Source organism: Ranitomeya imitator, chromosome 2 (genome assembly GCF_032444005.1).
Source record: "Ranitomeya imitator isolate aRanImi1 chromosome 2, aRanImi1.pri, whole genome shotgun sequence".
Classification (NCBI taxonomy): Eukaryota; Metazoa; Chordata; class Amphibia; order Anura; family Dendrobatidae; genus Ranitomeya; species Ranitomeya imitator.
In genome coordinates this window covers 45,153,991-45,442,348 of record NC_091283.1, presented here as the reverse complement: position 1 = coordinate 45,442,348, position 288,358 = coordinate 45,153,991, and the positions used below count along the sequence as shown (strand labels likewise).

At 46.0% G+C, this 288,358-nt stretch overlaps 5 protein-coding genes across 7 annotated transcripts; 2 read left to right on the top strand and 3 right to left on the bottom strand.

Moving 5' to 3' along the window:
* Window positions 1-7,785: 7,785 nt before the first annotated feature.
* On the top strand, window positions 7,786-54,591 carry LOC138661728 (gap junction delta-2 protein-like). Its single transcript, XM_069746613.1, has 2 exons — window positions 7,786-8,596; window positions 49,666-54,591. Exons 1-2 carry the CDS (start codon window positions 8,526-8,528, stop codon window positions 50,495-50,497), a joined length of 903 nt encoding a protein of 300 aa, XP_069602714.1. The 5' UTR covers window positions 7,786-8,525; the 3' UTR covers window positions 50,498-54,591.
* An 8,945-nt stretch (window positions 54,592-63,536) lies between these two features.
* NOP53 (NOP53 ribosome biogenesis factor) lies at window positions 63,537-76,542 on the bottom strand. Its single transcript, XM_069746612.1, has 13 exons — window positions 76,306-76,542; window positions 74,042-74,106; window positions 73,267-73,363; window positions 72,418-72,614; window positions 72,270-72,340; window positions 71,280-71,375; window positions 70,887-70,991; window positions 70,275-70,439; window positions 67,584-67,759; window positions 66,484-66,550; window positions 66,261-66,337; window positions 65,318-65,374; window positions 63,537-64,029 (listed from the first exon to the last, which is right to left on the bottom strand). The coding sequence occupies exons 1-13, from the start codon at window positions 76,512-76,514 to the stop codon at window positions 64,023-64,025; spliced, it is 1,389 nt and encodes a 462-aa protein (XP_069602713.1). The 5' UTR covers window positions 76,515-76,542; the 3' UTR covers window positions 63,537-64,022.
* Window positions 76,543-104,314: 27,772 nt separating this feature from the next.
* On the bottom strand, window positions 104,315-137,890 carry EHD2 (EH domain containing 2). Its single transcript, XM_069746610.1, has 5 exons — window positions 137,117-137,890; window positions 135,790-135,887; window positions 123,867-124,279; window positions 106,558-106,722; window positions 104,315-105,665 (listed from the first exon to the last, which is right to left on the bottom strand). The coding sequence occupies exons 1-5, from the start codon at window positions 137,518-137,520 to the stop codon at window positions 105,129-105,131; spliced, it is 1,617 nt and encodes a 538-aa protein (XP_069602711.1). The 5' UTR covers window positions 137,521-137,890; the 3' UTR covers window positions 104,315-105,128.
* Window positions 137,891-154,117: 16,227 nt separating this feature from the next.
* On the top strand, window positions 154,118-199,024 carry LOC138661724 (calpain-1 catalytic subunit-like). 2 transcript variants are annotated; one of them, XM_069746608.1, is made up of 20 exons: window positions 154,118-154,381; window positions 159,721-159,790; window positions 168,656-168,774; window positions 169,438-169,571; window positions 171,225-171,393; window positions 173,934-174,017; window positions 184,590-184,675; window positions 185,476-185,550; window positions 185,632-185,792; window positions 189,920-190,074; window positions 190,904-190,915; window positions 191,271-191,479; window positions 191,564-191,606; window positions 194,238-194,358; window positions 194,647-194,711; window positions 194,872-194,940; window positions 195,032-195,110; window positions 195,966-196,082; window positions 198,141-198,199; window positions 198,840-199,024. In XM_069746608.1, the coding sequence occupies exons 1-20, from the start codon at window positions 154,148-154,150 to the stop codon at window positions 198,864-198,866; spliced, it is 2,088 nt and encodes a 695-aa protein (XP_069602709.1). In that variant the 5' UTR covers window positions 154,118-154,147; the 3' UTR covers window positions 198,867-199,024. The 2 variants fall into 2 exon arrangements, with proteins under 2 accessions (XP_069602709.1, XP_069602710.1); XM_069746609.1 differs by lacking the exon at window positions 190,904-190,915.
* Window positions 199,025-199,153: 129 nt separating this feature from the next.
* Window positions 199,154-264,691, bottom strand: BICRA (BRD4 interacting chromatin remodeling complex associated protein). 2 transcript variants are annotated; one of them, XM_069746606.1, is made up of 15 exons: window positions 264,408-264,691; window positions 224,865-224,910; window positions 224,268-224,310; window positions 223,815-223,880; window positions 219,047-220,948; window positions 218,125-218,433; window positions 214,420-215,112; window positions 213,852-214,143; window positions 212,158-212,267; window positions 206,317-206,430; window positions 205,822-205,883; window positions 205,146-205,294; window positions 204,939-205,033; window positions 203,185-203,287; window positions 199,154-201,911 (listed from the first exon to the last, which is right to left on the bottom strand). In XM_069746606.1, exons 2-15 carry the CDS (start codon window positions 224,903-224,905, stop codon window positions 200,701-200,703), a joined length of 5,190 nt encoding a protein of 1,729 aa, XP_069602707.1. In that variant the 5' UTR covers window positions 224,906-224,910; window positions 264,408-264,691; the 3' UTR covers window positions 199,154-200,700. The 2 variants fall into 2 exon arrangements, with proteins under 2 accessions (XP_069602707.1, XP_069602708.1); XM_069746607.1 differs by lacking the exon at window positions 218,125-218,433.
* Between the last annotated feature and the right edge of the window lie 23,667 nt (window positions 264,692-288,358).

The window sequence follows — 288,358 nt, the reverse complement described above, 5'->3', positions numbered from 1 at the left end:
CATGTTGCCGCCGGACTGTGGCCGTCGCTGATTGGTCGTGGCAATGGTGGTCGGCGTTTTGCCATGACCAATCAGCGACTTGAATTCCATGACAGACAGAGGCCGCGACCAATGAATATCCGGGACAGACAGAAAGACGGAAGTGACCTTAGACAATTATATAGTAGATAGTACCCCGACAATATTGTCAGACACTGTATCCCAATTGCACAGCCATCCACACTGTCCCTTCAAAAGGGACAACTACAGTGCTTCTATAGCACGGTCAGCCTCAGTACCCTCATAACACTGACCCGACCCCCGTAGAGTCCCCATAATAGCGGCAGGTCCTCCAAAACAGCCAGCCTCAGTACCCTCATAACACTGACCTGACCCCACATAGTGTCCCCATAATAGCGGCAGGTCCTCCAAAACAGCCAGCCTCAGTACCCTCATAACACTGACCTGACCCCACATAGTGTCCCCATAATAGCGGCAGGTCCTCCAAAACAGCCAGCCTCAGTACCCTCATAACACTGACCTGACCCCACATAGTGTCCCCATAATAGCGGCAGGTCCTCCAAAACAGCCAACCTCAGTACCCTCATAACACTGACCTGACCCCACATAGTGTCCCCATAATAGTGGCAGGTCCTCCAAAACAGCCAACCTCAGTACCCTCATAACACTGACCTGACCCCACATAGTGTCCCCATAATAGCGGCAGGTCCTCCAAATCAGCCAACCTCAGTACCCTCATAACACTGACCTGACCCCACATAGTGTCCCCATAATAGTGGCAGGTCCTCCAAAACAGCCAGCCTCAGTACCCTCATAACACTGACCTGACCCCACATAGTGTCCCCATAATAGCGGCAGGTCCGCCAAAACAGCCAACCTCAGTACCCTCATAACACTGACCTGACCCCACATAGTGTCCCCATAATAGTGGCAGGTCCTCCAAAACAGCCAGCCTCAGTACCCTCATAACACTGACCTGACCCCACATAGTGTCCCCATAATAGCGGCAGGTCCGCCAAAACAGCCAACCTCAGTACCCTCATAACACTGACCTGACCCCACATAGTGTCCCCATAATAGTGGCAGGTCCTCCAAAACAGCCAGCCTCAGTACCCTCATAACACTGACCTGACCCCACATAGTGTCCCCATAATAGTGGCAGGTCCTCCAAAACAGCCAGCCTCAGTACCCTCATAACACTGACCTGACCCCACATAGTGTCCCCATAATAGCGGCAGGTCCGCCAAAACAGCCAACCTCAGTACCCTCATAACATTGCCAACTGCAGTGTTTCCATAACACATACACCAAATGGAATTCTATAATGCAGCTAGACCCAGTACCCCCATATCACTGCCCACTATGTAGTTCCATATTCCACCCACAGTATCCCTATAGCAGTGCCAGCCACAGTATTCCCAAGACACCGGGCCAAGTTCTCCATTTGCCGATTTTAGTTATTATTTTTTTGGCTTGTGGTATTTGCTGACTTTTCATTCTTCAAAACTGCCAATGTGGTTCATGAATTTTGCTTAAAATGAAAAAGGTCCTTTATGTTCATCTTTAACATTTTTTGCTACTTTTTAGAGCAAAAAATACTTACATCCGCTTAAACGTGACAATATTTGCACTGAAACTTTCAGGTGTTCATAAAATCACTCCAGGTGAAGATTGGAGCACTTTTGCTCAAAAATAAATCATCTGCTAACATCTGGGGGAAAAAAACACAATAGCGAACAACAAACAAAAAAAGGGCGGAAAAATAAACAGAGAAAAAAGTGCAAATTAAAAAAGTGAAAATTGGTATTTGGCACAATTCAAAAACAGGTAAAAAATCACTAAGAACTAGACAAAAAAAAGGCTTAAATGCAATAATTAATCGAACCCTCAGTAATCAGATCCACCACCTCCGCATTAAAGTTGCTCACGTATTAATATGAAAAAGTGTGCATGATAATCTGGGAATATGGTGTTTGTGAATGGTGACAATCAGTGAAAATTCTGATAAGATGGATTTCAAACAAAAACAGACTTCACTGCTAAAATCCTCCTCTATTAATCTCTCTGGATGATGCAGCCAAATCAGCGTTGGCTTCGTGACAAGGGAGGAAGAATTGCTAGTTTGGTATTAAAATTAGAAAACGTCTTTTAAACCCTCTCCTCTCCTCGACCAATCATCGCCATAATTTATACCCCAGGAAAGTTTAGTAGGAGAAATAGTTACTTTTAGCACCAAGGAAAAGACTATGTTAACCTTGGGAGGGCAGCGGTGTAAATCATTCCCTAAAAAATAGAGAGAAATATCACAGGATTTAATCTTTGTAGGACACGATAGATTCTAGTTATAAATTGTGAAATATCTATTTTTGCTTTGTGACTTAACGAAAGCGAAGACGCCAAATACCACGGATGCCACCAATGCCCGATGGACCCCCATTAATGTCCATTGGCTCCGGTCATGACATTTATGTTTTTGATGATAAGAATAGTGCCTGACCTAAATCTATTTTTGTTGGGATGCAATTGTTAATTTGCTAAAATGAAAATTTTCGAAAATGAAAATTTTTCAAAAATGAAAATGAAAATTTCCCAATTTCTACAAGTACTATCTATTTAAATGATTAGGAGAATAGCAAAAGCAACTGAAAGAATACATAGTATATAGCAGTAGACTGTGGCGTACATAAAAGTGATGGGTTTCACGTTATGATGCCCCATTTGGCATACGCAACAAAGCAAAAGGCCTCCATTACACATCCTGACACTTGTGCCGATTTTCCACCTTCTTGGTTTCTATGAATGCAGCTCTTCTGGGAAGATGTAAACCAAATCCAAAAACGGATTAACCCATGTAGACTGGGGTCCATCTCTCCACGAGCCCCATGGTCTGCCTCTATGGTTCCTATGCCCTTGTTGCATTGAAAGGCATCCTTCTTGTTAGGGGGCAATGTGCACGTGAATGATTGACAGTCTGGACCATCTGCTTTGTCACAACGCTGGCCCGGTGGAGCCAGGATTGTGGAGACGGAGTCGGGGCCATGGAAATTGAGGAGACAAAGTCGGAGCCCATTTTGATGGAGTCAGAGTCGGTATCATGGAAATTGAGGAGTTGGAGTCGGAAGTTTGGCTTACCGACTCCACAGCCCTGCCAGGGCTATGGAGTCTGAGTCGTCGAGACGGAGTCGGAGCTCATTTTGGTGGAGTCAGAGTCAGAGCCGGTGTCATGGAAATTGAGGAGTCGGAGTCGAAAGTTTAGCTTACCGACCCCACAGCCCTGGGTGGAGCACAGCGGCACTCAAACTAGCCGGTTGCAATGATCCGGCCAGAACCTCCTCTACAAAACTTATGGTTGCCAGAACTCTACTCACTTTCCATATTTCATTCTGGTCATGTTCCCTACAAATATTATTTTGTGTATTGTACAGCGTGTATCCTCTTGAGTCAAACAACCTGATAGATCTGGAGACATTCATAAAAGATTCATAAACTGTAGCGTGGGCGGTATTCTCAAGGCACACATTTGCTAATTAATATAAATTTGTCAATTAATATGTAAACCTTGAATAACCACAGAAAAAAAAACAGAACATCAGTTCGTGTAACACAGTTGGGAAACCATATCTAATATATAATTGCCTAGAATACTACTTCCTGCTAATGTCCGGAGCTAATGTCCGGAGCTAATGTCCGGAGCTAATGTCCGGAGCTAATGTCCGGAGATAAGTGACGTCAACAGTGTCCAGTGTCTGATTGGTTGCCGCCTGCTGCGAGCGACCAATCAGAAACGTGCCGTACTGTGACACACTCTGCCCGCCATTTTGGTGTGATTTTTGAATTTTTACCTCACAGCAAGTTTCTATTGCGTGGAGGCGGGCCCAGTGACGTTGCTCTTCAAGCTCCTGCCGAATTTCAAGTATATATGGATTCTAGACTCCCGATTCTTTAGAATCGGGCTGCCATCTAGTATTTTATAAATATTTAGCAATTTTTTGGGGGCCGGAATTGAAAAAGAACAAGCTAAGTAGAAAAGAGATGTAGTTTAGATCATCTTTAATAGAGGATTATTCCCAAGATAGTAGGATTTTCGGGATGACTTACTGATCTCTAGGGGTCTGAGCACTGGGATCCTCCGTGATGCCAAGGATGGGGCTCTGGAACCAGGCTCTTCAGAGTTGAGTTGCGCATTCTCCACCTTCGCTGTACTCGGCTTTCTCCATCAGCCCCATAGGCAATGAGCGGCGTTGAGGTCAACTATGCCCCGCCAATACTCCTTCCCGAAGTGGACCTGTTCTCAGGATTGGTGGAGCTCCCAACATTACAACCCTGATAACATGAAAAATATTAACGTAGGGAGCAAATGTACTGACCCATAGTTCTGGCTTCCAGTAAACTCTATGAAAGAGAGTGTCTACTGGCAGATAAAGGGTCACAGAATATTTAGCCCCCAAATTAACATTATTCTCTAGTTATACTTGGCATTTTGAGGTTTTTTTTTTCTCTTATATATTTTCTTAAAATTATTGTATTCTTTATTTACTTAGTAGAAGATTTGCCAACTCTACTTGAGCATATAAAGGAAAAGGGGCCACATGGTAAAAAAAAAGAAAAATAAAATAAATAAAATGGGGCCTATGTCTGGGGGTTAAAACTCCTTTCCATGCTTTATAGGCTCACCCCCTACACCATTGTATGCTAATATTTTAGGGACCTTGGGAAGGGGCATCCGTGCACCAGATCTAACCACCTCTTAACGCAGGGGCCCCATATCAGCCGCATGCTCTAAGGTTTAGATATTTATACCGCTAACGATGTTATATTCCAACCTTATTCTTCATAGATGAATCACATTTCAGCCATCGAAACAGCCGGTACGGGCCGCACAACACCGGCCAGCTTAGCGCCTAAACTCTACATCCCGTCCACACTGTATCTGACCAAGCACGGTGGGCTACAATCATATTCTTATCAATAATTGACATGCAAATGTGAACTACACACCCATGTCAGCGGTGTAGTGAGGGTTGGGGGCCATCATTGTACCGACCACTTTGCGATGCACTGTGTTATAGTGAATTCGTTTATTTTATATAGTATAACTCATCGTAGATCGACCAGTCCTCTGTTATTCCTCCTGAAACGGTATGAATACATTGGATGTTAACAGTTAGCGGGCTGTCTAATCAGTGGCTGTCTAATCAGTGCTGGTAGTATCAGACTGTGCTGGACACGCCTCTTTGACAATAGGAATAGTAACACCCTGTTGTCAATGTATCCATATCTTTACAAGAGGAATATCAGAGAAACAGCACAATGCAAAGTTGAGGGAAGTATCAGTAAAACTTGCATTTTTTACATTGAAATCCCTAATGTTTGCATGAAAGAGTCCAGTGGGCGGTCCTACTAGTGACTGACGGGCTTCCCTGTATCACTGTGCATGCAGACACCCACTGTCAATCACTAGTAGGACCGCCCACTGGACTCTAAAATCCCACAGTGGTGCAGAAAAGCCTGTCAATCACTAGTAGAACTGGACTCTGAAATCCCTGGTGTTTGTATGTATGAGTCCAGTAGGCAGTCCTACTGGTGATTGACATTGATGGTCTGCATGCACAGTGATACAGGGAAGCCTGTCAATCACAAGTAGAACCACCCACCCGACTCATACATACGGACACCAGGGATTTCTGAGTCCACTGGGCGGTCCCACTAGTGATTGACAGGCTTCCCTGTATCACTATGCATGCAGACACTCACTGTCAATAAAAAGTAGGACCACCCACCAGACTCATACATACAGACACCTGGGATTTCTGAGTCCAGTCGGCGGTCCTATTAGTGATTGACAGGCTTCCCTGTATCACTATGCATGCAGACACTCACTGTCAATAAAAAGTAGGACCACCCACCAGACTCATACATACAGACACCTGGGATTTCTGAGTCCAGTGGGCGGTCCCACTATTGATTGACAGGCTTTTCTGTATCAATGTGCATGCAGACACTCACTGTCAATAAAAAGTAGGACCACCCACCAGACTCATACATACAGACACCAGTGATTTCAGAGTCCAGTGGGCGGTCCTACTAGTGATTGACAGACTTTTCTGTATCAATGTGCATGCAGACACTCACAGTCAATCACTAGGAGGACCACTCAGTCACTGGGCTCTGAAATCCTTAGTGTTTGTATGTATGAGTCCGGTGGGTGGTTCTACTAGAGATTGACAGGCTTCCCTGTATCTCTGTGCATGCAGACCATCAATGTCAATCACAAGTAGAACTGCCCACTGGACTCATACATACAAACACCAGGGAGTTCAGAGCCCAGTGAGCGATCCTACTAGTAAATTAACAGGCTTTTCTGTATCACTGTGCATGCAGACACTCACAGTCAATCACTAGAAGGAGCATTCACTGAACTCTGAAATCCCTGGTGTTTGTATGTATGAGTCCGGTGGGTGGTCCTATTAGTGATTGACAGGCTTCCCTGTATCACTGTGCATGCAGACACTCAATGTCAAACACAAGTAGGACTGCCCACCAGACTCATACATAGAAACACCAGGGATTTCAGAGTCCAGGAGGTGGTCCTACTAGTGATTGACATGCTTTTATGTATCACTGTTCATGCACTCACTGTTAATCCCTAGTAGGACCGCCCACTGGACTCTGAAATCCCTGGTGTTTGTATGTATGAGTATGTTGGGCGGCCCTACTTGTGATTGACATTGAGTGTCTGCATGCACAGCGATACAGGAAACCTGTCAATCATTAATAGGACCACCCACCGGACTCATACATACAAGCACCAGGAATTTCAGAGTCCAGTGGGCGGTCCTAAAAGTGATTGACAGGATTGACCGCCCACTGGACTCATATTTTATTAATTGGAATCCATGATTTGCATGCAGCTATGTTATATTAGATCTTTTCCAACAAACCTATATATCATTCTTCTCAGCTTCTCCTTCTCTATAGTGTGCTGTACACAGATCAGACGACACGTGCTACATGACAGGTTCCCTTGAATGCGAGTACTTAGTAAAAAAAAACAGACATGTCAGGAGAGGTGAATAGGACTAGGGGAACAAAGTGATTTTTTTTTTTTTGCCCTAAGTGAAGCAAGCCCTGCACCCCATTTTCCTTCCGGTGACCTCTGGATTACCCTCCATTATTTGCTGCTCACTAATAGAATCAGAACAATAGATGTAAACTCATCGGGACAATTTAGCGATGACGAAAGGGATAGGAAAGGGTGCGGAGGGCATGGGGTGACAGTGATAAAATGGAGACATGGCTGTGAGAGGGTGATGGAGATGCAGAAGAAAGGGTGAGGGGCAGCTACTAAACCAAGCCATGAGGGAACAAAAGGCTGGTCTAATGAAAACTGTAAGACAAAGGAAGGTGCAAAGGAGACCATCAACCGGAGGGGAGGCCGAGACATCCGGCCAACCTCAGATCTGAGACAGCCACAAATCAATCACTCGCCTACATTCCTACACACAAGCCATACCAAAGACTGGGGAAAGATGCAGGATGAAATCAGCTTATAATATGGCAGAAAATCTCCTCCCATCCAATAGAGAAAGAGTCATTTATCCGGATTAACCGAGACAGCGGCATGTGGGAGAGAGACAGTGAGAGAGAGACACACGAGACGGGGGCTATAGAGACAGAGAGAGAGAGTGTGTGCATGCAGGGGAAAGTGACAGTGAGAGATCACAGGGTGGAAGATTCGGCAGGGGAGGGATCTACGACAAGGAGTGAGGGGGAGACAAAGAGAGAAGAGACGAAGGGAGGGCAGAGAAAGGTAGAAGACAGAGGGATGCGATGACACAAGGAGAGGAGGGGAAACAGCAGGTAGGATGGTGGGCAGGAGGCGAGAAGGTGAGAGAAGAAGACGAGATGGCAGAGAGGGAGAGATAACCTGGAACTGATGCTGATCAGTGGCCCCCCAAAAAAGAAGAAGAAGCATCTCTTCTGGACCAGCAGCAATTTCAGCACTGGACAGCGACCTGGCTCAGGAAGGTGGAAAGGGGGGGGATATGTAAGGAGGAGACCATGCGAATGTAGAGGGGTCTCACACAAGAAGAGGCGCTACTTCTTTAAATCATTAAACAGGTGCCTGTTAAGCGTTGGCTGCTTACCCAACAGACCATCATTTATTACCATTGGAGAGTTATCGATCCTAGCCGGCGGGGGCATCGATGTAGGAAGAGGCGTGCAATTTCCATGCAGGCGGAATCACCAGCCATCTCCTACACTAGGTGACCAGTATCAAGGATAAGCTATACTACCTGCCCCATGTAAAAGATTTGGGGTGACCTGAGGACAGGACTTTAGGTAGTAAAGGAGGAGAGGGAGCTGTGCCTCTCCTCATCTCGCCAACTGAGGATGCTTCCCAACAGTGATCAGTAAAATTAGGAGGTCAGAAATCCGTAGTGGGAAAAGGTGGTCGGAAAGGGGGGCCAGCTCGTTCCTCCCCGGTGTCCGAGCTGAGCACGGCAGGGCAAGAGGCGGACGTGATGGGCGAGTGGACCATACTGGAGCGCCTGCTGGAGGCTGCAGTACAGCAGCACTCCACCATGATAGGGAGGTAAGCTGATGGACTGCAATGGAGGGGTGGGATGGGGTCCAAAGGCTTGAAAACATGGGAGTATAACAGTCAATGATTCTGCATGTAGTACATTCTATCTTCATCTTCACACCATTGATATTCCATCATTCAGGGCCTATGCTAATTACACCAGGTTAACGAGTGGGTGTGGCGAGTGGTTTGCATGAGTAGAACTTGATATCCTATGCATATTTTGGACATGAAACGATTATAATAATCTATAGGATCGAGAGGTCTGTGCTGATATTAAGAGCTTTGCACCATGTACCACCTAACATACAATTACACAATACCAGGGAGCATAAAATGGGCTTAAAAAAATGTGATCGTTTTCCATTTAACCCCTAGAAGCCTGGAGCCGAAATCTGAATGTACTAGGTGTGTCTGCCATGATTCTCACTATTTACTATATGTATTGCATGTTGCTAGGTCGCGGTGGTATTACTAGTGTAACCATGCAAACCTGTCACGGTGTGATGGATGTATGGATGCTTCACCGTATTTCTGTGTACACACGTTAATTACTAACTCATAAAGATCACTCGTTCCCCGCAGTCTATTCTTTTTCCCCGCCTGAAATGTCATACTTGATTTTTTTCATTTTCTGTTACCATTTCATAACCTTTCATGGTTTAATTTTCTAAATGTGGAATTTTTTTTCCCCATAAATCAGAGACAGATACATTACTCAATGGTGTGGTTTTTGATGCGGAGGTTCATGTCTGATACATATGCGGAACCCATTATTTTGGACCTTTGTTGCCCCCATACTGTATGTATATCTGGTATAATGCTGCTTAGTTGTGTGATCCATCTTGCTGGATACATAGCGTCTTGTGTTGGGTTAGACCAGCAGTGAATGTACCGTACATTCCTTTATCTCAATTCTAGGCCTAAGGATTCTGAAAACTGATGTAGGCCCTTATGTACAGTCTAAAGATGCCCAACCATACAGGCATGAAGCATTCTGCTGCCGATCAGATGTACAAACACCCACTAAGGCTTTATAGAGAGTAATTTTGATCTATATGTTCGTTTTGAATATTATACTCACACGTTCAGCTCAGTCTTGTGTGGTTTCCGGTCTGATGTTTCCTAGATCCATGTATGGTGTCCTCAATACCTGTCAACTGAGCGGACAAGGATTTCTCCCAACCTCCTTGTACACATGCAAGGGCAGATTGGCCACACATTAATGGGAAGAGGCCAGTGTCTGGTCAGACATCTCTGGTGGTGGTCTATCTACCCAGGGAATAAAAGGATTAGGTGTTGAAATTCAACATGCCCGATCCTTCAAAACCAGGTATTCGACATGGTAAGGATCATGAGTAAATCTATAAGAGTGAAATAGGGTGCACAATAGGGTGATATCCTATGGAGGTAGAGTGCTGGTTTTGTTCACCTGGTAGAGGTGCGAGAGCCACAACTCCTATGTAGGCATGAAGGAAAATAGCTGCTGCCCTATGGCTGGTGGATAACGCCTCGAGGAGATATTGGATTTAGTTGGATAAACACGTAGACATTTCAATGTCGTACCGGCGTCTTTATCAAGTGAAAAAAAATGGAACATTAGGTTTTTTTTTCACTTGATAAAGACGCCAGTAATACGTTGAATTGATTTACTCCAGCAGCAGAGCCCACCTACGTGTTCATTCAACTGGATCCAACGGTAAGCATCATGTCACGTTTTTGGTGTTTAGCGTGACAGAAGCTTAGAAGTATAGGGAGTCGATTTGCTGTGAACTTTTTCTTTTCTTTTTTTAAGTTTGATCCCCAGTTCTTCTTGTGCCCATTAATTGATGGGAGACCTTCATATTCATTAGATGGTTTCTGGCCTCATTGAAATCTGTGGGTTGGCCAATTTTAATCTGAAGACCCCCATACATATTAAGGCTCATTCAGACATTTGTGCACATCAGTCTGAGATCGGACCGCTAATGCATGGACTGGCCATGGATCTCCCGATCCGAGCGTGACAGCTTCATGTATGTGTATGAGGCTGTCTCGCTTGGGTCGGGTTGGGAGAACCGTGGCCAGTCCATGCATTGTGGTCCAATCTCTGACCGATTTGCATGGACTCCTGAATGAGCACTAAGACTAATGTCAGCCTAGCCCTCCAATATTGATTGGTTCGGCAGACAGTATAATGTCTACAGGAGCCTCCTGACTGTCCCCCGACAGATGATGTCAGGTTCAACTAACAGAAGATGTCAAGGGACAGAAGGATCTGACATGTCTTATTTTGGACTGCCAATCCTTTTGTTCTTGGTGAGATAGTCTCTGGTAGGGTCTCTCCTGCATATAGAGTAGTCGGGGAGATATCTACTGACCAAACCATCCATCGTTGGCCAACAGCCATCTATTGTATATGAGTAACAAGGGATCCCCATATGGGCCTTAGTAATGATGGGTACTTTTAAAACCCCTGGGTACTGACACCACTTTTCCTAGATATAATGAAATTATATTAGATTATAATCTAGAGATTATAAATCAAATGAAAGTCCAGGACCACTAATCCTTAACCTATTAATGACCAATGATGAAAATACATCATCATCATCATGGAAGCTAGTTCCGTCACTTTTATCATGTTGAAGTCATGGGTGCGGTTAGTGCACTCGTAGGATTACTGCAGTATTATACATTTCCATCTCCCAGTGTCTTTCTCAGTGGTGCACTTGGCTATTTCGGCTACATGCTAAAGTACGACTTCATTCGGAATCCTCCTCACTGTCGCTATGTAGTATTACATTTCCCCTCGAGTGACTGCAGCTTCCCTTGGCAAAATAAGCCGTGTGCCGGAAGCGGGACCTGAGGCAATCATCTAATTGCCCCAGCATTTGCATTGTAAAATCTGATATCCCGTGAAGTTTTGCTGATTTTTGTCATTTATCACGGGAAGTAGAAAACAAACGTTCCAGTCCTACACAGGCAGCTTTTTTGCAGATCTTTTAAAATGCTAACGAGAATTGAAGCTGATTACACTCAGTCCTACAATGTCACAAAGGGTAGCGGACTACCTTCAGCCACCACTAGGGGAGCTTAGTGCAAGCAGACAAGCTCAATAGCAGCTGTGTACCTCTATTAGTGGTTAGCTCCCCCTTGTGGTGGCTGCGCATAGCCAAAATGTTACCATTTATGTCAGAAAAACAGAACTCTGCTAGATATTCAATTTACAAAACTAAACTCATTATTTTGGAGCTAAATTTAGATTTTGTCCTTGAATTAGGTTGAGTTTTTGCTCAATAAATTCAGGTTTTAATCTGCTGTATTCTGTTCCCTAAATACAGGCCAACCTGGTTTCATCCTTGATCACACTGTCTTTCGTTCAATGATCTAGATGCAAAAGTTATCCCGGGCCTAAGTATTGAAAAGGTTGGCAGAAAACTATGAAGAATAGTGGATAGAAATTAGTAAATATCTTGAATTCCCACAAAATGAAGTAAAAATTTGAATTATTTAATAGGTACGACCATTTAGGACCTTGTGGTGGTACGATATTCAATGGATGGAAATGCAGAATACAGAACGCACATTGTATCTTCACTTTTAATTCAATTTAAAGAAAGATGACCTTGAAGATAAGATTATGGTATTCCCAAAATGCCATTTATGCCTTCCGTCAACGAGAACCATAAGTAACCTTTAGTGTCTACCTTCAACCAGCTCAATCAAAGCCACGAGCTTTGCATAAATAATCAACGTCGTGTCTGTTCTGCGGACTAACTTTAAACTTGCATATCGTGCTGCTCGCTTGCCCGCTTCGCCTTTATGGTTCAGCTTGATCAACCGAAAGCTTCTGCCTACAATTATAGCTTCATATTGCACCGCCATATTATTTTACTCTTGATTTCTTCTGTATAGTTTAGTGACTCCCCAGCTACGCCATCCCATAGGGGATCAGATAATGCTCCCCCCCATACATACAGAAGACACAGGCTGGGAAAAACAGAATGTTTTACTCCTTAGAGGCGATGGGCTTGGTGGTTACAATAAGTCTCCGTCTTTGGCAGTAGTGATGAGTAAACGTGCTCGGTTAAGGTGACTAGCGTCGTTTGGCCTCCGTCGCAATGCGTCGTTTTGGAGAAAAAAACGCATCCTGCAAAGTTGCCCGCAGGATGCGTTTTTTCTCCATAGACTTTCATTAGCGACGCATTGCGACGGATTGCCACACGTCGCATCCGTCGTGCGACGGATGCGTCGTGTTTTGGCGGACCGTCGGCACAAAAAAAGTTACATGTAACTTTTTTTGTGTGGCGTGTTCGCCATTTCCGACCGCGCATGCGCAGCCGGAACTCCGCCCCCTCCTCCCCGGACCTTACAATGGGGCAGCGGATGCATTGAAAAACTGCATCCGCTGCCCCCGTCGTGCTTTTACTTCACAGCATGCGTCGGTACGTCGGCCCGACGCACTGTGACGGGCCCGTACCGACGCTAGTGTGAAAGTAGCCTTATCTGCGCAAGCTTGAGTGCTGACGAAGTCTCTTCGACGTGCTCGAAAAATATGTTAAAGTCCCCACGGCTGCAAGTTTCGTGGCTGTTTGACAAATGCCACACATGCAGGGATAGCCTGTTTGTTAGGCAATCCCTGCATGAGATGCGATTGTCTAACAGCCTCGGGGACTCGAACATATTTTTCTAGCGCACCGAAGACACTCGGTTAGCACCCGAGCATGTTCACATAACAGCCTAACCGAACACGTTCCCGCATCACTTCTTGGCAGCTCCGGAATATTTGTATTTAGCAGCTTGTAATTGCAAACCGTGATTATACTTGTCAGTAAAGCTCTTGCCTGCGGCACGCGAGAATGATCATTCTGGGGCACATGGATAAAATTTTTGTTAAAATCTCATCGTCATGGTTAGTACTGTAATAGACCTTCCCTGTACAAATCCGCAGAATGTTTGCCTGGTGTGGAGCTATTATTAATCTTTAATGTCAGCCATGCACTTTAGAAGATGGATCGCCCCCAGGCGCAGGGCAATGGGGTACTCGGTACCAGGTCCTTCAGTCGCTTCTGCGGGGATGTCACAGTGGCCCGACCCAGTCCGTGGCCCTGCTAAGGGGCGCCCAATTAAAGGTGATGTAAGTTTGTCAAGTGTTCATGACGCCACCTGTGGTATTCGGTCGGGGTGACCGACGCTGCTTAGGGGTCCACTGGGGTGATGTTATGGCAGCTAGATGGAATACCTTCCCACAGGTGAAGTGTTTCCCCAGGGCTTCCCAGTAGTGTAGATGTTGATGGTGGGTGATGCGAGACGCGGTGAATAACGAGGACACAGTGGGTGCAGTCTCTTTACCTTTACTGAAGGCTTCAGCATCCACAGTCCGGAGTACCAGGCTACAGGGTCGGCAGAGTCCGGCCGGTCTGATGGCAATTCCAGAGTCCCCTGAGCCAGGTGGAAATCAGTAGCCTTCCCTTTGCGCACAGTAACGTAGTAGGTCCCTACTTGCATTAGCTCCTAATAGGGTCCTCACTCTTGTTACTCTTCTCCTGTCCCCCAGATGGATAGGACAAAACTCGTATGACGGTGTTGGCCTGAGACTATTTTATAGGGACCCTAGTGTCGCCCCTCCTCCGCGTTGCCACCTTGTCTGCTTAGGCTCTTAGGTCGGACAGCCAAGTTGGAGATGACTGCCCTGCCGGTCTCTGAAGTAAAACATAGAGTCTATTACTCCCTCGGTGCTCTGGCCACCGGTACTGCGCTTCAGGGGGAGGCAGCCTGTTCTAGCTGGTCTCCCACTGATCTGTTACTCCTGTTGCACACTACGACACGTTTCCCTTCTTGTCCTTTCTTAGGATGCTGCCACAATCAGGTGCAGGCACAGCTCCTTGTGCCTTCTGTCCTCCTCCTCAGACCGTAGTCTGGTTCTGACTGGGCCTTGGTCCAGCCAGCTCGGCCTGGAGACCTTTCTCGCTAGTCTCCAGCCAGGAACTCCTCTCTCCTCCAACTCCCAACTCCTTCTCCCCTCAATTCCTATCCAACCCACCAGTTTTACCCTAATGTGAGGAGTGGCCTAGTAGATAGAACCCTTAGCTCCCCCTGGTGGACTGGAGTGTGACATGTGTATGTGGCTGTGATACCTGGCAGGGTTTAACTCCTTTGGTGCCATCAGACGTAACATCACTCCCCCTGGTGGGAGAGCAACATCACTGCAACGACCAGGACTCTGGGGCGCTGCAGAGGTATCTCACCCGCCTATCCCATAGACAGGCGCGATCTTGTGTTCTCTATGAGAGAGCCGCTGCCGAACATCTCTGGTGGTGACTTATCTCAGGCTCAACAGTCCGAATTTGGGCATGCCAGATCCTGGTCTGTCCCATCATATCAGTTGGAGGCCCCCATAATCCGCATACATTGCCGGGCGAACCTATCGATATAAGCAAGTTCAGATGACATCAGTCTGATATGTATGGGGGCTTAAGACTAAAGCAATTCACCTCTTTCTTTCATAGGATACTTCCATTAACTGCAGGGTTTTATCTGATACGCTAAAGTATTATAAACTAAGAAAGGGAAACCAGGCATTCATTGTGTAGAATGAGTCATTGTGTATGATTCAGAGGTTATCACCAGTAAAATGCTTGTATCTATAGAATCATCTGGAAAATATCTAATAAAACCTTGTACTAAAGCCTTATTGATGCGTCATTTTGCAAGCTGCGGGGTAGTAAGACAAATCTCGACTCCTAAACTTGAACTGATGTTACTGTGCTGACATCACCAAGTATGAGTTACCGAAGCCAGCAATGGACCTGCTGGATCACTGCGGAGGCCCGGTGCTAGGTGTCATCATCTAAATATGTTTGTATGGTACACACCAAACCTTCTGTTGAAGAGGCCTTTTCTTTTTAAACTGAGCACCTTCTCCAAGAACCGTCTGGAACAGTTTTTATTTTTATTTGGTGCTTTTCTGTTCCAAAGTCATGGCCCGCAGTAATAAAGATGCAAATTTTCCCTGCTATCAACTGAGCGTATACAACAGAACTTCTCTGTGGGCGTTGATTTTTCTCCGCTGATGCCGGACAATCAAAACCCAGGTTTGCCCACCTAGAAGTTCTGTGGTATACGCTCAGCTGATTGAAGGGAAAAGTTGCATTTTTTTTAATTGGAAGGCACAAATTAGGAATGGAGGGGCCCGGAAGAAAAAAAAATTGTTCCAGAATCAGTTGTAATCAGAAGAGGAAAAGGTCCTCTCTAAAAACACTTATCACTAAATATACAAAACAAACCAACTTGGACACTAGTTTAAAATGGAGGAAATGGTTGTGGCCAGCTTGTTGTGCAAGGGCCTCGGTCCGTTTGATTTCCTGGTGCTCCATGTCGTTCTTTGCAAGTAGCCCGGTGTGATCCTTGTGTTCCTGTTTGTCTTTCCAGTATCTCACCTACTTCCCTGCGATTTCCAATATCAACCTGCCTGTGGTTTCTAGTACATCTTACTGGCTGTCTGCAGCATCCAAGGTTTTCAGACTTTGTAGGTTCTCCCTAGACCTGTCTGCTCCCTGTCCCTGGTCTTCTAGGACCTCTTTACATGTCCTCCTGCAGTTTTCAGGACATCTTACTGGTTGTGTGTGGCTTCTATGGTAATAGAATTTCTTGTTACTGTGGAGTTCTGTCTGCTACCTGTCTGAGTCTCCATGACACCTCTCATTTGTGTCTCCATGATGCCCCCTGCTATCTGCCCAAGGTCTTCAGTAACTCTGTTAGGCTAGTTTCACATTTGCGTTTAAAATGCAAACGCAGGTGGTGAAAAAAACGCATGTAAACGCATGCAAACGCTGCGTTTTTTAGACGCATGCGTTTTCGCATGTGGGTAAAAAAAGCGGCGTTTTTACGCGTTTACATGCGTTTTTCCTGCGTTTGTGTTTTTGGTACGCATGATGAGAAATTTCACAAGAGAAAAATCAAGATCCAGACACCGCCAATGGGACTACAGAGGGCATGTGACATGACTCTGTGGACCAAAATATGGAAAAATTGTAGCTCTCAAAATGTGGTAAGGCAAAAAATATTTTTTGGAATAAAAAGCGTCTTTAGTGTGTGACAGCTGCCAATCATAAAAATCAACTAGAAAACCCTCTATAAATAGAAATGGCTAGGGTTAGGGTTAAGGTTAGGGTTAGGGTTTGGATCCCTAGGGTTAGGGGTAGGGTTAGGATCCCTAGGGTTAGGGTTAGTTTTTGGTTCCCTAGGGTTAGGGTTAGGGTTTGGATCCCTAGGGTTAGGGTTAGGGGTAGGGTTAGGGTTTGGTTCCCTAGGGTTAGGGTTAGGGGTAGCGTTTGGATCCCTAGGGTTAGGGTTAGGGTTTGGATCCCTAGGGTTAGGGTTAGGGTTAGGATCCCTAGGGTTAGGGTTAGGGGTAGGGTTAGGGTTTGGATCCCTAGGGCTGGGGTTAGGGTTTGGATCCCTAGGGTTAGGGTTAGTGTTAGGGTTTGGATCCCTAGGGTTAGGGTTTGGATACCTAGGGTTATGGTTAGGGTTAGGGTTTGGATCCCTAGGGTTAGGGTCCCTTTATCACCTTGATGGTGGGGGGTGGCTTATCAGTGTGTAGACTTGTTTTTCTCTATGGAAACGCATGCGTTAAAAACGCAACCAAACGCATGTGCTTAAAAATGCATGCGTTTACATAGACAGCAATACGTTTTTTGCGGCAAAAAAAGCCTCTAGAAATTACTACATGTTGCATTTCCGCAACAAAACGCAAGCATAGAAATGACGCCTGCGTCGTCAAATGCGGCAAAACGCATACAAAAAACAGCATGCATTTTTAATGTTAAATATAGAAAAAAAACGCATGCTTTTTTTGCGTTAAAACGCAGCGGCAAAAAACGCAAATGTGAAACCAGCCTTACCTGTAGTTTCCAGGACTTTATTAAACTTCTGGTTTGCATTATACATTAGGCCCATTGACCTAATATTCAGTACATCTATATCTTCTGATTAGCACAATAATTAAAGAGGGTGGATGAATTATTAATCTATATCAATGAGTCGAACAGTCTGTCATGAGAGGTGGTGAGTTCTCCTTCAATGGAAGTCTTCAAACATAGGCTGGACAGACATCGGTCTGAGATGGTTCAGTGACTCCTACATTGAGCAGTGGTTGGACACAATGACCCTGGAGGTCCCTTCCAACTCTAACCTTCTATGATTCTATGGTTCTAAATTTCTGAAATTTTATGGTTCAATATATGACTTTTGAAATTTTCAAGGAGGCAGGTTCCTTTCCTTAGAGTAGAGAGAGGCTACAAAGAGAACCCAACTTCTCGGAGTATTACACGACTGTCCTATGATTTCAATAGGAACCATGTAATGCTTTGTCTCTCCTGTGGAGGCGCTACAAGGAAACTGAACACGTAATTCTGAATTCTCTTGCCAGTTACGACTTATCACTGGGGCTCCCAGCACTTTTTTTTTTTTTTTTTTTTAAACAAATTTATAAGAGTTACCAAAAGCAGAATTGCTGCCTTTGGTCAGACCTGCTCCCCGGTACTATCACAGCCTGATTTGTGTATTTTAATATAACTAATATATAGGTATAATTCAAAGCATGATCCATTAGAGTAGGGTACAACGCAGATCCGAACTTTGTGATAACAACCTGAGCCCTCAAATATTACTTTATCCAACCTGAGATAGACGGCTTCATTATACCGACAGCTGTATGCTCCACAAAACCTAAGCAGTTTCTCCTCATTGTCTGCCCATCAGTCACCGATGCATCACATGCAATTAGCACGATCACTGACTATTGAATTAGGTTGATGGAAGAAGTCTACGGAAAATAATGGTATCGATGGCTAGTCAATTGCACCTCTGCCTCGTATCCTTGTCATGGGCGAGATTAGTGCACGAACATATCTCTGAAAGTACTAGATTATGGCATGTGCACACATTAAGCATTTACTGCAGACATTTCTGCCTCAAAAATCGTGTCTCTTGGCAGGAAAAACACTGCAGTTATAATGTTCTCTTTTTATTATAATAGGTTTAAAATGCTGGAAAAACGCTGAAAGAATTAACAGGCTGCAGATCTGACACTGCTTCAAATTTGTAAGGAAAAATTAGCAGCATGTGTATGAGATTTCCAAAATTAACTTCATTTTGCAGCGGCAGGTAAAAGCTGCTCCAGCAAAAAAAAACAAGCAAAAAACAAAGCAAAAATGCAACGTGTGAATATACCCTTATGCTCCAGGGATCTCACTATATATCTTTTTCTTTATCTATAATCCAAAAATAGACATTACTCCAGAAAATATTTTTCGGACCTTTAACTGGCCATACATGGCGACGATCGGCTCCAAAAATAATGACCGTCTCATAAGTCATCTATCTCATATCTTTCCATCTAGAAATCCGAAAAAAAAAAATGGAGCCAAAAAATGTGCAGGTAAAGCTGAAAGCCCACATATTGTAACCCACCAAACTAGTGACAACACTCAATAGTAAATTCCTTGTAAAAAAAAAAAACCTGGTGTACTTATTGGCCCATGTGAACAGGTGGCAACATTTCTGCTGAAGAGCAAGTGATCCTTGGCATGGAATACGCCATTGAGTGCTGTCTGCTTTTTCATTTTGTGCTATCTGTTCCACATCTGTCGATTCCATATCTAGCTACCTATCTATCCCATTATTAGCCTCATTACTCGAGTTTTCCGAGCATGCTTTTCCGAGTATCTTGGGCGTGCTCGTAGATTATGTTTGTGTCTCCGCAGCTGCATGATCTGCGGCTGCTAGACAGCCTGACTACATGTGGGGATTACCTAACAAACAGGCAATCCCTGCATGTGTTCAGGTTGTTTAACAGCCGCAGATCATGCAGCTGCGGGGACACAAACATAATCTACGAGCACGCCCAAGATACTCGGAGAACACATGCGCATGCTCGGAAAACTCGAGTAACGAGCACACTCGCTCATCACTAGCTCCAACAAAAAATTACAGTGCAGAAAAAGTAACTCAGAAGTCATCTACTACGGCACAGATACGGCGCAGAGATGTGTCCCATCTCATCCTCTCCTAAGAAGGTGGCCGGTATGTGATCAATGAATTTGAACTGCATTTGCTTCCCTGTGTTTTTAACCTACTATGGAGGGTTTGGGGAACATTTTCCACAAGATTTTGGAGGTGTTTTAGGGAATTTTTGTCCATTCATCCATAAGGGCATTCGTGAGGTCAGACGCTGATATTGGAGGAGAGGACCAGGCTCGCAATCTCCATTCCAGGTCAGATGGGATTGAGGTCAGGTTTCTGTGCAGCCGGTCATGTTTTTCCACCAAACTCCCCCAAACATATCTTTATGGAGCTTAGCACCCCATAGTATTTTCACTCCTCCACCAAGTTTTACAGTTGGCAAAATGCAATTATACCACTCCATCCGACACATGGCATTCTGCTTGGTGACGTAAGGCTTGAATGCAGCTGCACGGCCATGGACTGACGTCATACCATGAAACTTGTGAGTCGCCCGCCTGGGCAGTGGGGTACTCGGTACTGGGTCTGGTCTTAGGCCGGGGTCACACTAGCTTTTTGCATCTGATGCGAGAGCATCGGATGGGATATGCTAATGACCCTCGGCTCCTGCTCTGTTGCGAGCGGGAGCCAAGTGTCATGCGTCTGTGCGCCGATCCTCTGGCAGAAAGCGGATCGGAGCATAGCTGCGGAGGAGGGGGAGAAGCTAATTTCTCCATCTCCTCCATGGCCGGGGTCAGTGTTTAACGCAGTGATGTGCGTTGTCTCACTCGCACCCAAAGGCTTATATGGGTGCGAGTGAGCCGAGAGTCAAACGAGTGTCCGTGACAATCGCAGCATGCTGCGATTGTCTCGGACCAAGGAAAACGGCCGACAAAAAATCGGCTGCTGGGAGCTGCTCCATAGTCTAACATTGGTCCGAGCGCAATGCAATTTTTTATCGCATTGCACTCGTCCGTTTTAGTCGCCAGTGTGACCCCGGCCTTAAAGGGGATGTCAGGGTGGCTGCAACCCGGTCCGTGGCCCCAGGCGCCCAATAAAAGGGGAAAGGTCTTTTAAAGGGTATTGTGAATAAAGTCTATTGTTCGTGACGCCACCTGTGGTGTTCTGTCAGTGGGGACCGACCCTGCTTAAAGGGGTCCTCTGGGGTGATGGTATGCAGCAAGATGGTGACGCTTCCCACACATGAAGCGGGGTCCCCAAAGCTTCCCAAGTGTACGGCACTGATGGTGTAGTGGATGGTATGGCAAAGAACGAGTACACAGATTTGCAGTCTTTACCTGGTTTACTGATGATAGCAGTCCTCAGTCCAGGGTACCAAGTGCAGGGTAGCTGTGGTCCGGGCAGCTTGGAGGCAATAAGGGATCCCTCTCCCAGGTGAGGTCCGTAAGCCTTTCCTACTTGCGCTATTTTAGTTGGTGAAGTCCCTGCCACTTGAAGCTTAGTTGCAAGTCCATTCAACAGATCCCAGAAATTGCCCTTGCCTTCTCCATTTAACTTTTGTACAGGGATTTGGACTTACACAGTGACCCCTGGGTTGGGGCCACGGAGTCAGCTTCTGACCAGTGGAGCAAGCAGGTGGCAAGAACTGTCATCATGTTAGGTCAACACCAAGCAGTCAAATCATGTACAAATTCAGAAAGTGGTTGGTCAAAATACAAGCCAAGATCAGAATATGGAATAAACAAAGTAGCACAACCATAGGAATGGATCAGAGTGACCAGGTCTAGCTAATCTAAATAACTGGCAGCCAGAGACTGTCTGCTGGGGTGTATAGACAAAGGAGTTGCGGCCATGGCTCTCAGCAGAAAGCTAATTACATCGCCAGCACACTGCAGAAAAGCATAGGTGGACAGGAAGGGGACAACTAGTCCCAACAATTTTACAGCTAAATAGCCACACGTTGCCCTCATCCAGCAGTTGTCACAGTATTACTCTGGATTCACCTTGCGGCCAGGGCAGAGGTAGCAGCAGAATGTTCAGAGACGGATGTGACACAATGGCGCAGAAAGAAAAACACCTGTCCCAATACTTTATTTATATAATGCATAACGTACTTTGAGTCACAGATTAAGCAGTAATTAATGCAAAAATTCGCCAATCACTGGATGTTTGAATGAGCATAAGAAAGCAATTTTTCCACTTCCGGTTCCAGTCGCTGGTGAGAGCAGCTCTTCACTTCCACCACACTCATCAAAGAGAAAGCAGGGTGAAAACTGGACTTGATCTCTCCAGGTGTCCACCACGTTTTATGGAGAGATACCTGACCAGAAAATTCCCGCTCTGCACAGAGAGACAGCAGCAGCAAAATGGCGCCGGACACGGCGTGATGAAAAAAGAACACTAAGTACCTTCACAATCTGCCCCATTGTCACAGGACTCTGAGGAGGGAGGAGATGAACATTACAGGGCTTAATGTCCTCTACAAAAGCCTAGAAGCCGAAAAAGCTAGAGTGCTGGCCCAGGCCATCAAACAATCCTTAGCACACACAGTCTCGGCCATGGTACAGCAGATGCAAGCAGCCATTTCACAACATACTGACAGAACTGAGGCAGCAGAAAACAGAATCAGTTCAACTGAAGATGAGCTGTTAACAACACAAAACTAAGCCAACAGTTAATGGACAAAGTGGATGACCTAGAAAACAGGTCCCGGAGAAAGAATTTAAGAATTATTGGCTTACCAGAGTTATTCATCACCAATGAATTTATTGGAAAACGCATGGAGGAATTACTTACATCTCTGGCATTACCAACAAGCTAAGGGTGGAAGGCGCACACAGAGTAGGTCCTTCGTGCCCGCCATCACAAGGATCATCTCCAAGCAGTCCAAGGCTGGTAATCGTAAAAAATCTGGATTATGAAGAAAAATTAAATATTCTCCAAAACTAACCTCAGTGGAGGTTACAAAAACAAAAAAGAGGAACCCTCAGAGAACTTTCCACAGAAATTGTGAAAAAAAAGGTTTGAACTTCAATTTCCAGCTGTTCTCAAAATATTCTCTCCGAGAGGTGGGATGGAATCCTTTACAGATCCAGACCAAACACTGGAATTTATGGGCAGGTTCTCTTTAAGGGGAAAGGAGACATCAGCAACAAAATCCCAACTGCTAGTGACTGATTAATACTAATTCCAGCAGACAGTGAAGAGGAATGGCTACTGACTGGTTTGACACCACTTATAATGGAAAGTGAAGAGGTCCTGGACATTCCATACTTTTTTATTGAGCGAGGTCACCCCCGTCTAGAGACATGGCCGTCCAATAATGATCGCGACCGTACAGTGGGCGCTCAATACAAATGTATGGAGCGAGGCCACGCCCAGTAGATGGGCCGCATATGTGCCCACCGGTCCCAGTTCAGAAACCGGTGAATCCTCACAGCGCACAGTGCGTACACTGGGGGATATAGAAGTCTGCAGTCGCAGAGTCACCCAGAGGTTTATGGGTCTCCAGCGAAAAATAGGAAAGCGGGTGTAATGCTCTTGTTACATAAACCTGCAAACTGTAAGGTTTTATCAAATAAAACAAATGATTCAGGAAGAATGTTAAAGGTTCCATTAGACAGTCCAACTGATTGGATAAACGTTTATAATATATGTGCCCAAAATGAGAATAACAAGGCTTTTTTCTATGAGGTAGAGCAGCAAAAACTGGAAGACGAAGATGTAAACACAGTACCTAATGTGTCGGGGTCAAAAACACTCGAAAGGTTGTATGATAGAGTTTTCTATGGACAATATAAACTTTATAGATGCATGGCATAATCCGTTCCCAGTGGGATGTGAGTACAGTATACATATTTCTTGGTCGAGGATATGTTAGGTGCCCAGGGCGGTAGTCATGGGCGAGGGTTCCACACCATGGCACCCTACAATTCTACAATGTCCCGGCTCTCATGTGCTGTGTGTGTACTGTATAACACATTTTGGCCGGAGGCCTTCGCTGTCTCCACGTTTCCGGATCTAGGAACAGCCGCACATAAATCAGGGAACATTTGATTCATAATCAACAGATCAACTTTACTTAGCAGTCCATGTTTAACAGATGTTACAGCACAGTACGTTTCCATGTTCTCTGTTCGTTCGGTCAGAGCCATCCTTTGGCTTATTGGCTCCTGAGATACTTCACTCGGCCCCGCAGCTCCCATGAGTTCCATCTCCCTGACGCGTCTCCCCGCCACTTGTGGGAAAGGAATAAGGCATCGCCTGTGTGTAGCAGAGGCGATCAGAAAACTGCAGCTTCTAGTCTCCCATGGAGACTCTTGAAGCATGCAAAAAGTAAAAATAAAATGTTTTTAAAAATATTTAAAAAAATTTAAAAAAATATAAAAGTTCAAATAACCCCTTTTCGCCCCATTCAAAATAAAACGATTTAAAAAAAAACAAACAAATATAAACATATTGGTTATTGCCTTGTTCAGAATTGCCCAATTTATCAATAGAAAATAAAAATTAACAAGATCACTAAATGGTGTAATGAGAAAAAAAATCAAAACGCCAGATTTACGTTTTTTTGGTCGCCGCTATATTGCAATAAAATGCAATAACTGGAGATCAAAAGATCCTATCTACACCAAATAGGTATCAAAAATGTCAGCTCGGCATGCAAAAAATAAGCTCTCACCCAGACCACAAAAAATGGAGACTCTGAAAATGGCACCATTTTTCTTTTTTCTTTTTTTTTTACCAAAGTTTGGATTTTTTTTTTCACCACTTAAATAAAAAGAACCTGGACATGTTTGGTATCTATGAACTCATAATGACCTGGAAACACATAATGGCAGGTTAGTTTTGGCATTTAGTGAACATGGTAAAAAAAAAACAACAACTGTGAAATTGCACTTTTTTTTGCAATTTCACCGCACTTGGAATTTTTTTTCCCATTTTCCAGAACATGATATGTTAAAACCAATGGTGCTGTTCAAAAGTACAACTTGTCCCACAAAAAAACAAGCCCTCACATGGCCATTCTAACAGAAAAATAAAAAAAGGTATGGCTCTGGGAAGAAGGGGACCAAAAAAACGAAAACAAAAAACAAAAATACCTCCGTCATGAAGGGGTTAATTGGACACTTTTCTTTTTAAAGAAATATCAAGATTGGCCCACGGCTTTGTCCAAGTTTTTAATTTTGGCCCTCTGTGTATTTCAGTTTTACATCCCTGCTTTAGAGAAAGAAGAAAATACAAGGGTTACTTTTTGCACTGAAGAATAATTCAAAAAGTACTTTTCGTGGTTAAAAAATGCATCCTCAGACATTATCTAAAAAAACAGACTCCGCAACTGTCAGAAATAATAAATTCCCTAAAGACGCTGATGTTATATGATAATATTGAAACAGAAAAACATAAGAAAAAAATGACTTTTATTGAACTTAATTATGCACAAATTCAAATCTCACAGTTAATAAAGGTATTCAAATACACATCATGGTACAGCATCAAAGAACTTAGTGAGACTTTGGGAATACTTAGAAGTTAATAAGCATTGATTTAGACAAATTCTTTATGATTTGCATATATATATACTGTATATATAATAGACATATACTCATGTTTGTAAACATTGCTGTAACAAGTAAAAAAGGATGAGATGACGGAATATTACACAAAATCATTATCAATGTGATGTAGACTGTATAAACTTGGAAAATTAACACGTATTGATTAATGCTATGAGATGTAACTGTTTTGTTTCGTCAAATAAATTTTGTTTTTTAAAAAAAAATAAAGGTTTGACACAAGTTTTTTCTATATGTGGGTTTGACAAAAGCATGGTTGTTAACTTATGCTTGTCAACATTAAACTAATATATCAAGAAATGATATATTTCTAGTAGAACTCCACAGTGTAACTTGACATCAAGGTTCAACTAGTTCAGAAAAGCTTGAAAATCATGCAATTCTGCCAGAAAAACGCTCCAAAGGGAAAGCATCAACTATGTACCTCCACCACATCAAGACCCTGGTGAAGCGGTGGGATGCATAGGCAAAGTCCTCCTCCATGGCAGCCATCATTATTAGCATATGTGGGCACCATATCGGTGCCCATGGCGGTCCCACACAGTGGAACTTAAAATTATTTATTTTTCAAAGCCAACTCCAAAAAATCAAAAATTAATGTTACACTCTCAGTGGAATAATCAGTATTCATTAACCTTTTTTTTTTTATTATTGATGATATACACCTCTCATAGTCAATGGAGGTATACAAAGCTATCTGGATTCGTAATAAATCTCATATCTATCTCATATCTGTCTACGCTTGCTGTGGGTTACCTTCTAATAAGAGTGTGCTTTCATCAGATTATTTTTCCGCTAATGCCACCATAAAGTGAATAATGATGGCATTATCATACCCCTGACATTATGCATGACCTACATAATCCATCAAAGCCTAGCAGCTAGTTATGGTAAAATATGCAATGCTATCTGTGAAGTCTGTTTAGCGTACACAGTCAGGAACCAGGTAATATTTGACATTAGCTGATTCATATGGATAATACACATCATTTCATTCAGAATGTTAAAATAACCTTTATAGAAACCATGCAAAGGCTAATGGATGAATTTTCTAACCACGTTTGCCATAAAGGGGTGAGGTTATGGGGCGGCAGAAGTAATCTACTGCAGCCTAATGGGCCCTTTACATAAACTGATGAATGATGATGAGTATGATAACATTTGCAATGCCTTTATTTAGATGTTATAATACCAATGTGGGTTTTTTTGTGGGTAAGCGATAGTCTATCTGTGTGGATTTACAACCATTTTTATGTCATCAGTAATGATGCAATTAACGAAAACCAAGTTAATTATCGCATGTCGTTCGATTGCTGGACATGTTTACACTTGACAGTAAATGGGAACCATCGTCCAGGGAGTTATCAATTTGTGCCGAAGTATCTTCTTTAGGGGCCCAAAGTCTTCTATATGAGAAGACACCAAACACGTGGGAGGTGGGCAGTCACTCTTGTATTGGGGTCCAGGAGCTTCAAGTTACATCACTAGTAACATGCATTCAACTTGTCTGGATGTCCTCCAGTATGTAGTGGTTTTCCCACCCCTTTCCATACACATGTTGATCACCTTTCATTTAGCCTGAGCCTATATCAAGTAGTTACCTATTTCAGGAGTTCCTTTTTCTCCCTATAGTCTCTTCCCATTTGTGATCACTTTAGACTCCCACCTCTCAGATATTAGTGTCCCCACAATGTTATGGTTCGTAATGCAGGCCATCAATGACCAGTGGACAACAGGACATGTGTCCTTGCTGCTTAAGAGGGGTTTACTTGTTTCTGAATACTCCTCTTCAACAGTAGCAGTTTTTCTAAGGAACTAGGTATTTATTGTTTATACATAGAAATCAATAGTAAGTCAGTATACAGTGTGCTCCCCCTAGTGGTGGCTCCCGGCAGATCTTTACTATCTACCGTTCTCTATGTATCAGAGAAACGGAGCTCAAACTACTATAACGATATATTTAAGAAATGAATGAATGTGACATTGTGTTAAAAATTGACATTCATTGTGCTGCAAAATAATATATAAAAGAAGGTCACCCTGTCAATGTGCATTTTCTATTGACTCGCTCCGGCGCACCCCATCCATGTGTAAACCTACTATAGCATCTTGTAGAGAAAATGCAAAGCATCATGTGTGGCTTCTGTATACATCCTCAGTTTTCATTTCTGCATTTTGTGAGCTCAAATCTAGCAAATCACTGGAGATTAATCATATGCACATGCCAATACCAGGCCGTCCAATTAGTGCAATCCATTAAGGGAACTTAATTAAGAAAAAAAGGATTACACGGTGGAGGTAAATGCTGCATAACGATGTCGGGGACATGGGAAAAGTCACATTGATGATTCTGCTCTGAAGGCTTCACCTGTCTCACAAATCTATAGACAATCCCGGCATGTTTCAATTGACACATCAGATAGATTATTGTCTCCAGATGACTAATCATAGTGCACTAAGGGGGACATGGTGGGATGTATCAGAGGCGAAGGTGAATAATCCCACTGCTACATCCTACATACTAGGTGACGCTGCACAGCATGTCGGATGATGGACTACTGCACAGACCACAGAAGTGGAACTTAAAGCCTCCTGGGTTTCATCTTAAAGTCTATAACCAGGAGCGTAACTACAATAGGTGCAGGGGTTGCAATCACACCCAGGCCCAGCAGCCTAAGGGGCCCAAAAAGTCCCTTTGGCCCATATGAAAAGACCAATACTATTAAAGACTTGCAAAAATTGTGGGCTCTGTTGGAGATTTTGCATTGGGGTCCATGAGCTTCAAGTTCCACCACTTTCTGTAACTGCACCCTCTTCTGACTATGGGCCATATATATATAATATGGTGCCTTCATATGTGTCAGAGGGGTCCAGATGCAACTGATGCTAAGCCATGCCTGGAAGGCCCCCAAAATGTCTACTTTTGTTGTTCTGGTTCAAAGTTGTGACTGAGGGCTAGAATGAGTTCTACACCAAAGAGATCTCCCTTAAGGTGGCGATACACAAGGGTCAAAGCTATAAGGGTGTAGAGGGTGTAGAGGTAGCAGTCACACCTGTTGCTAGCTGCCGGAATGGATAAAAAAAAACCCAGAATTATGGATAGTAGGTGATAGATTAGGGTCCCTGCTATTGGAGCCCACGTGCCTCTGGAAGGTCCAGTATTCCTGTCCCTAATATTACTATTGCCAAAAAAAGACATTAAAGCAACATTACATTTGCCTCTTGGCAAACCATTTTGACAGGGTTTACATAATAAAATTTTGGCCCGGGACATCCTTGAATTTTAGAATTGTTTCTAAAACAGCTGGAACAGTCCTGGCAAATTTGGAACTATTGGCCTCTGAGATCCATTAGTGTAATCCAGCAGTGTAGTATTACAGACACAGACATAATGCCATTATTGGATTACTGGAAGAGATATCCAACCTACAGTTTTTGGCACAAAATCAGGTAATTTGGTACTCCACTACCACCATCGGGACAGTCTTCTACTACATAACTTTCTAGTTTTTAAGGTTTGAGATAGACTCACGTTCATCAAGTTGAACATACAGCCTAATATGTTGATCATAGCAAGGCAAAACCCCATGGGGCATAGCTTCATAGTTTTCAAGGTGGAAGGTAGAATAAAGTTTACATCCATTTTCATCATGGGTGTTGAATTTTTAGCAGACCTCATGATTAAGAACTTTTTTTATTTGGTTCATCAGGTTTCTGATCTGGGTACTCCTCTGTTGAGCATGTCTCAGCATAATTGTATAGGGGTTTTTTTTCTGTGCATTTTTACATATAGAAGCCATCAGACAGGACCTACCCAAAATTATATTTTTCTCAAAATACTCTATTTCTTTCAGAGGGACATATCCGTTTATTTTTACATCTGAATGTAGCAGCATGGATGTATAGGCGCTTGTCTAATAAAACAAAAAATACACATTTTTTGTAGAGCTCCGATGGGCCAGTCATGAGAAATCTAGAGTAGAAGATATATGCAAATTAGGCTGCTAGTGCACTGGAGGCAGAGAAACTTCTTCCAATGCATTGACCCGCCCCCGATGCGCTTCCAATCTGATTAGCATATGGATTCTATGCTACAGTTCTCAAGACTGGCCCATCGGATCTCTACAAAAAAGGTTTAATTTTTATTGGAGGACAGTCATGCCGCTACATTTAGATTTAATGATAGACTGATAGGTACTTTTTAAAGAAATAGAGTATTTTGAGATAAATGTAATTTTGGGTAGCTCTTGTCTGGGGGCTACACAACATAGAGTTTGAGAAACTTTTCTTTAGTGAAAGCAATTTTGGCAGACTTTTCTTCTTCCCTAGTACCCGGGGTCCTTGGTATAAAGGAGGTGGTAGCACTTGCTAACAATCGCTTTCAGCTCATTAACACCTTGAAGGTGCCACATCTAGCTACTGCTAGAAGTCTCACCACGTGCTGGCAGCTTTCTCAAGATGCTGAGGATGACCCAGTGACAGCTTATGCCATTCCTGTGATTAACCGTTTATTAGGTTGTATATAGAATCTCTGTCTATTGAATATGAAGAATGAAAACTATTTGATCTGGAATATACAATCCAATTGTCCAGTCCTAATAGTCCCGGAATATTTCTTACAATCTCAAATAATGGTTGGGCGCCAAAAATTCCTGGTTACCAGTAGAATTGTATTGTTAATCCCAGGGTGATTTACAAGCACTAAATCATGGGAGTCCTAAAGAATTCTCACATAGAACTGAGTGTACTTAGTGGAACAATTTTTGAGTGGGAATATTGTCAGGTGCTAATGCTTGAGATCTACAGATCTCCTCAACAATATCTAGGGAAGCGGAGCACACAATACCCTCGGCTAAAACGGGGACCTGTTCAGAGTCCTCAGATTGAGATTGACAGAAGATTTGGGAGGGAACATCAGCTTTAACATTCTTAGTACCAGGTCTAAATGATACTACAATATCAAACCAAGGTCAAAATAAAGACTATCTGGCTTATGTAGTATTCAGTCTTAACAGATTCTAGATAAGTAAGATGTTTGTGGTCGGCGATAACTGATAAACGAGACATTATGTTGGACACCTTCGAGTTGTGGCACCATTCCTCAAATGCCCACGTGATTGCTAATAGTGAATTGTAGTCAATGTCATAATTCCTCTCTGTAGATGAAATTTTTTATGAAAAGAAGGTGCACAGACGAAGATGAGTGGAGACAGGGTACCTTGAGATAACATCTCTCCAACTCTAACCTCAGAGGCTTTGACCTCCACCAAAAAGGGATGTTCTGAATCATCCTGCACCAATATGGGGTCTGATGATAAGTGTTCCTTTCATTCCGTGACGTAACGGATTGTCTCAAGCTTCCAGTTGATCACATCAGGCCCTTTCTTGGATAAATCAGTTTATGATTTGTCAATCTTGGGGAAAAAAAAATATCACACATTTTTACGATATTAATTAGTGAACCGAAGAGAGCGCTGCTAAGTTTTCAGAGACTTGGGTGACACCCAATCTTTTATGGCTTGGACCTTAGAGGGGTCCATAAAGAAACCTTTGGCAGACAAAATATCCTCCAGGAAATGTACTTCTTGAACTAGAAACACATTTTTCCCAGTTTAGCAAAGATATCTCTGACTATGTCATTGACAAAATTTTGAAAAACAGCCGGAATGTTTCTTAGCGCAATAGGCATCCTAAGATTCTCATAGTGCTCCTCCAAGGTGTAAATGTTGTCTTCCAAACATTTTCATCTTATTCTTACCAGGTTATGGGCTCCCCTGAGATCAAGATTTACAGTGATTATGGTCAGTATATGGTCTAAGACCACCATCTTTTTTACCAACACAAAATACCTGTGTCCACAGGTGACTTGGGCGGTCTGATTAACCCTTTTTTCATTCTTGACTGGAAAGATTACGGTATATATTTTACCCTTAGGGAGATGGGAGTTTGGTACCAGATCAATGGCGGCAATTGTAACCCCCTGTGTGGAGGTAATATTTCAGATACATACACAGAAAATACATCAGCAACATTTCAGAATATTTTATATAAACCAAGATAAACCAATAAAAGTCAGTGTGGTCTTGGACTAGCTATTTTCCCAAGGCAGATTTAAGAAAACCCGGCATGGGCTTTAATTTTTGGGAGCGAACTACAGGATGGTAGTGGGGTTTGCTCCCTCCAGGCTGACCCATGGCCACAGATTCCAATTAAAAACCCTGCAGCAAAGGGTTTGCAAACTGCAGGGTAGGTGGCTCTGCAAGGCTTAGCCTCTGTGAAGTAACACGGGGCCAAGCGAAGCCAAAAGGCCTGGCACCCCTCAGCATGACACGGTGGTGCAGTCACTCATGGACATGGACTGTCTTGATTCCCAGCTGCTATATGGAGGATACCATTTGTTTTCCATTTGTGAGTACGTTGGACATTAAAGACACTTTGTTTTGAACTTTCCTGTGGTCACTGCCTGTCTGTCACACTGCACCAACCCCACTACGCCACGTTAAGTTTACATAACCAAAACCACAGACAGGTTATCAAGAACAAAAAAAGTGACAGATTGAAGAAGTCCACCTCCTCCTCCTCCTCCCATCAAGGTATTTATCCTCTTAATACATTGCAATCATCACATTATATAGCACTGTGTAATAACAATTGCTCATTTTGTCTTTCTGACAAGTTAATTCTTCTCTTTTCCATTAGGTCTATGACATCACGAGATTAAAAACTGACTAGCTGAATCCTTCTAAGCTCTATGTAGAAACTGGAAGTCTATTTTCCCTGCATGAGTCATGAGTCACTGCAAAAGTCTCTGGAGTTGAAGAGGGGAATGATTCATGCATGGAAAAGAGACTTCCTATTTCTACATAGAGCAGAGAAAAGAGAAGAATTATCTGGGTAGAAAGGAAAAATGAGCAATAGTAAGTACACAGTGTTATATGCTATGATGATTGAAATATATTAACCCCTTCCCGACATGCGTGGTATATGTACATCACTGCAAAGCCTGCGTTCCCGCAAACCGCACTACATATACCTCCCGATGATTGTGCGGGCTCACTTTGAGCACCATCGCGATCAAGTGCGGGTGTCAGCTATATATGAGACGAGACCCTGCAGCAATGCCCACGATCGGTGCTAGCATCAATCGCGGGCGTTTAACCCCTCTGATGCTGCTGTCAATAATGACAGCGATATTGATGGGTTTCGCAGACTGAGGGAGCTCCCTCTTTACACCCATCGGCACAACACTACTGCGATCACATTGTGCCGATCATCTCCATGGTGACCCCGAACCTGAAAGATGGCAGCGGGGTCACCCAGGGACGATGTCCTGTCAGCTCGTGCTCAGAGTATGAGCTGACATGCCTCCTCCCTGACTGCGATGCTCAGATCTAATGCCTTGCAATGCAAAAGCATTGCAGAGTATTATATCAGCAGCCCTATGACACACAGTGGGAAAAGCACGATCAACGTGTTTCGACTTTCGTCTTATTCATGCTGCTGTTTGATTTATGGTCTTCACCATTGTGGAGTTTGGAGTGTGACTGTTTCAGGTTGTGGACAGTTGTCTTTTTATACTGATAACAAGTTCAAACAGGAGCCATTATTACAGGTAATGAGTGGAGGACAGAGGAGCCTCTTAAAGAAGAAGTTACAGGTCTGTGAGAGCCAGAAATCTTGCATGTTCATAGGTGACCAAATACTTATTTTCCACCATAATTTGCAAAATAAATCTTTCCAAATCAGACAAGGTGATTTTCTGGATTTGTTTTCTCATTTTGACTCTCATAGTTGTGGTCTACCTATGATGTCAATTACAGACCTCTCTCATCTTTTTAAATGGGAGGACTTGCACAATTGGTGGCTGACTAAATACTTTTTTTCCCCACTATAAGTTCAATCCATTATAATCTATATGTTCAGCTTTAATCTGTTTATACCAATAATGTAATCTATGAGATAAGCCCTGCCTTGTTTATTAGGTCAACTTGTATTATGACTGCAAATGACCCAATTGCTGAAGGCCAGGGGGGGACAATTATCAAAATTTGATCCTTGTGTGGGAAGGAAAAGTGAACAAATTAGCTTGTAATATGCTTTGTGTCTTGACCTAAAGGAAGAAGAAAGATCTCGTAACGAGTCCGACTCCTCCAGCTAGAATTTCTCCATTGGATCAGTTTCAGCTGAATGTATATTTATTGTGTGCGGATTCAGTGACACTTGGGTGTATAGGAATCGCTGGCGCTTCGTCTTGCTTGTTTTTGCTGTGCTTGGCAAACTGTTGTTGGAAATCTGATGCCTCTTCCTTCCCTTACTCTGCTGCATGGCAATGCAGCAACTTGAATTTTCCTGGTCCTAGAAAAAAAAAACAAGATGAAGGTCTCCCATCTATCATGAGTATTCTCTGCTACATTAAGATCTGCTGGGAATGGAGAGGTGACCACGAATGGTCATCTCTCTCTATCCAAGTGCATAGAATTCCTGAAAATGCACACTTGCGTAATGACTTTCAGAACAAGGGACACAAAAGATCTGTGCATGCATGCCCAACTGCGTATTCCTCATGCCACACCATGGACGTCATGCCTGCTAGTGTTTAGTAGAGCATCCCTCACTCTGAGTGACTTACACCGGATGGTTCCCCTTCTCCATTTATGAACCTCTATGTCCTGAAAGAAAACACGTTGGGAAATGTGACCTTTACCTTGGATCAAGTTTGGGTCAATGGGACGCTTTGTCCTAACATTTTAACGTAATTGTATTATTATTATTATTTAACAGCCTTCGACTTGGTCTCAAGCCATGGTGACTTGAAGGATGAACGCTCTGTAGGAAGATCGATTGTGTGTACTGTGTAAGCCTAGATAGATCCACCAGGGTCTTCTCCGCTGCTTTCTTGATAGTATCAAACCATTTGGTTACTGGTCTTCCTTTTCGCCTTGTTCCTTCTATTCTTCCAACCATGATGTCCTTCTCCAGTGATTGCTCTCCGAATGATGTGTCCAAAATAGGCAAGTCGTAGCTTGGTGATCCTTGCTTCCAGTGCCATGTCTGTCTTGATTTGTTCCAATATTGATGGTTTGTTCTTCTTGCCATCCATGGAACTGATAACATCCTTCTCCACCCAAAGACTTTGTATACTTGACCAACATTGAGGCATGGATTGTGCTGACTACATGCCTTGTTTCTTTTAGTTTATTTTAGCTTATGTGATTGGTTTTGTTTTAGTGAGATTTTTTCTGTATGTGCAGAATATTTTTTAGGCCTTCTTTATGGAACCTTTCTATTCTCGCCTTTAGGGTGATAACAGGTCCAGACCACGTTGAATGAGGACACCACATTGTTTAGTTTTAAGCCCACCCCGCACCATAGACTTAGATGGTTGTTGGCCAATCGTTCATCTGGCAGCTATCTCACCAGGTTCTGCCACAGAGCAAACGCTCCATGTTTTCCATGAGAGAGACATCTCTAGGGGCAGGTTATCTCAGGGAGAACAAACGGATCGGCCGTCCAAAATTAGATATGCCGAAACCTTAACTCCCCCGACATCATCTGGCCGGCGCCCCATTATGCATTGGACCGTTGGCTGAACCCATCGATGTTGGCAGTTTCAGCTGTCATTAGTCTAATTTGTATGGTGGGCTTTAGGGTGCAAACCTATGTGGCAAGGTAGAACTTACAAAGTGTTTATTTTTGGGCTTTGATATAGATGTGGATCCCAGTGGTGGGACCAACATCTATCATCATTAATGGTACATTCTAAGATACATGCTAAGATGGGACAACTGCTTTACAAGATTTGTGCAAAGTACAATTCCTGGCTACATTCAGACAAAGCTTTCCAGAGCCCTGTTGTTTGGATCATGGGCGTCTCAGTGGTGAGACTCCCAGTGATTGGAAAGTTGGCTACAGACAGTCCCAAAATGTGTCTCTTTTAGCACAAAATACTGATCTAAAGTAATGCATGCAAAGGGTGACGTAAGGTGTCCAGCCTGGAGCATGCAACAAAGCATTATCTTATTAGACATTTTATAAAATTGATTTCCTGGCCTCCCTGAGTCAGCTCCAAAACTTAGTAACTTTATTATTTTCAACGAATCTTGCAGAGAAGAGACTCTATTAGACATCAGCTGTTCACTGCATCTTCGTGCAAGTTACCGCAAGCCTGTAGAAGAAGACAAGAACATTTCACTAGGGCATTGTGCACTCAGTGCCATTGTGTGCGTGAGTGCGTGTCTAGAGCCCCGTGGTGCAGTCTGACACATGTGCGACCTGCCTTTCCATCTGTTCCTAGCTGCACGCAGGCCATTGCTCTCTGCATGACAGAACTGCAGATCATGGTCTCATATTCATGCTATGTTATTATATATGAGACACATCAAAGCCCCATCTGTTGTCTACTGTCTGAACCAGAGGCGTAGCTAGGGGTTCCGCTCAGATGGGGCGAAATATCGGAGTGGGCCCCTAACCGGTAACCGATTACAACTATAGTGGCTCCCCCAAATAGTGGTTATACGGGAACTTGAGCAGATGACTATGCTGTTAATGAAAATAAATCTCTACACAAAGACCCACAGCGCTACACAGTATGATGGGTCCAAAGCTCCCCTTTACATAGAATAGTGGACACGCAACTCCCCTATACACAGTATGATACCCCCACAGCTCTCCTTTATACAATATGGTAGGCCCACAGCTCCCTTATACACAGTATGATGTCCCCACAGCTCTCCTATTCGCAGTATGATGGGCCCACAGTTCCCCTATGCACAGTATGAGGACCCCACTGCTCTCCGATGCACAGTATGATGTCTCCACACCTCTCCTATACGCAGTATTGTGGACCCACAGCTCCACTTTAGACAGTATAGTGGGCCCACAGCTCCTCTATGCACAGTGTGATGGGCCCACAGCTCCCCTATACACAGTATGGTGGGCCCACAGCTCCCCTATACACCGTATGGTGTGCCCACAGCTCCTCTATACACAGTATGGTGAGCCCACAGCTCCCCTATACACAGTATGGTGAAACCACAGCTCCCCTATACATAGTATGGTGAGCCCACAGCTCCACTATACACAGTATGGTGAGCCCACAGCTCCCCTATACACAGTATGGTGGGCCCACAGCTCCCCTATACACAGTATGGTGGTCCCACAGCTCCCCTATACACATACAGTATGGTGAGCCCACGGCTCCCCTATACACAGTATGGTGAGCCCACAGCTCTCCTATAAACAGTATGGTGAGCCCACAGCTCCACTATACACAGTATGGTGAGCCCACAGCTCCCCTATACACTGTATGATGTCCCTCAGTTTTCCCCTATACATATAATGATGGCCCCCTGCTCCTCCAATACACAATATAATAGTTCATAGTAGTATTGTATTATGTGTGTACAGTGTATAGCAATGTTAAACATGTGTAAGGCATACAGTGATGTTTGTATAGTATATAGCAGTATTATATGTGAGTATACTACATAGTGGTATTATGTGTGTACAGTGTATATCAATATTATATACTAGCTATTGAACCCGTTCTACGCCCGGGTGGCTAGCATCTATATTGGTATATGGTCTCCATCCTGGTATGTGTTGCTCCATCCTGCGTCCCCATCCTGTCATGAGCTGCTCCATCCTGCGTCCCCATCCTGACATGTGCTGCACCCATCCTGCACCCCCATTCTGACATGTGCTGCTCCCATCCTGCACCCCCATTCTGACATGTGCTGCTCCATCCTGCATCCCCATCTTGTCATGTGCTGCACCCATCCTGCGCCCCCATCCTGCCATGTGTTGCACCCATCTTGCGCCCCCATTCTGTCATGTGCTGCACCCATCCTGCGCCCCCATTCTGTCATGTGCTGCTTCCATCCTGCACCCCCATTGTGACATGTGCTGCTCCCATCCTGCGCCCCCATTCTGACATGTTCTGCACCCATCCTGCGCCTCCATTCTGACATGTTCTGCACCCATCTTGCGCCCCCATTCTGTCATGTCTTGCACCCATCCTGCGCCCCCATTCTGTCATGTGCTGCTCCCATCCTGCGCCCCCATTGTGACATGTGCTGCACCCATCCTGCACCTCCATTCTGACATGTTCTGCACCCATCCTGCGCCTCCATTCTGTCATTTGCTGCTCCCATCCTGTCATGTGCTGCTCCAATCCTGTGCCCCCGTTCTTTCATGTGCTGCTCCCATCCTGCGCCCCTGTTCTGTCATGTGCTGCTCCCATCCTGCGCCCGTTCTATCATGTGCTGCTGCCATCCTGCGCCCCCGTTTTGTCATGTGCTGCTCCCATCCTGCGCCCGTTTTGTCATGTGCTGCTGCCATCGTGCGCCCGTTCTGTCATGTGCTGTTCACATCCTGCGCCCCCGTTCTGTCATGTGCTGCTCCCATCCTGCGCCCGTTCTGTCATGTGCTGCTGCCATCCTGCGCCCGTTCTGTCATGTGCTGCTGCCATCCTGTGCCCCTTTCTGTCTTGTGATGCTCCCATCTTGCGCCCCCATTCTGTCATGTGCTGCTCCCATCCTGCGCCCCTGTTCTGTCATGTGCTGCTCCCATCCTGCGCCCCTGTTCTGTCATGTGCTGCTCCCATCCTGCGCCCCCGTTCTGTCATGTGCTGCTCCCATCCTGCGCCCCTGTTCTGTCATGTGCTGCTCCCATCCTGCGCCCGTTCTGTCATGTGCTGCTGCCATCCTGTGCCCCCGTTCTGTCATGTGCTGCTCCCATCTTGTGCCCCCATTCTGTCATGTGCTGCTCCCATCCTATTATATGCCCCCCATAAGATGCTCCATTATATATGCCCCGTATGCTGCTGCCATATATATAAAAAAAAAAATACCATACTCACCTATCGTCGCTGGGCGCCGAGTGCTGGGGGCCTGAGCAGGCGGGGACACCGGCGCGCTGTGGGGGTCAGGTGCCGGAGTCACCGCTAGCTCAGGCCCCCAGCACTTGCTATACTCACCTGTCTGTCCCGTTCCAGCGCTGCGCACCGCCATCTTCTGGCTCCTCTGGCTGTGACTGTTCAGTCAGAGGGCGGCGCCGGCGCGCATTAAGCGCGTCATCGCGCCCTCTGAACTGGGAACGTCACAGCAGAGGACCCGGGAGACGGAGACGCACGCAGCGCTGGAACGGGGGACAGGTGAATATACTTACCCTCCTGGCGGTCCCTGACTCTCCGGTGGAGATCACGGTGTGCGTTCAGTGTTTACGCATACCGCGATCTCCTGGGAGCGTCACTCTGTGAGGCCCAGACTGCGCCGGCGCTTGCGCTTGCGTAGTCTATAAAGGCTTCGGACAGAGTGACGCTCCCAGCGTTATATTATAGATGTGTACGGCATACAGTAATATTTGTGTATAGCATATAGCAGTATTATATGTGGGCAACATACATAGTGGCATTATGTGTGTACTGTGTATATCAATAATATACATGTGTACGGCATACAATAATATTTGTGTATAGTGTATAGCAGTATTATATGTGAGCAAAGTACATAGTGGCATTATGTGTGTACAGTGTATACATATGTAAGACATATGGTGATATCTGTATAGTTTATAGCAGTATTATAAGCGAGTATAGTACATAGTGGTATTGTACAAGGTGGGCCATTTGTATGGATACACCTAAATAAAATGGGAATTGTTGGTGATATCAACTTCCTGTTTGTGGCACATTAGTATATGGGAGGGGAAAACTTTTCAAGATGGGTGGTGACATGGCAGCCATTTTGAAGTCGGACATTTTGGACCCAAATTTATTTTTTTCAATGGGAAGAGGGTCATATGACACATTAAAAATGAGAATTTCACAAGAAAAACAATGGTGTGCTTGGTTTTAATGAAACCTTATTCTTTCATGAGTTATTTACAAGTTTATGACCTTTTATAAAATGTGTTCAAAGTGCTGCCCATTGTGTTGGATTGTCAATGCAACTCTCTTCTCCTACTCTTGACACACTGATAGCATCACCGCAGAAGAAATTCTAGCACAGGCTTCCAGTGTCCGTTGTTACAGATGCTGCACATCTCATATCTACACAACATAGACAATTGCCTTCAGATGACCCCAAAGATAAAAGTCTAAAGGTACCGTCACATTAAGCGACGCTGCAGCGATCGAGACAACGATCCCGATCGCTGCAGCGTCGCTGTTTGGTCGCTGGAGAGCTCTCCAGCAACCAACGATGCCGAAGTCCCCGGGTAACCAGGGTAAACATCGGGTTACTAAGCGCAGGGCCGCGCTTAGTAACCCGATGTTTACCCTGGTTACCATTGTAAATGTAAAAAAAAAAAACACTACATACTTACATTCCAGTGTCTGGTCACGTCCTTCACTTTCAGCTTCCCGCACTGACTGAGCGCCGGCCGTAAAGCAGAGCACAGCGGTGACGTCACCGCTGTGCTTTGCTTTACGGCTGGCCGGCGCTCACAGTCAGTGCGGGAAGCTGAAGGCGAGGGACGTGACAGACACCTGAATGTAAGTATGTAGTGGTTTTTTTTTTACATTTACAATGGTAACCAGGGTAAACATCGGGTTACTAAGCGCGGCCCTGCGCTTAGTAACCCGATGTTTACCCTGGTTACCAGTGAAGACATCGCTGAATCGGCATCACACACGCCGATTCAGCGATGTCAGCGGGAGGTCCAGCGACAAAATAAAGTGCTGGACTTTCCCCAGCGACCAACGATCTCCCAACAGGGGCCTGATCGTTGGTCGCTGTCACGCATAACGATTTCGTTAACGATATCGTTGCTACGTCACAAAAAGCAACGATATCGTTAACGATATCGTTATGTGTGAAGGTACCTTAAGGGGGTTAGATTGGGAGACCTTGGTGGCCATTCAACTTGGTTATCACCAACCATTCCCATTTTATTTAGGTGTATCCATATAAATGGTCCACCCTTTATTACGTGTATACAGTGTAAAGTGATATTATACATATGTAAGGCATATTGTGATATGTGTGTATAGTATATAGCAGTATTATATGTGAGTACAGGACTGGCATTATGTGTGTACAGTGTATAGCGATATTATACATGTGTACGACATATAGTGATTTGTATATAGTAATATTATATGTGAGTACAGAACATAGTGGTATTATGTGTGTAAAGTATATAGCAGTATTATATGTGAGTACAGCCCATAGTGGTATTATGTGTGTACAGTGTATGGCGATATTATACATGTGTACGGCTTATAGTGAAATCTGTGTTTAGCATATAGCAGTATTACATATGAGTACAGCACATAGTGGTATTATATGTGCACAGTATATAGCGATATTATACATGTGTACGGCTTATAGTGATATCTGTGTTTAGCATATAGCAGTATTACATATGAGTACAGCACATAGTGGTATTATATTTGTACAGAATGTAGTACATAGTGGTATTATGTGTCTACAGTGTATAGCGATATTATACATATGTAAGACACATGATATATGTATAGCATATAGCAGTATTATCCGTGAGTACAGGACATAGTGGTATTATGTGTGTACAGTGTATATAGATATTATACATGTGTACGGCTTCTAGTGAAATCTGTGTTTAGCATATAGCAGTATTACATATGAGTACAGCACATAGTGGTATTATGTTTGTACAGAATGTAGTACATAGTGGTATTACATGTGCACAGTGAATAGCGATATTATACGTGTAATATTATGCATGTGAACAACAGTCCCTATAAATATATGGCTATGGAGTCGTCGAGCAATTCTTATGCTAGGTTGCTAGTCCCCACAGCTAGTGTGATATAGTCGGCACGTTTTAGTTCTGTCTCCAGAAAAGGGTGAGGTTTCCACTCTCAGTATAAAAGGTCATTCCCACCATTATAATGTTACTACATATTGAAAGGTTAGGTGCTAACCGACTGATCGCTGAGGGAACAAGCACTGGGACTCCCACCGATCCCGAAAATGGGGCCCTGAAATGCCCCATCAGAAAGTAGCGCTGTGGACTGCCAGAGACTGCCGATTCTGTGCTCCACCGCCACCAGAAAATCCTCAGGAAAATGAAAGAAAAGGTGGCGGGCAGCAACGGGGCATTTCCGACCCCGCTCTCCGGGACAGCGGTCATGACCCCTCCAATGTGAGAATACCCCTTTTAAATGTGGAAAGAGTTTTCCAATAAAGGGAAATGAATTCCTCTGCATGTAAGATGCGGCTTTACATAGGGATTTCTATTGTCTGACCACAGTTGTTGTGTAAGTCATCACGCCGCCATTTTTTTTTTGCATCAGTCATATTAACATGACGTAATGTGACAACCGAGTTATCACGGGTGAGATAGCCGAAAACATTGTCATCTTGCCCTATGGCTCTGGGAGCCTCACAAGCTGCCGACAAGTGTTGCCATGCTGCAGGGAACGCCATCGTCTGGCAGCGCGCACTCTCTGCACTGGATTACTCTAACGGCCGACCAAGGGTTAATAAAGCAATCCCCTGCTGTTACCGCTACAGAAAGGGAAAGGAAGAGGTAATGATATAAGCTCATTGGTTTTAAGACATAGACGTCTGGATAAATCGCGTTCTTTTTCAATATGCCAGTGCGGTTTTATTTTAGGGATTATTTTACAGATTTAATCAAATTAACAAATTAACAATTATAATGAGGAAGCGGCTGTGCGGTACATAGCGCTCCGCTCATGGGGGTATGGGGCGCATGGTGATGATAGTGCGACGCATGAGACAGGCATCTTACCTTGTACTTAGAGGGAACGTGTCATCAGAAAATCACCTATTTTTAAAATCCTGTTTTTTAAGTGAATTTTTTTATTTTTACTTTTTTTAAATTTTATACATCACTATTTAAAAAAAAAAAAAAAAAGTACAATTTTCACACTACTAGGGCTCACTCACACGACCGTATACTCTCTCTTGCAGAGAATCAGGTGGATTATGCAAATTACACTCAGCTCAAACTCTGTCAGTGTCATCTGAGTGTCATCTGAATGTCCGAGTGTGAGCTGAATGTCCAAGTGTCATCTGAGTGTCCGAGAGTCATCTGAGTGTGATCTGAGTGCTAGAGAGTGTCATCTTAGTGTAATCTGAGTGTCATCCGAGTATCATGAGTGTCCGAGTGTCAGCTGCGTGTGATCTGACTGTCGGAGTGTCATTTGAGTGTTCGAGTGTCATCTGAGTGTTCAAGTGTCATCTGAGTGTTCAAGTGTCATCTGAGTGTCATCTGAGTGTCATCTGAATATCATGAGTGTCTGAGTGTCATCTGATTGTGATCTGAGTGTCCGAGTGTCATCTGAGTGTGATCTGAGTGCTAGAGAGTGTCATCTTAGTGTAATCTGAGTGTCATCCGAGTATCATGAGTGTCCGAGTGTCAGCTGCGTGTGATCTGACTGTCGGAGTGTCATTTGAGTGTTCGAGTGTCATCTGAGTGTTCAAGTGTCATCTGAGTGTTCAAGTGTCATCTGAGTGTCATCTGAGTGTCATCTGAGTGTCATCTGAATATCATGAGTGTCTGAGTGTCATCTGATTGTGATCTGAGTGTCCGAGTGTCATCTGAGTGTGATCTGAGTGCTAGAGAGTGTCATCTTAGTGTAATCTGAGTGTCATCCGAGTATCATGAGTGTCCGAGTGTCAGCTGCGTGTGATCTGACTGTCGGAGTGTCATTTGAGTGTTCGAGTGTCATCTGACTGTTCAAGTGTCATCTGAGTGTCATCTGAGTGTCACCTGAATATCATGAGTGTCCGAGTGTCATCTGATTGTGATCTGAGTGTCCGAGTGTCATCTGAGTGTGATCTGAGTGCTAGAGAGTGTCATCTTAGTGTAATCTGAGTGTCATCTGAGTATCATGAGTGTCCGAGTGTCATACGAGTGTGATCTGAGTGTCCGAGTGTTATCTGAATGTGATCTGAGTGTCCGAGTGTCATCTGAATTTCCAAGTGTGATCTGAGTGTGATCTGTGTGTCAGAGAGTGTCATCTGAGTGTGATCTGAGTGCCATCTGAATGTACTCTGAGTGTCATCCGAGTATCATCTGAGTGTCCGAGTGTCATCTGAGTGTGACCTGCGTGTACGAGTGTGATCTGTGTGTCATCCGAGTGTGATCTGAGTGTCTGAATAGTTCATCCGAGTGTGATCTGAGTGTCCAAGTGTCATCCGAGTGTCAAACAAGTGCAATCTGAGTGTCCGCGTGTCATCTGATTGTGATCTCATTCTCTCGCATGAGGGAATCGTAGCACAGGTGTGGAGAAGACGGAGAAAGTCATTTCTCCATCTTTTCCATTATCCCTGTGAGAGTACATCGTACTGCAGTCAGATGACATCTGAGTGCAGTCTGATGTTTCACACCCATAGACTTGTATGGGTGCACGTGACATGATTATCAGATGCACTCACTGCATGATGCGATTGTTTTCTCAATAAAATAATAGCAGATAATCACAGATCTGCACTGCCTCATAGTGTAACATTGGGATGAGTAAAACACACAGATAACACTCGGCCGTGTTATACTCCAGTGTGAGCAAGGCTTTAAGCTTAATTCATAATTCCTTTTCTGTTAAGATTACTTTTTAGCAGCCTCATTATCATGACAGACAGGACTGCAATGAAAAGTGAGAGGTAACAGCTGTATATAGATTTACCAATCACAATGTGCGATGTCACAGCTCACCTCCTCCCCCTCCGGTTCAATTACTTATGACACCTCTATATACAGTAGATAACACAGGATCCACCATTCACAATAGGTGATGTCACAGCTCACCTCCTCCTCCTCCTGTACAATGACTGATAACACCTCTATATACAGTAGATAACACAGGATCCACCATTCACAATAGGTGATGTCACAGCTCACCTCCTCCTCCTCCTGTACAATGACTGATAACACCTCTATATACAGTAGATAACACAGGATCCATCATTCACAATAGGTGATGTCACAGCTCACCTCCTCCTCCTGTACAATGACTGATAACACCTCTATATACAGTAGATAACACAGGATCCACCATTCACAATAGGTGATGTCACAGCTCACCTCCTCCTCCTGTACAATGACTGATAACACCTCTATATACAGTAGATAACACAGGATCCACCATTCACAATAGGTGATGTCACAGCTCACCTCCCCCTCCTGTACAATGACTGATAACACCTCTATATACAGTAGGTAACACAGGATCCACCATTCACAATAGGTGATATCACAGCTTACCTCCTCCTGTACAATGATTGATAACACCTCTATATACAGTAGATAACACGGGATCCACCATTCACAATAGGTGATGTCACAGCTCTCCTCCTCCTCCTGTACAATGACTGATAACACCTCTATATACAGTAGATAACACAGGATCCACCATTCACAATAGGTGATATCACAACTCACCTCCCCCTCCTGTACAATGACTGATAACACCTCTATATACAGTAGATAACACAGGATCCACCATTCACAATAGGTGATGTCACAGCTCACCTCCTCCTTCTGTACAATGATTGATAAAACCTCTATATACAGTAGATAACACAGGATCCACCATTCACAATAGGTGATGTCACAGCTCATCTCCTCCCGCTCCTATACAATTACTGATAACACCTCTATATACAGTAGATAACACAGGATCCACCATTCACAATAGGTGATATCACAGCTCACCTCCCCCTCCTGTACAATGACTGACAACACCTCTATATACAGTAGATAACACAGGATCCACCATTCACAATAGGTGATGTCACAGCTCACCTCCTCTCCCTCCTACACAATTACTGATAACACCTCTATATGCAATAGATAACACCGGATCCACCACTCACAATAGGTGATATCACAGCTCACCTCTTCCCCCTCCTATACAATTACTGATAACACCTCTATATGCAATAGATAACACAGGATCCACCATTCACAATAGGTGATGTCACAGCTCACCTCCTCCCCCTCCTATACAATTACTGATAACACCTCTGTATACAGTAGATAACACAGGATCCACCATTCACAATAGGTGATATCACAGCTCACCTCCCCCTCATGTACAATGACTGACAACACCTCTATATACAGTAGATAACACAGGATCCACCATTCACAATAGGTGATGTCACAGCTCACCTCCTCCTCCTGTACAATGACTGATAACTCCTCTATATACAGTAGATAACACAGGATCCATCATTCACAATAGGTGATGTCACAGCTCACCTCCTCCTCCTGTGCAATGACTGATAACACCTCTATATACAGTAGATAACACCGGATCCACCACTCACAATAGGTGATATCACAGCTCACCTCTTCCCCCTTCTATACAATTACTGATAACACCTCTATATGCAATAGATAACACAGGATCCACCATTCACAATAGGTGATGTCACAGCTCACCTCCTCCCCCTCCTATACAATTACTGATAACACCTCTGTATACAGTAGATAACACAGGATCCACCATTCACAATAGGTGATATCACAGCTCACCTCCCCCTCATGTACAATGACTGACAACACCTCTATATACAGTAGATAACACAGGATCCACCATTCACAATAGGTGATGTCACAGCTCACCTCCTCCTCCTGTACAATAACTAATAACACCTGTATATACAGTAGATAACACAGGATCCATCATTCACAATAGGTGATGTCACAGCTCACCTCCTCCTCCTGTACAATAACTGATAACACCTCTATATATGGTAGATAACACAGGATCCACCATTCACAATAGGTGATGTCACAGCTCACCTCCTCCTCCTGTACAATGACTGTTAATAAGTCTATATACAGTAGATAACACAGGATCCACCATTCACAATAGGTGATGTCACAGCTCACCTCCTCCTCCTCCTGTACAATGACTGATAACACCTCTATATACAGTAGATAACACAGGATCCACCATTCACAATAGGTGATGTCACAGCTCACCTCCTCCTCCTGTACAATGACTGTTAATAAGTTTATATACAGTAGATAACACAGGATCCACCATTCACAATAGGTGATGTCACAGCTCACCTCCTCCTCCTCCTGTACAATGACTGATAACACCTCTATATACAGTAGATAACACAGGATCCACCATTCACAATAGGTGATGTCACAGCTCACCTCCTCCTCCTGTACAATGACTGTTAATACCTCTATATACAGTAGATAACACAGGATCCACCATTCAGAATAGGTGATGTCACAGCTCACCTCCTCCTCCTCCTGTACAATGACTGATAACAGCTCTATATACAGTAGATAACACAGGATCCACCATACACAATAGGTGATGTCACAGCTCACCTCCTCCTCCTGTACAATGGCCGATAACACCTCTATATACAGTAGATAACACAGGATCCACCATTCACAATAGGTGATGTCACAGCTCACCTCCTCCTCCTGTACAATGACTGATAACACCTCTATATACAGTAGATAACACCGGATCCACCACTCACAATAGGTGATGTCACAGCTCACCTCTTCCTGTACAATGATTGATAACACATCTATATACAGTAGATAGAACTGGATCCACCATTCACAATAGGTGATGTCACAGCTCACCTCCTCCTCCTGTACAATGATTGATAACACCTCTATATACAGTAGATAGCACTGGATCCACCATTCACAATAGGTGATATCCCTTACTTTTTTTAGAAAGGCGCTTATTCCTGGCATCACTTTCAAACAAGCCATACTTGTTCTGTCTTTTCCTAATTGTACTGTCATGAACGTGAACATTGAACGTGCTGAGGCCTTTAGAGTCTGAGCTGTAGCTCTTGGGTTTTATGCAATTTCGTTGAGCCTTGCTCCGTCTGACCTTGGTGTGAATTTCCTGGCATGTCCACCCATGGGAAGACTGTCAATTTTCTTACTTGCTTTCCACGTGTGTATAATCTCTCTCGCTGTAGAATGATAGACTCCAGATTGCTTGGAAATGGCTTAATAACCCTACTCATATTCATGAGCATAAACAACTGCTTCTCTGAGATCTCAGTGCACATCTTTCCTCATTAGTATTGCATTAACCCGCTCCTGAATGCTCTAAACCAGCAAACTGCCCAAACTTCTGCTTTTATAGAGGTGGTCACGCTTTGGTGATGAACAATTAATCAAGGGCTTTTGATTAGCAGCACCTGGCTGATGCTTACCTTCTTACTTTAAGAAACAATCAGGGTGTACTAAATTTTGTTTTGCTCCTACAGCTGAGCTATCAGGATCTGAAAAATTTTGGTTGGCTGGAGGAAAAGATCAGTGAGATATAGTAGCTAAATATTACCACCATACAGTGCCTAATAACAAGATCCAAATGCTGCTATATAGCGCTTAGTGATATTTTGTACCGTTGAATAATCCCGCCTTTTGTTCTTATTACTATTATTGTTCTCCATAAAATTAGATTTTTTGCGTTTGACATGACTCGCATGTGTGGTGATGTCTGACATTTAATGAGATTTGGTTATCTGAAAAATTCATTTGTGTAATTATCACATATGGATTTTTAGGCATTTTCCTTTATTACACCACATTTGTCTCATGGGTGTCTATAGATTTTTACTTTTTTTTTACAAGGTGAAGAATCATGTATTTCTAGCTGTTGTACCAGGAGAGAGACGAAAAACTCAACTCCCGTTCCCTTGTGCGGTGTTTATAGGATAACGGAAGAATGGCACACTTAAAGGGAATGTGTCATCAGAAAATGACCCATGGTTTAAATCGAGTTTTCCTTTTGCGTATATATATATATATATATATATATATGTATATATATATATATATATATATATATATATATATTGGGCAATATTTTCAATTTTTCTCATATCACAATCTTTAAAAAAAAAGAAAAGTAAGAATATTAATTCTACAATTTTCAAACTAGCCATCGGGGCTATTTTAGAGTTGAACTTCCTGTCATTTTATGAAGATTTTTCAGCAGTGGCAGAATTACAATAACAGGTAAGACCTCTGTACACTGCTGATAACACAGAATCCACCAATCTCAATAATTGGTCACAAATGACCCTGCTCCCTCTCTTCACAATGACCTTTGCACACGCTCATTAGATGCTTCAATACAAAACAGTATAGTCATTGTGGCTAATGTACATGTGCATTTCCTGAAACAACAGGAAGTTAGTGTGAAAATTGCAAGATTTCTATTTATTTTTTAATTCAGATTGTAATATGGAAAAATATGCCTAAAATGTAAAAAAAAATTCACACAAATGATAATTTAAAAAAATAGATCATTTTCTGATAATAACTTAATTTAACTGTTACAGGAGATACTGTAAGTCTAAATGATTATCTACGATCATATCCAGTAGATCACCCTACACTTCTGTTTTCCTTTAACTCTTACACTGCTCACACTCGATCACTCTATGTAAAGTGATTGCATGGCGACATGTCGTTGTGTAGACATGCGCCTTCTGGATTCATTTTGTGTCAACTTCCTCAGGCTTCTTATAATCCTCTCCTGGCTATTGTTGCAATAGTGGATATCTGAACAGATGATTGTCCATTTTTTTTGCATTGGCCAGGGATCCTTAGTTATGACACCATCCACCACGTATAGTGTGTTTTACTGGAACAGGAAAGTCTGGAAATTGCCCAGAAGAACAGTCGTGCGTTCCTGTGAATGAGACTGTGTGCAACTTGGTGTCCACTATCCAAATACACCATGTTGGACATACCTACCTCTGAGAACCACCCAATTGGCAGGATGGAGGAATTCATTTCTTAAGCCGCCATACACATTAGATAACTGTTGACCAAACGATAGGTTGGCTGAAATGTACAGCTGGCAGCCATCTTGGTCTTCTCTCCTATGCACAGGAGCAATTGTTCAGCCAAGGGCTCCTGTGTTCCCTATAAAAGAGCCACCGCCAGACATGTTTGGCAGAGGCTTACCTCTGAGAGAACAAGAGGATCGGCAGTCTGAAATCGGTCATGCCAGATCCTTAACTGCCTCGACAAACATACACATCATACAGTCTGTCGAACCCTTCGGTATCAGTGGGTGTCGACATACACTGCTCTGATAGAATGAATGCTGAATTCTGTTTTGATTGATATTGGCAACCAAGATGGTTCCGATGAATGTGGCCTTACAAGAGTCATCCTGTACAAACCACACGACGGAGATGGGGGTCTGCTTCTCCACCCCTTATAACAACTATTGATTACTTTTGCTTTTTTATATATATGTAATGTTTATACATTTTATAGCTCGTTGGGTATCTTCTTGTGTGTTGAAAAAGTCATAAGGCTAAGTCTACGGCAGAGTGGTTATCTAGGCTTTGTTTCACCTGGGGCAAAGATTCAGTTTACTGCCCCAAGCCACGTATCTAAATATCCTAGCCAAGGCAAATCACTAGTTGGCACCCTACTGGCCCTCAGCAACCATGACACATGCCTCTTCCTTGGTTACACTCCTGACCACTACATGACTAGACAGGTTCACTGTAGACTTTGGTTATGCCATCTCATATAAGTAGACTATTCATTATCTTCTTTTCTTCCCGATAGGATCCTGCTGACTGTAGTGGTCATTTTCCGCATATTAATTGTGGCAATCGTTGGGGAGACGGTCTATGAAGACGAACAGACGATGTTCATGTGCAACACCCTTCAGCCCGGCTGTAACCAAGCCTGCTATGATCGAGCTTTCCCAATTTCCCACATCCGGTATTGGGTCTTCCAGATAATTCTTGTCTGCACACCAAGCCTCTGCTTCATTACATACTCTGTCCATCAGTCCGCGAAGCAGAGAGACCGCAGATATTCCTTTCTCTACCCTCTGCTAGAGAAGGAACTGCCGCGAGAAAACAGAAGAATGAAAAATATCAATGGGATCTTAATGCAAAACCCAGACATGTCCTCCAAGGATGAACCAGACTGCTTGGAAGTAAAAGAGATCCCGAACACACCCAAGAAAGCAGGGAAAAGTCCCAAGGTGAAACGTCAAGAGGGCATATCCCGCTTCTACATCATTCAGGTCTTTTTTAGGAATGCTTTAGAGATTGGATTCCTTGCAGGACAATACTTTCTTTATGGCTTCAGTGTGCCACCCATCTTTGAGTGCGACCGCTACCCTTGCGTAAAGGAGGTAGAGTGCTACGTTTCTCGGCCAACCGAGAAGACAGTCTTCCTGGTCTTCATGTTTGCTGTCAGTGGCATCTGTGTCCTTCTTAACTTAGCCGAGCTAAACCATCTCGGGTGGCGAAAGATCAAGACAGCCATGAGGGGAGTACAGGCTCGCAGGAAGTCAGTGTGTGAGGTGCGTAAAAAGGAGCCATCCACCTTGGCTCAAGTGCCAACATTGGGGAGGACACAGTCCAGTGAGTCAGCTTACGTTTGACCCCACGTGTGGTCATGCCAACGGTTTCTAGATCTCCTCCATGCTTTAGAGAATGTATGGGAACGCAAATATGGTAGAGAATGGCGTCAGTCTTCCAACCAACAGTGGAGACCCTCAAAACTATATTAGCGGCCTGTCGACGATTATGGCTGCTGGCTTTTATGGGAAGCAAAGCTTGGACTTAGCATGGGAGGATGGGGTGGGAGATGAAAATATGGACTATTGCTTTTTTTTACTACAACTTTGGGCCTGTAAATTGAAGAGTTTTGCTCAGTATTATATTCTGCAATTTATCTTGTTTTTATAATGCCAGCCACTGATGGACCGATGATGATGGAGAGTGGTATACATGTATCCTCCAGGGAGTGTTATAAATATAGAACATCTGCACTAACTTATAAGAAGCCATAACGACAAGCAGGGAGGACAAATAAATGATATACATAAGGGGTTCTTCAAGAGAGGACTTTATGTAAAAAAAACCTCTCACGACTGTTATATACCTCTCACCTCCCACTCACTGCAAACTCCCTCCGATAAAATCCTCATTCACACCTCACCTGCTCCCGAAACAGAATTGCAAATTACAAAACCTGCTAAGGAGCCAGGAATCTCTAGTTTGTTTATTTTTTTCTCTATATCTAACACGAATCATTAATTAAGACATGGAAGGGCACAAGAACAGCCAGCAGGCACGGTAAGAGGTCATGGCAGGCAAACGGGGTCAGGAAAACATTGCAACACGAATACAGCAAAGAATAAATTTTAACAGGTATCCTGGTAGAAGAGTCAAACAAGAGGTAGAACCAGCAAGGATCCAGTAAAGGGTAGCCCAGAGGATACTAGGAGGAAACACCAAAGCCAAGGACACATCTTGAAGGAACTTTGTAGAAAGTAGAAGTTGAGGGTAAATGACACTACTCCAAACAGATAAGTAAGGAATCACTACAACACCTACCATGGCAGTTTAATTTATTAAGGGGCATATGGTTGTCATAAACTCAGGGGTTGACCAAGGGACCAGATGTGATGGAGGTGAAGGAAGATACTAGCGACACATGTAAGTAAGGGCCCATTTATGTTGGCCATTTCCCATCGTTGCCTGTATATAAATGCCCAGCGATCGCCCAACAAATGCTGGTTGCTGGCCGATCCCATTTACTACGCAACTCTAAAAGTTAGCCATGTCTGCAGCACATACTCTCGTGTAAAAATAGGGACAGCAATTATGCAAAAATTATCATTTTTCCAATAATAAATTCACGATTGCCCCATGAATATCAGCCTATCGATCGGACCAAGTTTGGGCAGTTTACGATAACTGCAAATGGACCCTCAGTGCTTCTGGATCAACGATCATAGACCATTTAGGGTATGTGCACACATTGCGGATTCTCTGCGGATCCGCAGCGTTTTTTGCGGTGCAGAAATGCTGCACATCCGCAATTGATTTACAAAACAATGTAAATCAATGAGAAAAAAAAAAAATGCCGTGCACACTTTGCGGAAAATCCGCTGCGGAAACGCTGCGGTTTAAAAGAAGTAGCATGTCACTTCTTTTTTGGGAATCTGCAGCGTTTTTGTACCCATTCCATTATAGAAAACCGCAGGGGTAAAAAACGCAGCAAATCCGCAAAAAAACCGCAGCAAAAACGCACAAAAAAACGCTGCGGAACCACACAAAAAAACGCAGGTGCATTTTCTGCCAGGAGAGGCAGAATCCGCACCAGAAATTCCTAAGCCTAATCCGCAACGTATTCACATAGCCTTATGGTACGGTTGTACTTTGGGTAGCTGATAGCACCAGACCTGGATATGACTACAACCTCTGCACCCGCTATAATTACGCCCCGATATCAAGTGGCATCCCTTGATAGGTTGATGCTGATGTCGGCATTTGCTGATATTACTAGGTCTGTAGGTCTCCATGCTGCTCGGAGATACCCGCAGTTACATACCCTGTATGGTGAGAATAGCATATCCTGCAATTTTTTCCAAAAGAGCAAAGCTTGCTCATGCGCAGTTTCATGCAGATTATGACCATATGCAGCCCGTTGCACAACCGAACCCAAAACTTGGCCATGTAAACCAAGCCTAAGGGTCTTTTTGCATGGATCAATGTCACAGCATGTCAGTGCTCATTTAGCTCCAGCTACGTTGAGCAAGTCATCGGCACGGCATGCTGCCGAGCGATCGTTAGTGCGATTGTTCATTCGCATTCAGATTCATCCTTGTCGGCGGCAAATTCCCTGATTACGCTCGGCCTCGCGCTTCCAATGGAGGATGATTATGGTCTCCACGTAAAAGAGGCAATCAATCGTAAAGAAGCAGGAAATGTTTTCAGACCCAACACGTAGATAAAGGGCGCTCTACACAAATGCTCAAGATCTTACAAAACACAACCCATTATTTAGACTGAGAATACATCACTCAACCAATAAAGTCTACCGGTCCCGACAACAGAATGAGGATATATACGCAGGCACAATGAGGGAGCACCGAAACACCAAGCTGTTGAGATGCAAGGCTTCGGGGCAGATTTCATATAAGTACGAGTAGCATGACGACTGATGATTAAAAACTACTCAACCTGATTTTTATTTTTTACATTTTGCATGTTAAATAATATTAAGATTTGCTATGTGCAAGATGAGATGATGCCTCCAAAGACATGAATGTCTTGCTTGGGTAAATGAGGATTGCATTTAGTGGTTGTAAATTTGGCATGTTGTGGTGCTATCTTCATGCTCATTCGATATCTATATTAATTGCCATCTAAATAGAAATGATCTGCATTTTTCAATCAATAACAAATTTTTCACAGTAACTGGAATGGGTTGTGGGCACCAGGACTTTCATCCATAGGGATTCCCAGCCAATGCTATACCTGGGAAGACTATAGTAGTTTGGTTTTAGAAAATTCACTTTTATATTCCCTATTGAGTGATTTTGACTTAATAGTTAATAGCCCACCTCTCACAACTTGCAAAGAGTGGCTATCTTTCTGGAGGATTCGGCATTACATTGTCAGCCATTGATTTTAATAGGCATGATGTAATACTTTATTTGTCCTGCGGTTGTGCTGTAGGGAAAATGATCACTTTCTGCCAGTCCTCCTGAAGATTGCGCCTGATCCCTACCGATCGCAGCTGTAACCCTTCTAACAAAATTGACCCCTATAAAGTTGCCACCTTCTTTATATTTACTAACTTTGAGGAAGGCATTAAAAAACTTTAGGGAACTTTAAAATCAGTCGATCCATGTAGAAAAATGCCACTACTTGTAAGAAGGTATCCAGTCCAAGTAAGAACTTGGCCAGGGAAGGGAGAAATAAAAGTAGGTCCTAATTGTATAGATTCACCAGTTATATGAATTTTCCCAGTTATGACTAAGATATGCCATATTATCAGTGGGAGTCCGACCTCTGGGAATTCCTTATTGCAAAAAATTATATGGATGCAGCACTGGGGTAGCATTCCTGATTTTTTCCCCCCTGCTGCAGTGACGCTATGCAAGAAATAAGGAATGCTAATCCACTGGGGTAGCATTGCTCCTGTTTCATTTGTTGGATTGGTGGGAATCCAAAATGTTGGACCTCCGCCGATCATAAGGTGATGACATATCTTAGATATAGATGGAAAAACCGTTTGGATTTCCAATAGCTTTTTACTATTGGAAAGAGCCTAAATATACATAGATGAAGGGTTCATGTTTGGGGTGTAAACCAATACCCCTTATTCAAATAAATAGCAATACCCCCAAAGCTAGAATTACACAATGTGCTAGTTTTTCAAGTACAGTACCACCTTAGCAAAGAACATCTACCTCCGGTGGCATACAACCCAAGTGTGAACCAAGGGCTTAGACAATATTCTGAAAAACTTTAGAGAAAAAATACCATCTCACTTAGAAGTCCCCCATTTTTTGTTGGGTACCTAACATTATAGTGTTAGAATAATTGAAAAACTTTTCTGTGACTCAATTTGCTCCTTCTAAAATCACCAAAAGACCAAACAACATGATCTAGAGACTGATGTAGCATAAAACTAACTAAAAAGTGCTTAATCCCATGGAATCAATGCAAAAAGTTGACCAAAAAAAAATGCCGGGACGTAAGGTGACCCATTGGCCACCATCTAGTAGCAATTGTGATAATATGCCTTCGACATGGCTCTGCCGATTTGATATGTCGGACCCTTTCTACTTTCTTTCAATGCACTTTTTGTACAGTCTCCAAATAATATGTAGCCCACGTAACGTGGTAACCTCTTGATCTAGAACATGTATAGTAACTCTGGTGCTAATACCCACTGTAGGGACAAGAGAGAGGTAACCCTAAAACAGCGGTATAAAAGCAGGCGGTCCAGAAGTAACGACTATGGAGGACTTCAAATTTTAATTTTGGGTAGTGTAGAAGAGGGGGTAGAGTACCATACATCATAAGAGCACTCATCAATGTAATATGGTAACGTTCTAATAGGGATCAATCCAGAAATGGGGAAATTTAATTTAAGGAGCTTTCTGCGCAAAAAAATCTATCACCTATCTGTTTGATAAGTGCTAAGGACCATCAGAATTGATGCTCCACTGCAACAAGGAGTAGAGTGGTCAAATGTGTGTCATCACTCCATTCAAGAGTGGAACCCCCAGATATGTATATTGATGGAATGCCCCTTTAAGGAGCACTTTAACTGCCTAAGGAGCTTTTGGACCCCACTGAACATGAGTCCATGGGCAATGCCTCTAAATGTGGGTTTGCCCTTGGACCAGTTTCCAACGCTCAACTCAAAGATATATAGTTTTTCATGATTTGAATTCAAATTTGTATGTAAAAAGCTATTCAATTCCTTACCCGACTCATACACAGTGACTGATGGGTTCTCCTGTATGTGTTTGTAGGATTTACAGACTCTCTCTATGAGTGGGTGGGGTAAGTGGGACTCACAGGCTTTCTCTATAAGGGAGGAGGAAGCAGGGCTCATAATCTTACTTTATGAGTTGTTGGAGGAAGCAGGGCTCATATTCTTACTCTATGAGTGAGCAGAGGATTCAGGACTCATAGGCTTTCTCTATGGGTGAGCAGGGTAAGCGCGATTCACAGGCTTTCTCTATGGATGGGCGGGGTAAGTGGGACTCACATGCTTTATCTATGAATAAGCAGGGACGGCAGGACTCACAGTCTTTCACCATGAGTGGATGGAGGAAGCAAGACACACAGAGTTTTTCTATGAGTTGGCAAGGAAAGCAGGACTCACAGGCTTCTCTATGAGTCGGCGAGGGAAGCAGGACTCATAGGCTTTCTCTATGGGTGGGCAGGGTAAGTGCGATTCACAGGCTTGCTCTATGGATGGGTGGGGTAAGTGGCACTCACATGCTTTATCTATGAATGAGCAGGGACGGCAGGACTCACAGTCTTTCTCGTAGGACTCGTAGGCTTTCTCTATGAGTGGATGGGAGAAGCAGGACTCGGCTTTCTCTATGGGTGGATGGGAGAAGCAGGACTCGGCTTTCTCTATGGGTGGATGGGAGAAGCAGGACTCGTAGACTTCTCTATGAGTCGGTGGGGGAAGCAGGACTCACAGGCTTCTCAATGAGTCGGCAGGGGAAGCAGGGCTCATAGGCTTCTCTATGAGTTGGTGGGGGAAGCAGGGCTCGTAGGTTTCTCTATGAGTTGGTGGGGAAGCAGGGCTCATAGGCATCTCTATGAGTTGGTGGGGAAGCAGGGCTCATAGGCATCTCTATGAGTTGGTGGGGAAGCAGGGCTCATAGGCATCTCTATGAGTTGGTGGGGGAAGCAGGACTCGTAGGCTTCTCTATGAGTGGGGGAAGCAGGGCTCATAGGCTTCTCTGAGTTGGTGGGGGAAGCAGGACTCGTAGCCTTCTCTGAGTTGGTGGGGAAGCAGGACTCGTAGGCTTCTCTATGAGTTTGTGGGGGAAGCAGGACTCCTAGGCTTCTCTATGAGTGGGTGGGGAAGCAGGACTGATAGGCTTCTCTATGAGTGGGTGGGGGAAGCAGGACTGATAGGCTTCTCTATGAGTGGGTGGGGGAAGCAGGACTCGTAGGCTTCTCTATGAGTGGGTGGGGAAGCAGAACTCATAGGCTTCTCTATGAGTGGGTGGGGAAAGCAGGACTCGTAGGCTTCTCTATGAGTTTGTGGGGGAAGCAGGACTCCTAGGCTTCTCTATGAGTGGGTGGGGGAAGCAGGACTCATAGGCTTCTCTATGAGTTTGTGGGGGAAGCAGGACTCCTAGGCTTCTCTATGAGTGGGTGGGGGAAGCAGGACTCCTAGACTTCTCTATGAGTGGGTGGGGAAGCAGGAGTCATAGATTTCTCTATTGAGTGGGTGGCAGAAGCATGACTCACAGGATTCTCTATGAGAGGGTGGGATCAGATATTGCACCAATCTTATGAGGTGCGATTGGGAGATAGACATACTTTGCATGGTGGGTTAGAATATTGGTTGTTTTAATGTACTTTAGTAAAAGTTATATTTTATACTGTTAGTCCACTTAATTCAGTGAATTATTTCTCTAGATCCTCAATCAATGAATCTGAATGTGTTTTACATTGAAATACTGAACCAAATCATAGAAAACTATATATTTCCACCTCAGCATCTCCTCCTCTATTGTTTGGTGACTTAATTAGGAAACCTGAGGCTGTGTCCACACGTTGCGTTTACTATGCAGCCCAAGAACCACAAATGACTGTGACTCAGACCACTTTAATTCTTAATAGCCATGCAGAGAATTGCATAACTACATGCCGATAGAGATGACCGAATGGATTCACAGGACCCTGGTCCTGGACAGGAGCCCCTCGAACCTCCTTCTACCTACTGGTATTCCCGGCTCCTCTTCTTATTAGTCATGTGGGCATCACGCCGCAACAATAATGTGACGACACAGTCCCTACAAATCAGAGGAGGCATCAGGGATGCTGATAGGTAGGAGGTGGTTCACAAGTCTACCAGAAATTCTAAAGTCAACAATAGACCAGGGTCCTACAAATCAGAGGAGGCAGCAGGGATGCCAGTAGGTAGGAGGTGGCTCACAAGGCTACTGGAAAACTAAAGTTACCACTAGATCAGGGTCCTACAAATCAGAGGAGGCAGCAGGGTTGCCGGTAGGTAGGAGGTGGTTCTCAAGGCTACCAGAAAACTAAAGTCACCATTAGACCAGGGTCCTACAAATCAGAGGAGGCATCAGGCATGCCGGTAGGTAGGAGGTAGTCCGCAGGGCTACCGGAAAAACTGAAATCACCATTAGACCAGGGTCTTACAAATCAGAGGAGGCAGCAGGCATGCCGGTAGGTAGGAGGTGGTTCTCAAGGCTACCAGAAAACTAAAGTCACCATTAGACCAGGGTCCTACAAATCAGAGGAGGCAGCAGGCATGCCGGTAGGTAGGAGGTAGTCCGCAGGGCTACCAGAAAAACTGAAATCACCATTAGACCAGGGTTTTACAAATCAGACAAGGCAGCAGGGATACCGGTAGGTAGGAGGTGGTTCACAAGGCTACCAGAAGACTAAAGTCACCATTAGACCAGGGTCCTACAAGTCTAAGAGGCAGCAGTGATGTTGATACTGTAGGTAGGAGGTGGTTCACAGGGCTACTGGAAAACTAAAGTCACCATTAGACTAGGGTCCTACAAATCAGAGGAGGCACCGGGGATGCCAGTAGGTAGGAGGTAGTTCGCAGGGCAACCAGAAAACTGAAATCACCATTAGACCAGGGTCCTACAAGTCTAAGAGGCAGCAGTGATGTTGATACTGTAGGTAGGAGGTGGTTCACAGGGCTACTGGAAAACTAAAGTCACCATTAGACCAGGGTCCTACAAATCAGAGGAGGCACCGGGGATGCCAGTAGGTATTAGGTAGTTCGCAGGGCAATCGGAAAACTGAAGTCATCGTTAGACCAGGGTCCTTCAAATCAATCTGCTCGTCTCTACATGGCCATTAACAGTTAAGGTGATTTTTGCAGAAGTCATTTACATTTCATACTGAACTGAATTTTTTGCACGCAAGGTATGAACGCAGCCTTAATCAAGGTCACGTATAAAATAACTAGTAGCAACTTCACTTAGGCTGGGGCTGCAGCTGCTTAGAATTCAGCCTAGATCTGAACAATTCAGTATGTGCCCCCCCAACACGTCATAAACCGCGCAATTTTTCTAAAGTCATATGTTGGTATGTAAGCATGTGTTTAATACCTGTATACGGCCTGTAATTTTTCTATATATAAAAAAAAAAGTGGAGTATTGTACTAGAATGATATATTAATGGTTTGATGATTAAGTTTGGCAGATCAGCAATTGGGTAAAAAAAAAAAAATCCAAAGGGTTTTTATTCTTTAAATTGATGTTTATTTCCCTTTAAGGAATCACTGCCTCCATTTAGCAAATTCTTCCTCAAGAGAGACAAGTCAGTGGACGTCTTTTAGGTAACTCTCAGCGAAGAGTCAACTCAGTGTTCCACGCTACGCCCACCTTCACCTGCAGGCAGCGCGCGTCCGTGCTGTCACCCGGCATCAGACTCAGGATACAGTCAAAATGGAAGAAACTCAAAAGGTGCTTGTATCAACCAAATGTACAGAAATATCCAACCGTTCCGGACATTGACTTTCCATAATGACATTTCTGGCGCAGGGTCATGGGGTGGGGTGAACCGATGATGCAATGCAGATTTCAGCTGTAATACAGGTGCAATATTCCGAGAAGAACAAGTCTCAGGAATTCTATGGAGAATCTATGAATTACTATAATAAATGCTGATATGTGTCTTCTTAATGTTACTGTTATATGGGGGCACTGTAGGGTGGTCTCATTTCCTGTCGGTTCATGTTCGTGTTTTTCGAGGACAAGTTTATCATTTCTTCCTTCGATCTTGGCCATTGACAAATGTCTCCTCCTGAACAGGTTTACTGATTTCACATAAAAGGGGTCTTCCTAGCATATCGCTCTCATATGCCATCACCTTATCAAGACCACTCGCTGATCCTGAAAACGAAGGGGGCTGCACCCGTTTTGTTTTTTTTTCCTCCTCTTCAATATAGGGAAATTCTTGTAAAAAAAAAAAAAATAATTCAGAGATGCCGTTGGGTCACGTATTAGTGACGATGGATCCAAGATCCATGTGCGTAAATCGCAGAGGACATGGAAGGATACAACACATCAAGGACCCGACGCGCGTTTAGCCGACAAGCTGCCGGGTGTTTGATCCAGTGATGGAAAAAGGTAATTCGAAGTGATAGTACAGATCCCATATCTGCGATTCTCTATCCATTGCAAAACTACAACTCCCAGCATGTCCTAAACGCTTCATTTAAAGGATAAAAAAAATCATTTTTAGGGATTTTTTTTTTTTTACTTAAAGCAAAGATCCTATCCCAATATGTAGTAGGTGTAGTAATAATAAATAATATCTGCAAATACCTCCAATAGGAAATGTGTTATAGTTCTTCTGATTAACTATGTCACTTACCCCATGTGCAGGGCATCGCTGTAGCTTAGGTGCTTAGGTAACCGTTGTTGTTAGTGGTCGTAACCATGGATACTGAAGCTACTGCAATGCCCAGCGCTGATGTAAGTGACATAGGTTATCAGAAGAACTATACTAAGGTATCTGTTAATATTATTACAGATTGGGATAGGGTCTCAGAGATGACAAAACTCTGTTAAGTGCGTGTATTTTGGCCTAAAACTAATTTTGCACCTGGGCTTCATTAAAAACTTTGCACCGCTTGCCTTTTACCTGCACTGCTGCTCGCCAGGTTCAAACAGGCGAAATTTATGGTCCTGACCTGAACTTACAGCCTCATTGAGGCATATCAGGCAGCAAGTTCTGGTCAGGAGACGCAAGTTGAGTATATATGGCCCGTCTGAACCCAGACTTATCCTTTCTCAGCCGATTTATGACCACATCAAAGTTTAGCTCAACTTTGATGTGGTCTGTGGTCATACATCCACATATAAAAAAAAAAAAAAAATTCATACTCGCCCATCAGAATGCGCTCACTGACTGATCCTCAGTTAACTCATTCAGCACCAATAGGAAGTGTAACAACGAAGCTAAAGAAGGCAAATGTGCAACTTTTAATTTTTTTAAGTGACACCCAATTACAAAAATGTTTAGATCCAAATCCTCTAAAAACGAGGCTGCGCTCACCTCCCTGCAGCAGTCCTATGGCCGCGTTAATATTAATGGCAAACCTCCAGTCGTTCCCATTGCATAGATTATTCCTGCGCTTGATGTAACGTGACACATCGTGCGGGTGCAAACAAAGACTATTTGCAGGCAGGGACGCAGGGAACCGAAAGGCTCCAAATTTTAAAAATCCAATCAAGTAAATGAACGATAATGATTGACGTATAATACAGGAGCGGGGGGTTGGGGGTCTTGCTTTTGGATTTATGGTGGGCTACGGGGAGCGGAGGCTTCTCTACTATCCCAGCTTCTTAGTAGTTAACATTTCATCAGCAGTGCAGAACAAGGTAGCCTCGGAGACCAGCACGCTCGCTCCCCTACACGCGAGCCCCCATCTTTCCCTCCGCCGCTAGATCCGCAGGGCGGCCTCACAGCTAAATTTAGAATGGATAAAAAGGACAGGCGCGCAGGCGGGGGGGGGGATGCAAAAACGAAAAATACAAAATCAGTGTTTCTATTTTGGTGGCATCAGCAGGAAAGAAGGAAGCGAAAACAAAATGTAAGACATCGAAAATGCATTAATCCCTTGAATAATACATGGAGCAAAGCCAAGAAGCCTCACATCAGCCGGCAGACGCGCAGTGAGTGAGCAGCCGGGGATTAGAGGGAAAAAAAGGACATTTCTGCATTAAGCACAGACCGGGAACTTCTGCAGACTCCATTGGGATCTCCCGATACCTGACACACTGCGTAATTTAATCAAAAGCGTTTCCTCTCCCAATAAGCCCAGTAACGTGCCATATGGCGCAGTCACCGGCTCGTAGAACAGCCGCATAGTGCGCCAGTCAACGACTCACACTGGTGCCAATCCACTATGGGAAGAAAAAATATATAAAATATTGGCCATGCAATATCCCATCAAGGGCAGTAAGCACATGGGGCTCACATCTTCAGAAAATCATTGCTTTATTGATCCAGTAATATAAAAAGGCACAAAAAAAAAAAAAAAAGGTTGAAAACAGCACAAAAGTGAAAAATGCAAAAAAAGATATATTCTCTGCGCTCCCAGGCAACATGTTTCAGACCTACATGGTTGTTCGTGAAGGCTCGATAAAGGACAACGTAGGTCGGAAACATGTTGCCTGTGAGCGCAGAGAATATATATTTTTTGTGCTATTGTCTTCAACCATTTTTTCTGCCTTTTATATTACCTGATCAATAAAGGTATTCTTTTAATATGCGGGCGCCGGCTATGGTCTGGACAGTGGCTATTGCTGGAGTATTTTGCCATGCACCCGGACAGGTGAGACGATTGCCCTTTTTCACATTAAGTGCATGCAGCTTATGTAGTTTCCCCACGAACAGGTGACTAATCTCCGGGTGCAGCCGGCAATACCCCCCCAAAAAAAAAAAATAAATAACACACGGATAGGAAATTTGGATTGTGAGTGATGACAACGCTGCAAAATATGTACAAGTAAAAAAAAAAAAAAAAAAAAACGACAAGGACACGATGGAAGTTTTCTGCAGCCATCATTCCATTTTTCCAGTGCTTGTAGAGAGGAGAGAATTGACAGCCACATTGGGAGGAAGCCCAGCAAACCACCTCCTAGCCACCAGGATGCCTGGCTTTTTTTTTTTTTTTGTGCTTTTTTTTTTGGGTGGCGGATCACCGGGCCCCAAGGATCAGGAGAGCCATCATCTAGTTTCTAAGCCAGGAAATAAATCCTAAAAAAAAAAAACTTAAAGCGCAAGGTCTCAGCCACATCTAGGTGGTGTGTGTACACAGATCCCTGTATGATAGGAACTGCGAACGGCAGGGACACTACAGAAAAACTGGGTGAAAACATGCAAAATAGAGCCCACGGCTATTAACCCGTTAAATCCAACGCTCCCATCGGTACACTTGTGATCACAGGGTGCCGATGGGTTGTCCTGGTAACCAGGGATCCGCTTAAGACCCCCCCCCCCCCCCCCCCGTGCCTGTCGTTATGATCCTCCTGTCAATAACGTTCATAGATCATGATTTTCTCTATACTTAGCAGGGCTGACGCACTCCTGTGTATAGCATAGGCGATCTGACAATGACAGCTTCACGTCCCCTAAAGGGAGTATTAACTACAGTAAATTAAAAAAAAAAAAAAAAAAAATCTTTGGTATCACTGCGCTCGTAAAAGTCTGATCAAAATCTAAAATAAATTAATACAATCTGTAAACTGCGTAATGGGAAAAAAAAAAATATAGGAAAAAAACAAACAAAAACCCCGATTCTTGGTTTGTTGGCCAATGCAATATTGCAGCGATCAAGAGATTTATCTACCATAAAATGGCATCAGAAAAAAAAAAAAAAAGTCAGCTCAGGTAGCAAAGATTTTTTTTTCCCTTACAGATTTTCAAACATTTTTACTCCGTCGCCTCATTGGGGGACACGGGACAGGTTTTCAAACATTTTTTTTTTTTTTAACCACTTAAAGCAAAAGCCTGCACACTTGTAATGTCCTGGAGAATTATATTGTCAGGTCAGTTTTACCATATACCAAACATGACAAAAAAAAAGTAAAAAAATAATATATATATATATATATATATATATATATATATATATATATATATATATATATATATATATATATATATATATATATATCTCAAAACAAACAAATTGTGAGATTTAGCTTCTTCTTTGCAATATCAACATACTTTGATTTGTTTTCCCCCGCTTTCCAGTGTAGCAAATGATAAAATGGCTATATTGATGTAAAAAAAAAAAAAAAAGTTAAAATAAAACAAATAAAAAACAGGAAATGCCCAAAGGGTGAAGGAGTTAAAACTTTGACAATGTGCATTGCTAGCGAGTTTCGTCTCACACTATGCGTCGAGACAGAACATTACAAATTCCAAAATAGATATTTATTTGCACAGGAAATACATATTAAAGTCCCTACAAAAGGCAACGATATTTGATGTACAAGGAGAGGCAGCGTGACGTCAGCCGTCTTGGGAGCCACGCGTTTCGTGATCTTGTAGTTTTGGGTGCCAGCACCGGTTCCCGAGCCGTACAGCAACACCCACGCCTTTCTTGCTGCATGGCGCAATAGTCGATGTGTGGGAAACCTGCAGTTCGGTTGTATTCTAGCATCTGGTAATGGGACGTGTCGTACAGATCTGACACCAGTTATCCCGCAGACAGCGGCCGAGGTGAAATAATTCAATCTGGATAAACACGGAAGTGATGGCGGTGACCTGATGAATCCTGCTAATCCAATAGGCATAATGAGCCGGCTGAAGCGACTGGAGACAGAAGACACAGTCACTGTGGGGGTCCGTTCAGATGTTAGCCCCCCTGAGGATGCAGTCCGGGTCGAGATGCTCCTGTCCACATTAGGCCCTGATTGACGAGATCAAATTGACAAGAATTGCATGAAACCACAAGATGTAACAAGAGGAGACGACGCAGCTCTAAATCCACATTCCCCGCCACGGCCTGGGTGTAAAAGGGCTTCTCCTTCATATATTTAAAAGGTATCTTTAAGATCCCATAAGGGGTTAACCTAGTCGGCGATGTTGGTTTCTATAAGCTGCTAAAAGTCTGCTCAGATGGGACGAAGATGGCTGCAAATCCGCAGTAAAATCTCCGCTGTACAAGCCGATTTCACACTTTATTTTTTTGCAATGAGTGAAATCCTTGACTTTGTTTTATCCCGTCTTATGAAAAGATATAAATTTGGAACAGAACGTCAGATCTGGATGGATTCCAACCAGGGCATCAAATGGGCATGTAAAAAGGACAGACGCATTAGAAGGCCGGCTACGCATCCCAAGGTGGCACAACCGGGCAGGCTTGTAAATTTAATCTAAGATATAATAATAAAAAAAGGTTTTCTAAAAATCTAGTTATAATTAAGGGGTTTTTGGTTGCACCATGACAGCAACACATCCGCCCCTTGTGTTTGCACTCAGAGCTTCACCATTAAAAAGGTTCTTAGACCCATAGTAAAAAATAAACAGGCAGGTAGATGTCAACTACCTACCTGTTCTGCCCAGAGCAGATCCCCGCTGCCACAGATCAGTCACCGATTTGATATTGGCAGAAGCCGCAGGAGTAATCAACAGAGCAGCTTTCTCTCTTCCACTCTGCGCCATCGAGGAGTGACTGCCAACGTCATGGTGATTGACAGCCGACTCCCCATTGCCAAACTGCAAGGAGCTGGCAGTCAATCAGCATGACATAAGGCAGTAACGCCCCATCGACAGATCAGAACCACAGGAGCAATTCGTGGCTGCTCTGAGCCGGCATTGAGTAGAACAGGCAGGTAATTACTAAGTAGTTAGTAGTGATGAGCGAATATACTCGATACTCGAGATTTCCTGAGCACGCTCGGGGGTCCTCCGAGTATTTTTTTAGTGCTCGGAGTTTTAGTTTTTCTTGCCGCAGATGAGTGATTTACAGCTATTAGCCAGCTTTAGTACACGTGGGGGTTGCCTGGTTGCTAGGGAATCCCCACATGTACTTATGTCCTCGAGTAATGAGTATATTCGCTCATCACTAGTAGTTAGCAAATACCTGCCTGTGAGCAAATAAATCCTATGAGCCAAATAAGGGTTTGTAAATGGATGAATAAACTAAAAAACGGATGCATGAATGTGACTTTTACGCAAAGTCCTGGGTAACTCACGAGATTTCTCTGAATGCGCGTTTCTCCACGTATTTCACCTTCAGCTTTCTCTTGAATCTACACAACAACAAAAAAAAAAAATTCAGACCTCAAAGTAACAAAAAAAATTGACATTATTCAATTTGTAGAGGTGAAAGCAAACAAAACAAAAAAGGCGAAATTATATTTTCAAAAGGGAAGTGACAAATTTAATCCTGGCACATCTGATGCGACATCGCTAATGAGGAAATTACAGAAGACGCTTAGTACAGTATCAGAAAGACTCATCTTCATTGAACTCGTCCATCCACAAAGTGTCCAGCTTTACTTCTAAGAGCCACAACTTTTATACGTGAACTTGTGATCGTTTGATGACTGGTATTAAATACAGCGACATGGCAGTAGTATTGAAGCAGACAGTCAAAAGGATATTTTACTATAAAGCATAGAAAAGCCTAAAGGCATAAGCAATGCTATTCCCCCCCCAGCTACCATGGCAGTCCATCACCACCCCACGGTTGCGGCAGGCACCAGCGATGGACTAATAGGTGCAGTCAATGACTGACAGCGGTATTTAATATGCTATAACTGCAGCAATCAGAGCAGAACGGAGGTCGCTGCAGTTACAGAGCTTGTAACACAGACAGCGTCTCCCTGGTACTGCCCGAGCCCACTCCATACACCGGACCCTCATGTGAATTTGCAGTACCCATCCGACAGGGTTAAAGGGATTTTCTCATCCACCTTCACATCTTGCAGATCTGGATGTCTGCATCATGACTAGAAGAAATTTTCTAGTACGTGTATGAAGATATAGAAAATCTCATCCCCTTGCACCGTACGTTTGCAATGCTGAATCCGCCATGTCTGGACTTACCCTGCAGGGAATCAATTAGCAGCCTTATGATGATATTACCGGCTTAACAATTAGGTAATGATTGCACGTCCCCCCACCACCACTTACTTTGCACGCTCCCTTGGTTCGATGAGGTTTCTCTTCTGGAAACTCTTAAACCTGTCTTTGGTAACGCTCCCCTCCGGCTGTAAGACAACAATCTCCTGTTATTATAGCGGTTTTGCTAAGCAAGTGCTGACAAAAGATAATCTGCCCACTCCTGAAATCACCAAGGGTTAAGCTTAGAGAAATGTGATTTTAATGGCAGACGAGTGTCAGAACCCCGGCTTACCTTCAGTCTCCTGAGGGAATCGGTCAGCTCTTCGCTCAGCAGGACATCTATGTCGGGTTCCTGATACCTGTAAATTATAGGACTTGTATCACAGCGCTTCCTACATATAAGGGTCTGCCCCTCGGACCACACACTCCGTCCTCTGCCCTCAGACCCCGGAGTAGGTTACTGCACCCGGCTCCGGGGCACCCAGTGTTGGCATCACATTTCCAGCAAAGCCGAAAATTCTCGCAGCGCAAGGATGCGTCTCATCACAGGGCAGAGTCCTGACCCTACGGTGGTAAAGGGGCTGCTTAGGGTTGGAAGGGCAGTGTAGCTTTCGTCTAGAAACAGAACCGCACCTGTGCATGGGTCATGTCTGTCGCTGACGTTTTAGGGAGAATATAAATATATATATAAATATATATATAAACACACATATATATTTTATTTTACACACACACACACACACACACACACACACACACTAGATGAAAGCCAACTGTCTATGTGGCGAAGAATGGTTTTGGGGTTATTAAATCGGCATGGGGGACGGACGGATGGACTTCCAACAACGCAGTACCTGAAGAAACTGCAGCGTTCAAGTCCATTTTTTTACCAGATCCATCCACTTGGTGGCGGACCCCCAATGCACTGAGCATAACAGCACGGCCACTACAAGTAAGGAGACACTTGGTAAAGAAATAAGGGGACAATATGGTCACAGACCCTTAGATTTGGAGTAGGGGTATCCACCATCCCTGCCAAATAACTATCAATATTGGAGTCTAGGAAAGTCCCTGCAAGTCCTGACCAGGAGACTGCACTTTTTTGTAATGAAACTACCAATGAAAACAGCTTTCCTGCAGAAAGTTCCACTTATTAGCGGCCACGTGCATCCGATTATAGAAATGATTGCGAGTGTTCAGCCCATCCAAGCAGGCCTCACAGCAGTCCGTGCGCTTGGTGCAGAAATGGTCATCTGAACGGGGCCTTAAGCGGCAAGCCTACGTGCATGTAGCTTTAGGGATCAACCCCTGGGTGTGGAAGCGGGCGATCTGCCAAGCACGAACTACAATGTTGCCTAGTCCGTCACTTTACCCATCCCCACCACCGCTTACTTCAGACGGCCGAGCCTCTTGGGCTGCAAGGCTTTGGCTTTCTGCTTCTCCCCGCGCAGCTTCTTGCGATTCGCCAGTTCTTCTTGTCTGGTCTTCAGAGACGTCTGGATGGACTTCAGCTGGAACAAACTCTGCCGCCGCAGACGCTCGGCTTTCTCGGCATCTTGTCGGGCTTTCTGTAAAATCAGACGTTTTCATTTTTCTTTATTACCATTAAAAAAATGGGAAGGAGACTAAAGGATGGCAGGCAAGGGTGCAGCAAGATGGGGGCTTCTTCCATACATATGATTTAAAGCAGGCTCATCGCTAGCACTGTGGATTTTTTCTTTTGTTTTAAAGGGGTATTCCAAAAATTCTGGTCATAAATAGTCCACCGGGACCACCACAGTCTTGCTGAGCAGCAGTACTTTGATGTCAGCATGGCAGAAGAAGCACCCGGACAGGGCTGCTATTTAGTAACCGCTAATTATGGATTTATAATATTTACCCTCTCTGTAAAACAAGGCAGGAATGACCGATGGCACCGCATGAGACGACAATGGTTTCCTACCCTCAGACCCTGGGGATGGAAACAGACCAGAACCCCAGGGCACCCAAATTTTGCATCACATTCCCAGCATGTAAGGCAGAGAATGATCACAGCGCAAGGATGGATCTCATCACGGGGTAGGAAGACCATGTAACAGCAGACAAGGGGCTCCTGGGGGCCTATACACACCTCCTGGGGGCCTGTACACCGCAGTCTGTGCCATGCAAGCCAGACTAGTTTTACAAAGAATTAACATGGCTCCACAATGGCGTTTGTGGTCACGCAGCCTGTGCCGGACTGATGCATGTATACAAGCCGCATGGAGCTGACCCCAGTCCAAAGCAGGGTGCTGATGGCAGCTGGGGGACTAATACTTTTGGGAAAAAGGGGGGAGAGCGCGTGCATGTACACAAATTTAGCAACAGAAAAATGAAGCTTATGAGACTCAAAATCTAAAGATAAGCCATTAACAATAAAATAGCCACTACAAGACAGAGGGAAAAAAAACATTAAAAGTGGCAAAATGAAACTTGGCTGCACCCAGGTCTGTTTGTTTTCTATTGCATTGGTATTAACTAAAAATATCAAAACCGGCATCAATGACGGCAGCTGCTCAGAGGTTTTAGTCGCTCTATGGTAAAACTGACCTGGCCATATGATTTCCCAGGTCCGTACAAGTACACAGATACCAAACATCTACAGTTTGTTTTAATTTAGGTGGTGAAAAAAAAAAAAAGAAAATCTGTCTACGTGAAGCTGAAAGTCTCAGATCCATAACTGACGAGTTCCTTACCTGCCCGTCATCTTCCTATGAGACTAAAGCAGATTAAATATTCATTTAAGAAAATCCATAGGGAAAAAAACAAACAAAATAAGCGGCAACTGGAGGGGAACACCTTGACCGGGGGAGGCAGAATTGAGCCGGTATTGGCCGTATGCCCAGGTGGAAATGAATTATCAGGCAGGGATTTACAGTCTCTGAGAAGGGCATCGCTGCTTAACTGTGGGGGGGTGGAGGTCACAGGACCCCAGGAGAGGACATCAAATTTACAAGCAAAGCAATATTAAAAAATAAAAATAAAAAAAAAGGGGATGTAATGGCAGAAGTGTCTAGTATGTACGGAGCTTTTATCATCAGCGGGGATTCTGAAGACTCACAGTTATGGCTCATCCTTAGAGTATGTGCAGATGACATCCTTTAGGTGTGTAGGCGCTCGTGTACTTACAGATTTCCCCCCTCCCCAAAACAGAAGAAGATGCTTCAGGAAACCGGCTTTTTTTTTTGTAAAACACACTGTATAAACTAAACTGCAGCCACCTGAAGAACAGTCATGTCACTTCTTAGGGTGTGTGCACACATCGCGGATTCTTCCACACGGATTCTGCAGAATCCGCAGGTAAAATGACCTGCGTTTTACGGGCAGATTTTGCCTGCGTTTTTACACCTGCAGATTCCTATAATGGGACAGGTGTAAAAACGCTGCGGATTCTGCACAAAGAATTGACATGCCGCGGAAAATAATCAACAGCGTTTCTACGCTTTTTTTTCTGCAGCATGTGCGTAGCAGATTTGGTTTTCATGGTACTGTACATCGCATGGAAAACTGCTGCGGATTCGCAGCCAAATCCACAACGTGTGCACATACCCTTATCCACCTTCTGTCTTTAGAATACGAAGCCGCTCCAAAGACCTCAACAAGTCGCTTTGTTTTTTTTTTTTCTTTAAACATTGAACTGCCTGAAGACTACGTTGTGTTGTGTGCACCGAGCCCCAAGACAAAAGGCTTAGAAACCTCCTTCAAACCACATTCCAAATCGAAAACGCACTAATGAGAATACCCCATCTCCAAGAGCCTATCCCAATATGTAGTAAGTGTAATAATATTATCAAATATCTCCACAATTAGAAAGTACAGTAATACAGTTCTGATGAGCCATGTGCAGGGCATAGCAGTAGCTTAGGTATCCATGGTTATGACCACTAAGAGCTGTCTCTATATGAGTGGTCGTAATCATGGATACCCAAGCTACTGGAATGCCGTGCACATGGCTCATCAGAAGAACTGTACTACATTTCTAATTGGAGGTATTTGCTAATATTATTATTGCACCTACTACATATTGGAAGAAGATCACCTCTTTAACCGCCGTGAGAGTCTCACCAGGATTTTGGCTTCCTTTTCCTTCTTTCTCTGCCGTTCTGTCTTGCGTTCTCTCTGATGTAGGGATGTTGCCTTCTGCTCCTCGAGTTCCCCTTCATCCCCTGGAGGATTGTCGTCTTCAGACTCCTCGACAAGCCCCTCGCACAGCTCCCGTAACCGGCTTTCCTGACAGCAAAGAGAAAACAAAGGACTGTAAGCAATGGACGGACGCCATCTGGGGTTCTCCTGCACAGGGCAGATCATCGAAAACTCTACATGGCTGTTTGGATACACACGTTATGAGATCTCAGTAACCCCCGGATTGCCGCCTTTCTGCACCCCATATGTACGGCACTGATGGCGGAGAGGTCTCGCCCCAACGCTGTAAGTTATGGCACAAGACGAGCGTCCATCATCTTCACTGTGACACTGCTGCGACAGTCAGGTCTGCGCTAGCTCTGATCACAGATGTTTAACCCCAGGGATGCAGCAGTTATTACCTTAAAGATATCTTGCAAGTATTATTGCAGGGTGCTGGTGGGTCACAAACCCCCCCCCCCAAATCTGAAGTTGCTGCACCCTTAATGGGTTAGGTAGTATTGTCTGGTAGGTATACTGAGGGGGGATACAGACCTCGGTGGGAGCTTTATCCTTGGTGGGAAACTTCAGCTTCCTCGACAGCTTTCTCGCCTCCTTCAGCTTCTTCACTTCGACCTCGTGAGCCTTCAGCATCAGATCCTGGGGGTAAAACATGATAAGAACTTTATGCCACTGTTTGGTAGCAGGGTGGACGCCGACATGTGCAGGTCTACATCTCTGCGTTCTGCTCACTCAGGTCAAATACACCAGTCGTGTAATCTCCGTGGGTTTAGCCTCATTGTCAATCAATAGGACTAATCCTCTGCGTTTTGGATGTCGCAGAACCCCTCTTATATGTGTGGGACAAGGAGTGGTCAGATTTCACAATACACGGTAACAAGTGACAAATTTGACCTGTGTGAACGAGGCCTTAGTGACTGCACTGACCTGGTGCGATTCGTAGGTCGGGTTATAGGAGGCCCCGGCAGCTGCAATTTCAATGGCTGGAAGCTCAGACGGCTTTTTGTGGAGCCTGTCCGGACGCTGAGGAGGAGAGACGTAGTTAGGTGTAGTAGCGTACAAAAAAAATATAAGTAAAAAAAAATAATATAAGATCAAACCCTAAAAGGTGCGTCCACACGGGATGTACGGAAATCCATAAGCTACAACTGGGTCTGCAGCGAATGGCACCTCCTGCATTAATCTGCAGCACAAGTTGACATGCTGTGGATTATTCCTCTTTAAGCATTAGGATGTGACTAAACATCTCAGGAAAGGGGTCCGCAAGTGTGAAAGGGGTTCAGGAGCCGAGCTCCCTCCACACATGGTAGACACCGGATTTATTTCACAGCCGGGATCTGTGTTTAGCTCCGCTGCTGGTAGCCATTTAGATGTTAGGTGAGTTCACCATCTCCTGACGGCCCACCGATAGAACACCATATCAGCTGGTGGTCTGATGAAGAAGACACCTATGGCTACCACAAGTTGAGCTCCATGGAGGACCATGTTTTTTTATTTTTTTTTTTTAATTAAAAAAAAAAAAACCATGGCAAAATTGAAAATAACCCCCGTCCCCCCAAACAGTTTCCATCTTTCATTGCATGGTTAAAATGAATGCAATCCAAAACCTCAGCGTGTCGCAAAAAATAAACTTGTTATAAGCCCTTGTATGGCTATGTATATGGGAAAAATAAGAAGTTATTTCACTTTGAACAAGGCAATAAAATTGCAAAACGACAAGAATTTCCTGGTTATAAGAGGATTAAAATCCACAGCAAACAATGGTTTTCATGCAGATTGGATAACAAACAGGGGGCTCAGCCTTGTTCTGTAGATACGTAGCTGAATGAGGGGTGTGCGGGCGCATTCACACAACCGTAGTTTAGGGTCCGGTCGGGAGGACAAACAGAGGAACGACAATGTTCAGCCCAAGCTCACCTTCACTCGACTCTTCTTGGTCTGTTCTAAATACCAGGGGTCTTTTCCTTGAGATGCAGAATCCAAGGGATCTATGGTGAAAAGGAAAGTGAATATGATGTGCGGCAAACGGCCCGGCCGGGTTGTATCATCCAGGGAATCCGCTTACTCCTCTCTCCCCATAGGTCATAGAAGCCTCTGCCCGGGTTATTGTTGGCCTCGTCTACGTGTGCTAGGGTAGGTCTGTCCAGTTGTGCCAGCAGAAGCCTGTCCGTACGCGGCAGAATGCCCTTCTTCTCTAGCGTCCCCTCTCGCTCCCGTTTCCTTTTCAGCTTCCGTCCATTGGGCACCTGGTGAGATAGAATGCTACGGAGAGACCGATGATGTCAGTAACACGGCAGAGAAACAGTATAAAGCCGCAGGACTGGGGATAAAACGAGTGATTACCGGGGGACACGGTCAATCATAAGCACGGAGCATCACATATTGTGTATGGGACCACCGAGCTGTCACCTCTGTATCCAGTTAGGGAGAACAGGACAGCCATTCTCATGATTAATGGGGGTCCTATATTTATTACCTATCCTGCAGTGATGGGAGCTTTAAAGTGGGGGCCCCTGGAGGTTGTCCCACCATCCCAACGTATTACCTATTCACCAGATGGATAAGTTCCAGATTTGCTTTTCTTTAACTTCCATTTCAAGCAGTATAACAGATTTTTTTTTTGCCTTGCTATGTTCACCTCTGACCTTACTCATAAGAAATTGCAGAGGTTCCATAGAGAGAAACTCGGCAAACCCCAATGACCGGCAGTGTAACCTGGCTGGTTCATGTTTCTATCCGGTCATCTGACACTGCCGCCTGGTGGACAAAGAGGGACAGTGCACATATCTGTATAATATAGTGACACGTGAGACACTGGAATAATATATTACTAGAATCGTTGCTTCCCGTCAGTGATTGGGAACATAGTGTACAATTGGCAAGTAGCAAGGGCAGATAGAACACCGACACTCACTCCTTAGGTGCAGGTACTTTGGAGTCTGGCTGTAGATTGAGGTCGATTCTTAAAGGTTTGGTGCGTCTCTTCAGCCTTTTGGGATCAGTTCTAGGACCTGCAAAGAAATAAAGAAAAAAAAAAGAAGAGTGGTGAGGAGCATGGTCTCTGGGTCCGGAGGTGGAAGCACTGCCAGTGCAGTGACTACAGCAATCAAGAAGGCGGATGGCGGTCTTTATTTTTCTGTCCATGGAGGTGTTTTTAAATGTGGCGAGTTTTTATTGATAGCCAATTTTTTCTTAAAGGGGGCGAGGACAGGAGGCAACTGAAGAACGATGATCATGTTGCCATTTCTTGTTCCCTTGAATCTATCTTGAGAACAGTACAGAGGTGGTCGGGTGCGTTATTCGCTTTTATGGGAATTTTCGATCACCTGTACGGATAAGCAGGGGAGGGAGACAGCCCAGCTGGAGGCAGGCGCAGGTCCTACTAGAGGAACCCGAAGCACATACGTCTGTCACTGAATGGAGAGGCTTTCTTCAGATTCTTGGTTTTCACAGTGTAAGAGAAAAATGGAAGTCTGCACGAGTGTGAACCTTCCCTTATCCAGAAACCGAGAAATAAGAAATGGCTCCACCAGTAGATTTACTTTATAGCTGGTCACGTCTGGTCGCTGGTGGGCAGGTAGACTACATCTACAGGGACACCGTCAGGTACCGGATATCACCGAGGACTCAAATATACACAGGGATAACATCAGGGATGTGGAGTCTGTGTCCATTTTGGACATTCTCACCTTTCTTCTTTTTGCCGGTGTCCACAAAAAAAAGATTTTCGTTGGCTTTTTCTGACAGTAAACCCCTGGAAGAAAGCAGAGACGGGTCAGAAGGCGCCACATCAGAAAAACCACCTCCTCACCTCGCCCCCTATCTGTCGGAGTCCCGCAAGGTTCAGTCCTTGGGCCCCTGCTCTTCTCCATTTACACCTTTGGCCTGGGACAGCTCATAGAATCTCACGGCTTTCAGTATCATCTCTATGCTGATGACACACAGATCTACATCCCTGGACCAGATATCACCTCCCTTCTAACCAGAATCCCTCAATGTCTGTCCACTATTTCATCCTTCTTCTCCTCTAGATTTCTCAAACCTAACATGGACAAAACAGAATTCATCATCTTCCCCCCCTATCTCACGCGACCCCCCCAACGAACCTATCCATTACAGTAAATGGCTGCCCACTCTCCCCAGTCCCACAAGCTCGCTGCCTCGGGGTAATCCTTGACACTGATCTCTCCTTCAAACCACATATCCAAGCCCTCTCCACTTCCTGCCGACTTCAACTCAAAAATATTTCACAAATCCGTTCATTCCTCAACCAAGAATCTGCAAAAACCCTAGTCCATGCCCTCATCATCTCCCACCTCGACTATTGCAACCTCCTGCTCTGTGGCCTCCCCTCGCACCCCTCCAATCTATTCTAAACTCTGCTGCCCGACTAATCCACCTGTCCCCCCGCTATTCCCCAGCTTCTCCCCTCTGTCAATCCCTTCACTGGCTCCCCATTGCCCAGAGACTCCAGTACAAAACCCTAACCACGACGTACAAAGCCATCCACAACCTGTCTCCTCCATACATCTGTGACCTCGTCTCCCAGTACTTACCTACCCGCAACCTCCGATCCTCACAAGATCTCCTACTCTACTCCCCTCTTATCTCCTCTTCCCACAATCGCATACAAGATTTCTTATCTCGTATACAAGATTCTCACCCCTGCTCTGGAACTCTCTACCACAACACATCAGACTCTCACCTACCATCGAAACATTCAAAAAGAACCTGAAGACCCACCTCTTCCGACAAGCCTACAACCTGCAGTAATCACCGATCGACCAAACCGCTGCATGACCAGCTCTACCCTCACCTACTGTATTCTCACCCATCCCTTGTAGATTGTGAGCCCTCGCGGGCAGGGTCCTCACTCCTCCTGTACCAGTTATGACTTGTATTGTTTAGGATTATTGTACTTGTTTTTATTATGTATACCCCTCCTCACATGTAAAGCACCATGGAATAAATGGCGCTATAACAATAAATAATAATAAACCATGGCAGAGAATGCATTAGAAGTAGGCAGAAATTACAAGATTTTAAAGGAACACTCCTGTAATAAGAAGTCATCACCCATCCATGGGAGAGATCAGCACCATTCATGACAGAGCTCACCGTCCTATAGAGAATTAATAGAATGGCAGTGAAGAGGCCCCGGACAAGCCCCCATGGCGGTACCCCAAAAATTACATAATGATATCCACAGGATCGGTGATAACTTCTTCCCCTTTATTCTAGCTGGGTGACATTAGTAAGATCTAGTAATGTGTGCATCTCTAAACCAGAGGACATATAGTATAGTAGTGGGTGCTACTTGTGAAGAGTCCAGTGGGTGGTGCCTCCCAGCCTGTGCTCTACAGTCAGCACTATCTGCCATCAGAGCCAACTCCGATCACTGCTCATCGCCCATTTTGTTTGCTATTAATCCCATGCAGCGGCAGTTAATGGCTCCTAACAGCCTGTATGCTCACTATGTGATCGCGACCACGTCATAGCCGGGGGCCTGCTGCCGCTACTATATACTGCGATACTGAGGTCTACAGGATAGTATATAGTGCAAGCGATCAAACAATCAGAGAAAAAAGGGGGGAAAAAAAAAAAAAAAAAAAAGAGTTACAGACTCCCAGCCTAACAAAAGGAGCTCACTGATCGATTCTCAGTTAGCTCGCTGTGCGGCCAGAGATTATAGTAGGCAAATCAGGGAAACATTTTTTAATAAGACCCATTACAAAAGGGATTTTTAGAGAAGAATAAGACAAAAAATAACATTTTGCCCAAAAGTGGACAACCCCTTTAAGTAAAAAAAAAAAAAAAAATTATATATATATATATATATATATATATATATATATATGATAAATAGTAACTTCTGAGATTAGGACCGCCCACCGGACTATAGACATTAAAGGGGCTCTTTGCTCCCCACTACCCTGCTCTCAGCCCTCCTCACCCGACCGTCCTCTCCTGCAGCCGCACGTCGTCCAAGAACTCCTCCACGTCGCGGACATCGCTGTGCTTCTTCCAGTTCTTCTTCTTGTTCCTGTTCACACGCTTCCTCTTCGGTCCGTCCTTCTTCTCCCCGCTCTTGGAAAAGGGAGTGAACCCCAAAAAATCTGAGGCTTGCCCCACGCCGCCGTCTTGCCTTGTGGCGGCCGCCATCTTGGAGTTAAAAGACTGTGCTGCTCCCCGTACGGACCGGAAGTGCGTCACCGCGCAGACGCTTGAAGCCGAGTGGCGGCCATTTTTGTACAGGGGACGAGTATATTGTTAGCAGAAGGGAAGCATCCTACCCCTCCTTTTTCCCACACACAGTGGACTGGTCCATGAGGCGGTGCCGCGCTGTGTGTGGGCTCTCACGTCAGTCTCTATATGGTGACGTATGCAGTAACACGTGGTATTAACCCCTTAGAGGTTCAGCTATTTTTCTCTCACTGCAGCCCGAACAACCCGATATTAATATTTGTAATTTTTCAGTAATTGTAGCCAAATTTATTAATGAGGCAAGTTGTATTTTTTTTTAATGGCGCCATTTTGGGCTACATACCAAGCCACGCTTCGTCATTTGTGGGTTTTTAGTTTTTGGTTTTTTTTTGGTCTTGTGACGTTCGTTGATGTTTTTTGTGCTGAATTCTTCAAAATGGTTCATGAATTTTGCAGAAAATCTAAAACTGCTCTTTATTTTGGTCTTTTTTAGCCTTTTATAAAGCAAAATGTTGCAAAAATTGTGCAAAAAACAAAACAAAACATGGACTGAGGACAAACCTCGTCCACAATGGGAAACGTGAGAAATCCCAGACGGACGTATGTCAGAATATCAGTGATGTGATCCTGCGCCACAATTCTGCTCGGTACCAAACTCTCCGCGCCCTCATCCACCCCACTTGTTGATTGGCCGCTCGCTGTGAGCGGAAAACTCATCATCATCGTTAGCATCGGGGCACGGGCTGAGCTGAGCGCGCGCACAGGGGCTGAGCGCGCGCACAGGGGCTGAGCGCGCGCACAGGGGCTGAGCGCGCGCACAGGGGCTGAGCGCGCGCACAGGGGCTGAGCGCGCGCACAGGGGCTGAGCGCGCGCACAGGGGCTGAGCGCGCGCACAGGGGCTGAGCGCGCGCACAGGGGCTGAGCGCGCGCACAGGGGCTGAGCGCGCGCACAGGGGCTGAGCGCGCGCACAGGGGCTGAGCGCGCGCACAGGGGCTGAGCGCGCGCACAGGGGCTGAGCGCGCGCACAGGGGCTGAGCGCGCGCACAGGGGCTGAGCGCGCGCACAGGGGCTGAGCGCGCGCACAGGGGCTGAGCGCGCGCACAGGGGCTGAGCGCGCGCACAGGGGCTGAGCGTATAGAGCGTCAGCACATGAGCTGAGCGTGCACAGTGTCGGTGCACTGACTGATCGCGCGCAAGGGCTGAGCAGATAGAGCGTCGGCACAGAAGCTGAGTGCGCACAGTGTCGGCGAAGGAGCTGAGCATGCAGAGTGTTCGTGCAGGCTCTGAGTGCGCACAGCATCGTGCAGGGGCTGAGTGCATACGGCATCGGTGCAGGGGCTGAGTGTGCGCAGCGTCGGTGCGGGGGGCTGAGTGCACATGGCTTCAGTGCATAGGCTGAGTGTGCGCAGTGTCGGTGCAGGGGCTGAGTGCGCACAGCGCCGGTGCAGGGGCTGAGTGCACATGGCTTCAGTGCATAGGCTGAGTGTGCGCAGTGTCGGTGCAGGGGCTGAGTGCGCACAACGTCGGTGCAGGGGCTGAGTGCGCACGGCCTCAGTGCATAGGCTGAGTGTGTGCAGCGTCGGTGCAGGAGCTGAGTGCGCACAACGTCAGTCCAGGGGCTGAGTGTGTAAGGCCTCGGTGCATAGGCTGAGTGTGCGGGGGACTGAGTGCGCACAACGTCGTTGCAGGGGCTGAGTGCGCACGGCGTCGGTGCAGGGGCTGAGTGCGCACGGCTTCGGTGCAGGGGCTGAGTGCGCACGGCTTCGGTGCAGGGGCTGAGTGCGCACAGCGTCGATGCAGGGGCTGAGTGCGCACAGCGTCGATGCAGGGGCTGAGTGCGCACAACGTCGGTGCAGGAGCTGAGTGCGCACAACGTCGGTGCAGGGGCTGAGTGCGCACGGCTTCGGTGCAGGGGCTGAGTGCGCACAGCGTTGGTGCGGGGGGCTGAGTGCGCACAGCGTCGGTGCAGGGGCTGAATGCGCACAGCGTTGGTGCGGGGGGCTGAGTGCGCACAGCGTTGGTGCGGGGGGCTGAGTGCGCACAACGTCGGTGCATAGGCTGAGTGTGTGCAGCGTCGGTGCGGGGGGCTGAGTGCGCACAGCGTCGATGCAGGGGCTGAGTGCGCAGCGCACAACGTCGGTGCAGGGGCTGAGTGCGCACAACGTCGGTGCAGGAGCTGAGTGCGCACGGCCTCAGTGCATAGGCTGAGTGCGCACAACGTCGTTGCAGGGGCTGAGTGCGCACAACGTCGGTGCAGGAGCTGAGTGCGCACGGCCTCAGTGCATAGGCTGAGTGTGTGCAGCGTCGGTGCGGGGGCTGAGTGGGCACCACATCAGTCCAGGGTCTGAGTGCGTACGGCCTCGGTGCTTAGGCTGAGTGTGCGCAGCGTCGGTGCGGGGGGCTGAGTGCGCACAACGTCGGTGCAGGGGCTGAGTGCGCACAACGTCGGTGCAGGAGCTGAGTGCGCACAACGTCGGTGCAGGAGCTGAGTGCGCACGGCCTCAGTGCATAGGCTGAGTGTGTGCAGCGTCGGTGCGGGGGGCTGAGTGCGCACAGCGTCGATGCAGGGGCTGAGTGCGCACAACGTCGGTGCAGGGGCTGAGTGCGCACAACGTCGGTGCAGGAGCTGAGTGCGCACAACGTCGGTGCAGGGGCTGAGTGCGCACAGCGTTGGTGCGGGGGGCTGAGTGCGCACAGCGTCGGTGCGGGGGCTGAGTGCGCACGGCGTCGGTGCAGGGGCTGAGTGCGCACGGCTTCGGTGCAGGGGCTGAGTGCGCACGGCTTCGGTGCAGGGGCTGAGTGCGCACGGCTTCGGTGCAGGGGCTGAGTGCGCACGGCTTCGGTGCGGGGGGCTGAATGCGCACAGCGTTGGTGCGGGGGGCTGAGTGCGCACGGCGTCGGTGCGGGGGCTGAGTGCGCACGGCGTCGGTGCAGGGGCTGAGTGCGCACGGCGTCGGTGCAGGGGCTGAGTGCGCACGGCGTCGGTGCAGGGGCTGAGTGCGCACGGCTTCGGTGCAGGGGCTGAGTGCGCACGGCTTCGGTGCAGGGGCTGAGTGCGCACAGCGTTGGTGCGGGGGGCTGAGTGCGCACAGCGTCGGTGCGGGGGGCTGATTGCGCACAGCGTCGGTGCGGGGGCTGTGGATAGCACTCATCCGATTCAGTTGTCTGCATGAACCCTTACACTGATATATGGTGGTGGATACACCTAGCAGGCAGTCAGAACAGACAGGAGAGAGGGATGTGTGCGCTCCTACTCTGCGCCGACAGTCTCACTGGTGCATGCACACCTGAGTTTTCACTTCAGGCAGCACTCGGGGTAAGGTGCCCTATCTGCTTAGTTGAAGCTGAGTTTGGGGAGCGGCTGATTCCATTTAGGACCCTAGACCTTACTTATAAGTGTTAATTCACATTCACACACTGCAGATTTCTGAAAATCGGTTCAATTCATTTGAATTTGTTTGTTTTTGTGACAAACGTAGATTTCTGAAAATCCTACTCAGGCAGATGGGAGGTTAATGGAAATTTCGACAGCAAACCTGTCGCCTGTGAATGTACCCCAATATCAGACCCCTCTAATCACTCATAAATCTAAATCGTATCAATATTTGGTGACCGCTCTTTGCTTTCATCACTTCTTCTAGATACTCGTCAATTGCACAGAGTTTTTGAAGGAACTCGGCAGGAGGTTGTTCCAAACATCTTGGAGAACCAACCCCAGATCTTTTTGTGCGGATCCTTCTGTCTCTCTATGTGATCCCAGACAGACTGGACGATGTGAGATCCGGGCTCTGCGGGGGCCGGATCATCACTCCCAGGACTCTTTATTCTTAATCCCATTGGCTGGATGTTTAGGGGCAGTTGTCTGGCTGCAAAATAAATTTGGAGCCAATCAGACTCCTCCCTGATGGTATTTCATGATGGATCAGTATCTTCCTTTATTTCTCAGCATTAGGGCTCATGTAAATGTCCGTATTTTCGGTCCAAGTGTGATCCGACAAAGCATCGCACTCGGACCAGTGTTAGTCTACAGGGCCATACCTGACTATTTGCGTCCGATATTGCACTCGGCCATGGAAGCCAATGAGTCCGTGGAAGAAATCGGACTGTGCTATTTATTAACATGCATAACCAAAATTCACTAGTGGGCTTGCCACCTCCAAAGATAATATTTGTACACCACCACCATACAAACTGCAGGTGAAAAAGAGGCATGAGCAAATATAAAAAAAACCATGTAAACTTTATTTAGACAAAAATGAATAAAAAACAAGACAAGGATATTCATAAAACACTGATGGCAAGCAGGGCCTCCCATTCCAATAGTACAAAAGATTGCAAAAGCTGCATAATGACCTATATGTTTAGTCTACATACGCAGGATAAATAAATGAATAAATACTTTGCTTTAATAACACAATAAATTCAGGGAAGAATCTATATATCCCTTTCTAAGGAGACCCATACATATCCTATAGGGACTTAGACTATCACAGTCTTACACTCCCCTAACCAGTATAACTATATCTGAACAAGTGTCCTGTGCAAAAGAAATGGAATGAAGGTGCCAACTAGTGCAACCTGCATAAATCGCAAGCACACTAGCCAAAATCGGCTACATCAGCTATATCATCAGTAACTCTGGTCCTATGTAACTTACATGGATACGCTTCCTGTCCTGCATGCACATCAGTCACCCCAACAGCGCCGTTTCGCCTCTGTGGCTTCCTCAAAATAGGGGCATGTGCATGTAGATTCTTCCCTGAATTTATTGTGTTATTAAAGCAAAGTATTTATTCATTTATTTATCCTGCGTATGTAGACTAAACATATAGGTCATTATGCAGCTTTTGCAATCTTTTGTACTATTGGAATGGGAGGCGTTCCGTTGGCTATAAATGGTTCATGAGCTTACTTTTCTGCCCTGCTTGCCATCAGTGTTTTATGAATATCCTTGTCTTGTTTTTTATTCATTTTTGTCTAAATAAAGTTTACATGGTTTTTTATATTTGCTCATGCCTCTTTTTCACCTGCTATTTATTAACATATCTACTCTTGAAAGCATTCTTATGTTGCAGCTTTTTGCTATACCCTCCTAAAACTTTAGCACCGTTCTGTAGATTTGGATAAGTGATAACGTGCCAAGATGGAAATAACACCTTTTCGGCTGGTATCTTTTCTTCTGCAGATGTCACTTCCTATACATATATCGTGACTTATTAGTCCTAATTTTATTAGTCCTCATTTTATTAGTCCTCATTTTATTAGTCCTCGTTCTTGCTGCCATCTCTTATTGGTGTCAGATCAGAGTCCAGCAGAGGGCGCTGTAAGAAATGCTAAAACTTCTGACATTCATTTTCTTGCCAAATGAAAACAAAAGTTTCTTGTGACCCCATATGATATTGAGTAAGATATTTCACCTCCTCAGGTCTTGTCTGCTATGACTATTTCCAGTTTTTTTTCTTCTTCTTGTTCCTGATGGGGCATGCCCAAAGATCTGTGGTCCAAAAAAACAAATTCCTTTACAGCCCTTGTTACACCCACATCTGCATTTGGTGCCAGCGGTTCAGTTCTCTCTCTCGGCAGTAGAGGGCGCTTGTACCTTATTCAAGGGGGGAAAAAAATGTGCAATTTCCATTTCCGGCTTGTTTTTTCTTCTAAGGGGCGCACCTGCTCCGCGCTTCTCTCCGGAAAAAAAACGACTTTCCGCCTAGTAAATGATATGTTCTATAATGTACAATAATATGTAATATTGTTTGAGGGGTGCGTCATCATATTGTAATATTCTTAGAGGTTTATGTTTAAGTGAAATGTTATATCTGCAAATTAGGGCCCATTTTCTGAGAGATGGGTGGGGGTCCCCAGACCCCTGTTTTCCCAGGCGTCTTGCTATTTGGCTCAGATTACAGCACAAGACTGGCATTTTGTACTCTGGTCTTGATGAAGGGTGCACCTCTTAATAAATTTAGGGTATTATTTGCCTGCCGTGTACGACCACCACAAGAGATTACTTTGTCAGTCATGCCCAGCATGGCCGCCTCCTGCCTTAATTCTTCAGAGTTGCAGAGCTGGCCAGGAGCATCATAGAATCACCAGAAGAAGCAAACGTTTCGCATAGCTGTAAGTTCAAAATGTTTCACTATTTCGGCTGCCGTCAAGGACTGGAGCAGATTTCTGGATTTCTAATTTATGACACTTTTTGTGGCATAAATTATGATGACTTTGTTAGTCATGCCCTAAGTCCTTCCCTTTTTTTGCCAAAATTGCAGAGCTGGCAAGGAACACTATAGAAACACCAGAAGAGGCAAAGTTTCGCACAGCTATCAGTAAAAAACCTTGTGCCATTTCAAGCAGAGGTTTGTTTTGCCAGAAAACTGACAGAAGCTGCCTGATCAATCAGGGCCATTATCAGTCCACTAAGCTAGTGGCTATATCCTTCTCTAAATATATCACTGTTAATATATCCAAAATGAGAACACCCCTTCAACATATATGTTATTGCTATGGAGGAGCAGAGATAAGTGGCTGCCGAACCTCTTACATTACATCTCTTTTCAATTTCTTGTATGTTGTTGGTGGATTCTGTACCAAAAAATGTCATGCATAAGACCAGAGGGATCATAAACCTAGGAGGTTAGTGGCACAGAAATGGAGATGGTAACCAGGCCCTTAAAGGAGTTATCCTTAGGGTAGGTCTTCAGTATCAGATCAGTGGGGGTCCAACTTTGGGCACCGAAGACTAGAGAGCCAGGACAGCCCAGCTCTGCACTCTGTGTAGAGGCCATTTTGGGAATTGCAGATGAGTGCCCATTTACTTAAATAGGAGCCGTCACTACACAGGGTTCTGGAGCTCTGGTGTTCTGGGCCGCATACTGTTTACATCCATCCTCTGCCGTAGCTTATAACTGCTGATCGGTGGAGGCTCCGGGCATCGATTTCCCACTAATCTGATATTAATGACCTATCCCAGGGATGTCACTGTCAAGGCCAACAGCAGGGGAAGTCACGCAGAGCCCACCGCTGCCACTAGTTTGTCAAGGATAGCAACCAGAGGGGGTGGGGGGTAGCATATCCCACTGTTGTTACCAGTTTGTTAGGGGACGCAACTCCACTGCCTCCAATCACCATTACTATTACTATACAATTATCTGATGAGTGATAGACGAGGCCGCGGTTGTTTCTTCTACTAGGCCGGTTATTGAGGAACTCACAGTGAGCGTATGGTATATACACCTCCAATTCCAGCTGATGACCGCTACGTCATCATCTCGCCAGATCGCAATGCATGGAGCGGTTACCGGAGCGTCGCGAGGAGCGGGAAAGGCATGTTCTGGATCCGAGGGGCCGACAGACGGTGGGTATATAACTATTTTTTATTTTTTTAATTATTTTTAGCATTAGATCTTTTTACTATTGATAGTAAATAGTGAATAGTAAAATGAATAGTAAAAAGTTGGTCACACAGGGTTAATAGCTGCGTTAACGGAGTGCGTTACACCGCGGTCCATTAACGCTGGCATTAACCCTGTGTGAGGGCTGACTGGAGGGGAGTATGGAGCGGGCACTGACTGCGGGGAGGAAGGAGCGGCCATTTTGCCGGCGGACTGTGCCCGTCGCTGATTGGTCGTGGCAATGGTCATGGGCGTTTTGCCACGACCAATCAGCGACTTGGATTTCCATGACAGACAGAGGCCGCGACCAATGAATATCCGGACAGACAGAAGGACAGACAGAAAGACGGAAGTGACCCTTAGACAATTATATAGTAGATATAGTTGTATATATACCTCGGCACGGTCACTGCCAGGACCACAATAACAAAAAAAACTAGTAGCTGCCCCTACCAATCATTTAGAAAAATATATCATGATAATACAAAATGGGAACAAAATATGGTGATATATAGAATTACATAAAATAAAAAGGAATAACGAAAGAGAACTATTAAACCTGATGTTGCAGGAATGGCTCTTATCTTTATGGAGGGAAGCTCCCCGATTAGGAAAATGGGACGCTCTAACAGTGAACTTTGTCTTCCAGAATGAGCAATGACAGACACCCAAACTCTAATTTTTATTAGATAAATATTATGCTCACATTCCTTCCCTTGGTGAGCTCATAAGGGGGCTGGTTGCAGGATATGCTAGATTTTATAGAAGTTTGAGATCTCCAACTTACAGGATATCTTCGCCCCTGTAGGTCCCAGGCGGTAGATATTGTAGTCATGTTTCCTATTGTGATTTTATATTTCTATAGAGATGAAACATGGCATGGATAGCACCATCCGTCGGTCCGACATTAAGTTGGAGGAGTTAGAACGGTATTACGGTGATGTGAGTGAATGCGTTATGTTTGTTCCTTGGCTACGATGATGAAAATATATCTCCTATAAATATCAGATCGATTTAAACCTCAATATTCATCACTATCCACTGACTCCAAAAAGTCTGTGTTCAGTGGATTGATTATAAGTAGGTCTAGGCTTGGAAAAACTCTTCTGAATAAATGAATCCCAAGCTTAGTGTCTGAGTCTAAGAGTAGACATCCTGTTGTAATTACCTGGTCACTGCAGGAGGTTCCTACTTCAATGTAGTCGGTTTTCTCTCAGTTTCCCAGTTATAATTAGTTTCTCTCTTCTCCAGTTATAATTAATCCTATATGTTCAATGGGAGGGTGATATATCCCTTCTCCGAGGTTGTCTTCATCAATGCATTAGTCCGGAAACACCCCTTTTAAACTCAGATGCCACCGATGGAGATCAAGATCAATGGGCCAAGCAATGAATTCTGGGATAATCACAAACAGATTGTCAGACTCAACAGAGCATATAAAAAAATTCAAATGCAAAACTTTTTATTTCTGAGTTTTTCTTTAATCGTTACAGTATATACTGCCCGATATCATAGAACATTAAAGGGACGGCTGGTTGCGGTCAAACGTGGCATGTAAAGAGTTACAGCACTGAATGTAGAGGCCAAGTGTTGTATGACTACAGGAGGAGTGTGTGTGAAGTTCCCCAGATTTGGGCCATATATGAACATTCCTTTCTGCGCAAATAACACCCCCCACCCTGCAATCTGTACATTTACACAAGGTTTCCTTACCCCCCACCCCATCTCCCTTACTTATGGTGCACACCCAGGCACGCAGGGGTCACCACTAGGTTATGCCCAGCGAAAAACTCAGGAATTAAATACACGCAACTCACCAATCTCATTCATTACACACTCAGAAAAAAATGCCGTGGAGGACAATGGAGGGAAGCGATGGATCGCGGGATGAAAGATCCCCTAGGAATGTATATGAAGGATTCTGTGGGCGGGGGGGCATTATAAGATGTTATGGACATGTAGATCTGGAGAAGTCATACCTGGTTGTAAAAATCAGGAGGATAGATGTTTAGGGTCTTTCAGGAGACCTATGCATGGCACAAGAATGACTGCATACATTTTACATAGGTCTTTTAGCCCCAATGAGGTTGGTGTACTTACTTTGAAAATCCCCATCAGAATGGCCTTATATTCCTGATATTAAAACAAATATTTTATGGACCCAGCTAGACTTATTTTAATGTTAGGTGGGAAAACTATAAAAAAAGAAAAGGCATATACAGCCATTCTGATATGAATTTTCATGGTATGTACACCAGCTTCATCAGGGTTAAGAGATTGATAATGTATGTAAAATCTTGTGTAGCATCAGCTTTAAAGAGGTTGTTTGGTGTCGGAGTTTTATCAAACTGTCAAGGTGTCCAAGAAAGGGATTTAGGAATCACACTTTGTCCATGAAGCTTAAAGGTTTTTCCCATTTGGTATCCAAAAGATTATGGCCTAAATGTCTTAAAGGGTTATTCCCATATTCATAGAAGGGCATTGTCAGAACAGAGCACATTTGTACTTTACTGCGCATTGAAATTTGCAGCCGTTCATGAGATGTTAACGCTTTTCCTTTCTTTTGTTTACAATGTGTTGCCTAGGAGACCGACCACAGTTGCTGTCTGGCTTGTAATCACTATGTTGAACCTGGCCAGGGTTAGTAGGTAACAGCCCTCCTGGCTAATTTCAGACTATTGCTTAAAAGCTCAGTATAAAAGAGCTTGTAAACACTATGCATGATCGATGGTCGGTTTCCAAGGCAACAAGCTGTAAATAAAAGTCTTAATATCTCAAGAACGGCTGAAAATTTTAATAAGCAGTAAACTGCAAAAGTGCCTTTATTTACAAGCTCTATCTGACAATACCCATAAATGAAGACGAGAAGAACATGGGGGTCCCACAACTGCAACCTGTACCTATCTCCAGAATGGAAGGGACAGGTAGTCAACCAAGATTCTGCTCAGAAATTTTCAGGACCCCCACACCAATGAAGGGAGAGAGGTACATCTCTTTTAAGGTGCAGGATGGGGGTCCTATTGTAAGTGGAATGCACAGGATACTTGTCCTGGTTCTTCCCGGAACCTGTAATTTTGGGACGGGCACCCCTGCTTGGTTTTCTGACATGCTATTCATAATCCTATGACACTGTCTTCTTGTTTTGGAGAAATGGCAGGCCGCTGCATCATTCCTGCTCACTAATCTGCTGATCCTATGACCTGGCGTTCTTGCACTTCTCTGTGGAATCTGGGGCAGCCCTGGCAGGAGCAGGTGGGGTTTTGGGTTTTCTTCACCAGGGACTGTATGAAATCCATTCTGACAACTGCAAAAAAAAAAATGTTCTCATGGCACATAATGCAACCATTGTGTAAAATTCCATTATCTGCTACTCCGTCTCTATTTTTCTATCCACATTTTCAAAACTGTCAAGTTAGGAATTGCATACCAAGTACACCCAAAGCCCCCGCAGATCCAGACGGGCGGCAGTGCTGCAGAGAGTGCCATCTCCCCAGATGCAGTGCCACATGCTTTGTAATGGTTGTGGATCGCCCCCACGTTAGGGCAATGGGGTACTCGGTACCGGGTCCTTCAGTTCCCTCAGCTGGGATGTCACGGTGGTCCGACCCGGACCGTGGCCCTATGAGGGGCGCCCAATAAAAAGGGGAAAAGTTTGTTGATAACGGTGGTATTCGGTCAGGGTCACCGACGCTGCTCGGGGTCCGCTGGGATGATGGAATGGCAGCTAGATGGTATACCTTCCCACAGGTGAAGTATATCCCCAGAGCTTCCCAGAAGTGTAGGTGGTGATGGTGGATGGTGCGAGACGCGGCAAATAACGAGGACACAATGGGTGCAGTCTCTTTACCTTTACTGAAGGCTTCAGCATCCACAGTCCAGGGCAGGCAGAGTCCGGCCAGTCTGATGGCAATTCCAGAGTCTCCCTATCCAGGTGGAAATCAGTAGCCTTCCCCTTGCGCACAGTAACGTAGTAGGTCCCTACGTGCGTTAGCTACCATAGGGTCCTCACTCTTGTTACTCTTCTCTCTGTCCCCCATATGGATAGGACAAACCCGTATGACGGTGGTGGCCTGAGGCTATTTTATAGGGACCCTAGCGTCGCCCCTCCTCCGCGTTGCCACCTTGTCTGCTTAGGTTCTTAGGTCGGGCAGCCAACTTGGAATCGACCGTCCTGCCGGTCTCTGAAGTAAAGCGTAGCGTCGATTACTCCCTCGGTGTTCCGGCTACCGGATCTGCGCTCAGTGGGAGGCAGCCTGCTTCTAGCTGGTCTCCCACTGGTGTTTTACTCCTGTTGCTACGACTTCTGTGCTGACTCACTACGGCACACTTCCTTTCTTGTCCTTTCTTAGGAGGCTGCCGCATGGGTTGCAGGCGCAACTCCGTGTCCTTCTTTCCTTCCTGGGCCGAGCCCAGTCTGCTCCTCTCCTTCTCCTGGCTCCTTCTCCTACTGCCCTCCGTCTGCAACTGTCTGACTTCCTAACCAAACCCCCAGTTTTACCTAAGTGTGAGGAGTGGCCTAATAGATAGAACCTTTTGCTCCCCCTGGTGGCCGGCGTGTGAAGTGTGTGTGTGGCTGTGATACCTGGCAGGGTGAACTCCTTTGGTGCCATCAGACGTAACATCGCTCCCCCTGGTGGAAGAACGACATTACTGCAACAACCAGGACTCTGGGGCGCTGCACTTGTGTCTGGTACTGCAGCTCAGTAACATCCAGATTAAACTAATTTTCCAATTTTTCCAATTTTCCAAACGACTCACAAAAAATCCATTTAGTCCCAAAGCCTTGCTTATTATGGTCGAGTTACCCTTGAGGTTGCAAGGTGTCCCTATTTACATGCATTACGCTGTGATTTAGAGCTGGATAGTCGCAAAATGTTTCCAAAAGTGATGGATTTTTGTGACTAACTTGCGACTTTGCTACGATTTGGCAGTTGGTTTTTTTTTTAATAGTAAAATTGACGCTTTAAAATAGTCACACCAAGTCACAGAGAAGCTGCGCAAATATTTTTGGTCGAACTAATTGCTTTCAGATGACACTGCGTAGTCCTGGTCTTCTAAAGAGGAGACTCGACCAGACCGGGTCTCTCTGTCTTATCTCTTCCGTGCGGCACTCGGCAGATCTAATGCTACAGTGATAGTATCCAGTTCACCGCAGAATCGAAAGGTGGCTGTCCCATCATGATCACTAGCGTTGGTGCCAGTCAGTTTGCAGGATCCGGTACCACAGCCGCACTGGTAATCTATGGCCGCTGGACAGGAGCCCCGAGAACCTCCTCGTGCCTGACAGCATCCACGGCGATCCAGTCCGGCGGCGCGACTTCACATGTGCATCACTCCGCAACCGTGATGTCTCGACAGGATGGCTAATCAAAGTTGGGCCAGAGATGCTGGAAGCTAGAGTCGTTGGGGCACACGTCTGTCCGGGGGGCAATAGATCACTAACGTGGCCACAAAATTGGTTTTTGCACCAGCTCTAATGAAGCCAAACCGGCATTACTAGGAAGTTGCACCCTACATGCCCGGCAATATTATATGGCGGCCACTAAAGAAAATGTAATATAGGGATGGGTCAGGTCCTCCAGATATAGTATCGATGACTCTCTCCTCTCTAGGGGTCTCCCAGTAATGTAGGAGGGACACCCTATGTGTCCGTAGACCATTAAAGGAAATATAGATAAAGGTTCTCATGAGGCAACACTCAACATAAAGACATTTTTTTTTATGTTCATGGTAGAAATAGCCTCCGCATGTAAGAAGCGTACATTACAAGCTGTGCCAGTTACTGCACACTAATCCACTCCCTTGCCCCGGCACGCCTCTGTGCGAAAGCGCTCCTCAAAAATAATAACTGTTACTTCAACATGTTGAGACAGAATAAAGTCTGGATACTGTACAGCGCTGCTCCATATACTTCATTTACCCAGTGCAGAGTGCAATTCTATGGTTTCCGCATATCTCGATTCTTTATGCTCTGGACACACAATTGAAAAACATCCAATTTTTCTGGATAAAATGCAACCAATTATTCGTCAGTCTTAAAAGGGTATTACCATTTCCAATATCCTATCCCAATATTAGGTGTAATAATAATAATAATAATATTAAAAAATGCCTCCAATTGGAAATGTTGTATAGTTATTCTGATTAGCCATGTGCAGGGCATTGCAGTAACTTATGTATCCATGGTTACCACCACTAAGAACGGTCTCTATTTGAGTGGTGGTATCCATGGATACCTAAGCTAGCGCAATTCCCTACACTATGGGGAAAGCGACATAGCTACTCAGAAGAACTATACTACATTTCTAATTGGAGGTATTTGATAATATTTTTTATTATACCTACTACATATTGGGATAGGATCTTGGAGGTGGGAATTCCCTTTCAAGGCTACTTCACACGCTAGTGATTTTTCTCATATGCAAAAAAAAAAGGTCTGAAATTCATCATTGTTTTTGATCAGAGTCATCAGAGTTTGGTTGGTGTCAGTTTTTACCATCCGATGTTTTTTTTAGAGCTCCTATCAAACAGATGATGAAAAGCAGAGAGCACTCAGATGGTGTCCAAGTGCTGTCTGCTTTTTTTTCCCGGATCCATAGACTTGCATTGGCGAGTTTCTTCCAACACTCAGCTAAAAATCAAACGAGAACAGAGAGGTTTTTTTTAAGCAGAAACCACTTTATAAAACACCAGCACTTTACTATCCCACTATGTTTTATAAGAGTTTTTGTTGTCTTTTTTGGACGTTTTTTTGATGCTATTTATTTATTTTACAGTTTTTGGGGCTTTTTTCCGACTTTTCTTTGACATCCATTAATCAATGAAGAACGTGCTGGTGCGTTTTGCATTGGAAACGCTTACAAACGTGCAAAACGGCACGGGCTTCTTCTTTCTAGCCGTCTCATTTACTTTTATTGTAAGGTATGGAGAGTGTCTTCATATGGCCGAGTTCACACGGTGCATTTTTGCAGCAGCTTTTTTGCTACCAAGAGATGCAGAAATTTGTGCACACAAATACTGAACACGTGCACATGCCCTTAGTGGGAAAAATGCCTTTAGAATGCACACTACCTTTTTTTTTTTTTTTTAACCATTTGGTGTTTTTGGAGACATAAAGAAATTAAAAGATGCTCAGAATCATCAATGTGTTTTCTCCATAGAAATTAATAGGACAATTTTTTCAAGTGATTTCTGGGGAAGGGGAGGCACAGTGTGAACATACTTTTAGGAAAATCTAGGTGACTCCTCTATTGTCACTTTCCTAGAAATGGAAAAATAAATACACAACAAGAAAAAAGGGCTTCACTATTTACATTGATAGAAGGTACGGTATATGCATTTGGGGCAATGTCACTTCTGGGCAGTATTGCTTGTGCCCACCCTGCCGGGGAGCCCCCTTGTGCTACCTGCTGCAGAGTCTTTTCCTTATGGAGAGTGTGAGTCATACTCTGATTCACCAGCAGATCGTTGCCAAAGTTATAGAACATGTTATTCCTTAAAAAAACAGAGCGATATTCCGGGGCTGGAACGGAAAAATCAGCAAGAGAGAGATCCCAGTAACAGTATGTGCTGCTGGTATCCGGGAGTGGCTCCATGTCAGTGCACTGAGACCAGTGCACGTGGAGCTCCCCGTCAGGAGCTCAAAGGGGGATGTCACGGCGGCGACCCGGTCCGTGGCCCTGGGACGTCCGTATAAAAGGGAAAGGTCTTTAGAGGGATAGAGTTTATGTTCGTGACGCTACCTGTGGTATTCGGTCAGGGTGACCGACACTGCTTTAAGGGGTCCACTGGGGTGATGTTATGGCAGCTAGATGGTATAACTTCCCACAGGTGAAGTATGTCCCCAGGGCTTCCCAGTGTATAGATGGTGAATGGGGAGTGGCGCAGAGAAGAACGAGGACACAAGGTTGCAGTCTCTTTACCTTTACTGAAGACTTCAGCATCCACAGTCCAGAGCACCAGACCACAGGGCAGGCAGGGTCCTGCCGGTTTGGAGGCAAGTCCAGAGTCCTCTTGTCCAGGTGGAGAATAAAAGCCTTGGTGGTGTAGTCCCTTACTGCCTATGGCTTCACATAAGGTCCTCACAGATGTTATCTCTCTCTGTCCCCCCGGATTGGATAGGACATAACCCGTATGACTGCTGAAATGAGGCGGTTTATAGGGACTCTAGCATGCCCCAGCCTCTAAGGTTGTCACCGTGCCTCCTGGGTGTTAGGTCGGACAGGTAACGTAGAGTTCAGCTGTCCTGCCGGTCTCTGATGTAAGTCATAGAGGTCGTTACAACCTCGGTGTTCTGGCTACCGGTCTCTGTGCCTCAGATGGAGGCACCCTGCTCAGGGCTGGTCCCCTTCTGATATCCTCTCCTGTGCTTCTTCTCCTGCACGCTCGCTACAAACAAGCCGGCCTTCAAAATGTCTCTTTCTGGGAGCTGCAGCTCTGAGGGCATGCACAGCTCCGTGAACCCTCTCCTCTGTCCTCTGACAGGAATTTGCTCCCGCCAGGAACAGCTTCCCTGAAGGACTGACTGACTTTCCCTACAGACTACCAGTTATATATATATGGGGAGTCACCTAGTAAATAGGATCAGAAGCTCCCCCTGGTGGCCTGGAGTGTGAAGTGTTGTATCTTTGTGGTACCTGGATGCAGTTATCCTTCCTTGCCTCCAAACGTAGCATCATTCTCCCCGGGAAGAAAGGAATATCACTGTGACGACCAGGACCCTGGGGCGCCACACACGGACCCTAAAGTGTAGCTGGACTATTGGGGTACAATGTGCAATCAACATCAGAGGGGTTCTGCTTAATTACACATTGTGAAAACTTTGCTCGTTTTCGTCAATTATAGAAAAAGCGTGTCCTTTCGGAATACTTTCGGGAAACGTGCGTCAGAGTAATGTTTTTTTTTCTCTCCACCTTATTTAAAAGTGCTTCCTCATTTAGGGGCCAGGTTAAAAGATCATTTTTCATCCAATCGATGATCTATTTTTCATCCCTTTGCATCGATGTCTAAAAAAACAAAACACTCACTGTAACCCCTTATATGCCACTGTCCACTGTGATAGCAGGTATCTAAGAAGTTGGAAATGGTGTGCCGACGGCGTTGTCTCGGAAGCCTGAACTTCAAAGGAAAGTGGAAAATGTTAAAAACTATGAGAAACATAAAAATTATTATTATTATTATTAATCATAATAATAATAATAATAAAGAAATGATGAAAGTTCATTTCACCCCTTTTCTTGAAAATTTAAAAATTAGAAAGAAAAATTATTTGGTTTTGCCGCATGCAAAAAACTGTCCAAACTAAGAAAATATTATAGTATTGATGCCATACAATGAACATCAAAATAAATAACATCAAAATGGCAGAATTGCTGTTTTTTTTGTAAAAATAAATGGAATAAAATGAGATCAGAAGGTTGTATGGACGCCAAAATGATACCAATAAAAACTACAGCTCATATCGACCAAAAACAACAAAAAAGTATGAGTGCTCGGAAGGCAAGGAGGAGAAATCAAGAGCGAAGAGCGACCCACTGGGACTCTGTCACCCAAGGGCCCACGTAGACCTCGACCCGGCTGTTGAGATGACGTTCATGCGCTCGTCGTCTCTTCCATATTTTAGGTGAGAATCGTTCAGTCATATTGGTGCTAAAAAAAAATTAACAATATCCCATAATTATCATCCATATTGCAACTACTAAAATTGTTGTCTACCCGTGGAGACAGTTTTCTATTAACTGCATGTATTTGGGGCTAAAAATCCTTTTTACAATTGGGTTTCATTCTAGATTTTGCACGTTTGCCCTCTGTAGCCTCCTGTTGCATTCGTTATTGCTGGCTGAAAAATGATTTATCTGTGATTTTGAAAGTGAGCCCGCTATGACTGTAAGAAAAGGAATGTGTGACTTTTTCTGTCTTCTTCTAATCTCCTTTCATCTGATCAGGGCCGGCGTTAGGGGAAAATGGGACATTGGCCAGGACCCGCACTCCCCCCCAGGAGCCCCTAGCCAGTGGCTTTCCACTAATAGCAGCAGACCACATGCCTCCTATGGGGCCCGTTATTTGGGGGGGGGGCCCGGTGCCAGCGATAGCTCTGGGCACCCCCTGCCTGGCACCGTACATTCAACTGCCGATACAGTTGAAAGTAGTGATGGAGGAGGGAAGCCGTCCAATCCCTCCAACATCATGCTCCCTCGGTGTCTGATGTCTCAGCCAGCGAGCGCGATGACATCACTTCACCACTCCACGCTATGCCAGGCAGTGGAGCTGCTGAGGAGACGTGCTGCGGAGACCGGTCCGGGAGAAGAGAGAGAGGTGAGTATGTATTTATTTTTTTAATCACTATAATATTTGGTGGGCCATTATAATATTTGGTGGATTATGTGGAGGCCATTATAATATTTGAAGGGTTATTTGGGGGCCATTATACTATATGGTGGGCTATGTGGTAACCTTTACACTTTATGGAGAGCTATGTGTGGTCATTATACTATATGCAAGCAATTACCGTATACAGTGTGAAGGTTTGTGTGGGGTCCATTATACTGTGTGGGGGTCATTATACAGTTTGTAGGGCTGTGTGGGACCATTATACTTTGTCTCTGTATGTACAGTCTGTGCTCCGTCCATACATGTGTTGGTATCTATGTGCTTTGTCCATGCATGTATCTGTATCTATGTGCTCTGTCCATGCATGTGTCAGTATGTATGTGCTCTGTCCTTGTATGTGTCAGTATGTATGTGCTCCATCCATGCATGTGTCAGTATGTATGTGCTCTGTCCATGCATGTGTCGGTATGTATGTGCTCTGTCCATGCATGTGTCGGTATGTATGTGCTCCATCCATGCATGTGTCAGTATGTATGTGCTCTGTCCATGCATGTGTCAGTATGTATGTGCTCTGTCCATGCATGTGTCGGTATGTATGTGCTCCGTCCATGCATGTGTCGGTATGTATGTGCTCTGTCCATACATGTGTCGGTATGTATGTGCTTTGTCCATGCATGTGTCAGTATGTATGTGCTCCGTCCATGCATGTGTCAGTATGTATGTGCTCTGTCCATGCATGTGTCGGTATGTATGTGCTCTGTCCATGAATGTGTCGGTATGTATGTGCTCTGTCCATACATGTGTCGGTATGTATGTGCTCTGTCCTTGTATGTGTCGGTATGTATGTGCTCCGTCCATGCATGTGTCGGTATGTATGTACTCTGTCCATGCATGTGTCGGTATGTATGTGCTCTGTCCATGCATGTGTCGGTATGTATGTGCTCCGTCCATGTATGTGTCGGTATGTATGTGCCCTGTCCATGTATGTGTCGGTATGTATGTGCTCTGTTCATGCATGTGTCGGTATGTATGTGCTCTGTCAATGCATGTGTCGGTATGTATGTTCTCCGTCTTTGTATGTGTCGGTATGTATGTACTCCATCCGTGCATGTGTCGGTATGTATGTGCTCTGTCCTTGTATGTGTCGGTATGTATGTGCTCTGTCCATGCATGTGTCGGTATGTATGTGCTCTGTCCATGCATGTGTCGGTATGTATGTGCTCTGTCCATGCATGTGTCGGTATGTATGTGCTCCGTCCATGCATGTGTCGGTATGTATGTGCTCTGTCCATGCATGTGTCGGTATGTATGTGCTCTGTCCATGCATGTGGCGGTATGTATGTGCTCTGTCCATGCATGTGTCGGTATGTATGTGCTCCGTCCTTGTATGTGTCTGTATGTATGTGCTCCGTCCATGCATGTGTCGGTATGTATGTGCTCCGTCCTTGTATGTGTCGATATGTATGTGCTCCGTCCATGCATGTGTCAGTATGTATGTGCTCTGTCTATGCATGTGTCGGTATGTATGTGCTCTGTCCATGCATGTGTCTGTATGTATGTGCTCTGTCCATGCATGTGTCAGTATGTATGTGCTCTGTCCATGCATGTGTCAGTATGTATGTGCTCTGTCCATGCATGTGTCGGTATGTATGTGCTCCATCCATGCATGTGTCAGTATGTATGTGCTCTGTCCATGCATGTGTCAGTATGTATGTGCTCTGTCCATGCATGTGTCGGTATGTATGTGCTCCGTCCATGCATGTGTCGGTATGTATGTGCTCTGTCCATACATGTGTCGGTATGTATGTGCTTTGTCCATGCATGTGTCAGTATGTATGTGCTCCGTCCATGCATGTGTCAGTATGTATGTGCTCTGTCCATGCATGTGTCGGTATGTATGTGCTCTGTCCATGAATGTGTCGGTATGTATGTGCTCTGTCCATACATGTGTCGGTATGTATGTGCTCTGTCCTTGTATGTGTCGGTATGTATGTGCTCCGTCCATGCATGTGTCGGTATGTATGTACTCTGTCCATGCATGTGTCGGTATGTATGTGCTCTGTCCATGCATGTGTCGGTATGTATGTGCTCCGTCCATGTATGTGTCGGTATGTATGTGCCCTGTCCATGTATGTGTCGGTATGTATGTGCTCTGTTCATGCATGTGTCGGTATGTATGTGCTCTGTCAATGCATGTGTCGGTATGTATGTTCTCCGTCTTTGTATGTGTCGGTATGTATGTACTCCATCCGTGCATGTGTCGGTATGTATGTGCTCTGTCCTTGTATGTGTCGGTATGTATGTGCTCTGTCCATGCATGTGTCGGTATGTATGTGCTCTGTCCATGCATGTGTCGGTATGTATGTGCTCTGTCCATGCATGTGTCGGTATGTATGTGCTCCGTCCATGCATGTGTCGGTATGTATGTGCTCTGTCCATGCATGTGTCGGTATGTATGTGCTCTGTCCATGCATGTGGCGGTATGTATGTGCTCTGTCCATGCATGTGTCGGTATGTATGTGCTCCGTCCTTGTATGTGTCTGTATGTATGTGCTCCGTCCATGCATGTGTCGGTATGTATGTGCTCCGTCCTTGTATGTGTCGATATGTATGTGCTCCGTCCATGCATGTGTCAGTATGTATGTGCTCTGTCTATGCATGTGTCGATATGTATGTGCTCCGTCCATGCATGTGTCTGTATGTATGTGCTCTGTCTATGCATGTGTCTGTATGTATGTACTCCATCCGTGCATGTGTCGGAATGTATGTGCTCCACGTACCCATGCGTCAGTATGTAGGTGATGTATATACATATATCTGTATGTATGTATGTGCCTGTACGTATGTGCTGTATGTATACATGTATCTGTATGTATGTGCTCTATGTATGTGTGTTCTATGTGTATATTCACCTGTGTGTAACGTGCAGTTTGTGTATACATGTGTGTCACATACTGTGTGTGTTTAGCATCCACATTTATAAATACCAGTAGCACAGACGCGAGTCCATAGGTATAATCATCAGCAATCGCCCAACGAGCGAGCAAAATGCTGTCTATTCTATATGCCAGAACAAAAATCCTTGTTCTCAGCAGCACATTGTCCGATGTAAACTGCAGATGTGCTGCTGATAACATGATACTATATGGGGACAGATCTATTATAATAGATCAATTAGTGATCCTTCTGTCCCCATTATTCTTCCTCCGCCGGTGTAAAGAGGCCGGGATACAGGCTCCAAAGGACGTTAATATTGTGGATCGTGATTGTTTAGTGGTCAGAACTCAGTGCATGTAAATGCAACATTAATTTTTCTGTGTGATGGTGCAATATGTTAGCATTTGGGGCCCCACTTTAAGCTTTTACACAGGGCCCCACTTTGCCTAAAACCGGCCCTACATCTGATTTATGACCACAGACCACATCAAAGATGTAAGTTCAGAGAAACAAAGAGCCAGTAAAAGCAAATGGTGCAAAAGTTTTTAATGAAACTCACAAAATGATCCATTACGTAAATCAATGATAGTACTGCACCATCGGCACACCAAAGAAAACCGTCGACACCTGTTTTACTGTAACTGCAGCTTCATCAGGACATCAAATTGATTTTTAGTACCAAATACTTGTGAGTAAAAAAAAAAAATGTCCCCTAAGGTGGAAAACCTGTTTAACATAGGAAACTGTATTGTATATGAATGAAAATACTGAAGAAAATCCTTTATTTTTTTTTTCTAGATGAAAAAGAGATGATTTTCATACACTTCTCTGACCCCGGCCTAAATGGAAATTACAGATATTCATGTGTCAAACTGGTCCATTACCTGATGCCATGATTATAGCACCGCACCATCGCACACCAAAAAAAACTGTTGACACGTGTTTCACTGTAACCACAGCTTCACCAGGAGATCAAATTGATTAGTGCTAAATACATACAAGTAAAGGTACCTTCACACATAACGATATTGTTAACGATATCGTTGCTATTTGTGACGTAGCAACGATATCGTTAATGAAATCGTTATGTGTGACAGCGACCAACGATCAGGCCCCTGCTGGGAGATCGTTGGTCGCTGAATAAAGTCCAGAACTTTATTTCGTCGCTGGACTCCCTGGAGACATCGCTGGATCGGCGTGTGTGACACCGATCCAGCGATGTCTTCACTGGTAACCAGGGTAAACATCGGGTAACTAAGCGCAGGGCCGCGCTTAGTAACCCGATGTTTACCCTGGTTACCATGCTAAAAGTGAAAAAAAACAAACACTAGATACTTACCTACCGCTGTCTGTCCTCCAGCGCTGTGCTCTGCACTCCTCCTGTACTGGCTGTGAGCCGGAAAGCAGAGTGGTGACGTCACCGCTCTGCTTTCCGGCTCCCAGACAGTACAGGAGGAGAGCAGAGAAGCAGAGCGCAGCGCTGGAGGACAGACGGCTGTAGGTAAGTATGTAGTTTGTTTTTTTTTACTTTTAGCATGGTAACCAGGGTAAACATCGGGTTACTAAGCGCGGCCCTGCGCTTAGTTACCCGATATTTACCCTGGTTACCGGCATCGTTGGTCGCTGGAGAGCGGTCTGTGTGACAGCTCTCCAGCGACCAAACAGCGACGCTGCAGCGATCCGGATCGTTGTCGGTATCGCTGCAGCGTCGCTAAATGTGAAGGGGCCTTAAGAAAATGTCCCTAAAAGTAGAAAATCCCATTAACATAGAAAACTGTATTGTTTATGGATGACAAAAAGATGAAAATCATCACTTTTTTTCTGGATGAAAAATGGATGATTTTTCATATGCTTCCCTGAACGTGGCCTAAATGGGAATCATAGATGTTCATGTTCCAAAATGATGCATTACCTGATGCTATGTTATATAGATAGTACTGCACCATCGGCATACCAAAGAAAACCGTTGACATGTGTTTCGCTGTAACCACCGCTTCATCAGGAGATCAAATTGATTAATACCAAATACATGCCAGTAAAAAAAAGCCCCTAAAGGTGGAAAAGCCCTTTAACATAGGAAACTGTATTGTACATGGATGACAATATACTGTAGGTGAATTTTTTCTGGATGAAAAACGGATGATTTTTTCATACGATACTCTGAACCCTGCCTAAATGGGAATCACAGATGTTCATGAACCAAACGGATCCTTTACCTGATGCCATGATTATATAGAGAGTACCGCACCCTCGGCACACCAAAGAAAATTGTCTACACCTGTAACCACCGCTCTGTCACTCTCAGATGCCAGATTTCTACTGCCGCTGTTACTTGCACTACTTTTACAATATACATAACCCCCGCTGTGCTCGTGCAGGATGCGGCATCTCTTGGCTGATGTGCTCGCTTTCCCATTGTATTCATGTCACACACATAATTCATATCCCCTCTGCGACACAATTTCCTCACACTTGTAAACATTGTTTTCAAGTAATAGGTGTATATAGAGTACAGCCATTAGCCGACCGGTCTGCGGCATCTCCGTGCAGATTGACTGTTCAGTGGGGTTTTATTAGAAGACAATGGTGGAAATGCGAAGATGCCTGGGCGTTGGCTCTTATGGATATAAGCCAAGAACATCATATGTGGTAAAAAATAAAAAGACCAGGATCACTGAAAAAAAGCGTCTGGATGTAATATTTAGCTTACATTAAGAATGGACCTTCTCCTCCCCACTCTGCATTTCTGTTTGCATACCCCCAAATTGGTATTCAGGGGTTCCGAAGAGTTTAAGAACCATTGGAATCTTTAAACTTTCCGTCAGCGTAGAGGTGTGAATATAAAGAGGCGTCTTCACATCTTCCAGACGGACTAACAGTTGGGTCTTGACTCGTGGCAAAGCCTTGTAGATGTGATGGCCCAGCACTTACTGTCATAGAGTGTGGCAGATGATCTACAAAATTAAAAGGTATGGTTGGCTTTAGTTCACCATATGGCCAAGGATCAAATCCCTCACAACAATCCAGGAAAGTAACTGGCTGAATTCTTTACGGATACCTGCTTTCGGCTAGACTCTTCAGGTTGGACTGTTGGGATTTCTTGCCATCTGGCAAACTTTGCTGCACTTTTCTGAAATCATGTAGCCAATTGGGCCCCCGGAACGAGTAATATCATAGTGAATTTGGGCACTGCCATTTAACTGGATACCACGTCTCATCAGGTATTTGATTGCTGTGTCTTAGTGCTCAGCTGCAAAGGTGACATTTCGGGTGGGCTCATAACTCAGATTTATTATAATGTGTGTACTGTCTGTCTTCAAGTAACGTCCATACACATAAGAGGAAAGTCAAAGCCAAATCAGTCAATTTTGGTGGAACCACCTTACAAATTTATGTCTATGGGGAATAAGGATGAGGCATGTTGCAGTTTTCTATGCCCAATCCTTGTATTTTCAGGAGAAAGGCAAGACACAGAGAGGTGGAAAACCCATGGATGCTCCGAGACAAGAGAGGAGTGTACAGGAATAAAAGATGTTCACTCTAGAAATAATGAAGGTATATAGACTCCTATAGGCACCTCCACCAAGATTTCTAACCCCACAAATATCCCGCTTTTTCTCATATTGAACCCATTTCTTATCCAGTCAAGCTAGGAGCAGACAGAAGAGGGTGCCTGTGCATGTAAAATATATGGGCCTTTTGACAATATCTCATCATAAAGCCAAATTATTCCTAATTTGGAGGTGGTTGTGGACCCCTTTCTTCTTGGGCAATTGTGTACCTGCACTGGTTGCATCAATGGTATGTCCACGTGTAAAGAGGTGGACATGCTGCCCATACTCCCCATTAAAGACACATGGGTTGTTGTAATATGTACTGTGCATTGTGCCATGCGTTATTAGTGATGGTGTTGTACTATGCCCGACAGTAGGGAGAGTTAGATTGGGACTAGCTAGAGTAGGAGGGGCTAAAGAGAAGAGACAGAGACAGTTTCCTGTCATTGGGGTCAGATGGGGCCCAGCCTGCAGCAGAAGCAGACCTATGGTCTGATAAGTAAGCAGAGTCACATTACGTGGGTGTCCCTGAAGGGAGAGGAGACCGAGGGAACAGATAGCGAGATCCAGGAAAGAGGCAAGAAAAGTGACAGAAGGTGTGAGTGATTTTTCAGAGCCCGGATTTGGAGCAAGAAATCTAACAACACAAGTTATTGTTCAGTAAAAGACTGTTCCTTTTTAAATGGTGGTCTTCCTCATTGAACTCTGTAAGACCTGGTACTTTCCAGCCGAAGTCAATGGCATCATGCGGCCTTCAAGGGTGTACCAAAGGTCCATACCCCCAACAAGGAGACCCATCTTCATCTAGCGTGCCGGAATGTGAAAGACTAGTACCTCGTTCATGGCTACCACCCCACACCACATTACACACCCTTGGATCAAGCCATCCAAAGTAGTACATAGAACTAGATAAGGGGTCCCATAACATAAATTAGAAACAAGCCCCTTGTAACTAAGAACTAATTGATAGAAGCACATATCTATCCTCCTTTGAAGGAAAGCCCTAGTGGCTCGTGACTGCACTCCATGTTTCCGGTGGAGAGGACATCCATGTGCAAGTTCTCACTACGCCTAAAAATGGGAATGAAGCATGCCTCTCTACATGGATTAAAAAGGAAGCTATGTGCCATAAAATGATTTTTTCACATTTTTAATCTATTTTCATTATTTTAGTTATATACTAATAAAATTGGAATCATTTTATGGCACATAGCTTCCGTTTTGCTTTGTTCGATGTATGATTTTTTTTTGGAAGCGCCATTTAGGCAGCCTAATACTCTTTTGATGATTATGGATTAAAAAGGGTTGCAAGATGGAGGGAACTGTCTGTCTAAACATGTTTGTTAACCACGACGTTGAACAAATGGCATAGTATACCTCGTAAAGTATATACAATATTTATTTAATGCATAGTGTTCAGCTCAGCAATGCATAGACTGATATATTAATATCCAATAATTGTTTTATTTGCTTTCTGAGCACCAGTATTACATAGTAGTCAAGTGTGCATGTTATTCCAATTTACAGACAAGATCCGGGTTATTAGAAGCAGGCGGTAAACACTTCCCGAAATCATCAGCACATAACATAAGCGGTCACAGGACAGCTGGCGGTCACAGTGCACAGGCCCCAAATGCTAATTTGATGAGTGTAAGATGTTGGTTTTGAGTAATCTCCTTAGTATTCTTAAAAATCCTTCACAAATATAAGAGGAGCCGAGGCAGCTGTCACATCGGTCCCTGGTGATTCACGGACCTAAAGCCTCTTCTAGCACATAAGAAGACACCAAGATGAAAAATAACACTTGGTATCTGGAAGCCCTGATATAGACCTTCCACTAGGCCCACACCTCTGCTACACCGGTCAAGGGGGGCACTCATCACCATAGTCTTTTATGTGCAATCTGATGGACAGTAAAGGGCAGTGGCGTAACTTGAGACTCATGGGCCCCGATGCGAAAGTGCCAGTGGGGCCCCCAAATATTTTAAATCTTTAATAGCAATAGTCTTTTTCTATAGGCCAAAGGGACTTTTAGGGCCTCATAGGCTCCAGGGCCCGGGTGCGATTGCAACCCCTGCACCTGTTGTAGTTATGCCCCTGGTAAAGGCCCAATACACATCAGATAGCGGTTAGTTGAACAATCTTTCCTCCAACAGCCATCTCTCCCCAACGATCAGGAACTCTCATTCTCTTCTCATCTAAAGGTACCGTTACACTTAGCGATTTACCAACGATCACAACCAGCGATACGACCTGGCCGTGATCGTTGGTAAGTCGTTGTGTGGTCGCTGGAGAGCTGTCACACAGACAGCTCTCCAGCGACCAACAATGCCGAAGTCCCCGGGTAACCAGGGTAAACATCGGGTTACTAAGCGCAGGGCCGCGCTTAGTAACCCGATATTTACCCTGGTTACCATTGTAAATGTAAAAAAAACAAACCACTACATACTCACATTCCGGTGTCTGTCACGTCCCTCGCCGTCAGCTTCCCGCCCTAACTGTGAGAGCTGGCCGTAAAGCAGAGCACAGCGGTGACGTCACCTCTGTGCTTTACGGCCGGCGCTCACAGTCAGTGCGGAAGCTGAAGGCGAGGGACGTGATAGACACCGGAATGTGAGTATGTACTGTTTTTTTTTTTTACACTTACAACTGTAACCAGGGTAAATATCGGGTTACTAAGCGCGGCCCTGCGCTTAGTAACCCGATATTTACCCTGGTTACCAGTGAACACATCGCTGGATCGGCGTCACACACGCCGATTCAGCGATGACAGCGTGTGATCAGCGACCAAAAAAAAGGTCCTGATCATTCCCAGCGACCAACGATCTCCCAGCAGGGGCCTGATCGTTGGTCGCTGTCACACATAACGATTTCGTTAATGATATCGTTGCTACGTCACAAAAAGCAACGATATCGTTAAAGAAATCGTTATGTGTGACGGTACCTTTACTGGAGTGCACCTATCTAAGCGGAAGGTAAGTATGAAGCGTTTGTTTTTTTACTTTTAGGATGGTAACCAGGGTAAACATCGGGTTACTAAGCGCGGCCCTGCGCTTAGTAACCCGATGTTTACCCTGGTTACCGGCATCGTTGGTCGCTGGAGAGCGGTCTGTGTGACAGCTCTCCAGCGACCAAACAGCGACGCTGCAGCGATCCGTTTCGTTGTCGGTATCGCTGCAGCGTCGCTTAGTGTGACGGTACCTTTAGAGAGACGCTCTGATTATCATCTGGTGGTGGCTTATCTCCAGGGAGAACAAAAGGGTCAGCCAATTTGAAATTGAGTAGGCTGGTACCTTCTCTCTCCCAACATCGGGAGGCCCAGTTACTTTGCCATCAATGGTAACTAATTTGAACAAGATCTCATCATATTTGGGTTTGGCAGACTTTGGTCTAATGTGTATGAGCTCTTTAAGTGCCATCAATTTTCACTTCCCCCATGTCTGAAGGGCCCATTTGTAGCTGCCTGGAATCGTGTATCCGGCCTGATTCAGCTTATTCCATCTTCAGGACAGCAATAATATGAATCTTAGTTCTGCTGACCACGGATCGATTTTTGTCAATTTTGCTACGCATTATTTATTCAATTCATACATTCTTACAGAATTCATTCAGAACACCTGTGATATTATTAAAGCAAACACGTATACAAAGATATATATATATATTAAAGCAATAAGGCATAAAAGTGACCTGCTGCTTATGTTCCTTTCAGTGAAGAAAGCAGAATATACCAACATTACATGTCTAGTGCGGAGATTATGCAACATTATACATTATGGATAGCTCAAAAGTTGACCAACTCCTTCCAGCTCTTTCACATAACCAACCCAACTGAGCTGTATTGAAAATGGCCGTTCTCAATAACAGGAGGGTAATATACAGTACAAGCATTGTCAGGGTTCCCTGGGTGCTCAGAGCCAAGTGAATGCCAACAAGCTATTGTGCCTTAGCTAAGGCTTCAAATACAAGATGGGAACAGAAAACTCATCCTTGGCCTTGGTGTAGGAAGCATCGCTATGCCTTTGTTTAATCTAACAGTTTTACCCTACTGAGATGTGTGTGGCTCCAGGCTCTTGTATATTGTGGTAAACATGGGTTCTTCTGTGTGTTTTTTCCCAGACTTTGGTATAATAGGTCTTTCTTATCTTATCTTCAACCATGTACATTTACTGTCACTCTCATGAAGAGCTCTGAGCTTCTAAAACATAAGTCACTTGGATATATTGAAGCAGACACTGTGCCTTTGGAATAAGTTGTTCAGGTTAGTATCTTATGATGACGAATGTTCCCGTGAAGGACATCGAGTTTGTGAGTGTGCAACAGGTTGGGTTTAAGGACAAGAATTTTGAAGCTGAAGAGCATTTATTCGGCGGACCCCTTCTGTCGCCTTTTGGATGGTGGGACTAGATGATTGGGCAACTCTGGAGGAAGCCCATGCCCATCCAGTTTAACTTCAATCAAATGACTTGCTAAAGCAAACTCTTCATCATCCAGCATGCCATCACGATCAACATCGGAAAGTTTCCATATCTTCCCTAGGACAGAGTTGGGTAACTTGGTTGTTATCATCCAGTTCTTTGCCTTTGTGCCAGTTAATTTGCCATCAGTGGGGGCTAGGTTGAAGAAGATCTCATCATATTTGGGTTTGTCTTTTGTAACCACCCAATCCTCATCATCCATGCCTTCTAAGATGCCATCAAAGGAGCCTTCAACAAAAGGACCGTTGTGAGTTCCGTCAAAGGCTCCTCCTTGTACAACATTGTCGGTGGTCTCTAGGTCTTCCTGACGCAGAAGGGGCATCAATTTGGCAATGTCGACTGTTAGCATCTCATCAAGAATATCAATCATATTCAACTTCAGTGAGTGAAATTTGGTGAAGTCGTGAATCATGAGCTGTTCCTGCAAAACGGTAAAAAATATATAAACATTAGAAAATTAATTAAAGCTTCAAACATTTGTCCTGTTTAGAAGTCTTTATCATATACCATATTAGGGATTTCTGAGATAATGAAGAATCTTCATCTTTTGGTTACAGTGCCGAATAGTTGCACAAACTGATAACCTATTGGTTGAGCAATACTTTAATTATCCAGTGGGGAAACCTTTACCTCCAAGGCTTTCCCATTGTTTAGAGTTGATCACTGGTGATCCCAGCAGGGAGAAACTGTGTGAGCAGGTTATTGTCAAGGGAGAGACTCTTGTAAAAAGTTGGGAATAATGCAGAAAACTCTTTTAAGTATACTTGTCAACTGCTGGAATAAGGCGAGACATCCCAGACCCCTGGAAGAGTCAGAAAATCTCCCAGGCAATATCCATACCTGCGTGAAACCTCCCAAAATAGCTGATTTCTATGAGATTTCTTCATTCAAGTAGGCAGGTAATGGGGTATGGAAAAACCACGAAAGAGAAATGAAGCGGTCGGGAATGAGTATGGAGGAATATCTTTAGATAAAGAACATGAATGCTACAGAAATTTGCCAGTGGCGTGATTGGGTGCCACAAATAGTTTTCCATCCCGAATACTGCCTGTAAAAAGTTAGCTCAGTTTCTATGAATCTTATCTATACGATCTTTGTATACGTCAAATGTATATCATGCTAGTTTCCGATAGACCACACAGAACAGTAAAGATACCATCTACAGTCATCTGCCTGAAATGGATGTGTAATTCTCATACTGGTACCGAAGCCATTACCATCCATCAAATCTTAAATGTCAAACTTAGAAAAAATAGAAACAATAATCTGCAAATCACGTGGCCACTTAAAAGCTTTTTTAGAGCAATAGCTACCTGCATTTTGGCACAATCGGGGAAATCTCCAGGAGAAATGTGATGTTCTAGTTGAATCTTGGCATAAATAACAGGTAACTCATTAATCAGCTGCTTCTTCTTGTTTCCTTTCCGGAAGACGGAAGGCATCTCCTTCTTTAAGTAGCTGATGATGTAAGCATGGACCTGCAAAGGTAAACATGTGATGAGAAGTTGTAGCAATTTGGTATTATTACATGACCAAAATTCTATAAAAGAAGATGACCAATTGCAAAAATGAAAATGAGTCTACCTCCTTGAGATAATTCATTCAACCATCCCTCGAATATGGGTCCAAAACACCCAATTCGGCCTTTACAAATGTCCCCCTACCTTCCATACACCTTTAGAGGGCTGAGAGCCAAACAATGGTGCAGCTGTCTCGGTCTTCTCTCCCATACACAGGCTTGCCTGGCCGAATGTTCCTGTGCTCTTTCTGAGAGCGTTGCTGGTGAAGATTTTCGGGAAGACAAAATTGGACATGCCGTATCCTAAACCTCCCTGGCATCATCTATCCAGGGTCCCCATACACATAAAACTGTCAGTCGAACCCGTCGATAGTGGCAGGTTTGGCAGACTTTAGTCTAATATGTATGGGGGGACTTTGGGTGAAGTGTGGCATTGTCCTCAGAGTATTCTTCTTGTCTTTGATTTGCTAATTTGGGGACAGTGCCAAGAAAGATTCCTCTGGTTCACACCACCCATAATTAAGATGGATGGAGAATATTTAAACTATGGCCTCCTATATTGATGGGCTCCATAACGACTGTGCGAGCTGCACAAGCTCATGTTAGAATCAACTGTAATAACTCTGTAACTCATATGTAAAGGTCATTTCAGTGATTTGGACCCTCCTCCCTCGCACACAGCCTCATTTATTGTCTTCACTTTTTGATAACCTTGCTTTTGGGCTGAAAAGAAAATACATGTGTCTGACACGTGTGGTGTCTCTGCTCCATCCACGTCATGGTCTTTCTAAGAGCATCCTGCTCTCTTCCTGCTAAGGAAGCCAACAGAATTCTCCGGGGTTGGCAGGGAATAACACGTACCACAACATCAATAGAGAGAATGGTAGGAAGACGGGGCAGGCGGGAGCATGAGACATCTAACACTTCAAGGAGAACAGGATGACAGAAAAGCTTTCAGTTTCCTTTGGGACTGATACCATTAATGACACCAACCTGCTTATCTATTTCAGATGAGACCGGAACCATTAAACTGATGAGATAAGATACCATCCACCCCTATCATTGCCTTCTCTTTGTTTCCATATGTACAACTATATACTGCAGATATCTAGTTTCTGAGCTGCCTTCACTAATTTTTGGGTTCCTCATGGAAAATGTAAGCCCATACACCTTCAATAACATTCTTTCAGACCCTGCACAAACATACACATGCGCTCTCAGGTCATGATTTTAAGGGGAGAGTCTTGTAAGCCCGTTGTCACACTTCTAATGTCCTATCTCCTCTGTGAACTAAGAGATAAGATGTTGATCAGATGTTGATCAAGAGCCCTCAAAGACATAAATTAGTCACGTGGGAACTAGGTGGGTTTGGCACCATGGGTTCCGTTTTCCTTCTTCATTTTGAGCCTGAAGCCATGGATCTTTGGGATCTATGCCATGGATCTTTGGGATCCACAAAGTCGATAAAGTAGTAATTGGAACGTTGTACAGATCCAATGGCCATGCCAATGTTGGAAAATATTTATTATGCCTTATGACATTTCAAGAAATTTCTTGACAACTTTAGACCTCATTCAAACATCCAATGTTCTCTTATGTATGCTATCCGTGAAAAAATGTGGAGACATGTTCGATTTTGATCCGAGCGTTGCAAACAAAATCGGCAATGCAAGTCTATAGGTCCATTAAAAAATCAGATGACATCTGAGTGTGGTCCAATTTTCACTGACCGTCAGAAAGGAGAAGGTGGAGAGACTTTTTTGTTTTTTTTTTGTTGCCACCTACGAGAAAAACTGATCAAAGGCTGATCAAAATAATCATTCCGTTTTTATTATACGTGACAAATACTGACATGTGAATAAGGCCATCAGCTGGGAGGTCCATCCTCAGGACCCCTTGACTATGTGAACTGTAGATGGGCCTTGTTAATTGTTGAGCCTTTATCAATGGCCAATTGGCAACATTACTCTATCCTTGATATAGCTTTTATTTGTTACCGCTGTCCAAGCAAGGATGACTACTAAGTGGTCAGCGAGAGCTAAAAAGGTTACAGTGGGTCTATTTTTGGACAGCTTTGGGCAAGGGCAATATTGGTGGGCACCATCAGACTACTCTAGAGGAAAGGTATTGAAGAAAAGTTGGTTTTGGCTAAGTTAGTTCTCTACGCTTGGTTCTTTAGCTATAAACGTGGATATTTAGATGCTATAAATGTGAGAAAGGAAAGATACTTCACTCAGCTCCAGGTCTTGCATTCAGATCTGATTTATTGCCAGACCTTGTCCTGAAGAACAACCTCAAGAAGACCATAAATTCTGCCTTCTTTCCTGTACTTCCATTCCCTTGACCTGCACTGTACTCATAAACAAAACCCTTGGAGATGTTGAGATCCCTAAACAAACTAAATCTGCGCAGCTCCTCAAATAGAATCCATATCCTGACGTGACAACCTTATAGTGGGAGCCATCCAAAAACTCTTCATTCACTCATTGAAAGGTAAGACGTGAAGAAGACCAATCAAAAAAGGGAAATGCAATAATGTTAAGACTTTTTGAGTATCGTGGATGTTGTGTTTCCTGTCGAAAAAGCTGTTTGCAGTTCATTCGCTGTTCAAAGAAAGCCCCCCAAAAATCTTGTTCCTGTCAACATTTATCAAGGTGTAGATTGGGGCTCATTGAGTATTTGGGTCCGAATTGGGTCCTGACAATTATGCCTAATTGCCAAGTTCACCATATCCTTGTTATAGGCAAAGTAATGCAATGCCTTTTTGCTTACCCCTTGCCCCAGCCTGGACTAGTCCTCAGTGTAGGAGTATATATAGGGTTATGTCATAAAATGTTCTACGTGGGGATATCTACTATATACTGTAATTGTCTATGGGTCACTTCCGTCTGTCCTTCTGTCTTTCTGACTGTCCCGGATATTCATTGGTCGCGGCCTCTGTCTGTCATGGAAATCCAAGTCGCTGATTGGTTGTGGCAAAACGCCCACGACCATTGCCGCACCTTCCTTCCTGCAGTCAGTGCCCGCTTCATACCCCCCTCCAGTGAGCCCTCATACAGGGTTAATGGCAGCGTTAATGGACCGTGTTATGACGCACTCCATTAACGCAGCTATTAACCCTGTGTGACCAACTTTTTACTATTGATGCGTATGCAGCGTCAATAGTAGAAAGATCTAATGTTACAAATAATAATAATAAAAAAAAAAAACTGTTATTCTCACCCTCCGACGTGCGCCCTGTCCGCGGTAGTGCAAGCAGCAGGTTCTGGTGCCAAGGATGCTATGCGAGAAGGACCAGGCATGACGTCACGGTCATGTGACCGCGACGTCATCACAGGTCCTGCGCTCATAGCAACCCTGGGACCGGAAGCTGCCGCGTGCACCGCACACAAGCGCCAGGACTACAAGGGGCCCCTCAGAAGGTGAGTATATGTTTTTTTTTATTTTAAGTCTTTTTTAACCTGTTACATACGTGGCTGGGCAATATACTACATGGATGGCCGATATACTACGTGTCTGTGCTGTATACTACGTGGCTCTGTGCTGTATACTAAGTCGCTGTGCAATATACTACATGGCTGGGCAATATACTTCATGACTGGGCAATATACTACGTGACTAGGCAATATACTACGTGACTGGGCAATATACTACGTGGCTGGGCAATATACTACGTGGCTGGGCAATATACTATGTGGCTGGGCAATATGCTACGTGGCTGGGCAATATACGACGTGACTGGGCAATATACGACGTGACTGGGCAATATACTACGTGACTGGGCAATATACTACGCGACTGGGCAATATACTACGTGGCTGGGCATTATACTATGTGGCTGGGCAATATACTATGTAGCTGGGCAATATACTCTGTCACTGGGCAATATACTACGTAGCTGGGCAATATAGTACGTGACTGGGCAATATACTATGTGGCCGGGCAATATACTACGTGTCTGTGCTGTATACTGCTCTGTGCTGTATACTACGGCGCTGTGCAATATACTACGTGGCTGGGCAATATACTTCGTGACTGGGCAATATACTACGTAACTGGGCAATATACTACGTGACTGGGCAATATACTACGTGACTGGGCAATATACTACGTGACTGGGCAATATACTACGTAGCTGGGCAATATACTACGTGGCTGGGCAATATACTATGTGGCTGGGCAATATACTATGTCACTGGGCAATATACTACGTAGCTGGGCAATATACTACGTGGTTGGGCAATATACTACGTGGCTGGACAATATACTACGTGTATGTGCTGAATACTACGTGGCTCTGTGCTGTATACTACGTCGCTGTGCAATATACTACGTGGCTGGGCAATATACTTCGTGATTGGGCAATATAGTACTATGTGGCCGGGCAATATACTCCGTGGCTGGGCAATATACTCCGTGGCTGGGCAATATACTACGTGGTTGGGCAATATACTACGTGGCTGGACAATATACTACGTGTCTGTGCTGTATACTACGTGGCTCTGTGCTGTAAACTACGTCGCTGTGCAATATACTACGTTGCTGGGCAATATACTTCGTGACTGGGCAATATACTACGCGGCTGGGCAATATACTACGCGGCTGGACAATATACTACGTGTCTGTGCTGTATACTACGTGGCTCTGTGCTGTATACTACGTCGCTGTGCAATATACTACGTGGCTGGGCAATATACTTCGTGACTGGGCAATAGACTACGTGGCTGGGCAATATACTATGTGGCTGGGCAATACACTATGTGGCTGGGCAATATACTCCGTCACTGGGCAATATACTACGTAGCTGGGCAATATACTACGTGGCTGGGCAATATACTATGTGGCCGAGAAATATACTACGTGACTGGGAAATATACTACGTGGCTGGGCAATATACTACGTGGCTGGGCAATATACTACGTGGCTGGGCAATATACTACGTCGCTGTGCAATATACTACGTCGCTGTGCAATATACTACGTGACTGGGCAATATACTACGTGGCTGGGCAATATACTACGTGGTTGGGCAATATACTACGTCGCTGTGCAATATACTACGTCGCTGTGCAATATACTACGTGACTGGGCAATATACTCCGTCACTGGGCAATATACTACGTAGCTGGGCAATATACTACGTGGCTGGGCAATATACTACGTGGCCGAGAAATATACTACGTGACTGGGAAATATACTACGTGGCTGGGCAATATACTACGTGGCTGGGCAATATACTACGTGGCTGGGCAATATACTACGTCGCTGTGCAATATACTACGTCGCTGTGCAATATACTACGTGACTGGGCAATATACTACGTGGCTGGGCAATATACTACGTGGTTGGGCAATATACTACGTCGCTGTGCAATATACTACGTCGCTGTGCAATATACTACGTGACTGGGCAATATACTCCGTCACTGGGCAATATACTACGTAGCTGGGCAATATACTACGTGGCTGGGCAATATACTACGTGGCCGAGAAATATACTACGTGACTGGGCAATATACTACGTGGCTGGGCAATATACTACGTGGCTGGGCAATATACTACGTCGCTGTGCAATATACTACGTCGCTGTGCAATATACTACGTGACTGGGCAATATACTACGTGGCTGGGCAATATACTACGCGGCTGGACAATATACTACGTGTCTGTGCTGTATACTACGTGGCTCTGTGCTGTATACTACGTCGCTGTGCAATATACTACGTGGCTGGGCAATATACTTCGTGACTGGGCAATATACTACGTGGCTGGGCAATATACTACGTGGCTGGGCAATACACTATGTGGCTGGGCAATATACTCCGTCACTGGGCAATATACTACGTAGCTGGGCAATATACTACGTAGCTGGGCAATATAGTACGTGACTGGGCAATATACTACGTGGCCGAGCAATATACTACGTGACTGGGAAATATACTACGTGGCTGGGCAATATACTACGTGGCTGGGCAATATACTACGTGGGCTGTGCAATATACTACGTGGACATGCATATTCTAGAATACCCGATGCGTTAGAATTGGGCCACCATCTAGTTTTTCATATGTGGCTTGTGCTGTCTAGAATTTGCTCTGCGTCTTTACTCTGGACTGATTAGGGCTCTATTACTTCATAATAGTGCAGACAGAACTTGCGTGGCCCCACCGGGCCAGCCCTACCCCATATAAAATGGTTTAACAGATGTCCCTGCACCAAGATTACATACACCTCCCTCCCTCGGTGAGGAAATCTCATACACTGCTCTCATTAACAGGACAAAGCGGTGGTACACGGCGAGAAGGTGACAGGAAGAGATAAGGAGGTTCTAATGTTTCTAGGCAGTCTCTAGAGCCAACGGCTAGCTTCCCAATGTAATCATACAGGCACATACCAAACACATGCCCCCACCCCTCCTGCAACAAATAGACCCCCAAATTATTGTTTTTGGGTGGAATTCCAAATTCCGAAAGATCCTGTGCAACAATAAATTATTGAAGATGAAAATGGCAAATCCAGATGCAGCTGTGAGGAAGAAGATGGAGACTGAGAAGAAGGCAACCAGAGCCCCGTACACATTAGATAGCCGACGGTTGAAGATTGTTTGGCTGATAACTATCTCTCTCTTCGGCATACACTGGAATTGCCAGCTCGGCAGACTCCTCCGGCATTGGCTAAACTCCCAAAGAACAAAAGTATCGTCTGCGGGAAATCCAACAGGCTGGATCCTTCTCTTCGGAAGCCCCCATACGCTGATATCAGTGCGTTCTTCCGACTCAAGTCCAGTACTGTATGTATGGGGGCCGTTAGACTGCACTCATCCAATTCACCATCATACAAACTCTACTTGCAGATGTTGTCCTTGATCGGATTTGAACCCAAGACCCCAACAACTTCAGTCCTATTAATAAGAGAGTTGTCCTTAACAACCCCTTTTTAGTTTTAGAACCTGTCAATCATAAAGGGTAAAAAAGTCAGTGAGGGTCTAATTTAAGGGACCCTCAATAGGCTGGGAAGCATAGAGTTTCGCTTGGAGAGTGGGCTGAGCATATGTAGTCCCACTTATACTTTTTTTGTGGGGGCATTTGAAATGGCCAACATGTTCAATCCATTATTTCCTACACTTAAAGTGTAATCGTCTTTTTAATTTTTATTTCATAACTCGACACTACACATGAAAATAAGCAAGTTTGTAATATACCATATTAGAGAAATCTTCTTTTTCCTCCTGGATTGATCTTTCACTTATAATTCATAAGTAAAATCTATAGTTAGTGATTACAGATTTTCACAATACTGAGATAGGAAATGACAGTTGGTGCTTTTAAAGTTCTATGGAAGGGGAGGAGCCAGAGGCCAACACAGACATTCCGCTGCTAGTTCTCCTGAAATGTCAGTTACACTTTAAATCTACATGAGATAACATTTGGTGCTTTTAAAGTTCTACACAGATGGGAGGAGCTAAAGGCAAATTCTATAGAAGCAAAGGTTACACGTCCGCACTGGTGAACGCAGCAGTGCTGAGAAATTACCTATAGGGGCATTAGTGGGGCTTGTGCCCTATGTGCTTTATACCGGTGAGGATAGACACAATCACCTTCATGACATGCGCCGTACTTGTATGGCGCATGTTGTGTCTTCCCCTTTCATTTGAGCTCCGGTGCTGAGCCCACATCTATCCTGGCACATGTCAGCTGTTTTGAACAGCTGACATGTGCCTCTAACACCCGCTACTGTTAACCTGCTAAATGCCGCTGTCAATCTCTGACAGCGGCATTTAACGCGGGCTTCCGGCAAGCGCGCCAGAAATCCCGCCCATCGGTGACCATGTCACGTGATCGCAGGTCACCGATGGGTTGGCATAACAACCAGAGGTCTCCAGCAGACCTCTATGGTAGTCACTGCCGGATTGCTATGAGCGCCACCCGATGGTTGGCACTCATGGCAAGTCAGCAATTCTGCTACATACAGGCGATCTGATTATCGCCTGTGTGTAGCAAAGGAGATCACAGCTTCTAGTCTCCCATGGAGACTACTGAAGCATGCCAAAAGTAAAAATAAATGTTTTTAAAAATATAAAAAAAATCTAAAAGTTCAAATCACCCCCCTTTTGCCCAATTCAAAATAAAACAATAAAAAAACAAACATACACATCTTTGGTGTTGCCGGGTTCAGAATCGCCCGATTTATCAAGCTATAAAAATAATTAATTAAAAAAGGCCAGAATTATGTTTTTTTGGTCGCCACAACATTGCATTAAAATGCAATAACGGGTGATCAAAAGATCGTATCTACACTAAAATAGGATCAATAAAAATGTCCGCTCAGTACACAACAAATAAGCCCTCACCCAACCAGAGATCATGAAAAATGGAGACGCTACAGGTCTCGGAAAATGATGCAATTTTTTTGTTTAACAAATTTGGGATTTTTTTGACCACTTAAATAAAAAAGAACCTAGACATGTTTGGTGTCTATGAACTGGTAATGACCTGGAGAATCATAGTGGCAGGTGAATTTTAGCATTTGGTGAACATGGTAAATAAAGTCCAAAAAACAGTTGTGGAATTGCACTTTTTTTTGTAATTTCAGCGCACTTGGAATTTGTCTCCCATTTTTGAATACATGAATTTGGTAAAACCAATGGTGTTGTTCAAAAGTACAACTTGTCCCGCAAAAAGCATGCCCTCATATGGCCATATTGATGGAAAAATAAAAAAGTTACGCCTCCGGGAAGAAGGGGAGCTAAAAAACAGAAACGCAAAAAACAAAAAAGGGCTCCATCATGAAGGGGTTAAATTCAGGTCTGGTTCAGCAAGCTAAGGCTACGTTCACATTAGCGTTGCGCGCCGGTGCGTCGGCGACGCAACGGCGACGCAACGCGCGACGCACCAAAAACGCGCGCAAAAACGCTGCGTTTTGCGACGCGTGCGTCGTTTTTTTACGAAAATCGGACGCACGAAAAATGCAACTTGTTGCATTTTCTTGCGTCCGACGCTAGCGTCGAAAACGACGCACATGTCGGAAAACGCTACCAAAAAAACGCACGCGTCCCCCATGTTAAACATAGGGGCGCGTCGCCGCTGCGTCGCCGATGCAACAGCGATGCACATTAGTGAAACGCTAATGTGAACGTAGCCTAACATCCTTCCCTGTATTACCTCTCGATATCTCCCCTCTACCGCTCTCCGTCTCCATCCTTCCCTGTGTTACCTCTCCATTTCTCCCTCTCTCCTTCTCCTCCTTCCCTGTGTTACCTCTCCATTTCCCTCTCTCTCTCTCTCTCTCTACATCCTTCCCTTTATTACCTCACCATTTCTCCCTCTCTCTCTCCGTCTTTCCGTTTTACCTCTCCATTTCTTCCTCTCTCCCTCTCCGTCCTTCCCTGTGTTTCCTCTCCATTTCTCCCTCTCTCCCTCTCCGTTCACACTTAGTCTATGTTTGGATGTGCCAGTCAGGTTTTTGAAATGTATTCTCTAGCCTTCTGATCGTGCACTCCGCCTCCTAGCCTCAGGTGTTTTAATTACAACAGGTCCATAACCCCTCCACAGAGAGAGAATTTTAGTCTAGGAAGAGGTTTCACATGTACCCATTCAGATGGAGACGTTTATTCTCAGCGAGGTAAGGCAAGTGTAGGACCTGGTATAAGAGAGATGCCGTAAAGTGGCTACCAGGTACACATAAAATTGGCCATTTTTATGCGCTAAACGCTCTCATTTTTCATATTTCTAGTGCAGTAATGCAGTTCAAATTTCGTGTTTCAAGTTTGCAGGTTTTAGCGCTGCAGTGTGCTGCCTTATTTACTTAACTATATACGAGTTGGCGACTCTAGGTTCAGCACCTGTTCACACTTAGTCTATGTTTGGATGTGCCGGTCAGGTTTTTGAAATATGAACTGGTAATGACCTGGAGAATCATAGTGGCAGGTGAATTTTAGCATTTGGTGAACATGGTAAATAAAGTCCAAAAAACAGTTGTGGAATTGCACTTTTTTTTGTAATTTCAGCACACTTGGAATTTGTCTCCCATTTTTGAATACATGAATTTGGTAAAACCAATGGTGTCGTTCAAAAGTACAACTTGTCCCGCAAAAAGCATGCCCTCATATGGCCATATTGATGGAAAAATAAAAAAGTTACGCCTCCGGGAAGAAGGGGAGCTAAAAACAGAAACGCAAAAACGAAAAAGGGCTCCATCATGAAGGGGTTAAATTCAGGTCTGGTTCAGCAAGCTAACATCCTTCCCTGTATTACCTCTCCATTTCTCCCCTCTACCGCTCTCCCTCTCCATCCTTCCCTGTGTTACCTCTCCATTTCTCCCTCTCTCCTTCTCCTCCTTCCCTGTGTTACCTCTCCATTTCTCCCTCTCCATCCTTCCCTGTGTTACCTCTCCATTTCTCCCTCTCCATCCTTCCCTGTCTTACCTCTCCATTTCCCTCTCTCTCTCTCTACATCCTTCCCTTTATTACCTCACCATTTCTCCCTCTCTCTCTCCGTCTTTCCGTTTTACCTCTCCATTTCTTCCTCTCTCCCTCTCCGTCCTTCCCTGTGTTTCCTCTCCATTTTTCCCTCTCTCCCTCTCCTCCTTCCCCGTGTTACCTCTCAGTTTCTCCCCTCTCCCTCTCTGTCCTTCCCTATCTTACCTCTCCATTTCTCTCTCTGTCCCTCTCCGTCCTTCCCTATCTTACCTCTCCATTTCTCTCTCTGTCCCTCTCCGTCCTTCCCTATCTTACCTCTCCATTTCTCTCTCTGTCCCTCTCCGTACTTCCCTGTGTCACCTCTCCATTTCTCCCTGTCTCCGTTCTTCCCTGTATTACCTCTCCATTTCTCCCCTCTCCATCCTTCCCTATCTTACCTCTCCATATCTCCCTCTCTCCCTCTCTGTCCTTCCCTATCTTACCTCTCCATTTCTCCCCTCTCCTTCTCCGTCCTTCCCTATCTTACCTCTCCATTTCTCCCTCTCTCCCTCTCCGTCCTTCCCTGTGTTACTTCTCCATTTCTCCCTCTCCCCCTCTCCGTCCTTCCCTGTGTTACCTCTCCATTTCTCCCTCTCTCCCTCTCCGTCCTTCCCTGTGTTACCTCTCCATTTCTCCCTCTCTCCGTCCTTTGCTGTGTTACCTCTCCATTTCTCCCTCTCTCCGTCCTTTGCTGTGTTACCTCTCCATTTCTCCCCTCTCCCTCTCCGTCCTTCCCTATCTTACCTCTTCATTTCTCCCTCTCTCCCTCTCCGTCCTTCCCTGTGTTACCTCTCCATTTCTCCCCTCTCCCTCTCCATCCTTCCCTATCTTACCTCTCCATTTCTACCTCTCTCCCTCTCCGTCCTTCCCTGTGTTACCTCTCCATTTCTCCCTCTCTCTGTCCTTCCCTGTGTAACATCTCCATTTTTCTATCCTCCTCTTTCCATCCTTCCCTGTGTTACCTCTCTATTTCTCCCTCTGTCCTTCCCTGTGTTACCTCTCTATTTCTCCCTCTCCCTCTTTCCATCCTTTCCTGTGTTACCTCTCTATTTCTCCCTCTTTCCATCCTTCCCTGTGTTACCTCTCTATTTCTCCCTCTCCGTCCTTCCCTGTGTTACCTCTCCATTTCTCCCACTCTCCCTCTCTGCTGTTCCCTGTGTTACCTCTCCATTTCTCCCTCTCTGCCGTTCCCTGTGTCACCTCTCCATTTCTCCCTCTCTCCCTCTTCGTCCTTCCCTGTGTTACGTCTCCATTTCTCCCCTCTCCCTCTCTGTCCTTCCCTATCTTACCTCTCCATTTCTCCCTCTCCGTCCTTCCCTGTGTTACCTCTCCATTTCTCCCCTCTCCCTCTCCGTCCTTCCCTATCTTACCTCTCCATTTCTACCTCTCTCCCTCTCCGTCCTTCCCTGTGTTACCTCTCCATTTCTCCCTCTCTCTGTCCTTCCCTGTGTAACATCTCCATTTTTCTATCCTCCTCTTTCCATCCTTCCCTGTGTTACCTCTCTATTTCTCCCTCTGTCCTTCCCTGTGTTACCTCTCTATTTCTCCCTCTCCCTCTTTCCATCCTTTCCTGTGTTACCTCTCTATTTCTCCCTCTTTCCATCCTTCCCTGTGTTACCTCTCTATTTCTCCCTCTTCGTCCTTCCCTGTGTTACCTCTCCATTTCTCCCACTCTCCCTCTCTGCTGTTCCCTGTGTTACCTCTCCATTTCTCCCTCTCTGCCGTTCCCTGTGTCACCTCTCCATTTCTCCCTCTCTCCCTCTCTGTCCTTCCCTGTGTTACCGCTCTATTTCTCCTTCTCTCCCTCTCCGTCCTTCCCTGTGTTACCTCTCCATTTCTCCCCTCTCCCTCTGCTCCTTCACTGTGTTACCTCTCTATTTCTGCCTCTCCCTCTCTGTCCTTCCCTGTGTTACCTCTCCATTTCTCCCTCTCTGTCCTTCCCTGTGTTACCTCTCTATTTCTCCTTATCTCCCTCTCCGTCCTTCCCTGTGTTACCTCTCCATTTCTCCCCTCTACCGCTCTCCCTCTCCGTCCTTCCCTGTGTTACCTCTCCATTTCTCCCCTCTCCTCCTTCACTGTGTTATCTCTCCATTTCTACCTCTCCCTCTCTCCATCCTTCCCTGTGTTACCTCTCCATTTCTCCCTCTCTCCGTCCTTCCCTGTGTTACCTCTCCATTTCTCCTTCTCTCCCTCTCCATCCTTCCCTGTGTTACCTCTCCATTTCTCCCTCTCTCCGTCCTTCCCTGTGTTACCTCTCCATTTCTCCCCTCTCCCTCTCCTCCTTCACTGTGTTACCTCTCTATTTCCCCCTCTCCCTCTGTCCTTCCCTGTGTTACCTCTCCATTTCTCCCTGTCTAACCTCTCCATCCTTCCCTGTGTTACCTCTCCATTTCTCCCCTCTCCTCCTTCACTGTGCTATCTCTCCATTTCTCCCTCTCCCTCTCTCCATCCTTCCCTGTGTTACCTCTCTATTTCCCCCTCTCCCTCTATGTCCTTCCCTGTGTTACCTATTTCTCCCCTCTCCCTCTCCTCCTTCACTGTGTTACTCTCCATTTCTCCCACTCCCTCTCTCCATCCTTCCCTGTAACACTTCTCCATTTCTCCCTCTCTCCATCCTTCTCTGTTACCTCTCCATTTCTCCCTCTCTCCGTCCTTCCCTGTGTTACCTCTCCATTTCTCCCTCTCTCCGTCTCCGTCCTTCCGTGTTACCTCTCCATTTCTCCCTCTCTTCGTCCTTCCCTGTTATATCTCCATTTCTCCCTCTTTCCATCCTTCCTTGTGTTACCTCTCCATTTCTCCCTCTTTCCATCCTTCCATGCTACCTCTCTATTTCTCCCTCTCCGTCCTTACCTGTGTTACCTCTCTATTTCTCCCTCTCCCTCTTTACATCCTTCCCTGTGTTACCTCTCTAATTCTCCCTCTTTACATCCTTCTCTGTGTTACCTCTCTATTTCTCCCTCTCCGTCCTTCCCTGTGTTACCTCTTCATTTATCCCTCAGTGTCCTTCCCTGTGTTACCTCTCTATTTCTCCTCTCCCTCTCCCTCCTTCCCTGTGTTACCTCTCTATTTCTCCCTCTCCGTCCTTCCCTGTGTTACCTCTTCATTTCTCCCTCTCTGTCCTCCCCTGTATTACCTCTCCATTTCTCCCTCTCTGTCCTTCCCTGTGTTACCTCTCTATTTCTCCCTCTCCGTCCTTCCCTGTGTTACCTCTCCATTTTTCCCCTCTCCCTCTCCTCCTTTACTGTGTTAACTCTCCATTTCCTCCTCTTCCTCTGTCCTTCCCTACTCTATTTCTCCCCTCTCCCTCTACTTCTTCACTGTGTTACCTCTTCATTTCTCCCACTCCCTCTCTCCATCCTTCCCTTTAATACTTCTCCATTTCTCCCTCTCCATCCTCCCCTGTGTTACCTCTCCATTTCTCCCTCTCCTCCTTCCCTGTTACCTCTCTATTTCTCCCCTCTCCCTCCTTCCCTGTGTTACCTCTCCATTTCTTCCTCTCCTCCTTCCCTGTTACCTCTCTATTTCTCCCCTCTCCCTCCTTCCGTGTTACCTCTCCATTTCTCCCTCTCCTCCTTCCCTGTTACATCTCTATTTCTCCCTCTCCCTCCTTCCCTGTGTTACCTCTCCATTTCTCCCTCTCTCCCTCTCCGTCGCCTCTCTATTTCTTCCCTCTCCCTCCTTCCCTGTGTTACCTCTCCATTTCTCCCTCTCTCCCTCTCCGTCGCCTCTCTATTTCTCCCCTCTCCCTCTGTCCTTCCCTGTGTTACCTCTCCATTTCTCCCTCTATCCCTCTCCGTCGCCTCTCTATTTCACCCTCTCTGTTGTTCCCTGTCTTACCTCTCCATTTCTCCCTCTCTCCCTCTCCGTCGCCTCTCTATTTCTCCCCTCTCCCTCTGTCCTTCCCTGTGTTACCTCTCCATTTCTCCCTCTCTCCCTCTCCGTCGCCTCTCTATTTCTCCCTCTCTGTCCTTCCCTGTGTTACCTCTCCATTTCTCCCTCTCTCCCTCTCCGTCGCCTCTCTATTTCTCCCTCTCTGTCCTTCCCTGTGTTACCTCTCCATTTCTCCCTCTCTCCCTCTCCGTCGCCTCTCTATTTCTCCCTCTCTGTCCTTCCCTGTGTTACCTCTCCATTTCTCCCTCTCTCCCTCTCCGTCGCCTCTCTATTTCTCCCTCTCTGTCCTTCCCTGTGTTACCTCTCCATTTCTCCCTCTCTCCCTCTCCGTCGCCTCTCTATTTCTCCCTCTCTGTCCTTCCCTGTGTTACCTCTCCATTTCTCCCTCTCTCCGTCGCCTCTCTATTTCTCCCTCTCTGTCCTTCCCTGTCTTACCTCTCCATTTCCCCCTCTCCCTCTCTCCCTCAGTGAGTAAACTCCTAGGAATGTGCTGGCTTTGGGTCACACACCATTTTCCCAGCCTGGATGCCAGAGCCAGAAAGAGAAGCAAATGAAATCATCTAGCATCAGAACAGGCCCGACACCCATGTACGTCCTCGCACCCTCTCCTCTACACCCAAATATAGAATATTCCACATATACCCACAAGGGGGTTTGTCTTTTCTAAAGTATTGATTTGTGTCCTCGAGTGACACTCAGGATCAAACCTCAAATACTGCAAAAGTCAGCACTAAGGTGCGGCTGCCATCTTCAGAACTCTCCCAAATTTAGAATTGCGATTTTGCTTTAAGTTCATGTCCCTCAGTTATGCCCCCTGGCAAAATATGAATAAATTGAAAGTGTCCTTAACTAGATAGACTGTCGAGGTCAGACACTTTTAGGGAAACATCTTATTGAAAAAAATTCTAAAACCAGTTGTCAGTTTCTTCATACATTACCAGGAGGAGTAACAGAGGAATAGCACAACACAGAGTTCCAAAGAAAAGCTGCTTTAAAATTAATATTTCATCATTCTTAAATGGAAAGTGTCACCAGGTTTTTGCCACTGAATGTGAAAGCAGCATAATATCGGAGCAAAGACGCTAATTCCTACGATTTCACTTGCTGGGCTGCTTGCTGTAGTTTTGATAGATTCATAGTTTTATTAGCAGACGATTATAGCTACAGGAGTAGCAAACTTGCTGCCATGTAGTCCTCCCTATTCATGAGCTCTGTATATTCCCTCCCCCACACTGATTGGCCGCTTTCTGCCTATGCACAGTGCACTCAGAAAGCTGCCAATCAGTGGTGTGGGCGGTGTTATACAGAGCTCAGCTTTCAAAGCTCTGCTACATCTTCAGAGATTTTATCAAAACTGCAGCAAACAGCCCAGTAAGTGACACATTGCTGGAATCAGGGTCTTGACTCCTATAAAAGTAGACATTTTCCCCAAAACTTTACACCACCTATTGGATGGCGCCAGTTTTGGCACCCAGAGACACATTTTAAGCCACACCCCTTTTCCGTTGACGTCATACCTCTTTCTCCAAGCCACTCCCCTTTGTCAGATGCAAAAAGTCTCTAAGAAATCACCAAAAATAGGTCTGAAACTTGATGATGTCATACTATGTGCTAGATTTTAGCCATTTTTCCCCAATGTCTATGCCCTGATAAATCAGTAGCTTTGCCCCAGACCAGTTCCTACGGGCACACTGATGGACATCTGTACTAGAAGCCTGACGTCCTCTGTGTAATCTCTGGTAGAGTGATTGTGTGACCTCGATAATTGACCCGCGCTGGGTGTTTATATCCTCACAATAGGGGTCTGCATATTCACTTCCCCTTCCAAACACAGAGTTCTATGACCTGCGCCCCGTGCACTTTCTGAAATAGGATCACTGGGCGTCATTGTCAGGTGGGTCGGGGGTCTTCAGATGTTTTTTTAAAAAGTCTCAATATTTTGGCGCAAATGTCCTCCCTCCTGTGATGCAATTCTGCACTTACATGTTAATGGTCTTACTATCAGATTTTTCTATAATATGACCCCATGCATTGCAAAGATTGGAATTTACTATGGAAAAATCAGCATTAGAATTTTCCAGGCTGAATTGCAGCATTTTCTAAATTCTGCATGGATTTTTCCACTATTTTCCTGATTTTTTTTTTTTTAGAAAAATAAATTACATTGATATTATGAAATGGTTCTAACAGCAAAACAATATACAGAATATGCAAGAGGCAACCATCTATATCATACATGCATTTTCCAAATTTGTAATCCTCATCCACAAATTGCTGCAGATATTCCGAGCAGAAACTCAATAAGAAATCATCAGATGTTCTTGATATTGCACAAAGAAACTTGAAACGTCATAAAAAATGTTAATATTATATAATCTGAACCATTTCACGTAAAGGATGTAACATCACTGTCTTACTTAAGGTTTGCAGACTGCAATAAATGCTGGTTTTGTTGTAGTATAAAACAACTGCAGGCTTATACTGTGGAGGAACTGGATTCAGCAGCCAGGAGATGGCGCTGTGTTTACTGTTATAATTTGCTTATGTGCATGCGATGTATATTGTATGACGTCTCAGGTCTTTCCTCGTGATGAAGGAGATACTAGTTGCTGTACATACCAAGTAAAAAGACTCTTTCTCCTATAATATTTGAGCGCTGATGATTCTGCTGAAAGCTGAAATTCCGCAACAGGTTGGACATTTGACAATGGCAGATCTTCACAAAAATCACAAAAAAAAGGAACAAGCTGTGACTTACCCTAACCAGCCGGGCTCTTTTCACCAGGTCATTGAGTTTACGCAGAGCCGAGTTCCTGGGCAGGTTCTGGATATCTTGGAACAAGTCCTGCTCTTCGAGTTCAAACAGACGCCTGTTGGCGGAGATCATCAGGGGCTCAGACCAGAAGGAGCCGATGTAGACCCGTAGAACTTCGGGCGTATTGAACACTTTGCCCAGTGACCACATCAGGGCACCATACACGCGCATCAACTGTTGGGTTTCCACCATGTCGGCCTTATTCAGGACAACACGTATTTTGTCCTCGTTACCTTTTAGGGCTCTAATGGCTTCAGAAAACTCATCTGAAATCTCCAACTTGTGGGCGTCAAAAAGAAGAATGATGCGATCGACTCGCTCAGCAAACCACTGTAGGACGGATGGAAAATCATAACCTAGGAAGAGAGAAGATGTTCTCATTAGTCTCTAAAGTTCTAAGAAATATTATAACATTGGAGGAAGACGTATTCTAGAAATTGGATGCAGATGGCAATTATTTAGGCTAAGTCATCAACATCAAGGTCCGACAGCTGGTACCACCTCTGATCAGCTGTCAGCAGATCTAGGACCGCAGCCCAGCTCCCATTTATTTCAATGGGAGCTAAGCGGGAGGACATAAGAACGACCAGTGCACTGTCTGTAGAGCTGGAGTGTCCCAGGTTTCTGGTGACTGCTGGACTTGGTAACAGCTCATCAGTGGGACTGACAGTTGTCGGACCGCCACCAATCATCAATCTGATACTGATGTTCTCCTGAATCCAGCATAGTTTTTCTTTTGGTCCTGGGCCTCTCCCTTCCTAAAATATGGTCCTCTCTTCTTTGTATAAACATTTATCTTATTTTATTTTTAGCCAAGTGGGCGTGGTCCTCAACTCTTCTCTACAGATGTTCTCTTAAGACTCTTAACCACACCCAGTTGGATAAAAAGACAAGATTTATATATAGGGAACAGGCGGCCTTATCTCAGGAACGGAAAGGAGCAGAAACTAAAGAAAAACATCAAAGGATTCAAGAAAACAGCGGCATTTACACCAAGTAAAAAAATGTACACATTTATGACAAGTGACTGAATACAGACTGATTTGCAGCATTTCCTAAATTCTTTATGGCAAGTGACGAATCCTCTTTAAAATTTCTTGTGTAATCAATGCGATATAAATTAGTCCTAAATTATTGGCCCCCACCCCCGTCAGGGCCGCTATTGTCTTTGGGCGGTTGCGCTGCAGTTCACTGGAACGAATGCACTCTCCACCTGATACCACTGTCACATTCATATGTTTATTCCGAATCTTCTAGATTAGTCCTAATGACGTTTGAAGGGATTTGTGAAGGGAACTGAAATATCTGGATTGAAGAAAGATATAAACAATTTATATATAACAGGACAGCAAATAATTCTGTGATGGATGAGAGCGAAGGACGGTTTATTTTACTGGTAATACGCTTGAATTAATTTGCGCCGATTCTTTTCTTGTTCTAAAAGATCTGGAATAAAAGGGAGCACGTTCTATACTTATAATCCTGGCGCATTCTTCTCCGATGTCTGGTTCATATCTGACACCTGCTCCTATGGAAAGTAATGCGAAGGCTGCGTGGGTTGGGAAGTGTTATCATTTAGCTATTTTAACTATTACCTATCACTAGTGGGTGGAATTACTTTAAGTGGATGTCCAGGACTATTATATATTTTTTACATGGGCTTAAAACCTCTGCTAACAGAGACAACTCCCTGCCTGTTCTACTAGGCACCAGGTCAGAGCACTCACCGACCGCTCCTGACGGCGATTCTGCTGCTCCATGTCATCAGAGCAGCTCTTCTTCTTCAGGGTTGCCCTGTCGACAAGGCGTGACTGCTGACGTCATGCTGAAACGGGCGGCTCCCTGCAGTTAAGCAGCGGGGAGCCGGCTGTCAGTCAGGATGACTTGGTCAGTCATTCTTTGTCAACAGAGCAGAGCGGAAGAGAAGTCAACGTGACGTCAACAGAAGCCACTGAATCACCGGCAGGAGCGGTTTGTGACTGTTCTGTTCCGGCAGAGATCCAGGCACAACAGGCAGGTACTTAACAGATTTTAATATCTAAGCCAGCCTTCATTTCTGTCACGCTGGTGTATAAAAAAAAGAGAGGGGGACTGGCTCAGATATTGAAATAAACCTGACAGACAACCCCCTTCACACACAGCACTGATGAAAAACCGATATAGGAAATGCTTTGTTGTGTCAAGTACAAACTAAATACGGATCTAGCGGCACTTGGGATAGCAGCCGATACATAAGAGTATCTTTGAGAACATTTATGGACATTTTTTAAAACTCCTTTATAGCCAGTACCAGAGACATAACGCCCCCTTTGGAGCAGATGAAACAATGTACCCATTACTGATTCTAAATATGAAGTGAGAATCTGCAGCTGCATCCCCCTCCTCCCCATCTCCGGAGGAAACACACAAACACGTGGAGAACATACAAACTTGGGCACAACATAAAACGGCAATGTTATAAGTGGTATACAATAGGTGCGGGCACTGTGACAGATTGGCAGATGGGGCAAGTTATGTGTCTGAGACTGAGTGTTCTTATTACTCATCTCAGCCCTTCTCCCATATATGAGCGACCACTTCTACAATACATAATTACACGTTACTATTATGCATGTTCTCCAGTGATGTGGCCCAGGAATTGCGCACCACCTTCCTTCCCTCCCCGTGTTGTTGAGCATGATCTGTCCGGCCATGTCCTCGTGCCCTGCACCCTCTGGTAGGGAGAGATAAGAGTCGGTTTCATTGTTAGTAAAAACTTTGGGATATGATTTCATTATTTTCTTTGCTGGCAGCAAAACCTTTCCCTCCTCCCCATCCATGGATTTCGGCTGCCTCCTCCTTTGCCAGGATTGAAACTTTCCAGCAAACCCATAGAACTAAGAGCCTTTTTTGGAAATGTAAAACTGGGAGGGAAGGGAGCCCAAGGGAGCCTGCGGGGCTGAGATCTTGGAAAGAGACGATTCTTCACTGGCAGCCACAAACTCGTCCTACTACCCTTACAGCTCTGTAGGACATTAACTCGTGGGCAGCTCTCGTATATGTGTGTGTTTCCTCTAGCATAAATGTCTGGTGGAACCAAAGTGGTTTTCCTGCAAAAACTGCAATTAGAGGGTTATTCCCACAACATCGATCATCTCGGTGGTCTGAACTCCTAAAAAATGAAGTTGTCAAATGCAATCAATGCCCCGTTACTCATGGCTCTGTCCCGCAGTTCCTTCAGGACAGGTCGTACATGCTCAGTAGCTCAACTGGCAATTTTACTATAGTGGGTATATTACGGTGTGAGCAAGCAGTTAGATGCACCATAAGAAGAGCCAGGAGAAGAAGCAGGGTGCTTCTGGGAAACCTAGTTTACGTTGGTCACAAAAGTGGCACTGAAAGACCATCCTGTTCACACAGAGCAGATACACAATCAGAAGGAAGACTAAGAAAATGGCCAGCGGGTTAAAGGATCATTTTTGTCAAAAGTCAGACATAGTGCTATACCTGTATATGGCGCATGGCCCAGAGATGTTCCTTCAGCGTCCTCAGTATGCAGTGATTAGTATTTACCAAAAGTGACCCAAGAAAGGACAACCGGAGACCGGGTAATGGGCACCCACCGGTCAACGATGCGCTTGGGGAATGGAGGCCCATCATGTACAAGCCAACAGAAGAGCTACTGTAATGAAAAATGCTGGAAAAGATCCTGCTGGCAATAATAGATCAATAATATGAGTCTCGGTAGCTGTAGACCTGTCAATGTCCATGGTGACCCTTGCCCAGTGCCAAAAGTGACTGCGATGAGGCATGTGAGCATCAGATCTGCACCATGGATCAAAGGACGAAGGGGGCGAAGTCTGATAAATCACATTTTCTTTTCCATCAAGTGGGAAATCGGGTGAGTGTGCGTCACTTACTTAGGGCAGAGATGGCACCGGGATGCGCCATGAGAAGATGACAACCTGGTGGAGATAGTGGGATGTTCTGGACAGCATTCTGTTGGGAAAGCTTAGGTCCTGGCATCATGTAGATGAGTCATATCCACATATCTAAATTTTGTTCAGACCAAGTCCCCCCACCCCTTCGTGGTGGAGATATTCTGTAATGGCAATGCCCTCTATCAGCTGGATAATGTCCCCCTGCTACAATGCAAAAAATTGTCCAGGAAGATGAAGAACATGAGAAAAGGTTTGAGCTAATGACTTGTCTCCATGTTCCCCAAATTTTGATCCAATCGATCATCTGTTGGATATGCTGGAAACACAAGTCTGATCCATGGAGGCCACACAGAGCAAAGCACAGGACTGATAGGATCTGCTTCTAACATTTTGTGCCACAGCTGGCACAATAGTCTTCTTGTAGGCCCACTAGGTGCTGTGCACATTGAATACCCATTATGGTGCAAATGAGAGCACAGTTTGAAAAATGTAACCTGCATCCATGAGTTTTGGCCAAAGCAACAGCCAGCCCCCATGTATTAGGATAGCCAGGCGGGTACCGTGCTGGACAGGCAAGTTACAAAATGCCCAAATAAGAATAAAAGGAGAATGCCAAGGCACTGTATGTACTGAGTGTGGCTGAGTAAGGACTAGCGGGGGGTGTGGTGCCTATGCAAGGAGGGGACCTGTGCCTGGCACCATGGCTGGCACTGAATGCTACCTTTCTTACTAAATGGTAATGGTCAGCCCTGGTAATAAATTCAGCATTATCGTCTATAAATCATAGGGCGTCTGTCACGTGGCCAAATAAAATGTCAAGATAGACGCGAACATAAGCATAACACAAATGGAGAGTTTGCATCATATGACATTTACGTCGCGTGGCATGCGGAGTTCTACATCTCTGATTTTCTTTTCTAAAGCCACGAAGTAGAAAAGGTTTGCCATCCCCCGCTTGAGAAGTTTAGGATCCTGAAGACACCATCTCTGACATGAGTAAGACCTGAACGGTCGAAACGCGTCGGTTTCAGACCTCCAGGGACCCCATTGTCATCATGTCTTTCCAATTTTGATGCTGGATTTTAAAGTTTGTTATCAATAAAATATTGGACTTTTTTCTGAAATGGAGTTTCACCCTGGAGATTTCTTTTCCTATCTCCGGTCTGAGGTCGGAAATTCCAATGCAAAAAGTATAATTATGAACTGATTTTAAGGTTTGTGAATACAGCAGGAGGAAAAACAGTCGGAGCTGAATGTTAGACTTTTCCTCCAACGAGCCCACTCCCTTTTGGGGAACACCTCTGTTTGTGCCGCTCCCAAGCAACCATCCAAAACATGGTACGGGAGGGATACCCCGGCTGTGGGGGGAGTAGGATAGGCACAGGATAGCCTCTGGGCTTCCCCATCAAAGCCCCCCACCTCCTCTATACACCCACGCACAGATATATGCACATACATGGCACCAGTGGAGTTATTAAGGAAAGGAATTTCACATGGAATGTATTATTATCTCTCTTTTTTGTCCAGCAAGAATTTCCACTCCGGCACAAATGGAGAATTCGGAGTGATCCCTCGTCTTCCCCCTATAGCTTGCGAACAGTTAATCGGCTGCAGACACAGCAAGGCCCAACAATGAATATTGCACAGAGCCCTGATTCATGTCTAACACAACACTGCAAAACATAGCAACAGAAAGCAGAGGCCCGACAGCTGGGAAACAAAAATGTTCCAGGACTAGCAAAAAAATGCTGACCTGTGTACAGAGCCTACCAGTGCCAGGGTGCCCTCTTATGTAATGTAAAACTATGTGCAATACCGCCACGCACCCTACTATCGTCTGCTAGGATCAGGCTGCCCTCCTAGATATTACCAAAAAATGTGTGATAGTGCCAAGATACAGACACTCCCATTATCTACCAGTGCCAGGGCGCCCTGCCGGTAGTCTAACTGCCCTCTTTTTACATAAAGAACATTGGAGAGCAGTCACAAGATACCATCATATATGTATACCAGGGCCTTGTCACCCTTCAGAGAGGAGAGATGGTGCAAAGATTGTCTCCTACTCTGGAGGACCTGATTTGATCATTTGAAGTCCGTGTAGCAGCAGCAGCGTAGCGCAGGTTGCCAATGACCAGGGCAAGTCTAGTATTTTGCAACTCCCTGACCTATGGACTGTTATTTCTCCCTGAGCCCTTTCCACCAATCCAGAATTGAACCCCTTATCCCCCAATGCCCATGTATTGTGTTTTACTATAATACTGATTTAAAATATAGTTTGTCCATTAACCTTCTTGCTATTTTCTTTTTTTCAGCATCAAATGTATAAAATTTAAAAAAATAAAAAGTTATAAATTGTTATATTTCTTTTCTAGATTTTTGTGGGGTTTTTATGTAATTGTTTTATAACCCTAGACCTAAACCTAATTCTATCACTTTCTCTAATGCTAGCCCTAAATCTAACTCTATCACTTTGCCTAGCGCTAGCCCTAAACCTCACCCTATCACTTTACCTAACGCTGGCCTAAACCTAACTCTATCACTTTGCCTAACGCTAGCCCTAAACCTAACCCTATCACCTTGCCTAACGCTAGCCCTAAATCTAACCCTATCACTTTGCCTAGCGCTAGCCCTAAACCTCACCCTATCACTTTGCCTAACGCTAGCCCTAAACCTAACTCTATCACTTTACCTAACGCTGGCCTAAACCTAACTCTTATCACTTTGCCTAACGCTAGCCCTAAACCTAACCCTATCACCTTGCCTAACGCTAGCCCTAAACCTAACCCTATCACTTTGCCTAACGCTAGCCCTAAATCTAACCCTATCACTTTCCCTAACACTAGCCCTAAACCTAACTCTATCACTTTACCTAACACTAGCCTAAACCTAACTCTTATCACTTTGCCTAACGCTAGCCGTAAACCTAACCCTATCACTTTCCCTAACGCTAGCCCTAAACCTAGCTCTATCACTTTCCCTAACACTAGCTCTAAACCTAACTCTATCACTTTGCCTAACGCTAGTCCTAAACCTAACTATCACTTTCCCTAATGCTATCCCTAAACCTAACCCTATCACTTTCCCTAACGCTAGCCCTAAACCTAACTCTATCACTTCACCTAACACTAGCCTAAACCTAACTATCACTTTGCCTAACGCTAGCCCTAAAGCTAACTCTATCACTTTCCCTAATGCTATCCCTAAACCTAGCTCTATTTCTTTTCCTAACACTAGCCCTAAACCTAACTATCACTTTGCCTAACGCTAGTCCTAAACCTAACTCTATCACTTTTCCTAATGCTATCGCTAAACCTAGCTCTATCACTTTCCCTAACACAAGCCCTAAACCTAACCCTATCACTTTCCCTAATGCTAGCCCTAAACCTAACTCTATCACTTTCCCTAATGCTATCCCTAAACCTAGCTCTATCACTTTCCCTAACACTAGCTCTAAACCTAACTCTATCACTTTGCCTAACGCTAGCCCTAAACCTAACCCTATCACTTTCCCTAACGCTAGCCCTAAACCTAACTCTATCACTTTGCCTAATGCTAGTCCTAAACCTAACTATCACTTTGCCTAACGCTAGTTCTAAACCTAACCCTATCACTTTGCCTAATGCTAGCCCTAAACCTAACTATCACTTTGCCTAACGCTAGTCTTAAACCTAACTCTATCACTTTGCCTAACGCTAGTCCTAAACCTAACCCTATCACTTTTCCTAACGCTAGCCCTAAACCTAACTATCACTTTGCCTAACGCTAGTCCTAAACCTAACTCTATCACTTTTCCTAACACTAGCCCTAAACCTAACTATCACTTTGCCTAATGCTAGTCCTAAACCTAACTATCACTTTGCCTAATGCTAGTCCTAAACCTAACTCTATCACTTTGCTTAACGCTAGTCCTAAACGTAACTCTATCACTTTTCTTAATGCTAGCCCTAAACCTAACCCTATCACTTTCCCTAACGCTAGCCCTAAACCTAGCTCTATCACTTTCCCTAACACTAGCTCTAAACCTAACTCTATCACTTTGCCTAACGCTAGTCCTAAACCTAACTATCACTTTCCCTAATGCTAGCCCTAAACCTAACCCTATCACTTTCCCTAACGCTAGCCCTAAACCTAACTCTATCACTTTACCTAACACTAGCCTAAACCTAACTATCACTTTGCCTAACGCTAGCCCTAAAGCTAACTCTATCACTTTCCCTAATGCTATCCCTAAACTTAGCTCTATTACTTTTCCTAACACTAGCCCTAAACCTAACTATCACTTTGCCTAACGCTAGTCCTAAACCTAACTCTATCACTTTTCCTAATGCTATCCCTAAACCTAGCTCTATCACTTTCCCTAACACAAGCCCTAAACCTAACCCTATCACTTTCCCTAATGCTAGCCCTAAACCTAACTCTATCACTTTCCCTAATGCTATCCCTAAACCTAGCTCTATCACTTTCCCTAACACTAGCTCTAAACCTAACTCTATCACTTTGCCTAACGCTAGCCCTAAACCTAACCCTATCACTTTCCCTAACGCTAGCCCTAAACCTAACTCTATCACTTTGCCTAATGCTAGTCCTAAACCTAACTATCACTTTGCCTAACGCTAGTTCTAAACCTAACCCTATCACTTTGCCTAATGCTAGCCCTAAACCTAACTATCACTTTGCCTAACGCTAGTCTTAAACCTAACTCTATCACTTTGCCTAACGCTAGTCCTAAACCTAACCCTATCACTTTTCCTAATGCTAGCCCTAAACCTAACTATCACTTTGCCTAACGCTAGTCCTAAACCTAACTCTATCACTTTTCCTAACACTAGCCCTAAACCTAACTATCACTTTCCCTAACGCTATTCCTAAACCTAACTATCACTTTGCCTAATGCTAGTCCTAAACCTAACTCTATCACTTTGCCTAACGCTAGTCCTAAACCTAACCCTATCACTTTGCCTAACACTAGCCCTAAACCTAACCCTATCACTTTGCCTAACACTAGCCCTAACCCTATTACTTTCCCTAACACTAGTCCAACCCTAACCCTAGACTTAACCTTAACAGCAGGGTTAGAAAAGTGTGTAAAAAACATAAAGTTTATTATAACATTGTGATTTTTCTTGTTTTTACAGGGGACACTTTAAAAAAATCTGGGACAGGTTCCCCAGCAGGTCTCTGTATCTCTCTTCTTGCAAAATTGTAAGTGGGATGAGAGGTGGGGAGCTGTGAGAGAGCAAAGTGCAGCCATTGTAATCTTTGTTGCTGCCTGTGCAGAACACATCCGTCAAGATGAGTTTGTCTTCTTCACATCATCCCAGTAAGAGACTGGGATGACAAAGCTCACGTCATCATATCGTGAGATTTGTCATACTGTATTAGTCGCTGCAGCAGCTGGTGGCAAACCTATCTTGACTGCTGCGCTCTGCAAAGGAACCAACTGAAATGTCAAAACATCCAGTCTTTGTGGACATGTATTTCCCAGCTATCATATACAGAGGTAACTTATCACCTATGATATCTCTAAGGCATGGCTGGTTTTTAGGCTCCCATTACTTGTTTATATACCGGAGCCAGTAGGCAGAGGGCCAGGAGCAGAGACGTGGCCGCTCCTCGAGAGAAGGGATATTTCCATAAACAATAGCGGATTATGTTTAGATCAGATAATGGTTGCAGATTCCTGCTGCCCTCTGCCCTTCCCTTCTCCAAACACACAGGATGGGACATCCTGCACTATGTCTAACCCGGCTCAATGGACGGTCTTCCTAAAAGTTACCTATTTCCTAATCGTAGGGTGCAAATATAGCGTCAATTCTTTCAAGTCTATACACGTCTTTAGGGAGAAGAAGGTACTGCAGGTACCTCGGGGTCAGCACATATACTCCTATCAGGTCCCCTATCTAGAGGCAGCAAATGATTAGCTCATGCTGAGTGTGAGGACTGTTTTTATTATGATTTTTTTTTAATCATATTAAAAAAAATGTGCTGCTGTCTCCTCCCAGTCATAGAGAAAGCCTGTGAGTCCTGCTTCTTTCACCCTCTCATAGAGAAAGCCTTTGATTGCTGCTTCCTTTGATTGCCCTGCATCCTCCCTCCACTGGTAGAGAAAGCCTGTGAGTCCTGCTTCCTCCTCCAGCTCATAAAGAAAGCCTGTGAGTCCTGCTTCCTCCTCCCACTCATACAGAAAGCCTGTGAGTCCTGCTTCCTCCTCCAGATCATAAAAAAAGCCTGAGTCCTGCTTCCTCCTCCAGCTCATAAAGAAAGCCTGTGAGTCCTGCTTCCTCCTCCCACTCATACAGAAAGCCTGTGAGTCCTGCTTCCTCCTCCAGATCATAAAAAAAGCCTGTGAGTCCTGCTTCCTCCTCCCGCTCATACAGAAAGCTTGTGATTCTTGCTTCCTCCTCCCACTCATACAGAAATCCTGGGAGTCCTGCTTTCTCCTCCCACTCAGAGAAATCCTGGGAGTCCTGCTTCCTCCTCCCACTTATAGAGAAAGCCTGTGAGTCCTGCTTCCTCCTCCAGCTCATAAAGAAAGCCTGTGAGTCCTTCCTTCTCCAGCTCATACAGAAAGCCTGTGAGTTCTGCTTCCTCCTACTGCTCATACAGAAAGCCTGTGAATCTTGCTTCCTCCTCCCACTCATAAAGAAAGCTTGTGAGTCCCGCTTCTTAACCCTCTTGTAGAGAAAGCCTGTGAGTCCTACTTTTTCCTCACACTCAAAGAGAAGGTCTGCAAGTTCTTTTTCCTCCAACTCATAGTGAAAGCCTGTGTGTTCTGCTTCCTTTTTCCAATCACAGAGAAAGCCTGTGAGTCCTGATTCCTTTTCCCACTCACAGAGAAAGCCTGTGAGTCCTGATTCCTTTTCCCACTCACAGAGAAAGCCTGGGAGTCCTGCTTCCTCCTCCCACTCATAAAGAAAACTTGTGAGTCCTGCTTCCTTAACCCTCTTATAAAGAAAGCCTGTGAGTCCTGCTTTTTCCTCCCACTTAAAGAAAAAGTCTGCAAGTTCTTCTTCTTCCTACAACTCCTAGAGAAAGCCTGTGAGTCCTGCTTCCTCCTCCCACTCATAGAGAAAGCCTGTATGTTCTGCTTCCTCCTCCCACTCATGGAGAAAGCCTGTGAGTCCTGCTTCCTCTTCCCACTCATAGAGAAAGCCTGTGAGTCCTGCTTTTTCCTCCCACTCAAAGAGAAAGTCTGCAAGTCCTTCTTCTTCCTACAACTCCTAGAGAAAGCCTGTGAGTCCTGCTTCCTCCTCCCACTCATGGAGAAAGCCTGTGAGTCCTGCTTCCTCCTCCCACTCATAGAGAAAGCCTGAGAGTCCTGCTTCCTCCTCCCACTCATAGAGAAAGCCTGAGAGTCCTGCTTCCTCCTCCCACTCATGGAGAAGTTGGTGGGGTAATCAGGACTCACATATTTTCTCTATAAGTATTTTAGGCAAAACAGAGACCTACAGTAAATGTCCTTACTGGCCTTGGGGCGAGCTTCTTCCACCTGGAAGAACCTACATCCTCTCTTGGCCACTGACTTGAGACATCTCAGAAGGCTTCCTACATTTGGGTAGTTATGCTTTAAAGAAGTTATCTACTCAATATTTTTGTTTTTCCTGCAATCAACAATCGAAGGTCAAGACGAGGGCACAATTGTGGAAACTCTCATTCCCAGTTTGGTGCCCATTTGCTCAAGAGGTGGGTTTGGTTGAGTTTAGATAGCACTGGTTTTGGTATGAGACAGAAGTAATGGGATGTCTCATTGGTGGTTGGATCAGCACTGAGATGAGACGAAAGATGTGGCTTTGAAGTTCTCATGGCCACAAATACATGAAGTGTGAGCTTGGTCAACATGGTTATACAGTACATTATCTTGGGTTATAGTCCATGTATTGGATGTCCATCATGAAGTTATTGTGGTCTACGGGTGGGTTTTAGATTAACACAGGTATTGCACTCACCTCGGCTCACCCGCTGTTTGGCCCCAGACAAGATGCCCGGAGTGTCAATTAGGCTGATGCTTTCCAAGACTTTGTTTGGCAGATGGGCGCACATGAATCTGTCCAAAAGAAGCAAAAAGAAGTAACCTAGAAACATAGATATATAATAATCTGTAACAAAAACCAAAAGAAAGATTAAATATTGGACCGGTCCTAAGAACCATTAATTTGTAACCATAAAACTAAAGCTATTTAGAAACAGCGCCACTCATGGCCATGTCTGCAATTGCAGCTTAGCCCCATTCAAATTACTAATATATCCTTGGCCCTCCTACCATTTTTTGTAAAAAAAATCTTTCAGACTAAATACGTCAGTAAGGTTACATTAGAAATCTATGTTTATAAACCACTCTGAACACATACGGGTAAGGAAACCATTCCCATCAAATATAAACAGTGACATGCTAATAATATTCCAGATCCTGTCGACTAGGAAATGTCCAGTACTGTCAGGAGGGGGCAGGAATGTTCCTCTTAAAGAGAGCCGAGACTGACAGTATAAACTAAGTACGTAGGGGATATAGTCCATCTAAAAATCTCACCTTTATTGTTCTAAAAGCTGCCTCCGATTTACAGAAATCGGTTTAATTAGACATGCTAATTGGGGTGCATGGTGCACCCTGGGTGTGGCCAAGAGGCTCAGTGCACTGCTCCACCCACTGGTTTGGCATGACCCTCCTCCCTTACTAGTGATTGACAGGACTGGCTTGCCTGAGCTTTCTCTGCAGATGGTACCCTCTCCAGGTAAGCCAGAGCTGTCAATCACCAGTTAGGGAGGTGGGAACATGCAAAACTAGTAGGCGGAGCAGTGCACTGAGCCCATTGGGCACACCAGGAGTGCACTGAGCAGCCTAATTAGCATGTTTAACGTGTGTGTGCGTACGTGCGTGCGTGCGTGCGGGTTATATTTCCCATTGCAGCTCAGAGCCATAGAAGATTAGGAAGCTGAGCTGTAATACCAGACACAACCTGGGGACAGGTGTGGCGCTGAATTTGGAGTAAAGTAGCCATGTTTTTCTAATCTTGAACAAGCCCCTTAACATCTACATTGGAATCCCATCACTAGTGGATTTCCTAAGCTAAATTGCCAATTTCTTCCAGAAAATGTTTCCCTGTAATTTTCTCTTTCCAGGATTAAAGGAATTGCCCATGTAACCAGGTCTTCGCGCCCCCATTGCAGGGGCTTATATATCACTAGATGGTGGCCCGATTCTAACGCATCGGGTATTCTAGAATATGCATGTCCACGTAGTATATTGCACAGCCCACGTATATATCATTCACTTACCTGTTCAGAAAAGTGTTCCCAAAAGGGTTGAGCTTGCGGAAGGGTTTATTGGGGTCCACCATCAGCGCATTCCCAGGGATGACCCCCTCCGTTTCCCCATGCATGACGGCAATAAAAGAGTCGGTGGTGGGCTCAGGTCCAATCCGACTCCCTGGGATGTCCTGCTCCAGGAGATACTTAATGAAGGTGGTCTTCCCGGTGGAATATTGCCCCATGACCAACACCATGGGCTTGTTGTCAAAGTCAGCATCTTCCAGAGCTGGAGAATGAAAGTCATGGAACCTGTAGTAATCTTCTACTGGTTTCAGCTTCTTCTTATACAGGTCCTTAAGACCCTCAGTGACCGTATGGATAACTTCTGGGGTCTTCTTGTTCTTCTCATTCTTCTTCATCCAGCTGAACATCTTCACAGTATTTTTTCACGTTTCTTTTTTTCCCCCTCAACTTCTTTCCTTCACCTGTAGGTTTGTGGGACAATATGAAGATCTTCTACACTCTAGTCCTCCTGATCTTCTAAGTCTGCCTCCTTCTCTTGTCTCCGAGCTGTCAGTCTGAAGCTATAGACCACAGTTCATCCCCCCCCAAAAAAAAGTCCCGTAAAAACAGGACTGGAAAAAAAAGGGCAGGCAGGAACAGGGTGTGTGCTAAGGAGGCAGGAGCGAATAGTAGGGTGGGGAAGTAGGACCACCTTTATGTGTCCATAGAGAGTGTTAATAGGTCAATTTCAGAATGGGAGCTTCTTACTATCCCAAACCCCAAAGTGAAGATGATGCCAAAAACACAGTGGAAAACAGCTGTATAGAGAGAATGTATGAGTTATTCCGAGGGGGGATATTCCACTCCCTGGGTGCCCACCCCACTAAAGGAATGCACTAATTGTCATGCTAGGGAACACGAGCATCTTATGCCATCTAGTGGGAGAGAAAAAATATAGCTCTAGTATTTCTTCAAAAAAAAGTTCTACTGTCCTTGTGATATTTTGCTATTTTTGTTTCGCTTACGTAATGAACATTTCATAGCGTCGGGGACACATACGTTATTTTTCACCGGCGGACTGGTCCTTGAAATGGTCACTAAATCAGCAGAAAAATTGTCAAATGCGAATACATATGAGCACCATAAAAGATAAAGTGAGAAGAGGATATCTCCATAATAGGACTTTCAATAAAACATTGCAGATTTGTACCGCATGAGATCTTATCTAGGTCTGTAGGTGCAGTCGAGGCCTCGCCTTAGATTTCTATGGGTGCCCTATTCTGGTTCCATACATTTTGGAGACTGTACAAAGCGGTAATACATAAGTGCGCAGTCATAAATGGAACCATTATCCACCCTATCAAATTATATCAGACTTAGGTCTCATTAAAGTCCCCCATACACATTAGAGTAATGTCTGCTGAACTCTCCGATATGGACAGGTTGTCGACGGTCTAATGGGGGCCCTGGACTGATGACTGTGAGGGGAGATAAGAATCCGGCATGTCCAATTTCACATGACCAATTCTTTTGCTCTCCTGGAGATAAGCCGCCACCGGACATGTCTGGCGCCATCCTTGTGTCACCTGGGTGCATCCTTGTGTCACCTGGTTGCATCCTTGTGTCACCTGGGTGCATCCTTGAGTCACCTGGGTGCATCCTTGTGTCACCTGGGTGCATCCTTGTGTCACCTGGGTGCATCCTTGTGTCACCTGGGTGCATCCTTGTGTCACCTGGTGCATCCTTGTGTCACCTGGGTACATCCTTGTCACCTGGGTGCATCCTTGTGTCACCTGGGTGCATCCTTGTGTCACCTGGGTGCATCCTTGTGTCACCTGAGTGCATCCTTGTGTCACCTGGTGCATCCTTGTGTCACCTGGGTGCATCCTTGTCACCTGGGTGCAGCCTTGTGTCACCTGGGTGCATCCTTGTCACCTGGGTGCATCCTTGTGTCACCTGGGTGCATCCTTGAGTCACCTGGGTGCATTCTTGTGTCACCTGGGTGCATCCTTGTGTCACCTGGGTGCATCCTTGTGTCACCTGGGTGCATCCTTGGGTCACCTGGGTGCATCCTTGGGTCACCTGGGTGCATCCTTGGGTCACCTGGGTGCATCCTTGGGTCACCTGGGTGCATCTTTGTGTCACCTGGGTGCATCCTTGTGTCACCTGGGTGCATCCTTGGGTCACCTGGGTGCATCCTTGAGTCACCTGGGTGCATCCTTGTGTCACCTGGGTGCATCCTTGTGTCACCTGGGTGCATCCTTGTGTCACCTGGGTGCATCCTTGTGTAACCTGGGTGCATCCTTGGGTCACCTGGGTGCATCCTTGGGTCACCTGGGTGCATCTTTGTGTCACCTGGGTGCATCCTTGTGTCACCTGGGTGCATCCTTGTGTCACCTGGTGCATCCTTGTGTCACCTGGGTGCATCCTTGTCACCTGGGTGCAGCCTTGTGTCACCTGGGTGCATCCTTGTCACCTGGGTGCATCCTTGTGTCACCTGGGTGCATCCTTGAGTCACCTGGGTGCATTCTTGTGTCACCTGGGTGCATCCTTGTGTCACCTGGGTGCATCCTTGTGTCACCTGGGTGCATCCTTGGGTCACCTGGGTGCATCCTTGGGTCACCTGGGTGCATCTTTGTGTCACCTGGGTGCATCCTTGGGTCACCTGGGTGCATCCTTGGGTCACCTGGGTGCATCCTTGAGTCACCTGGGTGCATCCTTGTGTCACCTGGGTGCATCCTTGTGTCACCTGGGTGCATCCTTGTGTCACCTGGGTGCATCCTTGTGTAACCTGGGTGCATCCTTGGGTCACCTGGGTGCATCCTTGGGTCACCTGGGTGCATCTTTGTGTCACCTGGGTGCATCCTTGGGTCACCTGGGTGCATCCTTGGGTCACCTGGGTGCATCCTTGAGTCACCTGGGTGCATCCTTGTGTCACCTGGGTGCATCCTTGTGTCACCTGGGTGCATCCTTGTGTAACCTGGGTGCATCCTTGGGTCACCTGGGTGCTGTCCAATGTTTCTGTTTAGGTAGGTGAAGCTTGGAAAAACAGATGCCACACTGATGGTAAAATTGTGCACATGGACCGAAAAAAGGAGAAAAACCGGATCCAGAATCGGATCGGGACTGATGAAAAACTGTCAATCAACAGAGACATATAATAGAGGCCTACACTTCTCTATACAAGACTGTACAGTGTGGAAATGCTGGGAGTCCAACTGAACCAGCAGAACTGTGCATACAGCTCTGGAGTATAGTACTGACTGTAACCCAGGAACAGTTCACGATAAGTAAATAATTATTCCACTCGTATTTATGTTTGTAGGTAGAATAAATAATAAAATTATGTTAGAAGGTGGATAATCCTACTTATGCAAAATAGCAAAATAAAAACACTTTTTTTTTTAATTTTCCTTTGGATGGCGCTGCACTGGGGCTTTTTTTTACAGGTTGAGCTGTAATTTTCACTTGTACAATATTAGGCCAAATATGATATTTTGGTCACTCCATATTTAGAACTGCGAGAGGATCATAAACCAGCTACGCCGACATTGTATTTTAGATTTTTTTTTACAACGTTCACCATAATAATGTGGCATAATAGATATGTAAACTTCATTCTGCGGGTTGGAATGATTATGACAATACCAAGTTTATATTTTTTTTAAAGTTTTACTTCGTATCGTTATAAACTCACCATGAAAAAAGAGTATAAGTACCGAAAAAAAGATTTTCTTTTTTATTGAATAAATAATTTAAAATAACCATGTAGAATATGCAAATATAATATTAGAGGCTGAAAATGCCATATATATATATAGTCACAGGAGACCAAATCGCATATTTTTACCCTAATTAAATCCTATCACATGTCCACACAGGTAAGTATAACCGTAATCAGATGCTGAAAAAAAGTGCATATACAGTAGTGCAAAGTGTTGCTTTAAGGCTAAGTTCACATTTGCGTTGTGCGGTGCTGCATCGGCGACGCAACGCACAACGCATGCAAAAACGTATGCAAAACGCAGCTTTTTGTGACACATGCCTTCATTTTTGCATGATTTTTGGAGCAGAAAAAACTGCATCATGCAGCGTCCTCTGCGCCCTGACGCTTGCGCCAAAATGACGCTTGCGTCACAAAACGCAAGAGCAACGCATGTCCATGCGCCCCCCATGTTAAATATAGGGGCGCCTGACGCAGCACCGCACAACGCTAATGTGAACGTAACCTAATAGCGTGCATATATAATACAATAAGATAATAATAAAGGGACTTACATAGGAAAACGGTATAGTGATGGCACTCCCGCTGCGCCAACGCACATTTTGGTCTCCTGTGACTAATATATGGCATTTTCAGCCTCTAATGTTATATTTGCATATTCTACATGGTTATTTTAAATTATTTATTCAATAAAAAAGAAAATCTTTTTACGGTACTTATACTCTTTTTTTTTTCATGATGAGTTTATACAGTACATTTTAGAGTTATGTACGTTCTTTTATAGTTTTGGGCATCAATTGTTGCTCTTTACAACGTATAGTGTTCTACCAGTCAAAACCCATAACTTTATTTTTTCCTGTAGCTGGAGCTATGACAAGTCTTGTTTTTGCAGGTCGATGTTGTTTTTATTGCTACCATTTTGGGAGTCACTGGTTTTTCTTTTTATATATTAGTATAATATTTGAGGGAGAGGGAACATACGAGTACGCAAACCCTAGTAATGTCCCTTAGGAATCCAAGCAAAAAGCTGGTGATGGAGGAGGAAGGCTTTGCAAAAAAGTTGCCCTGGGGCCCATTGGACTCCGGTTCTCACCCCTGTAACTATCCATCGTCCATCTTGGTGATATATGTGACAAATATGTCTTGTGGCATTTTCTGTGTATTGCATGTTTTGACTTGATACCTTTTCCAACATCCCCCAAGTATTTGCCTCATTCATTGCCCTTCCGTATTGAGCCTTTCTTTCTTTCTTTCTTTCTTTCTTTCTTTCTTTCTTTCTTTTTCTTGCTTTCATTCTCTTTGTGTCTCTTTTCTTTCTTTCCCCTTTCTTTCTTTCCTTCTTTCTTTCTCTTTGTGTCTTTTGTTTCTTTACCCTTTTTTCCCTCTTTTTTCTTTGTTTCTTTCTTTCTCTTTGTGTCTCTTTTCTTTCTTTCTCCTTTCTTTCCTTTTCTCTTTTCCTTTCTTTCTTTCTTTCCTTCCTTCTTTCTCTTCCTTTCTCTTTTCTTTCTTTCTTTCTTTCTGTCTTTCTTTCTTTCTTTCTTTCTCTTTTCTTTCTTTCTTTCTTTCTCTCTTTCTCTTTGTGTCTCTTTCTTTTCTTTCTTTCTTTCTTTCTTTCTTTCTTTCTTTCTTTCTTTCTTTCTTTCTTTCTTTCTTTCTTTCTTTCCTTTTTTATAACCCAGTATATTCTTATTATTGCTTGTGAAGGAAGTGAGTCCAGCTTCAATCCATAAAATCAGATCCTTTATTTCATGATTAAAATAGATAAGACCTAGGCATAGGAATGACTGGGGATAAAGAGGCGCTAGGAGGTGAAACCGGTTAATTGTTGAAAATGCATTGGCCAGGCACAACACCCACTCAGATGCTTTACGTTTCACGATTGATGTATGAGAGATTTATCCAGTGTCGCACTGGGGTGCCAAGGGCCCACCAGTAACATTGACTCTGGGGGGGCCCACTTTTCACCTGAATACAAATATTATACTACCCTCATTCACAAATTTACCTATATCTCTATATAATAATAAACTGGGTAGCGTGGTTAATGAATGAGGAGATGCTGCTTTTTCTGTACAGAGTGAATCAAGTTCTGCCCATACAGTGGGGTTGGGGCCCAGATCTGCACAGGGGCCCACCGGAGAATTCCCCTGCTACCCTATGGGCCAGTCCGAGCCTGGATTTATCCACTTATGTTTCTTTACAATGTTAGATCTTTGCTTTCTATACATTTCTGTAGACTGATTTATGGCCAAGAAATGTTGGTGAAAAATAAAGAATTTATTTTAAAATAGTTAAGTACCATAAACTGTTTTATTGGCCCTTTATTTGGACGTCTGAACACTTACCTGTTTGTATATTGGGTTTATGGTGTCCGGCGCATGATAAGAACCAAAATGTGCTGATTGTGATTGCTTTATTATTGGCAGCTATAATTTGATAATTTTATTTTGTTTTATATAAGATGTACAATAAATAATGAGATTTTGGTACCGTGTTAGCCAGAAAGATCGATGTAAAAACTCTTATGCCCAAAGGGAGTATTACTCCCCTTTGGGGGGGGGGGGAGGATACAGAAGGACAAGTACAACACTGTTCACAACAAGAAGGTTTCTTCCAATTGAGGCCCAAGACTTAAAACGTTTCGTGTGAACAGCCATGTACAGCTCTTTCCAGCTCCCAGGGTATTTCAGGCCTTTCCTGGCCTCTACACTTCTCGGTCCATGCTACCTGACAGCTATACATACTGGAAGGTACCTCCAGCTGGGAGTTACTGGGCTACTCTTAGTGCCGTTTCTTCAGCGGGTCTAATATTACTGTTATGGGGGTAACAATGCTCACTTTTGCAAGAAACGCTGGGCTTTAGTTTTTGCTCAGCATGGTTTCACGTGCACGCTCCTTCAGGGGGCATCGATCACACTAGTCAATCACAAACTGTGACTCTTTTCAGCTTTATTCTGCTGCACCCTCGCTGCTCTGCTTTGTACAGTCACATGACAAATGGCTCCAAAAAATTGGATCTCCTTAATTTCTTCCTAGTAATGAGCAGGCCGCAGTTTGTTCACCAAGGGACAGGCCACAGCAGCTTTTCTTCCTGTAACATAGGACAGTACGCACCATCTGTACACATGTTCCGGACGCCGGCCTTGGAGAGTGAAGACATGCTCATTCTACCTGCAACTGCGACTGACCCCCATGGCGGTAACTTGGGGGGCTTTATAACCCTTCATCCGCTCATCCCCTCCTTCCGCTGTAGAGGTATATACCCCTACAGGTGCTATCTAGTGGTGCACCATGTTGACACAGCATTACTATTTTCGCACGCTTGTGCAGCGCCCCAGAGTCCTGGTTCGTTGCAGTAATGTTATTCTTCCACCAGGGGGAGTGATGTTACGTCTGAAGGCAATGAAGGAAATCTTCTGTCCAGGTATCACAACCACTACACACACTTCACACTCCAGTCCACCACTTTTATCTATTAAGGCACTCCTCACACTTGGGTAAAACTGGTGGGTTGGGGAGGAAGTTAGTCAGAGAGAGAAAGAGACAGAAGCTGACTGGAGGGAGAAGGAGATGGTCAGTGGGTCCTGACCGAGTTTGGCAGAGGCTGGCTGGGTTGGATTCCAGCCAGCTCCAGACTGCGGTCCACGGAAGGAAGGTACACGGAGCTGCGCCTGCACCACGTGCGGCAGCATCCTAAGAAAGGACATGAAAGGAATTGTGTTGCAGTGAGTGAGCAACGAAGTCATAGCAACAGGAGTGAAACATCAAAGGGAGACCAGCTAGAAGCAAGCTGCCTCTTTCTGAAGCACAGGACCGGTAGGCAGAACACCGAGGGAGTAAGGATCTCTATGCCGTTACTTCAGAGATTGGCAGGACAGTTACCGGTAATTCCACATTAGCTGCCCAACCATTTACCCAGATGGCAGGGTGGCAACTTATGGGGGCCGGGGCGTCACTAGGGTCCCTATAAAAAGCCTCAGGCCACCAGTCATACGGGTTTGTTCTATCCGACCACGGGGAACAGTGAGAGGAGTAACAACAGTGAGGACCTTATTGGGGCTTATGCAAGTAGGGACCTACTGTATTACTGTGCGCTAGAGGAAGGCTATTGAATGCCACATGGATAAGGGGACTCTGGAATTGCCTTCAGACAGGCCGGACTCTGCCTGCCCTGTGATCTGGTGCTCTGGACTGTGGATGCTGAAGCCTTCAGTAAAGGTAAAGAGACTGCACCCATTGTGTCCTTGTTATTCACTGCGCCTTACATCATCCACCATCCACCATCTACACTCTGGGAAGCCGTGGGGACATACTTCACCTGTGGGAAGGTATACCATCTAGCTGCCATAACATCACCCCAGCGGACCCCTAAGCAGCGTCAGTCACCCTGACCGAACACCACAGGTGGCGTCACGAACATTATCCCTTTAAAGACCTTTCCCCCACTACATCAACGGACCTCCCAAGGGCCACGGACCGGGTCAGTCACTGTGACATCCCCACCGAGAACAGAAGGGCCCGGATCTGAGTACCCCATAGCCCTTGGGGCGCTCCACTTCCCTGTTCCCACTAGCAAAAAACGAACCATCAATATGGGAAAATGTCATGTAAAATCAATATATATTGCATAACATGGGCGTATGTCGCCCAACAGGATGCGTAAGGTGCAATAAACAGTATTATAAGTGCAACTTGGGCGAAACGCGTGAGCCATGAAGGAGGAGGTGGAACATCACTCAGAATAGTGGTCCACTACACACTGGATCCATTTGCAGCCTTGTTACCCCCCCCCCACCCGATAACATTCGGCAAGGGAAAGACAGGAGCCCCCAATACACCTTAGAGGCCCAACCGTTACTGTATATATGAGGCCCTTATAGAGGATTTGAAAAAGTTTTTGCTCCTATTTTATTCTTAACGCTCCTCTGATTTAAATTTTGTTTTGTTAAATCTGCCTCACTGTTTCAGCGATATGGGCCTTTTTTCACTTAGTGCTAATTTTTATGGTCTTTATCAATGTGGAAGTTCTCAAAGAGCAATTATACAAAACAGCCTGAAGACACGCCCCTGAGGATCCTGCCTGTCACGCCCCCTTGGTCTAGACCACTATTTCCCTAACTCCAGTCCTCATGGACCCCAACAGGTCATGTATTCAGGATTTCCATACTGCTGCACAAGTGAGAGAACTCCTGATACTTCCATCACCTGTGCAATACTAAGGAAATCCTGAAAACATGACCTGTTGGGGTCAGTGAGAACTGAAGTTTGGGAAACACTAGTCTAGACCATAAAAAGGCCCATATCTCTGGAAACGTATGGCGGATTTAAAATAAAAATGAAATACTCAGGAGAGCAGCGGGAATAAAATAAGAGTGTGAGGCCCCAGGGTCATGGTCATCACAGTAGCATTGCTTTCCTCAAGGGGAGAGTGATGTTACGCTTGAAGGCAAGAAGGGATAACTGTAACCAGGTACCACAAACATGCAACACATTCACGCTCCAGGCCCCCAGGGGGAGCTTTTGATCCTACTTACTAGGTGACTCCCCATATATATAACTGGTAGCCTGTAGGGAAAGTCAGTCAGTTCCAGGAAGGTCCAGTCAGTGCTTGCGAGGAGACAGACTGGATCAGTCTGAGGCAGAAGAGGGTTTACGGAGCTGTGTAGCCGCAGTGCAGCAGTTCCTGGAAAGAGACATTCAGAAAGCCTAATTGATTGCAGTGAACGTGCAGGAGAGCAAAGCACAGGAGAGGATATCAAAGGGAGACCAGCCCCGAGCAGGCTGCCTCCTTCTGAGGCACAGAGACTGGTAGCCGGAACACCGAGGTTGTAAGGACCTCTATGACTTACATCAGAGACCGGAAGGACAGCTGAACTCTACGTTACCTGTCTGACCTAACATCCAGGAGGCACGGTGGCACCCCTCAGAGGCCAGGGCGTTCTATAGTCCCTATAAACTGCCTCAAGTCACCAGTCATACGGGTTATGTCCTATCCTATCTGGGCGACAGAGAGATAAATAACATCTGTGAGGACCTTATGTGAAGCCATAGGCAGTAAGGGACTACACCACCACAGCACTAGAGGAAGGCTTTGATTTCCACCTGGATAAGGGGACTCCTAACTTGCTTTCAAGCTGGCCGGACCCTGCCTGCCCTGTGATCCGGTGACCTGGACTGTGGCTGCCTGAAGACTTCAGTAAACAAAATAGAGAGACTGCAAACCTGTGTCCTCGTTCTTTAGTGCGCCATTCACCATCTACCATCTACACACCAGGAGCCCTGGGGATATACTTCACCTGTGGGAAGTTATACCATCTAGCTGCCATAACATCACCCCAGTGGACCCCTTAAAGCAGCGGCAGTCCCCACTGACCGAATACCAAAGGTGGCGTCAGGAACATAAACTTTATCCCCTTCAAAGACCTCTCCCTTTTACGTGGGCGCCCAGGGCCATGGACCGGGTCGCCACCCTGACATCCCCCTGTGAAACTCAGGACCCGGTACCGAGTATCCCCACGGCCCAGGTGGGCGACTCAAGTGCAAAAACTGTCCCCTTTTGTCCTGATGACATGTCCTCTTTAACTCCTTTTAAATTGGCCGTACACATGAGATAAACTCTTCGTTCAGCAGACTGCTATCTCTTCCGACTCTTGAACACACGTGAACTCTTGGTCAGTCGAGCATTCATATGTTTTCGATGGGGAGATACTTCCGGAAGAGGCTTAGCTTCCTTAAGAACAAAGGATTGGACATAAACATTCTAAATTCCTTAACGTCCTTTATAAATGATGATTGTTATCTCGTGAGTTCTGACAGCTTTCATCCAATATATTAATAGGGTATAAGAAAAAAGGTTTTCTAAAAAGGGGACAACCCCTTTATCCATCCTTTGCTACCCTGGGAGTAACAGGATCCTATGAGTACCCAGATTTGTAGTTTCCATTGATATCCATTTCTTCCTATGGGCTATTTAGCCCCCAGTTAAAGTCTCAATATTAGGAAGACCCCATTTCCATCTGGCAGTGATTTTTTTTTTTCATTTTTAGACTGGACTGTGAAGGGTCTAGTGATGTAATAAATGGGTCCCCCTGCTTACGGATTTAAAGAAGGGCTCAACATGTGGCGCACGGGAACATTATAATGGGAATTCCACAGCAACTTTTATGGCGAAATCAGCTGATCGTGGGAGATCCCAGACCTATGGGATTGGAGTGGGAGTCATACTGTTATATTATATATTACATATTATATGCCAGAGGTTTATTTATTGATTAATGACAGTCATAAAGTACATTGATCTTCATTGCGCTTCAGGTCAAACTGCACGTTATTCCAGTAATTCTCCCCAGTGCTAAAAATTAACCTGATGATTAATCCAAACAGTTGGTTTTATCTCGGAAATATAAACTTTTAACGCTTTATTGTATTGGTTCTCTGACATCTGTTTTCCATTAGAACAAGCTGAAGTGTATGGTATCAGCTTGTGGTCTGGAAAGTTCAGAGTTCAGGTCGCCATCAAGTCTTCCATTTTCCTTGTTCAAGAACGACCAACTTTGTAAGATTCTCAGGGTTGCAGCAATGTAGTAATTCTGCGCAAAACAATCCAAAACTATACATAAAATTTAACTCATGCTATTAATGACTGATATTAAATATATCCATCAAATCTTATGGACTTTCTCGGGATCCATCGGTAATCTATCATCTATGAGGCTCGGAGACTTACAAATGCCTTTTTTTTATAGGAGTATTCCAGTTTCGGAAAATAAAGTGTATTCCTTGTAGAATAAATGGAAATACTTTTTTTTCTAACTTATTTTCCATATCATTTCCTCGCTGCTTTCAGCATCGCTGGTTGCCATTGGTGAATAGCTGCCCCATCTGTTTAGCTCCAGAGGATACAAACGTGTAACGCTCCTGTTCTTACCCATTAGAAGATAATATACAAGGTTCTTATTGACAGCAATCAGAGACCTTGAGGAACTGAGTAGTGTACTCTATGGATTCCAGAGGTCACTTTTGCAACTGGTTGTCATTGTCTAGGGCTCTAGGCCTAGGGGGTCACCCTTCCCTTGGCACTTCAGGCTCTTTTGGACCCAGCACATAAGTCAGGCACTGGCCGGCATAAGGACTTTTCAAGGGCCTCCACAGGGAGCATTCTTTGTGAGACATGGCGGCCATATGGAGAAGACACTAAAAAGAGAATACCAAGGAAAGCAGTATGAGAGGGAGAACCATGGGGAGAAGCTTGTGAGAAAGGAGGGGGCATTTGGAAATAGTCTGCATGAAAGAGAAGAGGGGCTATAAGGAGGAGTCTGTGAGTGATCAGGGGGCTATAAGGAGGAGTCTGTGAGTGATCAGGGGCTATAAAGGAGGAGTCTGTGAGTGATCAGGGGGCCATGGGGAGCAGTCTGTGAGTGATCAGGGGGCCATGGGGAGCAGTCTGTGAGTGATCAGGGGGCCATGGTGAGCAGTGTGTGAGTGATCAGGGGGCTATAAGGAGCAGTCTGTGAGTGATCAGGGGGCTATAAGGAGGAGTCTGTGAGTGATCAGGGGCTATAAGGAGGAGTCTGTGAGTGATCAGGGGCTATAAAGGAGGAGTCTGTGAGTGATCAGGGGGCCATGGGGAGCAGTCTGTGAGTGATCAGGGGGCCATGGTGAGCAGTCCGTGAGTGACCAGGGGGCTATAAGGAGCAGTCTGTGAGTGATCAGGGGGCCATGGGGAGCAGTGTGTGAGTGATCAGGGGGCCATGGGGAGCAGTGTGTGAGTGATCAGGGGGCCATGGGGAGCAGTGTGTGAGTGATCAGGGGGCCATGGGGAGCAGTCTGTGAGTGATCAGGGGGCCATGGTGAGCAGTCCGTGAGTGATCAGGGGGCCATGGGGAGCAGTGTGTGAGTGAGCAGGGGGCCATGGGGAGCAGTCTGTGAGTGATCAGGGGGCCATGGGGAGCAGTCTGTGAGTGAGCAGGGGGCCATGGGGAGCAGTCTGTGAGTGAGCAGGGGGCCATGGGGAGCAGTGTGTGAGTGAGCAGGGGGCCATGGGGAGCAGTGTGTGAGTGATCAGGGGGCCATGGGGAGCAGTGTGTGAGTGATCAGGGGGCCATGGGGAGCAGTGTGTGAGTGATCAGGGGGCCATGGGGAGCAGTGTGTGAGTGATCAGGGGGCCATGGGGAGCAGTGTGTGAGTGATCAGGGGGCCATGGGGAGCAGTGTGTGAGTGATCAGGGGGCCATGGGGAGCAGTGTGTGAGTGATCAGGGGGCCATGGGGAGCAGTCTGTGAGTGATCAGGGGGCCATGGGGAGCAGTGTGGGAGTGAGCAGGGGGCCATGGGGAGCAGTGTGTGAGTGAGCAGGGGGCCATGGGGAGCAGTCTGTGAGTGATCAGGGGGCCATGGGGAGCAGTCTGTGAGTGAGCAGGGGGCCATGGGGAGCAGTCTGTGAGTGATCAGGGGGCCATGGGGAGCAGTCTGTGAGTGAGCAGGGGGCCATGGGGAGCAGTCTGTGAGTGAGCAGGGGGCCATGGGGAGCAGTGTGTGAGTGAGCAGGGGGCCATGGGGAGCAGTCTGTGAGTGATCAGGGGGCCATGGGGAGCAGTCTGTGAGTGAGCAGGGGGCCATGGGGAGCAGTCTGTGAGTGATCAGGGGGCCATGGGGAGCAGTGTGTGAGTGAGCAGGGGGCCATGGGGAGCAGTCTGTGAGTGAGCAGGGGGCCATGGGGAGCAGTGTGTGAGTGATCTCAGGGGGCCATGGGGAGCAGTCTGTGAGTGAGCAGGGGGCCATGGGGAGCAGTCTGTGAGTGAGCAGGGGGCCATGGGGAGCAGTCTGTGAGTGAGCAGGGGGCTATGGGGAGCAGTGTGTGAGTGATCTCAGGGAGCCATGGGGAGCAGTGTGTGAGTGAGCAGGGGGCCATGGGGAGCAGTCTGTGAGTGATCAGGGGGCCATGGGGAGCAGTCTGTGAGTGAGCAGGGGGCCATGGGGAGCAGTGTGTGAGTGAGCAGGGGGCCATGGGGAGCAGTGTGTGAGTGATCTCAGGGGGCCATGGGGAGCAGTGTGTGAGTGAGCAGGGGGCCATGGGGAGCAGTCTGTGAGTGAGCAGGGGGCCATGGGGAGCAGTCTGTGAGTGAGCAGGGGGCCTTGGGGAGCAGTGTGTGAGTGAGCAGGGGGCCATGGGGAGCAGTCTGTGAGTGAGCAGGGGGCCATGGGGAGCAGTGTGTGAGTGAGCAGGGGGCCATGGGGAGCAGTGTGTGAGTGAGCAGGGGGCCATGGGGAGCAGTCTGTGAGTGAGCAGGGGGCCATGGGGAGCACTGTGTGAGTGAGCAGGGGGCCATGGGGAGCAGTCTGTGAGTGAGCAGGGGGCCTTGGGGAGGAGTCTGTGAGTGAGCAGGGGGCCATGGGGAGGAGTCTGTGAGTGATCAGGGGGCCATGGGGAGCAGTCTGTGAGTGAGCAGGGGGCCATGGGGAGCAGTCTGTGAGTGAGCAGGGGGCCATGGGGAGCAGTGTGTGAGTGAGCAGGGGGCCATGGGGAGCAGTCTGTGAGTGAGCAGGGGGCCTTGGGGAGGAGTCTGTGAGTGAGCAGGGGGCCATGGGGAGGAGTCTGTGAGTGATCAGGGGGCCATGGGGAGCAGTCTGTGAGTGATCAGGGGGCCATGGGGAGCAGTCTGTGAGTGATCAGGGGGCCATGGGGAGCAGTCTGTGAGTGATCAGGGGACCCTGGGGAGGAGTCTGTGAGAAACGAAAGCCATCGGGAGCAGTCTGTGAGTGAGCAGGGGGGTCATAGGAGGAGTCTGTGACTGTGAGTGAGCGGGGGGGAATGGGGAGTAGTCTGTGAGTGAGCAGGGGACCCTGGGGAGGAGTCTGTGAGAAACGAAAGCCATGGAAAGTAGTTTCTGAGAAAGGAGACAGCATTTGAGATAATAGTAGTGTTAAACCACACGACTTTTATTGCGCTTTTAAACATCAACAATCACATAATTAAAAAAGTATGACAAGCCAGTAGCCAAATACTTGGTGCTACAAAAATATATGATAATGTTATATAATGAACCCATTCAAGGCTAAGGCCCCTACAGGAAAGGTACAGATGAATAAATATTTAAAACAGGAGACACAGCCTGGTGAGCTATGTAAATGTCACTGTGTGTCACAGAACCTTTAGTACTAGCACACACTAGCCACTGCATCGTCGGGTCACTTAGAAGAGCGAACAATCAGTGGAAAGCTGCCCGTGTTCGTGAAGAGAAGTTGTGTCAGGGTCTTTTAGTTGTGCTATAGCCTTCTAACTATTCGCCTGGTCAGGATTACTCCTCATTAGATTCTACAACTTAATGAATATTTCATGCAGACCCATCTGTCTCCCTGATGTGACTGCTGTAAGTGATGTGGAAAGACTGAAGAATCACCTGAGGCGCTAACATCCGTGTCTTTGACTGCAATGACACAAACAGTGTGAATTTCATCATCTGATCCTAGAGACAGCGCACAACTCTGAGAGAACCCGCTCGGTCTCCGGATTTGGCCGCTCTTTTGTGACAACACCCTCAGATAGTGTTTCTTACCTGATGTCCAAAGTGTTTCCCTTATTTTCTATATGGTACAGCCAGATGGACAAATTGGGACTAATAATTTGGCATTCTTTCATATTTAAGAGTTTGCTGTGGGCCTGCTGATATGCAAAGTCACAGGCCAGTACTAAGTAGACCCTTTAAGGGAATCTATCATGAGTTTTGACCCCTAATCTAACAGTGACATGATGCAGGGTCAGAGACACTGATTCCAGAGATGTGTCACTTACTGGGCTGCTGTAATTCTGATAAAATCACTGTTTAATCAGCTGCCATGTAGTCCTCCATATTCATGAGCTCTGTATAGCCCATCCCCACCACTGATTGGCTGCTTTATGCCTATGCACAGTACATATAGAACGCTCCAATCAGTGATGTGGGCGGGGTTATACAGAGCTCAGCATTCTGAGGACTGGTCGATCTGCGGCAGAGAAAACTGATTTATGACATGACAGCAAACAGTTCAGTAAGAGACACATCAGGGTCTCTGTGTAAGGAGATAAACAAGTGAGCAGACGCACACAGTTAATGCCTAACAGAGTGTCTGCAAGCGAACACCGTCATCTTCTGGTCAAAGATGATAGAGAAAGGAAAATCAGAAAGAATGACATTGGCAGGAACTCAAGAGTGAAGTGCATTCAACCTCAGGGAAGAAATTGGAGGAGACGCTGGGTCAGGTGACAGCTGTGGCGCAGGTAATAATAATAAAAGACCCGGGAGGGACAAGAAAGAGAGGTATCGGCACCCGGACCTGTACCAGGATGGTCATGTGAGTAGTAGAGCTTATAACTGCCATTACGAGAGACCAGACCCGAATAATTGAATCGACAGTGGTTCCAGTGGTTCTAAGAACAGGATGAAAATTGAGTGGTGGCTGGACATGCATGGCACTGCTCCATCCATTCCCGTTGGCACTGCTGGGAAAACGTCATTTGGTGAACTTGGCTATCTCTAACAGTCTTATAGAGAATGAATGGAGCAGAGCAATGCATGTACGCCCACCGCTACATCCAAACAGTGTATTTCTTTGGTCCATTCTAGGATTACTGGTAGTCCCAATGATGGGACCACCATCCTATAGATATATGATAACTTCTAAAGATGTTTTAAACCTTTATGTTACTTCGTAGGTAACATTTATTTTTTTAAATCTGAATCACGATAGACATTGGCTAGTGTTGATCGAGCGGTGAAATACTCGAGTGCTCTGTACTCGAATCGAGCATGTCGGACTCTCGAACGTGCTCGACTCGAATAGCGGGTGTAATGGAAGTGAATGGCAAACTCGAGTCTCTCTCCGCCCGGCTCAGATAATTCACTTATGGGGATCGGAGCACTCGAACACCTCCCAATGCTCAACACTGCTCGCTACTTGATCGAAGACCCTAATGCTCGGGTATCGAGCAGTGCCGAGCACGCTCCCCATCACTAGCACTGGCAATTTTCTTCCTCTAAGTATCTGTAATGCCTCTACAATACTATGTGGGTGGCATGAAAACCAGCGCTAAAGTAATTTTACAGTCGTGATGTCGTCGTCGGATGTGAGGTCAGCGGCTTCTAGTTGCTTTTGCCCCGGCTTTTCCTTTTTGTCGTTAAGAATGTAGAGTTTTTCTTTGATTTTGTTCATTGTGAATGGCAGGGAAACTGCACATTGTAGACACAGGTAGACGCTTATCGTCCTCCTTCAATGCTCTTTGTCACCGGGCCACTCCCTCCTCTCCGAAGACACATATACACCTGCGGCACCTACTCTAGTGGCCTCAGTGCTCACCATGGCCTCTACAGCTATAACTGTGCGTCTGGTGCACGATGAACGACCGACTCTGCTCAAGAGGAATATTGATCCATACCTAGGACAAGACTACCAGACCTTGCTGCAGGAGTGTTTGCAGAAAAAGACTCTTTTTCAGGACCCACTTTTTCCCGCAGGTGCTGCTTCTTTGGGCTACAACCAATTAGGACCATGGTCACCGCAAACCAGAGGGATCCAGTGGAAGAGACCTCAGGTACGGAGCCAGAATGGGGATTAGTCCTGAATACACAGCGTGTACAAATAATTATCTTGTCCACAAAATCTCAGGCTTAAAAATATTAGTGGTGATTTTTTTTTTCCAGATATTTCTAGATATTTTAGAAATAGAATATTTCCCATAAAAAAAATCACAAACTTTGCATTAATTCTATCCATATGTTGTAATCTTAGATCTGGTTCTATTCTAACATGCCACATGGCTAGTTACTCTTCTTTCTGATAGTCCAGAAGGGCAATTTTTCTTTCAGGGGGGAAGGAAAGTTGGGTGACAAACCCTACGGGAACTATGATGGCGACCGTATAGTTGTGCACCAAGGTTTCCCAGTAGTATATACAATTAGGGCTCGTTCAGACTGGTGTGCAATGCGAGAAAACATCGCATTGCACTCTGACCAATGTTATTAAATGCTCTAATCGGACTAAGTAAAAAATGGCAGCAGTGGATACGAGAATCAGATGAGACTTGCCAATGCAAGTTAATGGGTGCGAGAAAAAAATCAGATGGTACACAGACCACGCGTATGCTGCCAGATTTTTACACACATATCTCAAAGAAACCCGTCATCAGCCAGTACAGTAAATTCACAGCCCGAACCATCAAAATAGATTCTTGTAGATATTTAATGTTCCACGACCCCTACATATAATAAACTTGCACGCTTTAGTGCCTTTCATGTGGCACTAAAGGGTGTTTAGCCTTATTCATCCTATTAAATAATAAAAAAAATGATGTGGGGGTCCCCTTCCCCATTTTTTAGAACCAGCCAAGTTAAAGCAGACAGCTGTCGGTTTATATTATCAGGTTGGGAAGGTCCCTGGTTATTATGCCCCTCTCAGCCTAAAAAGGCAAGCCTGCAGCCGCCCCAGAATTGGCGCATCCATTACATTCTAGCTCTTCCCGATTGCCCTGGTGCGGTGGCAAGCGGGGTAATGGTTTATGTGGTTGATGTCAGCAGTGTAATGTCAGGTGGCATCAAGCCCATGGCGTTCCCACGACATCCAGCGATTATGTTCTGCAACCTATGGAGCGTCGTTTTAAGACCCACTCACGGTCATGTCTCACGAGCGATGACGTCAGTAACTTAGTAACATCATCGCTCATCAGAACGACGCTCCATAGGTAACAGGGGCTGTCTGATAGACGTTCCTCCATTATTAACGCCAGGAGCTTGATGCCACCTGACATTACACAGCTGAGATCAACCCCATAAACCATTACCCCATTTACCATCGCACTAGGGCAATCAGGAAGAGCCGGACCTGGCACCACAATTGACGCATCTCATGTGATGCGCCAATTCTGAGACAGCTGGGAAGGTCTCAATAACCACTGACAACCGTTCCTGCCTCTTCTATGCTTAATATTTTAATGGGGTTGTCTGTTTTAAAAAATAAAGTTAAAAACATTCAAGCAAGATCTCAACCTATTAGCCAGCACAAAGAGCTACTCTGAAGAGAGTCTTTCTTGTTGGAGGACCCTCATATCCATGCATTACATTTCTAAGGCTACGTTCACATTTGCGTTGTTGGGCGCAGCGTCGGCGACGGATACCAACGCATGCGTCATGCTATCTTTAACCTGGGGGGCGCATGGACATGCGCCGGTATGCATTGTAATGCGTTTTACGACGCATGCGTCATTTTGACGCACAAGACAGGGCGCAGACGCTACTTGTAGCGTTTTCCCTGCGCTGACTTTCCTGATCTTTACTATCTTATGACAACGCATGCGTCACAAAACGCTGCGTTGTGTATATGCGTTGTTGGTTGCATCGCCGACGCTGCGCCCAACAACGCAAATGTGAACGTAGCCTAACAGGTACCTTGTAGTACTTCATGTGTCCTGCGGTGGTGCTGAAGGCATATTGAACACTTGCAGCTGAATTGTCCTGCTGATCACTGGGACATCCTATGATTTACTGATTTTTTTAATTTATTTTTTTAGTTACGGGAAGTAATTATCACGTTGTATTCACACTTTCTTTATGTGATTGGCGGTCATAGTTTTAGAAAATAAACAGTCCTAAGAAAATTCTGAATCCTGTTCAATGGGGCAGGCAGTGAGTGAATACACCCTTATGGATGTTGCCTATGCACTGATACTATAGGCTCACAGGTGCATTATATACATTATATTCAGAGTATTATCACAGGCTGCTAGTACTAGTAATGGTGCAGTGCTCTCCTGTCCTACCCAGTGTCATCTCCACCTTCCTTCTCTTATCTCTGTTTATTTTGTTCCCACGCCTCCAGCCCTCACATTCAGAGTTATTGCAGTGTCTTATCTGCTGTACGGCCATCTTGTATATAATAAAGAGTCCTTGTCATATATATCACAGCCAATAATAACAGGTGCATATACTACCTGTATATTAGTCACATCGTGCACACTAGGACATATATATCACAGCCAATAATAACAGGCGCATATACTACCTGTATATTACTCACACCGTGCACACTAGGACATATATATCACAGCCAATAATAACAGGCGCATATACTACCTGTATATTACTCACACCGTGCACACTAGGACATATATATCACAGCCAATAATAACAGGCGCATATACTACCTGTATATTACTCACACCGTGCACACTAGGACTCCCAACTCGTTGCTTTACTCTTTTAAAGGAAAGCTATAAAAAGAAAAGATCTATTTTTTAAATCAAATTTTTGTGTTACTTGTATGATTTTTTAAATATCACCATTTATTTTTCATATTCTCAAAAAAATAAAATAAATAAAATTAGTAATCTTGCAATTGTTTCACTGGCCAGTTAGTGCTCAGGTACATTTTTTTTTTAAATAAAATCCCGTATACCCCCTTTAATAACACAGGATCCACCAATCACAATAAGCGATGTCACAGCTGACCTGCTCCCACTTCTTTACATTGACCTTTGCACGTCCTCACAAGATGCTTCAACACAAAATAGGTTTGAGGGTCTGATCATGGCAGCTAATGTGCATGTGCAGTGTCGGATTACCCTCATTCATAAATTTAGTATTTTGATAAATGAATGATGAGATGCTGCCTTTGTCTGTACATAGTGAATTAAGTGTACACTCCTGCACAGGGGCCCGCCGGGAGATTCACCGGTTCCCCTGTGGGCCAGTCCGAGCCTGTACATGTGTTGTTTCCTGAAATGACAGGGAGTTAGAGCCTAGAATAGGCCTGTTTGATGATAGCTACCCCTTTAACCCTTCCCTCTCCACCATTTCTGATCTCATTTCAAGAGGCCAAGTCTTCGCCCTTTGACCCTGATGTCACCCATTATCATATCATATTACTCCACCAGTTCCTGCGCTTTATGACATGCTTGTCTTTCTCTGTACACTACCACAGAATATGTTGATGCGTAATTGAAAAAGAAAAATGGGGCAAAATCAATTATTAAACAATTCTCTATATTTTGCACATTATACACATATATATCTGTAGCAGCTCTGGGACTGGAGATCACACAGCCTAGGACCCTCCTGTCTCAAGGTCCAGCTCTGATTCTCCAATTCTCCATCTGGTCTGGAAAAATGTTAATAAAACCAAACTAATGCTCAACAATCACCTCTCTGGCCTCCTCCCTGTATGGTTCTTGGCTGGTGCCTCTTCTTACCGCTGCTGCATGCTAAAACCCTGGGCATCTTGACTCTTGGCTGGACTTGATAGGGCCCGCGACCTTTCTGCTCATGGTAAGGTTGCTAGACATATCATAATATGACGACCCCGTAGCCTGAGACTTCTCTACAAACGTGCTTTGTAAGGTAGTGATGATGTTGTGATTTGGCAAATTTGAATCTCATCAGATCCTCTCATCTCTAGTGAGCATGTGGTGTTTTTTTTTTATCTGGTGCACTTTACCAGATAAGAAGGGGTTATCCAGTACTGGACATCCCCTTGAATGCAGTTTTCATCCAGCATAGTACTCTCATCACCTTATAATTTTCCAGTGAGTCCTTTAGCTATCGTGTGTTAACGATAACAGTCTTCCTTCTAGACTGGGAACATACAACATGTCGTTTACTGATTTAGCAAACCTGTGTCCAATTTTACTTGGGAATATGTGACTGGGAACATACAACATGTCGTTTACTGATTTAGCAAACCTGTGTCCAATTTTACTTGGGAATATGTGACTGGGAACATACAACATGTCGTTTACTGATTTAGCAAACCTGTGTCAAATTTTACTTGGGAATATGTGACTGGGAACATACAACATGTCGTTTACTGATTTAGCAAACCTGTGTCAAATTTTACTTGGGAATATGTGACTGGGAACATACAACATGTCGTTTACTGATTTAGCAAACCTGTGTCCAATTTTACTTGGGAATATGGGGACTTGATGTCCATTACCTTCTGTATTTATTCTGCTTCCATCAGAAAGATTGTTTTCTTAATATTTAATTCAAATTCTGTAAAAAAAAAACACTTCCGTCTCTCATCATCTGACTTGTTGTTTTGCAATTCATGCTCCTTCCTAATAACTGATACAGTATGTTACTTTAATGGTGGACATGGACCACAGATTGCAGTTTTGATTTTTTTTATGTCGTGTTGGCTATTTTTTGCTGTCTATTGGCAATTTCTGAATAATTAGCTGCCTAACAAACGATCCGTCAAAGTTAAAAAAAAACAAAATAAAACTTTAAAAAAAATTTAATTCCAACATTAGCGCCTTCCCAACTTCACTCATATAAGTCATCCTCCGGGTGCAAATGTATGGAGCCCCATATCCAGCAGATTACAATAATAATTATATGACAAAATTTCTCTGTAATTTTACCCGACACATGACACAGTGAGCACTATTCACGTAGCAGTGAGTGCCGAGTTGTTACACGCTGGTGTCTTACCAGGACAGTTTGGCAGCTGCGGCGGCACTTTCTATAGCACCGGTCTCACCGCTAGAATAAAGGTTTTGTCCGCCGTGTTTGCTTTCTTCTTTCTACACTTTATTTGCCCATTTTCAGAGCTGCTGACCACGCCACGTTCCAGCATGTGATGGGCTAACTGCCATGAACGGCACAATGGAGGGACGTGGAAGGCACAAACACTTTTAATGATCAGAGGCATTTTTTAAAAGGAAAAAAAAAGCCACAAAAAAACAAAGCAAAGCAGGATGGTTACGGTCTGCAAACATAAATTAACAGATCTTGGTTATTATCAGGTTAGAGCGATTATGCAAATACACAAACTTGTTTGATTTATTCTAAAAACAGTGCCACAGTGGTCCATAGGTCATGTCTGGTATTGCAGGTCCAGTGGATTCCATCGCATTCTTAGCTTTTCTGTCTCTTCTAGGAGATCGCTCAGATCCCTCAGTTCATCAGTGATAGCATGAAATGGACAGACATATGCCAAGGACAGCTGGGTAAGTGTGCTAATAGAACATGCTGAAGTAATTTATTTGTCAAACACAATGACCAAATACTGCAATTGTCAGCTCTCTTCTACAATGGCATTAAGTGTATATATATACCTATATACACATAATACATATACACACTCGCACATTATATATATATATATATATATATATATATATATATATATATATATATACTAGTAGAATACCTGCAGCTTCGCTCGCGGAAAATATGTTAAATTGTTGGTTATGGTAGCTAAAGTAAAATTTTCAGTGTCACCCTGAAATTGACATATTCAGAGTGCTACAGTGAAAAAAAAAATTCCACTTTAAAGTGCCCATAGCAACCAATCATAGCTTCGCTTTCACTTTACCTCAGCAGCTTCAGTGATGAACGCTGTAACGGGGTCTACCAAGCTGGGGTACCTCTTTCAGTACCACCCCGTGTTTCAGGAGGTCCACTCTGCTTTGGCTGGAGTCTGAATGAAGGACGCTGGCTGGAATTCCTTGGTTACATGGGCACATATAAAAGATTATTATTATTATTATTATTTATTGTTATAGCGCCATTTATTCCATGGCGCTTTACATGTGAGGAGGGGTATACATAAAAACAAGTACAATAATCTTAAACAATACAAGTCATAACTGGTACAGGAGGAATGAGGACCCTGCCCGCGAAGGCTCACAATCTACAAGGGATGGGTGAGAATACAGTAGGTGAGGGTAGAGATGGTCACAGAAAAGATCACTGATTCTCCACGTATTTCCAGTCTGACAACACTTTACTCACAGGACATAGAATATATCACACAGATACAGAGGGCAGGCCAATAGAAAAGCGGCAGGCCAGACATACATTACAATAGCCGCAGGTGGCCAGAGCCTGCCGATATTTTCTGTAGGAATTACAAATTGCTCTCACTAAGTGTATTGGGGGACACTCACTTGGCACGGGATTGACGTAGTCAGGCACGATTTTTGAACACAAAAATAGTCCATCTGGTTTATTAAAGTATCATAAACCACATCATGAGCAGTCCATTTACACACTGGACCAGGACATCACATCACGTCTCAGATCCTTAGTCTGTGGTAACTAAACACGCTGGTCCACCTTTGACCAGTTGCCATGGGTTACCACACAGTTCATATCACAATTAGCACCAACAGACTATGGTACCTTCTGGGGGCTCCTGCCCCACCTGCTGACTCCTTGTCAGTCCTCTCTCTTGGGGAAGGCTGCCTCACGGGGATCACCAACTTGCCTGGTCGGCACACATTAGTCAGTCTAGACCCACCGAAGGACTGTAGCTTCCCCACACAGTAGCTGGCACTGGCTCTGCAGATACCTGTCCTCACCTCGTGCTGTTCAGGGATCCGGTCTTTCTCCCAGGACCTCCCAAAACCCAGGTTACTCAGGATCACACAGGTGGCCAGTCCGGGTACTATTCAGGATGTCCATCCCCTGCCGGGACCGTCCAATACCCAGGTCACCAGGTCTGAAGCCCCACAATGTGCTCTTCAGGAAGCCTCCTCCCAGGTCTTCCAACACAGGCTTCAAACAGGAAACTCACAGCCACCATACACAGGGACATGTGACACACACCCTGGTCACATTATATACCTTGAACCACTCCCTTGGGTGGGAGTGTGGGTGTGTGGCTAGTTTGTCCCGCCCATCTCACATAAGTAGCCCTGCCAATCCTCCCATGACTATTATACAACATGCATCATACTTGTGGGACTATAGGTCCCAGAACACCACATCTTTTCAGGCTGGCAGCACAGAGTCTTCTCCTCTGCGACACACATATCATCCATTCATCACAATGCCGGACTTTGTCTTATGACCACAGCCATGCATGCAACTGCCATGCACTCTCATGGCCTCAATTCACCTCTGTGTGCTTACTGGGGAGACCATGCAGCGCCCCCTACCTGTTACAGGGGTCACTGCATCACATACCCCTCCCGTCTGTTCAAACTTGTGGGGTTGAACATTTGTCTTAACCCAGGGGCCTCGAGACCGGGTACCCAAGTCACCTTGGCCTACTAGTCGAGAGGACCCTCTCAGTCGGGTTTGGGCATAACGGTCAACCTGGCGTCGCAATCCCCTTGCACCAATATGACCTGTCTGGACTGACTCTTTGTCAACACGTCCGCTACCGGGTCTTCCCACTAAGTCACTCAGCCCTGAGCTATCTGAGGAGACACTGCATCTTTCACCCAACTAGGTACTCCCACCCCTTTGTTTGTCCACATTTCGGGTGGAAAATGGCTGCCATCTTCCATCAAATGGGCGCAGCAGTCCTGTAAGGCGCCATCCTTCAACCCTTAACTGCTCCATTTCCTTCAGATATACCATGCGATATTCCAGCAGAGTCCGCATTTTGCTAAGACTCTCCACTGTTCCTACAATGAAGAAGGGAACCATACCCTTTTCCCGGGGTAACTGGTCTTCGTGGACACCAGGTATTCTCAACCTCACCACTCCAGATTTATCCACCATCTCTTGCATGGCTTGACCACTCCTTCCAATGACCTTCTTCACCATAAAGACAGGTACCAGTGCAGCGCCCCAGAGACCTGGTCGTTGCAGTAGTATCGCTCTGCCACTAAGGGGAGTGATGGTACGTCTGATGGCACTAAAGGAGTTCATCTGACCAGGTATCACCAGCACACATTACACTTCACACTCCGGCCACTAGGGGGAGCAAAAGGTTTTATTTATTAGGCCACTCTTCACACTGGTAAAACTAGGATTTGGATAGGAAGTTAGTCAGAAGCTGACTGGGTTTTGTTCAGGCAACATTCCGTGGCAGGGGGTGTTGCGGGGGGAGGATTCAGGGGGGTCCCTGTCAGGCGTGGGAACCTGGCAGGCACCTAGCGACAAGGATAGAATGTTACGTGTTGTGAGTTCTGTTTTTGGGCTCCCTCTGGTGGTTACTGATGGTACTGGGTGACTTGTCTTTCCTGGGTTTCTGGGTTCCACCTGTTCCATCAGCATATGGGAGTTTCCTATTTAACCTGGCTTTGCTGGCATTTCCTCGCCGGTTATCAATGTATCCAGTGTGTCTTGTTACCTCTGCTCCCTGCTCCTAGAACCTTCTGGTCAAGTTAAGTTTGGATTTTCCTGTTTTGGTGTTTTGCTTTATTTGGTTTTTAGTCCAGCCTGCAGATATGTGATTCTTGCTGCTGGTTGCTCTAGTGGGCTGAAATTGCTCCTCATGTACCATGAGTTGGCACATGAGTTCAAGTAATTTCAGGATGGTTTTTTGAAGGGTTTTTCGCTGACCGTGCAGTTCACTTTTGTATCCTCTGCTATCTAGCTTTAGCGGGCCTCATTTTGCTGAAACTGTTTTCATACTGCGTATGTGCTTTCCTCTCATTTCACCGTCATTATATGTGGGGGGCTGCTATTTCTGTGGGGGATTTCTCTGGAGGCAAGAGAGGTCTGTGTTTCTTCTAATAGGGGAAGTTAGATCTTCGGCTGGAGCGAGACGTCTAGGATCATCGTAGGCACGTTCCCCGGCTACTTTTATTTGTGTGTTAGGTTCAGGGTCGCGGTCAGCTTAGGTTCCATCGCCCTAGAGCTTGTTTGTATCTGTGCTTGTCCTTTAGTGATCCCCTGCCATTGGGATCATGACAGTATAACCGGCCCACAAAGTGTTAATTGTATTGGCTGAAGTAGGAGGATAAGTAGTCTGAGGAAGTTTTTTTTTTTTTTTTCTTTCTCTTTCCCTCAGAGTTTGCTGCCTAGCCTTATTGCAGCCTGGCTACTTCCTCCTCCTCTTAATCTTTGAATGGCTCTGATCCCAGCTGTTTATCATGGACGTCAAGAGTTTGGCTTCCAGCCTGAATAATCTTGCCACTAAGGTTCAAAATATACAGGATTTTGTTGTACATGCTCCTATGTCTGAACCTAGAATTCCTGTCCCAGAGTTTTTTTCTGGAGATAGATTTCGTTTTCTGAATTTTAGGAACAATTGCAAGTTGTTTCTTTCTTTGAAATCTCGCTCCTCTGGAGACCCTGCTCAGCAAGTCAAGATAATTATATCTTTCCTGCAGGGTGACCCTCAGGATTGGGCATTTGCATTGGCACCAGGGGACCCTGCGTTGCTTAATGCGGATGCGTTTTTTCTGGCATTGGGTTTGCTCTATGAGGAACCTAACCAAGAGATTCAGGCTGAAAAAGCTTTGTTGGCCCTCTCTCAGGGGCAAGATGAAGCAGAAATTTATTGTCAAAAATTTCGGAAGTGGTCGGTGCTTACTCAGTGGAATGAGTGCGCTCTGGCTGCAAAGTTCAGAGATGGCCTTTCTGAGGCCATTAAAGATGTTATGGTGGGGTTCCCTGCGCCTGCTGGTCTGAATGAGTCTATGACTATGGCTGTTCAGATTGATCGGCGTTTACGGGAGCGCAAACCTGTGCATCATTTGGCGGTGTCGTCTGAACCGTCACCTGAGATAATGCAATGTGATAGAATTCAGTCCAGAAGTGAACGGCAAAAGTATAGGCGGAAAAAAGGGTTGTGCTTTTATTGTGGTGATTCAGCTCATGTTATATCAGCATGCTCTAAACGCACAAAAAAGGTTGATAAGTCTGTTGCCTTTAGTACTTTACAGTCTAAGTTCATTCTGTCTGTGACTCTGATTTGTTCATTATCATCCATTTCCGTCGATGCCTATGTGGATTCAGGCGCTGCCCTGAGTCTTATGGATTGGTCATTTGCCAATCGCTGTGGGTTTAGTCTGGAGCCTCTGGAAGTCCCTATTCCTTTGAAGGGAATTGACTCTACACCTTTGGCTATGAATAAACCTCAGTACTGGACACAAGTGACCATGCGTATGACTCCCGTTCATCAGGAGGTGATTCGCTTCCTGGTACTGTATAATTTGCATGATGTTCTAGTACTTGGTCTGCCATGGTTACAAACTCATAATCCAGTCCTTGACTGGAAATCAATGTCTGTGTTAAGCTGGGGTTGTCAGGGGGTTCATGATGATGCACCTCCGATTTCTATCGCTTCATCTACTCCTTCTGAGATTCCTGTGTTTTTGTCTGACTATCGGGACGTTTTTGAGGAGCCTAAGCTCAGTTCGCTTCCTCCTCACAGGGATTGCGATTGTGCTATAAATTTAATTCCAGGCAGTAAATTTCCTAAAGGTCGTTTGTTCAATCTGTCAGTGCCAGAGCATACTGCTATGCGGGATTATGTTAAGGAGTCCTTGGAAAAGGGACATATCCGTCCATCTTTGTCCCCTTTGGGAGCAGGTTTTTTTTTCGTGGCCAAAAAAGATGGTTCCTTGAGGCTTTGTATAGATTATCGTTTTTTGAATAAGATTACCGTAAAATATCAGTATCCTTTGCCATTGTTGACTGATTTGTTTGCTCGCATTAAGATGGGCATTGATTTGTCCTTTTCGTCTGCATTCCATCCTCAGACGAATGGCCAGACTGAACGAACTAATCAGACCTTGGAAACTTATTTAAGGTGTTTTGTTTCTGCTGATCAGGATGACTGGGTTACCTTTTTGCCGCTGGCCGAGTTTGCCCTTAATAATCGGGCTAGTTCTGCTACCTTGGTTTCTCCTTTCTTTTGTAATTCGGGGTTTCATCCTCGTTTTTCCTCTGGTCAGGTGGAACCTTCTGATTGTCCTGGAGTGGACATGGTGGTGGATAGGTTGCATCGGATTTGGAGTCATGTGGTGGACAATTTGAAGTTGTCCCAGGAGAAGGCTCAGCAGTTTGCTAATCGCCGTCGCCGCGTGGGTCCTCGACTTCTTGTTGGTGACTTGGTGTGGTTGTCTTCTCGTTTTGTTCCTATGAAGGTCTCTTCTCCTAAGTTCAAGCCTCGGTTCATCGGTCCCTATAGGATCTTGGAAATTTTTAACCCTGTGTCGTTTCGTTTGGATCTCCCGGCATCGTTTGCTATTCATAATGTGTTCCATCGGTCGTTGTTGCGGAAGTATGAGGTACCTGTTGTTCCTTCGCTTGAGCCTCCTGCTCCAGTGCTGGTGGAGGGAGAATTGGAGTATGTTGTGGAGAAGATCTTGGATTCTCGTGTTTCCAGACGGAAACTCCAGTATTTGGTCAAGTGGAAGGGTTATGGTCAGGAGGATAATTCTTGGGTGGTTGCCTCGGATGTTCATGCTGATGATTTGGTTCGCGCTTTTCATAGGGCTCATCCTGGTCGCCCTGGTGGTTCTCGTGAGGGTTCGGTGACCCCTCCTCAAGGGGGGGGTACTGTTGTGAGTTCTGTTTTTGGGCTCCCTCTGGTGGTTACTGATGGTACTGGGTGACTTGTCTTTCCTGGGTTTCTGGGTTCCACCTGTTCCATCAGCATATGGGAGTTTCCTATTTAACCTGGCTTTGCTGGCATTTCCTCGCCGGTTATCAATGTATCCAGTGTGTCTTGTTACCTCTGCTCCCTGCTCCTAGAACCTTCTGGTCAAGCTAAGTTTGGATTTTCCTGTTTTGGTGTTTTGCTTTATTTGGTTTTTAGTCCAGCCTGCAGATATGTGATTCTTGCTGCTGGTTGCTCTAGTGGGCTGAAATTGCTCCTCATGTACCATGAGTTGGCACATGAGTTCAAGTAATTTCAGGATGGTTTTTTGAAGGGTTTTTCGCTGACCGCGCAGTTCACTTTTGTATCCTCTGCTATCTAGCTTTAGCGGGCCTCATTTTGCTGAAACTGTTTTCATACTGCGTATGTGCTTTCCTCTCATTTCACCGTCATTATATGTGGGGGGCTGCTATTTCTGTGGGGGATTTCTCTGGAGGCAAGAGAGGTCTGTGTTTCTTCTAATAGGGGAAGTTAGATCTTCGGCTGGAGCGAGACGTCTAGGATCATCGTAGGCACGTTCCCCAGCTACTTTTATTTGTGTGTTAGGTTCAGGGTCGCGGTCAGCTTAGGTTCCATCGCCCTAGAGCTTGTTTGTATCTGTGCTTGTCCTTTAGTGATCCCCTGCCATTGGGATCATGACAGTTACGGAGCCGCGCCTGCGCTATCTGCGGCGGCATCCAAAGAAAGGACACGAAGCGAAGGATATTGTCGACAGTGAGAAACGAGATCAAAGCACAAAGGAGAGCCAGTAGGAGTCGTGCCCGGAGAACGGCAACATCCTACTGAGGCGCGTAGCCGGTGCCCGGAACACCGAGGAAGTAACTGACTTTATGCCTTACTTCAAATACCGCAGGACAGTTAATTATAGGTTGGCTGTCTACCTTACATCACCTAAGCAGGCATAGGGGGCAACGCGTGGAGAGGGGCATCTCTAGGGTCCCGGAAGAGCTCCGCGCCTTCCCGTCAAACGGGTGCGTCCTAGCCATAACATACCTGGGGGACGGAGAATAGAAAGAACGAGAAAGAACTAGAAAGAACGAGAAAGAACGAGAACAGAAGTTGTGAGGACTATCCCGAATGCTCAGCAGGGAAGCACTACAACACACAGGCGCTAGTGGTAGGCAACGATTTCCACCTGCAAAGGGAACTCTGGATGTGCCATCGGACCGGCCGGTCTCAGACAGCCCTGTTAACTGTGCTCTGGATTGAGGATCCTGAAGTCACCAGTAAAGAGGTAAAGAGACTGCAACCTTGTGTCCTCGTTATTGACTGCACCTCACACCATCGCCACCTACATCACTGGGAAGCCATGGGGACATACTTCACCTGTGGGAAGGTATACCATCTGGCTGCCATCACATCACCCCAGTGGACCCCGAGCAGCGTCGGTCACCCTGACCGAATACCACAGGTGGCGTCACGAAACCTTGACAGACTTGTATCACCTTTTATTGGACGCCCCTTAGCAGGGTCACGGACCGGGTCCAGCCACCGTGACTACCCCAGAACTGAGCCAGAGAGGACCGGTACCGAGTAACCTGTGGCCCTTTGTCTGGGGGCGCTCCACCTGTATTACCCCTTCCTGCAGACTCCGAGCTTTCCTCATAAGCTCCAGCCGCCTAGCAGCGTCTTCATTCCTCAATTGGGCCATCCACTTTGTGCGCACATATCTCAAGTGCATGTCACTCAGGGTAACTACTCTCTTCACTGTGACCTCAGTTGTGGACAGTATCACTAACTGACTTGTTTCTGGGGTCCAGTTCACCTTACAGGCCCCCACAGCTCTCTTAAACCCTTCATGCATAGACTCCCTGGCACATGCCTCTCTCAGGTCTTCAGGTACGTCTATCATGCACTTGAACAAGGAAGTCTCCTTCTCTTCTGCTGTCAGACACCCATCTTGTTCCGCTTCCAGAGCTAAAGGTACCTTCACACTGAACAACGATGACGACAGCGATCCGTGACGTTGGATAGCGATATCGTTGTGTTTGACACGCAGCAGCGATCTGGATCCTGATGTGACATCGCTGGTCGGAGCTAGAAGGCCAGAACTTTATTTCGTCCTGGGTGGGAGTGTGGGTGTGTGGCTAGTTTGTCCCGCCCATCTCACATAACTAGACCTGCCAAACCTCCCATGACTATTATACAACATGCATCATACTTGTGGGACTATAGGTCCCAGAACACCACATCATTTCAGGCTGGCAGCGCAGAGTCTTCTAGTCTGCGACACACATATCGTCCATTCATCACAATGCTGGACCTTGTCTTATGTACTATAAATATAAAATATATAGTAGTAATATCGTCATGTGTACACTGGAGGGGAGCTGTGTTGCAGCTGTAAAAAAACACATACCCATTACAACCAATTAGATCACTGCTTACATTTTACAAACCGCCTAGACAAGATGAAAGCTGGTATCTGATTGGTGGTTACACAGTTTGCATTTGCACTTAGTTTAGTGTAAGGATGCGGGTTGTCAGTGGATGAATTCATTTTGATTGCCTTCTCTTGTTTTAGGTAACTGTTGGTTTCTTGCTGCCGCTGCTTCCCTGACGCTTTACCCCCTGTTACTGGAGCGTGTGGTTCCTGCCCAGCAGAGTTTTCATAATAATTATGCTGGAATATTCCATTTTCAGGTGATTTGAATGGGAGCAGGTGGGGTGTTTGAAGCCACCAGAGCCAGATTATCTTACAGCCACAACTTTAGTTTGTTTAGTCACTTGGAGGCACTTGAGTCACTGCATGGATCCCTGACAGTTACTGAATGGACCCCATTTAAATAGAACATATCCCTGGCCATAAATATGTATTTTTTTGCCTGGTGTAAATGTCGCCGTTATCCTGAATCCGGCGATGTTTTTCTTTTGTTCCTGCGCCAATCGGTTCCTGAGATATGGCCTCCTCTTTCCTGGATATGAATCTAGTCTTGTGACAAGTGGGTGTGATCTTATACTCCACTGTGTGGGCGTGTTATTTTAGGGCCCCGCCTAGTTGTAAAATAAGAGAAGAAGAGGCCATATCTCAGGAACAGAGAGGCGCAGGAACACAAGAAAAACATCGCCGGATTCAGGAGAACAGCGGCATTTACACCAGGTAAAGGAAAATACATATTTATGGCAAGGGATGGGTCTTCTTTAATAGGTTTGTTTATGAGCCCCAGATACAGGAATTGGAGCCAGAATTGTGCCCTAAATATAGAGAAAAGTGTACAAATAAAAAGAAATCCAGAATCTGTGTATGAAGCGACTACTGGAAGTTTCCATTACTGTCGTCTTATTCTGGTCCTCTTTGCCTTCCAGTTCTGGCAGTACGGACAGTGGGTTGATGTCGTGGTTGACGATTATTTGCCTACTATGAACGGGGAGCTGGTGTTCGTCAGTTCTGCCCAGAAGAGCGAGTTCTGGCCCACCTTATTGGAAAAGGCTTATGCCAAGTGAGTCACCCGTCTCATTATCACAAGGGTTTAATCACTATTTGCTGATTGACTTTACAATAAACTGATAATAGAGAGCAACAGCCAATACATATATACTTAAAGGGTAGCATCATATAACAGGTTTAAAGGGGTTGTCCTATTTCAGAAAAAGTTTTCTTGCTGGCTCAGTTCATTGTAAAAAAAAATGACTAAACTGCACTTGACCTATCCTCCTCGGATGCTGCGCTGTGTCCCCGCCATTTCTTCTTTGTGTATAGGCCGCAGAGGAGAAATCACGTAGACAGGACTGCAGCCAATCACAGAGCTCAGAGGCTCCTCCGATGTAGACCACACGAGCCACTGAGCTCAGTGATTGGCTGCAGCGCTGTCGATGTGGCGTCACCTCTGCAGCCAAACAGCAGAGACCAGAGCATTGGTGGGTACACACCCCGCTGGACCTGGGGAGGGCAAGTAAAGTGTGGTTTGTTTGTTTACATTAATATTTACTAAAGGAGATCCGTCCACCTTTCGATATTTATCTCCTGCCTTATTGGTTTATAGAGTTGCACCTTTGCTTGTTCTGTGCGGTGCGATCTGTCATTTTAATCATTACCCTGTTGGGTTCTATTTGATTTTCAGATTTTTTTTTGTATTATTCTCTTTTATGGGGGGATGGAGGTGAAGCAACAGTAAAATAGTGATTCTGCCAATTCTGGGGTGGGTTTTAGTGTTGACTGTATTGGATAATTATTATATTTTTTTTTTTGCTTTGACACTTATGCATGCGGTGATGCCAAATATGTGATTTTTAAATAATTTTTTAAGGTTTTATTTACAGTCAGGGAAAAGGGAAAATATGAACCTTTCTATATTTTTATGTTTTCAAAATGTTTTTTTTATATATATATTATATTGTAGTCTCTCTAGGAAACTTGAACCTGTGCCAATTACCAGTGCCTTTTTAAGGTGATAAATTGCTGCAATCTATGCTAAATATATTAGGATGCCCACTGTACAACACAGCAGATACCCAAGCTGTACGGTGCAGGCTCAGCTCCCGAGCTCCCTCCATTCCTACCCCCGAATGGGTCCTTCTGACATAGTGGGCCCCAGCACTTGCCCAGGTTCACCAGCTGCTGACAACATCACTAATAATAATAATTGTTATATTGTATTTATTACGATTATATTAGTTATTAGCTTTTATAACTATAATTTTATTGTTTTTATTTTTATTATTTTTTATTAGTAGTAGTATTATTGTTGTTGGAGTTAGCATTATTGCTATCCTTATTATTACTACTATTATTACTACTGTTATTATTGCTGCTATTATCATTATTATTACTATTATGATTGTTGTTATTATTACTATTATTATTGCTACTATAATTGTTTAAATTACTGTCATTATTACTATTATTAATATTGTCATTATTATTACTATTATTACTACTGTTATTATTGCTAATATTATTGTTGTTGTAATTAATTTGTATTACTATTATTGTTATTTTTATTATAAATATTATCATGATTACTATTGTTAGCATTATTACTATGATTTTTGCTACTTTTATTTGTATCATTATTATTATTATTACTATTATTATGACGCCGTATTGAAATTTCGGTAAAGCAGATTTCTGGGACATCAATATTTGCTCCTAGATTGAATGGCTCCTATGAGGCTCTGACTGGTGGATGGATTAATGAAGCCTTCGTGGATTTCACCGGTGGAGTGGACGAGAGTGTGGACCTCAAGGCGGCTCCTCCAACCTTGTTCGAGATCATCCAGAAAGCCATAGAGAAGAGGTCACTGATGGGAGCCTCAATCAATGTGAGAGTAGAGACTTTGTGGAAGGGATATCACTGGGATTGGAATTAAGAAACCTACATGAAAAACCGCATACTCTTGAGTTTGCAAAACAGGACATGGTAGATCTACTCACTCTGCTACTTAAAGGGAATCTGTCACCCCTGGGACGCTTATAAGCTATTACTATGGGCATACAGGTGATAGAATTGTTAAAATATTCCTACCTGTATGCCTCATAGCTGCGGTCTTGTTGCTGTTTTATGTTAATTGGTTCTTCCAGTCTCTTGGGCATGCGGTACTTGGAAGTAAACTCTGCCTCCGGTATTAATTTGCGTAGCACCCCCCTCCCATGCACGTCACAGTAGTATGTGATGTGCAGTTGTGGCGCCGGAGTCCTGCGCCCTCGTACGATTATGTGTACCTTTTCCGCCCTGTTATGGGGCTTCATTATTCTTCTACGCAGGCGAGTCACTGCTACTGGCCGGCGCCACAGTTGCACGTCACATGGCACTACGACGTTCATAGGAGAGAGGGGTGGTACGCAAATTAAAACCGGAGGCAGAGTTTATGTCGAGGCACAGCATGCCCCGGAGCATGGAAGAACTAATTAACATAAAGTATTAAAAGTCTGATTCTCAGCAACAAGACCGCAACTATGAGTGGAGACATGGTGAACATCCTCCCACCCAACTCTTAAACTGTCCACAAAAACCTAGCCCTTAATATGGCCGATTATCTCCTCTCAGCACATAGTCTCAGTGATATGAACCACACTAACATCCTCAGTGACACATATCTCCTCTCCAGTATTTTACCAGTGACCTTCTCACAGGGATGTAATGGGTAACATTTCTCATTGTGGAGCGTGACAAGCCAGGCCTGGCATGTCAGAGTGAGGAGACTTATAAGCCATGCAATGCTACTCTGGGAAATTAAATATGCAAATTGCCTCTTCCAAGAGGAAAATTACAAACTCTAGTGCCACCTATTAGATGTAGCAATCCTTAAAGTCAATATCAACACTTTAACAAGCATTACCAGGAGTGTAAGGGTACCGTCACACTATACGATTTACCTAGGATCACGACCAGCGATACGACCTGGCCGTGATCGTAGGTAAATCGTAGTGTGGTCGCTGGAGAGCTGTCACACAGACAGCTCTCCAGCGACCAACGATGCCGAAGTCCCCGGTAACCAGGGTAAACATCGGGTTACTAAGCGCAGGACCGCGCTTAGTAACCCGATGTTTACCCTGGTTACCAGCGTAAAAAAAACCAAACAGCACATACTTACATTCCGGTGTCTGTCCCTTGCCGTCTGCTTCCCGCACTCAGTGACTGCCGGCCATAAAGTGAAAGCACAGCACAGCGGTGACGTCACCGCTGTGCTCTGCTTTCACTTTACGGCCGGCAGTCAGTGAGTGCGGGAAGCAGACGGCAAGGGACCTGACGGACACCGGAATGTAAGTATGTACATTTACGCTGGTAACCAGGGTAAACATCGGGTTCCTAAGCGCGGCCCTGCGCTTAGGAACCCGATGTTTACCCTGGTTACAAGCGAACGCATCGCTAGATCGCATCGCTAGATCGGTGTCACACACACCGATCCAGCGATGACAGCGGGAGATCCAGCGACGAAAGAAAGTTCCATACGATCTGCTACGACGTACGATTCTCAGCAGGATCCCTGATCGCTGCTGCGTGTCAGACACAGCGATATCGTAACGATATCGCTGGAACGTCACGAATTGTACCGTCGTAGCGATCGAAATGGCACTGTGTGACGGTACCCTAAGTCCTCTTCCTCTGTGAAGAGGTAATTTTCATACAAAATGGGGTATAAAGTTGAATACTAGGACATTTTTAGGGCCGGCATATAGAACATGGCACTCCTGTACTGAGTAATGGTGCACATGTTGGGTCCTACTCCTTTTGAAAGCATATAAGATAATTTGGCACTCATGAAAGTTGCAAAGAAACATTTCTTTATTAGTAGGCAATCCATAGTGACACATAGACGTTTCCATCATAAATTCTGACCTTCTGTTATATGGATTGTATAGGATGTGAAATAAAGGTATTGCTCCGAGTGTGAGGATTCTAATGTATATCACCTTGGATTGCACACTAATAAACAAATTCTACTTTGCAACCTTCATGCGTGCCAAGTTTTCTTAGGACATGAATAATGGGAGACCTGCCATAGGATAGGTAATAACTGTAAAATTACTGGGACCCCCTCTAATCTCTAGAATGGGGTCCCAAGCCCCTGCTGTTCCATTCAATGTCTGAGAGTACGGCACCCGGATGTTGTCATCAATCCATAGACATTGCATGGAACCAACATGAAGTGTGTGTGATCCCCGCTCCACCCAAACTGTCCTGAAACAGGGTCTCGATATCCCAATCTAGCAAGTGGTAGTAGTCCGAAGCAATATTACATTCGTCATCTATTCTGTGGTCTCGTAGTATAATAGCAGAGCTGCGCTCCCTCTGTACAGATAAACTGGAAATGTGGTTCACATATGATGACTCTTATTACGCAGAATTACTTCTGTTTAGATTCTGAACCAGTCAGAAAGTGAAATGAGAACCCCAGAAGGATTGGTGAAAGGTCATGCCTACTCCATCATTGGTGTCTCCGAGGTAAGGACATGTGTATATACTGTATACATACACTGTATGGAGAAGGGTGTTGGGCTGCATGTCTTATTCATTGAATTTAGCTTTCTTCTTAAGTCACATTGCCCCCGGTGTATAACATCTGGCCCCTCACCCCCGGTGTATAACATCCGGCCCGTCATCCCCGGTGTATAATATTTGGCCCCTCACCCCCGATGTATAACATCCAGCCCCTCATCCCCGCTTTATAACATTCGGCCCCTCACCCCTGGTGTATAACATCTGGCCCTCACCCCTAGTGTATAACATTCAGCTCCTCGCCCCCAGTGTATAACATCTGTCCCTCACTCATGGTGTATAAAGGTACCGTCACACTAAACGATATCGCTAGCGATCCGTGACGTTGCAGCGTCCTGGCTAGCGATATCGTTCAGTTTGACACACAGCAGCGATCAGAATCCTGCTGTGATGTCGTTGGTCGCTGCAGAAAGTCCAGCACTTTATTTGGTCGCTGGACTCCCTGCAGACATCGCTGAATCGGCGTGTGTGACACCGATTCAGCGATGTGTTCGCTGGTAACCAGGGTAAACATCGGGTTACTAACCGCAGGGCCGTTGGAGAGCTGTCACACAGACAGCTCTCCAGCGACCAACGATGCCGGTAACCAGGGTAAACATCGGGTTACTAAGCGCAGGGCCGGAAAGCAGAGCTGGGCTTACACAGGGCAGAGAAGCAGAGCGCCGAGGGACAGACAGCGGAAGGTAAGTATGAAGTGTTCGGTTTTTTTTTACTTTTACGCTGGTAACCAGGGTAAACATCGGGTTACTAAGCGTGGCCCTGGTTTACCGGCATCGTTGGTCGCTGGAGAGCGGTCTGTGTGACAGCTCTCCAGCGACCAAACAGCGACGCTGCAGTGATCCGGATCGTTGTCGGTATCGCTGCAGCGTCGCTCAGTGTGACGGTACCTTAACATTCAGCTCCCCACCTCTGATGTGTAACATTCAGCTCCTCGCCCTCTAGTGTATAACATCTGGCCCCTTGCCCCAATGTATAACATCCGGCCCCACTTCTCCAGTGTATGACATACAGCACCCTGCCCCTTGTGTATAACATCCGGCCCCAGTGTATAACATCAGGTCCCCTACCCCGATGTATAATATTTGGCCCCCTACCGACTGGTGTGTAACATCAGGCCCTCTCCTCCCGATGTATAATATCAGACCCCTCGCCCCCAGTGTATACCATCTGACCCCTGCACAGTCCTGTAATGGGAGATACCAGGGTAACATGTACGTTCGTGACATTTCTTTGCTCCAATATCTTCCTCCATCACTTGTGAGTGATATTATTGAGTCGAGAAAGGAACCATAGCAAGTCAGCCATGAAGTGAAGACCCTGTAACATTACGGGGGGCCGAGTGCTGAGGAGCAGAGGGCACAAAAGTCACCAAGGCTCTGCTGACTCCATAATTGCAGATTCAAGACCTCCTCTGGTATTAACATCAGCACAAACACTGCACCCCCACTGGGAGCCTCATGGCCGAGCAGCTGCATGCAGCCTTACATCACCAAGCACAATGCTGAGCGTCAGATGGAGTGATGTAAAGCCGCCACCACTGGATTCTGGAGGACACGAGTTCTGTGCAGTGATAGATTACACTTCTCTATCCAGCGTCTGATGGAGGAGTCTGGGTTTGACGAATGTTAGGAGAACGTTGCCCCCTGACTATATGGTGCTCGCTGTACAGTTTGGTGGAGGGTGGATAATACAATCGGCTTGTTATCACGGGTTGATCTCAGCCCTGTAAGATTTCCCTTACTGGAATTAATACTTTAACACAGCACATTTTGGAAACTTGTAGCTTCCAGCTTTGTGGGAAACGTTTTGGGAAGACCATTTCTTGTTCTCCATGACTGCGCTCAGTGAACAATAACAATGCCTTTAAAGACAAGTGTAATAGGATGCAGGTACTGAGTGTGTCACCACGGAACAGACAGACGAACAGTTGAGGGGTTTATTAAAAGGAATCAGGTTCTCCTCGCAGGGAGGAAGAAGTGAAATATAACTAACAATATAACAGTGCAAAAATATGGGAGTCAACCAGTGTAACAGTAGAAAACGGAATTTCTTGGTGCCTAGACACAGCAGCTCTTGTCGTACCTCTGTTGTCCATGGGCTGAGAACGCTGTAGGAACTCGCTGCCTGGGGTTTCAAGAGTTAATGTGATAGTCTTTAACTTTTACAGCACAGCCTATCCCGGGAAAACGATGATCAGTCTATTAATAAGTCTCTCAACAGGAATCAAGGGCTCTGCACTGATACCAAGGGTACCAGGGGTCACAGTCTCTGCACGGGCCACGGTCTCCGCACAGGTGTCAAGGCACCCCTCTCCAGTCACAGCAGAGCCTGCTTTCATGTACTCACAAGATGCAGTCTTCCTGTATTTGTCCTCTGACCGGGAGCTCTCTCTCTTTCCCGGAGTGCAGCTGCGTCCTGCTCTGACCGCTGCTCATGCCGCTCTGACCGCTGCTCTGCCTTGCACGTGCCTTTCCCGCTCTCTGCCTGGCTTCCTTCCTGTCCCAGTCTCTAAGTCTGCCCCCTGGGGAACCTGTAGCACAGCTCAATGGTTCCAGGCACGGAGCCGAGAAGGTAACCGACCCCAGACTCTTCTTGTGCTTCACCTCCTTACATTCCCCCCCTCTTTCTGCTCGCCATTCCACGGGCAAGATTTTCAGGAGTTCCTGTTGGCAATCTTCCAGTCCTTGCACAATCTGCTGCCAGATGAACTCGTCCTGATTGTAGTGAAAGGGGGGTACATTGAACGTTCAGAGCATCTCAAATTAGCAGGGGCGGTGGTGTCAACTGCTGTGGGAGGAGTCGAGGTTTCCTCTGATACGTTGGTAGTTTCAGGCACCAGCCCTGTTTCTGGGTTCCCTGGGAGAGATTGGGAGTCTTCCTCATCTTCCACATCTACATTGATCTCTGGCGCAGCCGGTAGGGGCGCTGGAGCCAATTGGACTGATTCAGGATCTCGAGAGAAACATGGATGCAACATATTCCTGTGCAGTGTGCTGGTGGGAGTCCCCTCTTCCGCTTCAGGCTGGACCTCATAAACGGGACCCCCGTTGCCGAGCCACCGCTTCACTCGGTACGGCCTTTTCTCCCACCGGTACTCTAGTTTGTTGTGTGGGCGCTTTTCCCTCACTGAGACTCGGTCTCCAGGCCGCAGGGCTGTCCCCATTTGAGGAGCTACCTGAGGATGCTCCAATTCTTGCAGCTGGTTCTGCACTAGACGTTGAATTGTCCGCAGCCGATGACGATGTTCTTGAACCCAGGAGTACACCTCCGTCCGTGGGTAGTCATCCTCGGGTGCCAGCCCCTTCCCAGGTCGGCCAAAGAACAAAGAGTAGGGGGTGAATCCGATGATGCTGTGTTTCCGATTGTTATACGCCCACACCAATTCAGGGACGGACTCAGTCCACTTCGCCTTCTGGTCCTCTTCCAGTGTCCTCAGCATTTGAATCAGAGTGCGGTTAAATCTTTCACAAGCCCCATTCCCCTGTGGATGGTAAGGGGTGGTCCGGGACTTATCGATTTTGTACAGCTGGTGCAGCTCCTCCATCACTCTTCTGAGGAAGCAGGCCCCTTGATCAGAATGAATGCGCTTGGCACACCCGTACACCTGTATGAAGTGTTTGCAAATTGCGTGAGCAGCAGACTCGGCAGTCTGGTCCCACGTGGGCATCACTACAGCAAATTTAGTAAAGTGGTCTATCATCACTAAACAATGCTCATAGCCTTGGTGTGCTGGTCTGTTATGTTTGCTAATGACAGGTGTTATGAAGGCAATCCAGAAACACAGTGTGCTTAGCGATCAGAGCGCATACAGTGATCTGACAAATACCCAAAAATACAAGAACGAGCTCTGAGACATGGAAACTCTGTAGACTGCACACCTGATCCTATCCTAAACACAACTAAAAGCGGCTGTGGATTGCGCCTAACAACTACCTAGGCAACTCGGCACAGCCTAAGAAACTAGCTAGCCTGAAGATAGAAAAATAGGCCTGACTTGCCCCAGAGAAATTCCCCAAAGGAAAAGGCAGCCCCCCACATATAATGACTGTGAGTAAGATGAAAAGACAAAACGTAGGGATGAAATAGATTCAGCAAAGTGGGGCCCGATATTCTAGGACAGAGCGAGGACAGTAAAGCGAACTTTGCAGTCTACAAAAAACCCTAAAGCAAAACCACGCAAAGGGGGCAAAAAAAACCCACCGTGCCGAACTAACGGCACGGCGGTACACCCTTTGCGTCTCAGAGCTTCCAGCAAAACAAAAGACAAGCTGGACAGAAAAAAAGCAACAAAAAAGCAAAAAGCACTTAGCTATACAGAGCAGCAGGTCACAGGAACAATCAGGAGAAGCTCAGATCCAACACTGAAACATAGACAAGGAGCAAGGATAGCAGCATCAGGCGGAGTTAAGTAATGAAGCAGTTAACGAGCTCACCAGAACACCTGAGGGAGGAAGCTCAGAAGCTGCAGTACCACTTGTGACCACAGGAGTGAATTCAGCCACAGAATTCACAACACTGGTCCAATTGTCAAGTAATCTATTGCCAGTAGGTCCATGGGGCCAGAAGACCTCACCGTCTCTGTGGGAGCTCGTTCTGGTGGTTTGACCAGCTCACAACTTCTGCATTGCTGACATACTTTCTCCACAATGTTCCTTAAGTAGGGATGATAAAATAGGTGCTGTAACCACTGGAAAGTTTTTTCTGGCCCAAAATGTGCTCCTTTCTCATGTGCTTCCTTAGCCACCTGACCTATCAAGGACGAGGGAATCACCGTCTGCCATACAATACTGAGTTCTGTTTGCAGGAATACCTTCCGGTACAGGATACCATCCCGCAGCTGGAGCCTCTCCCACTGGCGTAGCATCTTCAGTACTTCAGGTGACATGGACCTCCTCTCGTGCCGATTGGGCATTTGTTCAGACACGACCCACCTTCTCAACTGAGATAGCTCCGGATCCTCCTGCTGCACTCGGACCCACTCATCGCCGGGCTGCTCCAGCAAATTCATACAGGCCTCTTCCTGTTCAGTTTCCCGCGTCGCTGCCACCGTCCTGGCAGTCTCTCCAAAACCTGGAACCTCCACATCTTCCAGTTCTTCATCCTGGCTGGGTGCTGGTTTGCGATAGTTTACTCGGGAGAGGGCATCCGCATGAACATTCTCAGCTCCTCTTTTATACGAAATTCTGTATCGGAACGTTGCCATTCGGGCTACCCAACGTTGTTCTAGGGCCCCCTAACTTGGCTTTCTCGAGATGGGCCAACGGATTGTTATTGGTGCGTACATGAACTTCTGAGCCAGCCAGATATTCCGCAAATTTCTCAGTCATTGCCCACACCAGCGCCAACTACTCCAGATTAAACGAACTGTAGTTTTCTGGATTCTTTTCCAAGTCATGCAAAGACCGACTGGTGTAAGCGATTACGCGCTCTTTCCCGTCCTGCATCTGTGATAGTACAGCCCCAAGCCCCTGCAGGCTCCCATCAGTATGCAAGATAAATGACTGCGCGAAGTCGGCATAAGCCTGCACGGGGGCCTCCATGAAAGTCTTCTTCAAAGCCAAGAATGCCTCTTCCTGACGCTTCCCCCACTGTATGTTCCTGTTTTTGGCGCAAGAGGGCACTCCCCTCAACAACTCCTGGAGTGGATTGGCAAGGCGGGTAAAGTCTTTTACAAAGTGTCTGAAGTATCCTGTGAGTCCCAGGAACGCACGCACATCTTTCACAGTTTTTGGAGTTGGCCACTCTTGTACCGCAGTGATCTTCTCCTGGGAAGGCCTCACCCCCTCAGCAGAGACAACGTGTCCCAAGTATTCAATCTCGGTACGGAAGAGGTGACATTTCTGGGGTTTCACTTTCAAGCCGTACTTCTGTAGCCGACTCAGAACTTGCTCTAGTCTCTGCAGATGCTCCTCAAAGGTGGGGGCAAAGACGATGATATCATCCAAGTAAATCAAAGTGGCTTCAAAGTTCAGGTCTCCCAGACATCTCTCCATGAGTTGCTGAAATGTTCCTGGGGTGTTTGCTAGGCTGAAGGGCATCCGTTCGAACTCATACAGTCTCATCGGAAGGATGAAAGCCGTCTTGGCTCGGTCTTGCTCAGACATGGGCACCTGCCAGTAGCCGCTGGCCAAGTCTAATCAGTAATGTGGAGAAATATCTGGCATTCCCTAGTGCCGTCAGGGACTCCTCTATCCTGGGCAGTGGGTGCGAGTCCCGCACTGTGCAAGCGTTGAGCCGGCGATAGTCCACACAGATCCGCAAGGACCCGTCTTTCTTTCTCACCAAGACTATAGGCGCAGCCCACGGGCTCTGACTCTCACGTATAACTCCCTTCTTCAGCATGTGTGACAGCATTCCCTTCACCTCCTGGTACATCTGTGGGGGTATTTGGCGGTGCCGTTCCCGGATTGGTGCCGCATCCCCGGTGGGTATCTCGTGGGTGATGGCTGTGGTACATCCAAAGTCATCTTCATCTTTGGCGAACACCTCCTGATATTTCCCCAATAAGGCTTCCACCTGAGGTACTTGCTGCAGAGTATGTTCTGAGAGCTCCACCTTCAGGCGTTCCAGTATCTGGCGCCCTTCTTGCAGTAATCTGGGGTCCGGAGCTGCCTCCGCTTTGACGGTCACCAGCCATGGATCTTCTGGCCTTACGGTCAGCTGTACCGCCTCAGTTGGGACCAACTCGTCTGGGAGGCCCAGGACTTGGGCGACTTCGCTTCTGGGGGGCAAAGTTACAGCTGTCTGCCCCAAATTTATGCAGTGCACAAGGACAGTTCCATCCTGCACGGTAGCCAGGGACCGCGCGACCAATATTCCTGACGGCAGCTGGTCGACTCTGCTGGGCTCAATTTGGACATCGACCCCTTTCAGCGGGACACCAGTTCATATAGGCAGGGGAAGTACCGTCTGCACAGGGGGAAACACTCGATTGACTGAGGCGGAAGCGATGACTTTGCCGAGTTCCTTTCCGTCGCTGTATGCTTCTCGGACCTGGCGGTCCGTATCAGTTGTTGAAAGACCATTCTCTAGGGGGTTTGGTCGCTCCATTGTTGCAGGAACTGTTCCGGGGACTCGTTGAAAACCAGGCTTCCGAGGTCTTTTAACACATTCATGCCCAGGGTCACGATATGGTCTTTAGCTACCTCTCCATCCACCAGTACCACTCCTCTTCTCCCGAGGTCTTTTCCGCAGACCTCTATGTTCATCCATACCACCCCTGCGACCGGGATGGGCAAGTGATTGGCCACCATAAGTTTGATCACAGGGCCCCATTCGAGCCGTAGTGCCTCTGTGAAGTGATGGCGTAAATATCTCTCAGGCATGGTGGTCACTTGTGAGCCGGTGTCTATCAGGCACTACACTGCTATTCCATTGATTTCTGCCCAGACCAGAGGGCACGTGGAAACAAAGCTGGGGGGACTTTTACTACTCCTCCTCTGTTCTTCACGCTCCGAGCGGTGCCCCTCAAGCTCAGAGCCACCTAGTTTAAAGGAGGGCGTGGGGATGGTCGGCTCCGCCAGGGACACCATCGGGCAATGTGGCCGGGTTCTCAACAGGTGTAGCATGTAAGAGGGCTTCTCCTCCTGGTAGTTTCACCCTCTCCTCGGGGGGCAGCTTCTCTGTCTTGCACCAGAGGGCCGGGCCCTTCTGCCAGAGTTCTTCTAGAGGCCGCCATTTCTTCATGGAGCTGTCTAATCTCCATCCTCAGGTCCTCCACCCACTGGGGGATATTGTCTGCGGTGGTGGTTACCTCCCCGCTCCGCACCCTTCCCACCAGCCCCGTCACTCCCTGTTCTTGTTCTCGCGCATGCGCCTCACTGCCAACCTCAGAGAAAGTCTGGCTTTACTCGCATGCACTCTCGCAGTGCCTGTTTCATCATTGCGTCACGCAGTCCCGTCACCAGCTGATCCCTGAACACCACATCAACCGACCCAACCCCTACACCGTCCTTTCGTCTGATAGCAGTGTGAAGTCCTTGTAGGGCGTTCATGAATTGGGTCACGGTCTCCCCCTCTTGTTGTACCTGGTGAAACAGTCACATGCAAAGTTCCCCTACATCAGTGGGGTCCCCATGCGTTTCCTCAAGTATGCGCAGCACTTTGTCCAGGATATCTCTCTCCCGGGGAGACCTATGCATGACAGAATCCTGTGCCTCTCCCTCCAGGGCCATCAGTGCAATTTCCGCCTCGAGGGCTGGTGTCATGGGATGCATCCGCATCATTCCCCGGATACGCTCCGGCCAACTCCACAGCATTACATTGTTCCCAGTGAACCTTGGCAAATTATTCAACATGGCTCCCAGGGAAATTCTAGACCTGGGAACTTCCCCAGCTGCTTGGTCTGCTGTTATGACCTGGTGGTCAGGACAATAATGGACCTGGTGGTTAAGAGCACACGGAATGACCTGATAGTTACTGATAATATAGGACGAGCTCTGGGACGTGGGAACTCTGCTGACCGCAATCCCTAATCCTATCAACCACACTAGAAATAGCCGTGGATTGCTCCTAACGCTCCCTATGCAACTCGGCACAGCCTAAGGAACTAGCTAGCCCTAAAGATAGAAAAATAAAGCCTACCTTGCCTCAGAGAAATTCCCCAAAGGAAAAGGCAGCCCCCCACATATAATGACTGTGAGTAAAGATGAAAATACAAACACAGAGATGAAATAGATTAAGCAAAGTGAAGCCCGACTTACTGAACAGACTGAGGATAGGAAAGGTAGCTTTGCGGTCAGCACAAAAACCTACAAAAAGACCACGCAGAGGGCGCAAAAAGACCCTCCGCACCGACTCACGGTGCGGAGGCGCTCCCTCTGCGTCCCAGAGCTTCCAGCAAGCAAGACAACAATCAAAATAGCAAGCTGGACAGAAAAATAGCAAACCAGAGAAAAACAAGCAGTCACTTAGCTTCTGCTGGGAAGACAGGTCACAAGAACGATCCAGGAGTGAACTAGACCAATACTGTAACATTGACAGGTGGCATGGAGCAAAGATCTAAGTGGAGTTAAATAGAGCAGCCAGCTAACGAATTAACCTCGTCACCTGTGGAAGGAAACTCAGAAACACCCACAGCCACCAGAGAAAGTCCATGGACAGAACCAGCCGAAGTACCATTTATGACCACAGGAGGGAGCCCGTCAACAGAATTCACAACAGTCTGCCCTTTCTGCGCTACCGTGTGACATCCTGCCAACTACGCCAAATGTAATAGGATGCAGGTACTGAGTGTGTCACCACGGACAGACCAACAGTTGAGGGGTTTATTAACAAGAATCAGGTTCTCCTCGCAGGGAGGAAGAAGTGGAATATACTGTAACTAACAATATAACAGTGCAAAAATATGGGAGTCAACCAGTGTAACAGTAGAAAACGGAATTTCTTGGGAAAAAAACACTTATCAGTCTGATGAGGACTTGCTTGAAGGGTCGTCTTCTCCAACGTAGGCGCCGAGATACAGCGGCACTTGTCGTTCCTCTGTTGTCCGTGGGCTGAGTAGTCTCTAGGAACCCGCTGCCTGGGGTTTCGAGAGTTAATGTGATATACATCGGCTCTGAGTCTTTAACTTTTACAGCACAGCCTATCCCGGGAAAACGATGGTCAGTCTATTGTTAAGTCTCTCAACAGGAATCAAGGGCTCTGCACTGATACCGTGGGTACCAGGGGCCACAGTCTCTGCACTGGTGTCATGGTGCCCCTCTCCAGTCACAGCAGAGTCTGCTTTCATGTACTCACGAGATGCAGTCTTTTTGGGCGATCTCCCTGTATTTGTCCTCTGACCGGGAGCTTTCCCTCTTTCCCGGAGTGCAGCTGAGTCCTGCTCTGACCGCTGCTCACACCGCTCTGACCGCTGCTCACGCTGCTCTGACCTTTGCGCGCGTGCCTTTCCCGCTCTCTGCCCGGCTTCCTTCCCGTCCCGGTTTCTAAGTCTGCCCCCTGGGGAACCTGTAGCACAGCTCAATGGTTCCAGGCACGGAGCCGAGAAGGTAACCGCCCCCGGACTCTTCTTGTACTTCACCTCCTTACACAAGGAGGGGTGAGTTTAGTGGAAGAGCCTAACAGGCGCCCAGAGTCCAAACGTCAACGCCATCCAACACCTTTGGGATGAACTAGAACGGAGATTGTGAGCCCGGCCTCTCCCCAACATCAGGGTCAGCCCCACCATTGCTCAGCACCATATTGTCATACTTGCACTTTAAAACATGCAGCTCGTAGCCTCCAGACATGTTTCGCTTAACCAGCATCATCAGGGGATTCAGGCTATATATGTTGTCACATATGTTCTTCTGGATGAAGGGGCAAAAATTCCCACAGACTCCTCCAGAATCTTGTAGAAAACCTCCCCAGAAGAGCCAGAGATGTTATATCTGCAGTGGGGCTGACTCCATATTAATGACTATGGATGTAGAATGGGAGGTCAATGTGTAATGTGGAGGGGGCACATACTTTTCTCCATATAGTATATACTGTACATAAAAGGTCACATTCTTCATGACATTACAATCTCTGTTCCAGGTAGAATATCACGGGCGCAGAATCCCATTACTGAGATTGCGGAATCCTTGGGGACAAGTGGAGTGGAATGGACGTTGGAGTGATAAGTGAGTGAACATGACAATTCACATCGATGAAGCAGTTTTATTGATTTTTTTTTTCTCCATTTCTGACCATCTGGGAGATTTTTTTTTGTTTCCTATATATATATGTGTCAGAGAAGATTATTTCTATAACCATGGCTTTCCAGTTTACAGAGAATTAATAGACCGGACACAGCCTCGTAGCTGTGAGCAGGATTAGGTCTATCTTCATTCTCTAGGTGTAATTAATGCTTTATTCACTGTCAGTCAGCAGAGATCTTGAAAATGGAGGCTGAACTGAAGCTCCATTTGAAGGATCATATGAGAGAATTGACTTATGGTTTTATGGGAACTGTTCCTGGTCACATTGATCCAGCAATATGGGTCAGATGGATGGGGCCACTGTGGACCTTAGGGGTCTTTTTTTAATGTATTTATTTTTTTACTTAAATGCATGTAATTGGGGCTCCAAGTAATTTGTGCAATTAGGTATCATTACAAATTTTGCACCATTTGCCTTCTATAACTTTAGTTTTGCACTTTCTATTGGTGGCTGCAGAATCAGTCAACTGAGAATCTATCAGTCAGCCCACTATGGGGTCTGATGGCGTTTTATAACTTTTTTTTTAATCTGTCTTTTTCTGAGCTCCTCTCGGCTGATTTATGACCACCGACTACATCAAAGTTGAATTGGCCGAGAAGCAAAAGAGCCTGTAAAAAGCAAGCGGTGCAAGACTTTTAATAAAACCTAATTGCAAAAATTATTTTTAGCCCTAAATACAGCCAATAAATAAATTAATGTATCAGAATATTTCTGCCTCCAGCTCCTCCACTTGGTCACTAGTGGACAATGCAACCAGACAGAAGCTTCAGCTTAAGGGAGAAGATGGTGAATTCTGGTAGGACATTGACCTCTGAGACTGTACGCGGAGCAATATATTGGCGCCATGTTGTCCGTTGACTCCTATGTTTTCCTATAGGATGCAGATGGATGACTTTCTACGCTGTTTCGATACTTTGGACATCTGCAATCTGACCCCAGACTTGGCTTGCAGCGACTATCCCCATCCGTGGAACTCCAACTCTTTTGAGGGGAAATGGGTGAGAGGGCACAATGCCGGAGGCTGCCGAAATTACAAAGGTGACGCATCTTGTTTTAGGGCATGCTGGGAGTTGTAGTTTTGCCATAAGTTGGAGATCACTAAGTTGTACCATATTTTATAATTAAAGGAGATAACTATTTTCAGGCAACCTTTTGTAAAATGAATACTTTAACCTCGTGGGGCCTTGAATAGTGTCTGTCGCTTCCAAAAATTTTGCTTAAATCAATAATACATGTGAATATAAGAAACTTTGTAATATATCTTATCCAAGAAATATGCTTCTTTCTCCACTTATGAGCCACTTCTTTCCTTCCACCTGTCTCCTGAACTCACCATTTACTTTCAAAACTGCTAAAATCCGTTCTGCTCAAGACAAGATGAACTGACTACTGACTGATTTGTCAGATTACAGCTGCCTGTTGAAGTCTATGGATATATGACAGGGGAAAGAGGAACATAGTGAAATAGAAAGGTACAGGCACACACAGACCTATGCTGCTTCTTGCTACTAAGTGTTTTCTATCCACCCAGAGCTGGACTCACAGATACACTGCTCAGTACTGTTGCATAATATCCTCTATTCTGAACATGTGCTACATAGAGACAGCAGAGAAGGAATCCCTCATGTCTGTGTATGATTTTATGAGATACATTATAGTAGGCATCTGCAACACCCCAGGGAACCGGTTGTTGCAGTGATGTTGCCTTCCTTTCAGGGAGGGTGATGTTATGCTTGTAGGCAAGGGAGATTCTTTCAGGTAAGGCACTCACATTCAACACATCTGAATGTAGGCCAGGAGGGGGAGCTCAGGACCCGGATTCAGGGGAGCTTCCTTACACTGTATGTATCCTGGTCTGGAGGAGGAGCCAGCCAGTCAGAGAGGAGAGGAGAGTAGAAGGATGTCTGGAGCAGATGTAGGGGCCGAGCAGCCACAATGGAGCTGCTACCCCTGGAAAGAGGGAGAATCTGAAGGAGAGTTGAATAGTGGAGGAGCTTAGAGGGAAAAAGCACAGAGGAGGAAGAGGCTCAGGAGGGGAACAGCGGAAGGACACCCTAGGAGCCAGCGCGCAGAAGCCGGGTATCGGGAGCCCGAGGTCATATTGTTCTCCAGGATGCATGGCAGAACCGGAGGGCATAGGACTGTATGTCAATTGCCTGCATCAAGTCTGAGGTGAAGCAGTAACTTTAGAGCCTGGGTCATGATAGAGATCCTATATAACAGGCTGGCGCTGCCTATCGTACAGACATCTGTCTTAGGACAGGAGAGAGGGGACTTGCAATACGCTTCAAGCAGCAGGGACCTAATCAACTAAATAGCGCAAGTAGGAAAGGCTTACGGACCTCACCAGGGAGAGGGATCTCCTATTGCCTCCAAGCCGGCTGGACCACAGCTACCCTACACCTGGTAACCTGGACTGAGGACTACTACTACCATCAGTAAACCAGGTAAAGACAGCAAACCTGTGTCCTCGTTCTTTGCTATACCATCCACCACACCATCAGTGCCCTACACTTGGGAAGCCCTGGGGACCCCGCTTCACCTGTGGGAAGCGTCACCATCTTGCTGCATACCATCACCCCAGAGGACCCTTTTAAGCAGCATCGGTCCCCACTGACCGAACACCACAGGTGGCGTCATGAATAATAGACTTTATTCACAAATACCCTTAAAGACCTTTCCCTTTATATGGGCCCCCAGGGCCATGGACCGGGTCGTAGCCAGCGTGACATCCCCTTTAAGTACCGGACCTGGTACCGAGTATCCCCGCTGCCCTGGTAGGGCGCAACATCTACACCCACAAGCTTAGAGACAGCAGAAAATTAGAGAAAAAATGCAGAATACAAGTCATATAATTACTGGACTTTGTCCTCTATGCTGCTATTACTAATTTTAAACGAGTGCTACATGGAGACAGGAGAGCGGGAATCCCTCATGTCTGTGTGCTTTTATGGGAGCCATTATAGTAGATGTCTATATCCACTAGCTTGGAGACAACTGAAAATTAGAAATGAAGCCTGCAGAGGGGAAAACTAGCAAAAATGCAGAATACAAGTCACAAGATGGACAGAAATGGTGTTATTCACATGAAATGTGAAAAAAAGGATTTGGCATTGAGCATGCTGGATTACTCTTTTCCCCGATGTCTCACATGGGGTGTCCGGAAAGGCCCAAGGGGCCATATACACAGGGTCGGACTGGAACACCGGGATGCCGGATGATTCCCCAGTGGGCCCGGGTCCTCGGTTCCCCACCAAGAAGGATGTAGAGTGGGCCCATTGGTTTCATCTGAATGTGCGTCCAAGGATGCACATTCGGTTGAAATGTATTGGGTGCGTTGAAAGTCTGCGCCACAATAGTTAACTTGGCTGCCCACCTATCAGAGGCCAGCGGCTGTGACGTCAATGTGCCCATCGCAGGCAGCTCATAAAAGTAAACTCGACAGGTGACCTGATGTCAGCCACCGGCCTTTGATGGGTAGGCGGCTATTTGAACACGACCACACCAGATCTGAAGGGATAGGATGCTGCATGGCGCTGGGAGCGAAGGTAAGTAAGAAAGATGTTTTTTTTTTTAATTCTTCTGTGGATGCGGGGCCAGGACCAGGGGCATGGGACCAGGACATTAGGACAGGATGTGGGCCAAGAAAAGGGGCCATATCATGGGCCAAGAAAAGAGACCAGGACATAGGGCCAGAATGGACATGGACATAGGGAGCGGCACAAGGGACATATGGGCCAGCACCAGGGACATAAGGGCCCAAGAAGGGGGACATTATTAAAGCGGCCACGTTGAGGGACTTACCGTAATTGCTGTATGGAGACCAAAATTAGGAGCCTACATTATTAGCTTATGGTGGCAGGTGGATGGACATAATTACTGTAGGGGCCAATTAGGGAACATTACTGCTGTAATATTTTTTACTTTTTATAATACGGTTTTCCAAGGGGGTGGGGGGGAACAAAAGGGAGGCCTTGTTACTGTGCAGGGTGGCACTATGCCGCCTTTTTTCTTCATCTGGCGTAGTGTAGGAGTCAGGGAATAAGTGGGGAATGTGCTATAGGAGAGATCAGCTATTGATAGCTGTGTTATTTTCTGCAGAGTTGAGTCCTTGCTAGAAGAAGTGATGTCAGTCTGTGCCAGATGAAGAAGAAAATCGAAGATGAAGGACTTCACCGAGAGATGTCACTGGTAAGCCAGTGTTATCTGTACACTGACACTATATACAAAGATCCTGTGTATAATGTCACTGGTGATCCCTGTATTAACTGTGCACTTACACTATATACAGAGCTCCTGTGTATAATGTCACTGGTAATCCCTGCATTACCTGTACACTATACACTATATACAGAGCTTCTGTGTATAATGTCACTGGTGATCACTGTATTACCTGTACATAGACACTATATACAACGCTCATTTCAATAACGTAACTGGTAATCCCTGTATTACCTGTACACTATACAGTATATACAGAGCTCCTGTGTATATTGTTGTTGGTGAGTCACTGTATTACCTGTAAATTTACACTGTATACTATATAGAGAGCTCCTGTGTGTAATGTCACTGGTGAGCCCTGCATTACCTGTACACTGACACTATATACAGAGCTCATGTGTATAATGCCACCTGTGGTCACTGCATTACCTGTACACTGACACTATATACAGAGCTCTTGTATATAATGTCACCGGTGATCACTGCATTACCTGTACACTGACACTATATACAGAGCTCGTGTATGTCACTGTTGATCCCTGTATTACCTGTACACTGACACTATATACAGATCTCCTGAGTATAATGTCACAGATGATCACTATATTACCTGTACACTGACACTATACACAGAGCTAATATGTATAATGTCACTGGTGATCACGGTATTACCTGTACACTATTCACAGAGCTCCTGTGTATAATGTCACTGGTGATCCCTGTATTACTGTGTATGCCACCTGTGTGTTTACAGTCGATGCTCCACAATAACCGGGATAATGGATAACAGGTATTTGCATATAGCTGTAGGGTGAGCCCTAGACATCCCAGTCCGACACTGCACATACACATAAGATTGTTGGCTTAACCTGTGTGTGGGACCTGCTGTCCTTATCTGTGGGTGAGTGAGTAGCAGTCCTTACACCCGTCTTATTCCTCTACAGGCACCTTCTGGACCAATCCTCAGTTCCTGATAACAGTGGAAGGAGATGATGAGAAGAATGCATGCATCTTGCTGGCCTCTCTTCTTCAGAAAGACAGACGGAAGGCGAGGGCGGCCGGGAGAGACTTCTTGGTTATCGGTTTTGAAATTTACAAGGTATAGTGTTGCAGACCGTTATATTGGTAGAGATGTCACACTTTTTTTTTTTTGCTATTCCCATTGTTACATACATCACTATGGTGTGAAGTGGAAGGAGCATAAAGTTTCCCCCTATTACTGAAGTGCAGAGTCCCCTGCGAAATAACTGAATATCCACCCTGAGCCATTATAATCCAAGAAACATCTTTAAAGGGGATCTTTCACTAGAATTTTTAATTTAAACGGAGTGCCTCCTCAAATTACCGTGGTTTCACCGATTCTGAAACAGTTTTTCTTTTTCTTCTGTGACCCTCCGTTCTAAAGTTATGCCCCTAATAATGGTGCAAATTTTCCCTTCAATCAACTGTGTGTGTCCTACAGACATTCACTTTTTCTCCTCTGACGCTGGCCAATCAGAACACGGCCACGCCCACAGACATGGTCTATGGTACACGCTCAGTTAGTTGTTGGCAAATTTGCACCATTATCACAGGGGGGCATAACTTTGGAAGGGAGCAGCTTAGAATAAAAAGAAAAACTGTTCCAGAATCAGTGAAACAGTGACAATTGGATGAGGTACTATGTTTCATTTAAAAAATACAATGCACAAAACCCTTGAAAGGGCTTGTACACTGCATTGGAGGGGAGTGGTGCTGATGATGTTACCACTCTTGCTGAGAAGACAGTGACTGGACAAATTGAAATGAAACCTGGTGTTCCATTTCCCTATAGCTCCACCTCAGGTGACGTGAAGCATTACACATCGTCCATTGAAATAAATGCATTTGTAGTATCTTCTTTTGTCACCTAATATATGGATATAATTAATATTATTATTATTTTGCAGGTGCCAGAACAGGTGAATAGTAAAGTCCTTTCCTCTGCTGACTGTTCAGATCTCCTGTTCCAGGATATATACAGTCTGTATATGCTATGCCTGATGTTCCCTCTCCTCACTTATTACTCTCTTTGTACAATTTATTCTCAAATTTACCGGTCTCAATGTTGGATGATTCCTATTATTATGCTCTCTGAGTTCTGTTATGGCCGTTTTCTTCCTAGAACAGCACCACACCTGTTCTCAGGTTATATGCGGTATTGCGGTTCAGACCCATTTCATTCAGTGGAGCTGATCAGATAGTCCTATGCACCCCGTTAAGTCTATGTGCCATAGACACTGCATTATCTGACACCAATTACTTGGTTACGTTTAGTTCGGTGACCTGTGCCTGGTGTCCCAGAGAGCCGAAGTGATCTCCAGCCTCATCCCTATGGCCCTCACACCCTATATAGCCAAGCGTGATATTACCGGCCGCTACGAGCTGACCCCAGGACAATATCTGATCATCCCTACCACCTACATGCCTCAAGAGGAGTCGTCCTTCAACATGAGGGTCTTCACCGAGACACAACACACGCTCAAGTGAGGAAGCCCTAATACTCCATCCACCCTCATCCATGTACACACTCTCTTGGTTATATTAATTGCCAATTTGTTTCTCCACAGAGAGATTGACTGCAAAGTCATAGCCGAAGAAAAAGTGTTTCAGGTACGTTGTCCATTTGGGCAGTGTAGTTGCAGCGCAGGTTTAGAAAGGCCCATATCACATCAGTACATTGGAAAGTTCTTGCTCCCATTAATACGTCATTGTGTCTTCATATCACTGGCATGTAGTGGTTTAGTTCCCTTATGTATCATTAGGGGCTATGGGAGCTCAAAAAAGAGTTAGAGGCTGGAACGTGACCGCTACCTTTGCACCCCCATAGCTATGGTGGCGGGAATGTGACTGCTACCTCTGTACCCCTATAGCTATGGTTTCCAGAAGGTGACTGTTTCCTCTAGTCTCCCATAGCTATGGTGGCGGAAACGTGATTGCGACCTCTGGGCTCCCATAGCTACGGTGGCCGGATTGTGAGCGCTACCTCTGGGCTCCCATAGCTACGGTGGCCGGATTGTGACCGCCACCTCTGGGCTCCCATAGCTACGGTGTCCGGATTGTGACTGCTACCTCTGGGCTCCCATAGCTACGGTGGCCGGATTGTGAGCGCTACCTCTGGGCTCCCATAGCTACGGTGGCCGGATTGTGACCGCTACCTCTGGGCTCCCATAGCTACGGTGGCCGGATTGTGACCGCTACCTCTGGGCTCCCATAGCTACGGTGGCCGGATTGTGAGCGCTACCTCTGGGCTCCCATAGCTACGGTGGCCGGATTGTGAGCGCTACCTCTGGGCTCCCATAGCTACGGTGGCCGGATTGTGACCGCTACCTCTGGGCTCCCATAGCTACGGTGGCCGGATTGTGACCGCTACCTCTGGGCTCCCATAGCTACGGTGGCCGGATTGTGACCGCTACCTCTGGGCTCCCATAGCTACGGTGGCCGGATTGTGAGCGCTACCTCTGGGCTCCCATAGCTACGGTGGCCGGATTGTGAGCGCTACCTCTGGGCTCCCATAGCTACGGTGGCCGGATTGTGAGCGCTACCTCTGGGCTCCCATAGCTACGGTGGCCGGATTGTGAGCGCTACCTCTGGGCTCCCATAGCTACGGTGGCCGGATTGTGAGCGCTACCTCTGGGCTCCCATAGCTACGGTGGCCGGATTGTGAGCGCTACCTCTGGGCTCCCATAGCTACGGTGGCCGGATTGTGAGCGCTACCTCTGGGCTCCCATAGCTACGGTGGCCGGATTGTGAGCGCTACCTCTGGGCTCCCATAGCTACGGTGGCCGGATTGTGACCGCTACCTCTGGGCTCCCATAGCTACGGTGGCCGGATTGTGAGCGCTACCTCTGGGCTCCCATAGCTACGGTGGCCGGATTGTGAGCGCTACCTCTGGGCTCCCATAGCTACGGTGTCCGGATTGTGACCGCTACCTCTGGGCTCCCATAGCTACGGTGGCCGGATTGTGAGCGCTACCTCTGGGCTCCCATAGCTACGGTGGCCGGATTGTGAGCGCTACCTCTGGGCTCCCATAGCTACGGTGGCCGGATTGTGAGCGCTACCTCTGGGCTCCCATAGCTACGGTGGCCGGATTGTGAGCGCTACCTCTGGGCTCCCATAGCTACGGTGGCCGGATTGTGAGCGCTACCTCTGGGCTCCCATAGCTACGGTGGCCGGATTGTGAGCGCTACCTCTGGGCTCCCATAGCTACGGTGGCCGGATTGTGAGCGCTACCTCTGGGCTCCCATAGCTACGGTGGCCGGATTGTGAGCGCTACCTCTGGGCTCCCATAGCTACGGTGGCCGGATTGTGAGCGCTACCTCTGGGCTCCCATAGCTACGGTGGCCGGATTGTGAGCGCTACCTCTGGGCTCCCATAGCTACGGTGGCCGGATTGTGAGCGCTACCTCTGGGCTCCCATAGCTACGGTGGCCGGATTGTGACCACTACCTCTGGGCTCCCATAGCTATGGTGGCCGGATTGTGAGCGCTACCTCTGGGCTCCCATAGCTACGGTGGCCGGATTGTGACCGCCACCTCTGGGCTCCCATAGCTACGGTGGCGGAAACGTGATTGCGACCTCTGGGCTCCCATAGCTACGGTGGCCGGATTGTGAGCGCTACCTCTGGGCTCCCATAGCTACGGTGTCCGGATTGTGACCGCTACCTCTGGGCTCCCATAGCTACGGTGGCCGGATTGTGACCGCTACCTCTGGGCTCCCATAGCTACGGTGGCCGGATTGTGACCGCCACCTCTGGGCTCCCATAGCTACGGTGGCCGGATTGTGACCACTACCTCTGGGCTCCCATAGCTACGGTGGCCGGATTGTGACCACTACCTCTGGGCTCCCATAGCTACGGTGGCCGGATTGTGAGCGCTACCTCTGGGCTCCCATAGCTACGGTGGCCGGATTGTGACCACTACCTCTGGGCTCCCATAGCTATGGTGGCCGGATTGTGAGCGCTACCTCTGGGCTCCCATAGCTACGGTGGCCGGATTGTGACCACTACCTCTGGGCTCCCATAGCTATGGTGGCCGGATTGTGAGCGCTACCTCTGGGCTCCCATAGCTACGGTGGCCGGATTGTGAGCGCTACCTCTGGGCTCCCATAGCTACGGTGGCCGGATTGTGACCACTACCTCCGTGTCCCCATACCCAGGCTAGTAGTATTTCTAAGTAAGGAATCTACTGGTACAAAGTGCATCAGTCTCCTAACATTACACGTTCCAATATGGCCTCCCCTGCAGGAGGGCGCGCTTCGGATGAGCAGCGAAGATTTCAAAAGACATTTCACCCGACTGTCTGGACAGGACCAGGAAATCAGCCCCGAGGAGTTACAGAGCATCATGGTGCAGACCACGTCCAAACGTAAGCAGAGAAATCCGATTACCAGGGCTGCGTATTCTTAGGCCGGTTCCCCACGTCCCGACATTCACTTTCCGAGAATGGAGCGCGATGTCCGGATCACCAGCGGATCTCCTGACCCGAACTCAACAGCCTCACAGGCAACAGCCATAGAAGGGGCTGTTCAGTTCAGGGCAGGAGAATGGCTTTTAGTTTTTTATTGTACTCCAGAGCTGTATTCATAGTTCTGCTTTATTTTTACACATCTCCCACGTAAGGTTCTTAACTGTTCCCTTTTTTTTTTTCTTCAAGATTCGCATCTTAAAACTGACGGATTTTCCATTGACACTTGCATCCAACTGCTGAAAATCGCAGACGTATCCTTACGTTAACCTGAACGCCGCTTCCCCTATGACCAATTATAGACATGTTGTGTCACCAGGTGTTCCCTCAACAGGTGCTATAATCCGTGCTGTATCTTGTAGTTCCACAACATGTGGCTTCTGAACATAAATCTCCTTAACACAAGAACCGCAGCACAGTGGGAACGGGAAGCTGCAGGCGGAAGAATTTAGGTATCTCTGGAGCAAAATTAAAGAATGGGAGGTAAATGTCTGATCGTTCCCAGCAGATGTGTAAACAGGTGTGCGCAGAAAAGATCGACCTCAGCTGAGGACACGTGCGTTTTCTGTTCTAGCATATATTTATAAAGTACGACTGTGACCGATCCGGAACAATGGACGTACAGGAGCTGCGCCTGGCACTGGAAGCTGCTGGTAAGGGATTATTATTTGTATTTCCAAAAATGTGGGATTTATGCACCGAGCTCTTCTTTAAAGGGGGTCTCCACAATCTTGTGTGTTCTGGATCTCTGTTCTTTAAAAATAATAGCACATGTTCACTTGTCGATCCCCCGCTGCTCCCGTTTTGCTGGCTGGGTCCCCTAGACTGCCTGCTCTTCTATCCAAACTCACAGCAGTGACGAGATGGTCGGCAGTGCACACGCTGATTGGCTGCAGCGGTCAGGAGCCAACATTGCTGCAAGGGTAGGAGAGGAGACAGGCGGGGAAACCCAGGTCAAGTGTACAGAGTAACATCAGACGATCATACGCCATCACGCAAGCGCTTTCCCTTAGCTCTTCCTTATAGTATACGTACAGTATGTCCTCATGTGCACAACATATTTGCAAGAAAGATATTGATCCGCTTATGAGCTGCATACACAAAACGGGTTGCAATACAGTCTCCAGTCTCCCCCTCAATGAATATTGCGCACAATACAAGACAAACATGGGTGCTTTCTTACAAAACCAGCGCCACACCTGTCCACGGGATATGCCTGGTATTACAGCTCAGCTGTACTGATGTGGTAGAGATCAGATGCAGCGTGTGAATAGGTGCGGTTCTCTATTTGGAAGACACCTCTGGTGACAGATTACATGCCCAGAGGACAAAAGGATGGAGCCTGAAACTTTCCCGATCCTTCTCTTTTCCAACAGTCTGTCAGGGGGGCAGTCATACCTACTTTGCTCTTATGTGTCTGGGGCCCTTTGAGGTGGGAGCGAAGGTATTCCGACATGGGAATAGCTATAAAATTGTGGATTACCGGAGAACGTCCTCTCTTCCTTCAGGTTTTCAGCTGAATAATAAACTTGTGGAGCTGCTGTGTATTAAATATGGTAATGATCTGAGGCGGGTGGATTTTGACAGCTTCCTTTCCTGCCTAGCGCACCTTGTGGATGTTTTTGGTAAGTGAAAATCCAATATTATTTTCTGTTACCTTTTTGCTTAAAGGGAGTTGTGTTATGAAGACAACAGTTTATAAAATAGCTGCAGGCCGTTCGATCATCTGATCTGACCGCTGAGGGGGCTACATCTGCGAAACAACCACATTGCGAAACTGCATCAAATTGCTGTAAACCATATGCAATTTTTGCCTATAGCCCAGTCCCCGTTGGACCATTTTCTCCTCTGTCTCCCTTTTTCATTAGGATCCCTGTGAAGAAGATTGGCGATATAATTTCATGCCAATCTTTTATATCCTTCGTGGCATGGGATTATAAAACCCCCTTCAGTGTGCAGCTAGCGCAGAAGGTGGGTCAAGCCTCAAAAGGCTAGGAGTGACAGATCTCACACTGAGTCAGCTCAGAGCAGAACAAGAGGCTTGCTGCCATGTGGAGACCATGCTGTCTAAACTGCTTTGTTGAATCAGATGATTTCATAAGAAGTTATACAGTTCCTATAAGTCCTAGCTGTACGTTGTGTACATTTCAGAGATCCCCAGAACATGGCGAATGCCCGGCTGGGTCTCAACCCATTCTAGCACCCAGGGGTATGACAATACATCCAGAACAGCCAGTAGAAACCAGATAGCAAAGCTGTATTTGGTCTTAACTAGTGATGAGCGAGTATACTCGTTGCTCGGGTTTTCCCGAGCACGCTCGGGTGACCTCAGTGTATTTATGACTGCTCGGAGATTTAGTTTTCATCACGGCAGCTGAATGATTTACAGATACTAGCCTGCTTGAATACATGTGGGGATTCCCTAACAACCAGGCAACCCCCACATGTACTCAGCATGGCTAGTAGCTGTAAATCATTCAGCTGCCGTGATGAAAACGAAATCTGAGCAGTCATAAATACACGGAGGTCACCCGAGCGTGCTCGGGAAAACCCGAGCAACGAGTACACTCGCTCATCACTAGTATTAACGCGTAGCAGGGGTTCGGCTAGATCAGATGGTGCCAGAACTGCCACCGTTCTGATCTTTCATAGGTTTTGGAGTTTGCAGCTCCAGAGGCAAGGGGTCAGAATTTAGGTTCAGCCCAGAGGGCAGGATTGGAGTCACCCAAAGGGGAAAAAGGCTAGTGTACGGCCATGTGGTCACTCTCTGTGATGCATGTGGTCCACTTTGGAAGTGGGGACCGTGTCAAGTAACTTGCTGAGAAGGGACCAAAGAGATAGATCATGGGGCATGGGCTGCCAGCTAACACCCGGTAATCAATATATTCTGCTTATATCTTTTGCCCTACTACTATCTATATTTGCATATCTGACCATAGTATACTGTATGTGTAATCATTGTGTATATAGTGTATTGTCTAGTGTGTCCTTAAGGTGATTAGATATATTATTTAACTTGGGGTTGCTCTTTTATCTCAATCCACATGTCAGTTTCTCGGTTTAACTTTCCATGCTACCGGGGCTGGTATCTGTCCTGATATAATCCACGGACCGGGTTTAAATTTAACGAGGAACTAGTGGCAGTCCTACTGGGCTGGCAGAGCGGTTTGACTGGTGCTAGTGAAAGGGGCCTGTCGGGTTTTTGAGCAATTGTGGTGCCTCGTGAATGACTGCATGGGCCAACATCCTCTCACTCCCCATGCCTCCCTGGACCTGGGTGGACAGGGGGTGTTGTGTAAAACTGCGCCAAGCTGACCTTACGTATCCCCAGAGGGTGTGGAACATCACATTAGTGTCAGTGAGGAGACCGTACCACGTGATCTCGCTGACGTAATAGTGACATCAGGGGGGTGGTGAGGTTCGGGTTCGTCACATGTGGTGGCAGCGGTGTGGTTCTGTGTGATCTCTCCGGTGCCATACTTCACAATCCTGAAAATTGCATTTCTATAATAAGTTCTCGACATATCCAGGGAAACTCGACCTTCAGGGTGTGGTGTCTTAAATCAATTAGGGTCTCTAATGGGGGCCTGCATTTTACCTCTTCTATATTATCCCCACAATTTTTTCTTCTATATACACCAAGTATCCAGTGAGTGAATGATGTATGTGACACTTTATTCCAGATCAATGCCGGAAGTTGGATCGGAACAAAGATGGCGTTGTTACTCTTGTGGAACGGCAGGTAAGACTGAGAAGTAATTTACCAGATTCTCCTCCCCCTTGATGTATAACCTACTACTTCTGCCAACAAATTGGAACTGTGCATAAAACAGATTTTTTTTTTTTTTGGGGGGGTTGTATTCCTGTGGTAAGCAGGGGTGGACCTTAATATTTATGTTCCCGCCCATGAGGTGCTTGATATGTAGAATTAAATTTCTGCCTCCAAATAGTTACCCTCTGCTTTATACAAGTGACATGTCTGTGTGTAATAAGGAAAATTGCTACTTGTGACAGGACTTCGGGTCTTCTTAAAGGAAGACTGTTCTGCGGTAATCCTCTATCTAATCTAATCCCCTGCCCCGAGACTTGTCAGCTAAATACAGGCTGCCTATAACATTAGCTAATGTTCTGCTTGTAATTTCCTAATATTTACAGGAATATACAAGACAAAAATGGGCAGACAAATGAGCGGCTGACCGGTTGTTTGTTGATGTATTCTCAGACTTTATCGGCCGTGTTGGATTTCTTTTTCACCCGATGATGCAGCCATTGCTTTTTACAGACCGAAAAAAAAAAAAAATCCAACATGACCAAATTTTTCCCCCCCCCCAATCGGGGGTCTCTTCATATGACACTTACATATATGATCTTATTATTCACAGTGGTTGCAGATGACGAGGCTTCAGTGAGGTCACCAACCACATCACGTGCTCACAGGAACCACTTTACACCTCCAACCGGACCTTTTCGAATAAAGGATTTTGGACCCCCTCCCAAGATGATATTACCTTGTTTTTATGTTTGTGACTTCTGCAATATCTCCTGTCAATAAAAAAATAAATAAAAAGTTCTCACTGGTACCATTCTGTTACATGACAAACATGGGAGCGGACGCCTTCCAACAGCTTTTGAAACTCTGTATTTTTTTTTTTAAAGGATTTTTTTCCAAAAAAAAAAAAAAAAAATCATATACAGGTTTTTAAAAAGAGGAGCAAATTTAATTTACACAGAAGTACTAAATGTACATCATTCTTTTAAAAAACTCATTCTACATTATAAATACAGTAGAAATTCTTTTATAGTACTATATTTAGACCGTAATGTTTGATTGGGGAGGAAGGAGGGAGGAAGATGAGGGGATCCGGAAGGTGGACAAAATAAAAAAAAAAAGATGAAGGTAAAGGGGGGAGTAATGGGCAGTAATGAGTTTGGAAACTTTTGCCAAAAAAAAAAGAAAAATAATAAATACCAAACTGGTAATAGATTACTAGAATATATAGGGAGCAAAGAGGGGGTCAAGACTACATCTGTCTGGATGGGAGGGGGGCTCTTCCTTAACATTACTCTCGCACAGAAATCCTATGGACAAGCTGAACGACACTTATGATCTTTTCATTGACATTTTATTTTCCGGCTATTGGTCCATCATTTTTTTTTTTTTTTTTTTAAATTTTTGGTACAATTATTGATGCCGATTCAGCTAAATAATGTATCACGGGGAAGAGGAATCTGCACAATTTTTGTCTAATTTTGCACAGATTTTCGATAACACTGTATAAAGTGAACGCTGAGAGTACGATACGTTATCCATCGTCTATTAGGCAGGTGTGAATTCATCTCAATGAGGCTCCCAGGCCATTAAATCACCATTTACGCCAATTTTTTTTTTCTTTTACGAAAGAGACTCTTGCATCCCGATCCAGAGCAGACTGTAAGCCCGACCGAAAGGAGCAGATATCCAATTGAGTCATTGACCATCCCCCCAAGAAAAAAAATAAAAAAAAGAAAAGAAAAGTGTATATTCCATATTTTAGTTGTCCGTGTGCACTGTGCATTCATTTGCCATTTCCCCCATAGGAAAATAATAATAAAAAAAAAATACAACACAGAACATAAAAAAATCCCCTGACTTGATGCTTGAATAACTTAAAGAAATATTACAATAATTTTAATACGCTTTTGTTTGTTTTTTTAAGCCAGTCCCGTCTCTTATAAGTCCCGTCGTCGGTCTCCTCGTTAAGGTCATAAGTTTTATTTAAATTTTTTTTTTTCGTTTTTTTTTTTCATTTTTATTAACAGTTCAAGTTGAGATGAGAAAAGAGATGGGAAGGAGGAAATAGGAAAAAAAAAAAAACAACAAATAAAAAATGAAAGTTTTGAAGGCAACAGATCACCGGTTTTTGTATGTGTCCTTTAAAGGTTAATTCTTTTTTGCAGCGGCTCGGGGAGAGAAAAAAAATAAAAATAAAACGTTGTCTCGCTCAGAGACGTTACTACAATACAATGCTTTCTGGTAGGGACGAGGCACAATCTCTCCACAAATCCATTCACCGCACAATGCGGGCAAATAAAAATTAAAAAAAAAAAAGAAGAAAGAATTGAGGCTTAATCCGAAAATGTGCGCCCATCCTGTTCTCAGGTACTGCAGCGTTTCTCGTCATGTCCATGTCATGAACATCTGGCTCCCCGGCCATTGAATTGATTTACTTCTGACGGCTCGCTCGTAATTTCTGTTTCCACCTGTTATCTATTTAACGTCCTGGCACCCAGGCCGCCATTGTGGTTGGGGGTGAGGTATGAGTCTGTGCGGTGGACCGGTGATGAAAAGGGAGAGGAGGAAGATGAGTGATGGTACGAGGACTGCGCCGACGAGCGAAGAAGGGTGTTGGAGCCTCCGCCGCTCTGGGGCTGCTGAAGATTGAGGATGCTGTCAATGGCGCTCTGAAGGTGCTCGTTCAAAGTGTCATCTTGGGGGCTGTCACTGGAAAAGCTGGCGTTATCCACATCGAAATGCTCCGACTTCAGCCTCTTGGCAGAGGGCAGCGGCATCTCCCAGCTCAGGTCGCTCTCGTTCTCCGTTGGCTCAGTCTTGATTACCCGTGAGAAGAAGCCAGGATCTTCTTCCTTGATGTCTCTCCTTGCGCTCATGGTCGTCTCCTCGTTCTTGATAGCCTTGCTATCCCCCCTGCTGAAGAAGACCATCTCGGAGGTGTCCTCTTTCTTTACCTTCTCGATGTCAGCGACCCCTTGTGTCTTGTGGGATGTAATTACGCTCCGCGAGCCGTCCTCCTGCTTAACAGTCGGTGCGACAATCGGTAACTGCATCGGAGTTTCCACCTTTACTCGGCTGTCCGCCGGTTTGCCCATCACGAAGGCATCCACGTTCTCTCGATATGTTTTGCGGAGAGGGAGCCGACAGTAAGTAGCCAGGGGTTTCTTTTCGGCAGGCGATGAGTGGTCCAGGGTACCGTTCATCTGTCCCGTGGGTGTGGTGATAGTGGCCGGCGCAGGGTTAACTATCGCCTTGATAACAGTGCTGGCAGAGGTTGTCGGAGGAGCCGGTGGCTGTGGAGGCGGGGGCGGGTTTTGGTGAATGGGATCCAAAGCTGTATTGTGGATAACTTTGCTTAACCCGGCCTCTTGTTTGATCTTTAGTTTCAGCCCAATGCGACTACGCGCCTCGTACGTCTTGATTGGAGGTTTGCTGCGGGAAGGGAGCGCGTCGTCGTCTGCATCGAGTGAGGGGGAGGCTTTGGCCCAAGTCACGGAGGGCGATCCCCCACTACTGTGCTTGATCACTAATTTGGTGGGGTGGATCGGGGTGGAGGTCTGCACTGCAACTGGTTTCAAGATCTCCGGAGCTGGAGCAGGACAGGGGGAAGAAGACATGGAGGCCACAGGGGAGACGAGATTTTGAGGCCGTGACGAGGAGGACGAGGAGGATACATATTCATCTGTAAAAAAGAGGTTAAACAGAAAAAAAATGTTAAAAAAACACCAAGCAAATGACATGAAAAAAAAAATACATGATGCCGTTTCGTACTTTTTTTTCTATTCTTGTATGCCGCCATTAAACAGGAGGTAAATCATTAACCCCTTCACGACATGTATGTAACGTCTTATGTCGTGTCCCTGACTTTGATGCGGGCTCTGACACTGAGCCCGCGCAGGATGGCTGATTAAATCAGCTGTTAAGTGTTCTTAAAAGCTGTGGGTGAAGCCATCAGTGGGATTTCACAAGCGCCGGCATGAAGCGCTTCATTCCGGCCGCCCATCGGCGTCCCTGCACAGGATCGCTGGATGCCGATGGGTAGTCTGACAGTCGGGGGGTCTGTCGAGTCTAGTGCCGGTCACTACAATACTCCTGTGAATGTCGGCTTGTGGCCGGCATTCATAGGAGATTGTGATTTCTGCTATACATAGCAAAAAAAAAAAAAAAAGCCCTCACCCAGCCCCAGATCTTGAAAAATGGAAACGCTATGGAAAATGGTGACGAAAGTGAAAAAATTATTTCATTCACATTTTGGACTCTTTTTTTTTCATTTAAGTGGTGAAAAAACAAACAACTATACATGTTTGGTATCTGCGTACTTGTACTGACCTGGAGAATCATAATGGCAGCTCAGTTTTACAATATAGTGAATAAAAAACCCAAAAACACAATTGTGGAATTTCAATTTTTTTGCAATTTCGCCACACGTGGAATTTATTTCCCATTTTCCTGTGCACTATATGGTAAAATAAATGGTGTCATTCAAAAGTACAACTTGTCCCGTAATAAAGAAGCCCTCAGACGGCCATATTGATGGAAATATATATATAAAAAAGTCATGGCTCTTCAAAGAAAGAAAAAAAAAACGGAAAATGGCCATGGCGTGAGAGGGTTAGAGGGGTTGTCCAGTGATAACTTACTGATCGTTGGGACACGTTGGATGTCTGTTAATCCATTCGTTCTCTTTGGGGCAGCCAGGAACCGCTGAGCTCAGCAGCCCCATAGGGAATGAATGGAACGACGGATGACAATGAGCATTGCTGATCCATTCTAAGAGATAAAATATGCCCCCGATTCGCCGAGCGGCACAGGTCCCAGCGGTCGGACACTCGGCGATCGAGATGGGGGATGACTTATTTTCACTGGACAACCCCTGTAATGCTGCCTCCTAGTGGTAAGCATGCATATGAAAAAAGCAATTTGTTGGATGACAGTAGCCCATGTACAGCAAGTACCTGGTCGATCCTTCGCGAACTGCCGGTCCGTAGACAAGGCCACTTTCTCCTCCTGGATAAACATTCTGTCAATCATTACCATTTCTGCGGAAGGACTCACTCTCTGCAGAAGGAAGAACACCAATGTCAGATCTTACTACGAGCACGAGAGACGTTTCATGTATTACGTGGATATTTAACCATAATAATAATCTTTATTTTTATATAGCGCTAACATATTCCGCAGCGCTTTACAGTTTTGCACACATTATCATCGCTGTCCCCGTTAGGGAATTTAGATTGTGAGCCCCATCAGTATGTCTTTGGAATGTGGGAGGAAACCGGAGAATCCGAGAGAACATACAAACTCCTTGCAGATGTTGTCCTTGGTGGAGTTTGAACCCAGGACTCCAGCGCTGCAAGGCTGCTGTGCTATCCACCGCGCCACCGTGCTGCCGTCAGGGGAAGGAAACTTTACTGAAACGCGCGTCGGGACATTAACCCTCTAAGGTATCCTGTTTGTTCGGATTAATGGTTGTAGTATACACTGGTCCTGTCTCTGATTGAGCACGGTTTTGGATATCTATGCTTGACTAGCGTAGAAATTCCTTCTCTTCTTTTGTTGTGGCACTTGTGCACTTTATTTACCTTTAGGCACTGCCTTTACATTATGTTTTTATGCTAACATCTGACTCACCTTGTGATTTATATTTTTTATGAAACGCTTTCACCTCTGCATGCCCAGGTACTATTTATTTGTTATCCCGAACATCAGGTTTCCATAAAATACCATACAGGGTTGTTTATGTATGTATTCAGTGTATTATCGATTATATGTTTCTGTGATGCACTTTCTTTTTTCATTTTTTAATCATTTTGTAATTTGACTTACCGCTATTCAAATAAAGATAAATATTTGTACCCTTGTCCGGAATTTTCTCTCTCTTTTAGCTCTTATTTCTGGGTATTGGTTTCACCCTATATATTGAGTGGTTTCCACTCTTCACTACCACATATCTTCTATTTAATCACTTATTTTTTACAAATTGTGCAATTTATTGTTTTATTTTAGTGTGTGGTATTCTTGGTTACCTACATATTCATGTAGCAGAGCAGTGTATGGCTATATGCGCATGTAGTGTGCATGTAACAGAGCTGTGTGTATGTCTTGTGCAAGCAGTGTGCATGTAGCAAAGCTGTGTGTATGTATATGCACATGTAGTGTGCATGCAGCAAAGCTCTGTGTCTGTATGTGCATGCAGCAGAGCTGTGTGTCTGTATGTGCATGCAGCAGAGCTGTGTGTCTGTATGTGCATGCAGCAGAGCTGTGTATGTCTGTATGTGCATGCAGCAAAGCTCTGTGTCTATATATACGCATGTAGCAGTGCGGTGTGTGTCTATATACACATGTAGCAGAGCTGTGCCTATATATGCTCATGTAGCAGAGCTGTGTCTATATACGCACATGTAGCAAACCTGTGTGTGTCTATATATGCACATGTAGCAGAGCTGTGTGTATGCATATGTGTATTGCGTGTATAAAACCACAGAGAGACACTAACAAGATTCATATCTGACCCCAATTCATTAAAATTAGTGATAATAACCCTTCCACTTTACGCGGCCAGGAAAGTGAGCTACGTGCCGAATATGGCAGCTCCGGGAGGCAATCAGCTGATCAGACAACAGCTTGAAATATAATTTCCAGAAATTAAAAGAGAAATGCCGATCAACAAAGGATTCACTAAAACATAAGCGGGAGGAGGAGGTCGCACCTTTGACTCTTCCAAAAGGAGCAAGCGATACTTGTTCAGCATGGCCTGTGTGCGCTTCAGAAGCTGAGTCGACACCGTCTCAAACTCATCATCCACTGTGGGAAAAGAAGGGGACGACATGGCGTAAATCAGGAGCGGTAAGAGGGATTCGACATATGTCCTCGGGTGAATGCGGTGCGGTGTGGATAACGCGAATACGATCCTCACCCGTCCGGAGATTGTGTTCGGTGGGCAGCAGACCCTGGTACACGTGGTACGGGAGCAGTCTGTGCAGGGCGTCTTCAAAGGAGTGAAATGAGGACTTGTAATCCGGGTGTAGGACGGAGCCCTGGTGCTTGTGTAACTGCTCCAGGAAGCTGGGAGAGAAAGGAGACGATTACCGAGCAGCTCGGCCCGATATCCCAATAGTGAAAACCTCCCCTCTGTGGACCAAACAACGAGCATGCTCAACCGCGGCCCTGATCATTCCCTATGGGGCTGCGCTCGGCCTTTTTTGGCCAAATCCATAGAGAATAAATGGAGCGGTGGTCAGTTCTCTGACTGTAAAGGGGGTAAAAATTATGGAAAAAAAATACAAAATCTTGCAATGTTCACACTGGCCACTAGGGTGAATACTGGACTCAGGCTTCCTGGCCATGGACAGCAATACACTGAACAGGAAGTATGAGGCTAGTGTTAACCCTAGTGGCCAGTGTGAGAATTGCAAGATGTGTGTGAACCGGACAGGCGCGTTATATTGCCCTATCACAGGGCGGTGTATTATACGGGGATGGAAGATGCACTCCAAGGTACTAAACTCCTAGATAAGACACCAAACCCTTCCAATCTCGGCCATTCACACTGACAGACGGGTTCCTATATTTATACATACACACATACTCACCAGGCTTCCTTGCTTGGCTGTAGTGTTTGAAGTTTCTTCAGGGCTCCAAATTTATTCTCAAACTAAAAATGGAAAGGGTATATTAATACAATTTTAATCAATTTTTAAGTAATTTAATTTTATTAATCTTTTTATAAAAATCTTCCATATATACCAATACTGATACTGCACCCCATTAACATGCGCTCCAGGAGAAAGACATACAGCAAGTGACAGACTGAAAACACAACATGCTGGTTATGTGCAGCCTCCACTAGAGGGAGCCGAAGAGCGAGCTGCATACAGCTGTCCACTGCACTGGGTAAGTGTGTGCAGTACGCTCCCTCTAGTGGACGCTGCAGGTAAGTACAGGCTTATATTATACATTATGTCCAGGTAGTGGATTCAGACCTCTGGGACAGAAATAATCAGGCACAACCACCATTATGTAATGCTCAGCACAGAGTCTCCACCTACTCGGAGCCGGAGATTCTCTTTAGGCACAGCGGCATTTACCTGGGTCTGGGCAGTGGGCACAATTTGCTGGATTCCCTTGCCAACCACTTGGATCTGCAGGGAGCTCTTGCCTAGACTGATACTTGGCACAGAGCTGATCACACCAGTTTTACCCTTGAGGGAGAAAATGAAAAGATAACGGTTACAGAAATTCTGAAAAGTCTCCCAATTAGATGAAGCACAAGTCTCTGCGCTGTATACGGAGGCTGCGGATACACGTCCCTACACTATATACGGAGGCTGCGGATACACGTCCCTGCGCTGTATACGGAGGCTGCGGATACACGTCCCTACACTGTATACGGAAGCTGCGGATACACGTCCCTACACTGTATACGGAGGCTGCGGATACACGTCCCTGCGCTGTATACGGAGGCTGCGGATACACGTCCCTGCGCTGTATACGGAGGCTGCGGATACACGTCCCTGCGCTGTATACGGAGGCTGCGGATACACGTCCCTGCACTGTATACGGAGGCTGCGGATACACGTCCCTACACTGTATACAGAGGCTGCGGATACACGTCCCTGCACTGTATACGGAGGCTGCGGATACACGTCCCTGCGCTGTATACGGAGGCTGCAGATACACGTCCCTGCACTGTATACGGAGGCTGCAGATACACGTCCCTACACTGTATACGCAGGCTGCGGATACACGTCCCTGCGCTGTATACAGAGGCTGCAGATACACGTCCCTGCACTGTATACAGAGGCTGCAGATACACGTCCCTGCACTGTATACGGAGGCTGCGGATACACGTCCCTGCGCTGTATACGGAGGCTGCGGATACACGTCCCTGCGCTGTATACAGAGGCTGCGGATACACGTCCCTGCACTGTATACGGAGGCTGCAGATACACGTCCCTACACTGTATACGGAGGCTGCGGATACACGTCCCTGCGCTGTATACGGAGGCTGCGGATACACGTCCCTGCGCTGTATACAGAGGCTGCAGATACACGTCCCTACACTGTATACGGAGGCTGCAGATACACGTCCCTGCACTGTATACGGAGGCTGCAGATACACGTCCCTACACTGTATACGCAGGCTGCGGATACACGTCCCTGCGCTGTATACGGAGGCTGCGGATACACGTCCCTGCGCTGTATACGGAGGCTGCGGATACACGTCCCTGCACTGTATACGGAGGCTGCGGATACACGTCCCTACACTGTATACGGAGGCTGCGGATACACGTCCCTGCACTGTATACGGAGGCTGCAGATACACGTCCCTGCACTGTATACGGAGGCTGCGGATACACGTCCCTGCGCTGTATACGGAGGCTGCGGATACACGTCCCTGCGCTGTATACGGAGGCTGCGGATACACGTCCCTGCACTGTATACGGAAGCTGCAGATACACGTCCCTACACTGTATACGGAGGCTGCGGATACACGTCCCTGCACTGTATACGGAGGCTGCGGATACACGTCCCTACACTGTATACGGAGGCTGCGGATACACGTCCCTGCACTGTATACGGAGGCTGCAGATACACGTCCCTGCACTGTATACGGAGGCTGCGGATACACGTCCCTGCGCTGTATACGGAGGCTGCGGATACACGTCCCTGCACTGTATACAGAGGCTGCGGATACACGTCCCTACACTGTATACGCAGGCTGCGGATACACGTCCCTGCGCTGTATACGGAGGCTGCGGATACACGTCCCTGCACTGTATACAGAGGCTGCGGATACACGTCCCTACACTGTATACGGAGGCTGCGGATACACGTCCCTGCACTGTATACGGAGGCTGCGGATACACGTCCCTACACTGTATACGGAGGCTGCGGATACACGTCCCTACACTGTATACGGAGGCTGCGGATACACGTCCCTACGCTGTATACGGAGGCTGCAGATACACGTCCCTGCACTGTATACGGAGGCTGCGGATACACGTCCCTGCACTGTATACAGAGGCTGCGGATACACGTCCCTGCACTGTATACGGAGGCTGTGGATACACGTCCCTGCGCTGTATACGGAGGCTGCAGATACACGTCCCTGCGCTGTATACGGAGGCTGCGGATACACGTCCCTGCGCTGTATACGGAGGCTGCGGATACACGTCCCTGCGCTGTATACGGAGGCTGCGGATACACGTCCCTGCACTGTATACGGAGGCTGCGGATACACGACCCTACACTGTATACGGAGGCTGCAGATACACGTCCCTACACTGTATACGGAGGCTGCGGATACACGTCCCTGCGCTGTATACGGAGGCTGCGGATACACGTCCCTGCGCTGTATACGGAGGCTGCGGATACACGTCCTGCGCTGTATACAGAGGCTGCGGATACACGACCCTACACTGTATACGGAGGCTGCGGATACACGTCCCTGCACTGTATACGGAGGCTGCGGATACACGTCCCTACACTGTATACGGAGGCTGCGGATACACGTCCCTGCGCTGTATACGGAGGCTGCGGATACACGTCCCTGCGCTGTATACGGAGGCTGCGGATACACGTCCCTGCGCTGTATACAGAGGCTGCGGATACACGACCCTACACTGTATACGGAGGCTGCGGATACACGTCCCTGCACTGTATACGGAGGCTGCGGATACACGTCCCTACACTGTATACGGAGGCTGCGGATACACGTCCCTGCACTGTATACGGACGGTGATGATACACATACTACACTGTATACGGAGGCTGCAGATACACGTCCCTACACTGTATACGGAGGCTGCGGATACACGTCCTTACACTGTATACGGAGGCTGCGGATACACGTCCCTACACTGTATACGGAGGCTGCGGATACACGTCCCTACACTATATACGGAGGCTGCGGATACACGTCCCTGCGCTGTATACGGAAGCTGCAGATACACGTCCCTACACTGTATACGGAGGCTGCTGATACACGTCCCTACACTGTATACAGAGGCTGCGGATACACGTCCCTACACTGTATACGGAGGCTGCGGATACACGTCCCTACACTGTATACGGAGGCTGCGGATACACGTCCCTGCGCTGTATACGGAGGCTGCAGATACACGTCCCTACACTGTATACGGAGGCTGCGGATACACGTCCCTACACTGTATACGGAGGCTGCGGATACACGTCCCTGCGCTGTATACGGAGGCTGCGGATACACGGCCCTGCACTGTATACGGAGGCTGCGGATACACGTCCCTACACTGTATACGGAGGCTGCGGATACACGTCCCTACAATGTATACGGAGGCTGCGGATACACGTCCCTACACTGTATACGGAGGCTGCGGATACACGGCCCTGCACTGTATACGGAGGCTGCGGATACACGTCCCTACACTGTATACAGAGGCTGCTGATACACGTCCCTGCACTGTATACGGAGGGTGCGGATACACGTCCTTACACTGTATACGGAGGCTGCGGATACACGTCCCTGCACTGTATACGGAGGGTGCGGATACACGACCCTGCACTGTATACGGAGGCTGCGGATACACGTCCCTGCGCTGTATACGGACGGTGATGATACACATACTACACTGTATACGGAGGCTGCAGATACACGACCCTGCACTGTATACGGAGGCTGCGGATACACGTCCCTACACTGTATACGGAGGCTGCGGATACACGTCCCTGCACTGTATACGGACGGTGATGATACACATACTACACTGTATACGGAGGCTGCAGATACACGACCCTGCACTGTATACAGAGGCTGCAGATACACGTTCCTACACTGTATACGGAGGCTGCGGATACACGTCCCTGCACTGTATACGGACGGTGATGATACACATACTACACTGTATACGGAGGCTGCGGATACACGTCCCTACACTGTATACGGAAGCTGCGGATACACGTCCCTACACTGTATACGGAGGCTGCGGATACACGTCCCTGCGCTGTATACGGACGGTGATGATACACATACTACACTGTATACGGAGGCTGCAGATACACGACCCTGCACTGTATACGGAGGCTGCGGATACACGTCCCTACACTGTATACGGAGGCTGCGGATACACGTCCCTGCACTGTATACGGACGGTGATGATACACATACTACACTGTATACGGAGGCTGCAGATACACGACCCTGCACTGTATACAGAGGCTGCAGATACACGTTCCTACACTGTATACGGAGGCTGCGGATACACGTCCCTGCACTGTATACGGACGGTGATGATACACATACTACACTGTATACGGAGGCTGCAGATACACGACCCTGCACTGTATACGGAGGCTGCGGATACACGTCCTTACACTGTATACGGAGGCTGCAGATACACGTCCCTACACTGTATACGGAGGCTGCGGATACACGCCCCTACACTGTATACGGAGGCTGCGGATACACGTCCCTACACTGTATACGGAGGCTGCGGATACACGTCCCTGCACTGTATACGGACGGTGATGATACACGTCCCTGCACTGTATACGGAGGCTGCGGATACACGACCCTGCACTGTATACGGAGGCTGCGGATACACGTCCCTACACTGTATACGGAGGCTGCAGATACACGTCCCTGCACTGTATACGGACGGTGATGATACACGTACTACACTGTATACGGACGGTGATGATACACGTACTACACTGTATACGGACGGTGATGATACACGTACTACGCTGTATACGGACGGTGATGATACACGTCCCTGCACTGTATACGGACGGTGATGATACACGTACTACACTGTATACGGACGGTGATGATACACGTACTACACTGTATACGGACGGTGATGATACACGTACTACGCTGTATACGGACGGTGATGATACACGTACTACGCTGTATACGGACGGTGATGATACACGTACTACGCTGTATACGGACGGTGATGATACACGTACTACACTGTATACGGACGGTGATGATACACGTACTACGCTGTATACGGACGGTGATGATACACGTACTACACTGTATACGGACGGTGATGATACACGTACTACACTGTATACGGACGATGATGATACACGTCCCTGCACTGTATACGGACGGTGATGATACACGTACTACACTGTATACGGACGGTGATGATACACGTACTACACTGTATACGGACGGTGATGATACACGTATTACACTGTATACGGACGGTGATGATACACGTACTACACTGTATACGGACGGTGATGATACACGTCCCTGCACTGTATACGGACGGTGATGATACACGTACTACACTGTATACGGATGGTGATGATACACGTACTACACTGTATACGGACGGTGATGATACACGTACTACACTGTATACGGACGGTGATGATACACGTACTACACTGTATACGGACGCTTTGTAACACGTGGATATGTTCTAAAAAACCTTTAAAGAAAATGCTCACACCGCCTGCTGTAAGTAGTAACAATGGGGCATATAAATACCATGGGCGGTGAGTAAACACCGTTTTTGAAAATAATACAAAGAGTACACGCCATCCCACCACACAGAGGTGTACTCCAATCGAGAAGGTCCTTGTACAAAGAGGTACAGACTGGACGTTATACACCGGTGTCCCTGCTGAAGACCCCAATATTATACTTATTGCTACAAAGAGAACTTCAATGTTATAGTATTATTTCCCTGCAGTGACTGTGGACTCGCCAGAAGTTTTATTCTTTGATTAAACTTTTCCAAAAACGGGCCGACCTGAACTCCGTGCATAAGAGGGGTTATAACACCACAGAAACAAAAACCTCTTGTTTTATTTATTATCATCTCTTTTCAGCCACCAGGCGGCAGCAGCGAGCCGACTAATACACTAATGAGACAATAAATCAGATTCTATCACATTCTCATTATTCGATGCCTCAGAGTTCTTACCGGCGTCTGCACAGGACCCGCACCCACAGGTTTCCCTTGCCCCCCAGGGGTTTTCACACCTGCGCTGGGGTAAGCATTGGAGTCTTGGACTCCAGGAGGAGCTGCTGCGCCTGTAAGACATGGAGTCCGGGAAACATTGGTATTAGCAAGATCCTAAAATGCAACAGATCATGCGTCATTTCTATAGTTGTTCAAATTGATTCGCAGGACCCCGTAATTACTGAGAACTACCAAACAGACACCGGGGGGTGGGGTGGGGGGGGGTGGAACGGAGCTGAGGGGGGGCACGGAGCTGAGGAGCGTGGGGGGGGGGGCACGGAGCTGAGGAGCGCAGGGAGACACGGAACTAAGGAGCGCGGGGGGCACAGAGCTAAGGAGCGCGGGGGGGCACAGAGCTAAGGAGCGCGGGGGGGCACGGAGCTGAGGAGTGCAGGGGGGCACGGAGCTGAGGAGCGCAGGGAGACACGGAACTAAGGAGCGCGAGGGGGCACGGAGCTAAGGAGCGCGGGGGGGCACAGAGCTAAGGAGCGCGGGGGGGGCACGGAGCTGAGGAGTGCAGGGGGCACGGAGCTGAGGAGCGCAGGGAGACACGGAACTAAGGAGCGCGGGGGGCACAGAGCTAAGGAGCGCGGGGGGGCACAGAGCTAAGGAGCGCGGGGGGGCACGGAGCTGAGGAGTGCAGGGGGGCACGGAGCTGAGGAGCGCAGGGAGACACGGAACTAAGGAGCGCGAGGGGGCACGGAGCTAAGGAGCGCGGGGGGGCACAGAGCTAAGGAGCGCGGGGGGGCACGGAGCTGAGGAGTGCAGGGGGCACGGAGCTGAGGAGCGCAGGGAGACACGGAACTAAGGAGAGCGGGGGGGCACGGAGCTGAGGAGCGTGGGGGGGCATGGAGCTGAGGAGTGCAGGGGGGCACGGAGCTGAGGAGCGCGGGGGGACCGGAGCTGAGGAGTGCAGGGGGGCACGGAGCTGAGGAGCGTGGGGGGGCACGGAGCTGAGGAGCGTGGGGGGGGGGCACGGAGCTGAGGAGTGCAGGGGGGCACGGAGCTAAGGAGCGCGAGGGGGCACGGAGCTAAGGAGCGCGGGGGGCACAGAGCTAAGGAGCGCGGGGGGGCACAGAGCTGAGGAGCGTGGGGGGGGCACGGAGCTAAGGAGCGCGAGGGGGCACGGAGCTAAGGAGCGCGGGGGGGGCACGGAGCTGAGGAGTGCAGGGGGGCACAGAGCTAAGGAGCGCGGGGGGACACGGAGCTAAGGAGCGCGGGGGGGGCACGGAGCTAAGGAGCGCGGGGGGCACAGAGCTAAGGAGCGCGGGGGGACACGGAGCTGAGGAGCGCAGGGAGACACGGAACTAAGGAGCGCGGGGGGACACGGAGCTGAGGAGTGCAGGGGGGCACGGAGCTAAGGAGCGCGGGGGGCACAGAGCTAAGGAGCGCGGGGGGACACGGAGCTGAGGAGCGCGAGGGGCACCGGGCACGGATCTGGTCAGCTTTAGAGCAGTGCTTATAAGCTCTATAACCAGCGTTGTGTAAGCGCTGCGCTCCTCGCCTAGGAGATCGGCCACCTCTGATAGACTTGATCTATAGGATCAATCCCTCTGTATGGAAATTGTAAGAGTTCTCCGCTTCTACAAATACTTTGCAATTTTAGACAAATAACCTTTTCCGCTTTGGGCACAGGGTGTTATACAAGTTCTCACCGGACGTCTTCATTAGCACGGAGGCCGCCTGCTGCTGCATTAGTGTTGATAGCTGGGCCGCCTGGGGGACGCTCGCACCTTGCACCTTGGTCATGTCGCTGTGCACCACTTGGGTGGGCTGCACCAACACCTGCCCGGGGGAGTGACAGTGCAGAGGAGCCTGAGCCGGCACCGGCTGCCCCTGACTGCTGAGCAGCACTGACGACGTCTGACCAGTAAACTGCGCGCCGATGGCTGCCGCTGCCTGGACTCCTCCTGGCTGCTGCTGCGGCAACATTAGGCTCTGCTGCATCTGCACGACAAGAAAGGTGCGATTAATTCTCAAATGACAATATGTTGTGTTGTTCCTCTGTCGCTCTTCCTGGAAATGTTTTAATGGCGGCTACCACTGCCCTTCTCATAGTCATCAGTGCTGGCAGCGGGGGTGTAAATGGATGCCCCCTCTGAGCAAGTCCTTATCCTCGGCTGTCACTTTCTCCATCATTTCCAGGAGGAATAACAGAGGACGGGTAAGAAGTGTTAATACAGAAGTTGTATGTTATAGACCTGCCATGACCGCTTGCCTCACCTGTTGGTATCGCTCCAAAAGCTGCTTTTGCTGGGGCAGAGCATTGGACAACGTCAAAGCCTGGAACTGGCCGGGGGTCATCTGGAAGGTACGCGTCGGTTCAGGGGTCAGATGGAGGGGCTGCCCAGGGGTCTGGCCCTTAATAGGGGCCTGGGTCTGGAACTGCACAGGAAACGTATGTGTCTGGGACTCCGACGTGGGTGGCGTGGCCTGCAGGGGGAGCGGGACCCCTGCCCGAAGCTCGGGCTGTGCAGCGCCCAGCTGCACCTGGAGCTGAATGTGCTGCTGCGGGGACGACAGGGTCTGCGGCATGTCGCTGGCCATCGGCTGGTGAGGCGGGAAAGGCGTCTGTACCTGAGGCTGAGAGGGAGGACGCAGAGGGTGCTGGGAAGAACCGTGAGGAGAAGAGGAGATTTGGTTCTGGATGACAAACAGGTTTTGCATCTGAGGAGTACAAGAGCGGGAGAGGGGCTCCGAGGGAGGACGGGGAAGGCTCTGAGGCTGGGATGGAGGCCTGGAGTGAGGCCGCGATGGAGGCCGGGATAGCGGCTGCGGCTGGGATGGAGGGCGCGACTGGTGGGGGGACTGCATCTGTGAGTGGTGGGCAGCAGAGGCCTGCAGCTGAGGGCTGGGAGGGTGAGGTAGTGTATGGGAAGGCGACGCTCCCGGGAGCTTCTGTTGTCCGACTGGAATCTAGAGAAGAAAAAGGAGAAGGTTATACAGCGACCGACGCGTTTCATGCACTCACCCCCAAAATATCTGAGGAAAGTCAAATAGGATCAGTCGATTCTCAAAACATCCATTGTTCCAACTGGTCTCCCCTCCACCCCCCAGCCTCAACAGGGAAAAACAGATTGTATCGTACAAGGATACGGACACCTTCGGAGGCTTTTCTTCTTAATCAACGGAGTGCATTTTTGGAAAAATGTAATTTTTTGTAATCAGGTAAAATTAATAATTTTGTACCGTTTGCCTCCTACAGCCTCTGTGAATCACTGTACATACCCTGTAGACTGCAGAACGAGTCAAACTGGAAAATCCGTTTCCTTTTCTAAAAAAACAAACAAACAGGAGCTTTACTCGCCCACCCCGAGTCCAATACCGAGCTCTGCCGCTGCTCCCCAGTGTCTGTTATTGTCTGTAGCAGTGATTTCACGTAGACAGCGCTGCAGCCAATCACAGCTCCTGCCATCAACTCGGGTAGAACCGCTGCTCTCACTTATTGGCTCTGAAGACAATAACAGACAGCAGGAGCAGCGGTGGAGGCTTGATGTTAGACCCAGGGAGGGTTAGTAAGGGGCAAGATTTATTTTAAGCACACAGCAGCCGGGGGACAGTGATACGTAGAGGCTGTAGAAGTCAAATGCTCCATCATTTTAATAAAACCATATAGCAATATTTTTTTTTGTGCAAAAATACAAGGAATTAAACAAAACAAAACAAAAACTATACCCTTGAAGGTGTCCATATTCTCGGAAGAATACGGACACTGTGGGGACCTTTTTTATTTAGTTTAAGTGGATGTATTTTCTGCTAAAGTCATTTTTGGAATTTAATTTCTTTACAAAGTTTTACTTTTACGGGCTCTTTTACGTCAATTGCAGAAATGAGTTATCCGAGCATCGGCCAGTGAGCTCCTCTGTGCGGATTTCTCAACTTTAATGAAAAAGAGAAAGGAGCGACAATAAGAAGCTCACTGAGTGATGTTTAGTTAACTCCAGTGCAATAAAGAAGCTAAAGAAGGCAAAAGATGCAAGATTCTAAAGAAAACTCAATTGCAAAAAATGATTCTTAGCCCACCATACACGCCATTGAATAAAAACAAATGCCCCTGAAGGTGTCCATAAGCTTTAAGTGGTTGATAACAGTGGGCAATAGCATGTAAGCACTTGTAAGGCTACAGCATGTCTGTATAGAGGGATGGGTGACTGAGCGCGCCCCACAAAACATTACAATCCCCCCACACAGCAGATCGGGACACAAGGCACAGGAAGAGTCAGCGACTGACAAGAACAGGGAGGCAGAGTGTGCGAGCGAGGAGAGGCGAGAAGAAGAAGGGGAATCAACCGGAGAACAGCAGCAGCGTTTAGAGGGGAAGGAATTAGTAACGGTACAAAAAAATCATGTGCAAGCAGGAGCCACCTAAGAGGAGGACGAAAGACCCCCAAATGCCAGCCGCAGCACCAGGGGTAGGGGTCCGGCCGCTCTACATGTGCCGCTCATTGCAATGATTGCTGACTCTCCATGGCCAGGAACAGGGACTTGGGAAAATGGGCTTATGGTCTCCTGGCTTCAGAAGCACCCCTGTCCTCAGGAGCAGATTTTATTTATTTTTATAAAACACACAGCACTGGACCCTGGGCAGGGTGAGGAAGGCCCACCGAGTATCCACCGCTGCAGCCAATCAGTGAGCTCAGCAGGGGTGACCGCTGAGTTCACCAATTAGACCCAGGGAGGGGAAGCAAACCACAGATTTATTTTGTAAAAAGCCCCATTCACGCGTTTGATTTTTCAAGTACGAGAAAATCGTACCAATGAGTTCGATCAGAGTTCGGTCAGAGTTCGGTCAGAGTTCGGTCAGAGTTCGGTCAGAGTTCGGTCAGAGTTCGATCAGAGTTCGATCAGAGTTCGGTCAGAGTTCGGTCAGAGTTCGGTCAGAGTTCGGTCAGAGTTCGGTCAGAGTTCGGTCAGAGTTCGGTCAGAGTTCGGTCAGAGTTCGGTCAGAGTTCGGTCAGAGTTCGGTCAGAGTTCGATCAGAGTTCGATCAGAGTTTGATTTTTCACGGACTAATTGATTTGCATTACCGATTTTGAGCCGACCCTTGGATCAAACTCAGACACGTCTCTGATATTCGCAGCGGACTACTAGGTCAGAGGGTAAAATCTGACAAGTGAATAGTCCCATAGAATATCATGGATACAAGTGCTATTCATGAAAAGAAAATGGATATCACTCGTTTGCAAAAATCACACATCTGAATGAGGCCTAAATCTGGGATTTACTCCCCCTCCCCGGGTCCAGCAATGCAACCAATCGGTGAGCTTTGCCAAGATCCCGGATTGGCTTCAGCACTGATAACATAATATCAGCACTGCAGATAATAACAGACCCCGATTGCTCATCGTGGGACCCGGGGAAAGTGAATAAAGCATTTTTTTTTTTTAAACAAACTACGCCTGAGGACAGGGTTTTGTTTTTTTGTTTTTTTTATAAAACTGGGAAATGCCTTTAAAAGGTGCAAATGATTTAACAGACCTGTAAAATTTGCTTTTACGGAGGATGTTACTCTCTTTCTGGGGACCCAGTAATGCGCAATAGGAAAAAAATGCAAATGAGGTCTTCCCCAGAAGGAAGAAAACATGCCTCTAGCGCCACCTATGGGCCATACCATAAAAAGGTGTGAAATATGAATAGGGACAAAAAAAAACAAAAAACGTAACGTGTGAGAATGTCATAAGGACGTCTCCATCTTGAAAGTCCCTTTAACAGCGGCCATTGGTAAGTTTGGGGGCAATCAGCAATCATTGTGCAACTCCATGATGCCCAATATCCACAGTCTGGACTTCATTATTGGCTGCGGACGTAAAGTGAAGTCAAAGGAAAATTTGCCACCCACAGGTTACGGGAAAGAAAATTAGAAGGGGGGAGAAGCCAGAAAAAAAAGGGATTAAGGTGAAAGCAGACTGAATTTGGGGAAGTGGCTACCTGGCAGGACATAGCCTGCTGAGACTGGCTGGTGGGGAAATGAGGTAAGTGTCCCTTGGATTCCGGTGTGGTGGCATGGTTCTGGGCCAAGTCACGGTTGGGTTGGGCCGCGGAGCCGGCGCTGCTGCTCACTATGACGGAGGCGGGCACGCTACTGCTGCTGGAGGTGCTGCTGCTCATAGTGCTGCCAGAGGCGGCTATGCTGTACACAGGCATAGAGAGCTGAGGGGCGGCAGAGGTTTGCACCAGGCTGCTTTCCTGCTGTGGTTTCAACGTCACTTCATAATATTGCTGCTGTTGCTGTTCCTTCTGCAATGGCCAACATTGGCAACCGTCACTCACACAGAACGTCATTGTCATCACTTTTTTTTTTTTTTTACCATAACTGGAGGCAGTAACATAGACCTCAGGACTGGCTATCACCAGTTATAATCATATTTAACCATTCTCGACATGTAATGCGCCATTTGGCCACTAGGGGGCACCACTGAGCAGAGCTAAATTCGACTATATACCTCCCCCCAATCCATAGAATGTAGGCCAGGATATGTTCTACGTGTCAAGTTTGGGCCCTTGGATATGGCACAGAGCAGTTTTGGGGGTCATATCCAAGAGTCCCAAAAGTGAGCCAATACCTAAAAGGATATAATAAGGCTTTAACGAAAAAGCACAAATAAAAGAAGAAGAAACAACAATGTATTAATAGTAAAAGCGGCATTAGAGCATGCACGGCCCAACAAATGAGCAATAAGAGATGCTGGGAGACCCTGTAATCTATCCTAGCACTCACGGCACAGGCCGCACCGCTCAGTATAGAGCTCAATACCGCCCCCTAAAGAGTCAGTGCCCATGCCAGACATGTAGCTATTACTGGCTAGCCTGAAACTAATTATTAGGGGGCTGTGTATTGTTGGGTGCTCACCTGCTGGAGGAACATCTGCATGGAGTCGGCGCTGATGATATTTCCTGACGCGGCTTGACTTAGGATTATTTTGTCAGGGCTGGGCTCGAGATTGGGACTGGGCATTGCCTGCTGCGGGGGCGGAGGTGCTAACGACTGCGGCTGTACATTCAATTGGAGCTGGGTTTGTCCTTGCGATGGCTGCTGTGTCGTCTGGACGGTCAATATGGAAGTCTGCTCGTTGCTGGGCAGGAGGTTGGCGCCTTGTGGCACAATACCCGGGCTCTGGCTGCTTCCCGTCGAGGCCTGTTGGATGCTCACTGCTTGACCAAGGCTCTCGGGGGTGTTGAACATGGCCACCTGATTGGGCAAAGTCACTCCTTGGATAACCGTTTGCCCGGCTTGGTTAAGCGACGTGGTTACTGCGGGTTGACTTTGGGTGCTCAGACTACTGGCGAGGGAGACTGGCATCTGGAACAACGTAGGCTGGCCAACCTGTCCCGCCTGGAGCTGGATGGGTGCAGACAGAATGTGAGCTGTGCCGTGCGCGTTCTGAGACGTGAGGACCTGCCCCAAGTTCAGCTGGCTAGCAAGGTTCTGGTTGGTAAGTAGGGCCTGATTGAGAATTTGGCCTCCTGGACCTTGGCTGGCAATGATGTGGGCTTGTCCACCAGGGTGGGAAGCAGCTAAGATCTGGCCACTCATGTTGGCCTGCAGTGCAGAGAGCTGCTGGACGGCTGAAGCTCCCGGCAAGAGGAACTGGTTCTGACCCTGCAGCATAGCCTGGGCATGCTGAGCCGGGATGACTATACTGCTGCCTTGGTTTAGAAGCTGGACACTCATGGGTTTGCCCAGTGTCTGCTGCTGCGGAGGAGGCTGCTTAAACACATTGGCAGGAAGGCCCTGGGGAAAGCTGGAGAGGACAACGTTTTGACCGGGTTTTCCAGCCATGAATGTCAGATTTTGCGGACCTTTCTGCTGCTGCTGCAGCGACGAGTCACCTTGGATGGTGAGGGTTGCATTGTTGGGAGTGAATGGTTTGGGTGAGATTTGGAACAGCTTTTGCTGGAGCACACCAGCCGGTTTGGGTTGTATTGGAGTTGGAGTCCGCTGTATTATAACCGGGCTGTTCAGACTGGAAGTAACGGTGAGGGACTGCGTGCACTGCGCTGCCGACACACCGCCGAACATGGAATTACCATTCAGTGTGGTGGCCACGGTGGGAATTTTGTTTTGTAGGACCAACCCAGCGTTCTGCGGAGACACCCCACTTGATGTTAATGTGACCTGCTGCTGCTCTTGGGTGGCACCTGCCAGGTAACTACCCACTGGCAGATTGGCCACCTGCGTTGGCTTGGCAATGATTTGTTGTCCAGGCTGGTTAATGGCCATGACTTGTTGTCCCACCACCTGTATTTGCCCGATCCCCAATGCTCCCCCAGGACTGCCATTGGGCAGCCCCGGGAGATTGGAGATGGGCTGAATTGTAACATTACCGAGGCCGACTTGTTGGATGAAAGGTTGTACGCTGATTGCCTTGTTGACCACATCTGCCCCAACAGACTGCTGAACAAGTGCTTGGTGGGTCAACACTGCCGGCTGCTGAAGTCCAATGAGGTCTGCACCACCAGAAAATATCTGAGGGGTCCCATCCGGAGCAGTGGGGACCACTGGTTGCAGAGTGGGGAGCTGGAAAGGGCCCAAATCCAGTTCTGCCTCGGCTTCAAGAGTCTGTTCTGTAATATTAGCCTCCTGTAAACTCTGCTGGAGGATGTCGCATGGCTGGTCAGAATTGGCGAGGCTGGCGCCAGCCCCCGATGGAGACCCAAGGATGTCATCTGGCAAAAAGTCCAAATCTACACCACCAGTTGGGGGGTTTGGTTCGGTGGTTAAATGGTTCCCGGAAGTTTCCTGAACATGAAGCTGAAAAGCATAAAAACTTATTAGAACAAGTCATCAGTAACAACAATTGCACAAGACAAATGGAACTTATACCCCCTAAACTGATTAAATAAGGAGGATAATTACCCATACCCTTACCGTGCACGCCCCCTGAGGAAGCGGTAACACACGAACGCGAAACGCGCGTTGGGGTATGTGACCAGGATCCAGACGGGACACTTTTAGATATATGGGTAATTAGCCTCCTTATTTAATCTCACATGTTGCAGTCTGTTTATTAATGATGTATGGCGATTTTATTAGTATAGCTTGTGCAATGGTACCATTTGTTTTGATTGCTATACATCAGACTTACTCGCACTCATGTGCAGGCAATAAATACTTTGTCATGGTACTAGATTTACTATTGTCCCGTTTTGTGAACCTGGATCATTGGTTGTATCCATGGATGTAGTCACAATGTATTTCACATAAACTATTATTCACTATATACTATATGTATGTTTTTAGGTGAAAATTAATGACATGAATTTTCAATAAATCTGATTTTTTGTTACTTTTTGGCCAGTTTTGACTCTTGTTTCTCCGGTGCAACAATTTGGCAATTGAGTCGCCGTATGTATTTAAATAACTGACGTTCATTTCTATAAACATCTGGGGGTTACGGTTCCCTTAGCAAATGTGCTCTGAGAATGAGGTGTAACTATAAGAGCAGATTCCTGTTTTACTGAGGTGATCAGAGGAAGCTCTGATCCCGGATTTTAATCAAAAGGTCATGACTACGACATAAATCAAAAATATTACTGAAACCTGAAAGCTTACCGTATTTAAAAAAAGAAAATCACCTTCAACAATACCATCACTGATATAGAGCGGTAGCTCCGCAGCTTCAACCTAACCGTGGGTTTCGCCTATAGGCTTCTTCTGGGGGCAATATAGAGGGGCAAACCCCAAGAAGAAGCCAACAGTCAAAACACAGGGTCGGATTTGATTTGATTGTTACATATGGGAAACTTGCGACAGTACTGATGCCGGTGATCGCTTATAGAACTACTGGCCTCAACAGGACTAACACGAAAATCACTGTATGAATACTGATACTGGGAATGTGATGGAGAGGGAGGATTCCTTATTATCTATATGTACACCCAAATTGTGCCAAAAAATAAACCTCTCCTGCAATAAAAAAAATAAAAAGCTCTTATATAGCTACGCCAATTAAAAATGTCAAAAATATAGCTGCTAAAAGGTTTAGAGGCAAAAACGGAAATATTTTGGTTCCCCATTAAGGCTATGTGCACACGTTCAGGATTTCTTGCAGAAATTTCCTGAGCAAAACCGGACAAATCCTGCAAGAAATCCGCATGCATTTTTCTCGCGTTTTTGATGCGTTTTTTGAGCGTTTGACGTGTTTTTTGTGCGCTTTTTTCCAGAGCTTCCCAATGCATTAAATAGCGGGAAAAATGCGAAAAATCCTCAAAATTAATAAACACGATGCGTTTTTTACCGCGATGCGTTTTTTTGGCGGAAAAAAAGCATCAAGTGGACAAAAATTGCGGAATGCATTCTAAATGATGGGATGCATAATGTATTCGTTTTTTAGCGAAAAAACGCAAAAAAAACCCGTAAAAAATCCACAATGTGTGCACACAGCCTAAAGGGGGTTTTACGAGCTCGAGAAATTTCTGCAGCTGCTAGAAACAGAGGGCAATTTCCACCATGTGCACACTGCCCACTGTTACGATTCAGCAATCTGCTGTCATTTAGTGTGACTGCAGAATTCTCTCTATTGCGTGGAAAACCGTCTTAAGGCCTTTTTGGGTCTATTCATTAAGGAGGTTAAGGTACCGTTACACTAAACGATTTACCAACGATCACGACCAGCGATACGACCTGGCCGTGATCGTTGGTAAGTCGTTGTGTGGTCTCTGAGGAGCTGTCACACAGAGAGCTCTCGCCAGCGACCAACGATCAGGGGAACAACTTCGGCATCGTTGAAACTGTCTTCAACTATGCCGAAGTCCCCAGGTAACCAGGGTAAACATCGGGTTACTAAGTGCAGGGCCGCGCTTAGTAACCCGATATTTACCCTGGTTACCATTGTAAAAGTTAAAAAAAACACTACATACTCACATTCCGATGTCTGTCACGTCCCCCGCCGTCAGCTTCCCTGCACTGTGTAAGTGCCGGCTGTAAAGCAGAGCGGTGATGTCACCGCTGTGCTCTGCTTTACGGCCGATGCTGACACAGTGCAGGGAAGCTGACGCCGGGGGACGTGACAGACATCACAATGTGAGCATGTAGTGTTTTTTTTTTTTACTTTTACAATGGTAACAAGGGTAAATATCGGATTACTAAGCGCGGCCCTGCACTTGGTAACCCGATGTTTACCCTGGTTACAAGTGAACACATCGCTGGATCGGCGTCACACACGCCGATCTAGCGATGACAGCGGGGTGATCAGCGACCAAAAAAAGGTCCTGATTATTCCCCACGACCAACGATCTCCCAGCAGGGGCCTGATCGTTGGTCGCTGTCACACAAAGATATCGTTAGCGGGATCGTTGCTACGTCACAAAAAGCGTGACGTTGCAACGATATCGTTAACAAAATCGTTATGTGTGAAGGTACCTTTAAAAATTGCAAAACAACTACATGCAGGGTGCAATCTGGAATTAGGGTGCAAAGGGTTGTCCATGGCGGGAATAAAAGGGTCTCCTGTTTCTCCAGAAACAGTGCAATACTGTATTTAATAAAGACCATGAACAAGAGTGGCGCTATTTAGGGGGGAGAAAAATAAAACCCAACATCAGATCTTCTACTCCTGGACAGATGGTCCAAACCAGTGACAAGACGAGAAAAGAAAAAAAAAAGTGAAACCCCTTACCCCAGTGCCCACGAAGAAGGCACTTGCTGCATCTCCCGTGTTATCCAGCAGATCGTCTCCATCAATCTATTGGAATTAAAAGGAGGAAAAAATAATTATAAAATACAGGCCGGTCATAAGCACTTCTGTAAGAAACTCAGCTGTGGCAGTACAAATCCCAGAATACATCTATATATAAGTTTTGCCTTCTGGGTGATCAGCTTCGGGCCAATCATTTTTGCGAGAGGGCTCCCACGATTGGCCGAGCACACAGAGGCCAGCTGCTTGGACTTCAGATCGATTGGGTGAAACCTAACCGCAAGCGTTCAGTTTCCCAACACTGCTCCCGCAGGGAAAATGAAGTATTACACAACTGAAAATATCAATGTGAGAGGTTTTCTCCTTCTCCGTCTGTTGTACAGAAGTAAATTTACTTGCGTTACAATCGCAATCTACTCCCGTGTGCGCACTCACCTTATCTGATCCATGTAGAAAGTCATTCAGAGCTTGGGGGTCACTGTGAAGAGTAAAAACCACAGATTAATATCAGTAGGTGCCGAGACACGACCAGACTCGATCTCAGTGCAGGTTTCCAGAAAGAAGTCAGTTTCCCAATCAATGGCTGAAATATGCCCTCAGCATGACCACGTTCACATCTATGGTCACAAAAGTTCCCGGGAAGAGTCACCCGTCTCCTTTTTGTGCATATAGTGAGCTATTAAAAACTGCTTTTTAATAAGAGTCATCTTATCTCAGAAAGTTATAACCTATCCACGGTGACTTATCCCCAGGACGGGGCTCCGAATTGCCCTGTTCAATGGAATGGGGCATTTTCATGATCGTACACCCCACAATTGGCTAGGATGCCGAGCTTTGATCGAGACCACCATGATCTCCATAGACTGTCGGAGGGACTAAGCGCACTTATAGAGACAACTCTAGAAATCAAGAAAGCTAAATTTCTACACGATCCACCGAAATTTAACTGAAAACCTCCCAAAACACAAGTCACATTTATAGAAATTATCACCGAGGTCTTCTCCAACCGGTGGTCCATCAATAACTACTCACCAAATTACATCTAGCAAACATCGGCCATCTTCATCGTCCATGTCAACTGCAAAAAATAAAAATAAGAAAACCACATAAGAACAAACAACAGATTTTGCCGTAAAGAGATATATCACGTAGAGGATTTAATTGACGTTTTCCCATAGGTTTTATTACAGGACAGGAAAATTGCTGAAAAAAACCCCAAACCTACAACTTATCCTACTGATTCAAGGACCCCATAGGGGATTTCTATGTTCTCTCATTGCTACTTTTTTGGGTTTAATGCAACAAAATTTTCATTTATCAAGATCCCAAAAAGGGTATTCTGATTTTGGACATTTAAGGTACATTCAAGATAGGCCATAAATGAACGGACATTATATCAGAATAGAGGATGTCCAGATAAATTTGAGAAAATATGGGGTAAATGGGACTCCACTTATCATGCTCTATAATACTTTAATAGATACGTAGGAAGTGAGGTCTGTGGTTTTGGGGACATTGCTTACAGGGTGAAATTTATACGGAACTTTCTTTTGGCGGCGTTCTTTTAGTAGTTGATGTAGTTAAGGTTATATAATAGGATACTTGTGATTGACATGCACCGTTTATTACTCTTGTAATACTATGCATTGTAACGATTCACACTGTATGTCATAATGGATAATGATAGAAACAAATGCAAATGTGTGTATTGTATGATTTATTCTGCAATTAATAAACAAATTAAAAAAAAAAAAAAAAAAGATAGGCCATAAACGTCTAAGATCTCCAAGTGCCATCTCGGAGACCTTCACCTCCATCTTGAAGACAGGGTCCAGTCTCTCATCACCATGCCCTGTGAAAACCCATTTCTCTAAAAACTCAATAGATCAGCTACTTTCAGGAACTCCCGTGAACGTGAAATAGGTGATGAAGTGGGATCCCTTTGAAAATGTTGTGTCCCCCCCCCCCCCCCCCCAAAAGAAAAAAAAAATATGCATCACCTATCAACAGAATAGGTAATAAATGTACAACACTGTCTCTGTGAATGGTGGGCACAGCTAGGGACACATCACAATTCCTGTCTCTGTGAATGGTGGGCACAGCTAGGGACACCTCACAATCCCTGTCTCTGTGAATGGTGGTCACAGCTAGGGACACCTCACAATCCCTGTCTCTGTGAATGGTGGGCACAGCTAGGGACACCTCACAATCCCTGTCTGTGTGAATGGGGGGCACAGCTAGGGACACCTCACAATCCCTGTCTCTGTGAATGGTGGGCACAGCTAGGGACACATCACAATTCCTGTCTCTGTGAATGGTGGTCACAGCTAGGGACACCTCACAATCCCTGTCTCTGTGAATGGTGGGCACAGCTAGGGACACCTCACAATCCCTGTCTGTGTGAATGGGGGGCACAGCTAGGGACACCTCACAATCCCTGTCTCTGTGAATGGTGGGCACAGCTAGGTACACATCACACAATCACTGTCTGTGTGAATGGGGGGCACAGCTAGGGGCACATCACAATCACTGTCTCTGTGAATGGTGGGCACAGCTAGGGGCACGTCACAATCAGTCTCTGCTCTGTGAATGGTGGGCACAGCTAGGGACACATCACACAATCACTGTCTGTGTGAATGGGGGGCACAGCTAGGGACACCTCACAATCACTGTCTCTGTGAATGGTGGGCACAGCTAGGGACACCTCACAATCACTGTCTCTGTGAATGGTGGGCACAGCTAGGGACACCTCACAATCACTGTCTCTGTGAATGGTGGGCACAGCTAGGGACACATCACACAATCACTGTGTCTGTGAATGGTGGGCACAGCTAGGGGCACGTCACAATCAGTCTCTGCTCTGTGAATGGTGGGCACAGCTAGGGACACCTCACAATCCCTGTCTCTGTGAATGGTGGGCACAGCTAGGGACACCTCACAATCCCTGTCTCTGTGAATGGTGGGCACAGCTAGGGACACCTCACAATCCCTGTCTCTGTGAATGGTGGGCACAGCTAGGGACACATCACACAATCACTGTGTCTGTGAATGGTGGGCACAGCTAGGGGCACATCACACAATCACTGTGTCTGTGAATGGTGGGCACAGCTAGGGACACATCACAATCCCTGTCTCTGTGAATGGTGGGCACAGCTAGGGACACATCACACAATCACTGTGTCTGTGAATGGTGGGCACAACAACTAGGGACACCTCACAATCCCTGTCTCTGTGAATGGTGGGCACAGCTAGGGGCACATCACACAATCACTGTGTCTGTGAATGGTGGGCACAACAACTAGGGACACATTACAATCATCATTGTTATGAATAACGGGCACCTAGGGGCAAACATCACCATTCACACAGAAGATACAAACTGCTAAGTGGACGTCATCCCGCGGATAAGACGACTCTGGTGAAATGCCAGCTGTCCTCACACATCACATAAGGCCCATGTTATTACAGATTGATATTCACTCCTGGCCAAAACATGCCGGCAGTGACATCAGCAGACACAGGCCAATTAATGGCCGGGAGCCGCAAGGTGAGGGGTGACTTTGTACAGGGAGATGAGAGATTTGGCTGGTAGGCACGGCTGGACAGTAGCCAAAGAGGTTTCAATTACAAGCCCGGAAGAGAGCGTTTTATGCTGTGCAATGTGCACTACAGCTGTACTCCAGCATGGCGAACAAAGGAGAGACCCGCAGGAGGCGGCCGGGACAATGCTCTGCATTATACACCGTGCATGCAGAGCGCTGCACACTGGGGGGCAGTCAGCGCGATCCCGGCTCTGGGGGTCTGTGGAGGACGTGGGGCAGAGCGGAGCATCATATGCTGCATAGCACAGCTCTGAATACCCCGCGTCCGTCCTCAGCGGCCTTATAGTCGAATATTTGCGTCGATCAATCTAGCAATAAGACAGCGCAATCTACCTTTTATAATATGCAATGGATGAAAAATATGTAGGTGCAAAACAAAAAGGTCATATGCAGTGCACCCCGGCGGGCGTAAGGGTGGGCTCACACTGCCCAGTGGTGGCCATTAAATGCCCACCGATCGTCTACATAAAACCCAATTAGTCAGGTAGACCGCACGTCCCATGCACACAGATCAGAACTGAGAGTCCTCAGTGGTTGATACCTTTTAATGACTAACTGAAAAGATGGTAACAAATTGCAGCTTTCGAGACTACATACGTCTCTTCATCAGGCACAGACGAAAAGAAATGCTGAAGAATCACATATTTATGCACAACACAGCACAGAAAAAAAAGTCATAGATAAGACAGGTGAAGTGAAGCAGAACTACCATTATAGGAGAGGGGGACAAACAGTTGTGTCCGTAAATATTGGAACAGTTCATAGATAAGGCGTGTGAATGTTTTATTGTCCTCTGATTGGGGTCTGGTTCTGTGTCATGATGCCCCCACAAGGTCTGAGGAGCAAATTCCTTAATTGATGTAAAAAGACATAAATCCATGCGACACATTCACTCCTGCACTGAGTGTGTCAAAGGTTGTCAGGAGTTTATACTCCCAGACTCTTCTGTCTGAGATTTGAAATTACCCTTTAATATCAGTAATCTCATGTCCATGGTGCTGGGATCTGGGATGCAAAAATGTTTTGCCACAGGTAGATCCATTCTTTTTTTTTTTCTCTTATTGTGCGGCGATGAGAATTCATCCTTGTCCTCAGTTTCTGCCCTGTCTCCCCCACATACAGACCTCCAGTTGGACATTTAGTACAAATATTTAGGTACACCACATTCGATGTGATGCAGCTGAAAGTATCTGGGATCTTGTAGTCCTGATGTGAATTGGGGATCTTTATCTTGTCCGTGGTCATTATAAATGGACAGGTTTTACATTTTTTCTGATTGCGACACTCCTTATCTATGAACTGTTCCAATATTTATGGACACAACTGTTTATCACTCTCCCAAAATAGTAGTTCTGTTTCATGTCACCTATCTTATCTATGACATTACTTCTTTGCAGTGCTGTGCATAAATATGTGATTCTTCAGATTTTGTATTAGTCTTTGCCTGATGAAGAGACCTGTGTAGTCTCGAAAGCTTGCAATTTGTTACCATCTTTTCAGTTAGCCATTAAAAGGTATCAACCACTGAGGACTCTCAATTCTAAATATTTTTCTATCTACTGGCTAACACGGTACCAAGATATATATCTTTCCTGTACCACAGATAGATCAGTAATAGATCCTTTTGTGTGTTTAGACCATAATTGTTGCTGCCGAGAACTTTTTTTTTTTTTTTTTTTTTAAAGCAAGCTTAAAAAGGTCACTTAACCTAAATCGGCCATTACGATATGATCAACTACAGTCCCCATTAAGGTTTCAATTAAACTGTAACATAAGAATACCTTATACCGGGGGAGACGACTGTGTATAGAAAAAATACAGGACGTCACCCATGTCGAGGCAGACACCTATGTACTGTACAGCGGAGACCTCGTACTACCTCGATTACGCAATCCCTGTGTATTGCACAATACAGGACGCCCAGCAGCGGACAGAGGCGGCCTGTATACCGCAGCGGCAGCACCACCACCACCACCACCATAGAGGCCCATGGCACGCAGATAGTTACACAGTCAGAGCCAACTCTCGGAAACAAACACAAAACACAACCCACCCCCTCCTCCTCTTTGAAGAACCCAGACACAGATTCCTTCCCCTCACACGGCAGCGGCCATGCAAGCTGCAAACTATCAAGGAAAGGGTGTGGGGAGGGGAGGTAAATCCCAGAGCTTTTGGGAAAGGAGGAACCACAGGGCCATCACCGGCCTAACACAAAGTCAAAGACCAGCAGAGGATGCCCAGTCTCTACCACTGGGACCAGATTATTGAACTTGTGGGGAGGTGGCACTGGCCTGGGAAGAAGGGGTCTGGGTGCTAATTAACAGCTAAAAGGAATGAATGGGGCGCTTATCTATTTCCAGCCCAGCCAGAACTTGCACCCACGCACTACAGACCGAAACCTAGAATATTCATTCCTGGCAGAGACGTCACGTAGGGGAACCACTGCCAAGTCCCTGAGTAAGCAGTCCGCCAGCTTTACCAATAATCACCAGAGTGTGGCCTTTTTGGCCTCCGTACTGCCATCATGTGAGGCCTTTTGGCCTCCGTACTGCCATCATGTGAGGCCTTTTGGCCTCCGTACTGCCATCATGTGAGGCCTTTTGGCCTCCGTACTGCCATCATGTGAGGCCTTTTGGCCTCCGTACTGCCATCATGTGAGGCCTTTTGGCCTCCGTACTGCCATCATGTGAGGCCTTTTGGCCTCCGTACTGCCATCATGTGAGGCCTTTTGGCCTCCGTACTGCCATCATGTGAGGCCTTTTGGCCTCCGTACTGCCATCATGTGAGGCCTTTTGGCCTCCGTACTGCCATCATGTGAGGCCTTTTGGCCTCGGTACTGCCATCAAGTGAGGCCTTTTGGCCTCCGTACTGCCATCATGTGAGGCCTTTTGGCCTCCGTACTGCCATCATGTGTCTGCACACTGCGTTTTGCCATACATACGATTTCTGATTGTTTTTTTTTTACTACACAATTTGTCCTTATCGTGAATGGCTGCTACAAAATTTTCACATGAACCTCATTAACATCTTCGCCTGACACTAGCCAGAAATGCAACTTTGCAAGCAAGTTTTTCACTATTAGGCTATGTTCACACTTGGATTTTTTTCAGCTTTTTTTTTCTACAGTAAAACCTACACTCTTGGCAGGAAAGAAGCTGTAGAAAAAAAAAGCATGTTCTGCTTGTTTTTTCCTGAGTTTATTTTTTTCCCGCTACAATTCTTGTGCATGCTGATAAAGTTTAGTTCAATAAAAAAAAAACTAAAAAAATCTCATTCTATTTAATTAGGTTTGGGCACAAAAAATGCTGGAAAAAAAAACCTGATACCTGCGTTTTTGGGTGTGGATTTTCAGCGTTTTTTTTTTTTTTTACCACCTATTACTTTCAATGGGTGAAAAACGCTGAAAGACGTAACGTGCTTTATTGTGCGAAAACCATGCAAAGCACAAAATACTGATGATGAAAAAACAATGTGTGTGCATGAGATTTCTAAAATCTCAGACTCCGCTGGTACTGTAAAACACAGCTTAAAAAAATAGCACTGAAAATACACCATATGTGAACATAGCCTAATAGTGCATATAAAGTAATTTAGTTTTATTATTTATATATAGATGGATATAGATAAAAGAGAGAGCTTTGTGTATACAGCACCAACACAGGCCAGGGTGTCTCCATGGTCACAGACTACAAATAAACTCAGTGTGTAGTCAGATCCTGCCGTTATGACTCCATTTTCTCAGAACAGATGTGGAATCAGACACGCGCGGAATTAAACTGTAGGATCAGATTACATTGCCTCCTATCGTATTCCGCAAAGGATTTTACCTTTTCCTGCCCAAACATACAGGTACAATTGGCAGTAATTCCATCCCATGTGTACTAACCCTAAATTGCAGACTGCCACATTTGCAAATTTCAGAACCGGCAAAATAAAAACAGGCATTACATAAGCAACACACGCTTTGTTTGGACACACCTTCTCATTTAAAGATTCTTCAGTATTTTCATGACTATGAAAATTGTACATTCACACTGAAGGCATCAAAACTATGAATTAACACATGGAATTATATACTTAACAAAAAAGTGTGAAACAACTGAAAATATGTCTTATATTCTAGGTTCTTCAAAGTAGCCACCTTTTGCTTTGATGACTACTTTGCACACTCTTGGCATTCTCTTGATGAGCTTCAAGAGGTAGTCACCGGGAATGGTCTTCCAACAATCTTGAAGGAGTTCCCAGAGATGCTTAGCACTTGTTGGCCCTTTTGCCTTCACTCTGCGGTCCAGCTCACCCCAAACCATCTCGATTGGGTTCAGGTCTGGTGACTGTGGAGGCCAGGTCATCTGGCGTAGCACCCCATCACTCTCTTTCTTGGTCAAATAGCCCTTACACAGCCTGGAGGTGTTTGGGGTCATTGTCCTGTTGAAAAATAAATGATGGTCCAACTAAACGCAAACCGGATGGAATAGCATGCCGCTGCAAGATGCTGTGGTAGCCATGCTGGTTCAGTATGCCTTCAATTTTGAATAAATTCCCAACAGTGTCACCAGCAAAGCACCTCCACACATCACACCACCTCCTCCATGCTTCATGGGGGGAACCAGGCATGTAGAGTCCATCCGTTCACCTTTTCTGCGTCGCACAAAGACACGGTGGTTGGAACCAAAGATCTCAAATTTGAACTTGTCAGACCAGATTTCCACTGGTCTAATGTCCATTCCTTGTGTTCTTTAGCCCAAACAAGTCTCTTCTGCTTGTTGCCTGTCCTTAGCAGTGGTTTCCTAGCAGCTATTTTCCCATGAAGGCCTGCTGCACAAAGTCTCCTCTTAACAGTTGTTGTAGAGATGTGTCTGCTGCTAGAACTCTGTGTGGCATTGACCTGGTCTCTAATCTGAGCTGCTGTTTACCTGCGATTTCTGAGGCTGGTGACTGGGATAAACCTATCCTCAGAAGCAGAGGTGACTCTTGGTCTTCCTTTCCTGGGGCGGTCCTCATGTGAGCCAGTTTCTTTGCAGCGCTTGATGGTTTTTTCAACTGCACTTGGGGACACTTTCAAAGTTGCCCCAATTTTTTCAGACTGACTGACCTTCATTTCTTAAAGTAATGATGGCCACTCGTTTTTCTTTACTTAGCTGCTTTTTTCTTGCCATACTACAAATTTTAACAGTCTATTCAGTAGGACTATCAGCTGCGTAACACCGCGCCGCTGATTGGTCATGGCTGGACGCGACCAATCAGCGACGGGTACAGTCCGGCTGTGAATTCGCCCTTCTCTACTCCCCTCCAGTCAGTGCCCCCTCCCTACTCCCCTCCAGTCAGTGCCCCCATAGCGTTTTAGCAGTCCGTTAACGCTGCTATTAACCCTGTGTGATCAACTTTTTACTATTGATGCTGCCTATGCAGCATCAATAGTAAAAAGATATAAGGTTAAAAATAATAATAAAAAAAAATCATCATTATATTCTCACCTTCCGGCGCCTTTCCCGCTCCTCGTGACGCTGCGGTCCCAAGAATGCATTGCGGCAATGACCCGCGGTCTCACGAGATGATGACGTAGCGGTCTCGTGAGACCGCTACATCATCACGTGATATTGCCGCAATGCACTCTTGGGACCGGAACGTCGCGAGGAGCATCGCTAAACACCTGGGTGGATCCGGGAGCCGCCGGAAGGTTGAGTATATAACTATTTTTTTATTTGTTCTTTTTTTTTTTTTTTTTAAAGGGATATGGTGCCCACATTGCTATATACTACGTGGGCTGTGTTATATACTACTATACATATTCTAGAATCGGGTCACCATCTAATATATACTGTATATACCGTTTTCTAAAAGCAATCCCCGCAGCGTCTATCACAACCTGACATAGTAAAACCAGACTGACAAACAGCTGCCAGGGAGCGGTTCCAGGACGGCGGGTCTTCTAGGTGTACACCATACACCGGCTGCCAAAATATGCAGGCAAATATTATGGTTTAAAATTAAAAAAAAATAAAGAAAATAAAAAAATGGAGGCCAGAATTAATTTTGCAGAAATTATTATTATTATACATTACGCAGCTATTAAAGAAAGTGAGGCTTTATTCACATTTTTTTGCCATACTTTTCCAAAACTGCGCCACGTTTGCAATGTGTGAAAACCCCCCAAAGCCATGTTCACACATAGAACAAATGCCGCATTTACACGAATCCCAGCATTCTGCACTTGAAGAAAGAATTAGGCCATATTCTCCATATGCTGCTTTTTCCCCCGCTGTTCTCAGTATCAAAATACGCATTAGTAATTTGATCTCATTATTTTTCCGTTTGTTGGAGTTTTTATACTTCAGTTTTGAAGCAGGTTTTTTTTTTTTTTTTAAATACAAAAAAAAAACCTTTTTTGAAGTACATTTTTCCCCCCACATGTATCATAAATGGTGCGTTTATGTACTGTTTCTTATCCGCATGTTTCTGCAGGAGTCCTCACCAGAATATACGGTATATTGCATTTTTGCTCCGTTTTCCCCTGTATTTGATGTGATTTGGTGCAGATTTGAAGCAGTGATTTTTTTCTACAGTACAGAAAAGCTTTGATTCTGCAGTTAAAAATTTCCAGTTTTTTTATGTGCATTTTTTCAGGCTCTCAATAGAAGCCTATGTAGATAGAAAAAAAAGGCACAAAACAAAACAAAAAACAGTCCTGCACAACTTTCAATGCACAGTGGGTATGGGGTTTTCAAGAAATCACATCCACTTTGATTGAACTGTTAAGAACAGCAAATTTTCTGCACCAAGAAAAGTGAAGAAAAAAATGCAGGTGAGAACAAGGCCTTTGCGAAAATAAATAAAAAAGGAGTCAAATCTTGAACAAAAATGCATTAAAAAAAGGCAGGAAAATTTAGATAAAAAAAAAAAAAACTGCGAAAAAACAATGCATATTTTGGTGCAATAAAAAAGCAGCATTTTGCACACAAAAGGTGCGTTCCCACATGACATATTCTCAGTGGAAAAATGCCGTGATTTAGGAATATGTGGGGATCTGTAGCGATATCCGCAGTATAAATCGAAATTCTGCTGAACCACAGCGCCAGTCAATTTACACTGTAGAATTTGTCCACTGCGATTTCACAAAGTCTTATTCACGACTAGGGTTGAGCGAAACGGATCGTTCATTTTCAAAAGTCGCCGACTTTTGGCAAAGTCGGGTTTCATGAAACCCGACCCGATCCCTGTGTGGGGTCGGCCATGCGGTACGCGACTTTCGCGCCAAAGTAGCGTTTCGTATGACGCGCTTGGCGCCATTTTTTTCAGCCAATGAAGGGGCGTGGGCAGAGTGATGACATAGGTCTTAGGGGCGTGGACGCCTATCGCCATGTTGTCGCTTGTGCGCTGTAGCGATTTGCACTGCACTGCACTGAGAGAGAGAGAGAGAGAGAGAGAGAGAGACACAGACATTGGGTTTCGTGTTTCGGTCGATCCGCGACTTTTCGCCATAATCGGCCGATTTCACTCGACTCGACTTTTGAGATGGTCGGGTTTCGCGAAACCCGGCTCGACCCTAAAAAAGTCAAGGTCGCTCAACCCTATTCACGACGATACTTCTCCAACTCGTAACGAGGAAACCCTAAACGATCAGCAACCCTTTTAGGCACCAAAAAAATAAGTCAGAAAATAGTAGACCGGGATGATGAGAGGGAGGAGGGAGATGCGGCTGCAGTCAATCAAGTGTATCAGTGAGCCAACTGTGCAGAATGACAGGAAATCACCACACAGCTCCTCGTCTTCGCTGAGGCACAAGCAAATAGTAGGCCTGAAAGCCATTTTTTTTTCCCCCCCACAGCTATCAAAATCTACATGATTTCACGCGGCCCCTACGTATCAGTGCCCCTGTTTTGAGTATTTCTCACCTTTTAGGTTTTCCCTCTACATGGGCAAGAACCATTTCATACTACAACACCCGGAAGTTTACGGAATATTTGTTTATGATATATAAGTGGACCGCGTGCCCTTTTATTATCTCTCGTGCTTGTTTGTGTTCATTGCACATCGTCATAGTCCTCGTGGACAAAGACTGTGACTGCCTCATGTGTAGGTGACGAGCAAAACACCGCCAGATGAGGCTGCGGGATGTCAAGGCATGCTGGGAGTTGTAGTTTCACAGCATGCTGACTGGTTACGGGATGACTCATGCGGATCCATCTTATGATATGGCGCAAATGGGGTTAACGTGGGAGCCTACAAAATGCTGGAGGCTGCCCTGCAATAGTTAACGGCAGGGAGGGGGTGTGAGGTTCAGGACAGGAATGCTGTCTGGCCCGGTACATAGTTTGTGAGGCCTTGCTAACACTCGCATACAGCGCGAGCCCTGGGAGCTGTTTTCCGACCACCAGAAGCCATTTTTACTGATCTGTCCATTATTTGTAACCTGGTTGAAGGCGCAGGTGAAGGCCTCCTAAGAGAGCCCAGAAAATAAATAATTATCTAGCAAAAAAAATCATACTAAAACCTAGGGCCCTAAAAAGTAGGTGTTGCCCATGGCAACCAAACTGCAGAGGCCTTCTCAGAAAATGAAAGCAGCAATATGATTGGTTGCATTTTTCACTTTTCCCTAACGCTGGTTATAAAATCACCCCCCCCCCCCCCCCCTCATGGACAACGATCCTCACCTATCCAATAACTAGGGGGTTACCCAAAAATTCCACCATTTCCTATTGTGAAATATTCACATCTTGTCAAATGAGTTTCTTTCCCCAATACAACTTTCCAGAAAAAAAAAAATCACTGTTAAACCACAAATTCTTACATTTTGACCCCCCAAAATTGCGATACATATGAATAGGATCTCAAGGGGATACATTTAAATTTTCATAGGCAAATACTAGAAACCATCTTTAGACTCCAATGTCCTAACTGGGAAAAATGCAAAAATCTGAATTTTTTTTTTTTTCACCGTTTTCACTGACGTCACTACATGACCCCATTAAAGCAAAAATGGGTAAAATATTGGTAAAAATCCCATAAAATCAGGCCAGAGCTTCAGTATGAGGAGTAAGGATACTGCGCTAATGTGATGAAGAGCGCAGGCCCCATTCAGTCACTGACTTATCTCGTACATTAAATAAAAAAAATGATAATTGATTGTTTATCATCAGCATGCAGGATCACACTGTCATTTTAGTCCTCATGTTTGGCGATTTAAAGCCCCCCACTCCCCCCCCCCCCCCAAATAAATAAATTCCAAATTTATCCCATGTGCGGATGGTCAACACTTATTCCCATCAGTCTATCTAGACAGGAAAAATGCAGGGCTGTGGAGTCGGAGCCCATTTTGGTGGAGTCGGAGTCATGGAAATTGAGGAGTTGGAGTCAGGGGTTTGGGTTACCGACTCCACAGCCCGGGAAAAATCCACTAGAAAAATGCTCGTTTGTTGGGTGTGATGATTTTTAATATTAAAATAATAATAATCGTTCTCGGCAACACAACAGGAAACATGGTGCCGATAACAAGATGTTCTATGGGAACAGAAAGAGCAAATTAACAATAGCTCTTTGCGCACAGAATTGTGGTCGACCTATTTAAAACAGGACAGTAAACAATTTGGTTGCATTTAGCTGATGGTCGATCAATTTAATCGCAGTGGTCGGCACGAGTGAACCCAGCATTACTCATGTCGAATTTACAGCGCATTCACGTAAAAAAAAAGAAAAAAGAAAAAAGACAGCACGCAGATTTAACAATGAACACACGGAATAAATGCAATTAAATCTGGACCATTAATCGGATCAAGAACGGGCCAATTTTTGAGCACACATTTGTGAAAAAGACAAGTCAGAGTATTGAACTGAAAATGGAAATCAAAGATAAAAATATATTAAAAAAAAAATAAAAAAAATGAAATACTATATTTTTCTTTATTTTGTGAAAACCAGAAAGAAATCCAATATGGCAGCCATTACAACTACCTAACGAAATGTGCCTATATCCAATCTTGATGCTGTCACTATGGGTCACGTGTGGTTAAATGTGGTGAAACTGATTAAAAAAAGTTAAATATGTCTGTAATTATTTTTTTTTACCATTCTAAAAATTCATGAAAAATCCCTTTAAGCAACAAATGGGGAAGGGTCTGAATATTGTCTGCCTATAATTCCTAGAGGAAAAGGATATTCTGTCTTCACAGTCTCAGTTAGGGTCTAGACAGAAGAAGTGAGAGGTGTGAGGAAAACATCCCCCACCATAAGAAAAACAGATCACTGTGGGAACTGTAGGCGCAGGCTGCCCTTTATCTATTAGGGAGGGTTTCCGGGACCTACTTCTGCTGCCCTTTGACCTGTGACATAATTTGTTCTCTGCTTCCTAGGGATGAGAGAGACTAGGATTACAACACCATAAACCCCAAACAGCGGCCTACTTCCTATCTTCAACACCTCGTACACCCTGCAGGCCGTTGCCTCACTACACAGGGGCCATACCACTATACATCTCATTTTAAAGACGACATGTCACCAGATTAAAAGTGATCGGTTTCTGCTCTTATTTTATTCCCATTGCTCCCCTGAGTATTCTGGTTTTAGTTTTTTTAAAATCCAACATACGGTTCCGGAGATATCAGTCTTTTTATTTAGTGCCAATTTTTATGGTATTTTTCCAAGAGGGTGTTGCTAACAATGTAATTATGCAAATAAGCCTAAAGACACTCCCCCTCGGCAAACAACATTAAAAATTGACTCTAAACAAAAAGGCTCATATCTCTGGAACCGTATGGCGGATTTAAAAAAAAAAAAAAACAAAAAAAAAAAACAACCCATAATACTCAGGGAAGCGGAAGGAATAAAATAAGAGGAAAATGGCTGCTTTTTTCCCCTAGTGTCAGGTCCTCATTAAAGGGGTTTTCAAACTTATAAATCATTGTAAAACAGAATACAACAGAACCATACTCTCAGCTGTGAGAAGTATTAGGTGTTTGCAAATAGTGAAGAAGTTTACCACAAGTGTTTCATTATGTGATTAAACTTTTACATAAAACCCCTTCAAGGCAATTCAGTAGATTTACCTTTAGTCCCATCTAAGAGGACAGATAACACGTGGAGATACTAGTGATCTGTCCCAGCTCATCTATGTCGGTTTAGGCTTTCTCAGTAGTGAAACAAGAGAAAAAAAGTGTAGAGTTTCTAGTTTTCATGTAATTAATCACCACTTTTTGGGGAAGTCAAAATCGACTGCGGTTATGATGAGAGACAGTGGATTGATATGCAGTGAAATATACAAGTATTACAAAACTTTCGGGTCAAGTCTGTCATGCCAACCCCATTGGCATAATCGGGGAGAGACAAGTGGTCTCTTACAGATTCAAATCCCCTAAAAGGGGTATTTCAAGAATTAAAAAAGTTATTCCCTATTCATAAAATGGTGCCCTGGGTACCATCCTGAATGGAGCGGAGGTGCACATGCTTCACCTACCCTCTACTCATTGCCCATGGGACTGGCAGAGATGGAGTTCACTTTCAATAGCGGGAATACCCCTTTTAAATGCTGTCAGCGACATGTAGGTGCTTACAAATCAAAGATGGAAGCTATTTCCGATTGCAGAAAAGCGGGGGCAACACTATAGCTAAAAAGGGGTCTCCGCTTGTCGGAACAATCACAGTTTTGTGCATTATTATGTTGGGGCCCTCAATGGTACTTCACAAAAAAGGCCACAAAAACTGTGAAATTAAGACAATCTAAAAAAATCTAAAAAAGAAAAAAAAAAAATCAGCATCAAATGTAAGAATGAAGGTCTATGTACGACCTTTGATACGTCAGGTTGTCCGGTACATGTGGTGACAGGTTTTACAAACACCGGAGACACACGTAGACCCATTCACGTGAATGGGTCTGTGCACATGTCAGTGTGTTTCCACGGACCGTGTGTCAGTGGGCAAAATACGCTGACATAAAAATAAAAAATTAACAGCAGCACAACGTCCCGTGTCATCAGTGTGACATACTGGCACCTGGGAAGCAGCGGTACAGTTAGCGCTGTTCTCCAGAGACGGGTGCTGAAGACCGCTTGCATCATTATTCCCTGCTGGCACTGTCATCATGATCAACTCTAGAAGGGGACAAGGTTGATAGTTTTATGCAGATGATAACAGCAAAAGTAGGCGGCGGCTGATGAGTCTACTACTCCCATTAGCCTACACCTGCTGCCGCTAATAACAGCGAGAGCAGAAGGCGGTTGAAGAGTGTATTCATCAGCGGCCACCTACGCTAGAAATAAATTTTAAAAATGGTGTGGCTTCCCCTTTAGTTTTGATAACCAGCCAGGCAAAGCTGACAGCTGTCGGGTACAACCCTCAGCAAGGCTGGTTATCAAGAAAAAATTATTGAAATCATTTAAAAAACAGCGTAGGGACCCCCCCATTTTTGACAACCAGCCTTGCTGAAGCAGACAATTGGGGGCTGGTATTCTCAGGCTGGTAAGGGGCCATGGATATTGACCTTCCCAGCCTAAAAATAGCAGCCCGCAGCCGTCCAGAAAAGGCACATTTGTCAGATGTGGCAATTCTGTCGCTTTGCCCGGCTCTTCCCACTTGCCCTGTGGCTTGTGGCAAGTGGGGTAATATTTGTGGGATTGATGTCACCTTTGTATTGTCTGGTGACATCAAGGCCATGGGTTAGTAATGGAGAGGGATCTATAAGACACCTATCCATTACTAATCCTATAGTTATATGGTAAGTAAAGACACAGCCAGAATAAAGTCTTATGTGAAACTAGATGGTGGCCCGATTCTAACACATCGGATATTCTAGAATATGTATGTAGTTTATTTATGAAGTTTTCAGAATAATGCAATGTATACACAGGATTCGGCCGGCCACGACCAATTAGCGAAGCGTGGTTCAGGTTCCGTGCCAATTCGCGGTTGGACTGCGTCTGTCGCTGATTGGTCATGCTCAGCTGGCCGCGAACAATTAGTGAAGCCAGGGCCGGCTCCCGGTTTTTGAGGGCCCCGGGCAAAAGAGTCTCAGTGGGCCCCCCTCTTTAACACATACCACGATTCATGATGCACAGATACAGCAGAGAAATATAGCACAGCCAAGTAGCATACAGCCCGTGTAGTATATAACACAGCCCACGTAGTTTATAACACAGCCCACGTAGTATATAGCACAGCCCACGTAGTATATAGCACAGCCCACGTAGTATATTGCCCAGATTCATAGTATATAGCCCAGACACGTAGTATAAAGCACAGCCACGTAGTATATTGCCCAGCCTCATAGTATATTGCCCAGCCACATAGTATATTGCCCAGCCACATAGTATATTGCCCAGCCACATAGTATATTGCCCAGCCACATAGTATATTGCCCAGCCACATAGTATATTGCCCAGCCACATAGTATATTGCCCAGCCACATAGTATATTGCCCAGCCACATAGTATATTGCCCAGCCACATAGTATATAGTACAGCCCATATAGTATATAGCACAGAGATGTAGTATATAACAGCCCATGCAGTATCTAACACAGCCCACGTAGTATATAGCAATGTGGGCACCATACCCCTGTTAAAAAAAAAAAAAGAATTAAAATAGAAAATACTGTATTTTCTGGCGTATAAGACTACCTTTTAACCCTTGAAAATCTTCTCAAAAGTCGGGTATCGTCTTATACGCCAGGTGTCGTCTTATAGGGCAGGTGCGGAGTAATCTGCGGTCGCCGCATATTGTGGGGGGAGTGATCCCAATGATGAGGTGAGGGGGCGCCTCACCGGGAAGGTGTAAGTGAAGCAGAGGCAGAGAAGGAGATATTAGGATACAAGGGCGAGCCAGATTAGTGAACGAGGAGTGTTTTTCTAGGCACAGCACCGCTCTCTCTCTCTTTTTTGCAGAACCCTGGCATCTCAGACGCTGACAGTTTGTTTCACTTACACCTTCCTGGTGAGGCGCTCCCTTACCTCGTCATCGGGACCACTCCCCCCCACTATATACGTTGACCGCAGATTGCTCCGCACCCACCCTATAAGACGACACCCGGGATATAAGACAACCCCCGACTTTTGAGAAGATTTTATCTGGAAAAGTTGGGGGTCGTCTTAGACGCCGGAAAATACGGTAGTTACGGTATATACTCACCCTTCGTCGGCCCCCCGGATCCGGCCAAGGCATTTACCGATGCTCCTCGCGACGCTCCGGTCCCAAGAGTGCATTGCGGTCTCGCGAGATGATGATGTAGTGGTCTCGCGAGACCGCTACGTCATCATCTCGAAAAGACAGCAATGCATGGACCGGTCACCGGAGCATCGCGAGGAGCAGGAAAGGCCTGGGCTGGATCTGGGGGGCCAACGGAGGGTGAGTATATAATGATTTTTTTATTTTTTTTTTATTATTATTTTTAACATTAGATCTTTTTACTATTGATGCGGCGTAAGCAGCATCAATAGTAAAAAGTTGGTCACACAGGGTTAATAGTCACAGTCCGTTAACGCTACCATCAGCCCTGTGTGAGCGCTGACTGGAGGGGAGTATGGAGCGGGCACTGACTGCAGGGAAGTAAGGAGGGGCCATTTTGCCGCCGGACTGTGCCCGTCGCTGATTGGTCGTGGACGTTTTGCCGCGACCAATCAGCAACTTGGGATTTCCGTTACAGACAGACAGAAAGACAGAAGTGACCATTAGATAATTATATAGTAGATAAAAACAAAACACATGTTCCCATTTTTAACCCCGTAGTGACAGAGCCAATTTGGTACTTAATGACCAGGCCAATTTTTACAATTCTGACCACTGTCACTTCATGAAGTTATAGCTCTGGAACGCTTCAACGTATCCCACGGATTCTGAGATTTATTTTTTTTTGTGACAGATTGTACTTCATGCTAGTGGTAAAATTTATTCGATATAACTTGCATTTATTTATGAAAAAAAATGAAATTTTCAAACTTTTAATTTTTGTACACTTAAATAAGAGAGTAGTGTCACACAAAATAGGTAATAAATAACATTTCCCACATGTCAACTTTACATCAGCACAATTTTGGAAACATATTTTTTTTTTGTTAGAACGTTATAAGGGTTAAAAGTTGACTAGCGTGCTCTAATTTTTACAACAAAATTTTACAAAACCATTTTTTTTTAGGGACCACCTCACATTTGAAGTGAGTTTGAAGGGGGTCAATAGAACAGAAAATACCCAAAAGTGACACCATTCTAAAAACTGCACTCCTCAAGGTGCACAAAAACACATTCAAGAAGTTTATTAACCCTTCAGGTGCTTCACGAGAACTAAAGCAATGTGGATGGAAAAAAATTATCTTTTTTTTTTTTCTCCACAAAAAAATTACTTTGGAACCAAATTTTTATTTTTACTTTCACAAAGGTACCAGGAGAAAATGGACCACAAAATTTGTTGTGCAATTTCTCCTGAGTACAGATATCCTGTATGTGGGGGAAAGCCACTGTTTGGGTGCATGGCAAGGCTCAGGAGGGAGAGCACAGTTTGACTTTATGAATGCAAAATTGCCTGGAATCAAGGGCGGTGCCTTGCTGCGTAGACCCCCTGATGCACCTAAATAGTGGAACCCCCCCAATTCTAACTCCAACCCTAACCCCAAAACACCCCTAACCCTAATCCTAACCATAACAGTAACCACAACCCACCCCAAACCCTAATCCCAACCATAACCCTAATCACAACCCTTAACTTTAGCCCAACACTAATTTTAGCACAACACTAACTTTTGCCCAATCCTAACTTTAGCCCTAACCCTAACCCTAACCCTATTGGAAAAATGGAAATAAATACATTTTTTTCTATTATTTTGACCTAAGGGGATGATAAAAGGGGGGTTTGATTTATTTATTTTTTTTTTATTTTGATCAAAATGAACCAATAGGAAAAATTTCCTATTGTTGCTGGGTGCCGGCCGGCAGATCTCAGTGGGCGCACTGCACATGCGCCTGCCATTTTCTTCCCAGAAGACGACGCTGATGGCAGGGTGACATCACGGTGTGATGCAGTAGGATCCAGGGATGCCGGAGGTACCGGGGGAAGATTGGGGGACCCCATTTCTCTCTCTTCTGATCTGATCACATCACAGGAGAGAGAAATTAAATGGGAAATCTGACTTTTTTTTTTGCGGTCGACGTTATTCCGTTTATAACGGCGATCGCAACACTTGAATAGGTAAAAATCGACCCAAATCATGTTATCCAGGGTCTCAGCTACCTTCGTTAGCCGAGACCCTGGAGAAATTCCGACGCCGGGGGGCGCTATATACTTATTTCTCAGAGCCGTAAAAAAGCGGCGATGAGGAATAAGCACCCTTAACTGCCACCATTAAAAAGGCGTATCAGCAGTCGTTAAGGGATTAATTAAAAATAGCAAACACAGTTATACATACCTAATGCCTAATTCCACTGAATCCCTCGTCTACTATAATAAAACAAAAAATAAATAAAAAAATATGCCTCACCTGTATGACGCTCTGTCCCACGCTGTAATCCCATGTCTCGTGATTAATAGTTTTCAACCTGGATGGTGCCAAGAGGCAACCGTCTACGCTGAGAACCACTGGTGAATGAGCTGCTGCACATCATTGATCAGCAGTGAAATCATCGAGGTTACCATCGGTCACTGAGGCTGCATAAAAGCCAGGCTGAACTACGAAGATCTCAGCACAGTGAGAAAAACTCACTGAGTTCACCGCAGTTCAGCTCAGTGAGTTCACAGCAGACCACTGATGCTGCGATCTCAGCAGCTCATTCATCAGTGATTCTCAGGTTGGACAGTCGCATATTGGCACCATCCAGGTTGGCAACTATCAATACCCTGACATGGATTACGTTGTGGAACAGAAAGTCGGACAGGTAAGAGATAGGGACCCCTTGGCTTCAAAGCAATGAGCATTAGGGCAGTATAAATATGTTTGTTATGTTACAATAAAAATAGGAAGGAGCGTTTGGTTTTTATTGCAAATAAAAGACTTTATTCTGGCTGTGCCTTTATTTACCATATTACTATAGGATTAGTAATGGATAGAGGTGTCTCATAGACGACTCAAATACTAAGCCGTGGGCTAAATGTTACCAAGCAGAACAAAGGTGACATCAATCCCAAAAATATCCAAGCCATGAGCAACAGAGCACACTGCAGTCACTGCACATTACTGGGGACAGGAAGCACAGCATGAGCAGCAGAGAACACTGCAGTCACTGCACATTACTGGGGACAGGAAGCACAGCATGAGCAGCAGAGTACACTGCAGTCACTGCACACACAGCACATTACTGGGAACAGGAAGCACAGCATGAGCAGCAGAGTACATGGCAGTCACTGCACACAGCACATTACTGGGGACAGGAAGCACAACATGAGCAGCAGAGTACACTGCAGTCACTGCACATTACTGGGGACAGGAAGCACAGCATGAGCAGCAGAGAACACTGCAGTCACTGCACACACAGCACATTACTGGGGACAGGAAGCACAACATGAGCAGCAGAGAACACTGCAGTCACTGCACATTACTGGGGACAGGAAGCACAACATGAGCAGCAGAGAACACTGCAGTCACTGCACATTACTGGGGACAGGAAGCACAGCATGAGCAGCAGAGTACACTGCAGTCACTGCACACACAGCACATTACTGGGGACAGGAAGCACAACATGAGCAGCAGAGTACACTGCAGAAACTGCACACAGCACATTACTGGTGACTGGAAGCACAGCATGAGCAGCAGAGTACACTGCAGTCACTGCACACACAGCACAAACACTGCAGTCACTGCACGCAGCACATTACTGGGGATAGGAAGCAAAGCATGAGCAGCAGAGTACACTGCAGTCACTGCACACAGCACATTACTGGGAACAGGAAGCACAGCACGAGCAGCAGAGTACACTGCAGTCACTGCACACACAGCACATTACTGGGGACAGGAAGCACAACATGAGCAGCAGAGTACACTGCAGAAACTGCACACAGCACATTACTGGTGACTGGAAGCACAGCATGAGCAGCAGAGTACACTGCAGTCACTGCACACAGCACATTACTGGGGATAGGAAGGACAGCATGAGCAGCAGAGTACACTGCAGTCACTGCACACAGAGCACATTACTGGGGATAGGAAGCACAGCATGAGCAGCAGAGCACACTGCAGTCACTGCACACAGAGCACATACACTGCAGTCACTGCACACAGCACATTACTGGGGACAGGAAGGATACCATGAGCAGCAGAAGTACACTGCAGTTACTGCACACAGATCACATTACTGGGGACAGGAAGAACAGCATAAGCAGCAGAGTACACTGCAGTCACTGCACACAGCACATTACTGGGAACTGAAAGTACAGCATGAGCAGCAGAGTACACTGCAGTCACTGCACACAGCACATTACTGGGAATTGGAAGCACAGGATGAGCAGCAGAGAACACTGCAGTCACTGCACACAGCATACTAAGGCTACGTTCACATTTGCGTTGTTGGGCGCAGCGTCGGCAACGCGACACATCCAACAACGCATGTGCAGAACGCTGTGTTTTGCGACGCATGCGTTGCCTTAAAAAAGCACAGAGCAGGAATTTCGGCGCAGGAAAAACGCTACAAGTAGCGTCCTCTGCGCCCTGTCTGTGCGTCTATATGACGCATGCGTCGTAAAACGCAGTACAACGCATACCGGCGCATGTCCATGCGCCCCCCATGTTAGAGATAGGGGCGCGTGACGCATGCGTCGGTATGCGTCGACGACACTGCGCCCAAAGGCGTAAATATGAACGTAGCCTAATGGTGACTGGAAGCACAGCATAAGCAGCAGAGTACACTGCAGTCACTGCACACAGAGCATACTACTGGAAACTGGAGGCACAGCATGAGCAGCAGAGTACACCTCAGTCACTGCACATTATGGAGACTGGAAACATAACATGAGCACAGAGTACACTGTAGCAACTGCACACAGAGCACATTACTGGAGACTGGAACCACAGAATGAGCAGAAGAGTACACTGCAGTCACTGCACATTACAGGGGACAGGAAGCACAGCATGAGCAGCAGAGTACACCGCAGTCACTGCACAGAGAGCACATTACTGGAGACTGGAAGCACAGTATGAGCAGAATAGTACACTGCAGTCACTGCATGCAGAGCACATTACTGGTTAATGGAAGCACAGAATGAGCAGCAGAGTACACTGCAGTCACTGCACATACAGCACATTACTGGGAACTGGAAGCACAGGATGAACAGCAGAGAACACTGCAGTCACTGCACACAGAACATACTACTGGAAACTGGAGGCACAGCATGAGCAGCAAAGTACACTGCAGTGACTGCACATTATGGAGACTGGAAACACAACATGAGCACAGAGTACACCGCAGTCACTGCACACAAAGCACATTACTTGGGACTGGAAGCACAGCATGAGCAGCAGAGTACACTGCAGTCACTGCACACAAAGCACATTACTGGGGACTGGAAGCACAGCATCAGCAGCAGAGTACACTGCAGTCACTGTACACAAAGCACATTACTGGGGACTGGAAGCACAGCATCAGCAGCAGAGTACACTGCAGTCACTGCACACAAAGCACATTACTGGTGACTGGAAGTACAGAATGAGAAGCAGAGTACACTGCAGTCACTGCACATTACTGGGAACAGTAAGAGCAGCAGAGTACACTGCAGTCACTGCACACAGAGCACATTACAGGGACTGGAAGTACAGCATGAACAGCAGAGTATACTGCAGTCACTGCACACAGAGCACATTACTGGAGACTGGAAGTACAGCATGAGCAGCTGAGTACACTGCAGTCACTACACACAGAGCACATTACTGGGGACCGGAAGCACAGCATGAGCAGCTGAGTACACTGCAGTCACTGCACACAGCACATTACTGGTGACCGGAAGTACAGCATGAGCAGCTGAGTACACTGCAGTCACTGCACACAGCACATTACTGGTGGCCGGAAGTACAGCATGAGCAGCAGAGCATGAGCAGCAGAGAACACTGCAGTCACTGCATGCAGAGTACATTACTGGGGACTGGAAGTACAGCATGAAGAGCAGAGTACACTGCAGTCACTGCAGACAGAGCATATTACTGGGGACTGGAAGCACAGCATGAAGAGCAGAGTACACTGCAGTCACTGCACACAGAGCATATTACTGGGGACTGGAAGTACAGCATGAGCAGCAGAGCATGAGCAGCAGAGAACACAGCAGTCACTGCACGCAGAGCACATTACTGGGGACTGGAAGTACAGCATGAAGAGCAGAGTACACTGCAGTCACTGCACACAGAGCACATTACTGGGGACCGGAAGTACAGCATGAGCAGCTGAGTACACTGCAGGCACTGCACACAGCACATTACTGGTGACCGGAAGTACAGCATGAGCAGCAGAGCATGAGCAGCAGAGAACACTGCAGTCACTGCACATTACTGGGGACTGGAAGTACAGCATGAGCAGCTGAGTACACTGCAGTCACTGCACACAGCACATTACTGGTGACCGGAAGTACAGCATGAGCAGCTGAGTACACTGCAGTCACTGCGCACAGCACATTACTAGGGACAGGAAGCACAGCATGAGCAGCAGAGTACACTGCAGTCACTGCGCACAGCACATTACTGGTGACCGGAAGTACAGCATGAGCAGCTGAGTACACTGCAGTCACTGCACACAGAGCACATTACTGGGGACTGGAAGTACAGCATGAACAGCAGAGCATGAGCAGCAGAGTACACTGCAGTCACTGCACACAGCACATTACTGGTGACCGGAAGTACAGCATGAGCAGCTGAGTACACTGCAGTCACTGCACACAGAGCACATTACTGGGGACTGGAAGTACAGCATGAGCAGCAGAGTACACTGCAGTCACTGCACACAGAGCACATTACTGGGGACTGGGAGTACAGCATGAACAGCAGAGTACACTGCAGTCACTGCACACAGAGCACATTACTGGGGACTGGAAGTACAGCATGAACAGCAGAGTACACTGCAGTCACTGCACACAGCACATTACTGGGGACTGGAAGGACAGCATGAGCAGCAGAGAACACTGGAGTTAACCTGCATTGTGACAACAAATATTGATTGAGCAGATTTGGCGTCAGGAACCTCCACATATAAATTAATGATAACCAAATTTAATTTGCCAATGGGACATTATTATACTAAATTAAAATGGAGTTACCCGTAACTAGATTCATAGAATTTATGGATAAGATGAACCCCAAAATGGAAATTACAAGCAACGTGACCTGACAGGAGGTCAGATTAGTTAGCTGTGGAAGTGTGCCAACGTGCTAGTAAGTGATGGCCTCACCAGACCTTGACAAACCGGCATCCTGGGACACTCATCTGTGTCACCGCCACTAATTATAGAGATGCTATAGATGATAGCGGCCTGTTACCTGCCCACACTAGAGGCAGCCATTACTTCTGACAAGTACGGTAACCTATGCCTGTCAATACCAGCCAAGACCTATACTGCAAGTACTACTGCCATAACCCTACCCCACCGGCATCCGATCAGTGGTTTGTGGCGGGGAGCAGCTCAGTAAGGCATAACCCAAAACAGGGGGACCCCACTCAGGAAGAAGATTCCACAACTGAAAATCCATCCCACAATTTGTTTGGGCTGGTTATGCATTGGGTGCATAGATTTTTGGAAACCCCACCCAAATTATTATAGCAGGCACAAAAATTGCTGCACCAAATCCACTGCCTGCCATTTTACGCTTTCCGAGTGGAAAATTCAAAGTGGATTACAGTTAGCAGCAAAATCGATAACATTCTGACAAATCTCATCCAGACCCTGTGCAAAAAAAAAAAGTCTTCAACATTTTTAATACACAGGGTGCACAGAAAAAAACAAAAACAAAAAAAAACACAAGCACCGCTTCAGGTTCCCCAGCAAAATTGCTACAGATTTTTATTCCGCTGCTATTTGCATCCCTATGGAATGCACACCAAAATAGTCAATAGAATTCTACTCTGTGTTTACAGTTTTTTATTGCTTTTTCCTTTTTTTAATGTGTTTTTTAGTGCAATTTTGCCCTTAAAAACCACAATTGCACATTTTTTTTTCAGGCTCCCCCTAGCAAATGTAGAGTTTTCATAGAATCCCATACACTTTCCGGGATGTATACAGTGGTTCACAGAGCAGCTGTCAGTCCTGCAGGACCCAAACCAAGATGATAGGTGCTCTGCAGACCAGGCCTGTGGAGTTGGAGTCATGGAGTCTGAGCCCATTTTCCTCGGAGTGATGGAAATTGAGGAGTCAGAGGTTTGGCTTACCGACTCCACAGCCCTTCTGCAGACGATAAAAGTACAACCAACCCCACCATAAAACATTATGCACTTGTATATTCCGTTCTTCTCTTTCGCAAAGCCAGATCAGTATCATAATGGCCCCCAAGAGTGCCCGATGGACCCCATTCACTTTAATAGGGGCTGGACAGGTTTCCGACACTTTAGCGGACATTATGACGGAATCCTATTTTGTTTGTTTTTTCCCGTTATCTGCACAATGCATGTGTGAACTTAGCCTAAAGGTACCTTCACACGGAACGATATCGCTAGCGATCCGTGACGTTGCAGCGTCCTGGAAAGAGATATCGTTCAGTTTGACAGGCAGCAGCGATCTGGATCCTGCTGTGCCATCGTTGGTCGGAGCAGAAAGTCCAGCACTTTATTTCGTCGCTGGCTCTCCTGCAGACATCGCTGAATCGGCGTGTGTGATGCCGATTTAGCGATGTCTTCACTGGTAACCAGGGTAAACATCGGGTTACTAAGCGCAGGGCCGCGCTTAGTAACCCGATGTTTACCAGTGTAAACGTAAAAAAAACAAACACTACATACTTACATTCCGGTGTCTGTCCCCCGGCGCTGTGCTGTGCTGTGAGCGCCGGCCAGCCGTAAAGCAGAGCACAGCGGTGACGTCACCGCTGTGTTTTCTGGCTGGCGCTCACAGTCAGTGCAGAGAAGCACAGCGCCGGGGGACAGACACCGGAATGTAAGTATATAGTGTTTTTTTTTTTAAGTTTACGCTCGTAACCAGGGTAAACATCGGGTTACTAAGCGCGGCCCTGCGCTTAGTAACCCGATGTTTACCCTGGTTACCCGGGGACCGGCATCGTTGGTCGCTGGAGAGCTGTCTGTGTGACAGCTCTCCAGCGACGCTGCAGCGATCGGGATCGTTGTCTAGATCGCTGCAGCGTCGCTAAATGTACCTTTAAGCTAGGAGAGAGGAAAAAACAAACAAACAAACAAAAAAAAACAACACGGTGTACTTAGTGTATGAGAAGTCAACCTAAAAAATGGAAAAGCAATGTTCTGCACAAGCCCATTGACACACAAGGCAGTTGAGGGTCTCCAGTGTAATTGCCAAATTTTTGTGAAAAAAGTACAATTAAAAAAAACAAACAGGAAAAGTGTCCTGGCATCTGGGGTGATAACCCCACTTACACAGGGCTGCCGCCTCGGGCTATTACATTACAGGAAGTCAATCTTCATCAGGACTAAACAAGACGGTGGCTTCCTGACAGACAGACGCTGCCGTACACTTTCTGGTGACACTGCGATGAGCGGAGCACAGATTTCATGCTCTGTACATTAATATACGCTGCGCTGTTCGCAGCTACACTGCTGTACTCAGATAATGGACTCCTAGAAAACATTATTGTGCTCCTACAGACCCCGTCAGCAAAGCTTCCATACAACATACTGCCTCTACCTCACATTTCACCTTTGCACATCATTCAGGGTATGCGCACAAGTTGCGTAATGTTGTGTGGATTTTTCCGCACCGATTTTGGTAAATCCACACTGCGGAATTACAGCGGTTTTCGTGCGGATTCCACCTGCGGTTTTACACCTGCGGATTCCTATAATGGAGCAGGTGTAAACCACTGCGGAATCCGCACAAAGAATTGATATGCTGCGGAATAAACAACGCAGCGTTTTCGTGCGTTTTTTTCCGCAGCATGTGCACTGCAGATTTTGTTTTCCATAGGTTTACATGGTACTGTAAACTCATGGAAAACTGCTGCCAATCCGCAGTGGCCAATCCGACTGCGGATCCGCAGCAAAATCGGCAACGTGTGCACATACCCTGACAGGTTTTATAGGATTATATATCATGTGTACATCTTGTACTACATATTTCACTCCAGAGCTGAAATCATACTTCAGCTTTATCAAACTTGAGGTTACATACCTAACAGCTAAGCTTTACCATTTTTTTTCTGAACTGTCTATTCATCAGTAAAGGTTTCATCTAAAACTAAAAGGGGCATGGTCCTTTCTCAACACGGTCTTGCACAAATACCAGAATCGAAGGTCATTTTGCTTCTTCGGGTCATCAAGACAACCCTTTCCCATGTGCATAGATCTCCTACTCCCCAATATCCTGCATGGGACCACCTTCTATTATCCAGAAGGAGCACCAACTACAAAGAGTGACCCCCTCTCTCTCTGGAGGACCTGGCCCATTCATATAATACATGGGTGGCCATTTATTTTCATGGCTGGGATGTATTACTACATATTCAGAGAAGGAAAAAGGTGTCTGGTCAGAGAAGGGGCACATTCGATCTGAAAAAGGGGTAACCTTCATAAGACAACCCATGAAGAACTAGATAATTTCAGAACGACTAATCACTCTTGTTGGTCAGTTACAGTAGTGGCCTTGGACAACAATAATCATCGATCGATTGATTGCTGCCGTGATCTGTGGCTGGGCCTGGACTTCCATTGACGGGCTGCATATATGTTATTCGGCAGGGATGACTTTTGTATTCTAGTCACCCATCTGATACTGAAGACCTGCACTAAGGATAGGTCATCAATATCCAACCTTCAATTATGTGCCGTTCTTGGTATAATTAGCATAGAAACAAAGCCACATTAAGAACGGTTTACAGCAGCTAGCCTGCTTGTTGATGGTTTCCTGGTAGTAAAATATTATTTCTTACCACACTGGATAGAGAAACAAACTGGAAATGAATGATCCCTCCTAAATAGAGTAATAATAACAAAAAAAGCCAAAATAAAAGTTAAATTCTTAAGGTAGAAAATACCCAAAAGGCAGACATTAGTATATTTGTATTTCCTTCTAGCTATGTGCACCCTTGCATTTAGTATGAGGTAAAAGCTGTCTCCTCAGCTCCGGCCTATTTTCCTGGCAGGGACGGCCGACCATCAGACAGGAAATACTAGTGCTGAACATCCACGGCGTATTATTTCTAGGCAGTAAAGTATAAGCCTTCCTCCATAACAGAGGGCACCACGGGTTAACACACAGGCTGCCATTTACAGCGCCCATGGCACCGGCTACCTATACACCTCCTAACATGTCGTGTTTCCACCACAGAAACGAGTGACGGCCAACGGGGTGATGATCCTAATGAGTTTTAGTCTCACACATGGCTCTTTGTCCCTTGGGGGAACAGACTGATGGAAATATGCACGAGCTGCCTGAATGATCACTGCCTGAAAGAAAAAAAAAAAACAAAAAACGGCCGAGCCATCCTGTCGAGCAAAGACGTAAATGCGCCAAGGTGCTTACTATTGTAGTAGTAGAGCGTTACTGCGAAAGGAACAGGATGGGCAATGCTGATAAGATGAATTAGATTTATATTACCCTTAGGCTATGTTTCCACAGTCAGGAACCGGCAGTGCTATGGACGCAGCACATGTCCGCTCCGTCCAACGCGCTGCCGGCTTTTGAACGCAGGTGATTCCGCATGTGTTCACTGAACCGTGCGGAATCACCGCGCCCTATACATTGGACAGGAAATTTAGATTGCGGAGACGGAGGGTCTCTGCAAGATAAATTGACATGCTGCGGTCTCGAAATACGCCCCACATGTCCGTCTCCGCAGAGAAGCCGGAGGTGTCCTTGCACACATAGTGTGGCTGTGAATGAACGCAGCGTCAAACCCGCAGCGTTTACTGACCGTGGAAACATACCCTTAGGTGCACTGGTGTACAATTTCGGAACATTGAAAAAAAAATATCAAAATTGTAAAATTATGCTACAAACATCTTTTGTTTTATATACCAATCAGGTACATACTTCAGTCCAAATTTTGGCCTCTTAAATGGGCCATTAAACAACCTATCGGGATCCCAATGGGTCTTCCCTCATTTAACGACTTAGACGCTATGGTGAACAGTGATCACAGTATCTAAGGGGGTTATACTGCTGTGATCAGAGCTAGCGCCAACTGCAGCTGGCAATGGCAGACGTCTGCTTGTGCTCGCTCCATATCAATCCTCCCCACTTCAGCCACACACAAAGTGGATGTTGGAAGAAGTGGATGGTCGACAATAAGGGATCGGTGATGTTGGGCTTCCCTGTTCACAGATTGCATGGCCACCATTGGCTGTAATCGGCTGATACCAGTGAGTGCCAGATTATAGCCAACAATGATCCTAATACCGTTCCTCCGTTTTGTTTTACAGAAAAAATGGCTGGCACAGTCTGTGACCTCTCCAGAAAGAACATCCTTAGAAGTCACAACCCCATTACCGACAATTCCTTCTAACAGACTAGATGTTGGCGCTGGGTCCTGTCACAGAGCGGCGAAGCGCGCGGATAATTTCTGACTTTTTATGGAGGAATTTTTTTTTTCTTAGAAGTTGGATTGCGACAGACACTTTCTGAAAACGAGAAAAGACAGAACGATCCTTCAAAAGGAGGGCACCGAGGATGCTGACTTCACACTGGCCATTGAAGGAGACTATTCTTTTTTTTTTTGGCCATTTTTGCAATTTTGCTGAAATAGGGATCATATTCCATGGCATATTTCATAGCTATGCTTATGGTATATTAAAAATTAAACTCTGAATTCTAAAGGCTAAAAACATGCGTACTGATAAAAAAAGACGACTTGTACAAAAAAAACAAACAAAAAAAAAAAACAAACAAACTAAACAACTTTTTAGCAAGTTTTCTTTTAATAGAAAAAAAAACAAACAAAAAACACGGAATTCGTCAGTGATAAAAATGTGATTTTCCGAGGCATCAACTACACGGGGGCTTCGTACGTGTGCAGACGTCTGTTTATGTGGACCGATAATGATCGTTCCCGATCGTAGGACTGTGTGAGGGTATGTGCACACCTTCAGGTTTTTTCGCGATAAAAACGCATTAGAAAACGCCTACCTATGCATCCTATCATTTAGAATGCATTCTGCAATTTTTGTGCACATGATGCGGTTTTTTTCCGCCAACAAAAAAACGCACTGCGGTAAAAAAAGCAGCATGTTCATTAATTTTGCGAATTTTCTGCGTTTTTCCCGCTAATCTATGCATTTGGAAAAAACGCAAGAAAAAACGCATCAAAAACACACAAAAAAAGCATCTAAACCGTGGAAAAAAAAAAACGCATGGGAATTTCTGGCAGAAATTTTGGGTTTTTGTCAGGAAAATTTCTGCCAGAAATCCTGACATGTGCACATACCCTGAACTCATCGGCCGATCAGCCCAAGGAATGACGAAAACACTCGATGATTGGATTGTTGGCAGCTCATCACCCTATGCAAACAAGGGATGCGCTGCCAACAACAAACATGCTGTATTGGGGGATATGGTGATTACGTTAATGGTCCTTGTGAAAAGGTCATTAAAAGGTGATAGTTTATAGGCAGGAATCAGCCAGTGTGAATAGGCCTTTTACTAGATTAATTGGTCCTGGACGTACATATAGGTCAGCACCTTATTTGAGGACATACTCGGAAATATCAGTCTGATACAAATCACGGTTTTATGTTCACACCCAAGACGAGGTACGGCAGCACAAGTCTATACGGTTGTATAGTAGCAGCATACATGAACACATTCATCCCAGTTTGCACTATGATCCCATGTAACGTAGATCATTTGGGGAGGGGGGGGTGATCATTACTGGAAACAATGACCGGCTCCTCCATGCAAGCAGCAAGGGTTAAAACTATGCAGACACTGAATGGCATGTATAGAATGAAGAGGCAGAGGACGAAATGCACAGAGCCAAGAAGAAGGGCAAAGCACGACAACCAGAAACGAGGCACCGGCTGGTAGCTAAGGTCACGGAAACTGTGGGCACGCTGGACAGATGACTATACGTAATATGGACGAGCGGACTGACTTCCAACTTGTTCTGCTTATTGATAGTAATAGCTTCATCCATCTATAGTATCGCCGAGAAATTTGCAAACCGATTTGATTATCTCCAGGGAGATCCAAAGATGCTACTCGCAGTGTGCTTTTCCTGGAGAGACGCACGCGAAGCAAGGGAAAAAAAAAAGAAAAAAAAGAAAACAAGAAGTGACAAAACTGCTGCAAAGATGGCGATTCCAATGATGGCTGCCATGGACGTATGATGCCGGAAAATTTATATTGACTCGGTCAGTGCAGGCTTGTGTACCGCAATCCACAGTTTGGAATATACTATGTAGCTTAAGGGTATGTGCACGCATTAAGGTTTTTTCGCGTTTTTTTCGCGATAAAAACGCATTAGAAACTGCAGACATATGCATCCTATCATTTAGAATGCATTCTGAAATTTTTGTGCACATGATGCGTTTTTTTCCGCAAAAAAAAAAAAAAAAAAACCGTATTGCGGGAAAAAAAGCAGCATGTTCATTAATTTTGCATTTTTTTTGCGTTTTTCCCGCTATCCTATACATTGGGAAAAAACGCGTCAAAAAACGCGAAAAAAACGCATGCGGATTTCTGGCAGAAATGTCTGTTTTTTGTCAGGAAATTTCTGCTAGAAAATCCTGACGTGTGCATAAACCGTGTGCACATAGTGTGTGTGTGTGTGTGTGTGTGTGTGTGTGTGTGTGTGTGTGTGTGTGTGTGTGTGTGTGTGTGTGTATGTATGTATATATGGGGTTTAATGTCCCAAGCCAATCTAGGCCATTACAAGACTTTATCGGAAGCACATCTCTCGTTTACACTGAACAATGTGCTGCCGAGCATTTAATCGCTTGTCAAGTGAATGCCGGTTGGTTTAGACTAGCTGATAGTTGGGATTGATTATTCCCATGAATGTTCGTTTACTGAATTTCGGCAAAATGGGCCATGAAACTACATCTATATATAAAGTAAATAGGCTCCGCAAATCTACCGCAATTCTGCAATATCTGGACACCCCGTAGGGAGGTGGAGATTGCTGCAAAACCAACATCACCTTTTGCAAAAATTAAACCATAATATACGGTACTTTTTAAGTCAGAAGTAAGAGAAAAGCTGAAATTTATGTTGTTTCTATGTTTTGGACTCCCTAGTTTCACAAGTGTGAATGCGGCCTAACACAGCATCAAGCAGAGTGGCGACAGTTCACAACTACGTCCCAAACTCCGTTTTTTTTAAGTTTGGAAAAAACTATGGCGGATATGTGACAAGAGGGACACAATGGTTCTAGTAACACGCCAAGAAAAAAAAAATACTGCATACAGCTCTGGTAACGTGACAGAGGCTCCAACGCGGATGCAGTCAGCAGCCATTTTTTTTTCTTAATGGCCATTTGACAGAAAATAAACATTATTAATATTAAAATATGCACCAAAAATGCATGACACGTGCCAACGTCTAGGCACAAGGATTACTCGGTTCTGATTTGGACACACGGCACCATGGTTCACCTAACTCTAGACAGATGTTGAGGTTTCTGTGTAGTCAGAGAACACACTTGTGACTCACATTTTATATAATAAAACACTACCGCCCCCACGAGAAGAAAAAAAATTCTGTCAACTTAAATTGACAATTTGTGAAAAACTCGCATTAGGTCGACAGCCATTTTATGTGTATGCGCAGATTTGTAAAGGAGTGACAACCAAAGTAGGCACCATTATTGGGCTGTCACGAAGCGATTTCCTGACAGAAAAATATGGTCCCTCACAGTTCTGCCACAGGTTTTTGGTGCTGGGACCAGTTTATAGAGCTGCTATGTATAACCGAGATCGCGTACTGCTTTTTTATGACTTGGTTTTCCCAATTTGAAGTCACATAAAAGAAAAAAGAAAAAAAAACCACAACAAAATCACAAGAAACCCACAAGAGATCAGGCTTGGTGTAGTTTATACAAAAAAAAAAAAAAAAGTTGCGTTCCCATCAACCCATAATCATTGTGAATAGAGAATTTGTTTTTGTTAAATTCCTATTACCGTAATTCTATTGCAAGATCTGCCTGGCAAAATACCGCAATAAAACCAAACGTGTGAACGTGACATGCTGCATTACTGGACAGAGGTGGCGGTTACCAGTAACTAGGCCACAATGCCTTTCGGGTATCTATACGACAACCCCAGTGGAAAAAAAATATATTAATTTTTGCGCTCCTTTAGGGGCAAATATGACATTTTTGGATGTACCACAGAGGGTATGATTCACATGCAATATGGACGTGAAGATAGAACCTAAAAAGTATCTGCCCTAACAACCAACATAACATGGGGTGCAAGATGCAGGGAAAGTATTGGGTCCTCTAACCCAGTAATAATTCCCTGAATGCCCCCTTAACACAAATAATGTCCCCTTAAAAAAGGTATTACTGGCTGTGTAGTGCCTCCCTTGCAAAAAATATCCAAATGCCCCTCCAAAGGTAATAATCCCCCTCACAACAAAAATACAGTGTATAGTCACTAAATGTGAGCCATCCAGTCCTCTTCTCCCCTGCATTCGAAAAAGGCCATCATTGCGCCATTTGTGTTGTCTCGTAGCTTTGCGAGCCTACAGCAACCTCTGACCTTCAGATGGAGGATGGTGGACCAGGGAGCCTATGACTCCCTGCTCTACCACTGGATCCAATGGTGTGGTCGCCATGTTGATGCCGATACAGTAAGCAGTGGTGCTCGCTCTGAGATATACGGCAGCCAGCCAGAGGCGCAAAGTATCAAAACAAAAACAAGTATTATAAACCTTCCCTGGCCGATCTCTCCATGGAAAGGAGTCAGGAGAAAAAGCAGTAACTTTGGTCAAAAACAAGCAAAAGGGGAAAATAGAATTTGACAACTGCACAGGGTTTGCACCACGGACGCGACTGGAGGATCTAAAGCACAACATTTACACAATCTACAAAACAACATGGTGGCCTATTCTCAGCACAAGAAAAATTGGATATGTACTGTTTTGTATTTTTTTTTTTCAATAGGCAAAAGCAGCAAAATCACTTACAACACCCCAAAATCTCAAGAGAAACCGAAGCTGGAAAAAGTTTTGGAATTGTCCTAATTTCAAGAAGGGCATTCATCCAGTAAGAGCTCCCGGGATTTTTACTACACGTCTTTATTATTAGTACAATACATTTTCTCAGAGTCATAAAACTAATAGAGCACAATGACCCATCACGTAACGAGACTCACAACTTCTGACTTTCCTTCTCTACTAAAGAGAGATCATCTGAATCGGTGGCAGAGAGGGTACCAGCGTCCAGCCACCCCATCGTCCATACCTTGGGGCATAAGAGGTCTACTTTTTTTATCCATATTCCCAAATGACATTGATTTATTTTTTTTTTTATAAGTCATAGGATATGGATTTTCAATTTTTGGGGGATGGAATGGAGGCTGCGTTTTGTCCTCGTGCACATTTTCTGGTACCTCGGACTCTTTAAAGCCGCCATAAAGACACAACCTTATGACTACGGGAACGTCATTGGCCAAGGACTTTGAAAGCTAGGCCTGATCGCGGCCATTGGCAGCATTGCGTATACCCGAACCTTAAGGCCACGTGCACACGTTGCGGAAAGTGGTGCAGAATTTTCCGGACCGATTTTGGTAAATCCGCAGGTAAACAGCACTGCGGATTACCTGCGGATTTACCGTGTTTTTTTGCGGATTCCAACAGCGGTTTAACACCTGCGGATTCCTATTATGAAGCAGGTGTAAACCGCTGCGGAATCCGCACAAAGAACTGACATGCTGCGGAATAAACAACACTACGTTTCCGCGCATTTTTTTCCGCAGCATGTGCACTGCAGATTTGGTTTTCCATAGGTTTACATGGTACTGTAAACTCAGGGAAAACTGCTGCCAATCCGCTGCGGATCCGCAGCAAAATCCACAACGTATGCATATACCTTAAACCATTTTGTACTTTTGAAAAAAGTACGGTAAGTTGAATTCAGCAAGATTGAAGTTAAAACCGGTTTCTATTTCTTCATTAAAAATATAGTACACCACTCCAAAATATTAAACTCATGAATATTTCACAGCATGTCACGCAAAATTTCAAAGTATAGCAGCGTTATTCCGACGCGTTTAGACTGAAGTCTTAATCATGGCCATGATTAAGACTTCGGTCGAAACGCGTTGGAATAACGATCAACTTACTTTTTTCTGTGGATCGTTTGCTCCAACCTTTCAGTGCAGGAACAGATGAGGAGCAGCCTACATTCAGGTGAGATGACTATAGGTGTTTTTTTTTTGGCATTTTGTACTTTTTGTATATTCTAGTTATCTTTTCGATTTTACAAGAAAATAAAAACAATCAAACTAAGTTGAATGCTGGCTGGAACCTGCAAAACTCAGCGCCACCCGTCAACCAGTTAAAGTGGAAATTTCTTCTCTATCACTTCCGAGACCCCATACATGGGAATTTTGGGCTCATTTGGGCGCTCCCGTGCTCACAAGACACTGTGGCTACCATCTGGCAGCGGCCTCCTGGAGAATAAAGTGATCAGCAGTTGAAAATCCAATATGCTGGACCCTTCCCTCCCCCGTCCTAGACCCCCATATACAAGAAGCTGTTGACCGATGCAACTGAAGTTCTCCAAACTGTACAGCGACTTTGAAGTTATGTCCATTTGGGGCTTAGCTGCTGCGGATTTTCCGCAGCTGTAAAAATCCGCATAATATCAGGTGCATTTACAACAGACTTCACCCTCAGTGTCGCAAAAGATGAAACCCTCAACGAAAAGGAGCAGAATTTCCAATGAGGATTTTCTCTGAAAACTTTCGGCACTGTAACACGCAATGGATTTCCCGCCCAGCTTATTTTTTTGGGCCCTCTATGTTATCTTGTATAGATGCAATTCCTAGAAAGGCAATCGCACTGCCTAAACTATGAGTGATGATCACCAAATTATTTGCTAACATTTCGTTACACCAGTGTTGATGTAAGGGACTAGTCAGCCGTTTTTTCACATTTTTTAGAATCTGTATTGCATAGAAGTGGCCAGATTTCCAATGTCCACCTCAACGGTCCACGTGCAGGACACGTTTTACAGAGTGGCCGTGGGTCTCCTAACCCAAACGCAACAACCACATATGTCATTACACAGTCATAAAGCTGTTCGGCACAAGAGATTTGTGGCCGGTCTAGAATTTGCGGTCCGTAATGGTTATAACAGGCGCTAAGACTCGACATACCTACGACTATGTAATACCGCCATCATCTTTAGGCAATATATACCGATAGAAGGTTCACAGCTCAATATGGCCTAAAATGCGTCATGTAGTGCTGAGTGGTGGGGAGACTCGAATCTTCTAGAGTTGGCGCAAATTGATTTGCCAGACTGAGTCCAGTGGCTAGGTCAGCGATCTATGGGCATCAGTCGTGAGCCTCGTCATCCGCCTCCCACCTACCAGTATTCTTTCCATAAGCCACCATTGCGATGCGGTCGCGCAAGGCCAGAAATTGGACTAGATGCTACAAATCGATTTGCACTAACTCTAGCATCTACCATACATTTACAATATGTGGATATACTATAAATGTGCAAAATAATAATGACTTTCTACATTAATCCAGGAGTCCAAGTGGCAATCTTAAGGGGTCGGCAGTATTTTTTTTAATCAATGCAAAAAAAAAATCATCAAAATGTAGGTACTAGTCACAAGTGTTCGCTCCTTTACCAGCAGCTTGGCCTGCGGATACAGGACATTACGGGGAGTAAAAGGAAAACTGACTAATTGTGGGATGGTAAATAAAATAAAAAACAAACATAAACAAGACAAATACTCCCTTATGTTTATCTTCTGCGGTGATGATGTGCCATCCATCATGCACGTGACTGCTGCAGACAATCACTGGCCTCGGCAATGATGCTTGCATCTATCACAAGACCACAGAAGCCAGTGATTGCCTGCAGCGGTCATGTGCTATTGCTTCTGGGCAGGTAAACAGAGACACTACTTTTTTTTTTTTTAAAGGATATATACACACACACCAGACATCCTCTCTAAACTCAGTATCCCTGTCCAGTGTCGAAGATTCCCATTGCGTTAGTGCAGTCCGTTCAACGCATACGTTAAACGGACTGCGCTAACGCAAGTGCCGACTTTGGCACAGCGCTAGCGCAGATGGCGCATCTGCTAGCTCCATCTGCGCTAGCAGTGACGGACCCGGAAACGCTGCAGCCCGCATCTCGGGTCCGTCACTCAATGACGGCCAGGTTCAGGTCTCGTTCAGACGTCTGATTTTTGCGCACGAGTGCCAGCCGTGTTTTTCACTTATACCCATGATAGTCTATAGGGCCATTCACAGGTCCGAATTTTTTCCTTGAACCGAGTGATCTGTGGAAAATATTGGCGATGCGTTTGATTTTTATCCAAGGGTCGGATCAAAATCGGGAATGTAAGTCAACGAAAAAATTACATCCGAGTGTGATCCGATTTTCACGGACTCCCAGAATGGAGATGGTTGAGGTTTTTGTTTGTTCAGATGATGCTTGGACCACAGAATCTGATCAGAATAACGGGTCCAATTTTTTTGTATGTGAAAAATAATCGGAATGAGGCCGTAACGAGTTCACGCGGCTTTTTTCGGATTGCACCCTTAAGTGCGAGACGGGGTCTGACGTGACAATGTCTGCAGGTTAAGTTGGCATTCCATAAGCGACGAATCATCAACATAAACTTATAAAAACAACATAAAAGAATAATATAGTAAGAAATAACAATCGGGGAAAATGTCCAACTGTTTAAATTCTCCAGCATTTACCACAATCGGGGAGGATGAGACCCCATAATTGTCATTGGTAAGGAGTCGGTTAAAGGGGGACCCCCTCAGTCCCTGCAGATGTCATTCTATGACACCAGTCTCCATTTTTACTCACACGCCAGGAAGAACTGTCACATGAAATCCCGGGTACACATACAGTGGCGGAGGTGCTTGTACAGATGTAACGTCGCTTGCCTCTCCTCCTAAATGTGGGACAGCCATGCAAATCACAATCATACTCCCCCCAAAAAAAGAAGCTAACCCTCTTCACCATAGGGCGTGTTATAGGGACACCCCACAAACATTATGACATGCAGAATAAATGACCCACTGCTGCATCAGTAATGGCGGCCGGAATTTTTACAACTGGGAGAAAAAAAAAATCCTGTATGCGGAATTATTATCGTCTAAAAAGATCTAATTCGGACCCTATTAAAATCAAATGGGGTCGATCTGCTTTCAATTCCCTGAGTGACGCAATGGATCGCGTATTCCTGATGGTGCGTTCCGTAAAGGTCACAAACGGAATGTCGGAATGTTCGGACGTGAGATAAAGGGGAAAGGCACCAACAACTGGATAAAGGCATTACAGGTACGGCTGGATTTTATTATTAATGATATAACGAGGCGGGGGTTCCCCGATACAGAAGAGGCGGGGGTCTCCGATGGGCGCGTTACACACTAAATAGAATGGGGGGGGATTAAAGGGACACCACGACAATTCTTCTCAACTCCCCATATAAACACACGCTCCTTTTAGACATCCTATAGCAATAAAGGCCCCGACCATAACACGCAGAGCGCTCACTAAACTTCAGGGTAGATCTTGTGCACCGCTCTCCGCCATCAATGCACCGCTCTCCGCCATCAATGCACCGCTCTCCGCCATCAATGCACCGCTCTCCGCCATCAATGCACCGCTCTCCGCCATCAATGCACCGCTCTCCGCCATCAATGCACCGCTCTCCGCCATCAATGCACCGCTCTCCCCCATCAATGCACCGCTCTCCCCCATCAATGCACCGCTCTCCCCCATCAATGCACCGCTCTCCACCATCAATGCACCGCTCTCCCCCATCAATGCACCGCTCTCCGCCATCAATGCACCGCTCTCCGCCATCAATGCACCGCTCTCCACCATCAATGCACCGCTCTCCACCATCAATGCACCGCTCTCCACCATCAATGCACCGCTCTCCCCATCAATGCACCGCTCTCCGCCATCAATGCACCGCTCTCCGCCATCAATGCACCGCTCTCCCCCATCAATGCACCGCTGTCCGCCATCAATGCACCGCTCTCCCCCATCAATGCACCGCTCTCCACCATCAATGCACCGCTCTCCCCCATCAATGCACCGCTCTCCCCCATCAATGCATCGCTCTCCCCCATCAATGCACCGCTCTCCACCATCAATGCACCGCTCTCCGCCATCAATGCACCGCTCTCCGCCATCAATGCACCGCTCTCCCCCATCAATGCATTCTGCATCCAATATACCATCACTGGAATGTAAAGGGGAAACCCCTAATAAGCAAAAATAATCCCAGAAGCTTCCTATGGTTGGGGGTGTAGGGGTATCCCCAAGTCTATATAGGGGGGTGCCCAATTCTTTATACTCCAGCAGGGCCCCCATGTTTGCAGATGACATAAGCTTGCAATATTGGTGGGATTGGGGGGGTTAACCATGGACACCCCATATTATACACAGGGGGATGTGTGTGCATTGCATTCATATCACCGGGCCACAGACAAGGGGGTGCACGGGATTTGTAAGGGGGGCTGATCAGCATCTTGCTGCCCCCCACTACCTTGCAGGAGAAGCCCCCATTGCATCCTGCAGACGTGACAGGGAGCAGAGGAGAGAGGGGGGTGAGATGCAGGAGAGCAGGGGGGGTGGTGCTGGGTGTAATTGGGGGCTGGGTGCTCCCCCTCTCCCCCCGGCCCCGGCCGCTCCCGCGGAGGGTGCAGGTAAGGGCAGACTTATACACATTTAAAGAGAAATCGCTACAATTGTAACAAACTCACCGCGGTGTTTGAGCAGCAGTCGGCCCGGGGTCTCCGAGTCATCCCAGCACGGGCTCTCAATGCAGGACCCAAGTGGCCTAGACACATAGAGGGTTAGCGCGAAGCCTGACGAGATGGCGCCGCCGCAGAGGGCCCAGCGCTGCCCCCCGGCCCGCCGCCGCCCCCAGACCACAGCCTAGAAAGCACCACAAATTCACCTCGCGTTTCCTGGAGGAAGGAAATTAAAAAAAAAAAATTGATCGCAGAGGGTTATTTTTTTCCCCCACTTCCCACTCCTGAGTCTCCTCCCTTCTCTCCCCTCCTCCAAAACAATGGAACCCACCCAAATAGGAGGTGCTGGGAGGGGAGCTCTGCCCCCACACTGGGCACTGCCTGCTGCTGCCGACATTGACATGCAAATCAGCCCGGCAGGAGCCCTGGGGGGCAGAGGAGTGTGAGCAGCAGCAGGACTCGGGGTCAGGGCAGGCTGTCCTCCTGCGGCTACTGCTGCACTAAGGGCTACTGCACTAGAGGCTACTGCTGCTGCACTAAAGGCTACTGCTGCTGCACTAGAGGCTACTGCTGCTGCACTAGAGGCTACTGCTGCTGCACTAAAGGCTACTGCTGCAATAAAGGCTACTGCTGCTGCACTAGAGGCTACTGCTGCTGCACTAAGGGCTACTGCTGCTGCACTAAAGGCTACTGCTGCTGCACTAAAGGCTACTGCTGCTGCACTAGAGGCTACTGCTGCTGCACTAAAGGCCACTGCTGCTGCAATAAAGGCTACTGCTGCTGCACTAAGGGCTACTGCTGCTGCACTAAAGGCTACTGCTGCTGCACTAAAGGCCACTGCTGCTGCACTAAAGGCTACTGCTGCTGCACTAAAGGCTACTGCTGCTGCACTAAGGGCTACTGCTGCTGCACTAAAGGCTACTGCTGCTGCACTAAAGGCCACTGCTGCTGCACTAAAGGCTACTGCTGCTGCACTAAAGGCTACTGCTGCTGCACTAAGGGCTACTGCTGCTGCACTAAAGGCCACTGCTGCTGCACTAAAGGCTACTGCTGCTGCACTAAAGGCTACTGCTGCTGCACTAGAGGCTACTGCTGCTGCACTAAAGGCTACTGCTGCAATAAAGGCTACTGCTGCTGCACTAGAGGCTACTGCTGCTGCACTAAGGGCTACTGCTGCTGCACTAAAGGCTACTGCTGCTGCACTAAAGGCCACTGCTGCTGCACTAAAGGCCACTGCTGCTGCACTAAAGGCTACTGCTGCTGCACTAAAGGCTACTGCTGCTGCACTAGAAGCTACTGCTGCTGCACTAAAGGCCACTGCTGCTGCACTAAAGGCTACTGCTGCTGCACTAAAGGCTACTGCTGCTGCACTAAAGGCTACTGCTGCTGCACTAAAGGCTACTGCTGCTGCACTAGAGGCTACTGCTGCTGCACTAGAGGCTACTGCTGCTGCACTAAGGGCTACTGCTGCTGCACTAAAGGCTACTGCTACTGCACTAAAGGCCACTGCTGCTGCACTAAAGGCTACTGCTGCTGCACTAAAGGCTACTGCTGCTGCACTAAGGGCTACTGCTGCTGCACTAAAGGCTACTGCTGCTGCACTAAAGGCCACTGCTGCTGCACTAAAGGCTACTGCTGCTGCACTAAAGGCTACTGCTGCTGCACTAGAGGCTACTGCTGCTGCACTAAAGGCTACTGCTGCAATAAAGGCTACTGCTGCTGCACTAGAGGCTACTGCTGCTGCACTAAGGGCTACTGCTGCTGCACTAAAGGCTACTGCTGCTGCACTAAAGGCCACTGCTGCTGCACTAAAGGCTACTGCTGCTGCACTAAAGGCTACTGCTGCTGCACTAGAAGCTACTGCTGCTGCACTAAAGGCTACTGCTGCTGCACTAAAGGCTACTGCTGCTGCACTAAAGGCTACTGCTGCTGCACTAAGGGCTACTGCTGCTGCACTAAAGGCTACTGCTGCTGCACTAAAGGCTACTGCTGCTGCACTAAAGGCTACTGCTGCTGCACTAAAGGCTACTGCTGCTGCACTAAAGGCTGCTGTTGCTGCACTAAAGGCTGCTGCTGCTTCAGTAAAGGCTGCTGCTGCTACTGCACTAAAGGCTACTGCTGCTGCTGCACTAAAGGCTACTGCTGCTGCACTAAAGGCTACTGCTGCTGCACTAAAGGCTACTGCTGCTGCACTAAAGGCTGCTGTTGCTGCACTAAAGGCTACTGCTGCTGCACTAAAGGCTACTGCTGCTGCACTAAAGGCTGCTGTTGCTGCACTAAAGGCTGCTGCTGCTGCAGTAAAGGCTGCTGCTGCACTAAAGGCTGCTGCTGCTATTGCACTAAAGGCTACTGCTGCTGCACACTCTCTTTGATTCCAGCATGGAACTTGTATGACAAAAGCCATACCCCTCCCCCAGAGAGGAGCAAGACCGCGCCAAGTTCTGAAGCCGAGGTCATACCGAACCCCATCACAGCGATTATTTTATTGTTTCGCCAATTCAGAAATCTGTTCAAAGTTACGGAGCTATTGTTTTTTTTTTTATTTACTTTTACTTGTTTTGTTTGTTTTGTTTTTCTTTACTCATTTTGCAGCCATTTTTACTTAAAACTCAAATCTGGAGCGATTTCCAGTGAGAGTCCGTGACACAATGCAGAAATCAGGGTCTCTGCCCCTACATCATGCCGCTCTCAGATTACATGGATTTACTTTAGGCTATGTGCCCACGTTGCGTTTTTTTAAGCGGTTTTGCCGCAATTTTCCGCTGCAGAAACGCTTAAAAAACTCTTACAAACAGCATCCCATTCATTTCCAATGCATTCCGCAATTGATGTGCCCATGATGCGTTTTTTTTCCGCGGTGGAATCACATCGCGGTTAAAAACACCGCATGTTCATTATTTGTGCGGAATCGCTGCAATTCCGCACCCATAGACATGGATTAGAAAAACACTTGAAAATCGCATGCAAAACGCGTCAAAAACGTGTTTAAAACGCGACTGAATCCGCATGAGTTTTTCCTGCAAAGGGTATGCAGAACTGAAGAAGAAAATTCTGCTTCTATTCTGCAATGTGGGCGCCACAGCCTTAAGGCTACGTTCCCACAATGAGTATTCGGTGCTTTTTTTTATGCTGCATATTTTTCAAGAACCGTTCTTCTCCAGTGTGAATTGACCTGTGGTGCGTGTATCGGATGCACGGTGTGTTTATTGGATCCACGGTGCGTATATCAGATCCACGGTGCATCAATTTCTCCTGCGAGTACGCTGAGTTTTCTGTGTAGATATTCCCCGTAGACTTTAGGTGTGGAAAATCCACAGGTAAACAAACTGCAGTGGAAATGCATGAAAAATACATGTAATTCACACATGACTATAAATAAAGTTTTGTCAAAGCCAAATACTACCAAAAACAATGTAGTGTCAAAATAGTATTTAAAAAAAAACAAAGCAACTTTATTTAAAACATGACACACAAACAAAAGACAAAAAAAATACATGTAAAATAATGCAAGTAACAAAATGGTGCAGAAAATCTGAAACATCACAAACTCAACAAACATTCATTGTGGGAACGTAACCTGACGGCTGATCAGCAGTCGTTTAACAGCCCACCAGTACCCACCGTTAACGGCCCACCATTACCCACCGTTAACGGCCCACCATTACCCACCGTTAACGGCCCACCATTACCCACTGTTAACGGCCCACCATTACCCACTGTTAACGGCCCACCATTACCCACTGTTAACGGCCCACCATTACCCACCGTTAACGGCCCACCATTACCCACCGTTAACGGCCCACCATTACCCACCGTTAACGGCCCACCATTACCCACCGTTAACGGCCCACCATTACCCACCGTTAACGGCCCACCATTACCCACTGTTAACGGCCCACCATTACCCACCGTTAACGGCCCACCATTACCCACTGTTAACGGCCCACCATTACCCACCGTTAACGGCCCACCATTACCCACCGTTAACGGCCCACCATTACCCACCGTTAACGGCCCACCATTACCCACCGTTAACGGCCCACCATTACCCACCGTTAACGGCCCACCATTACCCACCGTTAACGGCCCACCATTACCCACTGTTAACGGCCCACCATTACCCACTGTTAACGGCCCACCATTACCCACTGTTAACGGCCCACCATTACCCACCGTTAACGGCCCACCATTACCCACCGTTAACGGCCCACCATTACCCACCGTTAACGGCCCACCATTACCCACTGTTAACGGCCCACCATTACCCACTGTTAACGGCCCACCATTACCCACTGTTAACAGCCCACCATTACCCACTGTTAACGTCCCACCATTACCCACTGTTAGCCCACCATTACCCACTGTTAACTGCCCACCATTACCCACTGTTAATGGCCCACCATTACCCACTGTTAGCCCACCATTACCCACTGTTAACAGCCCACCATTACCCACTGTTAACAGCCCACCATTATCCACTGTTAACAGCACACCATTACCCACTGTTAACGTCCCACCATTACCCACTGTTAGCCCACCATTACCCACTGTTAACTGCCCACCATTACCCACTGTTAACGTCCCACTATTACCCGCTCTTAATTACCCACTGTTAACAGCACACCATTATCCACTGTTAACAGCCCACCATTACCCACTGTTAACGGCCCACCATTACCCACTGTTAACAGCCCACCATTACCCACTGTTAACGGCCCACCATTACCCACTGTTAACGGCCCGCTTTTACCCGCTCTTAATTACCCACTGTTAACGGCCCACCAGTACCCAATATTAGGCCACATTCACACTAGCAGTATTTGGTCAGTATTTTACATCAGTATTTGTAGCCAAAACCAGGAGTGGGTGATAAGTACAGAAGTGGTGCATATGTTTCTATTAGGCTATGTGCACACGTTGCGAATTCTCTGCGGATCCACAGCGTTTTTTGAGGTGTAGAAACGCTGCAGATCCGCAGCCGTCAATTGCCGTCATTGATGGTCCTAGTACTGACTGTGGGGGTCTCTTGATCGGAACTCAATGGCTTCATGGGCAGAGATTAGGCTGTCACACTCAGGTCAGGAGACCCGCGGCAGTCCGTGCATCGCAATATAGGGGAATATATATATATATATAATTGCATTTAAGTTTTCCAGATAAAGAAATTAAAAAAAGAAACATATTTGGTGTCCTCATGTCCGTAACTGTCCGATCTATCAAGATATAAAGTTACATAAACCCTGCAATAAACACCAAAAAGAGGAAAAAAATAAGAAAAGTCACAAATGGCATTTTTTGTCCCCCCCCCTCTAAAAAACCCCTGCAATAAAAAACGATGATGTACCCCAAAATGGTATAAAAAAAACATCAGCTTGATGCTATAATACCGCTGAATTGATATAAAAAAAAATCCGTTACGCATCTCGGAATATGGAGACAAACATTTTTTTATTTTTTTTTACAAAGTTTGGATTTGTTTTAACCACTAAAATATAAATAAACTATCACTCAGGTATCGCCGACATTGTACTGACCCGGAGAATAATATCGCCAGGTTATTTTTACAGCACAATAAACACCGTAAAATAATTTTAAAAAAATGAATAGCGGGTATTTTTCACTATTTCACTACATTTTGGATTTTTTTTTTTTTTCGTTTTGTCAGAACATTATGCGGTAACATGACAACAGGACGAGAAAAAAAAGGGGCAAAAGATTAAAAAAAAAAAAAGACAAAAACGCATAATTACCCAATCATGAAGGGGTTAAAAAACAACAACTTTATTTACAATGTTGTGCGCACATAACTGCAGGTATATAGAACTGCCCCAGCAATGTCATGCGCACTGGGCACTAAGGTACCAGACGCACAGGCTGTTTACACACTACACCCGGCCGCCGGCCTCCCAGCACTACTTCTGCTTCCGCGCTCAGTATACAGCGTATTTACGTTTCTATAGCGCTCCACACAGGCAGTGATGAAGCCGCCTATTGCCGGGGTCCTAGCTGGAACCATCATAAACTGGTTCTGCCAGAGAGGTAACAACTCGCTGTGATTGGCTCAGGCGCAGGTGAAGTGGGCGGGTCTTCGTGGGTCACCCTGCTGACCGATTGGGCGTGTTGAAAGTGATAGACATCCGTGCGTAATAATTAATCAAGGGGGAGGGGCAGAGGGTTTGTTTGTACGCTGCCATTGGTCAGATTTGAACGGCACAGTGTCCTGACAGGGATGGGTGCGCGAGGACGCTATATAAAGTGCGAGCGTAGCGCTGTGAAGGGTCACTGTGCCGCCGACCCCCGGGGGTGCGGGCAGTGCTCGCTTTACGGCCGCTCATGCTTACCAATACATAATAGTTCTGCAGCTTCTTTTCCCCCAGGACTGCTGTGGGTTACGCTGTTGCTGTGCCTCTGTTATTCCTCCTGGAAATGTAGTCATCGACGATTTTGGTCTTTACTGTTCACCCGTGCCAGTGTGGGTGGAGGGGCGCACACTTGTCAATGGTAATGCTCTGTTGTCAGCTTATTCCTACGTTTCCAGGAGGAGTAATAGGAATGATAGAGCACAGCGTCCTAGGAAAAGACTCTCCGAGATGGTTATTTCACAGGGCCTGCAACTATTGTGCAGAACAGACATACTGACGGGGAATCTAGATTGTGAGCCCCAGCGGGGACAGCGAACTGTAAAGCGCTGCGGAATGTGTTAGCGCTATATAAAGATTATTATAGAACAGAGATCAGGAAAAACCCTGATTATAAGGGAAAATACACGGACCCCCACGGCCAGTCACTAAAGGGTAAATACACAGACCCCCATGGCCAGTCACTATAGGGTAAATACACGGACCCCCATGGCCAGTCACTAAAGGGTAAATACACGGACCCCCATGGCCAGTCACTAAAGGGTAAATACACGGACCCCCATGGCCAGTCACTAAAGGGTAAATACACAGACCCCCATGGCCAGTCACTATAGGGTAAATACACGGACCCCAATGGCCAGTCACTATAGGGTAAATACACGGACCCCCATGGCCAGTCACTAAAGGGTAAATACACGGACCCCCATGGCCAGTCACTATAGGGTAAATACACGGACCCCCATGGCCAGTCACTAAAGGGTAAATACACGGACCCCAATGGCCAGTCACTATAGGGTAAATACACGGACCCCCATGGCCAGTCACTAAAGGGTAAATACACGGCCCCCCACTGACCAGTAGAGTATAAGGGTAAATACGAGGACCCCCCCTGACCAGGAGAGTATAAGGGTAAATACACGGCCCCCCCTGACGAGGAGAGTATAAGAGTAAATACACGGCCCCCCACTGACCAGGAGAGTATAAGGGTAAATACACGGACCCCCCCCCCTGACCAGGAGAGTATAAGGGTAAATACACGGCCCCCCCACTGACCAGGACAGTATAAGGGTAAATACACTGCCCCCCACTGACCAGGACAGTATAAGGGTAAATACACGGCCCCCCACTGACCAGGAGAGTATAAGGGTAAATACACGGCCCCCCACTGACCAGGAGAGTATAAGGGTAAATACACGGCCCCCCACTGACCAGGACAGTATAAGGGTAAATACACGGCCCCCCACTGACCAGGACAGTATAAGGGTAAATACACGGCCCCCCACTGACCAGGAGAGTATAAGGGTAAATACACGGCCCCCCACTGACCAGGACAGTATAAGGGTAAATACACTGCCCCCCACTGACCAGGACAGTATAAGGGTAAATACACGGCCCCCCACTGACCAGGAGAGTATAAGGGTAAATACACGGCCCCCCACTGACCAGGAGAGTATAAGGGTAAATACACGGACCCCCACTGACCAGGAGAGTATAAGGGTAAATACACGGCCCCCCACTGACCAGGAGAGTATAAGGGTAAATACACGGCCCCCCACTGACCAGGAGAGTATAAGGGTAAATACACGGCCCCCCACTGACCAGGAGAGTATAAGGGTAAATACACGGACCCCCACTGACCAGGAGAGTATAAGGGTAAATACACGGACCCCCACTGACCAGTAGAGTATAAGGGTAAATACACGGCCCCCCACTGACCAGGAGAGTATAAGGGTAAATACACGGACCCCCCTGATGACGAGAGTATAAGGGTAAATACACGGCCCCCCCTGACGAGGAGAGTATAAAGGAAGATACACAGACCCCCCCTGACCAAGAGAGTATGAGGGTAAATACACAGACCCCCCCCCCCCCCCTGACCAGGAGAGTATAAGGGTAAATACACGGACCCCCCTGACCAGGAGAGTATAAGGGTAAATACGAGGACCCCCCCTGACCAGGAGAGTATAAGGGTAAATACACGGCCCCCCACTGACCAGTAGAGTATAAGGGTAAATACGAGGACCCCCCCTGACCAGGAGAGTATAAGGGTAAATACACGCCCCCCCCTGACGAGGAGAGTATAAGGGAAGATACACAGACCCCCCCCCCCCTGACCAGGAGAGTATAAGGGTAAATAGACGGCCCCCCACTGACCAGGACAGTATAAGGCTAAATACGAGGACCCCCACTGACCAGTAGAGTATAAGGGTAAATACGAGGACCCCCACTGACCAGTAGAGTATAAGGGTAAATACGAGGACCCCCACTGACCAGTAGAGTATAAGGGTAAATACGAGGACCCCCACTGACCAGTAGAGTATAAGGGTAAATACGAGGACCCCCACTGACCAGTAGAGTATAAGGGTAAATACGAGGACCCCCACTGACCAGGTGAGTATAAGGGTAAATACGAGGACCCCCACTGACCAGTAGAGTATAAGGGTAAATACGAGGACCCCCACTGACCAGTAGAGTATAAGGGTAAATACGAGGACCCCCACTGACCAGTAGAGTATAAGGGTAAATACGAGGACCCCCACTGACCAGTAGAGTATAAGGGAAAAATACGAGGACCCCCACTGACCAGTAGAGTATAAGGGTAAATACGAGGACCCCCACTGACCAGTAGAGTATAAGGGTAAATACGAGGACCCCCACTGACCAGGTGAGTATAAGGGTAAATACGAGGACCCCCACTGACCAGTAGAGTATAAGGGTAAATACGAGGACCCCCACTGACCAGTAGAGTATAAGGGTAAATACGAGGACCCCCACTGACCAGTAGAGTATAAGGGAAAAATACGAGGACCCCCACTGACCAGTAGAGTATAAGGGTAAATACGAGGACCCCCACTGACCAGTAGAGTATAAGGGAAAAATACGAGGACCCCCACTGACCAGGTGAGTCAGGGAAAGAGAAACCACAGTAGTTTGACAATAAATGGCTTCACCCAACCAATAACCGTGAGTGGAAAAAAAGTGTTGGTGTTATCATTCATATTGTCTGAAAAAATGCCAAGAAAGGAAAAATTCTGCCGGGGTATGTAAACTTTTGAGCACAATTGTATATACCAGGACCCCCATGACCAGGAGAGTATAAGGGTAAATACGCAGACCCCCACTGACTAGTAGAGTATAAGGGTATACAGTGGGGCAAAAAAGTATTTAGTCTGTCAGCAATAGTGCAAGTTCCACCACTTAAAAAGATGAGAGGCGTCTGTAATTTACATCATAGGTAGACCTCAACTATGGGAGACAAACTGAGAAAAAAAAAATTCAGAAAATCACATTGTCTGTTTTTTTATCATTTTATTTGCATATTATGGTGGAAAATAAGTATTTGGTCAGAAACAAACAATCAAGATTTCTGGCTCTCACAGACCTGTAACTTCTTCTTTAAGAGTCTCCTCTTTCCTCCACTCATTACCTGTAGTAATGGCACCTGTTTAAACTTGTTATCAGTATAAAAAGACACCTGTGCACACCCTCAAACAGTCTGACTCCAAACTCCACTATGGTGAAGACCAAAGAGCTGTCAAAGGACACCAGAAACAAAATTGTAGCCCTGCACCAGGCTGGGAAGACTGAATCTGCAATAGCCAACCAGCTTGGAGTGAAGAAATCAACAGTGGGAGCAATAATTAGAAAATGGAAGACATACAAGACCACTGATAATCTCCCTCGATCTGGGGCTCCACGTAAAATCCCACCCCGTGGGGTCAGAATGATCACAAGAACGGTGAGCAAAAATCCCAGAACCACACGGGGGGACCTTGTGAATGAACTGCAGAGAGCTGGGACCAATGTAACAAGGCCTACCATAAGTAACACACTACGCCACCATGGACTCAGATCCTGCAGTGCCAGACGTGTCCCACTGCTTAAGCCAGTACATGTCCGGGCCCGTCTGAAGTTTGCTAGAGAGCATTTGGATGATCCAGAGGAGTTTTGGGAGAATGTCCTATGGTCTGATGAAACCAAACTGGAACTGTTTGGTAGAAACACAACTTGTCGTGTTTGGAGGAAAAAGAATACTGAGTTGCATCCATCAAACACCATACCTACTGTAAAGCATGGTGGTGGAAACATCATGCTTTGGGGCTGTTTCTCTGCAAAGGGGCCAGGACGACTGATCCGGGTACATGAAAGAATGAATGGGGCCATGTATCGTGAGATTTTGAGTGCAAACCTCCTTCCATCAGCAAGGGCATTGAAGATGAAACGGGGCTGGGTCTTTCAACATGACAATGATCCAAAGCACACCGCCAGGGCAACGAAGGAGAGGCTTCGTAAGAAGCATTTCAAGGTCCTGGAGTGGCCTAGCCAGTCTCCAGATCTCAACCCTATAGAAAACCTTTGGAGGGAGTTGAAAGTCCGTGTTGCCAAGCGAAAAGCCAAAAACATCACTGCTCTAGAGGAGATCTGCATGGAGGAATGGGCCAACATACCAACAACAGTGTGTGGCAACCTTGTGAAGACTTACAGAAAACGTTTGACCTCTGTCATTGCCAACAAAGGATATATTACAAAGTATTGAGATGAAATTTTGTTTCTGACCAAATACTTATTTTCCACCATAATATGCAAATAAAATGATAAAAAAAACAGACAATGTGATTTTCTGGATTTTTTTTTTCTCAGTTTGTCTCCCATAGTTGAGGTCTACCTATGATGTAAATTACAGACGCCTCTCATCTTTTTAAGTGGTGGAACTTGCACTATTGCTGACTGACTAAATACTTTTTTGCCCCACTGTATATGGGGATCTCCACGCCCCAACCAGAAGAGTCAAGGGGTCACAAAGTTGATTCAGGTTAAAAGGGGTGTAGCCAAAATGACAAGTAGGGGCTAATTTGCACTTCGCTGGGGGTCCGACCCGTGATCCCAAGAATGCGTCTCCGCAGAGCCAAGTGCACAGGTTCCATCTTTGCTCCATTCATTGACAATAGGACTGCCTGAAATAGCGGAGCGCTGTTCTCTGTTTTCTCCAGCCGTCCTATAGACAATGAACGCAGCAGAGGTCAGGCATCTGCGCTTTACTCTCATTTTTTGTGATCAGTGGAGAGGGGATAAATTACCATTTCGTAAATACCACTTTAAATGGAAGCTGTCCGGTCCCCAACTGCATCTATACGGCGCAGATCTCTTTAATGTGATCACGTCTTTTATGTAACTTCGCTGTAACGTCTGAAGATCTGACTTTTATTCCACTCATTGTATAAGCAGATCAGGCGTCTCTTCTCCCGGACTAGTCCTGCCTCATTCCTTTTAAGTTTTCGGCCTAAAGGTTTTGTCGCAACCTGTTTGTTGGATGATATCCGGGACCCCCACCGTTCTGCATAAATACCCACCACTCCATTCATTGTCTATGGGACTGCTGGAGATATCCGCACCCATAAACACAGCTTATGGACTGAATGACAGAGTGGTAGCTCACTGACCAGTGCTTTGTTGCATCCTTCCCCTAAAACAATGGCTGACCAGCTTGTCCTGTTGGCAGATAAGAGATGTCCAAATCAGACTACCCCTTTAATTAAATGCACCTTTAAGTGAAATCAATGAAGAAAATGGAAACAATATAAAAGACTCGAGCATAAACATTTCCTACAGTTTGCGATTATCTGCACAATTCTAGACATCACCATAGTATGATCTTGAGAAATAATGTTAAAAAGCTAAAAAAAAAACACAAAAATTTTACATGACGCTGAACGGATCTCGGAATCTTTCCATTTTCATCCTTAACCCCTTAGTAACAGAGCCAATTTGGTACTTAATGACCGGGCTAATTTTTACAATTCTGACCACTGTCACTTTATGAGGTTATAACTCTGGAACGCTTCAACGGATCCCGCTGATTCTGTTTTTTGGTGACATATTGTACTTCATGTTAGTGGCAAGTGGTATTACTTGCGATTATTTATGAAAAAAACGGAAATATGGCGAAAATTTTTAAAATTTAGCAATTTTCAAAATTTGTATTTTTATGCCCTTAAATCGGAGAGATATGTAACACAAACTAGTTAATAAATAACATTTCCCACATGTCTACTTTACATCAGCACAATTTTGGAAACAATTTTTTTTTTTTGTTAGGGAGTTATAAGGGTTAAAAGTTGACCAGCAATTTCTCATTTTTACAACACCATTTTTTTTAGGGACCACATCACATTTGAAGTCATTTTGAGGGGTCTATATGATAGAAAATAACCAAGTGTGACACCATTCTAAAAACTGCACCCCTCAGGCCGGGGTCACACTACCGTGTTTTATGGACGTATGAGAGGTGCAGAAAATACGGATTGCATACGGTACAATGCTTCTCTATGCCCCTGCTCCTATCAGCTGTATTTTACTGATCCGTATTATACGGTCTTCTACGGCCGTAGAAAATCGCAGCATGCTGCGTTTGTCACCGTATTGCGCAAAAAATACGCCAATGAAAGTCTATGGGGGTGAGAAAAATACAGATTACACACGGACCAGCAGTGTGACTTGCGAGAAATACGCAGCGATGTTCTATAGAAAAGCCGGCAATTCAGTGCGGTGTACAGTAAAATCACACTGACAGGTTACAGTAGAATAGGTAGAATAAATGTGTACACATAGAATAGGTATATATATATATATATATATATATATGTCAGTAGACACATATATGTATATATATTAATATTTCATACAGCGCTAGATAGCTTAAAAGCCGGTAATTCAATTACCGGCTTTTGCCATCTCCTTCCTAAACCCGACATGATTTGAGACCTGGTTTACATACAGTAAACCATGTCTTCTCTCCATTTTTTTTTGCATATTCCACACTACTAATGTTAGTAGTGTGTATGTGCAAAATTTGGGCTATTAGATTAAAGGGTTAAATGGCGGAAAAAATTGGCGTGGGCTCCTGCGCAATTTTCTCCGCCAGAGTAGTAAAGCCAGAGACTGAGGGCAGATATTAATATCCTGGAGAGGGTCCACGGTTATTGGCTTCCCCCCTGGCTAAAAAAACATCTGCCCCCAGCCACCCCAGAAAAGGCACATCTGGAAGATGCGCCTATTCTGGCACTTGGCCAATCTCTTCCCATTCCCGTGTAGCGGTGGGATATGGGGTAATGAAGGGTTAATGTCACCTTGCTATTGTAAGGTGACATTAAGCCAGATTAATAATGGAGAGGCGTCAATTATGACACCTATCCATTATTAATCCAATAGCATGAAATGGTTACAAAAACACACAAACAATATTGCAAAGTATTTTAATGAAATAAACACACAGGTTGTTGTAATATTTTATTCCACTCTCAATCCACCTGAAGACCCTCGACCTGTAACAAAGTAAAAATAATAAACCAACAATATCTCATACCTTCCGTCGATATGTCCCACGATGTAAATCCATCTGAAGGGGTTAAATTATTTTACAGGCAGGAGCTCTGCTATAATGCATCTGTGCTCCTGCCTGTAAAACCCCGGGGAATGAAGGTAATGTAGGTCAATAACCTGTAGTTACCTTCATTCGCGGTGATGCGCCCTCTGCTGGATGTCCTCATATGACCTCGAGGCTGGGAAAATATTCAGAAAAGTTCCCACGCTAGAGGTCATATGAGGACAGTCGTCACAAAAAAAGCGTTCAATGTAACTTTTTTTGTACGTCGCGTCCGCCATTTCCGACCGCGCATGCGTGGCCGTATCTCTGCCCCCTCCTCCCCAAGACATAGACTGGGCAGTGGATGCGTTGAAAAACTGCATCCACTGCCCACGTTGTGCACAATTTTCACAATGTGCGTCGATACGTCGGGCCAACGCATTGCGACGGCCCCGTACCGACGCAAGTGTGAAAGAAGCCTAACCCTAACCCTAGCCCTAACCCTAAATTTAGCCCCAACCCTAACCCTAAATTTAGCCCCAACTCCTCTGGCTGCCGGCCGATCATGGCGGGCGCACTGCGCATGCGCCCGCCATTTTCTTACCGGATGAAGAAGCCGGCGGGCTGAAGGAGACGCAGGAGAACCCAGGGACACCAGTAAGTATAATAGGGTCCCCGAATCCCCCTATTTCTCTGTCCTCTGATGTGCGATCACATCAGAGGACAGAGAATGACAGATCGCTTTTTTTTTTGCGGCCGCCGGTAAACAGTTAATTACCAGCGATCGCAAAACCTGGCAGCCGAGACCCCAAAGATCTTCCGGGTGCTGGCCGGGGGGCGCACTGCGCTTGCGCCCGCCATTTTTTGGCCGGAACAAGATGGCAGCGCCCATCGGGAGCCACGAGGAGCACCGGGGGAGAAGGGTGAGTATCGGGGGCTATCGGGGACCCCATTTCTCAGTCCTCTGATGTGCGATCCCATCGGAGGACAGAGACATTAAATGGGAAATCGCAGGTTTTTTTTGTGCGACCGCCGGTAAAGGGTTAATACGGGGGTCGGTAAAAAATCCCCGAATCATGTTCTCTGGGGTCTCGGCTACCCCCGGCAACTGAGACCCCAGAGAAAATCCGACTCTGGGGGGCGCTATTCACTTTTTCCACAGCGCCGTTAATTAACGGCACTGTGGTTTAAGTACCCTTAACTGCCGCCGTTAAAAGGCGTATCGGCAGTCGTTAAGGGGTTAAAGGATTTGGATAACTTAAGGGCATTTGTTTTTTTGTTTTTTCATTTAAATCGTGATTTTTGTGACATTCACTGTGAAAAAGAATTAATCATCTGAACAGCCCTATTGAATAACATTGATCCAATGCTTCCCCCTTCTTTTTTTTTTTTAAAGGACAGCCCTTTAATCCCGAAAATACGGTCGTGTGAACGTGTCCACAAGTTGGGCTAAAACGTTGTGGTGACAAATCAGCTGAAAGGAGCTCAGAAGACGGGAGATAAGAGTCACATACTCTTCCATCGTAATAAGCTCGCTGATGGATTCTCACTAAACTCTTTCTGCAGCCAGGAATTTGTAGGGAAACAAAGAGCAAGTAAAAGCCAAACTGCAGACAATGTATTTTTTTCATGAAACCCAGTTGCCAAATTATTTTAAAATACAAGCATTTAAGTAAAAAAAAAACATATGTCCCCATATCCTTTAACCCCAGATGTCATTGACTTGTGCAGGTCGCCCTGGCACGCTGATGCTTCTGGAATATGCAGATGTGACTGGCCCTATTATTACAATGGTCTCCTGAACATGGACTTAAAGGGGTTATCTCTACATGACAACCCCTTTTGATGTTGAAGCCTGATCACTCTGGGTTTCATGTAAAAAAAAAAATCCCGCTGACCCCTGCCGGAAAATCATTCGACCACCAAAGCGAGAGGCAGTGGGGTCCCAAGTAGCGGAAATTCTCCATGACATCCAGGTATTAGGACAGGGGTCCTAACGAGGCAACCCTAACACAGCAACATAGCATTTGTTACACGTCCATCTGCAATACAATGATGTCCTCTGTGAAAAGAAACCTTTGTCCCCAGATCTAATAAAGCTTCTAGGCTCAGCGGGAAGTAGAAGAGACCATTCCCCAATATCTAATGAGCATGTGTAAAGGTCATTGTGAAGGGAGGAGGGGTAGGTGAGCTGTGCCATCATCTACTATGATTATCAGCTGTGTACAGAGGTGTTACCTGTCATTGTAATCCTGCCTCTGATGATAAGGAGACTGCTGGAAACTCATTGTGATATGAAAAAAAAAATCACATTGAAAGCACATGTATATATATATTTAAATAGACGTAAAAAAATCTGTTAAACAATAGGTAATTTTCTGATGATAATTTTCATTTAAGAACTTAATGGAAACTTTTATCGATCTTTCCAGGGAGGGAGTGATCACCTACGTTGGAACAGTAATTGCAGGTCATTGCCAAGTGTAAAACTGATTGTCTTTTTTAGGGGGGGGTCGCAAAAACGATCAATAGTCGTCAGGACATCCTCTTGTGTAAAAGCGAGTGGTGACAAAGATCGCACATATTGTTTGCATGACGCCACCCGCACAGTTGTGTCCAGATCACTTTTTCATGATGGAGTGTGCTGCCGACCAACGATCTGTCTTGTGCTGCCGACCAACTGTCTGACATTTGGACCGACACTTTTTTTCTATGTATTTCATGGCCTGTGAAAAGGACATGTGTAATTAACGTTCTCTTCTGATTCTGCACCGATCCTCTCGATTGTCACGTGACGGCTCTACACGGGGCAACTTCCCGTGATGTCCTGTCGACTGAGCGCTTCCCTCTCTTCCACTCCGATCTGTCGGCGGGATGTCACAGCCGATGTCATCTTGGTGAACAGCAGGATGGAGGACGAGGCACAATCAGCACAATTTAGTTAAAAAAATAAATTAAAAAATGGAGTATGGTGTTCAAGGTCGGGCTGGAGGTCAATCGAGAGGGGAGCGTGGCCGACAAATTCATTATGTGTTAGGGTCACCAGGGGTGGTGGCTCCAGGTGGGCACATGGACCCGGGGCATTGATACAACAGGCAGAAAGGCACGTGGGCAGCAATGACTTGGCAAACACAGAAATCTCACGAACAGCAGGATGGATGAAGTGGAAGCATAAAGGGGTGAAATGAAAACACAAATACAAAAAGCACATACGGTGGAGCACACCAAACATAGGACTAGAGTCTCAATGCCAAGATAAACCTGTGTGTTTTAATGGGTCTTAAATACACTAGGTCTTACAACTTGTAAAACCCGACATGGAGCACAACAGAGGGCAGCGGACACAGAGGAAGAAAGCAGAGCCCGGGACATATATGTAAGATCCTAATTTACAAAATCATAAATTATGACAGAAAGCTACTCGTCCCAGGATCACACGCCTCTTAGTGAGTGAGGCGCATCTTAGGCTATGTTCACACTTTGCGGATTTTGCTGCGGATCCGCAGCGGATTTGACCGCTGCGGATCCGCAGCAGTTTCCCATGAGTTTACAGTACAATGTAAACCTATGGGAAACAAAAAACGCTGTGCACATGCTGCAGAAAAATCCGCGCGGAAACGCTGCGGATTACATTCCACAGCATGTCACTTCTTTTCTGCGGATTTTCACCTGCTCCAATAGAAAACTGCAGATGAAAATCCGCAGAAGAAAACGCAGTAAAAACCGCGATAAATCCGCAGTAAAAACCGCAACGGGTTTTCACTGCAGATTTTGGAATTCTGCTGCGGAAAAATCCGCAGTGGAATCCGCAAAGTGTGAACATAGCCTTACTCCTTCGTACCCTGACTGGCGTGCATCTTGATCCATCGGAGCTGAAGTTGTTTGAGACTTGATTCTGCTCGACACATCGCCGTGTGGCCCTAGCTAAGGCTCATGCACAAGGGAAACCAATGTAGATGTTGTGTCCATGTAGTTGGCAGGTTCAGTGTCGCCGTAGAATCCACGCTGCCTCTGCTTACAGCATCAGAAAGCGCACATTTTGGACGAGGGCCCGTACGAGCTATAACCTGGGCCCGGACGAGCTATAACCTGGGCCCGGACGAGCTATAACCTGGGCCCATAGGAGCTAAAACCTTGGCCCGGACGAGCTATAACCTGGGCCCGGACGAGCTATAACCTGGGCCCGGACGAGCTATAACCTGGGCCCGGACGAGCTATAACCTGGGCCCGGACGAGCTATAACCTGGGCCCGGACGAGCTATAACCTGGGCCCATAGGAGCTAAAACCTTGGCCCGGACGAGCTATAACCTGGGCCCGGACGAGCTATAACCTGGGCCCATAGGAGCTAAAACCTTGGCCCGGACGAGCTATAACCTGGGCCCGGACGAGCTATAACCTGGGCCCGGACGAGCTATAACCTGGGCCCGGACGAGCTATAACCTGGGCCCGGACGAGCTATAACCTGGACCCGGACGAGCTATAACCTGGGCCCGTACGAGCTATAACCTGGGCCCGTACGAGCTATAACCTGGGCCCGTACGAGCTATAACCTGGGCCCGTACGAGCTATAACCTGGGCCCGTACGAGCTATAACCTGGGCCCGTACGAGCTATAACCTGGGCCCGGACGAGCTATAACCTGGGCCCGGACGAGCTATAACCTGGGCCCGGACGAGCTATAACCTGAGCCCGGACGAGCTATGACCTGAGCCCGGACGAGCTATGACCTGGGCCCAGACGAGCTATAACCTGAGCCCGGACGAGCTATAACCTGGGCCCGGACGAGCTATAACCTGGGCCCGGACGAGCTACAGGTCCTTCTCAAAAAATTAGCATATAGTGTTAAATTTCATTATTTACCATAATGTAATGATTACAATTAAACTTTCATATATTATAGATTCATTATCCACCAACTGAAATTTGTCAGGTCTTTTATTGTTTTAATACTGATGATTTTGGCATACAACTCCTGATAACCCAAAAAACCTGTCTCAATAAATTAGCATATCAAGAAAAGGTTCTCTAAACGACCTATTACCCTAATCTTCTGAATCAACTAATTAACTCTAAACACATGCAAAAGATACCTGAGGCTTTTATAAACTCCCTGCCTGGTTCATTACTCAAAACCCCCATCATGGGTAAGACTAGCGACCTGACAGATGTCAAGAAGGCCATCATTGACACCCTCAAGCAAGAGGGTAAGACCCAGAAAGAAATTTCTCAACAAATAGGCTGTTCCCAGAGTGCTGTATCAAGGCACCTCAATGGTAAGTCTGTTGGAAGGAAACAATGTGGCAGAAAACGCTGTACAACGAGAAGAGGAGACCGGACCCTGAGGAAGATTGTGGAGAAGGACCGATTCCAGACCTTGGGGAACCTGAGGAAGCAGTGGACTGAGTCTGGTGTGGAAACATCCAGAGCCACCGTGCACAGGCGTGTGCAGGAAATGGGCTACAGGTGCCGCATTCCCCAGGTAAAGCCACTTTTGAACCATAAACAGCGGCAGAGGCGCCTGACCTGGGCTACAGAGAAGCAGCACTGGACTGTTGCTAAGTGGTCCCAAGTACTTTTTTCTGATGAAAGCAAATTTTGCATGTCATTCGGAAATCAAGGTGCCAGAGTCTGGAGGAAGACTGGGGAGAAGGAAATGCCAAAATGCCTGAAGTCCAGTGTCAAGTACCCACAGTCAGTGATGGTGTGGGGTGCCATGTCAGCTGCTGGTGTTGGTCCACTGTGTTTCATCAAGGGCAGGGTCAATGCAGCTAGCTATCAGGAGATTTTGGAGCACTTCATGCTTCCATCGGCTGAAATGCTTTATGGAGATGAAGATTTCATTTTTCAGCACGACCTGGCACCTGCTCACAGTGCCAAAACCACTGGTAAATGGTTTACTGACCATGGTATTACTGTGCTCAATTGGCCTGCCAACTCTCCTGACCTGAACCCCATAGAGAATCTGTGGGATATTGTGAAGAGAAAGTTGAGAGACGCAAGACCCAACACTCTGGATGAGCTTAAGGCCGCTATTGAAGCATCCTGGGCCTCCATAACATCTCAGCAGTGTCACAGGCTGATTGCCTCCATGCCACGCCGCATTGAAGCAGTCATTTCTGCCAAAGGATTCCCGACCAAGTATTGAGTGCATAACTGAACATTATTATTTGATGGTTTTTTTGTTTGTTATTAAAAAACACTTTTATTTGATTGGATGGGTGAAATATGCTAATTTATTGAGACAGGTTTTTTGGGTTATCAGGAGTTGTATGCCAAAATCATCAGTATTAAAACAATAAAAGACCTGACAAATTTCAGTTGGTGGATAATGAATCTATAATATATGAAAGTTTAATTGTAATCATTACATTATGGTAAATAATGAAATTTAACACTATATGCTAATTTTTTGAGAAGGACCTGTATAACCTGAGCCCGGACAAGCTATAACCTGGGCCCGGACGAGCTATAACCTGGGCCTGGAGGAGCTATAACCTGCGCCCGTACGAGCTAAAACCTGGGCCCGGATGAGCTAAAATCTGGGCCTGGAGGAGCTATAACCTGGGCCCGGACGAGCTAAAACCTGGGCCTGTACGAGCTAAAACCTGGGCCCCTACGAACTATGACCTGGGGACGAGCTATAACTTGAGACCATATGAGCTATAACCTGGGCCCGTACGAGCTATAATCTGGGCCCGGACGAGCTATAACCTGGGCCCGGACGAGCTATAATCTGGGCCCGGACGAGCTATAACCTGGGTCCGTACGAGCTATAACCTGGGCCCCTACGAGCTATAACCTGGGCCCGGACGAGCTATAACCTGGGCCCGGACGAGCTATAACCTGGGCCCAGACGAGCTATAACCTGGGCCTGGAGGAGCTATAACCTGCGCCCGTACGAGCTAAAACCTGGGCCCCTACGAACTATGACCTGGGGACGAGCTATAACTTGAGACCGTATGAGCTATAACCTGGGCCCGTACGAGCTATAATCTGGGCCCGGACGAGCTATAACCTGGGCCTGTACGACGATGCTGCATTGCACCTCTGTAATTTAGTATTGTATTGCATTAGCCGTGCTCTTGGTGTACATGATATAATTTCCCCCCAGGATATAGAAGTACAACATTTCTTGTTTTTTTCCTGCCCCATATACCCTTACAATCTCCAGTAATCCTAATGAAACGGTTTCTCACATGTTCCGGGAGGCTGTAAGCGGCGGCTTCTTTGCCCGTATCTCCTGATAATATCGCCCCCGGGCTACACATATGATAGGACTCAGTACACAAATAAACCAGTGGAGGCCATTGTTAGAAGATCATTAATATAAAGACGCCTAAGGCCGGATCGTGTTTATCCTGACGGCTGCCAAGTGAATATACTGTATGTACCATCCTGGCGGGCGTCCAAGTTGTAGGTAACCCGTAAAAAGATGACATGAACGAGGCCTTCAGTGTGAAGGTTAAAATCGCTGACGGCAGAATGAGGTGCGGACAACTAGAAAAGTATATTCATTATGTAAGGAAATGGTCGGTTACAGGGTCATTTACATTTGTACAGCCTGGTTTCTCGGGGTCTCAATAGTCGGACCCCAGCGATCAATATTCCATCGAGAGGGAATAATGTATTAACTTGTTGCAAACCCTTTAGAGATCCAGACTTCCAATCATAAGACAGAATTGACAGTGCCAGGAGGAACCGTGGAGGCTCGCGAATGAAATACCAGGAAACGCCCGTAAGCTCTGCACATGTAGCACACTAGATCCTGTAGGGGTACGAACAATGCGTTTTCACCTCAACCAAGGTCTTGGATCCTGATGAAGGCCCCTAGTGGAGGTAGAAACGCGTTTCTTGTATGCCAATAACATCTATACCCCCTGATTCATTATTGGTGTTTGTCCAGTTTTTTGGAGTAATTTGCTTCTTCCCGCCTGGACGAATTTCGCAGCTTTTTAAAGTTGAAATAACTGGTTAAAGAAAAAAAAATACATTTTTTTAAAATTCTTTTGCACCAAATTTATGAACCACATGCACCATTTTGAGGAATTTGGAAAAAAGAAATCAGCGAATAATGTAAAACAAAAAAAAGTGATTTTAATAAATCACACATGATGAATGGGGCCGATGTGATTCCTTCATGAGCCTCTGCAGTTCCTCCTGGCGCTGTCCCTTTTATCTTCTGATATTTGGATTTCTACACTCTTATGATTTTACATAAAAATGGACTTGTATATGTACATACTATACACAGCGATGCAAGGGCAACAAAGGGGTCGTCTGCTGCCTTGGTTTTTGCTGATCAGCTGCAGCGATGACATCATGTAGACAGCGCTGCTGCTAATCACTTAACTAGGCTGCCCCACCCGGTATAGAGGAAACAAGATGCTGAGCACAGCGATTGGCTGCAGCGCTGTCAACTTGACGCCACCATTGTATCCAATCAATAGAGACTGGGACTGAGCCTGTGAGCTAAAAATTATTGAAAGAGGGCAACCCCACCTGTACTAGGATATTGATGATCTCTCTTAAAGGGAATGTGTCATCAGTAAATACATTTTTGTTTAAATCAGACTTTTAGTGTCAAATGTATCTTTTATTTTTTGGCAAATTTGGGACGTCATCTGGACAGGCAGGCCCCAATGCCTGATACGTATGTTACGGGATCAAGCAACCTCTTTAATTTCATAACAAAAAAAAATAATCCGGAATGTATGTGGGTATAAGGGCAATGTGTAGGTGCACGTTCACACTGCGGCCATTTAAGGCCCCTTCACATTAAGCGACGCTGCAGCGATACCGACAACGATCCGGATCGCTGCAGCGTCGCTGTTTGGTCGCTGGAGAGCTGTCACACAGACAGCTCTCCAGCGACCAACGATGCCGGTAACCAGGGTAAACATCGGGTAACTAAGCGCAGGGCCGCGCTTAGTAACCCGATGTTTACCCTGGTTACCATCCTAAAAGTAAAAAAACCAAACAGTACATACTTACCTTCCGCTGTCTGTCCTCCAGCGCTGTGCTCTGCTTCTCTGCTCTCCTCCTGTACTGGCTGTGAGCACAGCGGCCGGAAAGCAGAGCGGTGACGTCACCGCTCTGCTTTCCGGCTGACCGACGCTCACAGCCAGTACAGGAGGAGAGCAGAGCACAGCGCTGGAGGACAGACGGCTTAGTTACCCGATGTTTACCCTGGTTACCAGTGAAGACATCGCTGGATCGGTGTCACACACGCCGATTCAGCGATGTCTACGGGGAGTCCAGCGACGAAATAAAGTTCTGGACTTTCTTCCCCGACCAGCGACAGCACAGCAGGGGCCTGATCGCTGCTGCCTGTCACACTGGACGATATCGCTAGCGAGGACGCTGCAACGTCACGGATCGCTAGCGATATCGTCTAGTGTGACGGTACCTTAAACCTAAGAGAAAACCAATATGAGCCAATAGCCTGCTGGTTTCTGAGCCGGGACTGGAGGGTAGGTATACATACCCCCGGCCAGTGACAGAGTGACTGCAGACTTATTGGTTTGGACCGGACAACCCCTTTAAAAATGACTGCGTTTCTGAACCTATTATGTAAACCAGTTTACTTGCGCTGTTTTATCACATTTTCTACGCTTTGTTTTTTTTTGTCTCTTTGTTATGTCGTGTTTTAAATAAAGCTGCTTTGCTTTTGATACTTCCTGGTTTTTGTCTTCGACAAAACTTTATTGATACAGTCACGTGTGGATTAAACGCGTTTTGTTTTGTTTTTTTGCATTTTTTCCGCATCTGATGCAAGTCTATGGGAAAAATCTGCATAGTAAAACTCAGTGTACGTGAAATAGAAATGAACACGCTGCGAATGTGAATCGCCAGGAGATCTCTATCAATCCCATCCCCTTTGTTGGAGCTGTAAGACGCCGCGTTTTTGACAGAGAAAATAGTCATCGTTTGCCTGAGGCAAAAAACACCATAAAAAATTCACTAAAAAAACTCAGTGAAAAACGCAAGTAACTTAATGGGCGCGGAAAATTTGCAACATGAAAATCTTGTGGTTGGAACGTAGCCTTAGAATCAGCACATGTTCACACAGTGCGTTTTTGCCACATTTTTTTTCTCTGACCTCTCGCGCGTGCTCCTTAATTCTTCCTTATTTCTTCCCTGCTTTTTCCTGCCAATATACGCATTTTTTGGTGCAGAATTTCCGTTCCAGATACTGAATGTGTGCACACAGCCCTACACACGCCAGTCTCCGTCGCGAT

Bases quoted from the DNA above. Each gene is read 5' to 3' on its own strand.
- LOC138661728 (XM_069746613.1), top strand. From the start codon at position 8,526: ATGGGCGAGTGGACCATACTGGAGCGCCTGCTGGAGGCTGCAGTACAG. The intron at 8,597-49,665 runs GTAAGCTGATGG...TCTTCCCGATAG, and splicing joins CACTCCACCATGATAGGGAG to GATCCTGCTGACTGTAGTGG.
- NOP53 (XM_069746612.1), bottom strand. From the start codon at position 76,514: ATGGCGGCCGCCACAAGGCAAGACGGCGGCGTGGGGCAAGCCTCAGAT. The intron at 73,364-74,041 runs GTGAGAATGTCC...ATTTCTTTGCAG, and splicing joins CACCGGCAAAAAGAAGAAAG to GTCCTAGAACTGATCCCAAA. The intron at 67,760-70,274 runs GTGAGACTCTCA...CTGATTTTACAG, and splicing joins AAAAGGAAGCCAAAATCCTG to AAAGCCCGACAAGATGCCGA.
- EHD2 (XM_069746610.1), bottom strand. From the start codon at position 137,520: ATGTTCAGCTGGATGAAGAAGAATGAGAAGAACAAGAAGACCCCAGAA. The intron at 135,888-137,116 runs GTAAGTGAATGA...TCTTTTGGACAG, and splicing joins GGGAACACTTTTCTGAACAG to ATTCATGTGCGCCCATCTGC. The intron at 106,723-123,866 runs GTAAGTCACAGC...TTACCTTTGCAG, and splicing joins AAAGAGCCCGGCTGGTTAGG to GTCCATGCTTACATCATCAG.
- LOC138661724 (XM_069746608.1), top strand. From the start codon at position 154,148: ATGGCCTCTACAGCTATAACTGTGCGTCTGGTGCACGATGAACGACCG. The intron at 159,791-168,655 runs GTAAGTGTGCTA...CTCTTGTTTTAG, and splicing joins CATATGCCAAGGACAGCTGG to GTAACTGTTGGTTTCTTGCT. The intron at 198,200-198,839 runs GTAAGACTGAGA...TATTATTCACAG, and splicing joins TTACTCTTGTGGAACGGCAG to TGGTTGCAGATGACGAGGCT.
- BICRA (XM_069746606.1), bottom strand. From the start codon at position 224,905: ATGGACGATGAAGATGGCCGATGTTTGCTAGATGTAATTTG. The intron at 224,311-224,864 runs GTGAGTAGTTAT...TACTCTTCACAG, and splicing joins TGTTTGCTAGATGTAATTTG to TGACCCCCAAGCTCTGAATG. The intron at 214,144-214,419 runs GTGAGGCAAGCG...CTTGTCGTGCAG, and splicing joins TTTTGGAGCGATACCAACAG to ATGCAGCAGAGCCTAATGTT.